The sequence below is a fragment of the Phasianus colchicus genome, chromosome 1 (assembly GCF_987193195.1).
Source record: "Phasianus colchicus chromosome 1, bPhaCol1.hap1.1, whole genome shotgun sequence".
In the NCBI taxonomy this organism is placed as follows: Eukaryota; Metazoa; Chordata; class Aves; order Galliformes; family Phasianidae; genus Phasianus; species Phasianus colchicus.
Window position 1 is genome coordinate 16,851,265 of NC_143436.1, and position 288,358 is coordinate 17,139,622.

The 288,358-nt window shown below is 37.1% G+C and overlaps 1 protein-coding gene and 1 long non-coding RNA gene across 3 annotated transcripts; both read left to right on the forward strand.

The window, feature by feature from the left end:
* The first annotated feature begins 8,675 nt into the window (after positions 1–8,675).
* On the forward strand, positions 8,676–162,521 carry TBC1D22A (TBC1 domain family member 22A). Of its 2 annotated transcripts, XM_031603071.2 has the most exons (13): positions 8,678–8,898; positions 11,617–11,673; positions 13,119–13,459; positions 14,243–14,422; positions 34,714–34,784; positions 38,956–39,084; positions 39,981–40,043; positions 43,581–43,695; positions 64,687–64,796; positions 75,512–75,587; positions 88,995–89,122; positions 124,623–124,718; positions 159,206–162,521. In XM_031603071.2, exons 1-13 carry the CDS (start codon positions 8,837–8,839, stop codon positions 159,332–159,334), a joined length of 1,557 nt encoding a protein of 518 aa, XP_031458931.2. In that variant the 5' UTR covers positions 8,678–8,836; the 3' UTR covers positions 159,335–162,521. The 2 variants fall into 2 exon arrangements, with proteins under 2 accessions (XP_031459004.2, XP_031458931.2); XM_031603144.2 differs by lacking the exons at positions 124,623–124,718; positions 159,206–162,521 and adding an exon at positions 89,755–90,606 and having other exon boundaries at positions 8,676–8,898.
* A 2,173-nt stretch (positions 162,522–164,694) lies between these two features.
* On the forward strand, positions 164,695–168,007 carry LOC149919411 (uncharacterized). Its single transcript, XR_016463565.1, has 3 exons — positions 164,695–165,358; positions 167,424–167,496; positions 167,720–168,007. It is a non-coding gene; the product is annotated as an uncharacterized LOC149919411 (long non-coding RNA).
* Positions 168,008–288,358: the final 120,351 nt, after the last annotated feature.

Here is a 288,358-nt window from a genome sequence, read left to right on the forward strand (position 1 = left end):
AGTAAGTTTGTTCCTCCAAGTTTCCTCTTGCCACAGATAAAAAATAGCAGTGTTCTTGGAAATACTCCAATAAAACTACATTTTATTTCTACATAGCACTAAACATCTATATCAAAGTACATTTATATACACATGCCATATCTAAAACAATGTAATATAACTGTTTCTCTTAGTAGAGTGTTTAAGTAATACAACCCACAAGAGAGATGTAATAAGAAGCAACTCAGAAGGGAATAGCTCTGAGAACAATTCATAGATTTTAAGGCTAGAGACTGTTTTGATCATCTTCTCTGATTTTCTGCTGGGAGAACATAGATTTTCAAACAGTAAAACCTCAATTAAGCTCAAAGAATTGTAGCTGCACTACAGCATATCTTTCAGCAAGACATCCTGTCATGACTTAAGGAACTTAACTTGTGGAGAAGATCCTGCATCCTCTACTGAATGATGTAATGCCTCATCTTTCCATCCATAACAGTGGGGCTGGAATCAGATGGTTATTAAGGTCCCTTCCAACTCAGACCAATCTGTAATTCTCAGTGTTTTGATGGCATTTCCCCCTTAACTTCAATTTCCAGATGTTAAATCATGCTGTGACTGCTATGTTCTAGAGCACTGATTGCCATTATCATTATTTGCAGCTCTTAATTTTTGCCATATACAAATATGCAGCACCAGTGATTTTAATTTTTAGGGCATTAATAAGAATGCTGGCTAGCATTATCTGAAAGCTGGTCCAAACAGATGGGTAACACAGACAAATTTATTTACTAAAGTCCACTTATCATAAACAATAAAGTTGGCATGGGATCAGTTTGATATTATAAGATTAACAATTCTATTATTATTATTAAAGAGGGAACACAAGTATGGTACGACATCAGCTATTTATATTTATAAAAATATATTTATATAAATATAATATAAATATATAAATATTTATAAAACTGGATTCACTGTCAAATATCCATATATAGATTTATGTCTGTGCTAAAAAACAGACATAGATTTGCTTGGTAGAAACTTGCTTATTTTACCCTTGGCTAAATCAGTTAGATCCTACCTCTCTGTACAAATCTATCACAAAACAAAACTGAAAAGGAGAAAACACAGAAGTTTTCAGGATTCATTATCATTTCAATATTGCTCATTTTCATGGCTCAACTCCATGGCTGACTTTCAGAGTTGGAGAGATTTTTGAAAAATGATGCATAACATATTTATTTCTTCAGGCTACTTGTGAAATCTTATTCTAATGACCGTGCATACCAGAATTATTACCACTGTACTTGAGGATTTCAGTATAAGAGATTAATCCTTTGAGCTCTTTCTGTTTAAAATGGCTTTAAGTTCTAAGGAGCTGCCTGTGATTGCCTTATCATTTTCCCTTCAAAACTCAGGGCTTCTTTGGTGGTTTTACGTCAGTATTCTTAGTTCATTTCTTGCGCTAAGATTGCCAGTCCTGAAACAACTGTCAAGATCATTCAAGTGAAATTGCAATTTTTCATTTCAAGGTTTAGAAGCTAAGCTGTTCTTTCTTTTATTACTTTACAACATGATGATACATGCTGTGTTATACTAGAAAGTGATATGAATAGCAAAATATTTCACTCTCCCTCTTTGAGTTTTCCTTTTTCCCCTTAGCTGAAAAGCTTCAACTATTCCTACTTGTTTCAGAAAAGTAACAGCCTCTAACTTACATCCAGGTAAAAAGAACAAGACTATGCAGGTTTTGATTTTTTTTTTCCCAATTCCAGCAAAAAATTTAAATGTGGGACAATATTTATCATCTTCAGTCAGGGGGTGTTTTGTAAATCCTAACGCTAACAGAGTAACCTCTTGGATAAGTGGCAAAACTTCAAAACAAATGGATAATAAAATATTTTACTACCTTTATCATATTTTATTTCACCCCAAAACTCTGGAATTACTGTTACTTTCTTTGCAGTATAATTTTGCTTATGCCTCTTTCACCAGTGAACAGCATTTCTGCAGCAGCACTCAGTAATTATTTTCTACTGCAAATCATGCTAGAAGGATCCTACTACTAAAGCTCCAGCTCCAATATATTTGTTATACTCATCACTCTTATAAATATTTGCTCTTCCTCAAATGAACGTACACAAATTACAGAAACAGCATCAAAAAGTTCAAGCAATAAAGAACAGCTAATGAGACCTAATATAAACATACCTCTGAAGTAGCAAATTCATTCCTCTTTAAGGAAAGAAAACATGATTTTGATGTAACTCACTTGAATAATAACTATAATGTATTATACTGAAGATATTTTTGGAAATTATATCACACACAACTGCATATTTATATTCTGTTCTGTATTTTTCAGCTACCTTACACTGTCTGGAGTCACTGGAATACTGAAAACATATAGAACACTAAAAAGAAAGGAAGAAGGCTTTTTTCAGTTTAAGGGTACATTTCAACTGCTACAGAGAAACTCAGAAATAGATTGAAAAGCAAACAATGAAACTTAATTACCTTCTAGTACACATTTGGATTAAAGAGAAATTAATTGAGAGCAAAAAGTGGTTGAAAAGCATGGTCGAGGCTCTGCTACCCTCGAGGGATATCACCAAAAACTAATCCCTGACATAGACACAGAAAACACGGAAAAGGCACTAAGGGTGGCTTTGAGGGATAAAAGGTGAGGTCTGTTGAATAAAGGTCTGAGGAGAAGACCCAGGAGGAATTTCAAATGGTGCTGGTGATAGAGCTGGATGGCCAAAGTCAAAACTAGAGGGAAAAAAAACCAAAAAGCTGCAGCAATCAGTCATGAAGATTACCAGAGAACAAATGTTTGCTGTAGCTCTCAGGATAAACTGTAGATACAGATTAACACACAGTTTGATGCATTCTAACACCTGAAGATATCTGCTGGAGATAATCCATCAAACTTCTGTGTTTTCTGTTCTTACATTAAAGCAATAGTAAACAGTATTGCTATTCATTGGGACTCTGAGAAAAAAAAAGTGGATGTGTGCATTCGAATGTATGGCTTACTCTGACTTTTGGGAGATGTTACTGCCTATCTCCACAGCAATCTGCAGTTCTATACAGGTCAACCAGCACCTCTTAAGTTCTCCCGACAATTTAGGAAGATATTTTAGCCTCAGGAAAAATCATCTAATGCCACAATGATTTTTCTCTGCGTCTTGTTTTGATAGCAAGCTAAATTTGCAAAAACTGATTTGAAATCATAGAATCACAGAATAGCCTGGATTGAAAAGGACAACAACAATCATCTAGTTTCAACCCCCCTGCTATGTGCAGGGTTGCTTGCCACCAGACCAGGCTGCCCAGAGCCACATCCAGCCTGGAAAATGTATAATATAAATAAAAGAAATGTCTATCAATAATGAACAGAACCATTGTGGCTCAGAGCCAAATATGCAATCATTTAATTCTCTGTTTGAAGTTCTGTCATGGTGCAATGCTGTGTTTAAACCTTCACCATATGTTCTGAAGGCATAATAAGGTGGAATTTCAAGGAACAAGAAGTATCTTGGAAAGAGAACTTGTCACTTTTGCCAACTTCTCTGTCTCCTACCCAAGATTTAGGAAGAACCATCCCTCCTGAGTCACACAGGCCTCAGCACTGCATTGCACCAGCACTGCGGGGACGAGTTCTGTGCTCCAGGCCATGGGTGAGCTCACAGCTCAGCTGGGGTACGCCTGGCAGCCAGCACTAGGTGATCTGTGTGACAGATAAGCCAAAGCAAAATTGAACACCTTCACCTAAAACTGCATCAGATGTAAACAGGAGTGCTGTCATTCATTTTTTAATGAGGAAAATATTTTTAAAGCTACCCACATCAACTGCTTATCCAGAAGACACAGGAAGACAGACGTTTACCCAGAGACAGACAATATTTATTTATGCACTCTGCAGTTTCATTATCTATTTCTCAGTAAGAGAGTGTGAGCGTCAGTGCCAGTGTAGTTTGGAAAGTCTGTTCCTCACTCCCCTTCCCCCGAAATCTTGCTCAATTCATGTAACAGAGAAGGCCATTTACAGAGAAGAAGATTACAAAACCCTATGATGACTGTCTGCCTGTGACAATGACTCCCCCTGGCCATCAGTTCTCTCATGGTGATTCCTTTCTCTTTTCTTCCTCTCTGATTTACTTCAACTTTCAGTACTGCTTTCCTGGCTGACCTTTTCTGCTGCATCTCTCAGATCACATTAGCTGTGTTTTTGTCCACCTGAAATGCTCGTGCTTCCAAGTTTTGAAGGATTCATGCTGACTGTCTTCACAGGACTTCCTTGTGTCTTAGCTTTCACATTTGTTCTCTTTATTTGCCCCTTTTACTCAGAATACTCTCAATCATACACACGAATATTTCAGCACCTTCTTTTATAGAAGGGAAAAAGATATTTCTTTAATTAATGTTTCTTATTCACGTGTACTTTTTCACCATGAGGTTGACTGAACATCCAATTCTGCTACTAAAAAATATGTTACAGAAGTCTTTAATGGCTGTTCCTTGCTACATCAGAGGACTCTACTAGAAATTTAGTTTCTTTATAGGCACAAAAAGCAGCACCATTCAGACTACTGTATCTCTACCTCTGGCTTTCCTTCACCTTTGGCTACAAATTCAGTACTCCTTTTGCCAAATTTTCCTATTTTATCTTTTTTACTTTTCTTGGATGTGGTTTGCTGCAGTAAGCAGGTGCTCACCATGATTAGGCCACAAACTTTGGCTCCTTCTCTCACATCAGTGCTCCTGAGAACAGCTCTACCTTAGGAAATGATTCCATTATGCTTCTCAATTCCTCCACCATATTCTTTCCTTCCTGTTTTCATGCCAGCTCTTTTTGCCTCCAGTAGCTGGACCCCATTTCTGATGTACCCTCCTGTCACTTCATGTGTTGCTGTGGAGCTGATGTGGAACATAAAAATCACACTAAAGGAGTTTCTTCCAATGCACTGCCACCTTTCAGCAATATATTATCATAGCATTCTATTCCTTCAAAAATTTTTTTTTTTTTGGACAAATGTACATTTCAAGGTTTCCTCTGAATTTCTCACTGTCTATACACATTGAGTCAATTAGGAACAAAGATGAAATCACTCTTGCTTCCAGATCATCTTCATTGACCAGCATTCATTGTTCAAAATGACAACATTTACTTGTCATTTTTGGACTTTCTTATTCACACTTTCTTATTCACAAATACACCACGTTTGCTCAGATCTTGCTGCAGCAAGTCAGATAACTGCCTTTTTCTCTCTGTCAGATATGCCCCTCTATGACCAACATGCCCCTCCTGACCCTCATGTCATGCACTCTTTTTCTCTGCACTGCGCTGAAAGAACTGTTGTGAATACATGATTTACTGGACATTTAGATCCATATTTAGATGTGGATCTAACCTCTTTCAATCCAATTATTGGCTGTCCTTCTTTAGCATCCCTTTATTCTTTCTTTCATGGTTCTCTGTGACTGCTTCTCCCGTTTGTCTTGTCTTGCCCTATATTGTTTTGACACAAAATACCGAACCCTCCAAGATTGTTGCCTTGTTTAGTATAACTGTCTTTGTTTCCTTTTTTTTTTTTTGTTGGGTAGAATGCTGTTCTTGGGTTAGTTTGCTCAGCAGCAAACTCTGCTTCCTCCATGACTTTTACAATGGAGTAGGTGGATGAAATGGTTAGACAGAAGGGCGTTCTCATCAGCCAAACAGGAATTGTGATCAGCCACTACAGAAGGCACTGTGTGTTATATTAGCTGGTTAAAGTTAGTTAAAGCAGTAAAGACATGCAGAAACCAATGCTTCGATATGGAAGTGACTAATTTTAACTGTTTTTACTTTTTCCTTACTGACTCAAGTAAACAAAACATGGATAGAGAGAGACATAGTATTGTTAGCTCTTAGAATAAGTCACTTCAAACCCCACCCCAGTGTTGCGTTTACATTATAGCATGTTGCTGACACAGCGATGTAAAGATAAGTATGAAAAAGCACACTCCAGCTTAAACAACTTAATCAGCAAATCCTCCTAGTGTGTACATAGCTAAGCTATCAGGGGAGTGCTGTTGTCAGCTTAGATAATTTTCTTTAACATCAATCCACACTTTTCTGTGTGTCATGAGGAAAGCTGTACAGTATATATGCCATACCTTCGCAGAAAAGTCTACCAGTGTAAGCACACCAGCACAGCTAGATTTCCTGAAGCTCTCCACAACAGATGAGCTGAAAAACAAATTGGTGCAACTGAATGCCCACTGAAACATCTGTTTATATATCTCACCAGCTATCACAGCAAAGAATAAACATCTTAGTCCTTTCTTTTCTCAAAATATTGCTACTGCAAGCTATAACTCTTGTAATTTTTGACCAGCCAAGAACACAGGTACATTTCTATATTTTAGTACATAAACTTCCTGAGCACCTTCATTTACCAACTGTATTTAGTGACTGAACTTTGAAAAATGGTCCCCAAAAGTAAAAGTAAATTATTTTGATAATTCAAGACATTTCATTCCTGCTGAAAATAAATTAGGTGTGGAATCATTAAGAGCTCAGTTTTCAGATGGCCCACAGGACCTCAGAAGAAGCAGATCCTCGGAGAACCAGTATCCTGAATCAGTATTTTAACAATAGATACTTCTAATACAATGTTCTATAAAGTAGTTCAGAATACGTACATTTATATATAAATAGAAGTTCTGTATTAAAATATAAAGGTACAAGAATGAAATCAAGCTGAATACACTAATTTAAGCTTAACTAACTTATGCTTAGCCTGAACTACAGTCCTGCATTCTCATTCTGCTCTACCATTAATAACATTTTTGTCGATGGACTCCCTGTTCTTCACAATACAAATGTAGCACCATCTGCACATCAGAATTATCTGAAGTATTCAGTTGAATAAATCAATGTAAGAATCATTTGTTTCTAGTATAGAACTTTTCACTGCATTTAAAACTTAAGAATAACGTAACACAGACATATAATTAAAAATGAAATAACGCAGTGAACTCCGTGCTGACTTGATTCAATAAAATCTCCACTTCTAAAATGAACCAGAAGTTCCACATGGCTGCACCAGACTGACATAAAAGTTAAATGGCTTTGCATCAGCATTCAGGCCAAGTTTCACAAAGATTACAGATGGTCTAGGCTACCTATCCTCAAAATAATTAAGTTCCCTTTAGAGAAATATCAATAATGAGTAAACACGGTTTCAGTGAGAAACATAGTTTCAAAATCCATATTGCTGCTTATGATAGAATACATATTCTATGGATTTATCATGTTTTTGACTGCCACAATCAAATGTATCTCCTTTTTATATTCTAACAGCAATGGATCTAATACAAACTTAATCTTAGACTAAGCAAAGCTCCACTCCTGACCTTACAGGTTTCATTTTCACTTTAGCTAAAAGGCATGGCTCATATTACATCATGCTTCTTGTGCACTGCATTAAAACTGCTGATACTCAAGGTCACAATGCATTACAAAATGCGTACAGATTCATAATCTTTAAGGTGGATCTTATTTAAAGGACCCTAGTAGAGAAGAGGACACAATCCATAGCATATTCACCTATAAGTAGCACTGAAATTACTGCAATGTGCAGCTTCCACTTGTGACCAAGATCTTACGTGATTTCCTTAAGAAAAATTTTTGTTAGCTCTTAGGAGGCAGATCCCAAAGGAGGCAGAAAACTTCATTATTTTTTACTTTTAATAACTTATTTGCATTTTACACACATGCTAAACAACAAATGCTGGGTTACAAGTCACACATCACGCTACCTGCCAACTTTGTTACGCCAGAACATCCCCTGCAGTCACTGACACATTATATTAGTCTTGTGTAAAAGCAGCAAAGAAACATCTGTAATCAGCATTGTTTTCTCAGGAGTCATGGTCCAGGGTAACGTGGAAACACGCCAATTTTATTTGCAGAGGTGAGGCATCTTAAGATCAAGAGAAAATCAAAAAGCAAGCAAACAAATGCTGTTACAGTATTAACTGTAATCTTTAAGGGAACTTTAAAGCCATGACACATTTAAAGCTTTCCCTCCAAAACCCCCTAGAAGATGAACGGGGAAATAATTGTATTTATCAACTATGCACCTGAAACAAAAGGAAATCATGATGTATTTTAGTATAAAACAACATTAGATCTAATTTGACTGAAATGTCCTTGCATCTTCACTTGATGTCACCTTCTGTCAACAACTTTTGCAATTCTTCACTCCAAGAGAACAGTGAGTTAGCCCTCACACATATCCCAACCCAAGGGACCTGAAGCCTGGAAGCATCGCACCCTGAGCGCCGTGCGGCAAAAGCGGTCTTTTGCCAACACTTCAGTGCGTAGAGCCGGGTCCCGTTACGAGTCAGTGCTCTGCACACTAAAACACGGTGCGAGGGGTTCACAGGAAGGGAACGGAAGAAAAAGGCACCGTGACGCCGGCAGCCTCTGCCTAGGTCTCCTCAGCGGCCACAGGACACAGCTAAGCTCCCAGACCAACCATGGAGGCGGCCGCCGTCATGGGCGGGGCGAAGGGCGCCGCCACCGGCCGGGCGCTGCCCCGAGGGCCCTCCCCGCCCCCGACACTCCCTCGCTGCCATTGAACCGGTCCGACCCACCCGGCAGTACTCTCACTTCTGGTTGGTTGGACTCTCCGGGCCTCCTCGGGGGACGAATGAGGAGCGCCGTTATTGCCCTGTCCCAAGATGGCAGCGCTCAGTCTAGTTTCTGGAGAAGGGAACTGGGGGGAGTGAACCCTGAGGGCGTGGGTCAGGGCTGCCAGCCGGGACGGGACGCGGGGCCGGGGATGAGGTGACAGCCGCCATGGCGAACGATGGGAGCAGGAAGCAGTTCTGGAAGCGGAGCGGCACGAAAGTGCCGGGCAGGTGAGAGGGGCGGCAGGAAGGCCGGGGCTCTCGGGCCGGTCCCGCCGTCGCAGCCCCGGAGCGCAGGGCCCGTAGCGGGGCGGCAGTGCCTGGGCCCCTCAGCTGCTCCCAGCTCCGCCGGTGCTGTGAGCTCGTCCCGGGTCGTCGGCCCCCCTGCGCCGCCTCAGGGCGTCCCGCGCCGCACGTCCGTTTGGTGCAGGGAGGTGACCGTGCCGTCACTGCCCTGTCCTGTCCGGGAAGTTGTTGTAAGGCGTTTCGGTCCCTCCGTCGTTCTTCTGTTGTCAGCTCAGTGCCTGATGTGTGTCAGGGTGTGCGGTTCTGTTTCTGTGATCGGAGATGGCTGCTGGTCTCGTATGTTTTGGTTACAGCTTGTGTTGAAAAACAAGCTGTGAGTAAATGAGTAAGCTGTGTTAACTGAGTTTGCCTGTCCAGACACCCCACAAAAGGTTGTATGTGAGAAACCAAGGAGCTGTGGCTAAAAAAAAACACACAAAAAAAAAAACCCCAAAAAACAAAACACCCACAGCACAACCTAAAAAAGTGCTGACTTGACGAGTGTGGTTAAAAAGGAGAAGTAAAAAGCCACTTCTGTTAATGGTGGGTCTGTAAGAGCAGCTCTTCTGCAGTCCTGTCTCATATCTTCAGTCTGCTCGCATTTGTAAACATGAGAATAGCGGATGAGAAACTATGCTTCTTTGTTATTAGCCAAAGATTGAGATATTCCAAAGTGTTAGAAAGAAACCTTAATGATTGCTTACATCTCTGAATGGATTTGCAACTTTTTATTATTGCAAATTAACAACAACAACAAAAAAAATAGTCCTGAGCAAAAACCTTTTCTTTGTAGCAAATGGTATGCAAACTTGAAAAAGCATTATTGGTTAGTGATGGTAAGAAGTGTTTTTGCAAAAAGGAAGTGTTCTCTAATGCAGGCTCAGTTTGTAGTTCTTAGATCTTGTAAAAATTAGTAACTTCTGTACTTCTGTTTGGTGATTGAAGCACAGGATGGTTAACAAGTTCCTGTTTTCTTTATGAATTTGAGTAATTGTACCTTGAAACTGAAATATGACAAAAAAAAAAAAAAAAGAAAAAAAGCTGTAAACTGTGGTTTCCTGTGTAGTATTTCAAAATATTATGAGGCTCTTTTCTTTTCTCCTGAAGTGTGATGAGCAGAACCAGTTGTCATACCCTAGGTGAAAGCTACCAATACTTTCTCCCATTCAGCAGTTTCTAGGGAATATATTCCCCAAACTCTGTTAACTCCTTTAACCTTTATAAGAGGCTGAGATTGCCCATTCAGATGTTTATTTAATAATGGTGCTCCCAACCTGGAACTGTTCTACCAGTGGAGTAATTCATTTTTCTGTCATCCTTTTTAAAGGATGAGATGTATTCTCATTCTCAGATAAAGATAATTTATTATTTATACTGTTTTTTGAATGGTATAGAGAAATAATCTTGCTCATTTTTAACTTCTGTTGTCTCTTATCCATAAGCACAAACTGGTAGTAGTTCTGTTTAACTAGTTACAAACTGCCTCTTCTGGTCTGACTGTTCTTCTGTCTCTGAACTTCTTTGTAATTTTACTAAGTCCTTGTACCCCCTGTAGGGATAAAACACATTTAACTTTCTTTGATTACACAAGCTCTGTGAATAGTCGCAGTTAATTAATTTGCAGCCTACTGCAGATGTGGAAAAAAAAATGAGAATATAGAGAATGCATTCTTGTTTTTTGTTGCTTTATATAGAGGTGAGTTCTCTTCATGTCCACTCATACAGCATCTGAAAGAAAGGACAGATTGTCTGTACCATGAGGACAGTGGCTGGTGACACCCAGCCCTCAACTGACCTGGAGTAGGGAAGAGGGCGCAGACAGTTGATTGAGGGTGGAGTTCATAAACTCTGCAGCCATCTGTAGGATTAATTTCACAAATTAATGCTGACGATTTGTTAAGACTGCAGTCTTTTTGGCTTGGTACTGAATGAAGTTTACTAAGGTTGGACTTGTATATGTGGTCTTGAGATTAATTTTTGATTTGTCGGGAGGACGTTTGCTGCTTTTCATGTAGTTTTCAGTGCAGATTTAGGTAATGTCAGCATTGCATGTAATTTGCTTTTCTTACAATCAGAATTGTGGAGTAATAGCTTTCAATGTGAAGCCGCTTTTACTTGAAATAATATTGTGTCTGAAATCTGGAAGGAAATGGACTTAAATGGAAGTTAATTTATGTTAAAGCATATATTTTCTTGTACTCCCATGGCTTACGTTCTCTAACATGACATCTTCTGTGTACTGTCATTTTTTTTTCTTTAAATTGGCCAGCTTTGTGCATTGGTAGCTGTTAAGAATTGGCTGGTTAGACTTTGGGCCACAAGCATACAGAAAGATTTAAATCTTTGCAGATAACTCTGAGAGGTTTTGTTCTATTTTATTCAAAGAAATGATAAATAAGAAGCAAGAAAATCTACTTCTTTTGAACTTTCTTACTGTGGAGTTACCTTTTTTCCTTGTTTTAATTCCTGGACAGAAAAAAAAAAAAAAAAGAATCATCTGAAGTTGGCCTCAGGCTTTTTACTGAGTTACTTTTGAGTATACACTTTTATTTCAGATTCATGGCTTTTAGTTCTGTTGGGGATTCTATGAAATGGAAGATGACTAGAACATCTCAGTTCTGTTTATTAGAGTCTAATTAATATACGCTCTCTCTTTTCCTATAGTATCCAACATGTATATGGAGCTCAGCATCCGCCTTTTGATCCACTGCTGCATGGAACGTAAGTTAACGTAATATTCAGATAACCCAGATGATTTGAATCTTATCTGTCTTCTTTCCTCCTTTTCTTCTTTGCTATTAGAATATTGTTAGCCTTCTTTTCATAATTTTTGTTATAAATTTGACTTTTCTGACCTCTTTTGTGACTTCCTGATGCTTACCATACTGTGAATTGCAAAAGAGCTTTTTAGTGTCTTGTCTAACACAGATTGCAATCTTTCATCTCTGTAGTGCCTTAAAAACTTATGGTAAATACTTATCTTAATTCAGCAGATGAAGCTTATAGTTCAGATGTAACCAATCTGTATGCATCTTTCTGTTGATGATCTGCCTATTTTGTTCATCTGTAAAATAAAAGAATCAAATTATGGTGTGGATTGCTTTGAGATGAAAGTGGGAATTTTGCTTGTGGCAGTAGGTGGAAGAGATGTGACAGTAATTTAAAAATTGCCTTAGGTCATGATTATTGGATATCAGAACACAATGTGTATGAAAAGGGTAAAATTATCATCATTAGTAACCAAATGAATTTCTTGCTAATAACCCATAACTAATGCAAGTGCATTATTCTTCATTTCCTTATGGCTGAGGTGTTTAGGAAAATGCGTTATTGGATTCTGACTGCTGCTGCTTTTTTAATTTTCAAAAGTTTTTAATTTTGTTTTTTGAGAGTAAGGAAGCTGACTCGGTGTGTAATTTAGCTGAAATCTGAAAGCTGATTTGATTGCTCTGCATTACAGTAAATGAGAGCAAGGGCCAAACTAGGGAGGAATGCCTGTATTATCTATCTTCTACTGTGTTTTGACAGAAGGATAGAGTTAGCAGCTGATCAGGGCATGCTCAGAGTAGGAACTTGAGGAAATATCCTGGCTATCAGAAGAGCAAAGTTCTGAAGCAAGTTCATGCTAGAGTGTATGACTGGGGAGGAATGATGGATCTAATGAGTTTTTAAGGTGGGATTTGATTTGTTTGACAGTGATTGCATTGCTTGATTGCATATGGTGATTTAGGATTAGACCTGAGGACTTGATTGCTGCTGCTGCTTGATTATACAACAACTGCATGGAAGGACCTGAAATCTCTGTAAAAGCTCATAAAGCAAGTGAATTGTAACGTGTCCTCTCTGTCTTATAAAGTATTCCAGCAGTATTTATTTTATTTGACCTTGAGCTTTTATCTGTCTGTCTATTTTGGAGACAAGGAAAGGGAAAGATTTGTTCAAACTGCATTCAAAATGAGAAACGGTGAGGTTGTTACCTGCTTTTCTCCTCAGAAGTGTTCCACAATGTTATATCATGGTTGGAAGCAGCAGTAACTTGAGTGGAGGGAGAGAAACATCTGCTGCCTGTGTAATGTCAAACGCTGACTGTTTTTTTACTTCCCTACCAATAGCATATTGAGAATCATTACTGATTCTCTAAACGTTGTTTACTTGTTATTTAACAGCTTGATAAAACCAGGTTCAAAGCCACCTACAACGCCAGTGAAACTAAAGAAAGTCAGCACCTTCCAAGAGTTTGAAAGTAACACAAGCGATGCTTGGGATCTTGGGGATGATGATGATGAACTCTTAGCAATAGCTGCTGAAAACTTAAATACAGAAGTGGTCATGGAAACGGCTCACAAAGTAATTCAGAATCACAGCAAGTTACAAGAACAGCATAAATTTCTGGAAGAGCACCTACAGGAAGAAAAACAAGTAGAATTGGCAGAGCTGACTTCAGTCTCATGTGGTGATAATAGGCTTGTTAAATCAGTCAGTGAAGGTCATACATCAAGTTCATCAGGTATGTTAAGAAATGGAAAAAGATGTGGAAAATCAAGTGAGGAGACCTATGATTTTGTTTTTTAGGACATTAACCCCTTCCCAACCTTTACCACAGGTAAATATTATTAATCAGTATTAGATGATTTGAGAGAGGTACTGTACTCCATTCTGACCTGTAAAGCATGTCTATGAGAAATACGTAGGTAATTAAATTTCTTTGTTTTCAGACTAGATATGTATTCAGTTTTTGGAGGGAGTTTCACTATTTGTTGTATTTTAATGACTGACTGCATCAAGATGTATGCAATTAATAATAATTCTACTGCTATAAGAAAAGTTTGTACTAAAATGCTACTGTATAAAATATTTAAAAATGGAGAAAAATGATTTGTATGGACTGGGAAGTTTGTCCTATTGAGTGATCTGGGCTGTATTCCTGTGCAAATTTTTAAAGTCACCAATTGCAATGATTTCCCTATTATTATTTTTGTTATTATTTTAAGAACGGTGAGAGGGAGTAAAAGCAACTTTCAGTTTCACAGTGATTATGGAAATGAATTAACCTTGCTGTTAGCATGATCTCTAATTGATGTGATTTAATTGTGCAATACTGCTAGGAAGAGGAATAGCTCTGCTGTTAAATTCAAGTAGCTTGCAGTTAAAATTGGTGTTATGCCTTTAGGTTATATTTCTCTATTTCTCCAAAAGAGAATTGAGTTTTGAGTTTAAAAGTTAAATTCAAATTACTTGTAGTCTTCTTCCTAGCTGAGGCTAAGTATTATGCTTCTTTTTTTCCCTTCAGATAATGCTAGTGAAAATTCTTCCATGCAGAGATCACAGTCCCTTCCACAAACTTCCACACCTCCTTTGGTGAGTGGAATGGCAGACTTCAATACCTCAGTGGCTCCTGCATTAACTGAAAGAGAAGCATCCCGATTAGACAAATTTAAGCAGCTACTTGCTGGCCCCAACACAGATCTTGGTGAGTATATCTTGAAAAAGCTATGAATTCCATCTAAATAACATTTAAACTATAAAACTTTCCTGGTTGATGTATTGGTTTTTCTGGATGGTTTTATTTTGATCTAATTCTTTCAGTGTTTAGAATAGATCTTGTAAAAGAAGAATAAAATACAGTTGAATGCCTGTTCTAATATGTAATTTGAATGCATTATACTAATAAGTGGAATGTTAGATGCCTTCTTGTTCTATTGTCTTGCACCATTTTGTCTTAGTGGACAAACTTCTGAAAAAAAAAAAAAACAAAACACCAACAACAAACCAAACAGAAACAAATCACAAAGTATGGTTAGCTGTGTTAGTGCTAAAGAAGCAACATGTGGTGTAAGAATGATTCTTCTGCTTAGAAATAGGAAAAAATGGTAAGGCATGGAATTGTTATTGTTTGTCTACTTAATGAGTGTTCTTCATGTTCAGACAAATACAGTAGTTCTGTGTCTCATCTGTGAATGCTGACAATGTGTTAATGTGAAAACAAATGTATTGTCAGATAACTTGACTGTTGCCTTTGTCCACTAGATTTTAGCTGCTGATGAGTAAGTGCTGAGAGGGTATTGCAGAATCAAATGGCTGTGTATCCCATGAAAATGTGGAGCAAGTAGAAAATTTGGAAGGCGTGGCTAGTCACTTTGTTGTAGGACTTTGTCAAAATAACACACGAAGTGATTTTGACTTAAGATAGTTCTGGAAGGTATGTTCAGGAAACTTATGGAAGGAAATAGAAACTGCATGTTTACTGTTCTTTAATTAACACTTCCTTTTCCTAAAAATATGAGACTACTTCAGTGTAACAATACGATGTAGCACAAATTGTGGCTTTTTTTCTTCATTCTGTAATGCATCCTATGGTGAGATTGATGCTGTTGAAATAGAGCTATGGAAACAATACTAGACTAGACATAACACTTCAGTGAGTTATGACATTCTGATAAAATACAGCTGTGAATAAACTCTGAGGTGCTATGCAAAATATGAAATTTGGTTTAAGCTTGCAAAGAATCATCAAATAGTGCTTTCTCATCGTTTGATCAACATGTTACGTTTTTATGTGATTGTGACTGATGTGAAAGCTCAACTTTTTTGAACACAGTATAATAGTAGAAACCTTCTTTACAAAAAATTATTTAGTTGCTTGTGGTAGCAATGGGAGGACGGTTGGACTAGATGATCTTGTAGGTCCTTTTCAACTTTGTGATTCTATGATTTTATGAAATCAGAGTGAAGGCAAGATTTAATTTAAACCTACTCAAGGGGAAATGGCCATAAACTGGAGCATAGGAAGTTCCACATCAATATGTGAAAGAACTTCTTCACAGTGAGGCTGATGGGAGCACTGGAATGGGCTGCCCAAGGAGGCTGTGGATTCTCCATCTCTGGAGAATCTAGGCTGCCTGGATGCCTACCTGTGGAGCCTGCTTTTCAGGAGGAGTTGGACTTGATGATCTCTAGAGGTCCCTTCCAACCACTAAAATTCTGTGATTTCACTTCTGCTTCCTAATTACACGAGGATACTTCCTTAGCAACTGGAATTTACGGATTAAAGTAAAAACAGATTTGTTGTCTCCACGCTTTCTAAATTTCACATGAATATATACAGGAATACAAAATTTAAATATATTGTCATTATTACAATGTCACACACATCGCATAAGGTGTCAGTATTCTTTTTTGTAGATTCCAGTAAATTATGCCTGTTCTAAGTGTACATGTAGGGAGCCCCTTGTTTCTCTTGATGCATAAGCATAAATTCATATATTTTTTAATGTGTTCTTCATGAGAGGAATGTAAAGAAAATTCTTAATGTTGTGAAACTGTAAGTAGTAGATCATATGTAGTGCTGGGACTACATTACATATGTTTATTAGGGAAAATGTGGGTTTGTATGCTTATACACTTATTTGTATATATTTGTGTATACGTATGAACATATACACAGTTCATTGGAATCTGGTGTGTGTGTGTTATTGGAAAATGCTTGTTTTATCTCCATGTTCCAACAGAGAATATATTTAAGAAGGATCGTTAATGACAGTGTTAGTCTAGAAAACCAGATTGTTATTATTCAGTATAATAGTGAGAATGAACTATGGTAGAACTACATAACAGGCTCCAGTCTAAAATTTGAAGCAAGTAATGAAGGGATAGGTAGCTGTTCTATTGGACATAGCTAGTTTCATTTGTGTGTGTGTTGGAGGGGGGATTGTTGATCATGATGAAGTGAATTAGTGGGCTGTCATGATGGAGATATTCCAGCAAAAATTTCTGCTTGTTTCTACACCTTATGTAATAGTGTTGCCTTTACTTGGAAGCAGTAGTTGTATTAGCAGCATCAGAACATCTCTGACTTTGTTTACTTGATACAGATTTGCACATTGTTGAGAGAGGTTGTGACAGGTCTCTTCAGAGTATCTAAAAAATAAGGTAATCTGTGGACTGAAACACTGTTGTGCATTTTCAGCTCAAGCCTTTTCTCTAATTGTAATGTGAGAAATCAACACAGACTAAGAATGTGAAGTAACACAAATGATGCTGAAAGCCTTTCATTCACATTTGAACAATAATTATCCTATAGAGACAGTAAAAAGCAGTGTTGGTCACATATGTCAACTTGTGGCTGCAAAAGATTGTGCTCTTTTTCACACTTAAAAACTCAGAAGTTTTCAAAAAGATGTATTACACATATACCTTTGGAAGTGAAGATTATTTTAGCCATTGAAATGTGCTAATAGATTTTGGAGTCAGGATTTGGTCTGTAGGTTGGATGTTGTGAAGTTGTAGAAAGAGGTATGTCCCTCAGCTCCATCAAATTACACACAGAGAAAAATAATGTGCTGGGAATGTACAGTTGTCAGAGATGGAATCCTCTGGTAGTTACTGCACAAATATATGATGACAGAGCCATTCTCGAAGTTTTGTCTTTGGGTCCCTGTGCATGGCATCCTTCTCTTCTACTGAGTCAGCTGCACTGTTCAGCTTGGTGTCATCAGCAAATACACTGAAGGTACACTCAATTCCACCATCTGTGTCACTAATAAAGATGTTGAAGAACGCTGGTCCAGGTAGATGACATCAGTTACCATTCCTTTGTCCACTGATGCTGTCACATGCTTCTAGGTATATCATTTGTGCTATGGGAGACAAACATTCAAGAGCCTTTGCACCTCTAAGTATTAATGTAATGCAAAGAATAGGGAGCTAATGGCAAAGTTATGAAGTAAAAGCTGCCTAAGAAGCTGAATCACATCACTGCAAGAAGTGTGGGCTGGTAGAAGGAACCTGCTGTGAGAAGCAATTTGGAGAAAGACTTGAGGACTGATTGCTATTTATTAGAATCATGTTGATGTATCCTGAGTGCAAATTCAGGAAGCAGGATAGGACTGGAGATAGCAATACAACTGTGCTCAGTGGACAACTGCAAAATAGATTGTAGGGCCAATGCTTTTGTGTAGTCTTCCATTCATGGTACTGCAGGGCAGGTTGCCGAGAGACAGCAACTTACCCTAGTTGTTCTTTACCACGTATCTATGCTCATTCTTGCTTTGTAGTCAACCTGATTTAGATTTACTTTATGTAAAGCCCTGCCTTTCCTTGTAGAGGATTTTGCCTCACTAAATTAATGTGGGCTTCTTGTTTTCAGAGTCTCTTGCAAATGATTGCTATAACAGGAGTGGAGGGGACTCCAAAGCAGCTTAGAGAGGTTGAGAAGGAATTTGAAAAGTAGGGGTTTTTTTGTGCTTAGAATTGTTTATACAATCTAGAATGTATATTAAACCTTATTGAACACATCAATTATAATTTTTATTTGTTTATGGTTGATGAAGGTAGCAGTCTGCAACAGCATTCTGCTGTCCTTTAAAACTGTTTGTCAAACTGATGTTATTGAAAAAAATAAATAACTGTACAAGATATTCATTGAAGTGAACCCGGTTAATTTTCTTCCTAGCCTCATTAATTTTTCTGCATTGAACTGCTTAGCCATTTGTCTTTATATTCTTGGCCCATCTATGTCACTTAAAGTTTTTATTGCCTCCTGTAGTTTTCAGTCACGTACAGTTGATCATTTCAGTGTATATTCTTCTTCCAGTTTGTTGCTGTGTTGGACAAAAGTAACAAATTCTGTCCTGCCTCTTCTGTGATGTGCTGTTAGTCATATCTGTTTTTCAAACTGCTATCACTGAAAAGTATTCTCTCTGTGCCAGTCAGCTTTTCTGCAGAACATGCAGAGCATGCATTTCAGCTAAGAAATAATAATAATAATAATAAAACAAACCCAAAGAAACAACAAACCAACTCCTCCCCCACCCCCCCAAAAAAAACCAAAACAAAACTAAATCCACACAAAACAAAGTCAAATGTCAGTTATCTTTCAGTAGCCTTCAGAATGATATTTTTTTTTAATTAAACAAATCGGTGCTAAATATCCTTACATATTTTTTTTGTATTATTTTCTGCATTTAATTTGTTTCTATTTTCCATGCTTTGATGTAATAGCGTGTAGTTTAATGACTGTGTAAAGTTTAACTTCCCCAGCATTACTGCATTGGTAGGATATTTCAATTTCAAGGTAATAATTAATCACTTTTTTTGTAACTAGGTGACATAAGTTTTTTTTTTTTTTAAATAGTTTCTGAAAGAACTTTGCATAGTTCGTCCCTGGAACAGTTGTTTCTCCTTTTTTCAGGATATGTGATTGATGTTGCATTACATAATAGCTGTTGACATACAAAGCATCATATTCCTAAACTGAAAAGTTCTCAGTAACAAAAAAATATGAAGTTGTTTTTTTTTTGCTATTAATGATCCCTCCTATGGCATTAACTTCTCTCTCTCCTATTGTGCTCTGCTCCAGTTACACTGGAAAACTTCCTGCAGTTTTCTCTTTCTTCCCTTTACTCTTTTTGCTACTTTACACCTGGAAAAAAAAGTTGTCATCTTTTTCTTCTGCTGTTTCTCTTTATATGTTGAAAACCTCAGTTCATATACCCCTTTCTACACTTAAATACAGTTTTGCTATCCTTAACTACTCTCAATTTCTTTCTGCATTATTTTTAACATTTCTTTATTTTTTTTTTTGAAAAGGTTGATGGAATCGAAGCTATTTTTTAGCCACACTGATTTAACTGAAAAAGACCTTTTTGGCTATTTATAATTCATGATATTTTTTGTTAATAGTTTCATTTCATATTTTCCATCTATCATATGTTCTCAAAGTTTACTTGGCTGGTATTTAGACTACATTTAAATAAATCAAGAATTTATGACTGAATAAAGTGTGTAAAGAAATTCAGTATGTCTTGATTTGTAATCTCTGCTTAAGAGCTAAACGATATGTAAAAGCCATTAAAAATGAAACACTATTTCAGCATCCTGGGGTTCGATTATTTTCCTTCTAGGTCTTATAAATTAAAATCTCCCCTTTCTTACGTTTTACTGCAGGTAGAGACAACTCAGTATATTGCTGTATTTAAGTGGTTTTTAATATTTCTTCGGAGTAGATGAAAGTGTGTTCAAAAAGTCTTTCAACAGTGAATATGGTGGTTTTTCTAATGTTTTATTATTTTTTACTTCCCTGTGTTTCCTCTTTCTGTAATATCTCTGATTTCAGATCTAAGGTTTATATTTAATATATATATATGTAAAATACATATTTTTAAATATATATTTGAATTCTATATATAGAATATAGAATTCTATATATAATTTATATAAAATTATATGAATAATTGAATATAATTATAACATATATAAATATGTAACTTATATAAATATAGAAGTAATGTCTCAGTGAACTGGGATTGGACTAGATGACCTTTAAAGGTTCCTTCAACTCAAATGATTTTATGTTTGCAAGAAGTTGATCTCCCTCCTGTTTATTAGCTCTCTTTGAGTATTGGAAGGCCACAGTGAGGTCTCTCTCCAGTGCTTTCTATTCTTCAGACTTATCAACCAGAGCTCTCTAACCTTCTTTGTAAGAGGGGTGCTCCAGCCCTATGATGAGCTTTGTGGCCTTGCTCTGAACCCACTCCAACAACTCCATGTCCTTTTGCTGAGGGCCAAAGTCCTGGACAGAGTCCTCATGTGAGGCCTCACAAGGGCAGGTATAGGGGGACAATCACCTACCTTGCTCTGCTGGTCATAGTACTGGAAGTGAGGCTGCACCAGTGCTAAATGGAATTGTTTCTTTTGTAGTGGTCCAGTCTAGCTAGGAAAGAGTGAAGAACATCATCATTTTTACTTTAGAATACATGGGGGCAGTTAGAGAAGCGATGCGTATCTGCCTTGTAACCTCTGAAAACATCAATATTTACCTGCATTGGCCTCGTTTTTCTTACATATGGTTGTAAAATTTTTGGTGCGCTGACATTTAAATAGCTCTTTATTTTATGGAAGTCTTTACAGGTATCATTTCCTTTTCTCTCACAGTAACACCAAGGTTTGTGTAAATTTATTTTTGTTCGATCAGGGATCAGAATGCATGGTAATATAAAAGCAAAAATACATTTTTCAGTACCCAGTCTGACTGCAGTCTAGTGGAAACTCTACAGTATTAGTTTTCATATTTAGCATTGCTTGAACATATGGCATCAGATATCAGTTGTCTGGCATCGTGTAGATTGAAGCAGTTTGAATTGTAAGCTTTGTTCAGTCTCAAGGGAGGTTGCTTCTGAATTGCATGCTGGTATGTAGTTCTGGCATTCTTTTTGGGTTGTGTTAAACATTTATGTTTTGATTATATTTAACCTGATGAAAATTGGTCGGCCAAGAAATAATTCCTGGAAGTGGATGGACCAAAATTGTAGTTGGAATCAACACCTTGTTGGGGCAGAAAAATTTAGACTTGCATAGTTGTTGTGTTTTCTGTTTTTAAACAGATTGCTTATTTTGATTTGATCAAAATTTCCTGTTTGAGACACCATTTATTGTAAATTAAGTTTTTTATTGGAGAAAAAACCATCAGCAAAACAATGAAATAAAACCACACAAAAGCCACTAAGATTGAACAACTGCTGATCCCATTAACAAACAAGAATCTTCTCCTCCTTTTTTGTTGTTTTGGAAAATGAATCACTATCCTAAATCTTTGCTTTTCTGTGCCCTTTTTCCTCAGCTTTCACATTTGGTGTGACTTAGTATGAATGTGATACGTCGTTGACTTGATAGAAGAACACTAGTACCTAGTTTCTGAACTTCTTTCAGGAAATAACTACAAATTGAGGAGCTGTTATCAGAATTTTATTAATTGCAGCAGCACAGTGTAAGGAGTAAAACTGGTTCTCTATTGTGCTGAAGCCTGTGGAGAACATTCTAGATTAAAACCGCTGATCTGAACACCTCTCAAAAGTAAATACATTTTTAACATAATCTTTTGAACTGCCATCTTATACTCATTGTTTCAGCAAGATTTTATTAACTCTCCTTTCAAATAGATTTGAATATTGAGCATTACAGTTAAGATTTAATTTTCAACTGATGCTGTGAGATTGCTGTCATTAAATACCATCCAAAATCACCATCCAACTTCCTGTTGTGTACCTTTATTTGTTTTTTTTAAAATGTCATAGTAACAAGATATTCTACTACAAATTGCAAAAGTGATTTAATTAAGAGTGTCTCACATGTCAGATAAGGTTTTTTCACCAATAAGGCAACCTTAGTGGTAATGATTGTTGGTTAGAAATGACCTCATGCTTCTTTTTACACTAATGGAAAACTACTCTTGTGATGCACAGAACGTTCACAGTCAGTTGAGGAAAACTTGTGTTGATTGGTGATTAAAACAAACAAAAAAAACCCAACAAACCTTAAAGGAATTTGTTGTTGTTGTAATAGAGATGGGAAATAAGGGAAAAGCTTTTAAGCCCTTTCCTGAATGTTTAAACAGTTTGTAGCTCTTACTGATGTAATTTTGATTCTTTACTTCAGTGATTCTACTGCGAGTCTTATGTTCAGGGTAGGCATAGACAAGGTTCTTTGACAGCTGGATGCTTGTGCTTGGTTAGTGCTTGCATTTCAGATGACAGTAAAAGGATTTCTCTCTGTACATATGCGATTTTCCACTTTATGTGAACTATGAGCTAAGTTTAATTTCTTCAGCTCCTTCAGCGTTTGGTCACAAGCTGAAATTCAGCCTTATTTCCTGTCTCCATTAATCCACGAAACATTTAGGAGGAATGCATTGCAATCCCAGTGGTCTCCCTTTGAGCTGATAATCGCACATTAGTTCTTCTCACAAGTTGGAAATGCTAACATACCAAACTCCTGAAAGCTGTGTTGAGTTCATTACTTAAAATGTGAACTGTTTTGGGTGACTAAATCAATTCTTTCTTTCATCTCATTCAAGATTGTAGCTCTAGCCCATTAGACATACTCCAAGTGAGATTCTTTGCATGGGCAGGATCCTCTTTATTCTGTAGCATTTATCAGCAGCTTTCTTCTTTAGCCAAGGTATTGAGGGAAATAGAAAGGAGATACGTAACTCTTAGGTTTTTGTTTTAATTTTTTTTTTTTAAGTGGGAGGAACTTTTGTGGGTAAGTGTACTATTTCTGAGACTCAGTATTTATGTTGTGTCTTCAACTATTGAGTTTATTTCTTAGTGGGTTTAATACTCTTTAGTTTGTCTTTGTTTTCCTAATCTTCTGTTCACTTGCTTTCTCTTACATTCTAACACGAACCTCATCTTCTGCTCCTCCAACTCTTTACAAAAAATACCTAACAAATTGTACTTTCCTGTTTCCTTCTAGCAAAGGTCCTAAGAAGGGTCTTAGCATGTATTTAGAACATTTGCTTGGACTTTATTTTCTAGTTTTTTGCATGCATTCAGAATAACTCTTTGTTCCATTGAGAAGATGAAGGGCAGTGTTTGCCTGAAAAAAAAATTTAATGAAGCTCCTAACAGAGCTATTATTCATTTTAGAAACCAGTTGCTGTGGTTGCCATAGTAATAACAAGCCCTTTATTAGAGCTTTTTTTCTATATGTTCTGCCTGCATTATAACGTGCGGTTGGGGGAGCTACAGTTCCATGAATCTGTGATCTTGAAAGAATTTTCCAGCTTTGTATAGTTAAATTATCCAAGGAATTTGTGTTATAGGGACATAAAACATGTAAATCTAGTTTATCATATCTATTGTGAAATTGTTCATGCAGGCCATTGCTTCATGTAGCCGATTACAGTAACCTCAGCGAAATAACAGCTGTATCAAAAATGAATAATGCACATAGGGAAGTTTAGAACTCCTTTAATATCTCATGATTTATTTTATTTATCTATTTGTAACTGGTAGAATGATGAACATGTAGTTCCAAGAGAAATACTTGCAGACTTTGTTGTTTCCCTATGTGTTTGTTAGTTAGTGATGTGTAGTAGCTGCAGTAATAGCTCCTGGGGTTAGAAAGGCTGTAGAAGGTGTGTTTTCTTTGTATAATGCCCTGTGAAATATTTATGGAATATGAAGAACCTTTACATAAGCTACTCTAAAAGCATAGTGTCATAAGATTTCTTTTAGAATAATTGCTCTAAACGTTTTCAACTTCAGAGAGAACAAGTATGTGCTTGAATGTATTGTACTACCAGATAAAAACATTTTTTCTAAAATGAAATTAATTGTGCCAATTTGAGACATTTATATAAAGTGTTGTTATCCCTTCATAAGAAGACCTCCAATCTCAACAGTGTTTCTGCAAATTAAATGCTGTCTCATAGGCAGAAGTGCCAATTGGATAGTGGTAGCAAAAGGAGAGATTTCTTTTGGTGCAAAGTTTGTGGGATTTTATAAATGTATTGATTAGTCACAGAATTACTTAAAATGATGGGTCAGCTCAAAGAGAGAGCACTAATGGGGCTTCAGCATTGCTTCAGAAAGTGAAGAGAGTGAGAAGTTTTCATGAAGAGTTTTACAAATATTGCTCTAATTTTAACTTTGAACCAGTAGGTTAAACTTATTTCTGTACTTGCACCTTTAGCACGTTGTCAAGTCTGTGGTGAGAGTTTTTTGCAGCTGCTCACTTTGGAGATAATAAAATAAGTTACTTCAATATTCTGGAATTTTGAGAAAGTGTTAATTTTATTGAAGCAAGGATATTTTGCAGTACTATTTTAATTGAAAATATATGCCTGATTTGTAGGTGGCATTAAAGCTCTGTGAAGAAATCCTTTGCTGGGGAGCCTGTTTTCAGCTCTTAACTGTGACAACTAATTCCCTGGCAAGTCTGTATGGGAATGAGTTAGTTTAATGACAATAAATTGAAATTATGCTTTGAATAGGGATAATCTGACCTTTCAACCAATGACAAATAATTTAATGCTTAATTAGATATTAAATAGAGAACAAGTTTCTAATATAAGTACATTTCCTTGGTGCTCTCCAAGTGTTGGTTGAGGATGGATTTCTTCTAATACCTTGATTTGAAGGGTTGCTAACTGTGAGGTGTATGTGCACGGTCATATAGGCTTTTTACAAGACTTGAATTACCAAGTTTGAGAGCTACACCTTCATATCTGTGCTGCTATACTTGTGTGCTCAAGACAACAAAAAGTAATGATTAAAATCTGAAGTTATACTGTTGCTTTTTGGATTTTGTTTGATCAGGGAAAGCTTACGTGTTAACATCAAGCCAGTATTTATTTTATTCTTGGTACTGTATGCAGTTTCCCTTCCTTTGGGTATTGGTTTAACCCTTTGTTACGTTTTATTCCTTTAAAATGCTATTGAAATACTCTCTGGTAATGGTCTAAATGTAATTACATTCCAATTATAGTTTCGGAGCTTGCTGTACTGTAAAATCTTAATTTTAAAAAAGCATTTTACTAATGTGCTATTACTGAGAAAACCAAGACCTGATGACACTTGTTTCTGAGAGAATTGTTTCTCTAAATTATGGAGAGATTAATTTCTTGATGAAGTCAGGCTGGCCATGTAAAAGGGTGAAAATGTTGAGATGTGAAGCCATAAATGAATATTGAAAGCTAAGTTGAGATAGATGGCTTGCTAAAGTTAAGTTTGATATTAATATGGGTTGATGTTCTAGTATTACTGAAATGAGGAGAGGGGAAGAAAAAAAAAGCTAAAATGTTGAGGACTAACTGTAAGAATGAAATAGCTGGAGTATTTTAGTAGGCCTGCTGTTCCAGCTGTGCCATATGACTTTGTCTTTCAGTTTGCCTGCTTCTTCTTAACACGTTATTTTTGGTGTCTTTACATTACTTGGAATTCATTCTTGTTATTTTTGCACCATTCATTGACATTCATCCTTCTGTTTTGTGAATCAGTTGGAATAATATTTGGGGGAGAGGGTGATATTTTTCAGTAAAGGAAGGAAATGAAAATTTTGGTGGATGGTTTGGAGGGGGAACAGCTTCACCATGGAGACAGCTGACACAGGTTAGAAAAGTAGTGCTTCACTTTTCCAGCCTTTTTGTTTGTTTGCTTCCAGATGTTTTATCTGTAGTATAAGCAGCTATGAGCTCTCAAGTATTTTCGAAATTGAGATGTGTCCTGGGGTACTGAGCTTCTGAGGCCATCAGGAGCCACGTGGCTCTGGTGACACTGCTGAAGGCTGGACACTGGAACATGCACAGAATATTTGTTTTATGTCAGAAGGGGTTCAGCTTGGGATGTCATGGGAGCTAATATCTTGACTTTAGTTGTGTCGAGGCTGTGTATAGGAGCAACATCTTAACTGTTTTCTAACAGTGCTTTTCTAGTTTCTTGTTTGGAACATGGAAACATGTTCTTTTCAGATGTCTAAACAAATGGCTTTTTTCTTTGCATAAAACCTTCTCAGAGTTATTTTCCTTGAGTTGTGCTTCTGACTTCATTTATTTTTGTTTCTTTTGTGTTCTTGACCAATTAATTTCTAACAACATGCTCCCTTGAATGCTCTGTGTGTTACATATTGGCCAGTATGAAACTTGTGTATTTTAAAAAGAAGTAATTTTATCATTTTTTATACTTAGAATACAACTTCAGTTGTATTATTAGCTTCACTACTTATATATAACTTCAGATGGATTTTCTGTTTCAAGGTACTGTAGAATATGAAAGTACTTAGAGCTGCTTGATGGGAAAGACTTCAATAGGAGACAAGAGAGGAAAGGGGAAGAACCAAGTGTTTAAAAGAAAAGCTAACACAATCTGGATCAAAATATTGTGGCGAAGTGCCATCTTGCAGACTGGAACGTAGTATTTTAGTTCTGAGATAAAACCATAATGATCATAATGATTTCGTACTTTTTAGCTTGTTTTTTAATGGAGATTCATAGATCTTAAGTTGAGTATGAATGCAGGTACTTCAATTACATGTTATCATTTGAAATTACAAAATGATCTGATGGGAAATTTTTAAGGATAAAGTACAACTTATGCATGTGTTTCAAATAAAGCATGTATGTAATTCATGTATTTTAACAGTGTTGTTAGAACCTAGCTTCACTGCCAATTTGTCATCTAAAATGGTATTTTGTATATATGCTCTGATTTGTTCTTACCTCGCTTGTTACCAGAGGCATGTTTATTGTATGCTGCAGTAATCGTGTTAAGACTGAGTGGCTTTAGAGCATCTTTTTTTTTTTTCCCCTCCCTTTTGTTGGGAAGGACAGGACTTCTCTTTTATTCTTTCTTTTTTTTTTTTTTTTTCCCTCTCCTCCTGTTTGGATGGTGTTGAACCTTCAAGGGAAAGCATAATGTGAATTGATGCTTTAACAATTGCAATGCACAGGAGTCAGACTGTATGCTTTTTGGGTAATAAGCATGAAAGCTTGCTGCTACACCTGATAAGAATTCATGCATAACCTCTTTCAGTTGTAATGTGTGCTATTTGTCAGTTGGTGAATGCTTGTTGAGCTTGCTGTAATAAAAAATTACAACCAGAATTTTATACATTGTTGGAATAACCTGAGATTCTGGAATTTTGGAAGACTGTAAAATAGAGCAGCCATTGTTTGCACAAAAATGGGGTTATTATATACCAAGGGCTAATGGTGTATGATGAAACTAACTTAAATCTCTATTGTGCAATCATCTGTCTAACATCCTGTACTGAAAGCAATTACCATACCACTTACAGAAGAAAAAAACAGAATAAAAGTCTTGAGAGAAATTCAGAAGGATTTTGTATGACATGACAACAAAATAGAGATTATTAATTTTAAGATAATAAAGATTATTAAATGCAAGAAGACAGCCTCCAAAAAAGTGAATTTCTGCCTCAAGTAAGGGGAGTAGAACAGAGAGAACAGCAGGGAAACACTGCTAGAAAAGTTTAAGAGAAACACCTTGCAGAATATTTAAAGCTAGCAGGTGATTGTTTTCCCAAATATGTTTGGAGGAGGAACATAGCCAAACGTTTTGTAGGTCCAGCAAACAATCCAGGTGTAAATGAGCACCTAGAGAGGAGAATGCTGTGGCAGAGGACCATAAACAGTTATGTTCCACATGGAAGGATGTGGGGAGCTTTTTGCTTCTATGCTGTGGAGGACTATTTCAAGGATCTGTTTCAAATTAAGTGCTGTGTTGTGAACTGGAAGCGTGTAGCCCTTCTTGTATTTTTTTTCCCATTTGGAGAAAGAGCAAGACCTTTTAAAATAAGTATCATGGGGTATGCATGTTATTGTTTGGAACTGTAAGACAAAGCTCTCCTTACTTGAAGGAAATCTGTGTTCATTGCAGAATAGTGTCAGGAACAAAACTGATTTCTCTTAAAACTTGCTGAGATATAACACTGTTTTTCCTTTCTCTTTAAGGAATGTTATTTCAGTGAGGACTACAAGCATTTATTTATTTATATTTTTGAAGCAGATGTTCCATTTGAAGATGTGTAATATTTTTAACTCTTAAAACTACTCTTGCATGGTTCGGAACATACAAGGAAAGCTCAGCTGTATTGGAATTTCTATTTATAGTCTTACTCTAATAAGCAGTATTTCAATTCGTGGTTTGCATGGTTCCAGTCTTTGGTATTAAATGAGTTACCTAACAGTATGTGGTATATTTGTCCTGGGTTATTTGTCACTGATTTCATATGCTCTGCGTTATCTCATTCTGACACTAGACTTACCTTTTTTTTTCTTCTTGCTTTTGCTTATATTTTTTTAATTTTTATGTATTTTTTACTTCTTTGCATTGTTTGCAAAAATTGTTTACATTCTTTGCAATTGTGGGATTGTTTTTATGGATTGTTACTCATTTTTGTGCTGGGTTTTTAGATTCCTACTGGAACTGGAATAGAGTTGAGGGAGGAGAAAAAAATAGTAATGTGAAGTATTAGAGAGCTTAACACAATAGAGTGAGAATGAGAAATTGCATAAAAACAATAAATACAGTTTCACAGTTGCAGCCTACTTGCTATTTACTGTATGTGCTATGCTTATTACTTATCTGTAAATAGTGTGTTGTTTTATCAGTAGATAAACTTCAAGCTTTAGCAAAATGATTTTGTGAAAAAGCTGTAAATTAATGCACAGAATCTGTTTCCTCTCAGTCAGCCTACCGGTAACACAAATAAGTTATAACAGGTGAAACAAATGTATTCATGAATACTGCACAAGGACTGGTGGAGTGGTATGATGCACAGTTGGAGACCACCTGCTTTTGAAGACTTAAGGCCCTTATTATTAAACTAACACTGGAGCTTATTATCATGTTCAAAAGGTAGAGAGGAAATGCACGTGTGATTTTTAGATGTTGTATTTAGTTAAGGCAGATTTTGTGCATTTTATGAATAAAAAGAGAAAATACCGTACTTCTCATATCGTTTATATTTGCCTACCTTGCCTCTGCTTGCTCTGACAGATTTTTTGCCCTTTTGGCTTTCAGATGAAAATGGCTGGCAACGCTGTTACTTAAGGTTTTCTGCTTAGTAGCTCAGGGATTTGCTTGATATGAAAGCCTGGTCAGAATAGAAACTTGTTGCAGATGTGTTGAATACTTGTCTGCAGCCCCAAGCTGCTGACTGTGCCTGGGTCTGAGACTGAGTTGATTCACTAGGACATGGAGAGCTGCTGGATGTGATGTGAGAAATTGCTGAACAGGACAACCACTGTGTGAGAGTATGACAGAAATTGTAACTAGCCCCACATGGGGATGGTCCTTCATGAATAATTTAGGGAGAATTGTGTGAGAAATACCCGAACAATGCCATTACTTGGAGGGGAACAGTGAGATACTTTGGTGGTTTTGTAACATTGTCCTTTCCTATGCCCGGGTGACCGTGGCAGAAATACCAGACTTAGGTATGGTGTAGTGAAACTGGGATTGCTGGGTGATGAAGTAACTGGTGTATGTTAACTGGTGTATGGTATGTTAATTTAAGACAAGTCTGAGTTACAGAAAGGTGAAGTAGAAGGATGATTTTATCAAGTAATAGCAAAAGGGTAAGGTAAGCAATCATTTGACCAGGTATTCTTGGGGAGTACCTCTTGGCCATCTTGTACTTGATCACTGATGATAAAACCAAACCTGTTAAGACTGTACTATGTGAATCAAACTTGCTTTGGCTGTCAGGAGGACTTTAGTGTGTGTTTCTTGGCTGATAAGGGAACACTGGGACGGATGTGTTGAGAATCCTGGAATCACTCTGTTAGTGCCTGTTCCAGGCCTGTTGTGGCAGTCTGGACTTCTGTGAGGGTAGAGAGGCCTTGCTGGGAGGTCTTGACAAATTAAAGGGCTGGGTAGTTGCCAACTGAAGTTTAATGAGAGCAAGTGCCAAGTTCTGTACCTGAAACAGGGCAACCTGAGATATATGTACAAGCTTGGGAATGAGAGACTGGAGAGCTGTCCTGCAGAAATGGGTTTGGGGGTTTTGATTGATGACAAATTAAGAGCCAGCAGTGTGCCCTGGCAGCCCAAAGGGCCAGCTGTACCCTGGGGTGCAGCAAGCCCAGCACTGCCAGCAGGCAAAGAGAGGGCTTGTCCTGCTCTGCTCTGCACTGTGTGGCCTCACCTCCTGCACTGGGTGCAGTGTGGGTGCCAAAGCATCTGAGGGACATAAAGCTACTAGACAGCATCCAAAGAACGGATATGAAGATGGGGAAGGCTCTGGAGGACAGGGTGCGTGAGGAGCGGCTGAGGTCCCTGGTTTGCTCAGCACAGAGCAGAGGAGCTGAGGGGAGGCCTGATGGCGGCTGCAGCTCCTCACAGGGAGCGGAGGGCAGCGCTGAGCTCTGCTCTGTGTGACAGCGACAGGGCCCGAGGGAACGGCATGGAGCTGCGTCAGGGGAGGGGCGGGAGAAGGGCTTAGGGAGAGTCTGCACCAGAGGGTGGTGGGCACGGAACGGGCTGCCCAGGGCAGTGGGCACAGCACTGAGCTGCTGGAGTTTGAGGAGTGTTTGGATGCTGCTCTCAGACAAAGGGTCTGATTTCTTGGGTGGTCCTTTGTGGAGCCAGGAGTGGGTGGTACTCATGGGTCCCTTCCAACGTGTGATGTTCTATGATTCTGTGATTTGCACTGATATGAGTATTGAACTTTTAAATTTGTCACCTCTGGTCATTTGCTGTCAATATTATTTAGACTGAGTGGTAATTTCTGCTTTTGGCAGTCATTGAGAACTTGCAGTATTAGAAGTGTATCTTATCAACTGCTGTAGGCCAGAAAATTGGAATTGCATGTAAATCAGATTAATAATTCCGTCTTCAGCTTGCTTAAGCAAAATTAACAAAACTGATAAGATCTTAAACTGTAGAATATGAATTTACAGTTTGCCTTCTAACCTTGATCTTCACGCCAGACACCTGTTAGGAAGCTGAGTGTTTTTGCTCTTTGGAATGCAAAGGCTTACTGGATAGATTATGGCCAAAGATCAGAATCTTCTGAAGATGATCTCTTAATACCACCATAATGTAATAATTTCTCTGTTGAATTATTTCTGTGCTTTTCTGCTTCCTACCTACTCTTCCCTGTGTCTGCCCCTTCAAAAAAAATTAGTTCCTCAGTGCTTATCCTGGAGAAACAAAAAGCCTGCTCCAAATGGTAAGGTACTCAGACTTTTGTTTTAAAATGGCTGCTTGCTTTTCATCTTCTCTTGATATTTTTTTTTTTAAATTCCTTCAGTAGTCCATCTGCTTTTTTTTTTTTGCAACTATACTTAATGAAGCTTGTTCCTGTCCAGCTGTGTTCTGTATCAGAGTCTTGCTGAGTGTCATGACAGAGCTGTTGGTGTGCTTTTTTTGTGTGTTTTTCTTCCCTATCTTGTGCATTCTTGGGTTTTCTTCAGAATCCATCTGTGGCTGTTTTCCCTTGTTCATGACATCCAGTAGTCTTTTCCTTTAGAACTATTTAACATCAGCCCTTCTCTTAAATTTTATCTTTAAATGTATGATCCTGAGTACTGCTACAGGAAACTTAGTATCAGCATTCATGAATCACTTCTTATTGGAGAAATTAATTTGCTTATTGTATGTATGTGTGTGTGAGTGTTGCCCTTTGAATCCTTTGTTTTCAGTGACAGTGTGCTTCCAGTATAGTTGCTGTGTAACCTGTGATGTGATGTGTTCAACTTAATCTTCACCCTCTTAATCAGTGTTGATAGTCTGTTCAAGTTCTGCTTTCATTGTCACTTCAGCAGTCTCACGCCATAACTCTAGTAGTATCACTTATTTTTGGTGTTTCTGCTCTTTTGCTCATCCCATAGTTTTTCAGCGCTGATAAAATCCTATATATGATGAACAAGGGAAGAGTTTGCTGGGATTCCTTGGGGTTTTGTAAAAAGCATGCTTTTGGGTTTTTTCTACACATTCATATTTGCTGTTCAGAAGTACTGTGTGCTTTTGAAGGCATATGATGATTCTGCTTGTGTTTAGCTTCAACTCTCACTGCTTTTCCTGATTTTGATACAGTGTATACACTTTGTATGTATTTATTTCAGTAAGCCATGGAAGAATAATGCATTTCTACTGTAAGTTGCCAAGTGGACAAAATCCCCTAGATTCTTGTTTTTTTTGTTCTTTTTTTTTTTTGTATAGTTCAGAGGGAGAAGTAATAGAAACGATAGTTTTATTCAATAACTCTCAAGCTGATGGTTAAAAATGAATGAATTTTATATTGTAGTATAAGGAAACTACTAAGATGAAATTCTTTTCTAGGTTGAGACAAATCTATTTAAAACAAAATATTTTCAAAGAATAATCATGTTTACAATCGGATTCACATTTGATTATTTTCTTTCAAAAATTATTGGTAAACAAAGAGAGATGTGGCAGCAAAATTGCCCATGATGCAAAGTTACCTTACAATTAAATTTATTATTAGGAGATAGAAAGGAACCCTTTCAAAAACAACAACAACAAAACAAACCAAAAAACATAAAACACAAAACCCTCAAGATAAAACTTTTTGTTGAGACGTTATTGCAGTATGTTCAGAGTTAAATAAAGATAATGGAGCTTAGTGGGGGGAGAACATCACCAAACAAACAAAACAGCCTGCAAAATCTGTTGTCTAGACTTCAGTTTTAGAAGCCCTGCCAGTAATGTGGTATTTGAGTTCTTTACAGAGAGAGTGGTGAGGGGCTGGAACAGGCTGCCCAGGCAGGTTGTGGATGCCCTGTCCCTGGAGGTGTTCAAGGCCAGGTTGCATGGGGCCTTTGTCAGCCTGGTCTAGTATTAAATGTGGAGGTTGGTGGCCCTGCCTGTGGCAGGGGGTTGGAGCTTGATGATCCTTGAGGTCTCTTCCAACCTGGATCATTCTGTGATATTTCAATGTGACTGACAGAAAACGGCCAAGCTGGAGAAAGGTGGTGTGACATCAGGAATAACTGCATTGAGCTGAATCTTTTGTGTCTTTAATAGCTCTGGTGTATTTAAATGTTGTTGACATACTGACTGTTTATGTTATTTTGTCATCGTGAAACCAAATAGGATTTTATTTTTCCGACTGTAGTTTTTGTTACGGCCTTTAGATTATAGAAAGGCAGGGAACGTTTGGACTTCTTGTATTTGTTTTTTCCTTCCAATACATATTCTTGTTCATGTTGATGCATAAGTATAAAGGGGTACAAAAATCATTAGGCGAGCTCAGGAATTTGGGCCTCAGCATTTAATGGATGCTGAAGATACTTTTCTGTGGCTGAAGAATCGTTAGCTTGTTGGAAGTCAAATGAGTCACTTCACATTTGGTGTATTGTTATACTTCTGATATTTGATATTCAAGCCTTTGGTTTGCACAAGGTTCAAATTTATCTTTAGTGATGCTTGATATGCTATTTCTAAATTGTTACCTATTTTGCTGGTTGTATGTAATATACCTCTAAATAAAGTTTGTATTGATAGCAAAAAAGCAACAACAACAAAAAAACAAAACACCTTGATTTATGTGTTCTTGCTTTAACAAAGTATCACCTTGTTCTCCTTGAATTTTTTCTATTATTATAAATATACAAATTTGTTACTTTAAAAACAAAACTACAGAATGCACTCACTGGACAAGTTCTTATTGTAATTACTTTGTTCTGTGCTTTTTTTATTTAAAAACTTAGTTGAAGTACAGAATCTGGAAAACATATTCACTAAAATATAAATAGTGAATTTAAAAATACAGAACTAATTGGAATGAGTATATTAAAAGAAATGCATAATTTTGTTATTCTGTGTTCTTCGGCGTGATAATAATTTGAACTTGTTTTTACCCTAATTTTGTATTCCAAGTAAGAAGAGCTATTGTCTGAAGTAGATACCTAAAGAATATTGTTTCATAGGGATGCTTTAAGGCCTCTTTTGTCTTTACATTATCAATGATTTTTCTGTAACTTTTTTCCTCTGCAATAAACAAATTTCACAAATGTGTGAAATCTCACAGATTGCTTTAGCTGGCTGTGCTGATGAAGAGCTTTCAAGAGAGGAATACAGCATGCAGAATGAAAACATAACGTTGAACTGAATTCTAACATGCAAACACAAAGCATATTCTGCTTATGTAACTGCAAATCTCATTTTTAATTAGGATCTGTGTAAGTTATTATGCAATAAAACTGAATCTGTCTTGCATATTAATATATGGCAAGTATATTTAAAAGAAAAAAACAACAACTGGACAGTAATTCAAAGAGCTACCTCATCACACAGTGCCTGTTATCACTGTTATCCCTACGGGAAGTAATTATCCACTGTCTTATTAACTCCTTAGAATTGCCATATAATTTGGTTTCATTGAACTTCATAAGAAGATGTAACATAAACAGCTTTTTACTAATTTGAATATATCTGTGTATATTGATAATCATTTTTTTTTTTTAGTTATCATAAAATACTTTTCTTTTAATAGAAGAATTACGGAAATTGAGTTGGTCTGGAATTCCCAAACGAGTTCGTCCCATTGCATGGAAGCTTCTTTCAGTAAGTTTTACTTTTGTCTTTTTGTTTAGCAGTAATGGGTTTCTTCAAGAATTGCAAATATTTTTGCCTGTGTTGTAATCCATCAGTAATACTTGAAAGCATTGTCTTGTTGCTGAACTGTAATAAAAATTCTGTTCTTTGCCTCAATTATAAGATAAATTTGTCAAAGTGAAAGGAGGAGAATGAGAAGTAGTAATAAATCATGCCAGCTGTGTACTTTTATTTTCAGCCTGGCTTTCTGTGAAAGCAGGACTTATGTGATAAGTAGCCTCTTTCAAACAGATTTGTGCCAACATTGGAGACTTGAAAGACAAGTGAATTCCTACAGTTTTCTTGAAAATAGGTGTGCAGTGAGGAAGCAAAGGATATCTGTGTCCCACAAAAGGCTTTCATCAGGCTTGACATTACAGTAAGTACTAGACTCTTCGCAGGAAGGATTAGCTTTCTATTGAGGAAAAGCAGTGAAAGTAGCTTGGGTTTGGCTTTTTTTTTTTTTACATTAGTTTAGGATGAACAAATCCAAACAGCTGCAGTCAGTTACCTTGTGGCATTGGATCTCCTTCTCTTGGGCTTGTGTCAACTCAGGGAACCAAGCTGCTTGAAAAGCTGATCACTTGTTTGCTTTTGGCTCGCTGAGTGCTCACTCAGAACCTCAATTGGGGTTCCTCATTGGAGGTGGAAGGAGTTTGGAAGTGCAGTAGCTTGGGTGGAGATTGAAATACCATGGAGCAGCACACTTGAGTGCTTCAGACAAGGCAGCTTAGGGGAGCTTATGGAAACCTGCAGTTTGTTGGGTTTGGTGTTGCAGAAGTGAACCTTTTTATTTCACTGTTTGTGCTATATTTATAAAGGGCTCTGTTGCGAAAATACTGTGTATTCCTGGCAGGAATATTTCTGGTATCAGTCTTTTCAGCTATAGAACTTGTCGTGGTAAGTGGTTGTTCATGTTAGCTGTTTCTTTGTACAAGGCTGAGAGAACTTGCAAAAATGTTTGTATTAAAGAGAAGCAAAAATCTCGTGCTGTCTGCTCTCTGGAGACTGTGAAAGACACTTTATCAGCAAATCTTCATGCATTTAAGAACTCTTTAAAATTCTGAGTTATATACACAACAGTTTAACACTATTGAATTTTTCAGAGAGTAGACTTAAATAGCTTTGCTTTTTATAGAATAAATTCAGCAGGGAACGTGAAGTATTTACTTCACATTGAGTTTGATTTCCAGTGACTGAAAGAGTCTGTCTTGCTAATGAGTTCCACTAAATTTGCAGCTTAGTTCCACTGATTCTAAATGTAAATGCAGCTTCTTAATGGCAAATATTCAGTGCTAACTGAGATTAAGTGGGCAATGTACAATATATTTTAGTTCTGCTTCTAAAGTTGTCCAACATGAGACAATTTTATTTTTTAAAATTTAGGATGTCTATTGTGAAACATTCAGTCAAAAATTTACGGCTAACTCAAAATTGGCTTTGAAGCATGATAAGCTGAGGATGAAGGATAGGTTAAGTTTCAAATAATAGTGTTAAAATATTTGGTTAAAACATTTTTTCAAGGAGAAAGATGAAAATCAATATAGTGCTGAAAAGCCACTGCTATTACATTTACTGTTAACAGTTTGTAAATTTACATGATTTATTTCTAAAGCATAAGGGAAAGGAAAAAGCAGGCATAGCGTCCCTAAAGAACAAGCAGAACTGTTCAGGCCGAGTGTTCTTTTGAATACAGCTATGGCTGCCTTTGGAGGGAATTTTTAATAGAGAAACCCTCTACCAGTTTATGCCCTGATGATATTTTGCCATCCTTACCAACTTTTAAAAATAAAACTTAATTTTGTAAAGTGAATGGGAAACAGGACATGTCTTACTGAAAGATGACTTCAGTCTTTAAAACAGAGTAATGGCAAAAAGTCTGTTGAGAAAATATTGGTATTGTTGGAACAATCACATTTGATCTCACAAATGAATTCTTTTCTAATGGAGCTAAGATATCCTACAGGAAAAAAAAAAATCAAACTGTTGAGAATAAATGTGAGGCAGAATTCAATATTTAACTAAGTTCAGAGCACTGGGACAGGATATTAAATGTCAGTCTGAATCTTGAGGCAAAAGTTAAGCGGATGCAATTTAAAAATAGCTAGAATCAGATGCAAGTCAGTACATCTTAAAAGAAATGGTTTTGTTAAAGCAAGTATGTGTTAAGCTATCCATAATGTAATATTTGTACTTAATTTCTTGCCATCTTATAAGAAGAAATTATAATACACAGCATATTTTTAGTTATTTTAGTACAGAGATATTTACATAAGCAATTGAGATTCTAGTGTGTGGGTTTTAATTTTACTTTTTTTGGCAGAACAATGTAGAAATGAGATTTGATGTTGGATTGTTGGAGGAGAGTAATGGAATCAAAGTATTTATCCTCAGTGTGTTCGATTCTATTGTATAATCAAAAATTCTAGCATATTACATTTACCCTAAATCCATTTTTACTTGTCATGTTAAGAATTGAGTAAGAAAGTTGTTTTGATAGCTAAATGCATAGCATTATATTAGTTACTTGTACTGACTATGGCACATTGTTTAATTGCAAGCATGTGCTGTAGTTCTAACATCATAGAACGGCTTGGAATGGAAGGGACCTTAAAGATCATCGACTTTAAACCCTGCTGCATGGGCTGGCTGCCACCCACCAGCTCAGGATGCTGAGGGCCCACTAAAACATGGCCCTGGGTGCCTTGAGGGATGGGGCAGCCACAGCTTCTCTGCGATTTCTCTGAATGTTCTATGATGTTATGAGGATTTAATTTATTATTCTTTTTAATAAGAAAACTCTTGGTTGAAAAAATACCCCCAAAACTGCTTCCTTTGTTTTACTGATTACTATTACTATGATGATGCCTGAAAATGTGAAAGGAGAATTTTTGTAATACTGGCAAGAAATAATTTAACTTGATACGATTAGCAGATATTAATCTTTTTTTCTTGGGTGGCTAGATCACTATTAAAGCCATTTATGTTTAAAGTGATTCTTTTCCAAAGTGTATTTTTCAAGTCTGCCATGTATGTAAGGTATGAATTGACTTTCATTTTTTTTGCCATACTATGTTTGAAATCAAGCTACGCACGGGAAAACATTAGCTATTCTTGAATGCTGAAGAAACCTTTTGGCAGGTAGTAACATGAATAATGATGCTTCTAGTATATAATGATATTCTAGTATATAAGAACATTTAATAGCAATAGTAGTTCCTTTCTTAAAGTGATGACATGGTGATTTGAGACGGTTTTGATGTGGCAGTAGGTTGAGAACCTAGAAATAGAGATCAAACTGGACAGAAGAAAATGAGAATGGATTTTTGTGGGAGGATGGGATCTTCAGCTAGATTGGAAATAAGTTCATTGAAGGACGATTCAGATGTACAGTTGCATTAAGTACTACATATTAACTGCGTATCTGACATACAACTTCCTTAGCATGACTGTACCTTGTGAAAAATATTTATAAACTACTTTTAGGAAACGACTCAGGCAGTACGTACTAATGAGCTTTATATCCAAGAGTCCAGTTTGTGCTGAAACTTTTCATAACCCTCTTTAGATGAAATGAAAACTTTTAATTATTATTTCAGTAACTGAAACAGAGAATTAAAGTAGCTAAAATATTTGAGGCTTTTAAGTAAATATATCATTATATTATGATTTTAACTATAATTTAAACAAGTATATTTGTAAATGTGTATAATTCATACTTCAACTCAGGTATGCATTTTATTGAAAAATTGAATAAAATTCATGAAATAAGGGCCACGTGGGGATGCAGAACTTAATGAACTCATGTAGCTTCACATTTCTCTGAAATTGTTTTGAACTTTTTTTATTTGGAAGACAAACGTTTTAGAATTCTTGATGAGAAATTGTTTGGAAGGATGAAAGACTTGAAATGTATTATTAAAAAATGTTTTTTTTCTGTAAGGTCTTGGTTTCTGAACTTTTGTATTCAGTTACAATGATTAGAAAACTGATTTCCTGAGGTATTATTCAGACCAAAATGGGATTGCATTGAACTACACTTGTTCATTAGCTTTCCTGTTGCATACAATCAAATGCTAACTGTCCTTTTTGTGAAGCACAGAGTAAGATCTTTTTCATTTCTTCTTTTTTTATTTTTCAGGGTTATCTTCCTGCAAATGTGGACCGAAGAGAAAGCACTTTACAAAGAAAACGAAAAGAGTATTTTGCATTTGTTGAACAATACTATGACTCCAGAAATGATGAGAGTCATCAAGATACCTATAGACAGGTAAAACATCTCCTGAATTACCTCTTACCTACATTAAATCTGTTAAGGAGCTCGAAGAGATTGTTTTTGAAATTTACTATTGTTTTTGTTTATTACCTTAAGCTTACTCGATAATCAACTGATCTAATCAATTGCTTTCCTAAATTTTGGAAGCTAAATTAAGTCTTTCTCAAAATATGAAATATTTTGGTTTGATTCTTAAATTAGTAGATTTCTTACAATTTTTAGCTTTTGTCATGCCATGCTGTGTGGCTATACCACTTATTTTGTTCCATTTAAGAGGAATAGAGATTTCCTCTGGCCCTTCAAATGGCTGAGAAGATAGTACAACACTAACTGTTCCTTACTGGCTCCATATTCCTGCTTAAGAAGTTGAAACTGTATGATAAGTAATTAGCGTAAGAGTGCCAAATTTCTTGCCTCCCCAGATAAGTAAGATGACTTCTCTTTAAGTTTTGTATTAAAATAAATGATTTGCATTACAAAGTACTGTGCAGTCAACCTTACTTTAGACTTCTGTAGGACAGATTAAATGTGTGTACAGTAGTCAGTTGCACATGGCTTTGCACATATGTAGTAGTTTGTTGTTAGGCATTGTTACACTGAGGCAAGGAGTACTGATGATATAACTGTAGTTTGCAAACAATCAGCTTTGGTGTAGGATCTTAAAATATGAAAGGAAATAATGTTTTCCTTTTTTTCCAATTAACAGTTTAAATTAATAATGACTTAAATATTTGGTTCTATAGCTTTGAACTAAATCCATGTTCTAAAATAATAATACAGTGGGATTATAACTAATAGTGTAAAACTGTATGATTGTCTATTTTTTTTTTTGTTATTTAAAAAGTGTGCTGTTGGCTCTTTTTACAGTATTCTTGCTTCTGTCTAATTAGATTCATATAGATATCCCCCGCATGAGTCCAGAAGTTCTAAGACTTCAGCCCAAAGTAACAGAGGTAAGAATTATATCTAAATAATGTGAGTTGCGGGTAACTCTCTTAATGAATTTGTTATCACATGTATGTGTTTGGAACTAATTCATAGCGTGATTCCTGTTTTTCTGTGTATCTGTCCAAATCCTTTAAAGTTTGGAAGCTCTTATCATAGATTATTCTACTTAAGAAATTATCTTATCTTTGAGTTTAGGAAAAAATATTATGAATTTGACGTTTTATAGAAATAACTCATTATTAGATAGATCTTCCTTTTAAAATCTGTTTTATTATTTTTATGGCAGTTGTAGGAGGGGGGTATTGGAGGGTGCCAAGCAGAATAGTAATGCTTGAGTGAGGAGCAGGAGTTTTTCACAAAGAAATTTTCTCTCAGAGGGTGGTGACACACTGGAACAGGTTGCCCAAGGAGGCTGTGGATGCCCCATCCCTGAAGGCATTCAAGGCCAGGCTGGATGTGGCTCTGAGCAGCCTGGTCTGGTGGTTGGCAACCCTGCACATAGCAGGGAGGTTGAAACAAGATGGTCGTTGTGGTCCTTTTCAACCCAGGCTATTCTGTGATTCTGAATAGCATCCCTTAAAAGAGGGGGGAGAGGGTTGTTGAAGGTCTTCTCACATATAGTTTGATCAAATCTGCTGAACTTCTATGTTATAAATATTTTAAAGATTAGTGACTCTAGGTGTAGGTTTAATTAATGTGAATAGTCAAAATTCAGTAGTCTATAATTTTATATATTGTCAGTTCTGGTATTGTCTCTAATTGAATTAGGTTGAAATGGATGGTATATGCCTATTTCCCTTCTATGCTCGCATTATTTGGGAGAAGTAATTTTGAGGAAACAAGATTGAAAATTACTTCATAAAATTTTCTTCACCTCTTTTATTGGTTATTTAAAGGGAAATAAAAAGGAAATTCATAGACCTTTCATGATTAAAGCTTTGGGGGTTTTGGAGTTCCTTTGGGGTGGCAAAACCCACAAGAAATTCAGAAATCTGCATTTAAGCTAATGGATTCTTCTTCTTATGTATATGAATACAGTTCTTAATGTTATCATGAATGAGAGTTAAATTGAAAAGAGAATAATTGATTGGTAATGACATCTCCTGAGATGTGGTAGTTCATACTAGAAAAGTAATTCCAGTTTCTGTTGCTGGTTTGGAAATCAAGAAGGAAACCTTTTGGGAAAGTGACTTTTTTTAATGAGTGCTATTTGAACACAGTGATGAACACTGTATAGAAACTTAAATCAGCCTGCCTTTAAGGTATTCAGTGCTCATTTTTTGTGATTCAAAGCAGTAAATGAAACTTCATGAAAATGAGTAAGAAATTGAAAACACTATTTTAGTGCATATTTGTTGAATTTCTGATTAGATGCATTTGGGGATATTAAATCTGGTGTGCCAATTACTAAGTGATCCTTGCTGCTCAATAATTTACTGTTCCAAAAAAATTAATAACCGTCCCTTTACCTTAGTTTTCATATCTGGATTTTAAAATGCTGTGAAATCCAGGGGTATCTCAGTTTGAAGTACAATCTGTATAAGTTATCTGTTTTTGAGGAAAGGGAAGGGAATGTTGGTACTGTAAATTAGAAATTGTTTGACTTAATTTGTCTTCTTGAAGAGCACTGTTTTTATCATTTCTGCCATGAGTGTTTTGAAAGTTATCTACTGTTTTTTCCTCATTATTTGCGTATTTTTTTAATCCCACTACATTTCAGTAAGAATTTATAGCTAAGTAATAAGATTCTTGGCTAATGAGAACAAGGGAATATTTTTGAGAATGCACAATTGAATAGCTCTTTTTCTGCCCGATCTTTTCCTCAAAACTGAAAGTAGGCCAAGCAAAAAAAAAAACAACCCAAAACCTAATGTCACTTCCCACTTGTGTTTTAAGTTGGATGGTTCCCAACACAACTCTTAACTATTCTCTGAGAGTCTCAATGATTTTATTTTAGATGTAGCTGTAATGGATCAGCTGTAAGCTGCATTTGGGCTTTTGTTTCAGTACCCACAAAAGCTTTTCACTTCTGTTGCTGTTGCCTGTCTTCATTGTTCTGTGGATTTACAACACTTTGCTCTCGTGTGTGCCAGGGAAACTAGGAGCTGGCAGGTTAAGGAAAGTTGATTCTGAATGTATGTGGCAGGATGTTGATGCCTGGAACTGCCTTTCAAAGGGAAAAGTACAAATGTTTTCCAGCTTCAGGTAGCACATATGGAAGCCTGTAATGGATCTTTCAAACACCTGGATGTGAGTCAGATATGCCTAATCATTTCCTTGCCTAAAAATGATTGCAAAAGAGATTTGAAGATAAAGCATAAGTTTATTTAAATCCAAACAAGAGTAATTCAATTCTTAAGCTAACAAGTGCTTCAAATGAGATTGAACAGAAATGTAGGCTTCATAAACTAAACTTCCTCTCTTTACTGTGTCCATTCTGGGCAGATCTCTCAAAGCGTGAGCAATCTTTGATTTCTGGATTTGCAGCAAACTCTACTCAGTCTCCTCAGGGTCCTTAAAATTCTCTTCATTTTTATTAGTACTGCGACCTGCTATTAAAACTGATGTAGTCCTTTTGTTTGGTGACCTCTCATGCCTCTGCTCTGCTTCCCTGCCTGTCTGCACCCTTTTTTTTTAATCAGATTTTTTCTATAAAGAGCAAACTTTCTCTTTGTTACACAAGATTGTCCTTGATTGAGTACTGATAATTAGTGCAGAGCGTGTTGCGACTTTCACAGTGCTACTCATTTGCAGCCTTCTGAAGCAATGTACTGTTCTCAGAAGTGAACAGTTAGGAGGAGATACTGTCTGTCACAGACTTAAGTTACGGTGGACGTAAGTTCTATGATTGTCCTGCTTCATGTTCTTCTCATGCTAGTCAGATTGTGTATGCTGTGGCCATTGGAGCTCTTGCAGTTCCTAAGAAATGTGGTTCAAGGAATTTAGGGCTGAGGTTATGTGATAAAGGGTTGTTTTATTTCTACATTTCCTGATTTTTTTTTTTTCTGATATTTTATTAACTGGTGTATGTGGTTCTGAAGTCTAAAACTCAGTGCTGCAGTACTAAGCAAGCATAGCTATTAAGGACTTTATTTTTTGGCATATTATTAAAAAATTCTAAATATATTAAATACTTCTTTCTGTTACTTAACAAGTAGGTTATTACATTGAGAAAATACTTGTTTCAAAGGGATATATGATCAAGAAAGGATGATTTAATATTTCTATGTAATGAAGAGGAATTTTGTATCACTGGAAAAGCTCCAGTGAGTAAGGGCTGCTCTATTGCAACTGAATTACATGCAAGTCTGGTTTTAACTAATACTAATACCCTGAAAATACTTTTTTTAAAAAGTAACTTAGAAACATAATTAATGTTGGCAGTTAATTATGAATGTAATTGTTGATGCGTGTTTTTATATATGTGTTACTATACTTGTAACTTTGTGACATCAGGTCTGTCATGAACTCTTGAAGTCTGTTGCTTAAAATGTGCTCACCACTTGGTCAATTATCTGAGAGTTTCTTTAACTCTTTTTCAGATCTTTGAAAGAATTTTGTTTATCTGGGCTATCCGTCACCCAGCCAGTGGATATGTTCAGGGCATAAATGATCTTGTTACTCCTTTTTTCATAGTCTTCGTTTGTGAATATATAGGTAAGATTTATCATAATACTGAATTACGAATTGGAACTGGTTTTTGGAACAGCACATTTGTTTTAGTATGAATAACATTTTGGAATAGTTAATCAAGGCATAATTAGAGACGTGCATTTTACTGTAAGTATTTTTGTTATAAATCTGTATGGTTCTTTTAAATACATACTGAGAAGTGATCAGATTTTGTGTGAGTACTTAGTGGAGTTCAGGATTCTTTCAGATATTTGTCAAAAAAAAACAAACCCAAACCAACAAACCACACCCCCTAAAAGGCTAACCAACTAATCAAAAAGCATCTATAGAAGCAGGCAGAGGAGTTGTCTTTTGTCAGATCTGGAAATTGGCAAAAGAACAGTCCAGCACTTGCTGTCATCTTTATTTCTCAACTACAGAGCTGGTTAAGAAGTGCCCCATTCCTCTTTCTCTTGATCCTTTCTTTTTCTGTGATGGTTTAATTCTGTTTCTCTCTGATTCATACATGTCCAACCCACTAGGTTTATGTTTTTTTGTTGCTCTCTATTTTTGTTTTAATGAAAGGTATTTAAAATATGTTTGCTTTACTTATACATTAGCTATATTTTTTAATATGCTGCTCAAGACAATTTCTCTTCGCTCAATGTAGTCCAGGCAAGCCAAAAAGTTGAATGTCTCTCTTCTGATTCATATGTTTTTGTAACAGTTTTAAATTTGACATATTGAATAATCTGATGTGGAAGAAAGAAAACCCCCCAAAACATTTCCCTTGCTTCCTCCACCTGGTCCTACACACAAAAAAAACCAAAACCAAAAAAAACCAACCCAACCAGCAACAACAAAAAAACTTGTTTTCCTTGTTAAACTTTATTGAGTGGCAGGGAAATGAAACTAGAGAACCTAATAAAATGGATCTGTGGCTGCAGGAGTGGCAAAGTGGACCTGGAGATTGAAAATTAAGGCAACAGTAATGAAATTTTGTTATTTAAGAACTCCACTTTCGTAGGGTTAAAAGTTCTGATACCAGTGGTAGCATAAACAGTTTTATTTCTGTTGAATGTATGGCTGTATATGTAATTACACTTTTTTCAGATTTGTTATCTAGGAAACCAATTAAATGCTCATCTCTTACAACCATGTTATTCATTTCTTACATCTATGGATTAGTACTTAAGTCTTTATGAACGTTAAATTTGTTGATCATTAGCAGTAATTCAGTTGGCATTTCAGAATAGTTTGTTAACAATTTGAATATTACAACACATGTAAAAGGTAAGGCTGAATAGTTAAAAAAAAAAAGGCATTGTTAAGCCTGCTTGAATTAAAACTGCTTTCCTTCTGTTTCTATTTGCCATACACACATACCATATCAGTGCTTATATATAAATGAGCAACATGTTGTCTTGCTACTTCAGTGAGACTGTGTACAGTGGATTCTTCATCTTCTGCCGTCTGTCCGCAAGGTACCTATTGATGTTTTAATCCAGATTGATTAGATTTAATGAAGGACAGTTTATCCTTGAGTGGATGAAAGACTACCCATTTACTCATTTGCATGGCAACACCTCTTGCATTGTTCATTTCTTATTTCATAGGGGGACATTTCGTTGCTAAGCAACTAATGAGAACTACTGCTGCTTATTCCCTAATCATCTCTTAAGCAGGGTAGGGGCCTACTCCTGAGAGTAGTTGCAGTTTCTGCCTTTTCCTCCCTCATTTGACAGAAAATGGAAACGTTCTTAATGATCCTAGAACAGTAGGATCTCTAGTAGACTTTAGGGTTGTTAATTGAAATAAGAAGCTCAAATGAGATGTGATTAGAGAATTGATATTCCATGTTAAATAGACCATTTAATTAATATAGTAAATAAATTTGTCTTTACTACCAACTTACGTTTGGAGACCCTGGTGATTGTAAATGTATTTGCCAGCTTGTCAGTATATTCATATAACAGTATAGCTGTATCAGGAAGTTTGCAATGAAGGAAGACAGAATTTAAAAGCTAACAACTGTTAAAGATGAATGCCTCTGAAAAGGTGTGAATCTCAGGAAGCTATATTCTGAAAGCTCAATTGAAAGTTCATATCTGTGTAGAGAGAACAATACTGAATTGAACATACTTTATTGAATGTATAAGTGGTCGTGCCTAAATGTTAACAGCACTTATTTCCCTCAGTGACATACAAAGAGATTCTAAGATTTGTCTTTAAAAAACCTTTTCATTTGAGTCTTTCAAATATAACCAAGTTGTACTGAGTAATCCATTCAAGTTAAAATGAGTAGGAATGTGCATTTTTCTTAAACTTGAAATACGGACATAACATTTATGAAGTACCTCAAAAACCTTGTGGTTTGTAGTAAAATTTTAGAAGTATTCAAAACTCAGAGCATGAATTGCATTTAATTTAGATAGGAAACATGCAGAACTGTATTTATGTCTAGTAAAATGATTAGCTGTTAGTGTACTTAATATTTACTTTTGATTTTTCTTTTGTTCTAATTTTGGGCTCTGATTTTTCTTTAAGTGAGCATTGGTATGTACCTTAAATTGCTTTATTTATTGCTTTGCTTTGTTGTTTTTGTCTCAATTTTACTCTTCTGAGTCATGATTCATCCTGTTGAAATTAATAATAAAGCCTTTTATTTTGGGTTCTTTCTGTAACGGGGGGAAAAAAAAGACAAAAGAGATTCCAAAGAGATAATAAAGATTAACTGCAGGTTATTATTGTTAATAATGCCATTAAAATAAGTCTATGCTGATTAGGTTATTTCACAATATATCCTGTTTAGTCAACTATTTTGTTGAGATAAAAACCCTGGTTATTTTATCTTTATGACAAATATGAGAGAGACATGAATCCTTCATCTCACATCACAGCTGTGCTCTACTGCAGATGTGCAAGCCTCTATTGGAAGTGTTGCTGAAGAACTTTTGAAGATTGAAATAGCACGTTTAGAAGCGATAACTAATTTGCATAGTAGCATATTTCTCATTTGAATCTGAATGCCAAAAAATAGATTCATTGATCTTTTTTTATAAGGATCGAAGTCAGATATTTTTATGGATAAACTTCAGCACATGGTTTCTCACTTTTAGCGTAGATTGAGTGACTGAATGTAGGAATTGAATATTTTAAATGCTGAGAGTATTCTTACACTGCTGGAAAGGTTGCAAGTATGATGAAAGAGCAACTTGGTAATGTCTCATTAGTTCTCCACTCTGTAATAAAAGCAGAATATTGTATCATTTTCAGCAAGATAAAATTGTTGTCAAACCAAGCCAAAAGAGGCACAACTGCAGATACAGAACAATTTAAGGAAGAATGGCAGTCTTACTGGTTCCTGCTGGAATATGATAGGCTTAAGATTTCTGGCTTAAATTAGGAGAAGAATGAATTTTTAACATTAGGATTTTTTTTTTAATAACATGATTTTGTGTTGATCTAATGTTTGTTTGATTTTTGCCATTGAGAAGTGCTAATAACTTGTCTGCTTATTCTGCTATGATATAGCAGTTTCTTTGGGATTTCCAGCGTTGGTGGTATGGGAAAGCTTATTTCATGTCAGTCCTAACCTCTTATATGATGTAGCACTAATATTCTTTAGAATTCATGCTAATTAATTTCAAGGCAAGTTTTTTATGTCAAACTGAATCCTGACCATTTGGATACAGATCTAGAGGCATTTTTTTGTTATTGTGTTAAGATTCATTATCTGACTGCTCCCTGTTCACTGACACAATGTGAACAAAGAAATTTTACACTGGATTGGATTTTCTTTTTCAAGCTGCCAGACACTGTTCTCTTTATACAATTCTGTGTTACTTGGAGTTCCTGTTGATCTATGTTCTAAATTTTGCCGTTCTGCACGATAGCTTTTGATTTCTTACTCATGGAGTCAGCTATGTTTCTGTTGCATTTAATATTTCAGTAGTTCACTGGGCCTCGTGCGTACACCTAGAACTGCACGGAGAACCTGAATTTACTCCCCACCCACAGAGAAAAAAGATCAGGGGAATCGCCATCATAAGGATGCATTTCAGGCCATTGCTAAATGGGGTGGCTGTATAAGATCACTTTGCAAAAGCTGACAGTGTTGGATCAAGGAAATCAGGAGTTAACAGCAAGTCAAGGGAGAAAATGAACACTATTGTGGCACTTCATCATTTTATATCAGATAAAGAGCATCAAGAAAAATGAGGCTGCTGAAGCCTGGAATGATGCTCAAGATGTTGCCTGCAATTTTCTTGCAATAAAGGAGCGTAGGACAATTCGAAGATGCTCACAAGAACTCGTGAACTAAAAACTTTGGAAACAGCAGTCTTACCCCTGTAAGTATTTTTCTTGTAATCTTAAATCTTATGCATAGTTTAGTACCTGGTGTTTTTATAAATTGATACTGTCATATGACTTCATGCAGTAATTTTTTCGGGCCAGACTGTAATGGGATTGGAAAGGGATTTAGTTACAGAGTATCATTAATGTGTGAACATACAGGTTGGTTGATCCTGTAAAAGCCATCATCCGCCTGTATGCCCTTCACTTTTATTCCCATTCCCTCTCGTATATGATGGGAAATCTTCCTGTTTTTACCACATGAATTCATACTGATTATCACCTTTTTTCTCTCCTTTTTAGCATATCTGCAGAAAAGAAATGTTAAGCATTCTGTTTTTTTCAATAGTTCAATTGAGCTCTGTATCTAAAATTATAATTTTCATAATATGAAGTAATGCTTCAGAGCATTGAATCATGGCTGAATCTGAGATAATTCCTCAGTATTTATATATAGAATAAGAAAAAAAGTAAATTTGCTACATACATTCTTTCCAGAAGGAAGAGGTGTAATTTTTATGTAGTAAATAAATCTGTTTAGAATGTATGTAAAATTGAATTTCTGACTGATGAGACAGTAAACCATAAAGCAAAGGGTATTACTGCATGACTCCAGATAGCTGTTAGAAGACTGTGCCAATTTTGTTTAATATGCATTCATTGTTTTCCTTGCAAGACCAAGCTGAAACATTGCCTGCTGTTGCATGTAATGTGAGACCATTAAACTTCCTTTATAGAAAACTAGGCCTTTCTTATTTGATTCTACCAATTTACTAGTTATTGGAGAGTTGTGTGTTGGGATTTGAGATGATAAAATGGGAAAGATGTAATGTATATGTAGTTAATCTGTGAACTGTAGACCTATAACTGGATTAATGGAATACTTCCTCCTTACAGGCCCTTCGTGAGATTGGAGACTGGAGGAATCATTCTTACTCTCTTCGCCTTTACTAGAAGGAAATACTTCCCAGAACAGAGCTCCCAGGAACATGATGAGTTTCTTCTGTGTGAGAAATTAAAATAATGCATTTGCAATTTCTGAATTCACCAGAACTTTTCTGAAAGTCTTGGAATTATGCTGTTTAACAAGCCTGCAATGTTACAGTGCTTTTTTTGGTTGTTTGAATAAATGTATTTTCAAACAACACTGCACTAAAGTGTTTTTATTTATACATTTAATTGAAACTTTTATGAAACTTATGAAGCTATGATTTATGAAACTTTTACAAACTAAATTTGCATAAAGGCACTGGTGTGAAGCATAACTGACATCTTGACATTTTATTGCTAGTTGAAAGTATTAAGTAAATATTTCCTTTTTCTCATTGTAAAACTTTTGTGGAAAACTATAAAACTATTCCAAATATTTAAATAGCTCTTTAATAATGTAAAAATTCAATGCACAAGTTCCATTTAATCACATTAAATTTTCTATCCTTAATGCAAATCACCAGTAGTGTACATACAAAAGTACATTTTAGTGTTGCTTCCTAATAATTTCTATGACATTTCATAGTTATATTCATGACATTAAATGAAATTGACTGAAACTGTCATAAACATGACCAGTCATCTTTGAAATACTCCTTAATATCTGAATGAAATGTTATATATGATTAAGGGGATGGGAGGATGGCGGCAGCAAAGAGTGAAGAAAGCTCGCACAAAACTATTTTAAATTCAAGTCTTGGAAATACTGACAGCCCAATTTCTATGGAGTCTCCTCCTTGGGGATTTCTAGAAGCCACCTGGCTGATGTGGTCCTTGGCATCCTGCTCTGGGTATCCCTGCTTGAGCAGGGGTTGTGCCAGATGGCATCCGGAGGGTTTCTTCCAATCTTGGCCATTCTGTGATTCTGTAATTCTATCTTCTGTATAAGCTCAGAAAGCATCGTATGCTTGCCTCTGTAAAGATCAGCAGCATGCTCAGGTCAGTGAGGTGAAACTTTGGAATTACCTTTTAACTTCTGCTGCCTTCATGTAATATAAAACTTACTATATGCATGCTTGCTATGTAATACATATATTTATAAAATTGTAATGTGACATATTTTATAAAATTGTAATCTAAGCTTACTTGCAGGAAAATGTTGTTCACTTTGTCAATTACTAGGAATGTTTTTCCTGACTGTCACCCTGTTTATGTGCTGATATACTGTCCAGAGAATGTATTTTTCAATGTGGTGCAAGTAGGTGAAGAAAGAGAGGCTTGTGAATAAAATAAACTAGATTTGAATGTTTTTGTTTGATGTCGTCACCACCTTGCTTTGTACTATGGCAAAGTTTGACGAATAAGCAGAGACCTGTGTTTGTGCCAGTTTATGGGGCTGAGGACTTGATACATACCACTCTACTGCCTGTGCTGTGTGACAGCGTTGAGTTGATTACAGTGGGAAAGCAGCTGGAAATGTTTGGGTGCTACAATCCTAATGGTGTTTGATACCTCGCTAAGAAGCCTTTCTGGAGTTAAATAATATCTGATCCTGCTTCTTGTAGTTTGGCTTGTTCTGCTTAATTTAGGAGCTTCCATGAGACCCTTTTCTTCCTTATATAATTTATTTCATGCTATTTATCAGAGTCCTCAGTTGAAATTCAGCCATTCTTTTTGTTTGGAGCATACTAATGGCCCCATTAGTCACTGCTGTTCTTAGACTGATGTTTATGGTCCTGTTAGAATTCATCCTTGTGAAGAAGCAGTCTATTCTGAGAAGTTGTAGTCACTTTTAAATACATGCATATCCTACTGTGATTCAGAATTTATTTTTCTCGCTTATCTATTTAAATTTCTCTGAGATGTTGTAATGAAAAAAAATAAAGAAACCATGAAATTTTCTTCAGGAAAAACTACATTGCGTCAAAGGAGATTAAAAATATATAGAGAGAGAGAGAGAGAGAGAGTGCGAGTTAAATTTTTGCAATTTATAAAGACCTTAGCTCTCTTTTTGGCAATTGGCTAGGTTATATTTTTAAATTGTTCATCTGTTTTTATGCATGTCTCACTCAAAAATAAACCATATGTGGCATTTGAGCAATTTTCTTATTAGAATATAATACAATTTTTCAGGCCTAATTTGGCAAAGAAATCTTACTAATTTATGTTCTTCTGTTTAATGTTACCAAGTAGGAGAATCTGTGTGAAAACTAATAGAGTTATTTGAATTATTTGTCAGCTAGCAATGTGTGCAAATTGAGTGGCCCTGCACAGTGAGCATTTCATTCTGGTTTAGAGTTTCAGTTAAGGACTTTTTTTCATACAGGTGTACTCAGAAGTACGGTTGGGATTTTTACCCAGCTATGCATTTCGTGTGTGGCTTGAAAGAAATAAAGTTCATCCTCTAGCATCTTTCCTTAGGTGTTTTTTTTAACCTATTGCAAGTCAGTGATGGCATTTGGTACCATATATGAGTGAATCTGTCTGCATAACCTCTCTGAATCTATTTCAATCAAAATGAGATGACTTACCTACTTAATTAATAGAATATTAGCTAGTTGTACCAAATCAATTAGAGCTGCTGTTATTTCTTAGGAGTGTAGTAACCTTCAGAGGGCTTGGAACTGTGTGAACTCAACTGAACGATATATGCTGTAAAATTCATCTTCTTCCAGACCCCATTTGCTATTTCAAGAGGTTAATGTACCCTGCCTTCATTTCATTGCTCTTTAAAGTTAACAGAGGAGCTGCATATTTGGGTAATTCCAAATCAAGTTTAGTTGGACTGAAATGTGTTTCTTTCCATATGCTTTGATCACTGAGCTCATCCAGGCTAGCTGTTGTCAAAATAGGTAGTTTTACTTGCTCTTTTCCAGTCCCAAGCATGCATTCCTGTTGCCCTTCTTCAGTCAGTATTGTTTTTTCTCTAACACAATTCAGCTAAAATTCAGCCCCATAATAAAGTGAATAATTTAAACTCAGAGATCAGAGATGAATATCAGTGCTGGTGTATGAATATTAAGGAGGAAGAGAATAGCAATATCTCTGATTAACACCACCTAACTTTAGATTGTTTTAACTTTTTCATAAGCTGTGCCCCTATAATAAATATTTGTGAATTCTGCTTATGTTTCACTTAACAAGTTGGGAAGAATTCTTAAAAACATTTCAACATGCAGGCTATGGTAGGGTAACCTGCATTTCTAATATACTTCCTTTCTATCACTGTCTTTAATGGCCTCTGTTGTTATTACAATAGACTGTTCTCTTTTTACAAAATGAATCCTCATACACTGTTTCAATTTTGTTTTCACTTTCTTAAGTATACCATTTCCAAGCTAATTAATAGCTCATAAGAAACAGTGGATGCATGGTCTGTCTACACAACAGACATTTTTGGAGAAAAATTTGAATGAACAAGTTTTTGCTATTAGGAGAACAGAGTGCTGTAAATATAATTTGTTTGAGTTATCAGTTTCAACCTCAAGGTAATTTAAAACAATAAAGAAATGCATACATATTCTTTATCCTGGTTCCTCTGTAAGTCTGTATCTTTCACTGTTCTGAACATACAGAGGTTTCTCTTTTGGAACTGCTTGAATTGAGTAAGATTTACACATGACCTTGCTGTTTAAGATCCCAAAGTCACATTTGTACCCTGAGATCATCTTGCTTGAGGCTTCAGCTCTTTTATAGATCTGCATTTCTATGAGGTCTATGTTTTTGAAAGCAATCTAAGCTTTGCCTTCCTTCTTTGCTTCTCTCACCACATGTAAAATTATTTTTTACCATTACTTTTGATATTTTTCATGTGAACTAAAATTTTTGATAGTAGTTTTGTATTATTTCTATTTATCTTTGTAAGCAAAATGTTTGAAGTCTCATTGCAGTGAATTAATGGAGAAAACTCCAGTCAATTTCATAATCTTCATTAAAACAAAAATCAAATTCTTGAAAATCTGTTTGCTTAACCAGTCAGTTCTTATGAACTGCACATGCTGTTTGTCAATGAAGTTGATAAAATATCCTCTTTAGTATTGTTAAGGAAGTATACTAGTAATAGTGCTGAGCATTCAGCTTATGAGAGTCTTATAGCTGAGAAGTGATGTATTCTTTTAACTTCACTCTCTGCTGGGGTAAAATAAACTCATTTAAAATAAAAATTTTCTTCAGCTGCCTTTTAAAAGATGCTTAACCATCTGAAGTTGAATAAGCTAATTTAAGTTAGATTTCTCTGACTGTGGTTAACAGCCACTGTCAAAAATGAAAAAAAGAAGGCATTAAAATTATCCTAATAAGTATATCTAATTATTGAATTGCGCGTTATTTTTAGTTCCGTACTTGTGAGAAAATTAATGTTTTGGTAATGGTATTCATTGCTCATAGCATTATGTGAATTTTGGTTAAAGAAGAAAAAATCTGAATTTTTAAAGTATCTTAATCTTTTAGATGTTTCTTAAGCTTTTAAACTGTCTTCAAAGAAAAGAAAAGAAATCACATGCAGCTAATAACGATTATATTAGGAATAGGATAGAAAAGTTTGGCAAAATGGAAAGTGGTAGACTTGTACTGTACTAACAGTGTATTAGAAGGTGCTCAGGTATTTAAATGAAGAAACATAAATGACTTGTTTTGAGTATTGCTTCACAAGAGAACTGTGTTATATTAAAAAGAAAATTTTCCTGCCTTTGGGAGGAGAGGAGAAAGTGCTTCTAAATGAAAAAGGATTTAAAATGTCCCTGTAATTAAGAAGTAAATGATCACTGAAGTCCCTTCCAACCTGGGCCATTTTGTGATTCTGTGATCATTTATGTCTGTAGGCATAAGATTACTTTTATCTTCTTAGCCTTCCAAACGTATTTTCATGTTCTGATGCAGAAATCTCACACAGCTGCTAGGTCAAAAATACCTGGATTAGATTTTCTTATACCTTCACTTCCTAGTATCTAGCTGTGTGGACTCTTTGCTTAAACATTTTTTTTTTGGAAAAACTTTATATATCCAGTCCTACAGAAGGAATGAGAGAAACTTTTTACTGTACTACTGCTTTTACTATGAGATGTGTTGAACAACTCCTGAAATTAATGACTTATCCGTAATCACTAAGTTGGTCTGGGGCCATACATGTTCATCCTGCAAAATCTCACCTTGTGCTAATTCTTTGTGTTTTTTGTTGTTGTTGTTGTTTTGTTTTTTTGTTTTTTGCTGGCTGTATGTTTTCAGTTCACTGTGGGTTTTGTCCACAACTTGCTGTGCTACCTTCTGTATTTCGCCAGAGCATGTATTTCATTAATTTAATTTTGTACTGTGTTCAAATGCATCATAAATATTCTGAGGTACCATAATACTGTTTTGTTAACTCATAAACAGAATCACTTTTTGATCAAAAGCTGTGTCTGCTGTCTGTGCTTTTCTCACATCATTTCACTACTGTCAGGGATTTTCATTCTCTTGAGTACAACTTATGAGATCATAACAATTGCTCTGTTGTTTATATTATTTCCTTACTTAGTATTTAAAGTGATTTTTAATTTTCTTCACATGCAGATCAACAACTTTTGCTTGTGTTCTACTTTAAGCTTTTGTACCTGAGTCACTTGTCTGCATTTTCTTCTGGTCTGCAGTTAAAGTATCTCTGTACTTTCTTATTTTATCTACTGTTATACATTTTCACATGAAAATGAAAACAACCACGAAATTTTGTCATTAGCAATCAGAATGAGTTGTAACTGACCGACTGTATTGATTTTAAATTTTTGAGATTTTCAGCTAGTTCTGAGATTTGTCTGTTAAAACAGCCTGGTTTTGTATTATTAAATTGTCTGTTCTAGCTCTTCTGTGGTTTTAAGGCACTCTAAAGAGTTGTGGAAAAAGGAATTTTTTTCCCCATGTGTATATTATATTTGTGTGTATGTATGTGTTTGTATGTCTATATGTATACACACACATACATGTAGGTCCCTCCAAACGTATTGCTTCCTATTTATTTCCATGAAAACAACAACAAAAGCATGATAACACTATTTGATAGAGCAAATTTTTGGCTACAAAACCATCTTTTTCATCATAGTCATCACAATTAGCTGTGCGTTTTCGCCAGTGGTGAATGAGAGTCTGTATGCTGTGCTCATAAAAATCTATATGGTCACATGGAATGCTGTCACCACGCTGAAATGCAGCACCCGCTGCCTCGTTGTCCTCTCATCCTCATTTTTATCTCCATAAACGTTCACCAAGCTTCAATGAATGTCACTGAGTGCAACTTTGTTTTAGATGTGCTTCCATGTCAGATGCCATTCTGTCAGACTGCCCCTCTGCTGCTATCTGTTGCACAGCAGTAAATTATAACAAAATACTGGTGGGAAGATTCAGCCTCTATTACCGTGCTGCCAATATCTTCCTCTGACACTGTGGGCCAACGTAACAAAATCAAAGGCATTACTTTCAGAGCAGCCCTTTCATTTATACACTTCTGTGTATAAACACAATTACTGATATGAATTCTGATTATACTGAAAATTTGGCATCTCTCTGTGTATTTTGAAGTTCTTTATTGTACTTTTTTTTAAAAGAAAGCTTCCTTTTGTGATGCTCAGTGCACACCCCTAGAACTGTAGAAGTTTAATGAAATGGGCAGAATTATGAGGACAGGCTGAGGGAGTTGGGGCTCTTCGGCCTAGAGAAGAGAAGGCTCCAAGGAGACCTTACAGTGGCCTTCCTGTGCCTGAAGGGGATGTACAGGAAAGATGGGGAGGGACTTTTTGTAAGGGCATGTAGCAACAGGACAACAGGAGGTGGCATTAAAGTGGAAGAGGAAAAAAATGAAGAAAAAAGTTATTTACTGTGAGGGTGGTGAGACACTGGAACAGGTTGCCCAGTGAGGTGTGGATGCCCCCTCCCTGGAAGTGTTCAAGGCCAGGCTGGATGGGGCTGTGAGCAACCTGGTCTAGAGCAGGATTGGAACTACATGATCTTAAAGGTCCCTTCCAACCCAAACCATTCTGTGATAATATTACCTTAAAGTAATAAATTTCTGGTAAGATAGAAATATTTTTTTGTGGATTCTATTGTCTCTTTTTGGCAAGTAATTACGGAACGAATTGACTTGTACTGTGAGGAAGTCAAGAGAGTTCTGGAAATTATTTTATGGTATTGTATTTGGAACTACAAACTGGAAATATTGCATTATGGGAATAAATGAAAAACAAAAACTTTAATAATTATAGAAGCAGTAAAATGAGATTGAAGAGAAGCCAAAAGATTTCTGCAGGTGTAAAAGTGGAAAAAAAAGTGAAGAAGGAGAAAGTTAATTACAATTAATGTAACTATGGGAGAGGCATGTATTCTAAAGAGATTTGTGTATTTTCGCTCTGGCTTGTACATTCATTTTACTCTCCCTCTGGTCTCCATATAGTTATAATTAATGATCATCTTTCTATAGTGCAGAAGCACTGAGTTGTTTATACTTGCAGATCTAAATCTTCTCAATTGTGCTTTCAAACAGACTGGGGAATGACTTTAATGACTTCTGGCATCCAGTTTCACAACTTTGTGTGTTTATTATGGAGAAACTCACAGGAAGAAAAGCTAAAAGAGAATGAATTGCTTAAGCAATGATAACATGCTGTACAAATTGTCAGAAGCATAACATTCAAATACTGTTGATACAGATCAGTAACATCTTACGACCTACAAGAAAGTTTTCAAATTAAGATGATTCAATACTTTTAACATAGCTGTAAGCAGCGTTTTTCCTCTCATTTTCAACAGCATATATGGTAAATTAATTCAATGTTCAATTCAGGCATTTTTTTCAGAACTCTGTGCTGAAGCTGTTTAACTTAAATAGGCTTTGTTTGGAGTTTAAATACAACAACTTTTTTAATCATAGAGAAGTAGACAAAGCTTCTTAAACAAACTGTGTTTTCTTCAGCAGCATGGGAATTTTTGGCTTGTTTTTAATTCAGAAAATATCAAATTCTGAATTTCTGCTGTAAGCTATGGAGGTGTTAAAGAGAAGTGAAAAGTACTTAAGAAGACCAATGACCAAAGAAGAAAAAAGAAATCAGTTCATCAACTTCATACTTACAGAAAATGTTTAATGCCTTTAGTAGCGCATTTTGTTTATTTTTGACTCAAACTTCTCTTAATTTACTGACTTATAAATAGTATTATCATTAAAAAGACATTTCTGAGCAGATTTCTATGTTTTATCTGGTTAATTATGAGAAAAAAAAATCCTTAAATTACAGTCATACTGAAGTATTTTGCCTTTCTTACATTTATGTAGGAAGTAAGTAAACTATATTCTTTGCTTCCGTGTAGTTTCTGTTCTTCACGTGGAGAGTATATACTCTGTTATTTCATTATTTCTTTATTTTAATGATAAATACCTATATAAATCGTTTGAATATCATGATAAAAGCATGCATGGTTTATTCTTACTTTCTATTCTTGTTTTTTGCCATCAGTTTTATTGGGAAATTATAAATTGCAGTAAATTAAGATAGTTAAGGAATGCACTCAAGAATTAAGCGAGATAAGACGTAGTGTTGCCTTTGCAATCAGAGTTCATCTTGCTCAACTATGCTTCTTTTAATTTAGTGTATGGCAATTTGTGCTTAAAAAATGTGCAAGTAATGGATGTTACTCACGTTTTGTGCTTTTAATAAGGCAGTAAGTTTGTAAGACATATTTCTTCCCAATTTGCTGTAATGATGTAGGACATAAAGATTATGTGCTTCATTGTTTTGTGTAAACATATTGCCCGCTACTGTAGAGCTTGGTTTTGCAGCAAACTGCAGCAGCCATAAGCTTGTGTGTATAATGTCACTGAAAAGCAGTTATTTTCTGTGCCATTCATTTTTCTTTTAATTTGAGAATTTATTTTGATGTTCAATTGAATGCTCGTAATGGGTTAAAACAATTTTTTTTCCAGCAGTGTGCATTTATGCTTATTGTTGTACGTAAATGGTTGGTGAGCTTTACTTGAGAGTAGCAACTTTTTCAGTCTTTCATCAGTGAAAAAATTAAACCTGTGAAACTTGAAATTGTTCATATTAACATAAAATTTCTTGAATGATGTTTACCATTTTAATGTTTATCTAAGTTTGTCTAGTTAAAGTTAGCCACATAATTTATTAAATACATAAGTGTTTATGGGAGTATTCAAACTCATTCCTTTTCTCACCTTTTACTGTGAAGTACTTAAGTGCAAGACGGTGTGTTCTTTGCTTCTGTCACGTAAGAAATCTTAATTGTATGTACTTGTCAGTCATCCTCCTATATTTGGTTACACAGACAATTTTTAGATTGTGAAGTACATTTTGACCTAAGACAGTTGTTTTTTTCTATCTGATAAATGCTGTTTAATTCTGTACATTCATTTATGAACTTTTTTTTGAAGGCTCTTCCATTATAAAAGTGCAGTGCTAAAATTCTGACTTTAAAATGCATTATAATTTCATACCTTAAAAATTTTCTAATGTTCGGCTGCCTCTGACAGAGGTTCTCTGTGTAATACAACTCGTGTGTTACCGTTTTTAGAAGTGCTTTTGAGTGCGTGAAATATACATTTTTGTAAACAGCTGTATGTGGAATTCCTTGAAATATAATGCTTTTTACTTACTGTTGTCACAGATTTTTAAAAAGCATCTCTTCTGTTTAAAGAAGTGCGCATTGCCTCTGAACATAACCAATCATACTGAATGTAAAAAAACTTCCATGTGCTGAGTTAAATTTAGAGTTTTCAGATCTTTTTACAGTATCCTCAAGGTGTTGTGGAATTGGTTTTAAAAGAAAAATGGTCTATTGTTTATCCATCTGCACCGATACTCCTATGTCTTGATATGTCAGTCATTGATCCTAAATTTTTTTAAGGGATTTTTGTCATATTTTTTGTTAAGATCTGTTGCTGTGCAAAATTTTGAGGTCTTTTCATAATTGCTGCCCCCTGTTCTTTCCGCAAATAATACATTCCCAGTTAAAATGTCACAGGACAATAGAAATTGAAAGGAAGTGGAAGAGGTTACACTGGGCAGTGTCATATCCCAAGTTAGGACCAGCTGTATATAGGACCAAAGCTGTCTATCATTTTAAGACCTTCCCCCACAAACCCAGGCAACACACTGAGTCCCACATAATGCCTTTTTCTGTCTTGTACCAGAACCCGCTGTCTGTTCATTGCTGTGATCTCCTCTCCTCCATCACCTGTGTCTCCTGCTGATATCTACTGATCTAAATAGCCTCTTGCAACTGAAACCAGTTACTTTGCTCCGTCACTGAATAGATAGGAAAATTTAATTATTTTTTCAGTAGTTAAATTATGCACATATAAAGACTATTTTATTCCTCTCTTTAGTTGTCTTTATTATTTAAAAACAAATAAAAAAATTCCGCACTCAACACTTTTTCTGGTGTATCCTCCAAATCCTCTGTCCCTGGGTCTTGCTTTAGACTTCTTTGGGCAGGCGGTGGTTATGTCTTCCTGTTCTTGTTCTCTGCTCTGTGTATTTGTGTGTATGTATATACCTAGGCTCGTTGCTTAAAAAAAATTAAATGATAAGCTCAAACTAGGTAATTAAAAAATGTGGTTTGGGAGGCAAATTCAACCTTTAATCTTTCATTTCCTATTCTCCAAGTGCCTTTTGAATTTCTCAGGAAACTCCCTTATCAGGCATTCTGTGTAAATGCTCATCAGCATCCTGTGCTCGTCATGCATATTGGATGCTAATTACTTACTAGTCTTCTAATTTGGTATCACACGCACCACTTCCCTCTGGCAGTCTGTTTTGGTTGACAGCAACAAACCTATTGAAGTGATTACTTTGTGAAGAATATGCACTGAATGTTGTGTTCTTCTTTGTCGCTATTTTTTTTTTTTTTTTCAAGAGCTGTCATCTTAAAAGCTTTGAACACTGCTGTTCTTCAGTGATGTCATTCTCAGCTCAGTGGCTTAAGTTTGTTTTTTTTTTTTTTTTCCTAAATGTAACTTGGCCAGATTTCTTGCCTGCGTAAAAGTTTGGTAGCCAGATCTGTGTTTTGTTCTATGCAAGTTCTGCAGGTCAAAAACGTGTTGCTTCCACCTGGTCTATGTAGTTCTCTTTGGTACTCCATTTTTGTGGTGGACTTGCTGAATCAATAAATACTTCTTATGTATTGAGTTATACCTCAGTTGTGTGCCTACAAAGAGCCTATGTCTTTTGTTTCATTTACAACACGAGCTGAGAATTTCTCTATGTTTCAAATAAATTATCACACTCAAAAACCAAATGTATTTCTGTGTAGATGTGTGCAATGAGTTATGAATAGAAATTAAGGGCAAACTGTGGGCTACGTATTGAGGAAAAAATATTTTGCCATTAAAATTTGGTCTACAAAAAGCTTGAGTAGAAAATCTTACTGGCAAGCATGCAGACCCGCTAAAGGAAGTATTCCGATGATTTGCTGGTCACTGTTATGCAGTCTGGAGTTAGAGAGTAAGTATAAGAGATATTTACTCTTTTGCAATAGAACTAATTGTAGAGTCATGCATTAACTTTGACCATAAAAATTAGGTCAAAGTAATCAAGCTTGCAGTGTTTTTGGAGAAGGTGATTTACCTTGTTATCCAGGTCAGTGGAGATTGTAATGGTTCTGTCATATATGGCAAAATAATATGGAGACTTAATAAAGTAAAATGATTAATGATAAAACCATTACTCTTATATTGATGTATGTAATTGTATATATCCTGCTTTGTATTACATCTTTAGGAAGTTGTGGCAGATGATCTGAAAACAAGTGTAAGATTATTAGCAGTCTTTAGACAGATGAATTAACAGTACAGGTTGTATGAGAACATGACTTGTAATAGGGGAATATGTGAAATGCAATAAGGTCACGTTTACCTGAGCCTGGACTGGTGAAATGATTGGGTTCTTTTTATTTTTTAATTTTACCTTTGTGACTTCACTATCACAAAGACAGGGAAGTTTTTGCTTTGGTAATTAATCCTTACCAGCTCAAAAGCTATTTCTATCAGATAAATATGTAATTAGGAACTTTTCAATGGGAGATATTGATGTGGTTATGTAAATATTTAATTAGGTAATTGCTACTGAAAGAATTTACATTTAAATGCTCTATTATGTTCCGATCCCTTAGAAAAGTGCTGCTTCCGTGCAACAATGACTAAATAGCTGTTTTGTAAGACTTTGAAAACTGAGATTGTGATGGAATACGTAACATCTTCTAGAAATATTACTGTGTACCTCCGAATGCAATCATATGTGTCTAATTCTGTAGTTTGTGTCCTTTGCTGGTAACTCTGAAGCTATGACATGTATAGTATTTACAATAAATTATTGTAAATGTTACACAGACGAGCACCTGTGCATGTGTGGTCATAGTGATTTCCTTGCAGATAGCTGCAGTATCTGTATACTTTGTGCTTGAAATGTATGACAGTTCTTATACACTAGATGAGAGATACGTTTACACAAAGTAATGCTTCATAAAGAAACGATTTTAAGATGTTTAGAGAGGCTGTGCTTTGTGCATTTGCATATTTGTTATTTTGTGTATTGAATATGTGTAGAGAACAATCCTTCATCAAACAGGTTTGTTCTGGGTTGTACAACTTTCTTATCTTTCTTATGCCACCATCCATTTTAGTCTCTACTTTTCACTCTAGTGAACCCTTCTGAGTTTTCAGTATTTATTTCAGCACAGAATGTCTTCATAAATAGAATTCCCACTGAAGTTTAAGTTTTCCATTTCTTTAATTAATGTAGAAAAGTGTATTGTATGATTCTATCAGTCTGTAACAGGAGATATATTTACCCCCTATAAAATTAAATAGTTTTACAAAAATCAGGTACATTTAAAAGACAATGAGAGATCAGATAGGAACTTTGTGTTATCATTTTGAACAGCTTCTACCGAATTTACTGACTAGGCTTAACCTCATCTCTAAACCTGTTTTGAATGGCCACAAGCCATTGTTTGTTTATTGTGTTTACTCTCAGCTGTCACTGGAGTAGTAAATGTGTGACTACTTGTAATTAATTATTATTATTATTAATCTATCTATCCACTGCCTTAGGGAGTGGATCTAGTTAAAGCCATTTAGAAAAACTTATTCTTAATACACTGTGGGATGTTTCAGAAGCACTCAGTGGCAATCAGTAAAGAATGGCTAATACCATGCTTACAGCAATGCACACATACAGATCAGCATGCATCGACTCTATGCTACAGCAGTTTTCCTGCAGGCAACTATTTCACTGTCTTCTACAATTACATAGATAACAAGATAAAAATCTCCACAGGAAACTGAAGAAAATTAGAAATGTTACTGTGAGACTTTGTAGTTGGGAGTTCTTTATGCAGTGTTTTTTTCCCCCCAAGATATTTATGCACATACACATTTCTCTGCTTCTTTTCCCCATATTCTTGTTACTTAATCTTTATACTACTGTCCATTCAGATTTCAGTCATTGGAAACAAATCTGAAGTTATCTAAAACTCAATTTTTTAGTTCTGTTTTCAAACAAAATTCTTAAATTGGAATAATGTTTTGTCTTATCCGCTTTTAAGATGGTTACACAAACTGGGAGAAGAACTCTATGAGAGCAGTCCTGCGGAGAAGGACTTGGGCCGGGGCTGTCCCAGGTGTTTATACAGACTGGGGGATGAACCCCTTGAGAGCAGCCCTGCGGAGAAGGACTTGGGGGTCCTGTGGACGAGAAGCTGGACATGAGCCAGCAGTGTGTGCCTGCAGCCTGGAAGGCCAACTGTGTTCTGGGCTGCATTAAAAAAGGTGGCCAGCAGGGAGAGGGAGGCGAGGCCGCCTCTGGAGTACTGCGTCCAGGCCTGGGGCCCCCAGCACAGGAAGGACATGGAGCTCTTGGAGGGCACTAAGATGATCAGAGGCTGGAGCACCTCTCCTATGAAGAAAGGTTGAGGGAGATGGGATTGTTTAGCTTGGGGAAGAGAAGGCTCCAGGGAGATTTCATTGTGGCCTTCCAGTACTTGAACGGAGCATAAAAACAGGAGGGGCTCTTAAGCAGGCTGCTTAAGAGGGTGGATAGTGATAGGACAAGGGGGAATGGTTTTAAACTGAGACATGAGAGGTTTAGGTTAGATATTAGGAGGAAGTTTTTCACTCAGAGGGTGGTGACACACTGGAACAGGTTGCCCAGGGAGGCTGTGGATGCCCCATCCCTGGAGGCATTCAAGGCCAGGCTGGATGTGGCTCTGGGCAGCCTGGTCTGGTGGTTGGCGACCCTGCGCATAGCAGGGGGTTGAAACGAGATGATCATTGTGGTCCTTTTGAGCCCAGGCCATTCTATGACTCTGAGATTCCATGATTTTTACTTCTTCTCTTGTTTGTTTGTTTTAACACCTTCTGCTTTTTTTTTTTTTTTTTTTTTTTTTAAATATCTTTGTCTTCATCCAAGTAAGCCCTCTCTCTGTGCTACTACATTTGCATGCAGTTTTTTTCCCCTTAAAACCACATGGGAAAAGAAATATTTTGCACTGCCGCCTATATAAATCAGCACTAAATATGTAAAATGGTACTTTGCATATATTGTCTATCAAATATTCCTTAATGGATCTTGTCATGAAAATGGATGGCCTATTTTTATTTCAGCAGAAGTGTGGGTCACTTAAATATTTAGAGTCAGTTTTTGAGCTTCCATAATAAAATGCGGAGCAACCATTGCAGATCACTGAGCATTTGCTTGCTTCTTGCTTTTGTGATGCTTTGCCTTCTTTATTTGATTTAGTGTCTGGATGACTTCCACAGTGTGGGCATACACCACATTTTAGTAAAAAAAAAAAAAAAAAAAAAAAAAAAGATGATTAATATAATGGTTATAATAAATATACTTCTTAGCCAGTGTAATACAAATTGGCATCCCTCAGGAGTCAGTACTGGGACTGGTGCTCTTTCATATTTTTATCTCTGACATTGACAGTGGGATTGAGTGCACCCTCAGCAAATTTGCAGATGACACCAAGCTGTGGGGTGCAGTCCATACGCCTGAGGGAGATGGGATGCCATCCAGAAAGACCTGGACAGGCTCCAGCAGTGGGCCCAGGTCAACCATATGAAATCCAACAAAGTCAAGTGTGAGGTCTTGCACTTGGGTCGTGGCAGCCCCCACTATGAGTACAAACTGGGGGATGTAAGGATAGCCCTGCTAAAAAAAATTTTTTGGGAGAAAAAATTGTCTTTTCCATTTTGTATGATTTCCTTTGGATTACATGTGGTTACTTGAAAACAAACAAATTCTCCTTGAAAAGCTATAGTCAGCTTTTAAACCATTTTACTGGTTCTCTAAAAGGGGTATTTTGGGGCTTTCTTCTCTCAGACCTTGAAACGTTTTATTGTGTGTGGTACAGACATAAACGTTCTGCAGAGGTTGTTCACGCATAACATGAAGGCTTCTGATAATCCTCTTTCAGGTGTGAAATATCTAGAATGAAGTAATTTATTATATATTAATTCTGGTTAACCAGGCATGATTTGAGATTTTCACAGTCTGCAGGAAATTAAGTATTCATTAATATTTAAAGCCATTAGATGACACAGTTGAGCAATAAATGATTCATTTGGTCCCTGCTTAAGTAAATGTTCGTTGAAGTTTCTGACTAGAAGATAAGTGGTGCTTATCTTTGTTTTCAGTTATTTTCCTCATCTTTGCTTTATTTATTCTATGCACCTCATTGACTTGTCTTCTTCCCTCTCTTTTCCTGAAACAGAAGAAGAAGAAGTGGAAAATTTTGATGTTTCCAGTCTGCCTGAAGAAGTGCTGCAGAACATAGAAGCTGACAGTTATTGGTGCATGAGCAAGTTGCTTGATGGCATTCAGGTAAATTGATTTTTCCTGTCTGTAAGTAGTGGAGATAACTGATTAATGTCATGGCTTTGAACTGCTTTAAGGTTGTTGGGAAAGAATGCATCTGTGAAAAACAGGGGAGGAGTAGATTTTCCCATTGGAGAAATCTGCTGCAAATTTGGCATATTAGGAAAAAAAGTTCAACTTTTTTGTTCTTTTCATGACTTTTTATGATGTGCTAGAGCAGAGTAAAAATGTCCAGTTCTAGAGTCATATTATGCATCTCAGTCACCAATTGTACAGAATGTTTACTTAAGTCTCTAAGTAGAAGAGTCCCAGTGAGATTCTGAAAAGCTGGCTTCTGTATTTATTCATTTTGAAGTGATTGATACGTCATCCTTTAAACTTACTGAACTTCCTCTTACTAGTTCCTGAAATTATTTTCATATTTTTAAAGTGTCTGGTTTAGGCTTGATATTTCTACAACCTCACTGAATGTTGTCTGAATTGGTTCAACATAGGAAAGCTATTAATATGGACTCAATTTTGTCGTAAGTGCTGCAAGTAACAGCAGAGTGGAGGATTTGTGAGTACTTGTTAGTTGAATCTACAAACTAAAAGTGTGGCTCAGCGTCTTGTATTTAGGTGAGGGAGGAGTCAGTGCAGTCTGGCAAAGATTAAATGGTTGTCGAAACATCTGTATTGGATATTTAGCATTTTACAACACTTTATGCTGCATCGGCATTGCAGCAGTAAAGCAGATACTTCTGACTTTACAAAGAAGTTATCTGAATTAAATTTTATAGACTTTATGTTGTGATAGACATAAATAGTATGTCGCTAATTCTGTTTTTCAGATCTGTCATTTCAGATAAACATTCTGAATCTTGTAGAAAGTAAAAATAATCTGACTTTTGAAAGTCAGAACATATGCAAGAAAATAATAATCAGTGTGTCTTTCTGGGCTGTGATGAGATCAAAGCTGACCTTTGCGAAAAACATGAAAGTTTCCGAAAGGTGTTGATTTCTCCTTTACACTGGCAACAAAGAATGTTAGCGATGTTCACTAGGCAGATGGTTGCAGTCAGGGTTCATTTGCTGTTTTCAGTGAGCTGATTAGAAAATAAATTATGGTTACAACTATTTAGCACTTCACTGCCGCTGCTTTTCTTTTTTTAAGTGATGTTCATACCATCTCTTTCTCATTATTCCCTGATTTTAAATGAGCTGTACACATAGTGCGGAGAATCTTTGCTTTGAGATTGTTTCAGTATTATTTTGATGACAATAGAAGAATTAGTTACAGGGATAGCAAAACTTTGGTTGATTAATTCCTAGCATTTTTGTGAAAGATGAGATGATGGAAAAGTGCTTTTGGAACATATGATGGATTCAATCCTTCTGATAGGTCTCATGTATCTTATTTAGTTTTCAATACCTTTTGGACAAATGCTTGAAAACTAAAGTGTTTATTTCTCCAATTACTTTTAATGCAGTGAAGAACATGGAGCTTGAATTTATGTATCTGGAAAATGCCTATCCTCCAATCATTAATAAGTCATCGTTAAATATCAGTAACAATAAAAATTCACGTGAAATGAAGCTGTTATTTTCAATGAAATTAATGTTCTTGAGATTCCCGATTTTGATAGCATTTTTAGGATGTTTTTCACGTTTTAGTACTTAATGTTTTGAAAAGTGCTTTGACATACTCTTGCTTATGTGTATGTTTTAATATGAATGCTTAATTGACAAAAGCACGTTGCAAAATTACACTCATAACAGAATTTATTTTTTTATGATATTGAGTCAAGAAACAGAACACTTTAATTTCCGTGAGGGTATTTTGAGTATATTTCTCCTTGTTCAATGTCAAATGAGTAGTAGCTCAATTTTTGTGTAGCATCATTGAAAAACGTAGTCCTTTTATCATATTGATCCCTGTAAAAGATGCTGCATTTCTTATTTCATCCTGGCTAAATGACTACATTTCAAAATATCTGACCACGTATCAAGAATAAAAGTCAGAACTTGAAATCTACTTGAAGAAATGTGTGTAAAAAATATTTTACAATTTTGTCTGATTTTGGAAAATCTCTCCCAGGGCCACTGCTGTACTTTTCTTCTAGAAAAGGAAATTTAAAGATGACATCATTTCTCCTTAAAATTCTGTTTTCGTACAAAAACATCAAGTGCTGATAAACAAATTATTGAAACTAATTGTAATGGAATTAAACTGCATTGATTAAAAAATTTAAGCTCGTACATAAATGGAATGGTTATCAATTGGATGTATTCAGGGATGCACTCATCTATCAAAAGCAGGCTTGAAATATTATGCTAGCAGTGTGACTAATGATGTTACAGTTAACTCATTGCAACTGCAGAGTGCTGCTGAAATAAAAGATTTTGCTTCTTTTTTTTCCCCTCCCATTCTGCTTTCTTGTCTCCCTATGTGTTTATACCCACTTTGCTGCTCAGATAGAGGGGTCATGTTGCAAGATGAGTTTGTTGGGATAATTAATCCAACTGGAAATTATCTTGTTGAGAAGTGGATGAAAGACTGTTTTACTGAGCTGACTTACATTCTGGACATGTGATTATAGGATCCTTTGAAAGGAGACAAGGACTAAATGGGGACTGGGGTGTTAGGATAATGTGGAATCATTAAATTTAACGTCAAGCCCAAAGTGCATAAGAGGATTTATATCAAACTAATAAACCCGTGCTCCTCCCTGCTCCTGAACGCTGATTCCTTTGTAATCTCTCGCTGAGAGCAAGAGCTGTGAGCTGATTTAGAGATCTGAATCACACAACAAAAAAGCCCACATCAAATACCTTAAACTGGCACTGCAGCAAAAAGATGAGTAGAAGTAACCAGCAGGGCCAAGGCATAATCACAGCAGCAAAGATGAGGATTTACTTTGCTGTAGATTCTAAATTTGTCAAGCTTGTTGCTGATACTCAGTAAACTAGATTGTCCACTTTAGGTTTCTCTACTTCTCAGTGAAGTTGCTACTGATTGTTTCTTGGAAATAGCTCTCCCTATTCCCTCAGTATTTTCCAGGTAATCTACTATACATACATTGTGGAATGTCTTTACAGCCAACGAGCAAAAACTCACAAAGCTAAAAAAAAAAACATGAAAAAATATACAGTTAGAAAAAAAAGCCCAAATCCTAAACAAGCTCAGTGTTTAATGTTTCCTTCTTTTTAATGAAAATACATTGCAGGAGACTTATGTATGACAGCTGATATTTTGTCTAAAATACCTGAATAACTGATGCAAGGAATGTGTGATGCTGTGGCAATAACTGCAATCTGGAAATATGTGCTGAATAGCCATAATATATTAATGAGTGTAGCCTTTCCATTTGGTGTTGGCATGTCAGGAGTGGATAAGCTTAAAGAGTATACTGTGATAACAGTTAGGTACTGGGATATTTTGGATAGGAAGGGGCCTCTAGAGCTCATCTAGTTCAGCTTATTTCTCAGAGGAGGTTCAAATCTGTGATAAGGTTTCCCAGGGTTTTGTCCAATTGTATCTTGAAAATGTCTGGGAATGGAGGCTGCAGTATCTCCTGTGAGGGTAACCAGTTCAAATACTTGACTGTCCTTGTGGAAGTTTCCCCCCACCACCATATGAAACATTTCATGTTTCAATTTATACTGCTTGTCTCTCATCTTCTCAATATACACCATTTAAAAGTCAAATTCTGTCATCTTGCTGACAAAGATTTTAGCAGGCTGCTGTTACATACCTCTAAAACCTTCTTCAGTCTGAAAAGCTCCAGTTTTCTCAGCCTTTCAAAGGGGATGCACTCCGTTCTCCTCAGCATCTTGATAGATCTCTACCCTTGTTCCAGTTCTTTGAGGATAAACAGACTCCTTTTCACAGAAACCCGTGCCAGGAAGTCTTCAGCTTGTATTCTTGCAGGAGGTTCCAGTTTATAAATTTCTGAGAATGTGTACCACTGTGTTCAAAACATGTCTAAAAACACCACTATTTTTTGTAATTTTCAGTAAATTACTTGATTCACACTTACAATCCGTGATTAACATTTAGCAGTATTTTGGTAGGTACATTCATATGGCAAGCAAGGATCGTGTTTTTTTTCTGCCTGATTAGTTTTATAAATTACTTTGTCTTACGTTGCTATTTGAAGAATCCATAGTGTTTCAGATGTCAATCCATTTTGCTTGTGATCAAAGCCAGTCTTCTTTAGAACACTTCTAAATTGTAGGTGATGCACGAGTACTTCTGCATTTTCATCTTTAGGAATAATGACTGTGGACATGAGAAAATGAGACAGAACTTACCCCACGAGTACTTTTTTCCTTTCAAGTTGACATTCGCACACACCTTTTTTAATTAACTTTCTTTTTTATTACTGAATCATCCTTTATAACACTTTCCTCAACAGTCTCATTAGTATTCAAGAAAAAGTTCACATAGATCTGTGCCTTCTGAAAACGTAACATTCACATATAAAATTAAGTATAACTCTTCATTTTAAGTTCAAGTGTAATGGTAATAAAATAACCAAAGGAGAAATATATGCATTGCATAATGATCTAACCAGATGTATTAAAAACAGCAGTAAAATTTTAATATCGTTATTTATCCAGGCCTGGGAATTATTAGAATAAAAGCGAAATAATTCATTTGCAGGAACTGTAGTGAGATGAGGTGTATGTTAGATATTTCTGTGGCTGACTAAGTAGCAAGATTTACAGTCTGCAAAGGGAAAGTTGTTGCTAACCTGTGCCTCAAATCTTAGTTGTAAGTGGATGGATAGAGTGCTTCTTGGAAAATCTTTCAAAGGGTCTGAGGGAACAGATACTTAGCATGAATATTTAGATCAGACTTTGAGAAGTCTGTACAGAAATAACACTAAAACTTTTGAAAATTCCTCACAGGACCTTTCAAAGATCTATTCTTAAGAAAAAAGTAGGTCAAAGATAGCTTTCATAACATCCCTGCAAGATAAAGGTCTTTCGCTAGCACATCTGTATTTCACTGGGTAGCCAGGTACTCATAACTGAACTAGTTTCAGCTAGCCAGGTTAGTTATGGAATCATAGCATCAAGGTTGGAAAAGACCTCTAAGATCATCCATTCCAACCACCCACCTATTACCTGTATTTTCCCACTAAACCCTGTCCCTCAGTACAACACCTAAACAATGATAAATTGCAGACCTGTTAGCTGTGAGTATGGAGTTTGTTAGCCAAGATAGACGTATATAAAAGAATGTATTTTGCAGCTGTCTGTCTCTACCTCTTATCTGTCTCTTTGTATATGGACCATGTGTATATTGCATGCGTGTGCTTTCATGCACTAATCAAGTTTCTGTATCATGGGTTGTTGCAAGGTCTGTCTACTTGTGCAGTTACAGTGGTAGCTTATCTAGGATTTCTGGGTATACTTCAGTTCAGTGCTCCATTTAGCTTAGGTGTTCTTTCTTACCACTTTCCTCAGCTGGGCATAGCACTACTAGTATGGTGTGTTCAGAGGAAATGTGGACTAACAGTCACTAACATTGCATAGCTCATATTGAAAGACAGTATTGCAGTCGTGCAGTTGTTCCTGTGTTAACAGTTCGTGATGCCAGCAGAAATGCATGCTTTAGAAATGTGGAATTCCTGTAAGGAATTTTAAGAAATGTTAGAGAGTATTTTGTTCTTTATTTAGCTCTTCTAGCATTTGAGCTGCATATCTGTGCTGTGTCTCTTCCTGCAGTCAGTAGCTCTGTAACCCAATCTGTGTGACAGAACTTCTATATGGTAATAACTATTTAGTAATTTCCAAAAGTCCAGGACGTTCATTTTATGATAGTGCCTTGTCCAAGTTATATCCTGAAAATGACACAATGTCTTTTCTTTAAGCTGTGACCAGTCTAAGGAATAAAGGAAAAAAACAATGTTTTGGAATGGATTGCTTTATCAGGGCTTAAGAGTACTAAAGTTACTAAAAAGTAACAGCTTTTTATTTTAGAATAAAATTACAAGTTGAGTTTTAACATTTTATGAGTGATAATATATGTAAGGATTGGAATGACTGCTGATGTCTGCAAACATACTGTTCTGTTTTGCTGAAAGTGAGTTTTTGGTTGAATGGGGCCTGCTGTTCTGATGGTTATACTGTGCCTTGGGATTACTCTTAAATTTTTGCAGTATCAGCGACTTCCATAAAGCTTTTTCTTACTAGGAACAATTTAAAATTCAAATATTTGTCTTCTTTAGTTACAAACATGAGATACTTTGGGAGAAGTACATTGAACAATTAAGGCAGGTGTTTGTGCCTGGTCAGGACTCTTCTTCTAAAGTGAAATGGACAACTTCAACCTCTGTAATAATTACTAGTCAAATAATATCTCTGAATATCACTTCTCTCTTTCTTTACCTATGTGTCGTACGTGAGACTGAAATTTTTGAAGTATGTGGCCCAAACAGGTGCTGCCATCCAGGATTTCTTTTGTATTCATTTTCAGATATCTGCTTCTGTTTTTCTGATGTACTCCATTAGAATACATGCTGTTTTAAACTTCACATTTAAGGAGATGATTTAAAATACAACAAGGGTTTAGAATTTTTTTCTATAAGCAGCTTTTAACTTTCTCATTTCAAGATAGCTTTATTACACTTTTAAAAATAAATAGCCTTAAGGGCAGACTTTTTCTGAAGGCAAAAAATATACACTGTTGTGCCATTCTGTGTCTTTTCTGAAGGACCTTCAGATCTTCAAAGTCCTGTGTGAAACTCATCTTCAGAGAAGTCTTTGAAGAAGACTTTATTAGTACCTGAAGAAAAAAATAGATATATTTTATTCAATAACGTGACTGTGCCAACTTGATCAATAGAGTTGTTGTAACTACTTCTTGTTGGAATGTAATTAACATTATTGTTACGTTAGCTCTACCCTTTTGAACTAACACTAATTAATACGTGTGCTATTGCCTGTTCAAAACTTGGAATAGTTAAAACGCAAAACTGCTATGGTCTTCTGTATAGAGTCATGACTCTGAGCAGTCCAGGACTGTTTTGATTCCTGATGGTCTGGCCTCAGACAGATTATTTCAAAGTAGATCCTGAAACTCGTCATGAACCGCAAATTGAGAGTTGACTGCAATTCTCTGGGTGTGACCATCCAGTCGATTCTTTATCCACCCAGTGGTCCATCCATCACATCACATCTCTCACCTAATTTGGAGACCAATATGTTGCATGGACTTTTTAAAAAGTTTTCAGAAGTCAGGTTTAAAGGAGTTGTGGAACACGCAAATTGATTTCATCTTCTCACCTGGGAATGGAATAGAATTGTTCAGTTGGAAGGAGCCTCCAAAGATCACCTATTCAGACTACATGACACTTTGGGGCTAATCAGAAGTCAAAGCAAATTAATGAGTATGTTCCTCTCAAGCCGTTTTTAATACTCAAAAATTCCTTACGTGCATTTTTAATAATGTAAATCAGCGAGGAAGGTCAGAGGATTTAAAAGATTAAGATTTACGATGTGTAGATAAGAAATGTTGTTCCTTAAAATTAGAAAGTACTTAAAAAGGTCCAAGTAAAAAAAAATAATACAGTATGTTTTCGTGTCTCTTTGTAAGTGCATATTGTGTTATATATCTGTTTATATATACACATTATAAATTTTCTATATGTGATTAATAATGTAATGTAGCTGTGTTAATGTATTTATATGTAATAGTTTGTATTTCTTTCCTTCTATACATCCTTACAGCTGCTTTTGCAATACACCAGATGGCCTTCACCAGTACTGTTTCCTTTCCCACATATAATTAAAATAATTGAAGTCAGAAAGAAAGATTTTCAGAATTCTTATGGACTTATAGCTGTGAAGTACATTTAGCATTTTTTAAGACATTTAAAATTAGAATACCAGAACAGTGTAGAACTTGGTTAACAGTTGCTTTGGATGCACCTTTAAGAAATGATTAAAAGGCAACTGTGTTTTTCTTAGCATTCAATAAGCTAGTAATAATTTGAATAGATAGTTGTCAGTACTGTGGCTGTGCACGGTGATAAGAAATGGAGCATTTTTGTTACAGTATACATCACAGTGACTTGCCTCTCATAAGTGGTTGAAAATACTGGAACACACATTTGCACTAATCTACTTTATATTCTAGGCAATTAAAAGTGCTAGAGGTGTACTGCAACATCTGGAGATTATTAAAAATGAAAGTAGGACCCATCCTTATTTTTACTCAATACCACTTTTTCAGTGTATCCACAGAAACTGTCCACAGTAGGACTTACTGGCCAAATTATACCTTGTTGTCAGCTGTCAGAACAGAGATAGCAAAATGGATGGGATTTGATTCCCATGGTGATTTTTGGAAACTGTTTTTCTCTCTGCCTTCCTTCTGTGAGTACAGGATGAGAATTTGAGTTAAATCTATTCAGTGTCTTTTTTTTCTTTAATTATATCCATTTCTTCAGTGTGCTTGTTTTCTTTATTTTTACATTCTAATCAAGTTTATTCAATTTAAAATTCTAACCTCTAAAATCTAACCTTTAAAAAAAAAGTAAAAATTTTCTACTGTGTTCATGTCTTCTCATATAGTAAAGGCTGCAATTGAAGTATTTTGTTTTAAGATTTAATTATTATTTTTGAGGAAAAAGTCCTGCCAGGCCTATTTGTAGTTGCAGGGCAGTTAGCTATTAGTCTCTGCAGAATAAGTGCCAGCAATTAACACAAAGATTTGAGAGTGAAGCAAGTTTGGAGCCCCTGTGACATTATAAAGTCTTAACCTTTGGTATTGTAAGGTGAAACTAATTATATGTTGGAGTCTGAACTAGATATTATAGCCATTCAGCCATGAAGTAGGTTAGCACGGTTCACTGAAAGTATGTTGGAAGCTATCTGAGCAGAATGTCAAGGAATTTACTGCACAGTAATGCATGTTTTTTTAATATTTATTGTACCTTCTGTTCTATCTCATATTTCTTTGTATGTGAATACTTTCTAGACAGAGTCAAGAAGAGAGGTTAGAATTATGGTGTTTATGTTAGCTGCTTGCTGAAGATATGTGGAGGTAAAAAAAAAAAAAAAAAAAAAAAAAAGCTGTTCCTTAGGACTTTTTCAGAGTTAGTCTCTTGCTTCATATAGATGATGAGTTACACAAGGAATAAATGAAAAATAACAAAAACTTGAAAGATGAGTAATGTAGCATGCCTGTGAGAACCCACACGTGTGAGGGGGAAGAGGGAGGAGAGCTGAAATACTGGACTGTCTTTTTCTGCAGAAGTTAGGAGGGGACTGTATTGAAAATGTGCTCTATAAAGAGCTGTCAATGCTACAAATAAAAACTTTGGTCTTTTGAAGAGCCGTTATGCTGAATTTGGAAGCTGATAAAGCCAATTAAACGATATGTTAGAAAAACTCAAATCTAAACCGCTGAACTTCTGTATCGCCCTGAGAAACAACGAGTTGGACGTGTTTTCCTTTAAATCTGTTACTTGCTTTTCTTTTACCTGTAAGCATAAAAGGATTAAGAATTCTAGATGTCAGAATACTTTTTATGTTTGTAAAATCATTTTTTCACAGTTTCACAAGCTTCAGAGTCAATTATAAATATCATAGGAGAGAATGTTGATAGAATAGTTTAATTAGAAAATAGTTCTTGTGAGCCAACAAGGATGTTCCCATATAGATGAGTCAGCACAAGTAGAAGAGTAATTCTGAACTGGGTTCACTTGGAGCTGAAATAATAAATAGGAAAAGGAATGAGTAGGGAAAGATGAAATACAGTGAAGAACAAAATTAATAGCTTTAAAATCTAAGTTTGTGATTTTGGATTGCATTTCCAGATGTGTGTGGAGTAACGATGCTTTGAGAAGGAGCAGTTTCAGATTCATAGATGGGAGCTAGGGTGCTGTTGCAGCACATGGGAAGCAGCAGTGTTCTAGTGCTGCATTTGCTTTCTTTGTTAAATATGTAAGAATACTTTTACAGAAAACTTGCTATAGATTGTATAATTGAGTACCATATCGCTGTACTTTGAATACAGTACTACTTCTGGAACTTAGAGTTAACTTTCTTAAGAAGTAAGTAAATGAGTATATAAACAAACAGAAAGTCTAGTTAGAGTTAATGCATTTAGACAAATGCATGTAAGTGCCCTGTCATTTTAACTTTACAGCTCATACGTTAGATTTTGGTACATGATATTAACTATTACCTTATGTTCACAGCAGTTGTGACTACGTTGAAATAGAGTTTTGATTTCTCACACTGTTGGAAGGCATTATTCTGAACTTACAAGGATCAAATTTATATTAGGGTCTAATTTTCATATTTCCTTCCTTATCTGTGATTAAAATTATAAATTTGTGGTGGGGGGAAAAAAGAAGACCTTAAGAAAAAACACTGTAGCACGACAGCTTTTGACATTTGAGAAGAATGCCTTCTGAAGCTGTTTAGACTTCCATGATGTAGTTGGAACTTTGGGGCCACTAGATTAGCAGGTAGCAAGCAGATGATACAGCAGTAGCTGTAAGGTATGCTGTTAGGCACGCACTCTTGTGTAAGATGATGGAGCATGATTATTTGCTACTGAACTGTAAAGACAAACTTAGGACATGCAAAACCAAAACTTGAACACCTTAAGGAAACAAAAATAAAATAAATCAAAGGAAAAAATTAAAAAAAAAAGTAATTGGGGGAAAGGAAATTCTAATTTTCCATAAACTTATGTTTGTGTATGGTCTCTTCTTTAGGATAATTACACATTTGCACAGCCAGGAATTCAAAAGAAAGTGAAAATGTTGGAAGAGCTTGTTAGTCGGATCGATGGTAAGTTTAAAAGCTAACCTAATTTCTAAGTAGTGTTTCATTGAAAGCGTTTAGCCAAAATGTTTGCATGAAATCAAGCCAGCATCACTGCTGGTACCTACAGTGGTGGAGTAATGTAGCCTTCCTCAGATGAGGTGTCACACTCGGGCAATTTGTGGCACGCTGGCCTTTGAAAGATCACTGTCCTGTATCGTTTAAAGGAAAGCTACTAGAGCATGAGCCACTTTCATTACTTTTTATTAAGGCAATATAATCAAAATTCAATGGCAATTTCTTTGCAGCAGAGTAATGACCACATACAAAAGGCAGCCGGTATTCATTTCATATTAAGCTCAATGATTGTTGTAATTCGGGCAAGTCACAGTGGTTGTTTATGGCTGTCCTTTGGCACTATGTTTTGTGCCTTTGTGCATCGTTTTGCTATCTGGGATGCCTGAATAATTTCTCAGTGGAATCCAATTAATTATGAACTCTGGAAATAGCATCTTTAATATTATAGATAAATTACAGTATGTGCTGGGGCAATTTGAGATTATGCTTTCATGTTTTAACAGGGCACTTTGAAATATTTTCTACCTTCATCCTTAAAATAATTCCCTTCATGAAATGCTGACTGTCATATTGCTAGAGCAGAGTTTAATTAAATGAAAGCCAAGAGATAATGCTTGCCCATTCTAAACATACTCTCTTGGTAGTTTGTTAAATTAATGAACAGAGTATTAACAAAATGTTGCCAAGCAGAACCAGCCATATATTTGTGACTTTAGCCTGGCAATGATGAAACAGAAAAAAAGTATTTCCTGAGTAGTTTAATATTTGATAATCTGTGTGAAAAGATTAATTCTGTCATTTCACTGTATGTATTTGTGAGTTTTTCTTGTGCCAGTAATTTCAACAGCAAATTTGGGTTGGCCTGCACATACTTGCAACCTAAATTTTGATGGAGCTTTTCATGGCCTTTACGTATTCTTAATTATTGAAAGATAAGAACAGGAGAGCAGTGTTTATGTAATATTTTGCTATAAATGTAGATGTATATAAAATTGTAGTAATTGTATGTATGTTTAAGAACATATAAATTAATATTAAAAATAAAGGGATGTTTCTATGTAAAGTGTAGGAAAATGTTTATTTAGAAATGTTTCTAAATTAGTGTATTTTATAACTTCAGAAATCATCTAACTGCTTTTAGTATGGATTTTCATGTTATTTTATGCTAATTTCAGTATAGGTGGTTAAATTTCAATTATTCATAGAAATAAATGCATTTTTAAATAAAGTGCATAATTACAATACCTGCAAGTAACATCATATACATGGTCAGTAAAGTATGGAAACACATTTTTAAAATGAAAAATACTGTTCTGATAATAAAACTCATTCTTAACATTTTAAGAAAAAATAAATAAACAATATATTATTGTTTGTTTTATAAGAAAGGAAGAATAGCTGAAGGCTTATTTGTACCTTCAGTGCTTTGGGTCAGTGGATTATGTTTGTAAAGGATTATTTTGAAGTCTTTGCACTTAAATAAAAGAAAAAAAGGGCAGTTGTAGCAAATACATTTTTCTTCCTAAACTGTCCTTTGTGGGGCAATTTAATTGCTGTTTACTGACTTAGTAAACTAACTGCAATTAAAATGTCTTCCAGATTTTTATTTGATTGGAAATAATTTTTTGAGGTCTTTAATAGGACTGTATTTAATAGAAAATTGTTGAAGTACACCAAAATTGCGGTTCCTCAAAAATTGCAGTTGTTTATGTATCTTTCTAAGCGTAGGCACAACATATTCGCTGATGTAAATTGTGTAGTATTTAAGAAAGGATGTAACCAACACTGTGGGTAATTTTACTTCGAGTTACAGAGTATAGAAGATCCTATATCAAGGTCTGTGGCTGGAGACAACTGCCAAAGTGTTAAAAATGATGATGGACACTAAATAATAACGTTTCTACTTTAGAAATGCTAATTTTCTGGCAGTTTTTAGTAGAGTACGTGAGTGCTTGCTAGTTTGCGTTGACTCTTCAGACTGTATGAAGCAGTAACAAGGCAACATCTTAGATTACTCTTAATTACAGATTCTTGGTATAGTTGAATAGTTGAAGGAGTGGTATAGTTGGAGAATGCGAAACAAAGTCCTAAATAAGAAAGTGATTGCCTTACAGCAGGTATATTTTGTGATGTATGTTATCCATGTGACGTATGTGTGGCATATGTAGGAAAGGAAACCATGTGTTAGGAAACTATTAAACTAAACTAAACAACTAATGGGGATTGTGACATGTCAGAGCGAGGAAATGGAATTAATCATTTTTTCCATGAATAAAAGATGAGACTATGAAATATTTTATAAAGCTGTTACTTTTCAAATAGTAGCAAGCCTGAAGAATTTCAGTGTAATTGATGCTATTGAATCTTAAAACTATTTTGGTTGAATTACTCCACAAGTCAGTGGTCTAGACCCCAGCTCTCATCTCCAAGGATGGACATTCTGCAGCTTCCTTGCATAAGACTCTTCAAGGCTTTGACTACCATCAAGCGACTACCAAAAATCATTGTGACTTAATTTTAGTCCAAGTAAATAGAATCTTCCTTTATGGAATTAAGGTACAGTGTGTTTTATTAACCATTCCTCCCGACTTGGTATCGTGTATAAAACTACTGGGAGTGCACTAGGTGCCATTCTCCCCGTCACACATGAAGTTGCTGCACAGTATTGGCACCAGTATTTCTCTCTGAGATTTGTAACTATTTGTTTGTGCCGTTTGTAACTGACAGCCACTTGGACACTTATTCTGCTGATCACAACCCTTGTAGTGCAGAGGCGCACTTACGCTTTGAAAAAGATTTTTCAGTATTCTTTCTTTTTCTGTAGTGGAGTGTCCAGCTAGTTCCTCTCTTCTGCCAGAAAATATAGACCAAAGTACATGAAAGATTAAAACAAGGTTTTAGACATTGTTGGCAGTGGTGGGCGTGTGTTGCTATTTAACTTTTGGAAGATGTCTCAGATAAGGGATCCTGACCTCGTTGGATTTTTTGATGGAATGATGACACAGTTAAGTTGTTATCTTTCTTACTCTTCTCTGTGTGCTTTTTTCCTTTTATCTTCATATTGAGTCTGCTGTACTGCAGCTAAAGAGAAAAGTATGCTTGATATGAATTTAATAGTTGTGCTTTAAAAAAAGAAATGGTATGGTGTATACTAACTGTAAATACTCTAATTGCTAATTATGATTACTGTGGAAATAAATAATGTTCCTGTTGTTACTGTGTCACATTATTTTCTTGATGCTGGATAATCGGAATGGTGAAGAGAACCTTAACATAATAAGTAGCTGCTTGAATGGATGAAGCTCGTGCAGCTTGTTTGCTTATTATAATGGGTTACCAGTGTATGAAAAGTGATACCTAACCCTTTGGAGAATGTTAATACATTATGTTAGTGATTCAAGCAACCTTCATTAACCCAGCCTCATGGATCACAACTCCTCTCAATATGACTGTCCTTGTGTGTACGGTGCAAAACACTGAATTAGATTTCAAACAGCCAAGACACTCTGTTAATTTAATTGTAATCTCAGCCCATTTAAACTCCAGAAAGTATTTTTAATGACCCGTGTACTCAGTGGAATTTTTTATAGGTAAGACTGAATAATGTTTTGTCTTCAAACTCTGTCCCATTTTTCGCCTTGTCATCATCATTCACGTCTAAGAATTTTACAAAAGTTTTGCAAGAGGGGATCAATAAATTGCTCAATAGTATAAGCTGTCTGTTACAAGAAGCTACATTTTCTGTTCTCTATAATGTCAGTGGGGCTTTTCTCCTGTAAATAGTGAACAATCTCATGATTTGTAAACAGGTCACACTCGTATGATGCTCTCTTCCACAATTGCTTCACTTAGCCTTGAAATCGAGGAGGCATGTTGTAGGAATGGCAAAATTAACTCAGGATTTATGTGTTCAGAATTTACAGATGTTTACCTGGTTTCAGACTTAGGAGAGTCTTGGTTTCTTCAGCTTACTGGAAAGCATCTGATAATTAATAACACAATTAAGTGTCAGGCAGCCTGGAAGAAGGCTGAGCATTTGCACATAGAAGTAGTCTTGTTTTTTCCCGTAAACTGACCAAAAATACAGGCTGTTAAAATTGCATGTCATTCTCTCTAAATTAGCAAAAATGCAACTTGAGGGAAAAAAAAAATAAAACAGTCTATTACTTTTTTTTTTTAAAGTTGTATTCTGATTAATGTTCGAAAAAACTTGTAAGGTGGTATTCACAACTCAGAGCCTAGTATGGATATTCTTCATCTTCTGTGAGGATAATTATGAAACATTTTATTCTAAATGTCTGACAAAATAACTCATAAAGTTTGCAGTTATGTGCTGAGCAACCTGATCTATGTTTTCACAAATCAAAGTTTGGAAGGGACTTCTGGAGATCATCTAGTTCAACTCCTCTGTAAAGCAGTTTCCACAGAGTAAGTTGCACAGGAAAGTGTCCAGACTGGTTCTGAGTATCTCTGTTCTTCACAAATTAAACTTAGCTTCACTAATCATTATTTATTTATTTATTTCTCTCATGGATTGCAAATGTCTTGGTCAGATATCTGCATTTCTTTCAGTAATGCCACAATAAAGACTTTTTAATCAAGAAAATCCTCTTAACGTGCTGTTGTTATATGGCCTTAAGTTTATACTGTACATATATTTTAACTGTTTTTACCCAGAGAAAAAGAGCTGTATAAATATTTTGTTTGTATTTCTTTGTTGTGTATGTATGTGCAAGTTAAGTTCTTCACAAGTCCCCGTTAATTTATAATTTTTCACTTTTATATGTTTGTTTGCTTATACACAGTGAAAGAACTTATTTCATTGTATCATTTTTTGTACTTCTATTTTGAAATACTTGCTTTAGGTGTGTCTGATAGGTTATTTAATATTCAGTATTTATGTTATGGTTTCTTAACTAATTGGGCCTGCTTATAGTATGTCCTTCATTCATATAGAGCCAATGGAGAATTATTCTATCTAATGTCCATTTAGTTGACAAACAGCGTTAAGAGCTGTGTACTAAACAGCAGAACTTTCATTGGGCTTCCTGCAGTTTTCTTTCTGTGTTGAGTTGGCACCTAGCATTTTGCACATTCTTGTTCTGAGTAAGAGAGAGAGACGCCCATTCCTGAAGAACCATCCAGTCGTTCAAATACAAATGTTTTATGGTTTTGCTAAGATCTTAATTAGTTAAGGCCCAAAAGTACTTGCAGCAATGTATTTGGTAGTTTCTATAACTTGGTAGTCTGTAAAGATTATTTAGTTTCCGTGCTGATTTGGCTTTTTAAGCAGTGGAGAAAACTGGTTTTGATTTTTTGCTTTTGAAAATCTGATTCTCAAAAAGACAAAATATCAACCAAGGCTAATATATTTTCTTCTGTAACACCACTCTAGGTGTCTGTTCAATATACCATGATAGATACAAATTAACTAATTTGTTCAGTTTTTAATTTGGATCTTGGTTGTTCATACAATGAACTGAAGATGATACTGTGGTGATATTTGATCAATCTTTGCTGTATATTCATGCTAATGATTTCTTTGAAGTATGGTTAAAGAATACTTAACCGTGTGTGCAGAATTATGTCCATGTTTAATTATATTGTAAAGCATTTTACTGACACCTGTAATTTTCAACTAAAATTGTATCTGTGGGGAAAAAAAGCGCCAGTTGTCATAGTTGTAAAGACTTCACATTCTTTAAATCCATTGAAGCTGCTTGAATTGGAAATGGGAATAGAATTTATTTAGATCTTACTGCTGCTGTTGAAAATTAGTGATTAATAAGGTCATTCTTTATGTGTCAGCTTGATGCTGAAGTGATTAAAAAACTTGTAGGCATTTCGTAATTGTTTTAAATTAATTTGTGCCATAGAGCTCTTTTTCATTTTAACAATGCCATCTTATTTTTTATCTGATTTTACGGTTGTAATTACTGTATTATACTTTAATCTACTCTTAGATGCTGCTCACTGGGCATTATAATTATTTAATTTATCTTTTAAATCATATTTCTATATTTTACTGAGGAGATTATGTTTGTATGCTCGTACAGGGTTCAGAGATCTTAACAAGAGTTAATTAAGACTGATGTTAAAATCGTTTATAAATTCCTGACTTTTCTAAACACTTTTATTAGCCTAAACTTACATTTTTGCAGCAAATTAAAAAATAAAGAAAAAAAAAAAACATGATCTGAATTGTAAGAAGTGTTGGGCGTAAACCCAGTCTATGAATGCACACAGTTGTGATTTGTAAGATTTGGCTACAGTATTCTGATGAATGCTTGGAAGTAGAACTATCTGATCAAACAAATAACATTGTTATTTGTTACAGCTTGAATATTAAAGTCAAGTTCCACCTGGGACACCAAGTGTATTTTTAGCATTTAGCTTGAATGTTGTACTGCTTAGATTACTGTTAGTATTTTTCCTAATAGTTTCCTCCATTTTCCTCTGGGTACTTCAGAATTATTACGTGCTTGATTCCTTGAGGCAGTTAGGTCTCTCATCCCTCGTGTCAGTTCCCCTGTCTGTCCCTCTGTCCATTTTCTGCTTCTGCTCTGGAATCAGTCTCTTGGACTTTTCCATATCAGCTGGATATTTTGAGTATGAAGAAGATACTTCTCAAAGTCCTAACAAGTAGCACTATATTTAGGTGGCTGATTTCAAATAGACAATTATCTAAGTTGTAGGCTATGAAGAGAATATTATTAGGTAATATGTCTGGTCTTTTGCCAGTCTTGTTTTCATTTTATACTGCACTTTTCAGGGATTTGTTTATTTATTTATTGCTTTTAATGATATGATTATAATTCTTACAAAGGATGAGGTAGAAGGCAAACTAATTCTGGAACAAAAAAACGTAAATGCTAATTGTATCTATTTGGATCTCTACTAGTACTTGAAGCAGAAATATGTATCATAGCGAGAGCTTGTCTTCAAGTGCAGGTTTATGATCGCTTCTGAGTGTCTTTTTCCAGTCATCAAGAATTTCTGTTGTTTTTAATGTATATTAATAAAAATAATGGCGATTACTAATAACTCATTGCTAAGCTGTATTCTTGACAAAATCAATTTTTTCCAACTTTCATTAATTCAAGTTGAGGGTTTCTTGTTGGTTGTAAGCCTTAATCTGCATCTAGGGATACCTGGTGTTGAGGTTTTGCTCCAAATTCTTATCTTTGTCTCCCATAAGCACACTAGTTTTGAACAACGTGGAGACGGTTTGCAAAATAAAGAACGAAATGCAGAACTTGCCTTCGGTAAAGGGAAGCATTGCTTACCAAAACCAGTTTTGTCAAGTGTTTATTTTAAGTCAGAGGCAGGCAGTTCATCATGAGATTCTGCTCTCACAATTACAAGTTTACCCTTGTGGTTGGTAGCATTCATAGTGAGCAGCAATATTCTCAAGTATGTTACTTGTTGTTTATGCCACAGTACCGTCTTTTTTTAGTAACTCTCCATGCTGTTAGGAAGTTCAATCAGGTAGAATTGCTTACTGTAACGCTTCATTGCTTAGAATAAAATCTGGTTGGTTGGCTGGTTGCTTGCTTTGCTCAGCTAAGAGGACAGTACTAAAGTTTTGTAAATGATGGCAAAGACTGTCAGTCAGGAACCAAGTCACAGCATTACGAACAAACTGGGAAAGAAATCTGTTCCTTTACACTATTTACAGATATTGTACATAACATTTTATCCCTGCAATGGGCTGTGAAAACTTTTCTGTAGTTGAGAAGTTGCAATACTACACAGGAAGGAAAATCACTATGGGCAGCTCAGATTTATAAAAACTGTGGCAGTGCTACATGGGAGGCATTTCCTATTCGTAATCTAACAGTTAGATGAAGTTCAAACTTGCAAGCATGTTCCATATAAGTTAATATGAGATTAAACCACGTGATTTTCTTTTCTATAATTTCATCTTTTAATAAACAGTAGCCAAATTTAATTGATAATCTGGCAAGTAAAAGCTAAATGTTTGCACTGTGGTGTGTGAGAGATATCTTATCAACCGTGAGACAATGAAATGCCAAACATTGTAGTATTTGACTGTCATGGGGCTTTTAAAACATTTAAATATGAAATTGCTGTAACCTGTGTTACGAAGCTTCACTGTCAACATTAGCTGACAAATTGAGTGAGTTAATTAAGTCATAAGTAATAATTTCTTACTACATTTGACGTGGGAAGAAAGGTGTCTGGATTTTACATTCAGTAGACAAAATACAAAACATCAAAAACAGCTAGCTAGAAAATTCTGCAGCTGTATTATCTGTTTTACAAAAGAGAAGACAAGAGGAAACATTTGGATCTTACTGGTCTATTTATCACTTTTGTTAAAGTCTCTACAAAAATATTAAATAATATTAAATAGTGAAAGTTAAGTAGTGGAAAAAATAGATGGTGAATGAAGATCCTGAGTGTTTTTGAGGCTCCGAATTACTTTTCAGTCTCTACTGCGTTCCTCCATGAGACTATTGTCATTAGAAAATTCATAGAAAATTAGGATTCTAAGTTAAATCTGCAGTAAACTTTGTGTATTTCAAAATGAAAGGATTTTAAGTTTTAAAGCGGTGCTTTTTTTGGAGTGACATGCTTTGCATCATTATCTCTAAGATCATTGATTATCATTTTTTCTTTTTTTGGGGGGGGGGGTGGGGGAATGTCAGTCATTTTTAAAGTAACAAAGTGACAAATGCAAAACCAAGGAGAATTTTGACGGTAGGAATTCTCATATGTAGTAGATGTAGAAACTGTTTTCTGAAATGTCAGTCCTCTGTATTGTTCAACTTCTTTGGCTTGTCTTCCATTACGTTACTCTCTAAAGTTTTAGATTATAGCACTTGATTTTATTGACTTGGCCTGGAAAGAAGAAAATCCAGCTAAAGTACCATTTGAAATTGAGAGTGCTAGTATACTTGTGTGGCACATTTTCATATATCAAGTATAAAGACCACAGGCATTATTCTGTGTTAAGAAGAGTGTCAAGAAAGCCTCTGCCATTATTTTTCTATTTGTTTTGGATTGGTACCAAAGGAAATACTCTTGTAGCAACTGAAATCACTTCAAGAAGAATCTTAATGAAGACAAATACATGCTTTTTCTTCCTTCCCTTGTATTAAAACACCTGTTTATTTATCAGATATGCTTTAATTGCATTTCAGATGATGTTTCAACAATTAGTCTGTTTTATATTTACTTTAGAAATGTGTATGAAGTGATGATAAAGTGGAGTTAAAAATGAAATGCTGAACTATGAAAAACCCCAAATTTTCAAAAATGTCAACACTAGGCTTAGAGTCAAGCATCAGAAAAGATTGCTAGGGTTGACCTCTTTAAATAAAGGTCATCAATAAAATGGCTAGCATTGCAAAGTAATAAATTACGCTCCATGCTGTGCCACTGTAATTTGGCAATTCAAGCATCATTTTACTATTATTTTGTTATTCCTCTTTGCTAATGTGGAAACTTTCCCAGTTCTTGTTGTGTCAGTGTCCCCCAGTCAGGTCAGCCTTAAGTTGTCCTGCTTTAGTGCAGGTTATTTTGTCCTTAACTGTGCTTTGCTTTAGTTTCTGAATCTGTAGTCACATACAACTTTAATTCTGAAAACAGTAAAACAGTGTGAGAAGCTGGCATTAAACAGTAATAAATATTTTATGCATATAGATTCTGCTTCCATGAGAAACTGAAAATTTTAGCTGTACATTACAACATTAGGTACTCATAATTAGTTTCAGAAATTTTTTATGAATTCATAGAAACATAAGTATTTTGGCTTTTAAAAAGTTTAAAGCACATGTTGATGTAATCTTATAATGAATGGGTGCTACAAAGATTTTTAACAGAGATGTGATGGATAGAATTGTTCCAGATTAAGAGGATTTGTGAGACATACTTGGCTATCATTAGTGTTTAGGATGCCTATATGTGAACAAATTAATATATCCTGTAAGTGTGTTTATTAAAATTGTCAGTAATTAGAAATACTAGAACATGAAATATACATTTTTGGTGATATGCTACATTTGCATATTGTACTTATTTTTTAAGATTTGCTTCACTAAAACCATTGCTGTGTACATATTTATTTTAAAAATTGGGAACCTTAGTAAATATAATTCTTGGGCTTTTTTCATTTTGGTACAAGTTGTATTTTTTCATAACTATAACACAATTTTGCTGTCTGAAAATGCAGTAAATGTATTCTTGTGAAATACTTGAGATCTGAAAGTTGACAGTAATTATATAACTTGCTTGTTTGTTGCTGACTCGTGCTAATTTCCAGTGAAATGGAAAATTTAAATTTAGATTACAACTGTCATAATTACCTTTATCAGCAAAATAGCCCCTTACTGACAATTACTTACAAAGTAGGAAGAATGAGCCTTTTCAGTCATTGTGTTCTACTCCCGTCTTACATCAATTGCGTATAACTCAGGGAGTTCAGTCATCTGTTTTTCAAATTCTTTAGACTAGAAAACAACTTCCAAGAAATTCATTATGAATATTAAACACTAGTTGAAATATAAAGACTGGCACAATTTATTGTTCTTCATTACTTTCGATGTCTGCAAGCAACCAAGTGAAATATGTTTGTACTGTGTGAAGAACAAAAATGTTAGGTGGTGTTTGTGAGTTAGTACATCAGCTAGAAATACAACTGACTGTTTCTGCATTCTACTTGATTATCTAAAAGTTGTAGTCTGCAATATAGGTATCTGAAATAAATTTAACATTGTATTTCACTTCAGCATATGTGACTTGCAGCTGTATTTCCCTAGAGCGAAGGCGGACACATGATAGTGGTTCAGTGGTTCTGTACCTGTTAGTACTGCAAGGCATGCGAGGCCTCTAACTGTTGAAAATGAATATCAAAAGGTGTTATATTTTCTTCAGTATGTAAACTTGCATGTTTTTACTGCCTTGTTTCATTCTTAAGTTCATTTCTCGAAGGTGTTAGGACACGTGATTACAATGGTTGCCTTCTCCTTTCAATAGCTTTTCAAGCTGAGGACTTCTCATCGTTTTACTGAAGGATAAACAATTCTACCATGCATGTCATGTCATACAGACCTTAGAACCAGCCTTAATATTGGATGTTGCCTCTATCACAGATTGTGTACTTGATGAGTTTTGCAGAAAGTCTTGGAAAGAAAGGTTTTAATGTGATAGGAGGATATTAAGTTTGTAAAGGTAGAAGATTATCCACGTGATTTTGAGATTAGAAGGCAAAGGTGATTGTGGGTAGTGGGATATCCATCACAAAGGTCTCCTTTATGAATAATTTTAAAAATATTTACAGTGCATAGGCAGAATATACACTAATAATGTAGTGTTTCTCGTGTACACAGCGGAGGGGAGGGATTATCCAGAACTTGATGGCATCACTTAAAAGCCTGGAACATCGTAACCTCTCCACCCTCATTCTCTTAACTGATCGTGTCCTGTAGTAGCAGTTCAGTCTTTGTGTTAGTAGTATCTATTTACCTGATTAGTGTTATATTTAGAAATGAAATAGAACATTTGAAGATTTGCACACTTTTATGTATAGCTACAAGTTTAAAAAATATAAATAAATCCCAGAAGTAGCAGATATTTTTAAGATGTTCACAAACAATATATTTTGCCTTTATTTATATAATGGAAGTTTATGACTTTAAAAATATAGATTATTTAGCCTTGGGTAGATAGAGACAAAGAGAGTGCTTTGGAAATGTAATGATGTTTTATACATATTTATAGGTGTTTGTTTTTAGACACTTTTGGAGCCAGTGAACATTTGGTGTAATGTGTTGTGACTGTTCTGATTTGCAAAAAGGCTCGCTGTTGGTTGTTTTTAAAATAGGAAACATTTTTGCTTCTTCCATATTGAAACAACTTTCAGTTCTCTGAAAGTTAGTTGCCATATTGACTAAAACTTTCATATAGCCATACAACGTGTATTGAGAAAGAGAATGATATAACTTCAGTCTAAGCCTTTGAGCTATCAGAATTTTGAATAACTAAAAATAATAATTTGTTAAACTGTTATTATGGGGCTCACCTACAATCCTGTACAATGCATTCAAATTTAAATGGAGCTGGCGTGGGTGAAACGTATTCTGTAAGTTTTTACTGTGTGTTCATTTCCATTATTCTCTGGCCTGCTTGCTTCAACACAGAGGCCCCAGGAAGCACAGTGGGTAATACAGATGGACAGCTGATCTTTTTGATCAGAAAAATTCAGATATTTCAGATGTTATTTAACATCTGCTACCTTAATCTTTATAAAGTCTTGTAACAGTGCCACTGTGCTGTTGGGATGTTAGTTGTTCATGTAGTTTTTTAGTGCCTTTTTAGCTCTGATAAATGTGGAATTTCGAAGATTAGAGTGGTCTCATTGTCTTAGCTTCTAGAATGCCTGTGTGAATGTAGATGAAGGAGAATATGGGTAGCAAAAAAATCTTTCACAAAGAAATAGAATAGAGATGTCCTATTGAGGCCTTAACAAAGACTTCTTGTCATACATTTAGATGAAGTAAGACATAAGCATTTCTGCAGTAGTTGTAATTTATGGCATGTTAGCTAAAACCACTTAAGAGAATGTGATTCTTTTGGAGGTAAATTTTTCTAAATATAAAGAAGTCCAACTAGCAGATTAGTTCTACTAAAGATGGAAATAACCCATGCAAGTGATTATCTCTGCTCTCAAATAGCAAACACACCAGAATAGATATTGTGTGCTTGAGTAGTTCTTTAGAAACCTTTGATACGTTGATACTTATTAAAAATTTGTATTTATTTGATACTAAGAAATTATTTAAGCTTCAATTTGTTTAAATTTGCTCTGTTTTGCATGCATTAATCTCAACTTTTTGTTTCAAGTGAATACAGAGCTTATATTTATGCTCTCTTTTATCCTTCTTTGCTGGTTTATTACTGTCTTCTTTTTATTACCAGTGTTTTATTTTTGGAAACGGTTACATTATTTGCGAATCCTGTTGCTTGTAGTCCTGTCCTAAATAATTTTTAGTCTAAGAAATAAGTGAATATATATCTACATATTCATTTCATTTTATAAGTTCGTAGATTGTTTTTTGTATATTGAGAAGCTGTGACTTTAATCTTTTTTCTTTTTTCTTATATCATTGTGAACCATTGTTTAAGTCATCCAAAGGAAGAAAAATAAGTCCAGCATACTGTATAAGTAGTTGCATCTCATGTTTCTGTTTGTAATGTTATGTATTTATTTGTATGCATCACCACTTTTTAAACTATTTGGGATCAGAGGATTATTTAATTTTCAGATATTACTTTTGATAGTTAAGGACTTCTGAAAATGTTCAGTAAAATGTTGGTTTATTCTGTCTTCAGAGCAAGTTCATAGACACTTGGATCAGCATGAGGTGAAATATTTGCAATTTGCTTTCCGATGGATGAATAACTTACTGATGAGAGAAGTCCCTTTACGGTGTACCATCAGATTATGGGACACATACCAAGTAAGTACTTTATTATACTTCCATATCTCTGACTGTGTGTTTCCAACGTGCAGGTGTGTTTTTGTGTTATTCTTCTTGAACCTTTTGATTTAGAGTCACAATAATATGAGAGAGTCTTCCGTGATCATTACCATTTAGAAACATTAAAAGTTTTCAGTCATTTTGCTCTTAAAAAAACCCAAACACTTGATATCATATCAATTTGTAGTACTAAAATGTACCCCTTGTCAAAGGATGGGTTAATGGCAATACCCTTTCTGCCTCTTCAAAAAAACAAAGCATTGCATTTTGTTTAATGAATGTTCTCCATAGATTCTGAGTTCCAGACTTCACACTCCCCCCTTAACTATTCATTCCAAAACTAGCATCCATCTCTCCAGCACTGAGAAATGCTCATCCTTCTGTAATTAGTCTTGTTCTATTGTTTATCCAGACAGAATTCCTTATGTTGCTGACCTCCACTTGAGGCAATTAATTTCCTCAATAATTTCTTGCTCAACTGTCAAGCAAAAGAATTGGTATTAGTGAAAAACTGTTAGTCTGTTCTTAGTTCTATTTCTTAGTGTTCCAGCAGCTTCTGGTTTTACTTTTTAAATATTTTTAATTTTTTAAATTATTTATTTAAATGATAGACTTTTGCCAGAGGTGAGGAGCACTGCCAGGGGAGAGGTGTCTGGGTAGGACAGACTGCCTGGTTCCATTGACTCTGTACTGGGTGTCTATTCTGGCTCCCCCGCTTCATGAGGACATCCAGGACAACAGTGAGCAGCTTCCCTTCTGTCGCAAGGATACGAGAACAGCGGCCTTTCTTTAAAGAGAATCCCACTGTTGTTTTCACAGAAGGAAACCTTTTGTCTCCTTGCTCTTCCTCTCTTACTATCACAGCTAGAGTAATGCCTCACTCAGCTGTCCATTTTTTTCAGTTCAGAGAAAATACAGACTAAATATTGATGTTTCCAGATCAAATTACAACTTAGTTATTCTCAGAGTAGGCCCAGTTTTCCCATGAACTACATTGGGAAGTTTCAGGGGAACAACAGCACACTTAATAGTCTTCTGTTGCATATTTCCTGGTGTGATAGATAACTATTGTTATCTAGAATGGTTAGAACCATGCTATGTCTCTTGAAATTCTTTGTAGTTCTTCCATTATTGTTATGAGAATAGGATCAGGCACTTAGATGCTATCCAGATCTGTCTTGGTTTGAATTGCAATAAAGGTTCTCTATCTGGTATCATGTTTTTGTCTAGTTTAATTTAGGATTCATCAGTCATTTGTTATGCTCTGTGAAGTAAGTCATTGAACATATAATCCAAAATACCTGTGGTTGATCTAGTTAAAGTGTAGGGGCAGAGGGAACTGGAAAGGTTCCCAAATCCTCTGTTAAGTAAATGCTCTGGTATTCTGTAGCTGTATCTCTGAAATCCACTAAAATTTATCACTGTCTTCTGAAGCAGAATTTTGTAAAATAGGAAAATTAAGGACATTATGCATGCTGCTTACAAAGAATGTGTTGCAAGAGCTTCTTAGCTGTAAATATTTTCTTTTACTTATTCTTTAACTCAAATTGCATTTTAATGAGAGTGAATTATTCCTTTCTTTATTTGATTTGGACTTTGTTTTCTGTTTAGTTTTGTTTTTAAGATAAATGCTTGAAATATTTTATATATACTTTTGAAATTGATATTGCTTGTGAAGTAATGCCTAAGATACTCCCATTTTAAATCTATAGAACTGTATTATATGGATGGACATAGACTTCGTCAGATGCGAAAGACTTCACAGACCAATAATGTAATATAATAGCTCAGATTTATCATTTTATTATTTCTTGCCTTGTTATTCTACGTTTTGCCATCTTTTTTTGGCATAAAGAATTGGTAAACTAAGCTAGCATGGTGGCAGAAAAATTAAGGGATTATGCATGTTAGTTTTATGTTTGCTCTTTCTTGGGGTTGGGGGTGGTTACTGACACTGATTTAAAGATTTGTTTGCATATTTGAAACGAGTTAACTCTGACCTAAATGATGCAGCATTCTCCATTGGAATCTGGGGGGGATATGTATATGCTCTACATCTATGCTGTTCAACACTAAACAGATATTTTAAAAGGTTAGGTTTTCTGTCAAAGTCTCTGAGGCTAACTTTGATTCACTTTAAGATATTTTATAGAAATTTGCATCAAGTTTTTATTTAGGTTGATTTTCTTTCTTAAAAATCTGTGTTGTCCTTGTGGCCCTCTTAAGATCCACTGTACTTATGTAGCTGTGTACATTTCTCTTAAGTGCAAAAAATCATTACAGTGGTAGCATCCATTCAAAATCCTTCATTCTTTCCTAGAAGCAATACAAGTGTTAGGTTGTGAAGTAGTACAGAGTTAAATATTAACTATCGGGTAAAAGTCTTGTGTTTTTTTTTTTTTTAATTCTATGCTTAAATATTGAGTTCAGAACAACAATCCGATTTTTGGGCAGTTCGGAGCTTGAAGGAAAACTCTTAATGATGCCATTAAATTCTCTTGATATTTGATAATGTACTGTACTGTCTGCACTTTGAGATGAGGTTGTTCTATTTTTCATTATACTGTTGGTCTTCTGGCCTGATGTTCTTACACAAATTACCTTTCTGTGCTGTCATTCCTGCAGTGATTTCTCTGTGTAAACAACTCTGTAGGAGTACATAATTTGCTTGAGAAACACTGTTAGAAACTTACTCAGACTCTTGTGTTGGCTGGGTATTAAAATTTATGTGGATCTGAAATTGTTTGAGAGAAACAGCAACAAAACAAAACAAAAAAATGCAACAAAATGTGAATGCAAAAAAAGGAAAGCAGCAGCAGTATATTAGTTTTCAGTTTTAAATATATTGTGGCAAATGCCTTTTGAAAGTGTAGATTTCAAGTGTACAGCCTAATATTTAATCCTGCCAGGAAGCCTTTTTGTTTAGTACCACTTTGCTGACTGCTGTATAGCCAGCTCTCTAGAAGGCTGATGAAGCTGAAATTTAATTCTTATAGTCTTTGGATACTTTGCAAAACAGGTGGGTGAAGTAGGTACTATTTACAACTCACCAGTCTATTTTTTTCCTTCTTGGAACTAATTATTTCTTTCTTGTCCAAGAGTCTGATGCTTCCCTTCTTCAAAATAAATATTATTTAAGTTTTCTGAAAAATGTATGTCTTCTTTAGACGAAGTATTATTGCAAGTACTTGGGTAGCAATTTACACACTTTTCTTATACAAGGAGAGACTGAAGTTTGTTTTCTCTCCCTCTTACTTAATGCTCATTTTTATTGTTGTGTCTCAGGTTGGACTTCTGTTGACCAGCATGGTAACATACATGCTTTTTTTTACCTTTGCTTGTTTGTATAACTTATGCAACTAATACATAGCTTTTGTTGTGGCAGGGTGGGGGGGGGAGGATTTTCTTTAAATATGGACATCTAATGTTACAGTTTAAAAAACAACATAGTTCATCCATTTTATTCAGTCAGTGGCATGATAGCTCTCTGCAACATTTTGCATCCAGGTGTATTTGTTAGGCTATCCTCAATAAGTTTGTATCTCTACTAAACTGTTCATTTTCTAGATCATTCAGTAATTTACTGAGTAATACTAATCTTACTGTTATTTTTGCCCTTTCTTTTCTTGTATTTTATTTTTTCTTTAATTCATGTCCTGTTTCTGTCCTATTCCACAACAATTAGTTTCAGGGTCTAGCTAAGTGAAATTGATGAAAATATTTGGATGTGTGAATATTTAATATCCAATTACTTACACACGAGTAGGATCATGTCTTTGAGATTTATACACATTTGTCAATTTGAAACTGGCCAGTGGGTTAAATGTTTCTGAAGTGGGAGAGATAGACCTGGTGGAACATAACCTTTCCTTCCTGGACATAAAATGCAAATGTGAAAGTTTAATCTTCTGAGGAAATAAAGGTAAAATACTGTTTAACTTGGTAATGGCTTCTTGTTCGCATGAAATATACTGTAAGATAATCTCTTGAATTCAGAAGATCAGAGGCCTCTGGAGCCTGTAGTCAAGTTATACCTTCCTCTTTGATTCTGCCATCCCTCGTTTTTGTGTAAGGAATGTTTTTTTTTCCCTCCAGCTTCCTGCCTGAGAGCTGGAATTCACTGTTCTGCTCTCTTCTGAACTGAGCTGCAATTGTCCCTACTTTCACTATAATTCAAGAACACCTTTTCACATTATCTTCTTTAAAAGTAATTCCAAAGATGTGATTAAAATCAAAAGTTCTTGGATACTAAATGTAAAAGGACTTTTGCTTTTAAGGTTTGCAATCTAAATATTTCCTTTTCAAACAGAACATCCTTACTTTAACTCTCCTTTTGTGTTCAAGTTAGTATTTTCCCTTATGATATTAGTTCCTGATGCTTACAGCTTCCCTTCAACTTTAGCAACTGTGAAGTTTTTTTTTTTTTTACTTCTTCAGTCTTTGTCAGCCAACTGACTCTCATCGCCTTACACCACATGGATAGTTATTTGCCTGGACAACTGTGTTGCCAAGGCAACTTCCCATTGCCAAGAGTTGTGCTCATTAAGACTTTATTTTGGCAGGCAATTATATTCCAGTGGCATAACACTGAAGTCAGTGACCTCTTATTGTTTATCTTCTGCTAACTGCAATCTGAAATAACTAAAACTGACAGACAAGAAGGTAAGAATGTTAGTCAGAAAAAGTTTATCTGCAACTATAACTTTTTGTACAGACTTGAACACGTATAAGGGTTGTATGCTTCTGAGTACCAATTTTTCTGACCTTAAAAAGCACTCATTCATATTTATATAAGTTCTCAGGTTTTCTCCTAAGAAGGACGTAGTCTAAATGCTATTTGTAGAATTACAATAATGTGTATATACAATTGGTATTCTTGCTGATTATCAAGGTTTAGTTTATTAATTCCTATTTAATTTTAATTTTTAGTGTGAGACAAGGCTCCCAGTCTCCTCATGCAAGCAAATTAAGCAGATCCACAATCTTTCTGTACGTTCTCATCCCAAACTGTGAGCTGCAGTTATATATCCTCATCTTCCCCCTGTACTGCTCTGCATTCTTTGCCTCAGCAAACATGGTTATAATACAAACAAGCAACAAGAACAAAAACAACCAAACTAAAACAAGCAGGAACGAACCAACACCCCCCACAAAAAACCCAAGTGAAAAAAGTTAACTTCTGCCCTCTATCAAATTGAAAAATCATGTTTATACTTTAGACAGCCCATCAGCTTTCCTAATAGTGATCTTAGCTATATCATTTAATACATCTCATCTTAGTCCTCTGCTTATTTTCACATTCTTTCTTTTCATTATAGGAAGAATCAGTCTTGGCACTGCTTGTGTGCCTACTCAGTTTCTGTAGTACCTACAGAGAAGGTTAGGGACCATTAGGTTGCCTGTATACTGACATTTGTCTGAACCCTAAGGAATAAGCAGTAGTACTAGCAATTATAAAACTTAATGCCTGTAGTAGGTACTTAAATATGACTGCGGGAAAATTGATCATCTGCCATGCCTTTGGATGGGTTTGCATATTATTCCTGAATGCATGGACATTAGAAGTCTGTTGGACCTGAATTTCCAAGATTCCTACTTTCTGGTCTTCTAACCTGTGTACTCACTGTTAATAGAATCATGGAATGGCCTGGGTTGAAAAGGACCTTAAAGATCACCCAGTTCCAACCCCCTGCTATGTGCAGGGTCGCCAACCACCAGACCAGGCTGCCCAGAGCCACATCCAGCCTGGCCTTGAATGCCTCCAGGGATGGGGCACCCACAGCCTCCTTGGGCAACCTGTTCCAGTGTGTCGCCACCTTCTGAGTGAAAAATTTCCTCCTAATATCTAACCTAAACCTCCCTTGTCTCAGTTTAAAACCATTCCCCCTTGTCCACACTCATAAACAGCTGTTCCCTTTCCTGTTTGTATGCTCTCTTCAAGTACTGGAAGGCCACAGTTAGGTCTCCCCAGAGTCCAGTTTGCTCAGCCTTTCTTCATAAGGGAGGTGTTCCAGACCTCTGATCATCTTAGTGGCCCTCCTCTGGACCTGCTCCAAGAGCTGTGTTTCTTTCTTGTACTGGGGGCCCTCGGCCTGGATGCAGTACTCCTGATGGGGCCTCACAAGAGCCGAGTAGAGGAGGACAATCACCTCCCTCTCCCTGCTGGCCCCTCCTTTTTTAATGCAGCCGGGAACACAGTTGGCCTTCCGGGCTGCAAGCAGACACTGCTGGCTCGTGTCCAGCTTCTCGTCCACCAGGATCCCCAAATCCTTCTCCACAGGGGTGCTCTCAAAGAGATCTTCCCCCAGTCTGTATAAATACCTGGGTTTGCCCCAGCCCAAGTGCAATACCTTGCACTTGGTCTTGTTGAACCTCATTAGGTTCACATGAGCCCACTTCCCCACCCTGTGCAGTAATAGTAAAGGTGGGGTTTAGTTTCACACATGAATGTAAAAATGTAGGTATCTTACTGTAAGTTTGTGTTTAGTGCTGTATCTGGTATCAAAGATTCCATGTTAGGGGCAGCTTTCCTATGGCTTAGAATAGCCAGTCAATCAAATCTCTTTTTAGGGCCCATTGAGTGTATTGACCAGATCTTCATTACCTGTGTAGCTTAAACATATACTGTGTTTGCAGATACTTAATCTAAAAAAGGGAAGCTCTCTAAGTTTCTGAAAGAAAAAAAAAAAAAGTTAAAATTCCCTTCATACCGCTTGGGGACTGGCTGGACATTGATTGGTGGGTGGTGAGCAATTGCTTGTGCATCACATGTTTGGTGTCTGTGTGTATATCTATAAATCTGTATGTATTTCTGTGTGTGTATATATATTACTATTTTTTTCCATCTTACTTTTCTGTCTTAGCAAATATTTTTTACCTCAACCCATGAGTTCTACTTTGTTGGTTGTTTTTCTTTTTTTTTTTAATTCTCTCCCCCATCTTATTGGCAGAGTGGAGTGAATAAACAGCTGTGTGCTGCTTAGTTAAACCTCGAGATATACATAGAGAAGCATTCACTTTTTTCTTCATTCAACTTCCTAAGACAGCCTCTGGTGCTATTGAAATAGATGGCAATTTTTCTGTGGCTAAACAGAAGTTAATTGCACATGCAGAATGGATAAGATGGAGTATTTTCTCTTCTGTGTAACTTAAAGGATGTGAGTAATTTCATTGACTTCACTTGAGCAAGTAATGAATTTAGTTAATTAAGCATGTACTTTAAAGTGATCTATTGATCAGGATCTTGATGCATTTTATACGATGATAATCAAATGTTAGATGTAGTCTAGAAAATAGTTTGTTTTCCTTCCTTCCTACTTTGAAGTAGTTTTTCTGTTTCTGTAGGAAAGTTTTAGTAATATTTTTTATTTAAAAAGTCTAAAAAAAAACATGTTTTTATACAAGAAAAGAGAAAATTGTCTCTCTCACATATGCTGTGTATACTTTTTAATTTTGATCATATTTTACATTCTATAAACACTGGACTTTCATAATACTGTTCTGTGTTTTATAAGCTAGATTAAAAATTAGTATCTCTAGTGACTGTGTAGTCCTTTACTTACTGAATTATGTGTCTTTCTGTAAAATTTTGTAATGAGACATTTTGAAAATAACTATAAAATTTTTTTAAATAATGTTGTATGTGTCAGTGGAGTATGCTGTGTGAAGATGATATAGCCTATCTTATTTAAATACACTGATTTATGTAGAAGACGTCAGAGGTTGAGTCATCTAACTTTATTCTGCTTTTTTTTTTCCCCCCAAAGCTTAAAAAATTAAGGTATGTTTGGGAGAGAGCATAAAATATCTTTTGTAAACAAAATGGCAGCTAAGACTGAAATATTTCTATTTGTATAAATAAGAAAAGTCAAGATTTCAGAGTGTGACTGTGAGTGATAATAAAAACTCCTGGCTCACCTACTTTCACAGGATTTATAGTTCTTTAAATAACCCCTTTTCATGGTTATGGTTAACTCATCTGGTAGTGGTCTACAGTGAGCTTGTTGGACAAGATGAAAGCAGTTGTTGGTGTGGTAGTTGTTGAACTTGCTTGCCAATATTCAGTTAGATTTTGTTGCTGTGAAACACATGGCAGCAGATGGGCAGTCTGACAAAATGGTGCCTGGCATGGAAAGTACATATGCAGCAAAGGTGTGGAATTGAATCCAACCATGTGGAAGAAATCTGCCGGGTTACAGTTTTATGTGTGCAGCATGAAGGTTCTTGTTCATAGCTGGCAAAAATGCATAACTAATTTTGATGACTGTTGAAAAGCAGTGCTTTGTAGCTGAGAATTTGCTCTATCAAATAGTGTAATTGCACTATTATCTATTGTAGTTTCCATGGAAATGAATAGGAGGCATTACTTTTGGAACAACCTAAATAGACAAGCTGATGAATATGGGTTATGGAAGTGGCTAGTGAGGTGGATTTAAAGATTGACTGAACAGTTGGGCCCAAAGGTTTGTGATAAGTTGCACAACATCCACTCACAGACAAGGCACTAATGACTCTAGTGAGCAGGACTCAGTACTGGGACTAGCACTGTTCAATATCTACTTTGTTGACCTGTGCACTTGGCTGGAGCACACCCTCAGTAAGTTCATAGGTGATACAAAATGAGGAGGCATGGCTGGTATGCCACAGCTTGGGCCACCATGGAAAGGGAAGTTGGCAAGCCTGAGAACGGTGCATAGAGGAATCTCATGAAGTTCAGCAAGCAGAAATTCAAAGTCCTGCATCTGGAGAGCAATAGCTCAGACACCTGTAAGCACTGGGGGCTCGTGAGCTGAAAAGCTACTTTGCTGAGAAAGACTTTGCAGTGCTGGTGAACACCAAGCTGAGCATGAGTTAGTAAGGCACCTTCATAGCAAAAAAAACCCCAAACCTACAGAATCCTGGGCTGCATTAAGAGGAGTGTTGTAACCTGTTCTAGTTCAGTTACACGTGGCTTACCTCAATGAAATTCTTCCAGTGTCTGTTTAATGTGCTATAGTTTTTCTAACCGCCAGCTCAGCAGTGTGAAACTGGTATGTGACATTCAGAGGCTTCATCATTTTTTGCTATGCAAAATGGCCATTCTGTAAGCCAAATAATGGCTTTAGTAATAGGTAACTGCAAGTTTGTCTGCAGGGGCTTTGTTTGTATTAAATTCACTCTCTGTTGATGAAAAATACCTTTGATGATGCATGAAAAAGCAGAGACCCAATCTGGTAAATGCTGTCAGCTGTGTGGTTTTTGCAGCCACATGTCCTTACAGCTTCCTTTTACTGCTTGCTTTAAAAAGGAATGTACTGCTAGACCTTAAATGCATTTGAAAAAAAACAAAAACAAAGCAGAGTAAGCTTTGCTTTATGCAAAACATGAAAAAAATAGAAGAAAAAAATGCCAGTTTAATTGCAGGGTTTTCAGTTAGAGTTGATTCAGTTTAAGTTATGATTTTCTGTTTTTCCCTTTCTGCCATTAGGTACTATTTAACGAAAAGAAAAAAAAAAGAGCCAAACTCTCTATTCTTTAAGCTCAGTAGTTCTGGGCTTTCTCTTGTACTCTTAATGCTCTTTAAACATGAAAGTTAATGGACACAATTCTGTTACATTCTTCTGGCCTTTCTTGAAGGGAGCACATAAACAGGAAGGGGAACGGCTGTTTACGAGGGTGGGTGGTAATAGGACAAGGGGGAATGGTTTTAAACTGAGACAGGGGAAATGTAGGTGAGATATTAGGAGGAAGTTTTTCACTCAGAAGGTGGTGACACACTGGAACAGGTTGCCCAAGGAGGCTGTGGATGCCCCATCCCTGCAGGCATTCAAGGCCAGGCTGGATGTGGCTCTGGGCAGCCTGGTCTGGTGGTTGGCGACCCTGCACATAGCAGGGGGGTTGAAACTAGATGATCACTGTGGTCTTTTTCATTCTATGATTCTATTTGTATTTACTTACATTTCTGTATTGGATGCAGAAACTTTCTTCAATAGGTTCTGTGTAAGTAATTCAGAACTCCAGGGGAAGAAGCCAGAGTGCAAAAGCAGCTTTGCACAGGTCCTGCAGCACAGAATGGAACTTGTTGTTCTTCCCCCAGAACCATTTCCTTGCTCAGCTTTATTTCCATGCCTTGACACTTGTTACAAGTTGTTCAGCATTTAAAAACAGTAACCTAATTAGCGTTCTCAAGTTCCTGATGTTAGTACCTAGCATTTGGTACCTAGCTGCAGTACCGAAATACTGGCATTTCTAGAAGTCAACATTAGGAGCTAAACAGTGATCATTTCTTTTTTTCCCCCTTTTATTCTAATGGGTTGTTGTTAAAACCTAAACAACAGTAGAATAATATAAACAAATTACATGGTTTTCTAGTTCCTTCTTTTAAGTTTATTAAAGCATCCATAACTGATGTATAGTTTTGGTGTAGGCTGCCTTAATATAGGAATGTCTGATGTTTCTAAAGTGCATAAAGCTTAGGAATTTTAAATCAAATTAGGAGTGTTTATGAGGAGCTGAAGTGCAGGCATTTTGTTTCATTTGAAAATGATCAACAGAATTTGAAATAATACAGGATGTGATTTATATTGTTGTGCATGATAAATTTCTGAATAGCAGAACTCTATACAGGTAAGGAACAAAATAAATTATAAAATATGGTTGTGAAATTCAGAAATAAATCTGTGGTTGATGATTGATGCCATTTTACAAAACAGGCAGCCTCACTACCATATGTAAAACAATTAGTACATATTAATGTAGTAATCAGCTGCAGATGACAGAACATTAGACTACACTGAAGATAGTAGGTTGAAGTATATATATTAACCTGCTCTGCCTTGAAGCAGAATATTTTAGTTACAAAGCTTTTCAGCAGCCAGCACAGAAAATCTGTTAAGCTTTTAAAATACTTTTTAACTCCTTTTCTCTATGTAAAACATATTACCTACACTCAAATGCAACTTTTTGTAAGAAATGATAAACCAGTACTTAACAAATACAGTAACATCCAATAAAAATGGTTTATTTATAGTAGAACAGGTACTTGTGGTGGGATTATGAAATATATAATTACTGTTTATTTCTGGAATGCACAACATTATTAGGACTACATTAAATATTAAGTCCTTATCTTCTTTCTTCTTTGTCTCTGCTAGTCTTTTGCTCCTTGTAATGACTGCTTCTTCTTTAATATTCTGGCCTTTCTTGTTTTCCTGATAAATGACAGTCTTGTGCTTTGCTCTGCTGCATGGATTGCCCTTGACTGTCTATGCTGGGAGCTTTTCTGCCCTTTCTTCCAGTCTCACAGGGTTTGTTGGCCCCCTCATTTTTTATTTTTTTTTATGCTTCTCCATCCTATTCATGAGTGATCTGAGGCTTTCCTTATAGCTTCACTGTCAGCTTTATGCTGATGATATGCGCATCCACTTTTTTTTTATTTTTGACCTGACTCCCTTAGTTAAGATATGTATGTCAGAATGCCTGTGTGACAGTTCTCCCAAGATAGCTGATGGCAATTACTGATACCAAGAATTTTTTCTTTTTCCTTTTCTTCATCACAGCACTTAGATTTCTTATTTTGTAACTTTCCATAGTGGATCTTGTGCTGGATTTTTTTTGTTCATCATATTTTTCTCTTGCATGCTCCGAGCTACTTTCTACTTCTACTTCCCCGCTCAGTTAAAAACAAAAACACAAACAATCACAGAATCACAGAATCACAGAATTGCCAGGGTTGGAAGGGACCTCAAGGATCATGAATCTCTAACCCTCCTGCCACACGCAGGGCCACCAACCATTCCACCTAATGCTAGACCAGACTGCCCAGGGCCCCATCCAATCTGGCCTTGAACACCTCCAGGGACGGAGCATCCACAACCTCCCTGGGCAGCCTGTTCCAGTACCTCACCACTCTCTCCGTAAAGAATTTCCCCCTGACGTCCAACCTAAATCTCCCTTCCCTCAGCTTAAAACCATTTCCCCTTGTCCTGCTGTCACTCACCCTTTCAAAGAGTTGATTCCCCTCCTCTTTGTAGGCTCCCTTTAGGTACTGAAAGGCTGCAATGAGGTCACCCCGCAGCCTTCTTTTCTCCAGGCTGAACAGGCCCAGCTCTTTCAGCCTATCCTCGTAGGGGAGGTGCTCCAGTCCCCTGATCATCTTCGTGGCCCTCCTCTGGACCCTCTCCAACAGCTCCCTGTCTTTCTTGTACTGGGGGCTCCAGACCTGGACGCAGACAAACAGTGTTCTTATCTAATATGAACAGTATGAATTTCTTTAAATTGGATAGAATGGTTATTCCAGTTCCTCACTTGAGCCAGATGGGTACACCCGAGATTCTAAGGGAGCTGGCAGAGGTGACTGCCAGGCTGCTTTCTGCCATTTATCAGTGCTCTCCCATCTATAAGAAGGATTGTAAGAAGGATCCAGTGAACTACAGGCCTGACTTAGGTACTGGGGAAGCTTATGGATTGGATTATCTTGAGTGTGATCACACAGCATGGACAGCCTTACAGAGGGATCTAGACAGGCTGCATAGCTGGGCTGAGGCCAATGGGATGAAGTTCAAGACCAAATGCTGGGTCCTGCATCTTGACTACTACAACTCCTTGCAGTGTTACAGATTTGCAGTGGCTAAAAGCTGCGTGGAGGAAAAGGATCTGAGGATGTTAGTGTCCAGAGAAGGGCAACAAAGCTGTGAAGGGTCTAGAGCACAGGTCTCATGGGGAGTGGCTGAGACAACTGGGGTGGTTCAGTCTGGAAAAGAGGAGGCTCAGTGGAGACCTTATTGCTCTCTACAAGTGCCTGAAAAGAGGTGGTCGTGAGGTGGGGAGTTGGCCTCTTTTTCCAGGTAACAGAGATAGTATGAGAGGTAATGGCCTCAGGTTGTGCCAGGGGAGGTTCAGGTTGGATATTAGGAAGGATTTTTTTCTCAGCAAGAATGGTGAGGCACTGGAAAAGGCTATGTCCAGTGAGGTGGTGGAATTACTGTCCCTGGAAGTATTTCAGGAAGGGGTAGATGTAGCGCTGAGGGACATGGCTTAGTGGGCAATATTGGTGGTAGGTGGAGGGTTGTACTAGATGATCTTAGAGGTCTTTTCCAACCTTAATTATTCTATTATTCTAGTATGTGTTTCAAGAATTAATGATTAAAAAAAGAATAAAACAAAAAAGTCCACCCCACTATTTCAAAGTGAGTGTAAATCTGTGCTGAATTTTGTATGTTTTTTGCTTAATTGGGAGTAGTATTTTTATATGTGAAAATGAAATAATGCTAAATATGCTAGTGTGGCACTGACTATGAAGAAGTTCTAAAATAATGTACCATCAGTTATGAGTGGTAGTTTTCAAATTAAATCTGACTTTATCTGTCATCTGAACTTTCTTGAGTATGTATTATTCCACTGAATACCACCTTTACTAGTTAGGATACACTTCAAAACACCACAAAAAAATTATACATAAGAATTTTCAGTTTCACACTGGTTCAAAAAGTAAGTTGTCCTTCTGTGGATTCAGATCTATGAATAGAATATAGAATGTGCACTCGAAAGTACAGGTTGTGAAATATTTCATCATCTTAGTGACTATTCTGATTAAATGCTCAACTCAGTAATTACGAGTAGTATCAGCTCATTTTAAAGGAATTAATTTGTTTCTAATATCTCTAAGCTTTTTTTCATTCTGTTCAGCTACTTGGAAAGATATGTCTATGTCAGAACATTTGTTTCCTTCCTATACGTAACACTGTTGGCTGCATGTTTTCACCATGCACGTTTTAAAGCAGTTAAGAAACTTGTGCATGGGAGGCAGTGAGTAGGATTCATTTCAGATAAGTCATCAACAATGTTCTGTAGTGTAGTAATATCTTCCAGTGAGGCTAAAAATCAAAATAAAGCTGTGTAAAGCACTCAAGATTAAAAAAAATGTCTAAATCAAATCACAACTGCAGCGTAATTGCTGTTCTGTGATAGTTGTTTTCATGACTTTGTAAACAATCACATAGTTTATGAATAAATTAAAAATTGCTGTTGTGGAAACCATATATTTTAAAGACAGTGACTCAACATCTGCTGCTGCTGCTTTTGAAAGCCACAATGGTGGTGATGATTGAAGGAAGACGGATTTCAATACAAATTGGAAGGAGGTGGATTAAATGCCATATTTTTTTTTCCACAAGATAGTAAAAAAGTGTAGAAAGAGACTTTGCATTAAAAAAAATACTTTGTATTAAATAAATTCTACTGTAAAACAGAATAAGGTTTTTATTCCATATTAACTGTGATGCTTGAGAAATGCGAAGTTTACAGATCATGCAGTGGTGTAGAAGTTGGACTGTGCATTGCCAGTAGCACAAGTTGTTATTCATGTGCATTGACAGAGGCTGCTAAAAATGCTGTTGGGATCTTAATTTGAAGGTGACTTGTGACCCTATGACTTTTTTTTTTTTTTAAAGTACGTAGCCTCTAAAAGTAATGCCTCCTGTTTATGTGCATGAAAGCTACAACAGATAGGAAGAGTACAGTAACACTGCTTGATGGAGCAAATTTTCAGCTGCAAAACATTGTTTTTTAGCGTAGCTACCACTGTCAGGTACACATTTGTGCCAGCAATGAACAAGATCCTGCATGTCACACTCGAAAATATCTGCAGCAGTGGAGGTGACCCATTGTTGCAGTTTTCACTGCTGTAATGCACCACCCACTGTCTCACCGTGCTCACATCAAGTGTCCAGTCTCCGTAAACATTCAGCAAGTGTCAATGAATGTCAGTGGGTGCAATTTTTTCTGCATGGAGGAATTCAGTGCTGCATCTTTGCTTCATATGCATTTCCATGCTGGATACCATTTTGTGAGATGCCCCCTCTGCTGCCATCTGTTGCACAGCAACAAAATGTAATGGAATACTGGTAGGAAGGTTCAGCATCTTCCTGCCACAACACCAACATCTGCCTCTGACATTTTTGGCCAAAATAATAAAGCAGGAGGCATTACTTTTGGAGTACACTGTCTCCATATGGAGACATCAGTTCAGAGGCAGTGCCTTGGGTAGTTTGAAACCACCCGAATGTTGGGAAAATTGCATTGAGGGATTAAAATTAAATCTAGTCTGAAGCAAAATCCAAGGCTAAATCAAGTGTGAAGTAAGACACAAACCAAACTATTCTTCATCTTTATTCTCATAAATTGGCATCCTAAATTGAATTTTCTTGAAACACTTGCTATTAACAAGGACAAAAATCTTGTCTTCTGATGTATATAGTGATGTTCTTTATCTGATTTTTGTTATACGATCAGGTATTCAAAATCCTTTAAGGATTTGTGTGGAGGAAAATTGTGAAGTTATTTTCCATATATAAACTAGTTACAAATTCCATGTACTTTTTAAAAAATATAAATGCATCTTAAATAAAAAAACATGCAGGTGGTTATGCTTCACTTTTGCTAATTTATTCTTTTGGTGAGATGAGTGTGTTTGTAAATGCCATCACCCTTATTCAGTATACTTCAGTTCATTTTCTATCCAAATTTGCATGGGAAAGATTTTATATTAATGCTTTTCAATTCAAATGCTGGAGCATCCACTAAGGAAGCTGTAGTGCCAGTATTTCTAAGGACAACGTATGTGTTGTTGAAACTGATTGATTGTGTTAATCTAATCAAGCTGTCAAAGCAATCCTTCTTACAACATTCTTCTTCATAAACCCATTAAGTATTTGAACTAGTAAGCCTTTTTATGCCCTTTCCTCAGCAGAAAGTAAGCACGGATGAGTCAAAGTGAAAAGGATTTAGAAATGAGAATGGCAAGCTGATATGAGAAAGGAAAACCCATATCCTACGAGTTGCTCATCAACAATACTTAAAATACACTTTGTTAATGTATAGCTGATACTTTAAAAGACCTAATTTACAAATTTTTGTAGAATTTTTTTTTAATGCTGAATTTCTGTCAAGGAAATTTTCTCACATTTTTCTTTTTTGAGAATAGATGAATATTAGTGATTAATACAAAATCCACTTTATCTACCTTTTTGATTATCTTTCAGCCTGCAGACTAAGTCATGTTTTAAAACAGAGGTCCATTATAAATTTCTGATTTTTGTGTGAGGCATTTTTGTACTGACTACATCTGAGTTTTTCTTAATGAGCATTTAGTAAGAATTGCAGTAAATTTTCATATTTTGAAATATCTAAAAAATAATAACAGAACAGGAAATACTGAGGTAATTCTGTTTGAAGACTGTAACAGAACTATCTATGGGTTATCCAAAATTGTTTTTTTTTTTTTCCACTGTGAAGGAACTTAGCCTTTATTTAGGTAAACAATTATTCATCAGGAGGGAGCATTGGGGTAGGATTATAACAGGTTGTCCTTTTCATGAGAGTAAACTCTTATTCAGAAGAGATGGTTTATCTTACGTGTTAGGATTGCTCACAGAAGCAAGGGCTTCTGTTCCTCTGTATGTGTTTCACTGGTTACTTTTCCTGGTCTCAAGCAAACATTAGATTTGACCTTCAGCTTCCAATAATCTAGTTTTCATTATTTATGTCTTACGTAGTTCCGCATTCTCACAAGGTAGATCTTGGAAGCATTTTATTCTTCACAAAGCATTAATGCCAATCCTAAATAGATCTTTATAGCACATATATTTGGAAATATGTATTGTTTTAATTTCTAACATGGCAGAATTCTTCAAACTTCCTCAAAACACTGTGGAAAGGACTTTCATAGCGTTCAACCTTATAGTCTAATATTGCTCTTTTGGCAAAGAGTGGGAGAAGAAAATGCAGAGACTAGGAGAAATTTGTTCTCTTGTTTTTAAATAAAATGGTGTCATGGTTCAGCCTGGTTTCTGTGACGGGGGGGCAAAGGGACCCATCCATAGGTCCACACCCTGGGGCTGAGGGAAGGGAAAGGCAGGATGATAGATTTAGACAAGAAAAACAGCAAAAAGCTAAAGGAAAAATACTTAGTTTACTAAATGTAGTAGTGAAATGTGGGATAATACAGTACAATACAGGCTACAGGCTGCCCAGAGAGGTTGTGGATGCCCTGTCCCCGGAGGTGTTCAAGGCCAGATTGGATGGGGCCCTGGGCAGCCTGGTCTAGCATTAGGTGGGAAGGTTGGTGGCCCTTCGTGTGGCAGGGGGGTTGGAGATTCATGATCCTTGAGGTCCCTTCCAACCCTGGCAATTCTGTGATTCTGTAATACGATATGATTGGAACTGAAGCAAATAAATAAAATAAAATATGAAAGAGAGAGAGTTTCCAAAACCAAAGTCCTTACTCTAATGTTATAGGTAAATTGGCCAGGGAGCAAACAGGGCCACCTTGTGACTCCAAATCCATTTTATCTTTCCCTCCAAATGAGAAATGGAAAAATGAAGTCTTCTGGGATATTGAATTTGTTTCTCTTCTAGTCTGTTATTTTGTGAATAATTAAATATACATTATTAGGTTCTTTATCATATTGCCAAATGTAGGTCATTAACCGAAAATTATGGAGAGGTTGAATTATGCTACAGGTGCTTTTATTTAGTAAAATTTAGTAATTTAGCCTCCATAAAGGTAACTTATAAATTCCCCATTTTGATATTAAAATGTAATGGGAATTTTTTTTTTTTAAGAGTTATTTCAGTTTATATTTGTATGATTCAAGCTTTCCCTCCCTGTATTTTATCATTTTAGCCTTTTCCAGAATCATCAAATTGTTGCTCTAATTTTTTTGTCCTGGTTTTATTTCTAAAAACTCTGCTGGTATGAGTAGAAAAGTAGACCTCCTGGAGTTGAATCTTCATTACATATTTTACTTACTACTGCAGTATTATGTTTTTCACTTTTATCCTTTTTGTGCTTCACTGGTTACAGGAATGCAAATAAATAATGGTATATTCAGAAAACTCTTTGTATTTAGTTACTGTTTTGGAAGTATGAAGTTATTGAGTACAGTCTGGTATTGTGCATCCTGAAGAATTCTTGACTGAACCGCATGGTTAACTACAACTTTAGTCTCACACTGAGTGCTGAAATTGATGCCCAGAAGTTCATTAATGTTGTGTAAAAACAGCATGTCAACAGTGCTGAAAGGACTTTAGTTCAGCAAGCATGTGTCTTCCTGGAGTGTGCTTTTGGCAGAACCTAGTTGTTTGGGGTAATGTTATTTACTGAAACACTGTGAGCTGTGGGTGTTGTATTGTCTCAGACACTGAGAGGTCTCTGAGCCTCACTGGAAGTAGTCATTTCTGTTGTGGTTCATTTTCACCTGTGATGTGGTTCACGTTAACTGCCCTCATGTTCTAATAATTGTTTGTTAGTCTGCAATTCATATATTAGTTAATGTTCTAGTTACTCACTAAAAAAAATGAAAATAAAAATAAAAAGACCCCTTTTGTAACTTTTTTTGATGTCTTCCTTCTCTTCCTTGTCTGAGAGTTCTCTACATAAATTACTTAGAAAGGATATCAACAGATTCTATGTACTACTGTCTAGCACTAGGGAAGACACAATAATTTCGCTACGTACTTAGACTGGGGAAGGCCTTCAGGAGCCTCTGCTCCTGAGTTTTGATCTTTTCACAAGAATGATTGCAAAATACAGAAGAAAAAGACATTTAAAACATTCCTACTGGAAAATTTGCTGTTTATGTCACTGGATCACTGCATCTCCTGAAGGTAGTGTCATCAGCTGAGTGACTCCACAATGCTGAGATGTCAGTTCATGTTCTATAAACAGTGTTCAGAAGCCCGCTTCACTTGCCACATTAATCCTTTATCCCTAATAAGAGACACGTAGATTGCTTCTTTGGATAGGAGTTTGATGCTGGCAGATATTTTACAGCAGAGAGATTTCACTGTATTCCTGTTTGTTCTAAAACAGACTGCAGAATGTAGTGCTTATTGGTATCACCTTCTTCTGGTTAAATAGTAAGTGTTTAGCAGTATATAACACCATCTTTTCTCTTGGTACTTACTGGAAAAGCACAGAAATTTAAATACACTCACGTGCAAGGAAGATGTTTTTTATGAAAAATATTAATTGATGGGAAAAAATAGGATTATCTTAGTGAATATAAGCAAGCAAATAAACAGTTCATAGAATGAGTGGACTTGCAAGCTAGTATGAATTTAAAAGAGAATCGTAGAATGGTTTGGGTTGGAAGGGACCTTTAAGATCATGTAGTTGCAACCTCCTGCTATAGGCAGGGGCACCTCCCTCTGGACCAGGTTACTCAAAGCCCCGTCCCGCTGGCCTTGAGCATCTCCAGAATATCCAAAAAGAGAATGTTTTTAGGAGATGTTCAGATATTGTTTGCTGAACTTCATGATGTCTTTGTGGCATTCAGCCGCTTCTATATCTGATAGAGTTATGCAAGATTGTGGTGATTTCTCAGTGTCATTATGAAAGTAAATGATGGAAATTTAAAAGAAAGGAGTTATAGAAATAACTCCTTTAGAGGAAAAATACTGTTTTATAGCTGGTTAGAAAATGTTTTTGTCCTAACTAGCTATTGAAATGCAAATTTTCCTGAAATGTATTATGGTGCATTTATTACTGAAAATCACCAATATACTTGAGCTAGAAAGATGCACTTCTGTTCTTCCTGTTAAAGCACAGATTATTGTCATGGTTTATTGCTGATGATGAATCTTAAATTAAAAAATTAAAAGCAACCAAACCTTTGTCATAGTCATCACTTAAAAGCAATGTTAAATTATGAATGACAATTCAGTTTCCTGCCTGCACTGTCTGATAGCTTTGTAGATGCAGTAGTCTAGATTCTGGATGCATAAAAGAAGAGATTTCACACCAGGCTAAACCCTGTGATTCTGTTAAAGCAATGTGCACAGCACTAACAGTACGGAGAAGACAGACTGAGCTACAGATTCTGCTTAGAACACTGACATTCATTTTTTGACTGTATCTCTTGTTTTCTTCCCTTTATTGTAATGAGCAAGAGCAATTCTCTGCTTAGATTCTTGCATCAATAACATTAAAAGAGTTTAATGAGAAATATACATTAATAGATGAGAACTGGGTATTAATAGATGAGACATACTGTATTAAAATTCGGAATCTTTCTCACTAGCAGAATAATTATTCCGCCCATTCCTTTCTTCTGACGAATGGAATGCATCTGCTGTCGCTTACCTCTATTATTAATTGTATTGTTTATATTAACTTTAAATACTTTATTAACTTGCTACATGCTCTATTTAGTATATTATTGTGTAGGTATGTTTTTTAGCGTTTGCACAAGCATTTATTTATTTTTGTCGTGCTTGCATTCCTCTGCAAGAGTGAGAGCGTGTGAAAGAATGCGCTAGGCAGTGTCAGATGAAGCTCATTGCTATGCTAACTGCACGGCTGTACTCCTTTAGGAGGGCATTCAATCCTTTGCATTCGTTCCCTCACACTGATGTGATAACAGAATAAAGGAGCTTTACAGCTGATTGAAGTCAAGTAGTAGGGCCATTGTAAAGGCTCACAAGAAGATTACTGATGAATACTATTACTGCTGGAGGCTGGACTAGCAATTGTGTATGTCCAGGCTTTCTAACAGAGAATGAATAACAAAAGTATGTGCTAATAATTATGAATTAGCTATGCCCTGTTCTTTTAGAAGGAAAGTGGTGATGTGTGTCTGGCTCCAGCGTGCTAAGAACTGTATGATAAATGTTTACCAAGCTCTGTGAATGATTCAATTTATATTGAGTGGTAGAAGGAATTGTGTTTGTAGTATTTACTTAGGTTTGGATACCAGAATAAATAAAAATTGGGCATAATGTTCTGTCTCAGTCTGGAGTCAAGAGATGTTTTAATACTTCAGGAAGTAATGGAAATCACATTTTCCCCATTTTTAAACTGCAGAATCTTGCTTTTCTTAGACAGGAGACAGATTGAAGACTTTGAATTTATTCCAGTGTATCAAACATTCTTTGCTTATAAAATGAGCAGATGGCTGAGATAAAATCACAGGCTCTTCCATGGTTTAGTTTGGCTGAACTTTTTTGAAAGTAAAATACTTCAGTTTTCTGATCGTCTTTTCTTGCAGAGAGTATAAATGTCAAGTACCCAGCCTTACTGCCATTTTTTTTCTACTATCCTCCTAAGTGGTGATAGAAATAGAAGATACAAGAACTTTGTACTGATTCTGTTGTGAGCAAGAGGGTAGGTCTTACCTGCCTATACTATCCTAAAAAGGTTACTGGATACTCAGAAAGGGGACAAATTAAGAGAGAAGTAAAAGGAATTTGTGGGCAACTTTACCTCTATTCAATGTGTATTTCTGGGATAGGTCTCCTTTCAGGTTTGACTTTGCATTGACAAATAGTGTAATGCAGCTGGAGTGCATCTATGGAAAGAAACTCTTCAAGGCAAGCCACGATCATTTTGCATGTGTGTTGCACCGTAAAGAAAATATTAACATACAAGAATAATTGTGAGATGTATTTCAAAATAACGTTTGTGATCCAACCCGAGACCATGCAGTAACTGCGTCATTAATGTCTTTCTGAGTACTAGCTGGCTCATCAGAGGCTTCTTTTGCCTCCACAAGATTTATTTCATCAAACTCTTTGTTTCCTGAGCATCTTATTGGTCTTTCTGGCTCTGTCTGGCACCGTCCCAAAGTTCTTTCTCATAATTTTTCTTCTACTCTTCTCAGTCATCACTGGAACATTTCCTTCCTAGGTGTCATCAACTGTCTTAAGGGAAGCTCTAAAGAGATTTCCGTTTTTCTCCAGATGGATCCCCTTGACCTCCTGGTGTCTGTTTATTAGAGAAATATAACTCACGCAATCTGAAAATGTATCTTACCAAAACTCCAAGCTTTCATACCCATAAATTGGATCATCTTAAATATCCGTGTGATTACTGTACACTGCATTGTATAACTTCAGTATGTCTTCTGTTGTTGTTGATAGATGACAATAATTAGACTCTGTATGCTGTGATTTTTTTTATCCTTTATCTGTCTTTGAGAACAATGACAGTAATTTTGGAGATTGTTTTGATACCTTGGAAAGAAAAAGGTATTATGAAAAGTAATAAATGAAAATGATGCCTCCAACTTACATTTGCTCTGAATTTGTTTGTAATGGAACTTTTATGAAACACAATAAATAGTATTGAAAATGCAAGTTTCATGTAGTGAAATTATAATACCTAGAATAAGCTAAATAGATATAAAAAGCTATAAAGCAGGTTTTCTTGCATTCTGGGAAGAAAGACATAGTTAATTTCAGAGTGGAAACATATAATAGTAGATAGAAGCAGGAAATCACATGCATTCCCTGTATTTAAATACTGTCAGTGCAGTTGCTTTTTCTCTTTTGCAAAAAGAAAAATGGCCAGATGACCTTAACAGTCTACCATTTTCTTTTCTTTGCATAAATGGGGAGCAGATTACTTGAAACTCATTTATAAAATAATAAATAGGGTCAGCTCAATATAAACTGCATCTTCCAAATATCCTTTAATAGTTAGGTGAATTGTAGGTGAAAATATAGGTGAAAAAAATATTGTGTATGTTGTTATTGAATATCTTTTAACAAAATTAACAGTAGCACTTTCATGACAGAGGCCTTTAGTTCTAATAGTCTTCCTATTTGTTAATAAAGTTTTTTTCTTCCAACTAGATCTTTTCTTTGTAGTAACTTATCAAACCTGCAGAAAAGCAGCGTGTTAGAAGGAAAATAAATCAGTCTGTCCTTTCTGAAAGGTATAAACAACGTTGCTTAATGATACTACTTTAAAGTGTAGATTGCAGATAGAGAAAAGTTGTCTCTCAAGTATGTTTTAGCTTCAGTTTAATATTTCAGGACAAATTATCTTTAAATAGTTGATTATAGCTGTTTTGTTTTTAAAAGATCGAAAAGCATCTGCTTTATTAAAAAAACAAACATTTTCATAATTAAATACTTTTTGAAATTTCTATAAATATACACTTTGAAATTCATTTTTGTTACCACTTCTTGAAATTAATTATTTAAGCATAGACTAAGTGCCTGTATGATTGCAGTATATATATATTTTGAAATACCATTTTTCTTCATTTCTCTTTTACTATTTCATATATTTTTAATTATTACTTAAATTAATTCTTTTTGTCATGCTGTAGCCCTGTAGCGTTTTATGGAAACTGGAATCTGGTGCTTGAATCACTGTAGGCTCTCAGTGAGCAGTACGTGGTGACCTCTTAACTTATTTCCATAATAGCAGCACCTGTCATTTTTCATAAATGAGTATTAATTTGGTTTACAGTTTAAGACTCCGGGTTATAGTGGCTTTTTACAGCCTTCTAGGACTAGCCATGCTTTATTGAGATAACAGGAAAAAAAAAAAAAACGTTTGTAGAAATGTTCTTGATAGAATACTGCCTCAAAATTATGTGACCAAATACGGATTCTTGAAAGGTGTCCACGATCCATCTTGAGTAGCATGAAGCTTGCTTTGAAAATTGTGGAACTTCAGAATCATTTAGTTATTTAACATCAGTATTTCTGTCCCAGAACCTGTCCTTGCATTTGGACAAGTGGTTTCCTCATGGCTCTGGGAGTCTCTTCACTGTGTAAATCTTAACTAGAACTGCAGATGCACTGATTTCTTTCTTTCACAGCTCCTTTTGGAATGATTGGTTAGAACACATTTTTGATAATAGCAGTGGAATGAGCTACAAACTCTGTTAGTAAATGGTGAGTTTCATCTTTCCACAGGGCCGTTCCATGATAGCAGGAATTTTATAGTGGTAAGTTTTCAATACTAGCCTGGGTAATAACTTTTATGAAAAAAAAATTCTGAAATGATGTAAGGCGATGAGTACTGGCAATCATAGTAACTTTGGGGAGTTGGAAGTCAAGGAACAGTAAAATGTATAAAGTAACTGAGGATGACTGGGCTTTAAGCAACCTGGTCAAGTAGAAAGTGTCTCTGCCTGTAGTAGGAGGATTGGAAGTAGAGAATCTCTTCCACTGTTCTGTGAACTGCATAAAATACATTTTAGCTAGGAACTGAATGAAGCTGTATTTGCAGCTTAAATTATATGTGAGTTATTAAAGCACTTGTATACCTTAAACTGATGTTTGAACATACAGCTTGACATCCTGCTTTCCAACAGAAGTACATTCTAGTCACATTTTACAGTCTAAAAGTTCAAAGTAGTTTGTTGTTTTTTTTTTTTTTTTGCAACATAATAAACTGAAGTTCAGACTAGTCTTCACTGGTATAAACAAAATAATATAGGGAAAATCAGTTTAATTTGAAAAATATTAGGAAGCTGAAGAACAGGCACAGTTAGATTATATTTTGATATACATCTATTATTATTTTTGTTCATAGATCAGGTAGACAATATTCTGTTTGATTTCTCTTGTAATTTGCTAGAGACTGAATTGTTATTTTGCTAAATATTTGTTTCTGTCATTTTGTTGATAACATTCATCCTGAAGCCAGGCAATGTGGCTTTTTTTTTTCCTTGGTTGTCTCCTTACTGCTTGTTATAATTTATGAAAGAGATTCTAAGGAAATTAAATGGAAGTGCATTTTTTTTGTTCTTTTACTATATTTTTAAGCTGCTATTCTTTATAACTTCTGTAGACACTTTCATGATGGCATTAATAAAATCAGTTGTAAAATGTTTCTGAAAGTTCTGAGGCGTGTTTAGGAATCTAATGCAGTATATAGAGTTTGGGTTATTTCAGTAGGACTGGGATTTTAGGTTAGTTCAAATTTCTGCTAAAGGTTCTGTGTCCTGTACTCACAGAAATGTTGTGACTAGGAACTGTGTGAAGCTGTAATTGTGGCTTGAATGATGTCTGAGCTATTAAAACACATAATGACTTAAATGTCCTGCTTTCCAACAGAAGTACGTTCTAGGCAAGTTTCAGTCCACCTCACTAGGTTAGCCAGCCTGCTGCTGAAGATTGCCCTGCCTGTTCTAGGCAGGTGGATGCCATCCCTCTCTAACAGTTTATAATCTTCATGGAAAATCCCATTGTAATAAGACCCCAAACCCTCACACTGGCACTAGTCATGTAGTCAGGAGTTGATATGTGCTATATGTCTGTTTTTGGCTTTCCTCTTTACTTCCACTGGCAAACCTGAGGAGAAGACAATTTGGGCACCAGTGTTCTTCACTTGCACACTGGGGCTTTACAGTGTTCTTTGAATCTGACAGTGTTCCAGGTTCCAGTCTCAGTCATGCGCACATGAAGGAGCAATAGTGGACTGGAACTCTTTTGGCAGCATTCTGGATCTTGGCTCTTGAGAGGCAGCAAAACTAGAGTCTCCCTGTCAGACTGGCATCAATGATTAGTGTATGGTACAGCTGAACTGGAGAGAAGTATGTGTGTTCCCGTTCACTAATTGAACAAGACTCTTGTCGTTCCAGTCAGAACTTTTGATTTTCAGAGATGGGAGTTATAGCATCAGTGTTATCCTCTAGGGAACCTTGGTAAAACAAATTGCAACAGCTCTGCAGGCGTGCTGCCATTCTCACACAAGTCTTTTGTTTCACATTACAGTCTTCAATCAGTGGTACAAATGTGAAAACTGGTCATTAGTGCAGACTTGAACTTGACTCTTCTGCTGTTCAGAGTGTTTTAATTTTCAGCATTTTGAGAAGATTTGAATCTAAGAGCTTCCCTTAGTTCAATATCCTTAGAAAAATTTAAGTATTAAGGAAGCTATGGCATCCATTGAGCCATTTTAGCATCTTCAGAACAATAATGTTATTAAGAGAAAATATTTTTGTTGGAGCTAATAACTAATAATAACTAACTTGTTCTCAAGTCAGTTGCGGTTCCACATTCTGATCAGGATTCAGTGAAGCTACACCCTGTCATCACTGTTATTCTGTTTCTGTAAAAATCAGTTGATGGATGGAAGTAGAAATGGTCTGAAGAGGATTTTTTTTATTGTATCAGTTTGATGAGCCTTTTGTATGAAGTGTTTTGGTAAGAAGCAGCTAATCTTTTTCATTCAGATAAGATCAAGCTCCTGGCGATAGCTATTAAGTGTCTAATGAATTTAATTAAAATACATGCATTATTAACATTTCCATTCGTGATACTGAGCAGATACTTGGGATGAGTAATAGTGTTGGCTTCTCAGTTGCTTTTGACGTCTACTCTTTTTTTAAAGCTGCAGTTTTGCACAATCATACTATAGAGCTTTTATGCTAGAAGTAGCTGAAAAGCAGCTGACTGATGTTTTCAGGTGTTATACTTCTGTCTAATCTGTGACAGTTAAGATACTGCTGCATTCAGCAGCTGCCTACTTCAGGTTCTGTGGCATTATTGGTATGATAGTTTTAGTAGCAGCTAAATGAAACACAAAGCTCAGAGGCCACAGAATATTGTTAAGCAGTCATGTGGTCACGAAAAGCTGCAATTAGATCATTGTCATGAGATGGGATTGAACATTCAGGAAAATTGGCATGCATTCAGGTAGAGACTGATTCACATAGCATTGCTCTGCAAGAAAGCAGTATTTTCATGAGTAAGTGTTCACATTTTTGCAGGCCAGTAAAGAGAGGAAAATATTGATTCCAACTATTTCCTAGTTTCTAGAGAATTACTGGTGACTGGAAATAAAAGATTTTGTTGCTAGATTTGTGATGTGGTTTAATGGTAAGAGAAGGTTATTAAAAACAAAAGTGTGGTATCTTGACCATCCTCATAATGATTGAACTGAAAACTTTTGTTTTATTCCTGACTGTATGTCATAGGTAAGCTTGGAAAGCTCTATCAGAATAGAAAACTATTCTTTGTAGACAGCAATTGTGCCAATATCAATGCTGTTTTCTATTTGGAATCTAATTAGAAATCTTCCCAAAACATTTACGTGTTACTTTGACGTAATGTTACCTGGATTTTACAACTGGGTGTTTGAGGATTGCAGGGTTTCTGTTCAGTCAGAATAGGGTGCCCATGCCCGTGTCCACGTGGCTTCTGAATATCTCCAGGAGGAGATCTGCATCCTCTGTGTGCAGCCTTCTCAAGTGAGTTGTAATCATTCATTTTAGTGTTTGTTGCAGTCATTATACCAACTTCTGTCCAGAAGTTGAACATTAAAGCCTCCATATCTGGAACTGATGTGAGGCCTAACAACACTGAGAGGATATATTTGAAATACATTTTGATAGTGTGCCAGTAAGAATATTTTATTTTCTGAGAAGTTGAAATAAGCAACTGTTAGTTTTTAATACTGTTGTTTAGATGTTGTTTGTTTCAGTTTAGTCTTTTGGCCTAAATGAAGTATGCATTTGTTTGGTTACTCAAAAATTATTCAGTTGTAATGTAATGATCTTACACTTCTTACTTTGCTTTGAATAACTGAATAACTTTTATTAAAGCTAATAATATGATAACGCTATAGCCAATTAATCAAGCAATTAAACAATTATGCAGCTTTCAGTATCTTTGAAATTCTGGGGCTAAAAGCTCTAGTGGTTGTCTTGATCATGGATTACATATTTGAGCAAAATGTGATAACCAATGAATATCTGCAGAAAAGGATACCATTGTGCTCTTCTTAATGAACTAACAATTGAATACAAAAAAATCAGCAGCCCTATTGTTTAGAATAAAAGGCTACATGTAAATGAAGCCAATGCTGAAACTGTATTTAAGCAATGCTGACAGTTTCTCTATTGTATCCATTAATTAATTTCCCAGCATCAAGGTTCACTGGGAATGAATGGCAAAAATAATCAGAACTATACATGAGGTAAATAGTTTAGAAAGTGAAAAGGTGACATCAGGAATTAGTTCAGTAAATATTAGTCACACTGTTCATTTGTGCTCATTTACCTTTTAAAAGCAGAGTATGGATGTAGTGTGATCTGGTGTTGATTAACGTGATCTTCTGAAGTTCTTGTCACAGTGAAAAAGTTGTAAATGGTGCCTGTATCTCTGTGCTTTCAATTCAGTAGTCTGTCTAAAGCAGGTTAATATTTGTATGAAAATATTTTGCTTTAAAACAAAGTTCTTCAGCGTTAAATCAGTTGCATCATGTTTTTACTAATGACCTGAATTTAGTGTGTGCTTTGTTAAGGTAAAGCATATCTTTAAGGAGAATTCTGTGAATAAATCTGTTTTCATTTCAGTGCAATGCAGCTTTTATTTTTTTCTACCACATTTTCCAACTAATTGGCATTTAGTCACAACTTGAGAAAAAAATTAAATATTTCAAATTGAAGTAACGATTTCAGATGTAATGTATGTAGTCTTAATTAACAGAAAACTTCAAAACAAATTTATTTCCAGATGGAGTACTATGCCTGAATAATTGAAGCCCAACCTTAAGCTGAGCTTAAAATAAAAGAAGACTTAAGGTTCCAATATCCCAAACGTGCGTGTCATTGAAAACATTTTGTCTGGGAATTTTGATTCAAATCTGTCTTATAACCCACTACAAAAACCCAAAAAACTTGTTTTAGAAAAGTTTTTCTTAAACTCAGTGTGCTGGGGGGCTGCTAGTCTGTCAGTTTTGCTTTTACCCTTGTCTTACTGTACCTCATCCTTTTAGTGGCTCAGTCCCTACTTCCATAACTTCTCTCATCCAAGAAAGATTTTAAGTTACAGTGTGGGGCATCTGAGTCAATTAAGAATGCAAAATGAATTTCCTTGGAATAGCCAGAGGGTTACATTTTTCAGGCACGTGTACATTTTTGAAAAGACTGTGGCTAGTGTCATGTCCTCGCATCCTCTTCTAGTTTTTATGCTCTGACTACTCAGGACTTTTGCAGTGGAAAAAACCGAAGACCAAGAGTGCATAGGGAAGTGTATTCTTCAGCTTCAATTTCATGCAAGAAATAAGATACACCATTTGCTTATGTTTCTTTCTGCTAGAGGAAATGAAGGGTGTATTGATGCTCACTGTTAATTGCTGAGGGACTCTCTTCTTTAAGAGATTATGCTGTGCCGTGACTTGGTAAAATACTTAGATACCATATTAATGGCTCTAACCAAAGTACTCTGTTCTTTAATACATTAAATCTAGTAAATGAAAGAAAATATAGCTGTAAATAATCATCCACTGTCTAAAACCTAAACTGGGTAAATTATCTGCTTTTGTTGATGAGGCTTGTAATGTTATGCGGTTGTCATTTGTTAATGAACTGGCACCTGCCTAGAATAATCTGTTAGTTATTGCTGCTGAAGTTTCTGATCTTAAATAGTTGCACAGAAGAAAAACTTGCAGAAAACAATTTATTTTATCTTACCAGAGGAAACAAAATTATGTATACTGGCTAGGATTTTTATGTATCATCCCTCAGCATTATATTGTTAGTTGCTACTTAAAATTGTAAGGACTGATTATCCTGGTAGAATTTCCTGCTCATGTTGCTGTGTCTCTCTTCTTGCTATGTTCTGCCTATGCAACAGCTAGTATGGTTGCCTTCTGCTTTGTAGAAATTCAAAGCAGCAGATATAATAATATTTTTTCCAGTAAGTACAAAGCTTAAAGTACAACTAATGGTCATTCTTCACTGCGTCTGAGAAAGGGCTCACTGACATGACAAATTACATAAAAAAAAATCAACATGCTTTCTGGTAGTTTTATTGTGTATATTTCTTATGTGTATGTGTATGAAGGTTCTTTTCAAAGTAGCACTGGAAATACGTGTTTCAGATTATAATTGTTCTCCTTGTGTGGAGTTCAGCATTATCTTTGTAACAAAGGCATTCTTCAAGGAAAATGCCTTGTTTTCCCATCTTTTATTGAATACCCATGAGAAGAAAAGTAACTGTAGAAGAAAGACATGTTTTGGTACTGGTTGTGGAGGTTCCTCATTGACTAAGAATCCATTTGACATCCTACCATTCATGAGGAAATCTTTAAATCGATCACATTGAGCCACATGAGAAAAAGTGTTTTGGTGTATTTTTCTTCCCACACTTTATTTTTTGGAAAAGCTAGGACAAAAAGTCAAATACACACCTGAGGTTGGTTATTTTAAATTCTCTTTGAACTGAACATGTTAGCCAGTGAAGACAATTTAAACTTTGTTCTCAAAATACAAGCTACCATGGAAAGCTATATAAAAGATGCTTCTTAAAATAATAGTTCAATCAAATCAAGTAAATAGCGTTCAATAACATCCTTTTCATTTTATGTTGATTTTCTTACCATGAATTTTGCATGTGGTATACAACATTCTTTTGAGGCAAAATATCGATCCAAAAATAGTTCAGTGTACAGTGATCTGTATTCCTTGTGGCTGGGATTTAACAGCAGAAATTTATTGCATAAATTTTCTTCTGGGAGCTGTTGCCAAGTTGTTGTTAACCAGATTGGAGAGGCCAGCTACTAATTTTTATGAAAACTGGCTTATCATTCAGTTTTCAGCATAAATCTGCCAAAGGTAATATCCCATTGTAAGATACATTTTTGAACATTCCTAGCAGATACAGGAAATGGGAGCACAGTTCTTGCAAAGGACTTTTTAAAAGCAGTCGTTCTATAAGGGCCTTAGTAGAAGGAGTAAAGGTTAAGGTAACAATTTTTGCACCATATTTTTGCTGTACAGGATACTTCTGATTTGCTGTTAGGACCTGAAAATGCTGGTTTCCATTACATTTTGAAGTGTTGTTTAGATCAGATTGGTTTTAATGAAAATACAAAACAAATGCATACATTTTCAGATAAATTGATGGCTGTTTGAATTAGAAGCAGCTGCTTTTAGGTCGTACCATTAAGTAAAGTTGTGTTTTGTTTTGCATTTAAAACTTAAATGATTCAACTTTTTCTGCGTTTATTGTTGGATTAGATTCAGTTTAGACAAGCACTGTTGGTTGCTTGTTGCTTTTGGGACAATCTTGTTGGGGGTAGTCAGGTGAAACAAAAGCAATAATAGAAGACAATCCATAATGTGCTAACTGAATGCTAATAGATCTTTTTAATAGTTATTTTTATAACCCTCCTGTGCAATAAAAAGGATTGCCCCTGTATGGATATCATCTGAAAGCTAGGAAACAGATGGTATGAGTCAACAGGCAGGTTTCAAATTTAAGGAAAATTGCACGTTATCTACAGTTTTCGATGAGACTTTAGTAGTTTCTATTTAAGTGATGGAGAAAGGGATGGAGGAATGAAACCACAAAGTTTGCTGACAACACTGAGTTAATCAGAGTAATAAGAGTTGACAGCAAGGAGTTGCGGGACTTCATGTTCTTAAAGCCAGGCAGTAAATAGTAGGTGAAATTCCATGTGGACAAATATAAAGTGATTTTGTGCGTGTGTTTGGAAAAATCCTACCTTTATCTGTACAACTGCAGGCTCCCAGACAGTTTTCTACGCTCCAACACAAGAGGTAGATAACAGCTTGGAAGCAGATAAGAAGGAATAAAAATAAAAGCTAAAAATTATTAGGAAAGGAGAACAATATATCATCATTCAGCTGTATGTTTATGTTCTGTCTGCTTCTTGCTTCCTGTATACAGTTTGGTCCCTATTTCAGAAACAGAAAATTGCAAGGAACGGTGCTTAAGAGTCCTGACTAAAGGTAGTAAAACCCGTACATGAGAACTGTGGGGTGGAGGAAAAAAAACACTCTAATGTGCAGAAAAGGCAGGGAAGATGCTGGAGTTACAAAGTGAGAGCTTAATGAAATGAAGGTAGTGAATAGGAAGGAGTTGTTCATATTCTGATTGTGATAACTGAACAGCTTTGAATAGAATTAGCAGGTGTCTGTTTAAATACAGACACACTGTATAGCATATATTTGGAATTCTTTGCTGCAAAACAAAGCTCAAAGTTGCAAAAATCTTTGGACAAATAAGTTATGATAAATGTAGGTGGACCTCTTAACAGCGTTCTGGTGCTGTGATGCTTCTTGGACTGGAGTTCTGAGTCTCAGGTTTGGGGTAGATTGATTCTGTACCTAGGGAGCTGGAGCTCCCAAGTGATGGATCCCACCTTCTGTGATGATCCAACTTTTTCTCTTTTTCTCACTTAAATTTAAGGGAAATACTGGGTATTTGGGGGTAAAATGACTTCAGCCTCTTACATCTAAACTGTCTGCTCTTGCTTAAGTGGGAAGACCTGTGAGTTGCATAAAGTTACTTTATTCATCTGTAATCATAAAATGCTTTGAAGTCCTTAATTCTGAACCATTATGTGAGTGTTAAGTGTGGTATTTTATTACCTAACACAGACACAGTTTATAGCTTTAATCATTCCAAGTACTTCAAAAATAATCATGTATTATATTTACTCTCAGCAAATGTACCTGCCCTCCCTAAACACTGAAGCATCCAGCGTATGGGAGGCAGGTTAGACTAATCATTGACTAGACAATAATCAGTCCTGTCATGCAGCAAAATTTGCATTGTGACAGTGATTGTCTAAATGAGGAAGTTAGGGGAGTGCAGTATAAAGAACGCCTTTCATTTCAGCTGTAGCGGAGATCCAGCATTTGCAGAGCAATGAGATATTTGTGATGTTAACAACCAAAATGATTTTTATTGATAATGACAGATGGTGCTTAGATAATGTGCCCTGAATCGTCTGCAATATGTTCAAAATAAGTCTTCTGGAAGGTTGTACATCTGTCTTGAGATCTTTTGCTAAAATATTTAAATCAAGGTCATTGTTTACATTTGATTTTAAATAGCTTTTAGCTTGTACTCTGTATTTCTGTACATTTAGAGATCAAACTGTTCATAACTTCAAAAGCTACAAATAGAGAAGTATAATAGGTAGCAGGTGTTAGAAAAGGCAATTATGCATTAGCTGTTTTACTCAATTTCCAAAACTGTCTAAAACTATCCATTGGAAATACTTTGTAGCCTAGGCTTATCTCTGAAGCATGATGAGTTTTTAAACCTATAGGGACATATGCATTTTTTTCTCTAATAAATTGCATGTTTAAACCTATTTGGTTTCATTTAAAAGAGCTGAAGAAAATTGTATTGGGGGAAAAAAAGGCTGAAGAGAAAAATTTCTTGTATACTTTCAGATATTTTTCTGCAGTTTTTATAAAACGTTATTACATTTTTGAGTGTATCTGCTGTTAATTTTTAAGCCACTTATCTTGACTTTGTGGTTATGGAGGAATTCTTGTTGTGTGATAACAGACTAAATTCTTGGATCTAAAATCAGAATCTTAGGTTATTATCAGAAAAAAATAATTCTATGAGGATTTAATTTGACTACCTCTAGCAGTGGTTATGTGAGTTAGTGTAACAGCAAAATGAACAATTTTCACAACAGCTCCTGTAAACTAACTTTGAAAGTAGCATTTTAATTTCCATGTAGGTTTCTTTAATCCTTCTTCCTTCTTCCCTACACATTTCAAGAATTCATATAAGAAGAGTGGGGAGAAGAGTGGTTAAGTAACATATATGTTAATACCAGTGCAAATTCCTATTTCCTCTTTCTTGCTCATATCGTATCATTAAAGAAATGCGAATCTTTATTTCCTTCTGCTATGATAGCAAATAACCTAAAGCATAAACTATACTCATTAATAATTATTAGGTTAAATGAAATTTTCCTGTCTACAAACTGCTCAGTCTCCTGCTTCATCTTCAAGAATATTCTTCCTATTTTCTGTACTTCCCTGTATCTGTTCAGGGGTCTCAATCCACCTTTATTGGCCTCTATTCTTAAGCTGTCATTTTCCTCCTTTCCCTTTGGTTGCAAATGATGGCCGGTGCCATTCTCTTGGGAACAGTCGTTCATAGAAGGAGTCTGAAAGCAGGACAAACTTCATCAAGCAATGCCACCTTTTTCTCTCTTCTTTGTTACTGCTCTTGTTCCTAATATGCCTGAAAGCCTTTACCAATGATAGAATACCCTTCAGAGTAGAAAGTGCTGTTCATGTGTGGATGTGATGATGTTTTCTTGCACAGACTGTTAACTTGGTGTTAAGAGCTCTCTCTTTTCACTGGACTTCAGTACCCTGCTTGCTTTCCAAATTAGGGAAAGATTGTCATGTCTGAGACAATTCTGTGTATTCCAGAGAAACCCAGGAGCTTCTCACGTATGGATAAATGATATTACTTTAAAGGACTTTTTTAAAATTCATGTTACAAGTGAGAAATTGCTTGTTATACAGTGCTGAGAAAATGTAGAACATAGTTATTGTTTCTAGACTTGATTTTAAATGTTTTAAAATACTTTTTCATCCTTTCAAAGGAGGTTTTATAAAACATTGTTGTTTATGCTTTGGTTATAAAAGATTGTTGTCAAAGACTGAATTTAAAAATATACAGCATGTTCTCTGAATTTACAGAATAAAGTAGGAAGAGGGTTGTTTTCTTTGAATTGGCTTTCTGCATTTTTAGAGTTATTTTTAATAATTTAAATATTGCCACAGTAATATCTGATATGGTAAGTGGTAGCACCTCTTCTCTTGCAACTATGTTTTTTTGAGATACGTTACACTTTAACATATAGTAGACCTCCATCCCAGTGGAAATGTTGGCACTAAAATAAAAGATGTGGATTTTTCAGGAGGATCATTGTAAGTACATGATTCTGTAAAATGATAGCTTTAATATTGTAAATTGGACATCTCTTTGATAAAGACAAACTCTGGAGAGTTCTAGTCAAAATTACCATATGCTTTGTCTGTTCTGGGATTTTACATTGTGCTAACTTACTGTGTTATTCAAGTATAATTTTCCTAGAATAGGAGAAGTTATCAAAGGATATTATAATCAAAATCTTCCTTTTCTGGTTCCAACAATAACTAACTGCAGTTTAAAATTTAAAACTTCCCTGAAAATAATTGACATTATCTCTTTTCATGAGTCTTAACAATTTGGTCAGCATGATCCATAGTTTCAGTAGCTGCTCACATGGTGTTTGTACCAACCCTGCAGTGCATTAGAGTAACAGCACTTCTGTCAGCCAAGAGTGACAGGAGAAGAAGGAGGATGTTTTTCCTTCTCCTCTGGTGCTGCAGTAAGATTACTTTATCACTCTGTTACAAATGCTATGTAGAATATTTTAAATATTTCTCAGTTTAATAGAAATTAAATATATATATTGTTTTATCAAATTTTATATAATAAGTTGTTTCTTCTAATTCAAGTTGTTGACTTCTAATTCAATCAAACATAGACCAAGATTTAGTTTTAATAACTATAAACCATAGTTTTAAAGTGCTCTTGTAGTTTACTATAGTAGAATTTATAATAAAAAGCTATTAATTTCAAATGGAGCTACAGTAATCTTAATAATGGAGATGAAGAATACGTTCATGACACAGTGTAGGTAATAAAGTACTGGATAACATCAGAAATGGGAGAATGGCATCTGTAAAGAATGAGTTTAAGTATGGGAGGTAAATTCATACTTCACCTTAGTTCTGGTTACAGTTATGAATAAGTTTGTCATAGGTAAAATGCAAATGTTTTTGTGATAGCAGTAGAAAGCAGTGTAAGTGATGTGTGTGGCTAGTACTGAATGTCATATTAAAGCAGTTGGAGGGTATCTTAATGAGAAGTATGCATTGTAATGATGTTTTTTCTTTCTTACTTTTATTTTTTCTAGTCTGAACCAGAGGGTTTTTCTCACTTCCACTTGTATGTCTGTGCTGCCTTCCTTGTCAGATGGAGGAAGGAGATTCTGGAGGAGAAGGACTTTCAGGTAAGTAAAGAATTGAATAATACAAAAATCTGTGAATATTCATCAATCACAGGGAGGAATTTATTTAAATTTAGGTTCCAGGCATTATGTGGGGATGAATTTATAACAAAACAGAAACACTTGCAACAGGAATGAAGATGTATAACTATTTGTTAGGGTTCCTCCAAAACTGTTAGACCTGAAGTAACAGACTACAAACAGACTACAAACAATGTGTGGTCAGAAAAAAAAAAAACAGAAAAAAGAAAAAAAATGCTGTTTGTACTGAGACAGATGTTAAGAAAATGATTTCTGGAGATGCTGTGATAAGTAAATCCTAGGAATCTCATAAAATTTTTTTCTGAAAAGGTAATGGGATTTTTTTAAAAAGCTTAAATACATCACTGGAGTTCCTTATTTATGAATTCCCATCTCTATAATGTAGCAGCAAACTCCTACAAGATTATGTTTCTTCTTTCAAAAAAGCAAGGCAAGCAACCTTCAAAAGTAATAAGCCTATATTTCAAATATAAGGGCCAAATAAAAGCGTTGTAAAAGTGATTGTTTTGGGTCTTACATTTCAAAACCTTCCATTTGCTTAGCAAGGAGCATATCTGTTAGTTGTTTGGAATGGGATTTGAATAGTGTAAATAGGCAAATAATTTCCATACCCACGTAAAAGTTCGGTTGCATTTGCAAACTGGCGACAGTTCCATTTCAAAGCAATATTTTATATTTAATTTTTCTCTCTGATGCACATGCAGTTCCTAAAAGGCATTAAAGGCCTGTTTTCAGGCTGGCTGTAAACAAACCACACTGCAAAGCCGACACCATTTCCTGCCCCAGGGAAATGGCCTGTTACCAGCTTGTTTTCCCTTCAGCTGACTGAACTCTGTTGCCCTGTACAAGTGAGCCACTGTATGAGTCTGTGTATCATTGCAATCTATTTTATCGTCCTTTATAAAACAGTCTATTCAGTGCACTTTAACTGTCGTTGTCTATCTTTGCAATAAATAAACCCATATAGGCATGATGTAACTACTTTTGTACTACCTGATAATACTGGTATTTTGTCAAAAATAGTTTTAGTGTTGGTAGTCATACCTCTCAAATATAATTGTTCACTGCTAATCCTATTAATTTAATTTCCACTGATATCCTGCACCAAAGTTTTTAACATTTTCACCTCTCTATCAAATACATTGCAACCATGTTTATAGCACTAATGATCTCAAGGTGAAGTGCTGTGATGATTTCTTTTCTCCTTACATGTGCTCAGATTAGTTCATTAATGTAATACATAAGATATGCCTTTATGATTTAATTTCTTATAGGCTATGTAAGGTACATAAATCAGTAACACAATGGAACACATTTATCATACTGCTTTAGGTCACTTACCACATAGATAAGCAATTAGTAACTTTGAGGTTCTATATGCTATTGCTAGTGTCATCACTGTAAGGCTTCACCGTTATTGTACAACATCAGCTTTTAAAATGATTAAACTAAATTGTTTATAAATTCAGCAAGCGATGCTTCTCCCCCATGGGGGAAAAAAACCGCGCTATTCTTCCACTTTTTTATCAACAGCTGTATTGTAGACCATTACTTATTCTATGACTGCTGTTCCGAAAGTAATGTCTCCTGTTTTATCATGGTGACCCATGACCTCAGAGGTGGATGTTGTTGGTAAGGCAGTAGGGGTTGAGCCTTTCCCCCATGGTTACATTTTGTATGGGAGAAATAGCAGCAGAGGGGGCCGTCTGACAAAATGGCATCTGACATGGAAGTGTATGAGGCAAAGGTCTGTCATTGAATTCCTCCATGCAGAAAAAGTGACACCCACTGATATTCATTAATAGTTACTGAAGATTTTTTGGAGACCAAACAGTGGATGTGAGCACAGTGAGATGGTGGATAGTGCTTTTAAAGAGTAGTGACAGTGGATCATAGAATCACCAAGGTTGGAAAAGACCTCCAAGACCATCCAGTCCAACAGTCCACCTACTACCAATATTTCCCTATTAAACCACAACATCTAAATGTTTCCTGAACACCTCCAGGGATGATGACTCAACCACCTCTCTGGGCAGCCTGTGCCAGCACCTGACCACTTTTTCAGAGAAGAAATTTTTCCTAACATCCAGTGTGAATTTCCTCAGTGGGGCCGACTCACTGGAGAGTCACCTCTAGGTGCAGACTTTTATGAGCACAGCATGCAGGCTGTTGTTCATCGCTGGTGAAAATGCATAGGTAATGGTGTTGACTGTGTTGAGAGAAAGTGTTTTGTAGCTGAGAGTTCGCTTTATCAAAAAGTATTACTGTGCTCTTTGTATCTGTTGCAGTTTCCATGGAAATAAATCAGATCTCAAGTAATAGAGTTTTAAACCACATTGAAAAGTTAGAAGTTCAGTGTATGTTGTTGGATGAATATGATTGCGTTGAATTCACATTATTGAGAAGTCCTAGGTATAGTACATTTTGCAGTGAAATTTTGAGATTTATAAAATATTTTGGGAATCATTAGTACATATGTCCAGTAATTTCTCTTGCACACGGTGTATGCTATATGCATTTTTCTGCATATAAAATAACTGAGACAGGTCTGCTGATCAGTAAGGATGCCTGGTTCCTTAGTGCTTACTGTGAAAATTCACATTTCTCTTTTACACGTCTGTTTGACCTCTTTCATTAGAGTGAAGAAACTCATGAGATTTTTAAGGCAGAATGACTTCCCCAGAACACTGGGTGTGGTCATGTACCAGATGAGACACTGAGTGGATTTTGGATCAAAGGCCAATTTTAAAGATTTTGATTATGCTAGGTTAGGCAATATTTATTTATTCTTATCATTTGTTGAAGTATGTTATCAGTAGCATTATAGACAGAACAAAGGATATAACCTTTGCTCTTAAGGTACTTGCTTCTATTATTCTAGATTTCCACAACCTAATCAATTAATAAAAATGTGTGATGTTTATTCTTCCTCGTATAAAGCAATCAATTTTTACATATCAAATGTTCACCTATACATGATAACAGACCCTTATCACATCTTTTATGTGGATGGCTTTCATTTTTATTTTTATATTTATTTTAGTTGTTACTGTCATGTGGTTGTGTCATGGCTAGGGGAAGTGTTAAAATGTGAAAACTACTACTTGGTACTTGATTTGCATCTGTGCAAGGAATCACTGTACTGTTGTCTTCGAATTTGACTTATTGTTACTCATTTTCTTAAGTACAGCTGTAATTCCAGAATTTTCCCTAATTTGTGGGAGAAATATGAGTAGCTGATAACGTTAAGTGATAAAACATTCAAGCATGATTTTGAGCATATTTAGAATTAAAATATTAATAGAAAATATAGCTGTTGAATTTAATAGTGTCAGGGACAGGATATTTGACAGATTTGTAAGGAAACAGAACACTAGGGACCAGATTTATCTGTCATGCTGAAAATAAGTTAATAGTAATGTTGGACTGATACTGATTTAAATGTTAGATATTAGAGATTTAGTTCAAATTTTCAGTTTAAGTAAGTTATAATTTTGTTGACATAGTAGAGCTACAAAAATATATTCAGTATGTTGCAGTAAGAAATCTGTTTTGCAGATATTTTTTTTCATCATTCTAAGATACAGGCGTTTCTATGCAGCAGACATTTACACCCATGCTGTCATTAACCCACATCTTTATTACTACAATGTCCTTTTCTTTGGCTTTGACAAATGCATTTTTGCTTCATTTATATTCATGCAGTCTGCGAAGAAGCTGTAAAGATCATTTTTCAGTCCATCATTTTTTCTCACTGTTCACCTTCTGTAACTTCCTTTCCTATGTGGCACCAAGGAAAAATAGGTGGTTTCTATTTCAAGGCCCTTAATGGACTAATACCAACACCTTACCTGTCATCTCATATTCTGTACTGAGATTTTGAATGCCAGTTTATCAGCCGGCGATGACAGCCTCATCACGTGTTCCTGAGTTATTGAGAAAAGTATCTGTGCTATGTTCTTTGTTGACCATCTTATTTAAATGGAGCACGTAATGCAGATCTTGCTACTTCTCTCTCAGTCCTTGTATTTTTCTGCGATGCATGGAATAGATTTGGCATATAGGCTATGATGCTGTTAGTCACATTCACATCGATGGTTTTGTGTTGGTTCTTTTTACCTTTCTGTGAACTTGCTGTCTATTGAAACTTACTTGAGCAATGAAATCTTTGGATTAGTGACTGTCCTTTCTTCTGATTTATATAATCTTTAAAATAATTCTGAGTAAATGCTATGGAGTAGCTTCACTGACCTCATGAACAAAATGAATGTATACGCAGCAGTCTTTTCCAGTAAAATGCTGAAAAGTGCTCTTGACTTTTAAAAAATGTTTCATGAAAGTGAAATATTACAAGTTAATGTTAGTTCAAATGATGAAAGATGAACCATCATCTTTCTACCTCATATGATGAATAACATTTTAAGGAAATGTAGGTTATTACTATTACTTAGGCAAAAGCAAGTGTCTTCCGAAGTTGTGATCAGGTTTATTCTTAAACTGAGTCTTCATTTTTTGCATATGTTTGTTTTAAGGTGGTTGCCTATTTCAGAGGCTGCTGGAAGCATTTCACAGTGCCCGTGTTTGCATGAACGTCATTTAGGGTGTATTTAGGTTACTGATGCACTAAGCACCCTCAGCCCCTTTAGTTTGTTTTGGCTTTCCTTCTCTGTTTAGCAAGCACTGAACTAGAATCAGCACAGCTCACTGCTACTTACCACTCTTCTGAAATCTCAACTCATCTTTCAGTGCTTTGATCCCTTCTTTCATAGGTTGCCCAGATAAACTGTGGATGCCTCATCCCATGACTTGCTTAGTACCAGATTGGATGAGGCTTTTGGCAACCTGGTCATGGGGAAGATATCCCTCCTTATGACAGTGAGTTGGGATTAGGTGATCATTCAAGTCCCTTCTGTTCCTATTTCTGCTTAAGTAGGTGCTTGCATGTTAGCTAAAATTGCTTGAAAAAGTTAAAAACAAACAAACAAACAAACAAAACCCACTACCACAATGCTACTTCTATATACTTGTCAGCAACGTGTATTTGCGTTAGGTACACAAGTTAAATAGTGTAACTTTGCACCTTAAAATGGGATTATAAGTTAGTTACAGAGGTGACAGAATAAAAAGATGCCTGGAAGACAAATTGCAGTCTTTGAACAATATCTGCCTCGTGTTAAAATGGTTTTCTTCACATGTTCTCTTATGTTAAATGACTGGGTAGTATTACTTTATAATCCTTTATGAAAGATAATTTGTGCAATTTTATACTGGTGCTTGCATGAGTTACTGCCTTTAGTTTAAAAAATTTAATATGAAAATCCTTCCTGGTGATTATGTGCTATAGAAATATGTAAGATACCAGAAATACGATTTTATAGCATCTATTTATTCTCAACTCCTGTGATATGGTTTTCACATTTTTTTTTTAATATTGTTACTATTTTTGATAAGGTTTTTTAAACAGTTACTTTCCCTGCATTATCCTTTATATAAGTGCAGGACTTCTCACACTATATGACATGAGCTATAACTGATAAAAAATACTTCCAATGTAGCTGCTTGTGTGTATGGTGCTAGAAATTCAGTTCCCATTTCTACTGCAGTAGAATGCATCTCAATTAAAAAAAAAAAAAGAAAAAAGATAATATTTCTTTTGAGCATCATAAAAAATGACCAATATATAATGGATATTGAAGAAAAGATAAGAAGGTAAGTGGAAAAGTGAAATTTGGTTGATAGCAAAGGTAGTTAATTGCAAATTGTCAGTGCTGCTGAAAACTTAATGTCTCCACAGTGACTATTCTGATTTTTATTTTTCAATTAATCATGAGTTTATCAGCAGCTGGAGTGCACTTTGGACAATAGCAAATAAAGAACATTCTAGTAATGAAGCCCACAAATCCAACCTTTTGTTTGTGAGGAGTAGTAACTCTTTAGATTGATATGTTCATCTGTATCTTGAGGGACCTTTCATCAGCTTTTCCTGTCTACTGTAAGTTCTTATACAAGTTAGGGCTTTTCCCTGTTTCTGATTCCCTGTATCCAAAAGCTTCTTACCTATCTACCGATCTCCTGCTCTGAATACAGACTTTCTTTCAGAGGCTTTACAGTTTTGTCTTTACATCCTGGTTGCAACTTTTACTTTGCAGCCACTTGTCAGAGGAAATCATTTGTATCATTTTTCGGCGTGATTAATATGTGTATTTTTATATTTATTCCATAAAAGTCCTTTTAGCATTTGTTCAGAAAAGTTCATAAATGTTAAGGGATACTTCTGTTTGGAGGCTCCAAGCAGTGTCAGCTCTGAGTTTAGTCCAGGTAGGACGGTGCTGTATTCAGCTGAGTCCTGAAAACCTTCAGGGACAGAATGATTATAGGTTTTAAATTATGTGTATTGCAAATATCTTAATGTTTCAATGCTGAATTGGAGTCAAACTGAGATGGGCTGAAATACTAAGCTGAAATTCATATGGCAAACTAAGATCTGATAGGAATTGACTTAGTCCTATTGCTTTTACAGTAGTTTTTGGAACAGAAGAGTGTATACCCCTCTTCTCTATAAGCTATATAATTAGATGGTTTTGTTGTCCTGGATCCTGTGTCCTTGCTTAGCCCCCCCTTCGTGTATGGGAGATAACAGGGCCTTTTCTGTGGATGTATCAAAAGCTGATCAGAGATAAAGCGTGCGAGCATGGAAATATTTCTGACCTGCAGAGCCTGACTTCTAACATTGCTGTGATTTTATTCCCTGCTGTGAGCACTTTTGGAAGGCATTCACGTGTTGTAAGAAAAGGGAAGCTCTGTTTTAGACTTTGAACATTATAGCTATCAACATGAAGTAGAGTATTGGAAATAGGCAGCTGGGAGTTGGCACTGTTACATCATTTATATTCACAACAGCCAGCTTGCAGTAAGAAATTACTGACATTATTTATTATTTTTGCATACAAAGAGCTTTAACTACAGAGAGTGAGGAGCGTGGTAAAAATTGTATCACCATCTCATCTTGTATATAGACAAAACATCAGTTGGCTTTTGGTCCCACTCCAGCTATTACAGCTTCATTTCAACTGCTCTGTTCACAATCCTGCTCAACTTCATTAAAAGCGTCTGCATCTTTTGGTTATCATGAGTTTCTTGACTTAATTTTCACCCTTGAGTATACTGCAAATCAAATGCAGGAGACGTTTTATTGTACAGTCTTAGAAATACAAGTTTGGTTCCATAGAAATTATTACTGTAAAATTTTAGTGTTGATTTAAAATGGAAGGGATGGGCTACGCCATGCTTCTCTTAGCTTCCAGAAATTAGAGGCGCTTGACTGGTACCAGGAGGAGGACTTGTCCTCTGTCTAGAAAGTAGCTGGAAGTTTCTGACCAGTTTATATGGTAGACCAAAAATGGTTTAAGAACCATGAAAAAAAATAAAAGTCTTAGTGCTACCCTTTCTGTGTATTTTTGTGACTCTTTTTCTTCTGATGAGGCTGTAGGCTTATTTTTCCTATTTTACATATTCTTTCTATCTTCTTGAAATCGTGACTTTAAATGTGAAAAGCTGAGAATAAAAATCTACAAAAAGAAAGAAAAAACCACTTACGGTAGATATTTCTTTCAGCTAGCAATATGAGTATCTTTACACTTTAGCCCACATCTTTTTCCTTCTTTTACTTGAGCTTTTAAACCAAGAGTTCCTGGTCATCTGACTTTTTAGAAATAATCAGTAATTTATTTCCAGTGATAAAGGTATGTTTTATGTTCTGTACCTGAATCTGACATCTGTACATCTATTTCTGTTGCTTTCTTTCCATTCAGTTCCCTTCCTAAAAGTCATAGTTACTGTTTAAATTTTTTGCAATACTTGCAAATGGTAAAATTGCAAGTTATAGTTCAATTTTATTGAATTGCATGTAGCTTAAGTGTATATATATATATATATTTGTTAATGAAACTGAGAACTTTGTGCTATGTATGAATCATGTCTAATGATGAGAGTCAGTGGAAACACAGCCTTACTTCTTCCAAAGCAACTTATCAAAAATAGAAGTCATGGGGAATTAGGTTTAGCTGCCCACTACATCCACAATTTACCTTAGGAGATCTGTCTAGTTTTTAACAGGCCCAACTCTCATTCCAGAATGTTTTTTAAAAATTCATTTGTTGTAATGAGGTTGGATTACCAAAACAGAAGGTTTTGAAAATCGCTGTTGAAGGAGTTGAATTCTACAAATCTGCATACTGCATCAGTGTTCACCAATTGTTTTTGTCATCTTTCATAAATACACTTTGAGTGCTGTAATTTAGTAACTTTATTCTCATTTTTATCCTATACTGTTTTAAGGGTAATTTCAAGGCATATAGCTTTTACCAAGTCATTTATTTCACAGGAGTTTGACATATCTGAAAACCAAGGTATAGGGCTGTAATAATAAATGCCTTCTTGCCTGGTGCATTAGTTGGGAACATCTAAATGGGGGTATGGTGCATCACTGTTAAAGTTGTTTTGGCTGTTTCTGCATGTAAAAGTATAAAAGGTAAGAATACAGACAATTGTTTCCCACTGGTAGCCAGTTTGCAAATATGTTGGAAGTACACATGAAAAGCAAGGGTCTTAGGAAACCTTATGCCACTTGTCAGCAACTCAGATACTGATTTTGATCCCACTATTTGTGACAGTGTTCCCCAAATGATTAACATTGATTGCGATAATGTGTGAAAGTTTGCTAAACATAAAGGAAAATAAATCAAGTGTGAGTGTATAATGCTTCTAACATTTTTATTACTAAGAATGATCTGAAGAAGAGAGAATCATTTATAATCTTCAGTATTTGGTCTGTTTTTTCATCTTGTAAGTGTGTGCACCAATTGAAAAATTACATTTGAGCAGTGTTTTTCTTCAGTTCAAAGTAAGTTACTGTTTGAATGGTTTGCTTCTGTGGTAGTCAGGGAACATGTTGGATGATGGATCAAATTAAAAAGCTTCAGCACTGGAGTGCATTTTCATGCTTGGATTTCATGTGCAACATACAGCAATTCATTAAATTCTGCCCTTACTTTCATGCAGAAAAAAAATATTTGTCAACACATTTAGTGTGGTTCACAGCTGAGGTTGTAATGCTGTGTATTGGTAGGTCTGAGCTGTACCTCTTCTGTTTTTCAGTGTTCTTCGAAAAAGAATAAAGCACCTACGTGAGAAAGTTAGCATCCTGTTGTATTTGCTAATTCAGAGGTGCTGCATTCACTAATATTTGTCTTCCATGTTTTCCAAATATTAGAATTCTAAGTAACAAAAGAAAAATGTTAACCAGGTTCATGATTTAGCACGTGTTATGTGTAGATATAGTAATGTTACAGAAACCTGTTAAACTGAAGATTGGTTAATGATGTAGTTAGTCTTAAGGTTTAATGAAATAAAACCAGTCCTATGAGCCAGGTATAAATTATAGCTAATGCAAGTTTAAATTACATTTCTAGTCAGTGAAAGAGCATGGGTGAATCAGCTACTCGTGATGGCACCCTATACTCTGTAAATACTTATTTCATTCTATTAATTTTAAAAGGTTATGGCACTGACTGACAGTGGAGTTTTAATTCCTACTACAAGAGACATGGTCAGTTGAGGAGGGATGGAAGCAAATCCAGTGGAGAGTTCTGAATAAAGGGGAGAAAATAACTCCACGTGTCAAACTTGCTGTTGTGTGAAGAAAAACCGTGGAGCTCAGTGTTTATGCAATTTGTATTGCTTGAAGGATGATGTCTTTAATTCTCAAAGTTTCAAAAAGAATGCTTTAGCACTCAGTCTTCAGGGGCAGAAGTTACTCAGCTGTGACAGTCCCAAATCCTTTGTGTGCAACCAAGTGAAAACTGATACATCATATTGGGAAAATTATTTGGGTGAACATTATTTCTCCAAACAACAGAGAAAGGAGCTTGGGAAAAACTTTATTGTCTTAAGGCTTTTTGGAAATCTTCAGTCTGCAATATCCCATTCTGCTCTGGCTGAGTGGAACGTAGACTTCCTTCTCCAGCACTCATTTATTATTTTGGGATTTAAGGATTTTAGTATCATAGCTTTGAATAGAATATATTTTTGCTGGAAAACAGACCCATATGGTAGAAATAAAAAGATTTTCAAATGCACAAACAGTAAGATGCTTAATTTCTATTTCTGGACATGTTAATTTCAATTCCTGTTTACTATTGTCTAAATAAGCCTTAGAGGTTTTATTTTGAGCGCATTTTTATTTTACTTGCATTTATTTTGTTAAGTCATATTATTCATTCTGTACAGTGTTGCCAATAAGTGACTTAATATATTTATATTCAGTCTGAACTTTTTTATTACAATTTATTTTCTGTAGTGACAAAAAAGGAGAGCAACCTAGAAGAAAAAAAACATAAAATGTTTCCAGCATATTTCTCGGTCCCTGACTATTCTCTTCAGGATCAAAAGAGACTTCAGTGTTGAGAGTTATCTGAATATGGAACTTTAGAGTTCATTCTGGTAGTGGTTTACCAATAAAATTTCTTTCTCAAATTGTATGCCATAAAAATTGTAGGATCTGACTCTTCAGTCTTGCGAAGTTGACTACCTAGAGTTACATATGTACAAAGTTCAGCAGCTTACCAAAATCTTTATCTCATTATACTCCCCAAAACTTGTATATTTTGAATGTGATTAACTTGATCCCATTAACCTTGTAGTGTTACTGGTCAGGTTTTCCTATTTGCCCTAGGAATTCATTCTCAATTTTTAATGGAAATTGCTTAATGAATTTGTGCTAGATTAAATGCTTTTTTTCTCTCTTGTCTTCATTAATGTTGTCACTTTAATTGCAGAAAAAATGTTTGATATGGCTTATATCCCTCACTTGATTGTTTTTGTGTAAGGCTGTCCTTGCAGAATGAAATGACACAATAGTCCCAGCAACAAAAATGAATACAAATGCAACTTTTGGAATGAGTGAGACTGATCTGGACTGAGTGTAGTCTAATCAGTGTTGCTTCAAAGGAGGCTAATTTAGGACAGAGACTGTAGATTTGGGGTCCATGTATTCTCATGAGTTGTTAAAGTATTCAGAAGTAGGCTATTTAATGGTCCATAACAACAGTTGCCTGAAGTGAAGAGCTGTACTTAAACTGTTCTGTTATTGCTGGAGTAAACTACAAAGCAGAAATTATGCAAGTATTACTTACCAGACCTATGGCAAGCAAATGATGTTACTTGATCAATATTTAATAGTGAGAAACTTTCAATGTTTATATTATTATTTTACAAGAGTAATAAACATTGCAAGTAACTTGCTGTCCTGTAACTGTTTCAGATCAGAAAATAATTTTAGAATACTTTTTCTAAAGTGAGTAATGTGTTTTATTGCTGGTGTTTTTTTATTTAAAGAAAACAACAAAACAGAACTGTAAGCATGCTGCCACAACTGATGGTTCCCATATATATTCATTTTTTTCTCCAAATTGTCAGGATATCACACAGGGTGATGCCAGCCAGAGAGACCTAGACAGGTTCTTTTTTTTTTCCAGTAAGGGTGGTGAGTCACTGGAAAGGTTACCCAGAGATGTAGTGGAAGCCCCATTGCTGGATGCACTCAAGGTCAGGCTGGATGGGACTTTGAGCACCTGACTGAGTTATAGGTGACCCTGTGCATTGCAGGGGGGTTGGAGTAGATGACCCTTGAAGGGCCCTTCCAACTTAAATGATTCTATGATTCTGTAAAGGATGAACCACTTTAGCAAATCTGCATTGCTCAAAAAAACACATTTTTTTATGCTGGCAGTGTGCAAACAACACAGTGAATCCAAAATTAAGAAAAGGTAATACTGTACTAGAACTCATAAATCAAAGTCTTAATCAAAATCAAGTTGGTAGGAAACTATTATTTATTTCCAATTCTTTAAAGTCGTTTCACATAAAGAGGAGAAAGACTGTGCAGGGAGAGAAAATTCTAACAAATGTAGTCATTTAGTCAATAAGTTTATTTGAATAACTTCTGATGAGATTTTAAAATTGTTTCCAGCACAGTTTTATAATTGCAATTAACTGAGATAGTTCTGATTGCATCTAAAAATCACACTGTGTATAAATTGAAATAGAATTCTATTTCACTTATTCTGGGAAAAAAGAATGAGTTGAAAAGTATATGCATAAAATACAATGGATATGAAGAATATGATTTGTCTAATAATGCTTTGGGAAAAGTGCAAGAGTAAGGCTTCATTTTTTGTTCCATGAAGTAGTTCCTTAATAGTCCCCCGAGTATTTGGATAGCTTTAAGTGAAAGAGCATAATAATTCAGTTTTGACTTCAGTTGAGTTATTTGACAAATTCCACTCAACGTTTTTAGTAAATGCTGCTGTCTGAGAGTTAAATTGTACACAAAGTGAAAAATGCACAGTCTTCTGAATATTCTGAGTGGGACCTCGGGGATCCAAAGGTATTCTGCTGTTACAGAAATACAATCATACTTCTTTTCAAAGCATATTCACTTGGGTATATTAAAAATCCATACAAATAAGTGAAATAAATAGGCTTCAAAACAAAAAATGTTTTGCAAATATGCAAAATAATTCAAGTATAATTTGCACAGCATTTTACAAAGATGACAAGGTTTTACTCTTTGTGTTTTATAGTTGAGACTAATGCATGTCATTGTAAATACTGCATAATAAGATACTGGCAGCAAATGAGATGAAAAAGCTGAGCTGAAGTTTTAACATCCATATTTTGGTATCACCCTTGTTTTTAAAAGCTGCTACTTATTGCATCTTGGATGTGTTACCCTTAACTGATCAGAAGTGGGTGCCAAAACCAGATTAACTAACTCAAAGACTTAATGAGGGCTCAGGATAATTGAAAAGCTCACGATGTTGAAGTAGTCAAAAAGAAACGCAATAGCTTAATTTTTTAGAAACACAGAATGAGGTTGCAATGATAAATATTGTTATTGGCAGAACTACAAACATATCAATCTTTGCTTCATTGTTAGGAGGAAAAATAGGAAAAAAAAAATTATCCAAACTAGAAAAGGCTGTATATGTTATCTATTTGATAAAGACTTGTAATTTTAAATATATTCTATGTATCTTCCAACTATAATTAGAGCATTGAAACAGCACCTAATGTGTAATTTTCCATGATGTTTAAGTTATTGCCCACTTAACAGAACAGTACACTCCTTGGAACGGGAAGGTTTTCTTCATTCTTGCAATTTTCTCTGAATGTTCTTATCAGTCCGGACTTATTTTTTGCCATGGTACAATTGTGTTGTATCTTGTTTTCTTCATAATTGGTTCTTTCTCAGAGTAAACATTGAGTGTGCCTTAATTGCAGAATTATCGTACTTCGCTTTCAGTAAAGTTACGTGTCATTAACAAACTGAGCCTTAGGATAAAAGTATCTGCATGATAGTGGACATTTAATATGGAAAACTAATACCAAAGTATCAGTGTCAACAAATTACACTGAAACTAATTCAGCTAAAATTGATGTGATGAATGCCAACTGAATTGAGAAAGCTGACCAAGGGAAAATGAGTAATGCTAGCAACATGAAATTGGAAGGTGTTTTTATTTTATAATGCCATTTCTTAAGACTTAAAGGGAATGAAATAGAGAATAAATATAAATTTAAGATAAGGAAAAATGAATTGGTCTAAAAATATGTTAATGGATATCACAAATGTGCACAGACTGGAAAAGTTCCCAGTTTATTTCACAGTATAGATTTTCACCAAAAGAAAGCCAATAATTAAAATTATACTATGTAATAAAACAACTAACTAAATCTATTTGATGATTTGATCAAAATTAGAAATTTAAATGTAAACTTTTTGTTAGAAGCTTTCTTAAGGTGATCATTACAGAGTATTCTTCAGTGGTTGGAATAAAGAGAACTAGAAAGTGAGATCTTAGCTCTTATTTCTTATTCGTGATTTTTTTTCTGGACAAATTTCAGAGTTTTCGTTTTGTATTGAAAGGTGACCGCATAATAACACAGCTTTTTACTTAAATACAGTCAATCACTATTTTCACAGAAGAAAGGGGAAAGGGTTTGTCTCTGTAATTGATGAACTCAGTTGAATTGTGTCCTCTTGTTACTGACATCACTCATTCCTGTATAAACCTACTTAAGATAACATGGATTTCCAAAGAAATTCGTTGGACCTTACACTAAACACAATGTCTTTTCCATCTCTTAATTAACTTATATCTGTGAAATCTAAGATGCAAGTAAAACTTTAAAAAGCTGTCTGTTGATATTTATATTAGTGGATATGTTTTAATCTACAGTCAGTTTCTAATTCACTTATTTTATGAATTTAAAATAATTTCTTGCTAGCGAGTCCATTGCACAGTCCTTTAACTAAAATGATGAAGTTTATTACAAACATAGGATTTATGTTAATGTCATGATTTTCACATGTATGTCTACCTAAAGGAAGCATGTCTCAGTCTGTTTTGCTTAAAAGCCGTAACCCTCTGGAATAGCATTCTGTTTATACTAAATTTCACACTAATTTTTTTTATAGCTGGATATATATATATATTTTTTTACCCTGGATTCGAAGAGGGGTCAGGGTAGAAGGTGTGCTGTAACCGTCAAAAACATGGCAAGAGCAGCTGCAGTTAGATGGCTAACTGCTAAAAAAGCAGCCATAGCTGTGTCTCAACTGCAGATGGTGATGACTGTGGGTGAGGCTCTGGAGGACTTTAATGTATCTTCTATCTCAGACCATTCATTCTGAATTAAAAGCATAATCATACGAAGTTAAAGATTTTGATGCTTTGCTAGGAATCAGATGTGCCAATTTTAAAATATTTTATGCTTTTAACCTTTTTTTTTTTTTAATTAAGATTTTCAAGTTCCGTGTATCATCTATATCCTAAGTGTTTTGGCTGGGTCTTTGAAGATGCAGGGATGGCATGATTTGATTAATAGAAATGTTTTATTTGGAAATGTTCTGATCCACCCATTTGACATAAGATCAGGTATTAAAATCTGCAGCCTTCAAAGTTCTGGCTTTGTAGATAAAATCTACATTTACCCTTTTCTATGATTTTTGGTTTCCCTTAGTAAATGAGAAGGGTTCTCGTCAGTGGTCCAGAGGGTGAAATTATAAAAGGGAGTGATTAATTTCTTTTCCTGCTGTCTGGGCTCCTAACAATCTTTTTCAAATCATTTGATTAGAATTGCTGAACAGAGTTGAGTAGAGTGAAAGAAGAAGCACTAAAAAAAATCCAAACCACAGACTTTCTGAAGATACAGAGAATGCAGCTAAAGAGAGAAATGATTTCTATGTAAAGAAAAACAAGAACTCTGTTACAGTCTCAAATTCAGTGCTATTCTCACGTGATTAACAGCTAAATCTTTCAATTGGCAAAATATGCCTGTGTGTGTATAATCGTTGAAATAGGGGTGTTTGTGACTTTATCTTAATCTTGTATTGCTTCTTTAGTACTAAAATTAGTTTAACCAGAAGAATAGATTTTACGTATCTTAATGTAGGCAAGCAAGTGTTGCTTCTTCTTGACATGTAGTTCATCATCTGCTCTGGCTCTCTGACCATAATGAAGTCTCCTATCATAAAGTAGTGTGAGAACAGCATAAATATAAAGTAGTAACAGAATGATTTAACAGCATGAATCAGCAGTGGACCGTTGTGGCTTTCCAAATCTGTACGGCAACTTTGCTATCTCAACAGAATGTTAGAAAGTAAATGAGGTAGCATTAGGGTTGGAGTGATTCCAGTCATCATAAGTAGGCTGAATTCATGCCTCGCTGGTGCTGCAAGGATGCTGTCTCCTCCTGTTTCAGTCTTGCTGAGCGTGTTATCGTCTCCCTTGTGGGAGTATGATCACTTACCAGTAAGTGATACACTGGAGGTCGTGGGTATGAAACTGTAATGAAAGAATCTGACATTTTATTAGCTTTATTTATTTTCTTTTACTTGTCAAAAATAAATTTGCTCCAGTTAAAATATTTTACATATATTTTGTTTTAGTTGTTTGGATATTCTTACATATTTACTCTTGCTTTTGTCACAATTATGAATACTCAATTACTTTCTGTTGATGTCTCTATTGTAGTTTATCAGAACACATCTTAGTGTTGAATTTGTTCTCTTAATGGACGAGCATTGTTTTATCCTGGAGAATGCTATCTGAAGGCTTTTCCTAATTTTCAGAAATACTGTAAATAGGGAAGCTCCAAAGTATCAGAGGACAATACCGTAAAGAGGCTGTGCTTTCCTCATGACCCCAGTGTGTCCAGCTAACAATAGTGAAAAAGATATTTGTATTATCTGCAAAAGCAGCTTTATTTCCTTTTATGGATTTTAATGGCAAGTGTGTAATACGAGAGTTCTTCCTGTCTTTGACCTGTTTTATTCTTCTGTCTTAGAAGAATGTCAGACAAAAATAATACCACTGTGCTCATGGAGATGATAGAGACATAGTCTTAGTTACACCTATTAAATATTTTCTGTGAGTATTTTCTAATTATTATTATTTATCTAGTTACTCATCCAATTTTCTTACTCTCAGTTAAGAAGAGCATATGAAACTCTTTTCCACCGTCATTCCTATCCTAGAGCTTTATTTCTATTTTTCATCTTGAAAAGTATATCTACATTAGGTAACAGTCAAGGCTATGAAACTTAATTTTATTCTTTCATGAATATTTTGATGAAAATATGGAAGATGATCATTTCTTACTGGAGTCTATACTTTTTTGACTTTTAAATAGCATTTAACAGCAAAGATGACTTACTAACTGGAGGACTAAAAAATATTTTTTAGTTAATTGTATTCAAGGGCAGGTTTACCTAGTGAGCTTCCATGGGAGTCAGTAATTGGCAGAATGCTATTCATCATTCCCACTGATGTTCGAAAGTATCTATAAAAAAGCTGATAATAAAAATCTGTGGATGGCATTCTGACCAAGTGAGAAGGACAGTGCAATGACAGAAACCAATCCCAAATCACATGTCCAGTTTACCTCTGAACGCAAGCTGCCTTTTGATACAGTCAAATGAAAAATTTTTTGCAAATATAGAATAAGTAGAATATGTCATGTCTCTGGAGTGAGAGACAACATCATGGCTTCTGAAAAGATACATTGCTGACGAGTATCATTAGGTGAGCTCCCAGAATGATGCTGTGGCAAATGGGAATAACATTATTCTTAAATTAATGAACATAAAAGTTTGTTTTGTATTTGTGTGTATGATAATATTGAATCCAGTACTTATATCTGAACTAAAAGGCTTAGAGCTCAGGATGACTGAAAGGCTTGAAATATTTAATTAGTCAAAAAGCATATCAATAGATTAATTGATAAATATATGAGAGATTTTTATAGAAAAGCAATCCTAACACACAAAGAAAGTAAGTCATGAATTTCTGTATCTCTTAGAGACTTTTAATCAGTGTTTTTTTCCTGAAAGAAAACAGGTTTAGATTTAGTTCCTTTTACCTACACAAGAGGTCAGACCAAGATAAGTTATGATCTTTTCAGGCTTTAATATCTATGATTCTACTAATCAGCCCAAAATTTCTGTTTTATCTGACAAACAGTAATCCCACTGATATATAAGATTGCTGTCTGATATAGAGACAGACAGCATCTGAAATACTTTCCACTTTTGGAACAACTAGACAGTGAATTGGCCTTAGAATACAATTTTGAAATGACATTCATCATTTCTTATGCATTTTTCACTTCACATAGTTTCCTCTTGAACATTTTGGTATCTATGAAGACTAATTGGCAGAGGAAAAGCACTGTTTTGATTAAAAAGACATAACAGTTGCTGAGTAATCTCTGTGTTTAGTGTAACTGAACTCTAGAAGCAAGTGCATTTTGGTTTGCCAGTATCTTCCTTCTCTTGAAAGCCTATGTGAAATAACAGAAAATATATATACGTTTTCTGTTTAGGGCTTTTTGGCTCTGTGTGTCCTGAGACCAAACCCTTTACAGATCTGACAGTCCATTTGCACGCTGGTAGGGTCACCTGGCAATACTGGGGGTCCCCTCTGATCTGCACACGTTTTCAAGAGCCCTGTTTGTTCTGATTGCTGCCTTTTAAGAAAGGCAGAATGTGATGCTGGGTGTGTATAATCTGGAGAGATTTCATGTAAGCCTTGCTTTATGGTTTTTATTTTACAGAGATTCTGCTGCTATCAAAGTTTTAAATCAAATCTTTCACACAATGACAATCTGATTTTATTGGCCTGTAAGTTTCCAGAAGAAGCACTTTCTGATTAATGTAGGATATTTTTCTCACATCAACCAACATTTTTATGTATTTTCAGTAAACACCACAAAGGGATCTCTGCATTTTCTCCATTTCAATATCAAAAGCATTTTTATGAACAAAGAAAAAGTGTTGTTCTTCCTGAGCAATTTAGGTGACCTGCTAAACTAAATGCACTGGCAGGGCTTCCATTTGGTTGGTAATTCACAGCTGTCACTGGAGACTTCTCTCTACAAAGAAAACTGTTTTCTTTCCATGTTTATTTCTTCAGCAAAAACTGCGGCATAACAGTGTCAATTATTGGCCTTATCCGTGTGTAACCCTGGAGAAGACTAAAATCACAGGAGCCTGCACACTTGACTACCAAAGTCAATCAAAACTACTGATAAGAGAACAAAGAGAAACTAAAAGCTTTTAGAGTAGGAGCTGAATAACAGAATGAAGTGACATATGACTTTCTTTGAGACAAGCAGATGGAGGAGGATTAACTGTATTTCTTTCACTCTTCTGTTTTCTCCTATGGTTTCCTAAATGCTCTTGATGTAGATTTTGCCCTCTTACAACAAAATTGTCTCATTTAAACAGCAAGACAGTAAAAATAACAAGTATTTAAATGCCTATTGTTTTGTCATCTACTTGTAAACAAATAGGATTTAAAATTCTTCCAGAAATGTCATTATAGCACATCTGCTACTTTTTTTCTTAACCTCATAGTTTGCTGCCATGAAGAGGAAGATCTCAACTCATTTGCTCTGTGCAGTAAATGATTTTTGCACTAGACATCCTTTTGCAAAGAAGGATATAATGTCACTAATCTAGCTAATGCTAAGCAAAATGCACTTGGTCTGACGTTAAACATACTTAACTGAACAATACTTCTTTCACAAAACTAGCTAATGCTACGTAAAATACACTGGGTCTGATGAAAAGCAGAACATCCTTTATCTACTCAAGAAGCCCAGTATATTGTTATCTAAGTCAGTGTGGGGGCCCTCTCCAGTATATCACTGTGAAACTGCCAACCTGGAAAAAACAAGAAGAGGGCAATTGGCGGTCATGAAGAGGAAGACTGCTTCTTTCATCTCTGAGGGTCTGAGACCCCCACTCAAAATCACTGAGCATGTGCAAGGAGGTGGGACCCTTCGTTGATGATTTTGGGGGGAATACTGAATATGCATGTACTGACTGGGAAACCTTTTGCAGATGTTACACAAGTGATGCATATAAGCTGAAGGTCTTTTGTTCAAGATATGCGTTGTTAGTGCAGAGATATCCCCCCCTGCAACCGACTGTAAGTAAAGAATGCCTGCTCACTAACATCACACTGGAGTTAATGAGTTACTTCCTGAATTTCGGATGGCAGATGGAGCAAACTCAAGCTCTATATATTTTGTTGAGTAGTATTTGCTAGCTGTTAACTGAGTTACAGTGGTCGCCCTCTGTCCTTAGGCAGCTATCACCAAAGCTTTGTACTAATCTTTTTCATCACGATTCCTTATACACATTAAATCGCACATGCTGATCTGCATAAGACAACATCTTAAACAGGAACATAAAAAATCTTTAATAGCTGTTGTACTCTCCCACATCCTTTATGATTGTCACTGCTGGCAAAAAAAATGACAGAACATAGCACGTAGCTGCCTCTGAATTGCCAGCTTACAGGAAAAATTATTAAGGTAAACTGAAATTGGTGCCGGTAATATACTTCTGAAAATTACACTTCATGTAGCTGATACCTTTATTCTGTTGTCTGAAAAAGGACACTTCTTCCAAACTGCATTCTAGTTTCCTTTCTTGGAGATTGTTGTGGTAAATACAGCTATTCCTGCTCTCATCTGTATCTTGACGAACTGATGGAGATGTAGTAAAGCCCATTAAACCCTTGGATTATATCACTTAATGCACCACCAAAGTATTTTTCTATTAGAAATATTTTTACTGCTTTGGTCAAACACTTAATGACCTTTTGGTCATATTGTCATATTCATTTATTTAAACAAAATTACATTGTATGCACAAGGTATGCTTTTGTAAAATATGTAATACTGTGAAAAGCCCAGCTCTCCAAAGGAAATCAATTTGAATATAGTAATATAGTATTTTCCTTAATGTATGTATATTTATGTAGTTTTGAGTCTGTCGGTAATCAGAGAGATTTTTCAAGGTTTTTCTCTGAATCTGTAAGCCCATACAACTCTTCTTAATGTCATTTAGATTTTTAACAATATGGGCTTGAGAACCTGAAGAAATCATACAGACTTCTTAAAATTCAGTTTAAGTTATACTAGTACCTGTTACATAATAAAATTATTGTTATGAAAACTATCTCTTTTCCATACTGATTTTCCATGTTTTTATAAGAGCTGTTCCAAAAATAATGCCTCTTATTTTCCAATGTTTGCCCACAGTGTCAGAGGTGGTATGTTCGTGGTATGGCAGTAGAGATTAAGCCTTCCTTCCAGTATCCCATTACATTTTGTTGCCATGCAACAGACGACAGAGAGGCAGTCTGACAAAATGGTGCCTGGCATGGAAGTATGTATGAAGCAAAGATGTGGCACTGAATTCCTCCTTGCAGAAAAAAATTGGCATTCATCTCCACTTGCTTTACATTTATGGAGACCAAACAGTAGGTGTGAGCACAGTGAGGCTGTGTGTGGTGCGTTTCAGCAGTGGCAACAGCGATATGGAAAACACAAACTGTGTTCCAGATGGCCACACACAGGTGTCATGTCACAAAATGAAGAGCATCTTGATCGCCTCATCTGTGTGAATCAGCAGATTATGGCACGAAGACTGTCTACAGAACTGAATATGGGTTTCAATGCATTGGAATCAGTGGTAGCGATGTTGGTATACCACGAAGTTTCTTCTGGGTGGGTCCCACAAATGCTCACACAGGAACAGAAAGAGCACTGCATGCAGTTTTATCAGGACCTATTGAACCAATACAAGGCTGGGGATGACAGTTTCCTGGATGGTTATGGGTGACAAGACATGGTATCACCACTGTGAGCTGGAGTGAAAACAGCCGTCTATGGGGTGGTGGCATGTGAATTCCACATCAGTGAAAAAGTTCAAGATATGGCCCTCACTGGGTAAAGTGATGTACACTATCTTTTGGGAAAGCAAAGAGGTGATCCATCTGGATTTCCTAGAACCTGGACAAGCTGTCAACTCCTCTGACATTTACATCTTGACATTGACTAAACTGACAGCCCAAACTTCTAGAGTCAGGACAGAGAAGAAGACAGCCTCTCTCTTGAAACATGATAACACCAGGCTCCATAACATTTTTAAGACCATGGAGTTCACTGCCAATTTTGACTGGACTGTCTGACCACACCCACCTAATGTCCAGATTTGGCACTTTCTAACTTCTATCTGTTCGGGCCAATGAAAGATGGGACTGGGACTGTGTGGTCAACATTTTCCTAGCAGTGACTGTCATAGTGAAACAGTGTGCCACCTCCTCTGGTGCAGATTTTAATGAGTGGGACAGGCAGATTCTTGTTCATCACTGGTGAAAATGAACAGCTAGTGATGGTGACTATGTTGACAAATAATATTTTGTAGCTTGGAATTTCCTTGGACTCTGTTAAATAGCGCTATGGTACTTTTTGTAACCTTTGTAGGTTCCATAAAAATGAATAAGAGGCATTACTTTTGGAGCGATCTACATATTAAGATTGGTGTTCACATTATGGAAAATTCAGAATCTTGACTTGCTAGATCTTCAATTAAACATCTGAAGCTGCTTCACAATTGCCAGTCTGCCAAACCTTTCTATTGGGTATTAATAACTGGATGAGGAGCCACTGCTCGAAAAGTGCAGATTTTTGAAGAGTTTTAGAGCATAAACTTCATTATTTCCTTGCATTTATGAACTAGAATTATGAAAAAAGGGACTTATGGCTAAGCACTTTTTGGACTTTAATCTTGGAAATCTTAAAAGTCAGCAAAGTCAGAAAAGATTAATTCAGCCTGTTGTCACTGTACTGAAGAAACATTCAGTTCTTTTCTCATGTTTGTGTCTGGAGGCTGTTCCTTTGTAGATAAGCAAAGAATGAATTCTGCATTCAGCTGTTGATTTGCAACTTCTATTTTCCATTAAAGCTGAGGCATTCATTATCTCATATTGAAATTTGATCTCAATTTCTGGTTGGTTAAAGCTGAAATTGTAGACTTCTATTTTTTTGTGAGCATTGTGATGTTAAGGAAAGGCTTGTAAATATTACATAAATAAAATATATTAGTATTTTAATTGTCTTAAAATAATTTAGGATATTTGTGGGTAACTTATGGCTTTGCAGAACTGCATTTAGAATCCTGAGAAGGTGGGATGATAACTCATTTAGAGTGCATTTGGGATGCTTTATAATGGAGGGTAAAGATTTAAGCTGTAATGTAATTTTGGTGAAAGATCAAGAGGACATGAGTTGTTTCACGTTGATTTATAAACCATTAGATAAACTGAGGTTTGGGAGCACCTTCTGCATAAAATAACAGGAGATAAAGAGCTTGATAAATGTATGTGAGGTATTGTATGATGTAGTAAGATTAATCTTGGTTTGCTTTTGTTGATGTCTCTACTGAGAGGCTGGGAGATGTCTTGAGCATAATTCTTAATGATATTTTTTGCATAGTATTTATACTGTTTTGGAAGATTTTTATGATTTATCTTATAGTATACAGTTGAGATGTATTTTTTTTTTTTTATGGCTAAAACTTCTTTCCTCCTCATGCATAATTTCTACTAACAGTTATAAAGGAAATACATTTTGATACGCATTTTTATCTTAAAGCATCAAGAAATGGACAGGAGTGTTATGTTTTTGTATGCTGAAGAGATCTGTGGAGCTTGGATGATCCTGTATCCTGTGCTTTTGAGCCTACCTGTTTTGCTCACCAAGGAAGCCTAAACTATTTCTTGATATGAACAGTGTTCTTCTCAGAGCTAGAGACCTTTGGGTTAGTTCTTACTGATTTTGTAACGTTTCCCAAGCTCATTCAGAAATTCTTGGTTATGAGACTCTCTGGCCAGCCTAAGGCATAGGACTTTGGGCAAGCTTTTTCTTTTCCTTTCCTTTAACTATACTCATATAGGTGGATTATTCTTCCTCTTCTACTGCCATGGTTATGCATGTTGGTTCTCTTTATTAACATCCTATAGTCTGTTGCAGGTGCACAAATACTTCATTGTTTTGCCACGGCAAGAGTGGAGTGGTTATTTATTATTCAGATCAAACACCTGTATATGGCTTTCTGTGATGTGGATGACAAACACATGGAATTGGCCTCTTACAGATCTATAGTCTTAGGAAACTGGCAGGGTTCCACTTGAATTACGTTTGGAGATTTTTGTAGCACAAAAAATATACTAGTGTAAGTTGCCACTATCAATTGTGACATGTTTGTTGTGTGAAAATTTGTATATCTAAGACAGCACTGCTTAGTGCTAAACTAAAGAGAAAGGAATTTTCACATCAGCAACTCTTAAAATTTTTAAAATAATTTAAAATTCTGCTCAGGACAATTACATGGTGATCAGAGGGCTGAAACACCTCTCCTATGAGGAAAGGTGGTTGAAAGATCTGGGTTTAGCTTGGAGAAGAAAAGGCTCAGGGCAGACCTCATTGTGGCCTTCCAGTACTTGAAGAGAGCATATAAATAGGAAGGGGAACGGCTGTTTACGAGGGTGGACAGTGACAGGACAAGGGGAAATGGTTTCAAACTAAGACAGGAGAGGTTTAGGTTAGATGTTAGGAGGAAGTTTTTCACACAGAGGGTGGTGACACATGGAACAGGTTGCCCAAGGAGGCTGTGGATGCCCCATCCCTGCAGGCATTCAAGGCCAGGCTGGATGTGGCTCTGGGCAGCCTGGTATGGTGGTTGGCGACCCTGCACATAGCAGGGGGGTTGAAACTAGGTGATCATTGTGGTCCTTTTCAACCCAGGCCATTCTATACAATATTAAATACCTTTTGTCAAAGCATTTTTTTTTTAAGTCTGAAATATTTAATATTTTGATACACTCTTGTCCCTGTGGTTCATTATATTCAATTCATATTTAATCATTTTCTTTCTTTGCTTTCCTGTGCTTATAACTATTCATACAGTAGTGTTAAGATTTAGAAGTCATTGTAAAGAGGGGAATATCAATAGGAGTTGTGAGCAATGACAACTGTACCACTTAAAATGAATAGCTAAATTGTGGTCAAGAAAACCAAATAAAGTGGATATGGCAGCATATGGGCTTCGTGGAGAGACAGAATTGTAAACTTTCACTTGGAATCTGTTGTACAAATTTTTTTATCTTGCTTGACTACTGAAAGAAAATGATCAGAGTCATGGCTAATCACTTCAGAAATGAAATTCCACTATAATTGCTGCAGTCTTGATAAGTACAGGAGATTCTATGTTTGGGTGGGTTTTGTTTGTTTTTAATAGGACGACTTCTGATCTTCATCTTTTTTTCTTGGTTTACTTCTTTGTGGATGTAGCTACTGTCTTGCCGTCAAGCTCAGGTGTTTATTTTGGATACTACTTATATTTCAGGATGTAAGAAGTATAGCAGTATATATGTCTCTAAATACCCAAGCATTATTTCATAAAGTAATGGCAAAAGGTATAATCAGAGGAGTTCTGGGCTGTTCTGCTTTGTGCAGAACGGATACTGAGAAATCTTCCTGGACATTTCACAGGATACTACGTTTTCGTATGGAATTTCTGAATGTTTTGTCATCTCTATTTTAAAAGTAAGGAAGAAATTGTAGCTCTTGTAGTTTGACTGACTGAAGTCTGAATTTACATCTTTGTTTGAGTCAGATGACTTCCTCTTCTTCCTTCATTATTGAACCTTCTTTATCAGTATCTTAATTTCTCCTATTTAACCTGAATATGATTTTGAAGCACACCTGTAGATGCTAAGTTTCTTGAAGAAAATTATCTAGCATGCAGATTTGTTTCCTGACACAGGATTTAGGGAGTGGACTTATTTCTTGTTTTGTTTTCTGTTTTCATTTGAGAACAGCATTAGCTAATAGGCAGTCCTTCCATACGCTCTTTTTTGGCATAATAATTTATGTATTTTTATATCTATCCTGTTAACTGTTAACCCTTGTAAATGAAAATGGAGATGTAAATCTTTTCTTCAGTTAAAGGAGCTCAGCTTCTGTGACATAATTCTTTAAAACCACATATTTTATGATTACCAATTAAGAATGCTAATGACTTGCAGAACAGAACCTTAACCGGATGAAACAGGACTTTAATTGCTGTTCTAATGTTTTTAATATGCTGAATCCAAGACTCCTTTTCAGCAATGGCGAAAAGCAAAACATGAAAGGGAAATGATAAGACCATTAACTTTTCACAGGCTTTCATTTTTAGATTGTTAAGGTGGGTTTCTATTAAGTTCTTCTTAGGAATCTGAAATTAATTATAACAGCGTGTTTCTGTATGTTTTCAGAAGATTAACAGGAGGTTGTTCAATTGAAGCGTCACCTCATATTTTTCACTCGCGTGAGAGCTGTCAGCCCTACCTATTGACCAGCTTTGGAATATGACAGCTGAGCCTTATCTGACTATTGTTATTTCTTCACACTTGGAAAGGAGTTCTTAGAGAACTTGGGAAGATTTTCAAACTAATTAATGTCAAAGAAGTCAATTGCATGAGACTGACTTTACTAATGCTTTTCAGCAGTGCAGTGGATTTGTCTGTAGCTGTGTATCTCAGATCACAAGTAATTTCAAAGATGCAGAACAAGTTAAATGTATGGCTCCTAGTTTAGACTAAGAAAGTGCAGCAGGACCGATGTCATTTAAGTACTAAATCATGTGTTCAACAAAAAAAATATATTTATTATTTATTTATAAATGTGTATTTAATAGGACGTTCTTTACTCAGAGAGCAGTGAGGCCCTGGCACAGCTGCCCATAGAGCTGTGGGTGCCCCATCCCTGCAGGCGCTCAGGGCCGGGTTGAATGGGGCCCTGGGCAGCCTCAGCTGGTGGGGGGCAGCCAGCCCATGGCAGGGGTTGGGAATGGGTGGGCTCTGAGGTCCCTTCCAACCCAAACCAGTCTGTGATTCTATATATCTTCTCAGAATTACTACTCACTTGTGTTACTGGAAGTAAACTGATGGCAGGAGAAAAAAGGGCTTTTCCCCATTCATATTTTTTTTTTTTAAGTATCCACATTGAAGCTTTTTGTCTGTAGTTGGATTCATTCTGTTCTGTTTTCTTTAAGCTCTAGTCTGTTGGCTAAGATGGTGTAGAAAAGCAAGGTCAAAATTAACATAAATAAGAACTATTGCATAATAAAGAAGGATAATTTAGTTACTGAGCAGTAAATGTACAAGAAAAAACATTTTAGTATTTAATATACTAAGTTCAATTTTCACTGTTTCAGGAAATACTAAATTCAGGTTTTTTTTCCCCCGAAATAGTTATTTGACAGAATGCGAACTTTTATATCTCACTGATTTATGACATGCCAAGAATGTGCATCTCCTAAGTCCTTCAGACTGGATCTAGTGTAGGCTTAAACTTAAATGCTTCTACCAGCTGCCAGATAAACCAGTGTTTCCCCATCGTCTTCTGAAAAATTTAAGTTCACCCATATTGCTTGAAATTGTGAGACTCCAGTGACCAAACCCAAATGTTTTGTGATATCTCGGCTATCACATTCCACATCAGGAAGCAATCAACTGTACTGCAGAAGAATCTGGATCCATGGAAACCTCTTGACATGTATCTGCAGGAAGCGTTTTCTTAAACTGCAGTTTAAATTACTTCTTACTACTATCTGTTTAATACTGGATTTTGAAATCTCAGCTTTCTCAATTCTAGCTGTGCCCAATATAAATGAAATGGTTTCTCTGACTCTGAGATATAGGTAATTAATAAGAATTGCAGCACTCCAGAAATATAGTTCGTTATTTGCAACCCCAAATAGCAGAGACAGCTGGAGAAATGAGAAGTGGCAGCAGGCATAAGGAAAATGCTGAGCATATTGAAAGAGGAACTACAGTATTGAAGAAAGAAAAAAGAACTCACCTTAGAGCTCGAGTCCTACTTATTTGCTGCATTACATATGAACAGCAAGTGGCAGAGAGAAAGGAAAAGCAGCTGGTAAGGCAGAAGATCAGTGAGACTCAGCAGTATGCACTGCACTTATGTTTTCATGGCACCAGTCTGTGCATTTGTTCCCACTCTAATAACAGGCTGGAGGAAGAGGGCATTGACAGAGCTGGGCAGGATGCGCTTCATCTTGAGTCTCTGGGAAGAGGATCAGAAGCTAGGACAGCCCATTACCCACCTAGCAACTGCAGCTTTGCAGGGGCTTAGCCAGGCACATCTGTCCTTCTGCTTCATAGTGCAGCACAAGAGAGAGTTGGAGTCAATGGATGGGATGCCCACTTGGTGCTGGCCACCCATGCCACCTCTGTCTTTCACACTTGGCAATCCCAAATATGAGCATTTTGAGAGGAAAAAAAGAATTAGATCATTCTTATATTAAGAATTCATTTTGTCTGTATGGTGATTACATCTGTTTGGTTAAAAAAAAATGTTGAATTGTTGTCCCGTTCTGGCTGTCTCTAACATTACATTATAGAATTCCCCATAACATGTAACAAGATATAGAATTTTGGTGAATGTGTGCATGTGTGTATATGCTTATTTCTGTTCTGTATTATCTAAACAAGTAAATGAGCATATTTTATGACACCAATTAGTTTGTTCCTTAGCTTGACTCAATATTTCCTCTAAATGAATTTTAAGTACTATTGCACTTCAGTTGTTCTTTAAAAGTAAATGCTGTGTTCTAAAATTACAGGAACAACTTTTTAGGATGCATGTAACTCTCATAAAGAAGCAGTTTAATCAAATGGCCAGCATCAATTTTGCAGTGTTCCATATGTGCGTGTACTGTGTAACAGGTACAGCACTTGTTCAAAATACAGCCATTAGCAATTCCTTATTAAATAGTGAAAACTTATATATAAGTTAATTTACTTTCCATTTCGTTCTATGCTATCATAAACTCTAATATTGTTAAATTTCTGATCATAAAATATAGTAAGATTGCAGGTTCTGCCTATCAGTGCAAAATAGAGCTGTTGTAGACCAGAAGTATTCATACCATAATTACATTGCAGTTAGCTGCAGGAAGGATAACAACTCCAGAAGAAAAGTACTATACTTTAGGATTGCCTTGATTTGTTAAATTAACAGACTGGTTCTCAATTTTGACTTTAAAAACTAACTATTAATTTCCTCAGTGTGTCTGAGTTAGAGTTTAGTTACAGCTGCTTTGTATTAGCTAGAAATAAAAACCCTGTTATGTTACTGGTTTTTGTGTTAAGTTAGACATGGGTCACAGCAATAAGCAAAAGGAATTGGAGAGAAAGCTCCTGTTGTTAGACCCAGAATGGCAGATGTCACCTTCCCTTTCATCTTTGCAAGGTGGATCTGATGCCCATCTCTTTGTGCAGGGAGCCCAGTCCCTGGTAGCTTCCCTCGTCCCTTTGGGCTGACTGATATAAATGTGCAGTGCTTGTTTGGAAGTTTGCTCGATGGTGCTGGCTCAGGAACACTGGAACACTCCCCTTGTAAAGCAGGAGATGGGATGTTACAAAGGAGCTGCAACAAGATCTCAATGGCTGAGAGAGGCAAGGTGATCTTTGGACTTCAAGGAAAAATGGTGTGTGTGGCAGTAATATGGAGGTCAGGTCCTAGTAGGGACCAGTCAATGAGTTCAGCTCTTCATCAAAATGGATGAAGTACAAGTGGGTTAGTGGCTGCCATTGTTTGTTTATGGCACATATTAGCTGCTGTTGTAATCAGCTAGCTGGGCTCTCTGCTGCAGGCCATGAACAACAGAGCTGCTGTTTCCTTCATAATGCAAGTTTTGAGGGTGAGCATTAGATACAAAGAGGAGACATAGAAACTGAAAAAACAATAAAACACAAAACCTTCAGCTTGGAAGTGAAGAAGCACATTATAATTGTTAGGGGCGACAGACTAAAACAGAGATGGGCACTGTGTACACCCGTGTAAACAAATTGCATCCTCCCAACCCAGGGAATATTAGCCTTAAAGGAGAACAAGACAAAACATATTTTGTTATGAAATAATTTGAAATATTTATACATTGTTTTAAAGGAGTCATTTTTTCCTTTTCTTGGAGAGAAAACAGCAGACAAATCATACCTGTAATAGTGAAGAAGGTTAATACATGGGAGACTATCACACAGTTCCTGCGTGTGGAACAAAAATTTTGCTACAAACAATCAATGTTCTAAGGAGTGGAAAAACACTAGGATGCATTCACAAACAGAAGAAAAAGAATAAAATATGTAGCGACTGCACTGTGTGCTACAAAATCCATATACAGGAAAAAAGTTATCAATTTCCTTGTTTCATGGTAGTTTTGTTGATTACACTGAGCATATTTTCTCTGCCCATGTTTCTTTCCTAATTGTGTACAGCATTATATTCTGGGACTGAATATTCTTCTGTTTGTGAGGTAAGTATACTTAGCATTCCTCTATCGTGCTTTTGGATTTCTTGTCTAATTAAGCCCGTGTCCTTTAGAAAATAAAATACTAGAAAATTTCAGTGTGGAAGGGACCCCAGGAGGTCTGTAATGCAATCTGCTGCTGAAAGCAAGGCTGGATACAGATCTAGAGCAATGTTTTTTTCTTGTAATGGTGGGGGGGGAAAAGAGCAAAACTATGTAGCACCTCAGACTTCCTCTACATCTTTCCTCTAAATGTTGCTCTTGTGCAGAGGCTTCTGAATTCCCAAAGCTGGCTTGGTCATTCAAAATAGACAATAAGGGAATCACCATCATTTCATATTCTCTGCAGTGTTAAGATTTTTAACACTCTTATTTTTGCCTATGTCTTTAAAGAGAGATAAAAATAAACAGAAAGTAATTTGTAAGAGTTTTTTTTATTATTATTTGTAAGGGTTTTTGATTGTATGTTTAAATTGAACAGTTACACCATAGATCAGAAAGTAGCTGCTGGTTGAATTCATCTCAAATACCTGTGATCCTTTCCCAGTAGGGAAGAAAGCTGCCACTATCAGAATGGCACGGAGGGAGAGAGGGAGGCTGGAAGTGCCTCTCCCCAGTGTGCCATGAGGAGGGAAATGGATGGAACTGGGGTTGTGCTGGTAGGCGAGCTCATGGTGTAGGCCTTAGCTCAGGAGATGAGTGTGGCTGTTTGGTGCAGGTGAAACTTGAGTGCACTATTTCCCAAATGTAAGGGGTGAAATTTAGGCCGTATCTGTTGGAGATGCAGCTAAAATATAAACAAACTTTGGAGTGGGATTTTGCAAACCCCAGCTCTGCTGATGATCTGCTGGCTGCCCTTGGGCAAGGTAGTTTCTGCTGTCCTTAGTTTTGTCTGAGGGATCTAAAAATACGGATGTGAAAATGCTTTACATTTCAAAAGCCCTGTATGAAGACTAGGTGGCATTGTTGTCACAGTTATTTTTGTGACATTGCTAAGGGGTATTAAAGCTGATATTCTCAAAAAACTGTTGTGGTTCTTTTACATGAATGGAACACATCTGATAAAGGCATGGAGAATATGGGTATTACCCACTGTTAACTGCTGCTGCAGTTCTCCACCTGAGCTCTTTTCACAGCTGACCCAAGCTAGCAGAGCCTTCAGCTGATAGTTGAGTATAGCAGCTTATGGCTCTGGCTCTTGGGATTGCCAGTTTACCTATGTCAGTCACAAGAGACGATCGTTACAACAGCTCAATTTAGACTTCAGTCAATGTTAAAGAAAGGTAAATTGGGTTAAGAACAGCTCCTAAACACTGCTGGAGAGCAAATACATGCAAGTCATGCAGAGTAAAGTTTTATGCAGTATCAGTTGTCTTGTGTGTGGCACGCGTCACTGGGATGTGAATACTCACTGACTTCTAACAGTATGACCCACCGAATTATGAAAACTTGAAGTGCTGAGAGAGAGTATTCAGACTAAAATCTTCTAGCATGCAGCAATATGAAAGATGTTAAAATGATAGCTAGGGAAAGATGGAGGTTATAATTGCTTGGAGGCCGACTTCATCTTACATCCAAATCTAACAACTGAATCTAACAACTCAAATTATCTTAAGTGCTTTGAAAAGGATGGCAACTGTTTTTATTTAAAGATATTAAAAGCCACAGTTAAGTGATGTTATTTTTAAGTACTTAATTTTATGCTGTGGTTTTGGTCACCAGTTCTTCTTAAAACATTGCTGTCTTTACAGCTAATTTTTGATGAACTGCTACATAGTTAACTCTGCAGGTTAGGATCAATAGAAGTGGGTGTGTGGGGAAAAAAGTGCATTTTTGCTTGTAAAAGAAAGTAAAATTTGGCATTAATGATTGTTTGTACTTATGAACATATTAGATAATTTTCATGAAAAAATGGAGCTGACCAAGTCTACTCAGATAAGTGGTTGTAATTTGAAGCAACTGAATTAAGTATGTAAAGAACATCAAGATATTTTTCATACCTTTAGCATTGGCAGTTGGTGAGTCATTTCAGTGGAACCAGAAAGTATCTGACAGATTCCCCAACGAGGTGACAGTACAATATTAGGCAGGAAAAAAAAATTCTTGCAGAGATATTTTACAAATACTGCTTTTTCTTTCTTTTTTTTCTTAAACTTCATTTTCTTGCTCTGAAATATACCAGGCAGTTTTTTTTTATGTTAAGCATTAACCCAAGTTCACAATACAGCATATTTCAAAGTGTGTCTCATATATGTTAATTCTGAAAGTAAATAGGAAAGCAAATTTAACCAGTTAGCATGGATGCCTTATTTGCACGAAGATTCAAATGGATCTTCTTATTTATAAGAACAATAATTAAAATTGGATGAATACTCTTGAGTCGCTCATATGGTCATCTTTGCTCTTTTGCAAGTGTACAGTGTTAAATTGAACAGCTTTAGATCATGTTGTCATGGACTCTTGCAGGTATTGATTAGCATATGTTTGTTCTTTTCTTCAGAACCTAAGACTACGGAGAGTTTTCTCTTGGTGTTACTTATTTATTTATTCATTTTTAAGCATGCTGTATATTCCATATTTGTTTGTTTCAAAATTCTGCTTTGCACTTTCAAATACTTCGTGTTTTCAACAAGCTGAATGTATTTCTACCTCAGACACTTTTGAAGCTCATTAAAGTAGTACATCACAGATACATAAGCCTTATTATTAGTAAACCACTAAGCAGTGTTTCATTTTGTTGGCTAGTTAGCCCACTTGGATTTGTAACACATGTTCACTGCTCAGACTTTGCATTTGAACAGTTAAGGAATGATCTTTTCCCCCTGATAACACTGACAAAATGCTTGTTTAAAGGTAAGTGGGTTTTGACAGTCAATAGATTACTCTGCCATTTCTTTCTGTACTGGATTATGATGAAAATAATTATGAATATTTGCAATTTATAATAGAAATATTAAACTAGTTCTTCATCAAATAGTGCTACTTCTCCAAAGAATAGCAGGGAAGATGAAAATATTTGAAGTGATTGGCAAGTTTTTGTCAAGAGTTTCAGACTTTGTGATCAATCATAATTTTGAGAATGCGTGCTGTTGTGCAACTCTAGAGGCCAACAATATTTTGGATAAGCAGCAAAACAGATAGATTGAATGTCCTTTTGTCATTCAGAAATGGGATAGAAAGAAAATATTTTCAGATAATCTTTTCAAGGGATCCTTTGAAGTGCAGTCATTGATCCCTGTGCACCGTAGCTCAGTATAGAACTGCAGTCCTGCAGATTGGGTCTGTAGGATGCTGCATATATTTATTGGTGCTGCAGTAAAACATATGCCCTGTGACAGCAAGAATCCTCACTGTAGGACCTTTTAAAATAAATACAGATTTTCATTTGAACTTGCTTTTCTTTATGAAATTTCAACTGTATAATAACAGCATCTACATTGAAATAAATTAGTTTAGACTAATAACTCTTTCTTACTGTATGTACAATATACATAGCATACCTAGTGGCCCTAGAAAAAGCCAGATATTTTTCATGTTTGGATGTGAAAAGATTAATTAGGGAAGAGAATTTTAACACTTTTGTTCATGCACTGGACTAACCTGACTTACAAAGTAAATATTAGATCTGACATTGACATGTGGTGTAGTCAGCAACCACGTTTCATCTGTGGCTGTCTGCCTCACCCACCTGGTAGAGAGGTTATAGAAATGCTAAGGGATTAAACATTAAATGAATACGTTATGTTTTCTGAAAGAGGAAATGTAAATGTGCATGTTGTTCAGACCTAGCATAGGGATATAGAAACAATCTGGGCCACAGTTGTTAACAAACTGAAAGTTAATCTGTCTTCCAGTTAAATGCAGGAGACAGGTGTGCAGTTTTTAAGGACCTGTACACAAAATATGTGAAAACTTCAAGAGCTTGGTTGGACCTGACAGGTGTGTAAGAAGTGTCATGGTGCTAAAACCATGTAGGAAATATGATAAATCTGAGAAGAGACTGGTCTTGAGTTTTGGACTTAGCTCAGAACTGAATTTCTGGTAGTTTTGTGTGTGCTCCAACCTATAAGAATTGTATTTCAATCAGAAGCTGTAAAATGGAAGTGATAACACTGTTTTCATTTTAGAAGCATAACATGATGGTTCTAAATCAGTTCATGTGAGTTCTTGTTTGTTTGAACACAACAAGGGATTCCCAACATTGGTCAGGGGCACTGCTATTGTACACTCATACAAGGGCAAATGCAGTAAATACAGCCTACCTAGCTCTCACTTGGAGTTCATAAATTCTTTCACTCTTATGATGCACAAAGTGAATTTACTCCTCCTGTATTTTATTTTATTTTATTTTATTTTATTTATTTTATTTTATTTCTAAAGACTTGAAAATAGCCGTAGATCAGATACAACCAACAGCTTGTTTCTGAACTGAAAGACTGAATAGCAAATATTTCTTGCTATAAAAGTTACAGAAAAATCACGTAAGTGAATCTCAGGTTTGTTTGGGATACTGAGGTGCTGCATGCATGTAAGTAATCATTCTATAATAAATAGCTATTATATATGCATGTATGTATACATATTTATATATTGCTATAGCACTTGTATTTGCAAATATATATTAATTTCCTTTTTTTTCTCTCTCTCCAACTAGGAATTGCTGATATTTTTACAGAATCTGCCCACAGCACACTGGGGAAATGAAGAAATCAGTGTACTCCTAGCAGAGGCCTACAGACTGAAGTTTGCATTTGCAGATGCCCCCAATCATTACAAGAAATGAATATGAAGATCCAGAAATTATTAAGACCAATGTGTTCTGCAGTATTATGGCATCTGTTGTTATGATTGTGATTTCAGCTCATTGTTCTTTCATTTGAATTGAGATGACCATTAAAATTCTGTTGGAATTTGGAAAATGAGAACAGAATACCAAAGAAATGGAGAAAAAATGATATTGAGTAATGAATGAATTTAACTTCAAAGAGAACTTTTTTGTTCAGCATGAAAAATTAATTCAAAGTCTATCACATATTTGTCTTCTTTTTTCCCCTCCTATAATTTGGTGAAATGGAGTTGAATATATGTTGAACAATTCTTATACATACCTGAGTCTTAGAATTTCTCAGAATGATTTTGTGACTGTTTTGTTGCTATGTCATGACTTTATCAGGCAGTTGGAATTACTCATTTTGGATGAGAAAAACAAAGCTCTTCACAGTCACGAAGACCATTTGAGGCAGCAAGACCTATGTTTTGAGGTCCATTTATAACCAGGAGGATGCTGATATTCTCATACCATCTTTCATTGTTCAATAGAATGAGGTTAGAATGCAATGATATAAGAAAATAAAAGGATGCAGTGGAAATTGATGGCATTTTCTAAATATTATTCACTATTGTTGGGTGTTGTAGAAGGTTTTTAGCCATACAAAGAAACGACTTTACGCCTAAGACTCATCAGTAACACTAAGATAAGTTCCTCTTTATATATTCTGGAGTGTTTTTAAAGTATTGAATGGAAGATGTGGTATTGTTACAATAATTAAAGCCTTTCTTTCAGGGCCTTTCAGTTTTTCATTATTAGATTTCACTTTTAAGAATCTTACTAAGAAGCTTGGTTTACAAAGCAAGATATCTTTTTATCTCAGTTGTTGCCTTATTCTCCATTTCTAGTGTATTAGAAAAGGAAAATTAATACATCTGTTCAAAGCTCATTTGTTAAATAATTTAGTACCTTTTTTCTTATTATTCAGAAGAAGTGAAAAGATAGTTCCCAATAACTGTACACACAGCTCACTGTTACAACATGAGCAGAATAAAAATTCTCAGTGACTGTGCAGAATGAAAGCAGTGTCTCTTGAAATAATCGTGGGATTCGGAATAATTTCTTTGAACTTACACAATTTATGTCCACTATTTGTTCTCAAGAAATCTTTTCAGATAAGAATTCTCTATTAGACGTAACTAAACTCATGTTAATTTGTGCCTTCCATAAACACATGGTTATTAAGGGTGAGACTTGCTGTAAGCAAGATACTAGAAGCTCTGCATATTCATCAGTGCAGTTCTAGAGTTGCACAGTCACACTGTATAGAGCACTTTTAAGTTTGGGAAATAAAGTTCTTTCAAGAGGTATTCTCCTATGACTTGTTATTGGAAGATTATTTTAAAAATACATAGATATGTATTTTGATGAAAGCTTTGTAGACATATTAGTTACATTACTTATTTTAGGGGCTTTAGTTCTTGACATTAACTGTATAATAAATAATAAGTTGTTTCAGGGTAAAAAGAATGAAATACATGTCATAATGAGATCTGTGTTTTAAATTATATGAACTCTTTGGTAGAAGAGAAAGCAAAGAATTAATTCCAAAGCAGGAGGGTTTGCTGATGAGGATGCACTTCTGTCCCACTGACAGCAGCTGAGGTTTTCAGTTGTGATGGCCACAAATTGATGCCTCCTGGATTGCTGCACCCTTCCTGGGGTAGTGGGGCTCTGTTTCTGAAACGTGTGTAAATTGTTTCTGTAAGTTCACATTGGCACGCTCTAATGTGTGGAGATTTGTCTTTATGTTTACAAAGAACGTCATATTGTGCCTAACAGAATATCTACTAATAACAGAGTAAAAGAAATTTATGACCTTTTGCTTTAGTCTTTGTATTCACATTAATTTGTTAATAGAAAAGCATATTATTGTAACTAGGGAAAAGACACACAGCATTAAATGTACAATGTTGTAAGAATGTTTCTATAATAATTATTATTTCTTAATTGAGATGTTATTTAGGTAGTTACACGTAACATGGGAAGTTGACCCAAAGTTGTCTGCGGTGTCAGATGCTTCTGCGTAGCACACACGAGGCTGGATGCATAAAATTCCTTGATGGGTCCATGCAAGTTGTCTGCCACGTCTTCCAAATACAGCAGCTGTCTCTGACTTCCCTTGGAAGAAAGCATTACCATCAGAGGTCACCTTTACTACTGTGTCTGTGTCAGAAGTTGAATATTGTACTTGAGCACATTGCTTTTAAGGGTAGTGAGACGTTTCCTAATATCAATGCTTATTTATATAGATACAGATTTTTCTGGAAAATAAGAGATAGATATATAAATAAAGTTTATATATCTATACAGATAGGAATCATTTGCAGTAAATAGATGGCCAACATTTATGTAGCATTTCAAATGCTTCCATTGGAAACATTTTCCAGTGTTTCAAATTTCCATAAAATATTTCACTAAGAACAGAACAAACCAACCACCTTACACTGAGCAATTGTACATCTCAGGAAAAATGTCATTCCAAGCATAATGCTACACAGAAAAGGAAATAACATTATCGTTGTTACATCACATGTTCAACAATTTTTTTTTTTCTTTCAAAATTCGAGGTTCTCAATATTGTAAAATTCCTTTGTAATATCTATTTTCTTATGAAGGAGGCACCCAGACACATCACTGGTGAAACCAGGCAGTAATTTCCTAGAACTGATGTGAAATACTGAAATTGCAGCGTCTAAAATGTGTGAAAGAATTTCTGTAATAAAAATTTAAACAGGAATGTACAATATGAACAGATTTATGACTACAGTATTTGAAATATGTAAATAGTAAACAAATTACTCAAGTATGTAAATACATTACACGGGATAGGATAGAATTGTAAGTTGGAAATCTTATGTAACGCTGTAATATGTTATAAGAAATTAATTGCTTTTTTTTTTTTTTTTTTTTGCTCTGTTCCTTATGGAAAGGACCATTAATTTGTTTTTTTACTTCAGAACTGTATAATAAAAGTATCTGAAGTTCCATTGTATGCTTCTGACAAATATTAACACTGAGGCACTGGTTACATCTGTAAAACTGATGAAAGATGAGGAAATAAATGCATATTTATGAAGTGCTGTACAGAGTGGAAAGCTTTTTTATTGTTTTCATCAAGCACATTGCGTAATACATCAAAGTGTGGTTTTGGTGTGTTTACTTATTTTTTATGGTCTCAAAACTCTTTATCACAACAGCAAGTGCGATTGGAAAAGCTCTGTTCCTGGATCTGTTTCTACAACTCTCTGCCCTTGTGTCTTACAGATTGTGCAAGTTAATGAGGCAGACAACTTCCAGAGGTTTGTCTCTGCATGCGCCATATACAATGCAGGGCACTGAGCGCTTCCTGCAGAAAGGGAATGAAGATGAATTTGATCGAGCAGTGGAATTAAATGGGGGGCAGCAAGCAAGGATAAAGCGAACAGAGGTGGCAGAGAAATCTGTGCAGTTGGTGAGGAAGGAGAGGAAGCTTCGGCTCAGTGTTGGGAAGTGGTATGAGGTGGCAAAATGAGCAATAGATTTGGAAATTTAATGATGATTTGATTAGATTAGCAAGCAAGGAAAGATGCCCTGTTCATCTGGGGAGCTCAAGTCCCTTTCACTGTGGAGGGCAGTCTGAGACTTCCAAAATAAGATGGATTGGGTGAGAAAATATACAACTTATTGATACAGAAGGCAAAGTCACTGGCTTCTCTCTTTAAAAATGCACACAGTACACAGCATCTGAGGAATAAAAAAGGAGGCAATGGGATGCAGTGGGTAACCTCTCTGTTACGTGCTTGAGTACTGATGAGTTGTAATTGTGCTGTTCTCTCACACTGGATGAAATTTGGTTCTCTCCATTTGCTGTAATCTTCTGAAGATCCTGCAGAAAATCAACAAGGGAAGATTCTTCAAAGACTTCCAAAAACAGAAGAGATGCAGATGGGTGGAGTAAAATCTCACAAGGAGTGTGCTGGGACACAGCAGAATGCTATTTGTTGATGTTTTTGTACAAAAGCAGCTCTTAATATCTATCTTACACTTATGCAACAGCCAGGGCTTTCCAGAAATCTGATCTCTGTTTCAACTCCCTTCCTCCTTGCAAACAGGATAGGGGGGAGGGGAGGGGAGGGAAGTGCTCTGTAGTGCTTTAAATCTCTAGAGATGGGAAAAGCAGAGAGGAGGTAGAAAAGCTCCCAGTCCAGCATTTGTGCATGGTTAATGCCATGCCATGGGGAGAAACTCCAGCTCCAGTGCTTCTGTTCTCTGCACGATGGAGAGTGAATTTCCTGAGCAATACAATTACAGATGGTTGCTGGTTTTGTAAGTTAAAACTAAAACCTTGCATCCCATCTGATTTTTCAAGCTTAGCTGAGGCAGCACTGGAGTAACTAATTAAATTGCTATGGCACTATGTCAAAGAACCTTTTAACCTTCAAAGTCTTTTGCACATACCCCACAAATGAGTCAAGGCAAGGGGCCAGAATTAATAAGAGGCCAAGAGAGATGTGATGCTATGGGGAGTGCCTCAGATTGCTCCAAAACTTTGACTCCTTCAGCCAAAGGAGTTTCCTGCAGAACACAGTGGCTTAAACTGGACTTCCAGGTTTATGCTTGTGGACAAACATCCTCAACAGAGAAAATTAAAGTCTCTAATTGTTACCATTATGTATGGACATCTTTGGAAGCTTACAGTCCAGGCACAAGCTTAGAAGTCAGAGCTAATATATAAAAAGTCTTTTGTTCCTAGAGCAGAATTGCCCAGAAGCATATGCCAGGAAGTGCCAAAATGTCTACTGGAATTCTGCCTTTGTTATCAGCCAGGAAATAATAATTCCATATTCCTTTTAATTTCTGATTTTTAGAAAGTATGGAGACAATATGTACTTCTTGAAGTATTTGAACAACTTCATCATCAGATTGAGGATCCTGACTGACAGAGCATTTTGACATTCAGGTTATTCATTTTCATCTTCCTGCAGAAGGAACTGAGATTTCCAGTGAACAGTGCCTGCTACAGTCCATTTGATTAGTTCTCCTCGCTCTTTTAACAGCATCAAAAGTACAGAATACGTAGCTGTCATGACAGCTCACACGAAGTAACAAGATGCCCAGGCTTATCAATAGTTAGCTGGATATCTCACTCATAAAATGTCATTTTAGCAACTAAGGCAGCTTGACAATTTTTTCATCATTTTTGGTCTAAAAAATAAAGTCAATAACACCATCTCAAAGCAATGCTCATAGAAGCCTTTTAGAGTTCAGCTAATAATAGGATATGTAGCTGGCGAAAAACATGTAATCCTGTACCTGCATGATCGTGTGAAAAAGTATCCTAAGACAACCGTGAGGATTTGTTGCAGTCTTACAAAACATGTGACCACATGGAAATAAGTAATTCAGCTTTTCTATGCAGGACTAAGATAAGTTGGCTTATCAGTAAAGGTTTTTTTGTTCTGTGTTTTCCCAGATATTTTGTCATTGTTGCATCTGTGGAAATTTTTTTCTTAAGTTTGAAAATGAGTGCATTTGTCTCTCTTCAAGACATGGGGCAGCAGACATCTCGGTGTTCAGGCAAAGCAGTCATTATGTTCTGAGCATGGAGACTACTCAAGAAACCTTACATGAATGTTGCAAGGGAGAGGGCCTGCCAATAGGTGAAGGTGTGCAGTCATCCTTTGTGATGTAAAAGCAGGAACAATTCACATCATGCTGGCTATACTTCTTTCATCGTCCAGGAAAGAGTAAGAAGAACCAAGCCGGTCTTTCCCCATCAAGGACATGTGTGTTTGTGGAAACTCCTATTCTTATGGAAAAATTCTGAAAGTAAGACTTTGCTGGCAGATTAATTCAGCATTAAAACAACAGCCAGCAAAGGTTACACAAATCCAGTAAGCACTGCACAAGAAAAGTACTGAGTACGAAAGATTGGCTCATCCTTCGGATGTCCAAGGATAAGAGCACTGGTTAAGTAACCAATTTGTCATGTCACATGTAAGCAAGATGTTATTTTTCCAGTTTCCGTGTCAGAAATGCAGACCTCTACATTTGAGTCTATCACACTCTCTTTTTACAGTCAATGGGGAGAAACAGGTCCTTCTCAGTGCCTTTCCTGTGCCTCCCAGCAGAGCTCTGAACTGTGCCAAGTGAATGGTACCTTCAAGGTTTCTCTGCCTCCCCATTGACACTATAGGAGTCTGGGGGCAAGCACATATTTAGATGTCACTGTTGCCATTTTGATATTTTGAAGTCAGTTGACTCAATTTCAATTAATTTGAAACATTTCTGTACAAACCTTGGAAAGAAAAAGACATAATTTCTGTCAAATGCATTTTAAAAATGCACACTTGAAGTTCAAATTTTATAACATGCATGAACCAAATAAGCTATAATCTGAAGGACACATATTGGCTTGTTTGGTGCAGGCACTGTACTGTAACGCCAACCTTACTTAGCTATGCTTTAGCTGCAGCTAGATAGCGGCTCAGCCCATTAGCTTGCTGTTTATATTTGCTATCTTTCCTGCTGTGAATAAACTATAGCCCTGTAGCACAGCCAGAGAAAAAGCTTAGTATCCTTGCATGCAAATTGAAATGAGTGAAAAAATAAATGTTGACAAATTACTTCATTTTAAAATGGGATCTTCGCGCTGGGATTTTCTTCCTACCACTTGTTATGTAAATAAATATTATAGGCTGCCAAGAAAAATTTATAGGACACAATTTCCCATTGTCTGACCAAAAATAATAGTAAAGGTAGGGTTTGCTAAAGTAACATCCAAAGTATGTAGAATCTGTTTGAGGCAGCAAGGAAGGGAAAGATCCTACTTCACAGGTGGCAACATGCATTTCTGGGAGTCCTGGAAAAAACTGCCAAAAGTTGTGGGGAACTTTCAGCTGGGAGTCAGGACCTGAGAAAGCTCAAGGGACATCCTGCTTAGCCGGCCAGATCCTTGAACCACAAGTTAGCATGAAACTGCATTCATATTATTCCCCCATAACCAATTCCCCTGTCCTGTCACTATCAAACCATGTAGGAAGTTGCTCTCCTTCTGTTTATAAGCTACCCTCAAGTACTGGAAGGCTGCAGTGAGGTCTTCCTGGACCCTTCTCTTCTCCAGACTGAACAAACCCAGCTCCCTCAGCCTTTCTTCATAGGAGAGGTGCTCAGCCCCTCTGATCATCTCAGTGGCCCTCCTCTGGACCCCTCCAACAGCTCCACAGCCTTCCAGTGCTGAGGGCCCCAGGCCTGGACACAGAACTCCAGATGGGGCCTCATCATGGCAGAGTAGAGGGGCACAATCACCTCCCTCTCCCTGCTGACCACCCCTCTTGTGATACAGCCCAGAATAGTGCTGGCCTTCCAGGCTGCATCCTGTCATTAGGTAGACACAATGCAGAAAGTTTCTCTAAGACAGCAGTTTGAAATTATCAAGAAGATCTAAAGGCAGCTGCATCAATTTTTATTGACTGAGAATATTCTGACAATGCAGTCTAAATAATTGTTTTCGGTTCACTAAACTTCTCTAAGCTTTTCACATAGATCCTTTCTGACAGACAAGCCAACACCAGTTTTCACCCAAACTCTTGAGATTCCAGAAATTGTTGGAGAAAAAGGAGCAGGCCCTGTAATTGCTGATGTTTTGTGGAACTCATCAAAGGCATCTAGGTGGATTGCATTAATACGGAATGCATTGATACAGATTCAATAAATATGTTTGATTTTAAACATCTTTGTTTTGGGATCGAGAGGCCCATTTAGTATAAGAATACACGTAATGGGCAATCTGTTGATAAATACTGCCAGCTATGTTTTAAACTCACTGAAAAAAGTCCCCTTGGAAGCATTTATATATACTTTTGGAATTTTTATGAAATCCCACTTTGGACCTTAAGGGTTAGAGCTATAAAAGTGTCTTCCTAGACTTTCGTATTATGTAGTAGCTTTTTATTGTACTCAGTAAATATATCTGAGTGTTTAGTAATAGCTCAAACTTCAATCTCCAGTTTTATAGAGTTTTCTTTATAAGCTTTTTGCTTCTTTTTCCCCACACTAACAGGAGCTGCTGAATGAGGAAGTGATACTGCATCAGCGCATTGAAAAGCAAGTGATTTTAACTTCAAAAGTAATTGGTAGGTTTCTTTCTCGCTTGGCCTGAGTGAAAGGACATGTAATTCCAGGATCTGAAATCAGGTTCCAGTACCGAGATTCTTTTTTATTAAAGGAAGAAAACAAATTGAGATAAAATAAAAAATACTGATAGATCTGAGGCAGCCCACAGCATAAGTTCTGCCAGCTTCTGAATGGAGACTAAGTATTGCTTGTGTTTAAAGTGCAAATTAATTTCCTCTCTAGAGAAATGAAGTAGCTTAAAGCTATGAAAATCTCTTCCGTGAGCAAGGACTGCTAAAGAAACTGCCAGTTAAGACTACTGATGGAATAAATGCAGCAGAGGAAGTAGATTGCAATTTATGGTGACTAGGCAAAATAGATCAATGGTAACAAAATACATCTGGAATTTCCCAACCTACAGTAGAAGATGAAGAGAAATAACCTGAAAGAAAGAGAGAGAGAAAAGACATCACTGAATTCAACTGGATAATATTTTTTTAAAAAAAGCAATCCAATACATCTCCAAACCAAATAAAGGTACTGGTATAATTTTTATCACTTTAGATAGAAATATAAAAAAAAAAAAAACAAAAAAAAAACCCAAAAAACAGATAAGTTGTCACCCAAAAGTTTGCTACTAGCTGCATTCAGCTGATCTCTTCAGGTTGCTTCCAGAGATCACAAAGACACAAAAAGACAAGAAGAGAACTGACAGCCTCTAACCTACATCCTGCTCAGGTCACTCTGGGAAAGCAATGTGCCGGGAGCTGAGACAGACTGGCTTGCTGCATGGAAATGGACAAAAGGAACAGCTCCCCACCCCATGCCATCCCATTTCCATGGGAAAATATGACTGGCACGGCTATTCTGTCATTTGAACTAGAATTATGGCCAGGGGCTTTTCTTGTCTATGAGAGACTCTGTCTTGGTCAATTAGAGACTCCTCTGCTACAGCTCTGTAACGCCTGCACCTGAAGGTTTCACTGACATGCTCTGATGCTTCAGGAAGAAACACAGACTCCTGAAAAATGCAGTAATTTATACGGTTAGACACAGATAGTGATGGCCACTATTTTGATTCAGTGTTCTGCACTGAATTCATGCAGGGATTATGGTATTGAAGTCGAAGCGTATAAAAAATAAAAGATTTCTCAGTGGTGCCAGCTAAACTGTAGTGGTTTGCTGAAATTGTATATGTGCATCTTGTTCTGCACATCTTCAAAGAGCCTTATGCAAAGTGACTGTTATTTGAAATATTTCTTTCTTTACCCTGCTCTGTTTGGCAGGAATTTACTTCTTTTTACAAAGGTAGCTGTACAAAATCTTATCAGACCATCTATGGAAACAGCAAAAACTCCTGGGGAATGTACTCATTTGTTTCTTTTGACTCAGGCTCACTGCATAAGCAGAAAAGACAGGTGGGGGAAGCCAGCACCACTATTTTTATTGCTGTACATTTTGCAAACCTAAGCGTCTACCTTTCTTCCAAATTAAAATATATATATCAATAACTTCTGTGTGATTGAAAGAGAGCTTTGGCAGAGCTGCTGTGTGGAAAAAGAAAAGCTGGTTTAAAAATAGATCTCCAAATTTGTAGAGAGGTGTTTCTGATCTCGGAATGCTGTGGCTGCAAAAACACTTCGGAGCCGGTACACGGGAGGGCGCATCTATCCTACAATTGCATGGAGCCAGAAGCCGTGTTCCCAGCAATCAGCTCCTGAGCAGTAAGCCTTTATTCATGAGCACGCCAAAGAAGACTTCAGCAGTGAAGACTCTAGCTATAACATAAGGATGGTAAAAATAAACATAGTCCAAAACCTTATGCCACACAGGAAGATTCATATTATAAGCCAGCCTTCAGAAATGACTTGCTTTCCTTCAGCATCAGGGTCAGTCAGAAGAAATTTGCTTAACCTGCAATGACGCTGTTTTCAGAAGCAGGGAAGCCTTGCATGTCTTTTCTCAACCTTTTTGGGGACTGGACAGACTTTGCAAGACACAGCTGCAGGGGAGCAAAGCTGGGAAAATGTGGCCTTTAGTGTACTGCATCTTATGCTTTGGCATATGGGCTGAAACTCTGTGCGGGAAAACACAGTACTGAAAACATCCACCATATGGTAAAATCAGTGAAATAACAGCAGCACTAAGACATAATTCTGCATAGTAGTACTGTGTCTCATTTAAGATGTACATTATTGAATGTCCCAGCCAGAATTATGGTCTTCTGTGTGAGGTATTTGACAATCACTTTGCCTTCAGCAAACAAAGCTGGGAAAACAACAAAGACTGGGATTTGAAAATCCCAGCCTTCAGCAACAAACAGCACAAAGCAGAGTCTCATAGCACTTTGTAAATGCCTCTGATCATGGGGTTTATCACTTTCCCACCTGTATGTTCCTAATCTAGCTACTTAGCTTCTGCAAGCTCATTCAGAGAGTGACTATCTGAATCCTTCAGCTGTTCTCCTTGAATAACACCACAGGGCCAGATTTCGTGTCTGAAACTTGGATCAATACTGAAAGGGAAGGAGATAAAAAGAGTACGTGTGTTGGGATGAATCCCGTCTAAAGTTTCTGCTTTCTTGGTTGCTGTGACATACTGGCCAATGGTGTGACAGAGGAGAAAAGCAGGGTCACGCCTCTGCCCTGTTTTTGTGCAACGCCTCCATGCTGCAGTGGGGAGAGGCCTTGCAAAGACATGAGTGGCCCCTAGAAGCTCCAATGCAGCAAATACAGCACCTTGTCCAGTTTGAACGCGTTTGTTCAGCAGCCAATCAACCCTCAAAGCAAACACTTCAGAGAGGTGTTCTCTTGGCCTCTGAAATCAGGGGTGCCGTTGGGCTGCATTACCCCACATCAGCACACCGAGGCCTGGTCCTTGGGCACTGCCCTCAGCAGCCATGGCAGTGCTTCTCCTACACCAGAGCAATCAGTCAAACCAGCAGAGAAGACAAGCAAAACCAACTGAAACATGCTGACAGATGAAGAAGGACAAACAGATACCAGTAAAGCTCCAGATATATTAAAATCTGCAAACTAATTGTTTCCGTTGTTGGATAATGCTTCTGAAGGCAGCTGTATGGAAATGCAATGGCCTGGAAAATGGAGGTCAATAGAACAACAAAAGGACGACCAGGCTAGCTGAAAGAGGAGAGCATTTGATGGAAGTTATTTAATCACCAAACTAATTCCTTATCTGTTAAGTAGGGAATGCTGGTTGGGAATGCACTGGAGCGTGGTAAGTGTTGAAGTCCTAACAACATGTAAGTCAGTGCTTTGGTGTAGCAACACAGAGCTTCTGCAGCAACACTCCTCTAATACTGTTTTTCTCTAAAAAATAATAAATTTTCCAGGACCAGTAGCAATATCTAATAATAATAATCTTTTTGTTTAGGCCAGGATCACTCTCCATGTGTGGTACACTACCTTTGTATTTTACTGTGTACTTGATACCAGCTCTACCCTACTGACTATGGTCTGGAAGTTGATTGCAGGCTCTCTGGCCTGTTACTGCTTTGCCTGTCAGAAGAATGCCAGGCTGTACTGATGTGGGATCCCTAACCCTGGCAAGGGCGATGCTGGGCTCCTGAGTTCCTTGTCTGAATGAGCCTGTGAATGCCTGCACATTGCTGAGCTCTTCTGCTGCCCTACAAAATGACCCTGTTAAGGTGAAGTTTGAAACACTCAGATGAAAGACTGTCCTTTAGAAAAATTCCTCCTGTCAAAACTTGTCACTACATTCTATGGCTCTGCTGCACTTTAACCTGGCCTAGAAACTGTTTAAGTAGTAGCAGAGTTTCCAATGTCTCACCATCATTATATGGCATCGTGTCATGTAATTCAGACCAGTTCTTACAGAAAATCAGGAGACATCACTATATAACATGGCCAGATATGACCTGCCTCATGAAAAGTCTCAGGGAAATAATATAGCATCCAATGCATAGAAAAGGCAGTAGGACAATAAAAAAGCAGAAAGCTATGTTGCTCATTGACAGGCACAGTCACAGTAGGCAGACAAGCTAATGTTACCTGGGATTCTGAGCCTCAGCCCTTCATAGTATTAGCTCTTCTGTGCTTTTGAATGTTTTCCACTGATATTTTTTCAAAAGATTCACTTTGAATTTTGTATATAGCACTTAATCTTTCAGAAATATACAGTTAAAATTGAACTAGGAAGAACGGCTGCAGCTGTCCCTCCCAGATAAGGAATGGGAGTATTCAGCTTTTTGTTTGTGGCAGAGAAAGCCTGGAGACTGGCCAGTGTTAAGCTATAGCAACACTGAAAGGTAGGCACCGAGGGTACCAACAAGTATCACAAATTTGGAGAAGGTGGGTTAAGTAAAATGACCTGCACAGATTAAGCAAAGGAATGTTGAGAGAGAAGAAAACATAACTATCAGATAGTAGCTAATCAGCCTCATGAGATATGAAGAGTCCAACAAGTCAAGAGCAGAGTCAATAAATAATAAGAAGCCATGCTTCAGGGTTAAGAATGTTGCTGATTTAATATGAAGTGATTTAACTGCTTGTCTTTTCTGTTAATAGACATTTTAATAGTGCAGTCTTGAAAATCTGATCGTATTATTTTCATGTTCTCTGCCAAATGATGCAAAGACTATATGCATGGAGAAATGTACTGGAATATGTAATACAAGCATAAGATCTATAGCAAAAGGTATACTGAATATCAAACTTCAAGATATAATCAAACTGTAACATTTTTTTTTCTGTCATTAATATATTTTCTCAGCTTTGATGTAGTGGATCTCCTCAAATGCAGGATGAATCTTAAAAGTAATGACTGTCAGAGCTGATGCCATTCACTAATGATTTGCTAGTATCATCTATCGGATAGAGCCTCATTAAGCCTGTGAGTCCTCTTTTGACCAGGATGACAGCCCGAGGGAGAGGAAACACAGAACATCTTAGTTTATAAAAAATCTGTGTTACCTGAAAGCGGAAGACGTGTATCTACAAGGTTGCAAAACAGCTTGTGTTGCCTGCTGGGAGACGTCAAGATGTGCTTCCGTGGCAGCCCAAGGCAATCTAAGACTAGGTTACAGCAACCTGTGCTTTCCCTGGGGCCCAAGGCTGCGTACCTCCATCCCCTCTCTTGCATTAGCCCTGGTATCTCTGGGCTTCACACAGATTCTGTTCAGGGAACTGACCTGCCTGATAGCTAATTATTTTATTTAATGGTAAACTTTCAGTTTTTTCAGCTCCCTGAATCATTTCACTGTGCAATCAAACAAGTGCCTGCACTAAAGTCACAGAGGAGAAGGGCATAAAAAGCTGGAAATGGGCAGGACAGTGAGATCATAGCAACCCTGTTGTAAATTAGCTTACACCACATGCTGAGGCTCAGGCTCTGTGTAGGAGAGGCCACTGAATCCTGATCTCCTGTGAGCTGTTAGCTAACCTACCCTCTCTTTTTGAGTGCTTTCAGGCCTTTTCCTTGCTTTTTCCTCTGCTGCTTTGTTCACACAGCTTGAAGAAAAGTGTTATTTGCTGTAAGCAGGCTGCCTTTTACCTGCTTGGTGTTTGCCACTGATCAGAAGGGAAGAAATGCTGGTGTGCCCACTCTGTTGTACCCATGGAAAAGAGAGAGATGCTATGAGGGCAATGCAGATTATGGCCCAACAGACGGGCTCAGAGGGAACAAAGACAATAGCTGTTCCTGGCATTTAGTCTTCAAACTCTGGTATATGGAAAGTAACGCAGTCATCTTTACTTGGTAGGAATGGAAATCATCACCTTTGCAGAGATTCTTTACGAGCCCTGGGAAGGCACCTGAAAGACTCCCAACTCTTCTCTTCCAGAAGCTTCTTCACAGCCTTGGCCTTTCTCTCTCTGTTCTTGGCATCTCATTTGCTTTGCTTCCCTCTATTTACCATTTATTGGCACCTTGCTTTTTGAACTAGGACAATGTTTGCATACTTTCTCTTTTTGCTTATATCAAAATGTTTTTGTCTCTTGACTTTCAAATCCTGCTTTAATCAAATCTTTCTCAAGTCCTGTCTTGTCTGTTTATTTAAGCATCCAGAAATCAGCCTCCTCATTTTGTTTTGCATATCCCATATTATAAATCTTGTTTAAAAATTCACATGGTAATTCTTACTCCTTGCTGCCAAAGCCACTGGATAAATCCACGGACTCTATTATATGACAGCACATTCATTATGTATAATTACAAAGCATAAGAGATGTTATTCAATGTTGTTAGCTTGGCTACACTGGAATTCCAGCACACATCTGTACACAATTTATAGTTGCTTATAACATATGCTAGCACACAGCGTGTGAACAGCCTGAATTTAAGCTCAGATCCTGTGTGAGACACTTCATGAATCTACTCACAGCTGCTGCCTGTAGTGCTTGCTCTTGAGAAACAGGAGCAGTAGGGTTCTGCTCAAGGAAAAGTAAAGACTGGAGTCATGAATGCAGAGACTCTTAGAAAAGGACAGAAAATCAGATAACTTTAAAATAGTTTTATTTTTCTTCAAATACAAATATGTAGAACTGAAGAGTGGGTAGTTGCAGAGTTATTTCCAAATATTCCATTTTTTAATATATTTTTTAAAGAGATTAATGATTGTCTGATAAAAAAGCAAATAAACTCTCAAAGCATAGCAGAAGGTGGTAATTATATGGTGAGTTAGAACTGCAGTGCCTATGTTGGACTGATATGGAGCCTCTCAGAATATGTTCAGGGGTCTCAAATTAACATTAAGCAGCTGTTGAGATCTTGTCTTTAATAATGCACAGTGTTATTACTGATAATACTGAAGAGTACTATCACTGACATCTCCAAACTCATACTGGAAGAAGAACAGACTACTTTCATTGTATTATTCACTATTTTATATGTCATCACTGCCACTTTAGCTTTCAGGCTCTGGAAACAGACTGCATTTACTCCTGTGTCTTATGCTCTGCAGTAAAGACTTTCAGACAACAGAGAATGCTATTTAAAAAGTAGCCCTTCAGCTCTTCTAAGTTTCATGAATTAGAGCACATTACTTCTCCTAAATAGACTGTAAATAATTTTTATTCAGTAGCTAATAATGCAGGTATTTCTGTAATTTGTAAACCAAACGCTGTAATTTCCCAGTGAGGCTGATTGATTGAAAGTCTTTCCACTCTTATTATTTCAGACAGCTTAGCTACAGATTTGCTGTCCTCCATGACTTGAATTAGCTGCATAATTTATACCTGTGCATAGTTTGAGAGGTGCTTCCTAGAAAGCGAGACCTTTCAGTATCTACCTTCACAGTTCATGAAATGTAACTGCCACCCTGCTATCATTCTGTGGTATTTTAAAAAACTTTGTTCAGAACTAAACAAAGAACTCCAGCAAAAAAAAAAAGTTTAAAATGTGCCACTAAAATATTGCTCTATTTAATTCAAGCAATGCAAAAGCATGTGGCTTTCCAAGCAAAATATTCCCAGTTATGTCCAGATGTTCCACATAATTGTCTTCAAAGTCAAATTTGTAGAAGAGAAAGTGATCTAAGGATCCCCAAATTAATTGTAATCTCAGAGACTGTGGTTGACTGGAGATGTGCTGGAAGCCCCATCCTTGGAGACATTTAAGATCAGGCTGAGTGGGGCTCTGAGCACCCTGATCTAGCTGCAGGCATCCCTGTTCATTGCAGGGGAGTTGGACTAGATGGCCTTCAATGATCCCTTCCAATTCAAATGATTCTATGATTTTGGGTTGATAACCCTGCCCGTGGCAGAGGGATTGAAACTAGATGATCATTATGGTCCTTTTCAACCCAAGTCATTCTATGATTCTATGAATCTCTGGTTGATTCTATGATTCGATGATCTAAACTAATGGTCAGTAATAAACTGCATGTATCAGTGTTGGCTGTGACATCCTATTGAACGTGATTAACAAGTTGGATGCATATGTAGAGCTTGATGTTTACATGTGAAAATGTTTATTCCTGCCTTTATGTAACAACCTTGAGGAAGCCCTTATGATGAGTCAACACTTTATTAAGACTAAGCCTAGCATGGCATTTTCTGGTAACAATGGCCAGCTGAGAGCCTTACCATGCTTTACCTTTAATTGTAACAGGTAATGATTTTGTGTAGAGTAGGTAGAAATATTTCTGGTTGATTTAAGGAACAGTAAGTCAAGGAGAGTTCTAAATTGTAGTAATGCATAAAGGTAGGTTGCCAAAGAAAACATGACTCCCTAAATCTCCATCTCTTTCCAAGATTCCAAATGGAGGACGTGATGTTGGATGAAAGTGTCCTCAACAGAAGGGCTGCTAGTGGCTGGCATCTTTTCAGTTGGACCATGCTGACAGAGCAGCCACGTGTAAGGCATGCTTCGTTTCCCTTCATTTCTGTCCAACTGTTCCTACAGACAGTAGAGTTGCTTTGCTTGAATTTGGTACACAGATTTGCTGTTGGCTTTTCCCATCCAAATTTCAGAGTAACTTGCAAAGCTGTAGGGTTCCATCATTTCTGGGCAGTGATCTTCAGGAAAGATTCCTCTTCTGCCAAACTGAACTTCCACAATTATTCCCATGAGTGAAGTGCAGAGATCCAAGAGAAAGAAGGGTCCTTCAGAGGACCAGTAGAAGTGCATACAGGCAGTGAGAAAGTGGAATGGTGAAGGAATGAAAGAGGCCAGTGCCACTCTGATCCAGGATTGTACTGTGCAGAGCTGATCTAAGTAGGTCCTGGCACACAGGCAGCTTGGCTGGGGGACCCCTGGCTCCTCAGGTATAGAGCACAGCCCTAGTGAAAAGGACTTCGGGTACTGGTGGATGGGGCTGGCCATGAGCCAGCAATGTGCCCTTGCAGCCCAGAAAGCCAACAGTATCCTGGGCTGCATCAAAAGCAGCACAGCCAGCAGGGTGAGGGAGGTGATCCTGCCCCTCTGCTCTGCACTGTGAGACCTCACCTGGAGTACTGCATCCAGACGGGAAGTCCTCAGTACAGGAGAGACATGGACCTGCTGAAGTGCATCCAGAGGAGGGCCACAAAAATGATCCAAGGGATGGAACATCTCTCCTAAGAAGACAGGCTGAGAGCTGGGGCTGTTCAGCCTGGAGAGGAGCAGGCTCAGGGGAGATCTGAGAGCGGCTTGTCAGTATCTAAAGGGGGGATATAGGAAAGACAGGACAAAGGGAAATGGCTTGAAAATAAATGAGAGGAAATTTAGATTGGATATAAGGAATACATTTTTCACAATAAAGATGGTGAGGCACTGGAACAGGTTGCCTCTCTGGGGTGGTGGCTGCCCCATCCCTGGAGACATATAACGTCAGGCTGGATGGGGCTCTGAGCACCCTGATCTAGCTGTAGGTATCCCTGTACATTGCAGGGGAATTGGACTAGATGACATTTAATGGTCCCTTCCAATTCAAACGATTCTATGATTCTATGATATAAATGTTTTTATGATCCTGTTTGTCATGCACCAGGGGGAACTTAGCCCATTGATCTCAGGGCTGTGAAATGAATTCAGTTTTATAACTGATGTGTCTGAGAAGCAGCTATTTGTGACTTTATGTTGGTAGCCATAGAAATCACTGTAATAGTGAGCTCTTTTGTTAATGTACCAACCAGAATTATCTATTTTTATTCCCTCCACTTCAGGAAGTATTTCCACTGGTCAGCAATGGCAGCCATCAGTGAGCACCGCACAATTCATATGTTAAACAAAGTGCTACTCATGGAAGGACAAAACAGTAACCTCCAGCTTCACAAAATCTATGCCTGCTTTTTCCAGCTGCGCTGAAAACCTTTTTCCCATTTAAGCTGGCACTTAAACTGATGTTCATCACCAGTTGAGAAGGATTCATTTGGAGGTAACACATCTTTCTAAAAGATTTGCTAGGTTAATTTTCAGAAGTACTGTGCTTTTCTGGTTTCTGCTGATGATAATGTAGGCTGCATTTGTTCTTACACCTAGAGAATCTAAATGTCCTGAATAAAAGCACCTGTGCTGAATGACAGAATTACAGAAATTATCCAAATTCTGTCAAAATCAATGGCAACCTTTCCACAGACCTCCAAGAGAGTTTGACTGCATGTGTCTGTGACCATATTTTATCTTCACTCCACGGTTTCTCAAAGTACACATGTTTATTCATAGCCAAAAGTGATTACAGGTCACAATGTCTTTACATAAAACTTGACCCCGTATTTGAAAGGAATTAGTTTCTCCTTGGGTAGTACTTATGGTGAATTACTGACTTTCTTCCTTCAGAGTGGAGTTGCTTATCTTAAAAAAAAGAAAAGGGGGTTCTTTTTTTATCTAATCTCAGGACTCATTCGTATCTCTTTCTTGAACAGTTGCAGTAAATCTTAGCAGGATTATCAGAGTTTTACAGGCTTTTGGAAGCTTTGGATTTGCCTTCATGCTGTTAGGCAGTGCAAGCATGAGAGGATGAATCTGCATCACAGCTAAACACCTGCCACTTCAAATCCTGCAGAGGCAAGAGGCTGTCCCAATAGGATCATCCAATTTCTGCAGCTTACAAAACACAGTTTTTCCTGCAATCACAAAAAAACTAATTTGTGTTTTGTCATAGACTCTACATTGTGCTAGGATGCAGATAATATGAGATTGTTAGAGGGTACAATAACAACAACAACAAAGAGTTTGCTTTGAAATTAATACTATGATAGGAGAGATAAAGATAACTTAAAACTAACCCATTGTCCAAGGAAGGGGATTATGTATTATTCCATTTGAGCAAAAAATGCTTTTGGCAGACAATACTTAGGGATCTGGAAAAGGTAAGTATATATTAATACAATACTTCTATTGGTGAGGAGCAGGCAAAACAATAGTTTAGCAGAAGAGTGCTGTCAGAGATATGTAAACTGCATTAGTACTCCAAAAAATTTGCTGCTTCTGCTTTTCTGGATGAGAGTTCTGTGCAGAGGGCTGATGGAAATCTGTAGTGACAACAGTGAAGAAGAGTGAAATGTCATCCTCACATCTGCATTACTTCCCAGATCCCTAGGCAGGTGACAAAGAAACACAGATGCAACAATTCAGTGACAATTTGGGTTGTTACTTGTTTTGATGAATTTGTGCTCTTTAAATAAAAAGCTGTTATACATTTTAATTAAGAGGAATGAAGAAGTCATTTGTGAAAAGGTTCAATTACCTAAAAAAAAAAAAACACAGCAAGGCTCCAATTTCACGCAAAACTTCACAGGATAAAAAAGGCCAAGTATGTCTTTTAATTATAAAGCTATTTGATTTATAATCACACATGGATATGTTTTATTAAAAACATTCTTAAAAAGATAACTTGTGCCAAGCCTTACTAGTATGCTAATATTTAATACCAGCAGCCAGGCAAAAGAGGACTGTTTTCAGAAGCATCTCTAATTATTGCAAGGTCGTAGATAAGCCGAGATTCTTGAAATTAAAAGCCAAAGAATTTGAGCACAATCAGTACGAAGTTGAATAACTACTGACGGCAGCATCATATCCTATTGAAAACAATTTGAAAATGTCCATTGAAAAGAACTTGAGTTTACATAATTCATGAAGCAAACAGTGCAAAAATAACTGTGATGGTAATCTTGCCCTCCTCACTACCATTCTGCAGTTCCTGGCTATGCACTGTGTGCTTGATATAACACTCTTCAGGCCCCCATGTATTCCAATTAAACTTACCCAAAAGATGGATCCCAACCCCCCAGAAGTGATAAGTTGCTTGATTTATGAATTAAAACCTCATAACAAAGCTGACAGAAGGCAGAGAACCCACAGAAGTGACTGGCATCAGGGAGAGAGGAAAGCAGGAAAACAATATGAATGAGTAAAAAAAGAGAGAGCTTGTCTCTCTCTTGGCACGCAGTGTGCAATACTGCACCTTCAGATATTGATTGGAATAAGGATATGGAACCCAAGTGCTTTTTCCTTTCACCCACCTGCTTTACTGTCAGTTTCTTGAGATAAAAAGCCTGAAGTAACTATTGCAAGCTGTGTCTACCGTTTTCTACAATTTCCTAAATTGTTTCTATTTCTAATTTCTGCATGCAAATGCCACACCATGTCAGAACTGAGTAGCAACAATTTCTCATGACTAAAGATCCTGATTTTCCTGCATATGAACAAAAGTTCCATCAGTATATTGCTGATATCTCAATTTGTATAGAAGTGGCATCTTCCAGCAGTTCCCTAAAGGTGACCAGAGTGGAAGAGAGGACAGAAGCGAGGGCTCTGCAGGCTGAGTGACTGTTGATCACGTGTTCTTTCAGGACGTATTTCCATGCATATTTTTCTCTTACGATGCAAGGCTTTCCACACCCAGCCTGCAATTTAGGGCATACTCAGTCACACTAATGCAGCTGTTAACCATGTTCTAAATAACCTGTGCAATTAATTATTTTTGAGTACTAATCTTTGGTTGATTTAAAACAATAACAAAATAAAACACCAACAAACAACCTACCAAAAAACCATGGACTATCTCACTGGTCCAGTTTTGAGTCTGTTCCCAACAGATTTCTGCACAGCTGAGGTCTGCAGTCAAGCACACTGTAAAGAAGTAAATGAACATCCCAGGAACTTCTAGTAAGCTGGCTGAGACTGGATAATGGAGGTAGGTGATCCCAGCAATGTCATTCCAGTTTCCTCATCCCCTTTCTAATTTTGGGACATAACAGTACCAGTTGCTGGTCACGCATTTCCATGCAGAGAAGGAATTTCCCATCAGTGTTGATGCCATGGCTTCTGATCTGTATCCTGGACATTAAGAGGGGGCAGTTTACTCGCCTACGTTAAGTTTTGAGGAATTTCCCCTATAGTTCACTCTACAGGAGTTTAAATAATTGGCAGCAGATGAAGAGGCTGCTCTGAGCAATTCTTTCTGCAGCTCCAGTGTGTCTCAGACCAGTATTACAGAAGAAAAATGACTTTGAGGATTGGTGGCGAAATGCCTTTCTGTGGTAGTGCTAGGCAGGACTGCCTTAGCTTGTTGGTTCTAGCAGAACAGCATTCTTAAGGCACTTCATTCTGGGTTTTGCTGCTGTGTCAGGGCATAGTGAGGACCAGCACAAAGAAGACCACTACTTATTACTTATCAACTCTAATACTTACTTACTTTCCTCAAAATTGCACAGAAATTGAAAATACTTCTGCAAAAAATATTTCAAAAGTATGGTACATAATACAGACTCACTCTCTTGGTCTCACTGGAGTTACACTAGAACTCTTTTAAATATTCCATTGATTTTAGAATTGCTTTAATGAGCTATCAGTGTTGCACGGTTCTGAGTGTGTGTATCGATCTCAGCTGCTGGTTTTGCACCAACTTTAGATGTTACACAGCAGGGTTTTTTTCAAAGTCATTTTATAGGATATTTGAAAATACATGTTCAGGAGCATGCCCTTTTACTTGGTATGCATAACATTTTAGGCATACGTTGGCAACAGGAGACGGAGACACTGAGGCATTGTGTTAAGATGTCCTCTTCCCATTCTTTAATCAGATATTTTCCTCTGACGCTCCTTTAGGATATGTTAGTTTACTGTTAATTCTTGGAGATGTATTCACTTGAAAAATTAATTTATTATATTTTATTCTCTTTGTTTGGGAGAATAGAGTCATCAGAAATAGTAAAACAGGATCTTTTTGTCGCTTCCCTTTCTTTGACAAGACCTTTGTTTTTACCCCAAAGAAATGCAGTGGCACTCAGCATTCGTTTTAATGGCCAGTGCTCTTATTGTTTGCGTATGTAGCTACCAGTCAGTTAAATGCAGGGAGGACAAAAGCCAAACTGATTCCTTAATGCGTGCACTCTGGGAAGTCACAATAAATGATCTCAACTTTGTACCACCAATGCTTGTGCGTGCCCCGATTGGCGACATGCACATTTCAAAATGACCTTGACTGTCCAGCAGCCACATCCACAGCACTAATTCCCCGAATAACAAGTTGACTGCTTTCAAATGCAGAGGACTGGAAAAAAGCTGCTGCAACAGGTAAACTTCCGCGTATTTTTCAATCTTTTTCTCTACCAACTGCTATTTCTGATCACCAAGAAAGAATTTGCTTTGTGTCTGTGCATGAGGCTCAGATCTTTTGATGTCTGACACAACTTACAGGTTTTCAGTCCTTGAGAAAATGATCTGTCTTTCCTGAGTAACCAGAGCTAAGCAGAAAGAATTAGTTTATGATTTCTGAAAGAGGGAATAAATATGACTACTGGGTATACTTTTGGAGGTAAGAATGTGTTCCTATTTATCTGTAACTGACAAATGAAACAGAGTTCTTGAAGTCCCTGCAGATCTCTGCTCTGTCCCACTGCTTCTCGAGCACATCCGTCTGCAGTGCCAGCAGGGCACACTGGCACAGGCAGCTGCTTGAAGTGCTGGTTATCACTAGATAACAGGTAGCAGATACGGACAACAAGGGAATGGCTGAAAAAAGGCATTGCTTGAATATTTCAAAACTTATTTACTGCCAAAGACAGGGGGAATACCTGAAAGGGGATATCTTATTTTTTTCATTCATATACGTATAATAAATAGATGTATATTATATATATATATATATATATGTATATTATATATTATTGTATGTATATATAATCCAGAGGCACAATAACAGCTCATGAAAAAGAAAAAAAATCTAAAGATTTATGAGAGAATCAGAAGAAAAATCATTGTAATGAGTGAAAAATGATGATTAAAATGAGTGAGCACTTTTCTCACTCCTGTTAAAGAAAGGAGATTTCAGTGTTGATTAGGAGCAGGAAAAGTGCAGCAGGATGGAGGAATAAGAAATGCGCCTTAGAAGATGGGAGCTCTGCTTCTTTAAGCTAGCAAAATCGAAGATAAGGAGGTGTGGGTTTTTTGTTTGTGTGTTTGTTTTTCTCTGTAAATTCATCAGATACATACAAATAGTCCTAGAGAAAACTCTGAATAAACAGCAAAGTGAGAAATTTAAACAGCTGCTTGAAAAAGCTTCAGATGTGATTAGCAGCTGGAGATCATGCCTAACAATATCGAGTTTTAAGACATCATTATGATTAGCTTCATCTAAAAGGACAGAGAGATGGCAGTGTCTAAGTACCTCTCAGGAAAAATATATTTTGTACCCAAGAGCTCCTTAAGCACAGGAAGGTCTGTGAACAACCAGTGCCCTGAAGTAATGCTAGGCAAGTTCAGACAGAAAACAGAGCTCATAACTTCAATGTTGGCAGTGATTATCTCTCACAACACATTATCAAAGGAAGTGCTGAGTGGTTCAGCTCATAATATTTATCTGGAAGGGAGCGTTTCAGCCACAAACAGTTATAGCTCCACACAAATGGACACTAGGTGAAATTTCACAGACTGAAAGAGGTAAGGTCTGCTGTGAGTTTGAGATCTACAGACATAACTTACAACAAAACACAGAACTTACAGCTCTGCAGGAAGAAAAATGCAGGTAAAAATAAAAGGCTTACAGACAAGCACAGTCTTTTTTTTCTCCTCTTCTGAATAAATTTGGTTCAACCAATTTTGGCTGTTTCACTTACAGAGACTGTTCTCCTTTCTATCTCCAAAGTTATTCAATGATGTAAAAACCTTGATAAACTCTTTTAATTGGAACGGAATTGAATATGCACAAATGCATACAAAATATTTTATAGTAGAAAGAAAAAAAGAGTCCAAATCTTTACTGCATAGTTTGGACGATAATTAGTTTGTTGTTATTTGCAGACTGATAGGTTTATAAACTGAAAAATTCACTGTGTGACACAGCAGCAGGTGTATCTGCCAGAATGGCTTTCAGGTGAAAAAGCCCCACCGTAATTCAGATACAGTTTTGCTCAGAGTTCTTTTCCAGCTACTCTCTTGTACTACATGAAAAAGAGAAATGGATGCTGGCAGCCCAGGGCCAAGTTTGGAGCTGGAGCCATCTTCGTGCGGTCACATCTGGTTTGCACAGAGCTCTGCTGCTTAGACCTGCAGGTAGAGGACGCATCCATCTATCATGACTTTAAGCTATGACAGGCAGCTGAGGAGCTGGCGCACTTCTCTTGTGTTGGATCCATGAGCACACACCTACAAAGGCACTAAAGTACTCATGGCAGAAATGAGAACCATCACTGGTTTCTATACATTGAATTTCTTCCCACCTTTCCCAGTTTTCCTGTGCCATGTAAACACTCATCCGACAACTTCACTGAAGATCTCTAGTGAGAGCCTAGTAAATTCTCTCTACAGCTCCTGAGAGCTGCAGAATCGAGTGCTTAGAGTCCTTCGTTATGAACCTACCTCCATGAGATCACCACAGGCTCTGATTCACAATTTAATCTATTTTCTGCTAATAATGAGATGAACTGAAGTAACTGCAGAGAAATTCAATTAGTATTGTAGCTAATAAAAATGATCGTTGTGATAGAAAAATGATTCATAACTGCAGAATGTGCTTCTGCATGTTTTTCATTCCTTAGCCTGCACTAACTCTTGTAATTTAATATATCCCCACACTGCTGAACCACATATGCCTTCCTGCTCGGTAGCATCCACAGTTTGTCTCCACACCAGAGTGTTTTTTTAGCACTGCTTCCCATGGTCAGCTCCTTCTTCCACCAAAGGCAGTGGTGTAAGACAAGACTCCAACACACAGTTTTTAAAATACTGTCATCTCCTTCTGCACACAGCAAAGCCCATGGAAGAGGATATGTAACAGCCAATTACAACTTATCTACAGTCATAATTCCTATGCTGCTAACCAGGCAACAGCCATGGTGGGTGTTTTAGCCATCAGACTTTCACAGAACCACAGATGTCAACTGTCATATGTTGTAATATTGTTAGCATTGTTCTACTTCTTCACTTCGCCAAACAGATTATAACCTGCTAATGAGAGATACTGAAATACCTTAAAGAGGGGATTTTCACACAGGCACTGATAGTACTCCGTGAACATGGAAGAGTACTGCATAATTGGCACTTGTGGATCTGAAAAGCTCTTTCTCTCTTCGTGTCTTTTAGAACTTATACTGTGCTCAGGTTGTAATTATCTTCCATCTCTGCTGGCAGAAAGAATCACTTTGTATTTCAAATTGTTTTTTATATTTCTATTTCTGTAATTAAAAAGCCCACTTTATTACATATGCTTAATACAAGAGAACTAGAAACAAACTCAGAATTTTCAACTATGCAGAGAGAAGGAAAAGGAAGTGTGTAATATCAAAGGGACAGATCCTTCTCCCTCCCCCGATCCCCAATCCTTCTGAATTTCCAGAATTGTTGCTGCAAGCTTTACAGGAGTCATGGTAATTTCCATTGACTTCAGGAATTGAGAGCTGCAATAGGAAATGTTGTATTTCAGAGTGGAATTTTGCTCCAAAAATGTTTCCCCAGTAATCCTGGTAATGCTTTTACTGATACAATTTGAAGATACAGTTAGTTAAGCACAATGACATATACCAGCATGAACACACAGATAGCAGTTGATGACACAAAACTTCTGCAGCCAATACATGAACATTACTATTTTTCTGTCATGTAAATTTCAGACTGGAAAGAACGAGAGCCTGCAAGTAGATTCTGGCCTTGAAGCAGAGAGCTTGAACAACCACCAAACACTAAGCAGCAACTTCTGAATTAATTTGATTAACAATTTGCACATGTGTTTTGATTAGTACAAAGTAGACTGTAAAAAAAAAGCTGCTTGTAGTACAGTTAATCTCTGGCATAAGCAACAGGAGCCTGGTAGGAAAGATAAAAACAAAAATGACTTACTGTTGCCCATTAATAATTTATACCCTTTTATCCGTATATAACTGCTAAATGGAAATAAAACAATTGGCTGAAAATGTCTCAAATATAAAACTCGGTGCAGAGTACTCTTATGTATCTCATCCCCCAAATTTTCAGTTGCTCTACAAGATGAGCTCTTTCTACTTGGAAGGTATAGAAGAAAACACAGACATAAGGTAACAGCTGCAGTAACAGCACGATTTTTTCCTCAATCTTTTCTGATAAATCTCAACCTATCTGAGTCAAGTTATGGTTGTTCTACAGGGCAGAAATATGAAGACATTCTTAAAGGTACATATCTTTAATGATTACATGAATACTAGTAAAATTTAAGCATCCACCAATATTGTGGAAATTTCACTTCAAAGTGCAGATAATGACTCAGGTTTTTAAATTACAGAAATAAAAGCCCATCTCAATACATACATAAAAAAAAAAACATAGAGGCCCAAGGGAGAAGGTGAGCCCTAATAACTCAGTCTGAGAAACAGCCCCTGGTCTAGTCTTGGTGATGGACAGTCGAGCATCTGACAGCTGGCTACTGAAGGGACCAGGAGGCCATGCTGGCTGAGGGACAACCATGAACTCAGGGCCATCTATGGGGTGGACTGTGTTTCTAAGCCCTCTCACTGGAGGCATCACAGAGTCAGGCCAGGAATGAGCATTGCTTTCTCCACTCTTGGACTTCCAGAGGGGATGGCAGGGAGTAAACACAATGATTAAATATGTGGCAAAACCCTAAGCCTTGCACCTACCAGAGGATACCCAGCTATGTTTTATTTTCAAAGCTATGTGGCAAAATATTCCCTAAGCTGCTTTCAGATGTGAACAGTTCTGTCCCCATTTTTGTTGCTGAAATTGGGTGTGCTGAAATTGCTTGCAAGGTACATGTGGCCACAGAGGAATGTCAAGAGCAGCCCATCATGGAGTCTGTGAGGGTGGCTGCCCCGTGAAGATGCCAGCAGGACTGCTGCAAGATCTGGCAACCAACTGAAGGTGAGGACAAGGGAGAGTGCCCAGGACTGGCACTCTCTTTTCACCCAAACTAGTCCTTATCTCTTCACCAGTGAGGCTAGGCTGTTGACTGGAGCTGCAGGGAAAAGCTTTCATGATGGCATTAGGGAAATAGAGCAAGGAAGTGATTTCCACTGAAGCTTTGTTGTTGTTCTGCAGTGTGTGTTTCCAGAGGTTTTAATACGCTTTACGTATTAAAACATGCACTGCCCTTTTCTGTGCCTGCTATTATGCAAACAGGTATTATCACTGAGATTGAAGGCAGCACTAAATAAAGCAGAATAATCACTTTAGGTGCATTTGAAGTGTCCCCTTTTCCTCTTTAGAATGATTTTCTCTGTTTAGTTTTCCTTGAAGCATTTCCTAACAAGCTTCTTCAGCTCGCCCTGCAGTCTGTGCTGTCGTGTGGGCAGGCAGGGCCACTGCTGCATGCACAGCTCTTTCCAAAAGCTTGCTGCAGACCCTGAGCACGCCAATATCTCAGCATATGGTTAGCTCTAAACCTGCAAGCTGTACTGCAGCCATATTTAGAGACTTTTAGGCCCCTATCATCCCTAACTCATTGTGAGCTCTGTGCCAAAGCTCTCCATACAATTTTAAGAAACCTTTGAAAAAGCCCACAGTCATAGGATGATGCACAGGGGCCTTAACCACCTCCACTTTTTCTTCTGCTTGGGATCTGACTTTGAAGAGAATCATCACAGACTCTCACAGTACTGAATCTGTGGGTCTTTCCATGCTCTTAATTTTCCTGGGGTCAGATGTTCAAGCCAGACTTTATATGTGCAAACCCTCAGGTGCTTGAGACATTTTACTGATGGAAATGTAAGGTAGCTTCAGTAACTCCAGGGTCAGTGGCAACAGTGTGTTGCTGTCAGGGCCATTTTAACTTGGGTGTTTCAATCTAGTCCCTTTTTTTTATCTGCACCTTAATTCTTTAAAACTGCAATCCTTATTTCCAAACTTCCTTTTCCATTTCTTTTAGAAATCTATAAAGGATTAAAAATGACACTAGCTAAAAACTGCACTTAAACTGTCGTTTTAAAGAATACATTATTTTCTTTAAATGTATTATTCAAACTCAATCTTCAGCTGCTTTGCTGTTTTGGAAGTGCTGCAAAACGGAGAGCATATTTCTGAAGATTAGATTTAGCTTTTGGTAATTCTTTGTACAAGAGTGGATTATTTAAATGCAGAGAAAATAAGTGGTTTTAAAATTCATATGGTACTTTTTTCTATTTTGCATTTTTAGTAAGGAGACAGACTTTAGAAAGCTTAAACTAATATCTTGACCCAGAGTAAAAATGCAAAAATCTCACTAAATTTGCAGAAATATTCTAGATAGCAAATACAAGTAGATAAGATAAATGTGCAAGAAAGCCTGGCTTAGAGAGAACTTCCTGAAACTCAGTCACTCCTTGTCAAATTTGTACATCAAAAAGTTGATGTTCAAGAGATATTAATCATCTGCTATTCTAAGAGGAAATGAGGCCGCTTTATAGGAGGTAATACGTAATTACTTTTATTTCCTGATAAAATTATCTCAACCACCTTCTGTACATGGCAAGATCACTTTTGCAATTGCTCAGATATTCATATTAGTAAATTGAATCCTTGCACTGGGCCTTTCTACATCCTTCTAATATCCTTCTACTTCCCCATTTATTCCAGTTTCTCTGGTATGTTTTTCATAAGTATTATATATTCTGGTATGAATCTTTATAAATGCTTGGATTCTATTCATTTGCAAAGTGATATTTTAGCCTTTATTTTTTCGTATGTTACAAGAAACATACTATTCTATTGAAAAGCAAGCTAGAATATATGAAAATCAGTTTGGGAAGTCTGGCTTAATCTGGGGGTTGGCAGTTGAATATCGTGGGGGAATTATTCAGTAGAAGGCAGGTAGGGTGGCTTTATACATCCATAGACAGCTACTTTTTGAACTGTCAATTGGCAGGTGAATATTTCAGTCAGTGTTATTTTCTCTTTCGCTGAAATTAAATGTCATCATTTCAGGACACAGAGGTTCCATACAAAAATGTATGTAAGGCTCTGCTCTGTGAAAGACTGAACCCATGAACCTTGGTCCACCTGGCAGTTTAATTTCACACTTAAATTTAAATTTGTGTTATGGTTGGACTGGAATACATGCATGCTGAACAGTAAGTTGAAGTTTAAGTGCTCTTGTGCGGCATTATGCGTAGCATCCTGCAAAGCTGAACTCTAAATGCCTCCTGACAGTGGTACCAAAAATAAGTTATGGGTCTAAAAGATGCTGAATCTTCAGTCTGGAGAATAAATATCATGCATATATTAGTAATGATCACAGCACGGGCATTTTTTAAAAGGGGAAAACCATAAACTGTGTCCAAAGATTAGTGGAGGGTGACTGTAGCTACTTGCAGGATTGCTTGTTTCTGCAGAGCTAAAAATCATGACATTTATGAGTTGGAACAACAGGCATGAAGCAAATTTCAATATAAATACTGTTAAGAAGGCAAAATGTGTAGTTTGTCCAAAAATAGGAACGATGGCAACAACTGTACTGTTTGTAACATTGGAACCTGATGGAAATGAAGAGAAGAGAGTTAAGAGAAGAGAGTTAAGAAAAATAAAACATTTGGGGATCACACTGAGGGAGAGGGAGATCGGAAATGCAGTGGGAGTTGACAAAAGAAACCAGCACTGATAGAAGAGCTCTCAAGAAAAGGCAAAGAAGTAGCGATTTTTGAATAAAATGTCATGCACCTTGGAAAAAAGGGGCTTAACAATGACTTTTATAGAAGGAAAAAATAAGGGGTGGTACAATGAGCGATGCAAGTGGATCAAATGAAAAAGTGATATTTTTTTTTTGCTAAACATAACACTCGTGATCATTGAGATCATAAACCAAACAGCATAAAGACAGGAAATGCAGCAAGGTGGGGAGGAGTGGCAAGAGCTGAGCAGGAGGGAGGGATGCAGTACTGTGAGTGGAGTCCGGAGCTCAGTGTGTCACCATAACGGCATCAAAAGAGAGAAGGAAAAAAGCAAAAAAAGGAAATGAAGGAAAATTGCAAATTTTTCTTAGCAACCATTGTGGAAAGAACAAAGTTTTGTTGAGAAATAGGTTGCGAAAGATGTGAAGAGGCAAGGAGAGATGGCAGGACCTTTGTTTGCAAGTGCAGCATGAAAGTGGGGATGTTCAGACAGAAGCACTGTGATCAGAGAAGAGATTTCTGAGGCTAGAATGGACAGTCTGCTGCTTTTCAAAGTCCCATTGTGCTTAAGATCAAAGGATGGCCAGATCATTTTAGCACCATTGCTTACAGATAAAAGTCAGGTAGGTTTTGAGACAGGCATCTTCATTATTAAATGGAGGATGATCAGCTGTGTTAACACAGCAATTAACATGCTTAGGAGTGGATGAAGATGATGTATAATTGTTTGTTTGCTTGCTTTATGTTGTTTTGCCTTCCTGGGGAATCCAATTCCTTTGATGTAAAACTGACAGTTGAAAACTGAAATCTGATAGCCAGCAAGTGAGTACAAGGAAAAAATTTATTCAGTGTCTTCCTGATGGCTCCTGCAGGCTTCTAACTTTGAGCACCACGTCTGCTGCAGAGCTCTTCACTACAGCACTGCTTTCCAAAACTGGGCCTCCCGTACAACAGTTAAAAAAACAGGGCTCCTCCTGATTAATGCTATTTTCCCATCTCCCCATTTTCTCAGTCCTAGATTCTGCTTCCCAAGCTCCTGAAACACAAGGTGACAATGCAGAGGGCATTCATCCACAACCATGGATCAGGCTCTATAAGCCCCGAGCATATCCTGCAGTCAGATACTCCTCAGAAACCACAATGCCTATTCTCAGACACTACTATAAGAAGCAAGAGTTGTCCTAACTGTAATAAAATAGAACCTTGAAAACATCTTTTCTAGAAAAAGTTTTTCACTTGTGCACATCTCTTCAATTCTATGGAGAATACCCTCCCTGAACCTGAGGAGCTGTGCACAAAAGCAATTTGTACTGTGTAGTTTGGTCAGCAAGCTTGTTTATGAGTAGTGTTACACTGATAAAAAATATGAGAAAATTTAATTAGGAAGACTTACGAGTCTATGAAGTCAACATTTCCTACCTCTTAATCTAATAGTTAACTAATGATCATCATCTGACTATAAACACTTACCCACATTCACAGCAGTATAAACGTACAAAGTACTCTCTCAGCTGAATTTCAGACATTTCAGATTTATGTATGTGGCATTAATTTATAATTCTGTCCTGTGCAATATTTCATCTAAACATTAGTAATTTTATCCAGTAAGTTTTTCTTTCTGACCCAAAAAGATTATTACCAAATCATCTTCTCTAGGGAGAAAACAACCATTAATCTGTTGAAAATTAATCCAGGAGAGTAAACAAAATCATTAAGAAGTTAGGTGGAATCAGAATATGTTTATCATCTGAGTGGTGCCACACTTAGGCCAGCAATAAAAATTTTGGCAATCCATTGTACAGGCAAACAGAATACTTTCATAAAAGTAACTTGGTAAAGGCTTTGATTTTTCTCTGATAATGATCTGATTTCATTACCTTTACCAGGATACACTGAGCTTAATTTTCATGTGAGAAAATCACAGTCAGTGGCAGGAACATTTCTGTTTGGCTGCAACTTCAAAGAGCAAATGAAAAATTTAGAAGGTAAGATCAATAGTTAGAAAACGAATTTCATCTTAACAAGGCAACTTACGGCTTGGAGCCATGCAAAACAACCAGAGAAGCTGTGACTTTCAAAATCATATGAGAGGAGGAAGGATGAAACTCAGCGCAGTGTAACAGCTGTTCAAGCTAAAACAAAGAAATGCAACAGGAGAAAAAATACCCTTTTTCCTCCTCTCCTAAATGAGAGGGAGACAGAAATCAGTCACAGAAGCTCAATTAATCTTCCCTTCCGGACTGCTTGGGCCACCTGTGCCTCCCAAGTTCACATGTTCCCGTGCTACTGATGGCTGCCTATAAGCTCTTTGCACGAGTGCTGAGATGTGGCTTTGGAGCTGGTTCTAAATGTGGAAGAGAGCACTAAAGGGGTTTTCCATTTTCCTGGGCTTTTGCAAAGTACTGTAGGGAAGAGGGAAAGCAGCTTTGGGTCCCCAGTCCAAGGCAGAAACTAAAACCTGGGAGTGAGTTCAGCTGAAGGCTACCATGGGAGTAGGGGCCCGGAGCACCCAACCTGTGAAGAGGACTCCTGAGGAGATGGAGCCAGGCCCTGCTCAGGATGCCTAGGAGTAGGCTGAGAGACAACATTAGGTGTAGAGAGACAACAGATGTAGGCTGAAGGAAGAGAGGTTCAAATGGGATACAAGGAAAACCTTTTTCTCCATAAGGACAGGTAAGCGCTGGAATAGGTTGCCCTGAGTGTTTATGCGGTCTTCATCCGTTTAGTGTTTCAAGATCCAGCTGATAAAGATCAGTGATAAGCTGATCTCTGTGATAAGCAGGAGGTTGGTTCAGAGACCTCCATATGCACAGGACTTCATAGCTGTCTTTCACTGCAGCATCTCATTTTGCTCGCTAGCTGACCTGTCCCCTTTACTGCACTGTTTGGGTCTGAGGTACCCGTTTCTTCCTGTGGGCAGAGAGGGAATCCCATACCTGGGGTGTAGGAATTGACAGTACTGAGTGAGGGAATATTCATATCCATGCAGGAGTCCAACCTGGAGAGAGTAATAAACTAGATAATGAGTGAACAGCTACTAATTAATTTGCCTATATCACAGCTAGTTTACAGGCTTTTCTGTTGCTTGGAAAGCTGCACTACACCCACCCGCTCCCCACAAACTGCCATCCTGTGTGACTGATTTCTAATCCTGGAAATTAAATGAGCTTAATTCTTTTATGGTTGCAAATTCCACACATTAAAAGCGGGAGTTCCCAGAGGGAGTCCTAATGGCAGGCTCCAGATGGGGCAGGGACAAAGTAACAAACTATAATTCCACTCATGGGTTTGAGGATCAAATCCTATATCCCTCCAAAGGATGCAAGTTGAATTTGATGCCCAAATCCCAAAGCATTTTGCTCAGCTGCTGCATTACCCTGTACACTATAGGAACATGGAACTTTGCCTCTGTGCATGCTCCCAGATGCTTTATATTTGACAATATTGTGCATTTTGGCATCTGTGTTACACCTGAGTCCTTTCAGGTTTCACCAAGTGGGGGCTGTGCCATCTGTTTCAGTGTGGATGTTTGATGCATTCAAAGTGCTCTCAGCCTAGTGCCCAGCTCAGAAACTGAGATACTCACTTGCAAAGGAAAAGGAAAATCTCGGGTTTTAGCCTTTTTCTGAGGACTGTTGATATATTATGCAGGATCAGAGCGAAACGTTTACCAGGTTGTAAAATGCGTACTGTGGGATCTGAAATGTAGGACATCACCCCCCAGCAAATTCCCTATCTGCAAAAGTAGCAATCCAAGCTCGCTGCTGTGAGCTCTCCTGGTGCCTCTGCTAGTTTAGCAGCTGTGGCTGCATCATGATTCACTTTCAGCAAAAGGGTCAGAGACTTCCCTCGGCCTGGCAGGTGGCTTAGTCACCTCTGGGGAGGTAGGTCTAAAACTACAGTGTTTCAAGATATGCGGAGATGAAGGGAATGAAACAGCTCACATCCTAGGTAAGAGTTAAACACCGAGCAACTGCTTGAAAGGACAGGAGGAAACCTGCTGCTTTCAGAGAAGATTTACCCCTGGGCAATGAGTATCTCAGGCAGGATTCTCCAGATGGAAGGAGATGGAAAAAAAAAAGAGAGGACAGGGACAGCAAAGGAAAAACCTGTTCTGTCTCCTCGTGGCTAGATAAGCAGCTTCTCTTTTGACAGGTTTAGTTTGTGATATTTCCTCAGGCGTCTCTTCAGAAAAGAACCCAAATTCTTAAAAATGGGGCTGTGAGACTGAGCACCTCATCTCTTCGCGAATGGGGCTGAGGTGTTTGTAATTCAGAAGCAGCCTATAACTCATTTCTCAGGAGTCCTTCCCTTCATTTCAGTGTAGGGATAGATTACACAGAGTGTTTGATCAGGTTTTATTTTAAGTTGAGCCTTGGAGTCTCTGACATTCTATAAAGGGCCAAACAGGCTGAGGATGCTGTCTGAAGGACAGCTGTTACACAAACACAAATGTGCTGTCCACAGCCAGATCCTTTAATAGCTTTCACCACTGTATTATTTTTCTCACTTCTACCTCTCAGGTAACTTTAAGGCCATCTTACTCTTATCCCACATCTTTCTGCTACTCAGTCAATCAAGGCTGAATGGACAAAAGGACCCTTGCACCTTCACACCTTTGCTGAGTTAGCTGTGAGGTTTCAGGTACCCATTCCTGCTGTTTTTATTTCACTAAGGGAATCATTACAGGATTTCATCAGTCTTGTATCTGTTATGGATAATTTACAAAATATAGTTGCGTTAAAGAAGACAAAAGATGAAAACAAGAGAATGTTTAGAATTTGAAACAAAGACAGCTTTTTAATTGACTCTTTATAGTGCTATAAACTACCTGGATCTGTTTCCAGGCAACAAGTTGTCTAACTATATGTGACCAGCAAGGATGTCTGCTCTCTTTAACTGTGCTTAAAAGGATCCACGATGCCTGCAGTTATTTTCAAAAGACCTGGAAGGGTGAATAACCTCCTCCTTTATGTGTTTAGTCAGAAGATTTGCTGGAACTAACTGTTCTAGTCTATCTAACTGCATCACTGACCTGACATAATGAAATCATCATGCAGGTTTTCTATTTCACTGAACATTTTTTCCCCTTGTCTCCTAGAGAAACAAAGGTCTTTCTCCTTAGGTAATGCCCACTCTAAAACAGGCATGTCATCACCTATCAGCTTTTGATGATTATTTCCTCTCCTTCCTATTTCATCACGTAGAAGAATGAGATGCTTTTCTGAGCTCATCTTCATTAAAAAAATCTTTGTAAAATAGAGCATTTGAAATCTGTAATCAGAAATCCTGCTTTGCCTCCTTAGTCTAACAAGTCCTAACCAGAGCTGCTTCTCTGCCATGCTGAGATGGGAGAAAAAGTGATGAATATTGTCCACAGCGCATTCACACAGTACCTTTCCTGAACAGATTGTAATTCAGGATGGGGCACTGCTTTCTCCATAGAAGCACAGTATGCAACTAGACTGAGGTTATATTACAGTTTCATGATTACTCTTGCAGAAGAGAGAAGTTTCCAGACAGAGCTAATATGAATCTAATGCCAAAAGGGTGGTACATTGCTTGGACAGTTGTAAAGCAAACAGGGTTGTTTTCAGCACTGAAAAGAAAGCTCAGAGGAACGTATATTATAGTTTCTCTGTAGTTTTGGGAATATCCATAAATGATTTAAAAAATGCTTGAGGCATGCATTTACATGGTTAGGGCTATGTCCAGCCTGCTGCTCTCATCATCTGAAGATTTCTCAGGGGTGGAGGAATGGAGGATGGGTGTTGAGTGCCTCCTAGTGAGAACATTATATCTGGATGTTACAGTGCCAGGAGCTGGCACCGGTGCTCAAAGCAGCAGCCTTGCAGCACACCTCTCCCATGCAGCTTCACACTGCCTTTACCCTTATGCTGTAAAATTGCTCGTGTAGTGCAGTAAGCCTTCTATCCCCTCTCCTACCCCTATTTCAGATTATACCACTTCTCTGTCCCAATCTACCACTCAGTTGTATTGAGTTACGTGCCAGGGCAGAGAGGCATAACAGTAAGCAGGAGAAAGGGAGGAAGCCAGTAGGATGCTTGGAGGCAATGCTGGCTAATGCCGGCTTAAAGCATTCATGAACTTGTAGCCTGAAACAGGTCATTATGAATAATGAGGTGGAATTCCAGTGATACTACACATTTTTTATGGCGGAAGGACAAGTTTTTCTTTATGTTTAAAGATGATGTCTTACATAATTAAAAAGTAAGGCATTTGCTGCAGATTCTTAATAGATTCTTAGCACTTAATGGAGTAAAACAATTTATTATAGCCACTTTTTTTCTGTTCTACAGCTACACATGTTTTAAGTTCAAAGTATGATGTTTCACTGGAAATTCAGACTGCATTAAAGGATTTAGACTAGCTTTTGGTCAGGAAACTGACTGAATCAAAACAAACTATTTGAAGATACACATTTCCTTAACTTTACCTTGAAATCATGGCATAGGTTGGATACAGATTTCAAGAAAGAAGGATTATAATTATAAATAGATAACAACAGCTCCAGGCTGCACCATTTGTTACCTCAATCTCAGTTAGGTCTGGTATCTGTGTTCAGAAAATCCTCAAGAGCATGAGAGTGCATTTGTATGGCCTGTTACACACAGCACTGCTTGTTGCAGTACAGGTGCACTTTTTAAAAATTTGACTCTCCATGTTTATGACTGCTCAACTGAAAATATTGCAAAGCTGAAATAGCACTGTCTGGTATTTGAAGAAAGACAGCTGCTAAAACTATATACCTGTTATTTAATACATTGTTTTTCCTTAACATAGAAATCCACTACATTTCTTCAGTTTACATATTGTGGTTCTTTTCCAAACATCATTCACGCCAAAACAGGGCTGGAGATTTCGAAGCAATGGCGTTACATGAGGATCTCATCCAATAAGTAACAGTTTGTCTTCCATGAACTGTTTTCTCACAGGCTGAACTCTGCTGTAAGGATATAAGTTAAGAAGTGCTCAAAGCAAGTTTCAACACACAAAATAGTTTTTTCATATCTACAATTTGTCAGTAACCTGTGCCTTTGCTCACTTCAGCACCAGTCATCAGCTGAACAGTAGGTATCATAGAATCACAGAACTGTATGGGCTGTAAGGGATCTCTAGAGCTCACCTAGTCCCATGCCCCTGCCAAAGCAGGCTCCCTACGTCAGGTTGCACAGGTAGGCCTCCAGGCGTGTCTTGAACATCTCGAGAGAAGGTGACTCAACAGCCTCCATGGGCAGCCTGTTCCAGTGCTCTGTCACCCTTACTGTGAAGAAGTTTTTACACATTTGTGTGGAACTTCCTGTGCTTCAGTTTGTGACCATTTCTGCTTTTCCTATTGCCACGAACCACTGAAAAGAGTATGGCCTCATCCCTTTGCCTCCTGCACCTTAGATACTTACACACAGTGATCAAATCCCCTCTCAGTCTTCTTTTCTCAAGGCTGAACAGACCCAGTTTGCTCAGCCTTTCCTCATAAGGGAGATGCTTCAGGCCCTTTATCATCTTTGTGGCCCTCCATGTACCAGGGAGCTCAGAACTGCACACAATATTCCAGGTGAGGCCTGACCAGGGCAGAGTAGAGGGGAAAGATCACCACCCTTGATCAGCTGGCCATGCTCTTTTTAACGCACCCAGGACGCCATTGGCCTTCTTGGCCACCAGGGCACACTGCTGGCTCATGGCCAACCTGTCCACCAGGACCCCCAGGTCCCTCTTCATAGAGCTCCTCTCCAGCAGGTCATGCCTCAATCTGTACTGGTACATGTAGTTATTCTTCCCTAGGTGCAAGACTCTATGCTAGCTCTTGTTAAATATCTGGTTCCTCTCTGCTCAACTCCCCAGCCTGTGCAGGTCTCTCTGAATGGCAGCACAGCCTTCTGGTGTGTCAGCCATTCCTCCTAGCTTTGTATCATCAAACTTCCTGACACTATCCCCCTCATCAAGGTCATTGATAAAGATGTTGAACAAGACTGGACCCAGCACTGACCGCGCTGAGGAACACTGCCAAATACAGGCCTCCAATCTGGACTCTATGCTGCTAATAACAATCCTCTGAGCTCTGCCAGTCAGCCAGTTCTCAACCCACCTCACCGTCCACACATCTACTCCACACTTCCTTGGCTTCTTTATAAGGATGCTGTGAGAGACAGTATCAAATGCCTTGCTGAACCATTGCTCTCCCTCCATCCACCCAGCCAGTGATGGCATCATAGAAGGCTATTAGGTTGGTCGAGCATGACCTCCCCCTGGTGAACTCATGCTGACTACTCCTGATAACCTTCTTCTCTTCCAAGAAGATCCTGCTATGGTCGACAGCTCAAGAGTGTATGTATTGGCCTTTGAGAAAGTGCATTACTTTTCACTGGTCCTGAACATGAGGTTTGCATTCCATGGTTCAGCCTATAATAATTCAAACCCATGGTTCAGTAATGTATTGTTTGCATTTGACCAAGAGGTAAACTCACAGATGAATCTCATGCCTTGAGGTTAGTTGCCTTCCAGTACAATGTGTCTGTAATCCAGTAAATCTCATTTAAAGGAATTATTAAACTTCCCCCACCCCCTTTCTGCTAAAAGGAATGGGTTTCCCAGATGATCTACAGCTCAGAGCAAAACTCACTGATCTTCTCATGAAGGAGCTTAAAGAAAGCTGTAGTCTTTTGATTTTCAGAATGGGAAGGACATAAAACCCCAGTAAGCTCACAACAGGTATTGCTTCCCCTTTGCTTTCATTGCTGCTGGGGTCATGTGCAGGAATCACCATGTCGAGTTCACCTGAACAAACTGCAAAATGAAACTGTCATTCTTTAAAGAAAACATGGATAAGGGCAACGCTGCAAAGCAGCTCTACTGTGCTTTTAACTGAGTGACTTAGTGTAGCCTAAGTATCTAGTGAAGGATTCTGCATCTAGTTCTGTCCAACAATGGAAACTTCTGAAAAAAACCTCCCCTGAGTTTTCCAGATTTCTGGTATTTGTTGCAGTGTTACAAAAAGTTATTGCTCTATTTTGGAGTGAATTCAGAATTGTGACTCTGATTCTTCAATCAGAGTCACAATTCTGAATTCACTCCAAAATAGGGTCATAGTCACTTGACATTTCTCACATCATTATCATAGGGTACATACAAAATAAGTATAGCTGCCTAAGCTATTAATTAAATCTCTGTGGAAAACTGAAGTTTTGGTGAAAAAAAAAACCAAAAACTTTCATTGAAAGTTGAGTATTTGTGATGTGAGATATGATATCATTTCTACATTTTTAGGGGACAGAAAACTGGGAAGTACATAACTCAGACCTTTCAGAACCAGAAAATGCAGAGTTAATATCCAAGCACACACATTTTTCTGTTTTTAATGCTGGATGTTCTACTTCATCCATAATACATATTTACATTTCACCTTTGAACTACCTATAACTAGAAGGAAAAAATGTTATTAGAGAAATATAACCATATCAGCTAAATTTTGTATCTCCATCTTTCTCTGTCTTTTTGTTGTTTGTTTAACCTCCTATGTTTTACATGTTTATGCAAGCACTAATATTGTACTATGCAACTGATATATACCTGGAAAACTTTGTGCTTTGTTAATGGAAAGCTGCCTATAGCAGTGTAAAATGACCCCAAATGGAGGTTGTAAAATGACTCCAAATTCTGGAGGTTTCTTACTGTTTGTCCAGACATAAACAACTTTCAAAATTAAGCAAGCTTATTTTGTCATATGCTGACTATTATCTAAATATCAGAAACTGAGTATTGAAGCAGAAACAAAGACAATTCTACACAATCACCTCAGAAATCTGTAAGACTAGAAAATGAACTGAAAACATCCTCACTCTGTGACAGTGCTGGCCACAGTCTACCAGGAAGAAAACAACCCACTGTCTGTCTCTTAAAGCAACTACTGCAAAAAACAAAAGAACAACAACAACAAAATCCACCCAAGTTACATTCAGATGCTAACACTTTTTTTTTTTTTGAGGATCTCAGAAAGAACTAAAGATAAAGGAGACTGTAACCCTTCTACATCCTGTACCAGGCTGGGCAGGTTTTTCTTTCCAGCCCTGTCCTTGCTGTAGCAAATTTCAGTAGCCTTTTGGTTTGAATCATCTTCCCCCATCCAACTGGGTGCCTCAGATAATTCTCTCTTCTTTGGCTCCAGGCTGACTACATGTTTGTTTCTGTTCTCTCACTGTTTCTGTGCCTTAGCAGATCCATGCTTGCCAAGTCTGTCCCTTCCCAACAGCCCAGCTCTTCTCTCCTGCAACTTGTTCCCACTGGGCACATTCAGCTTCTATCAGAAATGGAGAAACCACCTTTGCCTGTGAAATAGTTCTCTTTTGCCAAAGCCCACTGATCATGGCAAAGGAAACAAGCATTCATGCTACCGATAGCTCAACCACGATTTTTTTAAATTTTTTTTTTTTTAAGGAACTTAAAAAGCACTAATTGCAAACCAGAAAGTTAAACAGATGCCATTAATCACAGTCCCACCCAAGCACCTGGACTGCAATACTCTCTCTTTCTACCTCAGCTCTTTTCTCTCGTTTATATATTTTTTACTGTACTTCCTCTGTATCAGCTTCCACATTTTACTGTACTTCCACATTGCCTGCCTGCATTTTTTTTTTTTAATTTTCTGCAGTCTATGTTAAAACCAATTCATTTTTTTCTTCTAGTCCAAAGAATTGATGTTTCTCAGATAATCTCATCTCCTTTCTTCTGCTCACTTGTAGATTGCTTTCCATAGAGTCACAGAATCCTTTGGGTTGGAAAAGACCTCAATGATCACCTAATCCAAGATCAGCCCGGCCTACAGAGTCCCATCAGTTAATGATAAATGTCCCTTCATGCCAGGTCCACACATCTTTTAAGTCTCTCTAGGAATGAGGACTCCACCACTTCCCTGGATGGACTGTTCCAGTTCTTCCTAATGTTAAATCTAAGCCTCCCCTGGTACAAATTGAGACCATTGCTTTGTGTCCTATCACTTGTCACCTGAGAAAAGAGACCAACACTCCCATTTTTGCAGGCTCAGAGGTAAGTGTAGAGAGCAATGAGGTTTTTCCTCACTCTCTTTTCTACTTTTCTTCCTTTTCATTCTGGAATACGTGTTTTCTTTGCTTACCTGAAAGCTGGTATGTTTTTTTTCTTGATTATTTTATGCATTCTGAATCTATTTATTCCAGTCATTCCTTCCCAGATGAACTTTGCACTGTGGTTTTGTTCCAAACACCATCTTAAACATAGTTTTAAACACTAGCTGACATATACCCAGACCAGATCCTCATCAAGAATACACTCTGTATGTGGGCTTATACTGATGTTGATTTATTTTCATTTAATCCAGGTCTGAATTTGGTTATTCTTTTTATTTTTTTCTAAATTCAGTGATTTTTGTTTGTTAAAACTCTAATCACGCCTTAGAGTTCACAGCTTAGATTGGTATTGGGTAATACTGACTGCTTCTCCCCTCTTTTTTTCCCCACTGTTGACCAGTTACTGACAGCTGTGTATTTCCAGGACTGGAGCTTTCTATTTTTGCTTGCCTCCCTACTACCCACATTAATCTCCATTCTTGAACTCCTTATTTATTTTTCCCTTTATACCACAGAAGTTTTATCTGATCTGTCAAGCTTCTTTTATAATTGTGTTCATATTCTTGACCTTGTCATATATTATTTTCTTTATAAGAACATGGGAATTGCCAAATCAAAAAAACAAACAATGATTCATCAAACCTATGAGCTTGTCAAAAAGGGCAGAAAAAGCTCATATAGTACCTAGACAGAGATACAGTGTTATATAAGGGTGCGTAAATCCTCCTTGGCTTCCAGCATTGATCAGTTTGAGCCCTCAGACTTTAGATAATATAGTTATTTCAGCTAGTATAAATTACCTATTGTCTTTTTGTGAAAACATACTTAATCCTGGTTAGATTTTACTAACATTTTGGTTAAAAAATATTGTGTAAGTTATTTGCATATTACATAAGAAGACTTTTTCAATGCTGAGAAAATATCTCCTTACCAAAACAAAACAAAAACAAACAGCCTGTGGTTTACTTTAATATAAACAAAACACATGAAAAAAGGTATTTCATTTTATGTGCCACTGGCTAACAGTGCTTTCTCTGAGACAAGCTCCTTCCTTTTTCTGTTTTTACGTATCACTCTCATCATTTTTACTTTTCTTAAGAATACTAATCTGTGGTACTCACCCTGTATTTGTGGCATACTTTGAGCCCATAAAGCAACAAACAGCCCACCCATCCAGTCCCTTCTGCCCTGGTTTGCACTGATTCTACTTATGCTTTTGTAACACTGTTTGTTGAATGTCCTAATGGTCTGCTCACAAAATGAGGAAAATCTCTTATATTTCTAAAGTAAAAAGAACAGGTCCCCAGATGGATGGAAAGGTTATTTCTATAAATCTGCAGCAGGAAAGCACACAGGACACTGTTGCAGGGTCAGTACTGGCAAGCTGAACCATAAAACAGGAATGCAGAGAGTCCCTTTAGAAAGAGAGCTTTAAAAAGACAGATTTAGGTAGAAGGTTTTAGATAGCTTAGATAGCTATCTAAAGATAGGGAATAGCTGTCTCCTTAAAATTTCAGCTTTGGGAATGGTAGAATCACCAACATGCCACTTGCCAAGAAATTTTTCTTAAGATTTTCTTAAATAAACACCAGAACTAGTACTGCTCTCTTAAATATCCCTCTCACAATTTTTAGGCATTTAGGTTTGAAATTATCCTATTGTTTTTTTTACTGGGGAAAAGTAAAACATGCAAAAACAGGTGCTTGAGAACAAGATATGTAGGTGTCTTCTCGTGTAAAATGAACAGAATCATAGAACTGAAATGTATAGCATACCAGGCTGGAAAGATCATCAAGTCCAATTTTTTCTATGGAATAAAGAAGTCCAGATGAGACTTCCTAGCACCCTGTAAACTGCGTCTTGAAAACCTACTGTGATGGAAATTCTACCACTTTCCTTGGGAGGTTATACCAGTGATTAATTGTTCTCCTGGCAAAAAAAAAGATCTGTCTAATATCAAGACAAAACCAGCAGCCATCAGAGATACAGACATGCTGTTCCAGTTACAAAGTGTATTTCCTGTTCAGAGCGAATACTCTGATATCATCATTGTTTGAAACTTCACCTGTAAGTCCAAGCAAAATGATTCCAGTGTCAACATCAAAAAATACTTCTCCCGTGCTATAGAGCAGAGCCTCTGGCTTTCACTGTCAGAAGACTTCTTGTGTGGCACAGTATGATCCCAGTGAACCACCATCACAGCATCCCATGTTCAAGCCAGGAAACTTCGTGGAATTAATCTCTGAGCCCCTCAGAATCTCCACCCCAAACTTACCCAAAGTCCATGCTCAGCTTATAATTTACAATGATGTATTCTGAACCGTGAATATCCCATTACCTGTTAAATCAACTGAATCATTAAACTCTCATCAGCTGTAAGATCAGAATACAAAAACTCCAAATAATGCACTGCATGTTGTATTACACTTTAATTAAATAAAAATAGCTGGGCTGGAAACTCTGGGTCAGAAAATAAATTTCCCCCTTTTGCTGGTAGTTAGTATTTATTTCATCTCCACCCACTGGCACTAAGAGTCATAGGATGAAACTCGCTTGTCGTATAAAAGAACTTTGTCAGAGATAGTCAAATTTTTTTGTTATCTCAGTTCCTTCTGGTGTTTTCAGACCAAACAGGTGTTACATATAGCATTTGCCCTTTGCACAGGATGCTTCATGGTTTTCTTTAAACCTCCAGAACTATTTTCTATCTTTTCTTCTGAAAAGAGTACCCAGAGCTGCTTCTTTCTACAGTTTATTTGTATGAACTTTGACAGCTTTTATGTACAAATGATGGTACTTAAACATTACCCATGTTTTCCCCTTGTTTCCTACCAATCACAGCCCCAGAGGAGATTTGAGTAATTCACTTTCACTGATTGTATATAAGCAGGAATTTCTGATGCCACGTGTTGTTTCCTAACACAACCTTGTTAGTCAGAGAGGCACCCAGAGAGACCAGCTGCAGACAAGTGAACCTTAGCCATGCAGTTAGTGTGTATTAGCTTGCCTTGGTAGCTTCTTGGGCCCAGCTGCCTCCCAGCAGAAATTCAGTGCAGGCAATTCTTGCTCCCCAGCGTTTGAGAGGAGGAAAGTGCCAACATGCACACAAATGATCTAGCTTACCAAACCAGAAAGGCAAACCTTTCTCTGTATTTGAAGCATGTTTTCCACATCTGTCTGAAAAAGCATTTGGTCATCATTCAGTATCATTACACTGTTGATACACAGGTATTTAAAAATGAAAGTAGTGTTGGCTCTTTAAGGGAACAATAACACATTTGGTCTGAATGATAGCTCCTATGGACTTTTAATGGTTACAAGACTGAAGAAACCATTTGCTCTTGAAAGCTTAGCAGCTGATTCAACACAGGCTGATTAGATAAAGAAAAGAGAATGGAAGGATAATAAATAAAAGAGCCCTGTGGTGAGAATTCTAAGGAAATGAAAAACACTTTATTGATAATCAATCTATGGTAGAATTTGATAATGAACTCCTGTATAATAAGCAGCCCATGTGCTCATCCTGCCACTGGAATTCTAATGAGGAAAATAATACATTAAAATTAGAAGTTTGCCAGTGAGCCTGTTATTAAAGCAATTAAACATTTTTATGCAAGTAAACAGAAGTTGTTGCAGTCTGTATTTCAGAATCATACAATACAGGGTGGAAAGGACCCATAAGGCTCATGGCATCCAACCCCTAGCTCCAAACAGAACTAGCCAAAAATAAAACCCTATGTCTGAAAGCATTGTCCAAATGCTTCTTGAACTCCTCGGGGCATCGCCCCCTGGTGCAGACCCTTTCCCTAAGCCCTTCTCCCGCCCCTCCCCTGACACAGCTCCATGCCGTTCCCTCCGGCCCTGTCGCTGTCACACAGAGCAGAGCTCAGCGCTGCCCTCCGCTCCCTGTGAGAAGCTGCAGCCGCCATCAGGCCTCCCCTCAGCTCCTCTGCTCTGTGCTGAGCATACCAGGGACCTCAGCCGCTCCTCACACACCCTGTCCTCCAAAGCCTTCCCCATCTTCATATCCGTTCTTTGGATGCTGTCTAGTAGCTTTATATCCCTCTGAAGCTGTGGCACCCACACTGCACCCAGTGCAGGAGGTGAGGCCGCACAGTGCAGAGCAGAGCAGGACAAGCCCTCCCCTCGCCAGCTGGCAGTGCTGGGCTTGCTGCACCCCAGGGTACAGCTGGCCCTTTGGGCTGCCAGGGCTCATGTTCAACTTGCCATCAGCCAGCTACCCCAGGCCCCTTTCTGCAGTCTCTCATCCTCCTGTCTGTACGTACCTTGAGGGTTGTGCCATTCCAGGTGCAGAATGCAGTACTTGCTTTTGTTAAATTTCATGTGGTTGGTGATTTCTCAGCCCTCTTAATTTATCAAGATGTCTCTGCAAGGTCTCCCTGTCCTCTACTCTTTTGCCATTTGGATATATGATTTTTGTATTATTTTCCCTGACAGTGCAAGGGCTAAGATATCCTTTGGATATGTGCTTCCATGAGTTCTATGATTATTGTTTCTTGAACCAGGTAAGACTAATCTTGATGAAATAACTGAGTAAAACATCAGTATAAGAACATGCAATTATGATATATTTGGCAGTTAAAAGTAAGTTTTTCATATAAAGCCAGAGGAATTTGAGTAAGTGATGGTGGGTTGGAGTCCCTCCGTATTTCCTGGACTGTGTGAAAGTCCTCTGTCCTTGAAGTCTTTAAATTCTATTGGCCTCTGTTCTCCTGTAAGTCAGTGTGTGCTTACCTGACACAGTAGGTAAAAAATCAGATTTCTTCTAGCATCTGGAAAGCTATGATCAACCCCTTGCTGTGCTCTACTGGAATGCGCACTAACCAGAGCCATTCCCAAACATGTGCACTGGTGCTGTCCCATCTCAAGACCATCTTCCAGTGATGCTCTTCTGTTCAACTCTTGCTGAAATTCCACTCAGTGGCTATAGTAAAACCCATCAGCTGCTTCTTACCTGTCAAAACTCTGCATCATTATCTTATTTAGCTACTGTTTAGCTCATCCCTTGTTGCTCTCATTTTCTTTTCCAATGAGTTTTACTGAATGATTGTTTTCTGCTGATTCTGCCAGCCGGTCACTAACTGTTTTCGAACAGGCTTTCCACATCACTTCAGAAATTCATGCTGTGCTCTTCCTCTCTTCTCATTCCCACTGCATCTATCACTGAAGCTAGGTCCCAGGTGGTTGCCTGGAAGCTTAAATAAGTCACTGTACTCTGTGCACCATTTTCTAAGGCTTTGTTTCCTCTCACAGTACTGTATCTTTTTCAATTCTGCAAATGCAGGTTAAGCAGTTGAGTGGTAGACCTCGAGGTGTAAGTGATTTTAGTCTTTCCTATTTCTTTGAATAGTTCAAAGTGAATTTAGTAGTTTAGCTTTTACAAGCTTGTCAGAATACCCCATATCTGGGAGGTGTGTGTAGTCAGGAAAACAAGAGAAAGGAAATGAAAAAGGAGAAGAGAAGGTCCAAAACAGAATACTTTAGATAGATAGCTTAAGGAATTTTAGATTTCTGAGGCAGACACCAGGAAACAGTGTCCTCTAGAATGAAAGATGTTTTAAGTGCACATACCAAGTTTCATATACATTCTTGTGGCAATTCTTGTGGCAGGTAGGTTTGTTATTTCTGATGGGAGAAAAACCATTGAAGCTGTGAGTGTCAGGGCCCCCAGCACCTCAAAGTTCACTTGAAATCTCCATTTGTGAATGGAATTATGAGAAATATCTGTACAGCTGGTAAGTTAAATATTCACAAATTGGGATCAAGGGAAAAGATTTAACAGCATCCAGTACAGAAGAGAATATAAGCGTTAAGCTAAAACATGAGAGAGAGTAGATGTTTCAGCCTTGTTCATATGCATCAGTCTTCTGTTTTACTGCTACTCTTTTTAACATGGGCATGCAGATTCATCTTGAAAATTCTGCATGCTTTGATGAGCCATCATGTCTCATTTTCAAAAGACATGAAATGTCCAAAGATCTGTGGATGAATTAGTAGTGTCTCAGTGTCAGTGCTGCGTGGAGATCAAATCAATAAAACAACTACTTATGTAGGAAAACAGAACACAAACCCTGAACTACAGATTTAATAGCACAAAGTATTAGAGATACTGAAAAAATACTGTACTTACACAACAGTTCTACAGCTTGGAGAACATCCAAGATTTTTTCCACTCAGTAGGATTTTGAGGCTGAGGGTTAGCAGAGGTTGTTAGAATTCTTACTAAATGTGATGATTTGCATCACATGTAGCAGCTCTACATACCAGACATATGTGAATAACAATCTGTGCCAATTTCACCCAGAACACTGTATGTACTGAAGCCAGTGTTACCCAGTGGAATTTTGCTATATGATACGTGTGGTGGAATTCAAATCTATCTGAACTGTCTGCTAGTGTGAACAGGTTCCACTGCACTGTCTTAGGAAACATTTACATTTCTTTACTTGCCTATAAAACCTGGAAACTGGAAGAGTAATTGCATGCTTGTTCTATTTAACGAAAAATGTTAGCTTATAATTTTAGGAAAACCGATGCTTACAACCCAGTCGTCACACATCACAGGTTCTGTTATTAAAGGGGCTTTATAGCTTCTCCTTCGTATTTATGTGTGCCCCTCATTGTCGAGAACAGCAGAAATTTCCACTACTTACCTAAGCACTTTTGTAGATCATAACGCACTTTACTCCATATCATCAAGCCTGTGTAGAAGAGATTCCCCAAGTAGGTCATTTACCCATTGCTTTTCCTCACATCTCTTTCCTACAAAAACAACAATTTTTTTAACATCCGTAGCCTGAGACAAGAACTGAGGGATTTGCTCCAACCTTCTTACTCCACTATTTCTCACTGCTTTTCTTCAGTTGTAGAATAATCCATGATGGCTTCTGTCCTTCATCTTCTCCAGTATTTAATGCAGTAAGTTCTTAATGGGGCAAGACAGTGTGAAGGGGAAGGGAAAATTCTAGATATTACAGTAATATGATTGGCAATATAAATAAAGAGCTGTTTTCTGTATAGTCTGCTGCTCTGTACAAAGAGGGCTGAGACATACTTTGTACTCAGTCTTTTTCTCTGTGACTTACCTTTTAGTATTGCTAAGGTAAATATCAAAGATAAGAGCCATCTGGGGTGACTGCATTAAGATAGATACTGTTTCCAGGGAGGATTCTGTTCATGGCATTTGTGTAGGATGGTTTTCCATTCAATTAAATTATTGTGATCAGTCTGCCTTTTTTATCCAAGTCATACAATTGGCCTTCATCAAAACAAATGGCTTTCTACAAGAAGATGAGATCAACAAGTGACATGAAAAAATAGTGGTAAGTCATACACGATAAATGAAGTTCCAGGAAAACTGAGGGTGCTTTTCACCATTGTTACCAGGTAAGTTCAAATAATTTTTCCCCCAGAGACAGATACTGCTGCTCCTGCAGCAAGGTATTGCTTTTGTCAATTACTGATGATAATGATGCATATTTCTGAGCTGTTGAATCATACTTGAATTATATTTCTTGGTTATTAAACAAAAAATGATTGATATTGTTTTTTTTTTTTGTTTTTTTTGCACATGCTTTTTAAGCTGGTTGAATTCAAGAACAAGCTTGTTTTCTGTAATAGTCTAAAAATAGAATCATGATTACTCTGTAAAATTCCATTTATTATTGGTAGAGTAAAAGTTCTATTCATAAATATGTTTTCGAGTACTTCTTTCAGAATTTCATAGTAACAAATTCATGCTTAATAATTGCCTAAGTTGATAGTTTGCCTATCGGGAACTGAACTGGTTATTTTTCTCAAGTTGAAATGTCAAGTTAGAAGGAGTCTTTTACTCCTTAATTGAAGATACTTCTTAAAGGAACATTAGAGAGGGAAGAGCTGCAACTGGACAGTCAGTGGAGAAAGATTGCATTAAGAAGCAATTATTTATCTCTATATGATAGAACTAATTTATGTCTGTTCACAGCCAGCGGGTGACTGATATTCAGAGAGCCTCAGAACTAGACCTTTAAAGTGAACCTAAGCCATCTGTAGCAGTGTAGCACCACTTTAAGGCATTTTGCCTATTATATACTGAAAGAAGCAGTCATGGCTTACTGGTCTTTAGGTGGCCTGAGGATCATATGGTGAACTTATACCCAGTTTATTGTTCAGCTTTATGTACTTGTGCCAAGTCATGAATACAGTTTGGATTGCTTTTTCTCTCCATATCATCTTTGGCAGAAACTGGAGTGAAGTGGTGACTTACAAGCTTGTGACTATGGAGGACAGGAAATGCCTTAAATTTGTAAGGGTAGGTGCGTTAATAATGAAAAAATAGAAGCTTAGTTTGGGAAACAGTTAGTAGAAATATAATTCAAAGTGTTTCTGTCCTCATATCAAGGACCAGACCAGTAAAACAGTTTATGACCTAATTTTTAAATGATCTGTGGTGCTGATTACATTTGGAGCTGGTCTTTGAGAAAATATTGAACTCCTTGTAAACAACTCATGGACTGACTTCCTATTAAAACCTGGCCACTTTCCTTGGTAGCTTAGTGAGTTCTGAATTTTTTTTTAATGCTTTGTCTCAGCTATAGAAGCTTAGCTTTCTGAAAAGCATAGCATAAATAACTGTCTTGATACACTCCTTGAATAGCAAATAGGTATATTTTGTCACATGAATGTTTTTATACTAGCATATAACTTACAATGTTCTGTCATTGCAGAGTTTGCCTTCTAAACTTCTAGAGGAAGTTACACTTGCTTATACCAAATCTGTACATGAATTTCTGACGCATGGAGAAAAGCAGTAAAAGAGATTTATACTCCAAATTTATTACAGATGAATAGAGTCATGCTGGAATCAGGCTAGAAAAGATATGTTTACTTGTAATAAGTCCTCTGTTTAAAGTGGCAAGTTCCAAGGTAGACAGGATATGTGATATGCAAGCAGAACAAAAAAATTTACTGAGGCAATGAAGTAAATATAGTTTCCAGAAGGATTTTCAAGGGAGTGCTGAAGAGTTAGTCATTCACCTCCAGATGAAGTTCAGCAAGAGTTGGTTGCCAAAGTCCCTTAAGCTTTCTTTCTTTTTATGCAGTAACTCTACTGAAACTTATTTACCATTACAGAACAAGGCTCACCCCTTTTTCTTCCACTTTCCTTTATATTTGATGGCATAATTTCTCGGCTTTATTAGTTAATGAAGGTGAATGTCTTTCATGTTTACGAGATGCAGTTGTGTTCTTTGTTTTGATCACATTATGGAAATGAAAGTGTCCCTATTAAATTGTCTGTGGGCTCCTTAACAAAAGTGTGCATTACCAGAGTCAGGCTTCTTTTCAGTGTGGGAGAAGATTATTTGCTTGTAGATCATCTCTGTGCCATCAACAAAATTTATAGATAGTTTGGGATCTACAATTCTTTTTGTTCAATTCCAGATGCTTTTTAAAAAAGGTAACTTAAATTAAGACTTGCAGATCACATTGATTTCTTTCTCTCTTCAAGGTCAAATTTCATGCAGACTTTGCTCTATAGCCTTCTTATTACTTGCAACCACTACTGGGCTCTCTCAGGCTGCAAACCAGGATGTTCAGCTGTACAAGGGGAAGAGCTATGTGCAGCAGGGTTCTGTATATTTTATATGCTGCTATTGGGAATATGTCTGGCCTCAGCATAGCTGTCAGTTGGCTGACCACTAAGCTTCTCCAGTAAGAATAACAATATGTTTATGCTGGAATATCTTAAGGATGTGCAGAAATTGATCTCCTAGAACTTTTGAGGGAGTGCTGTGTAGGTATGACAAAGCCCAGGTGGACTCCATGGCTAATTTACCTGCAGGATATCTCCTTTGGCTGACAACCCCATGCATTCCTGCAATGAGATAACGTATGTGCATAACCTATGGCTTTTCATTTCAAAATGCAAGAAGGGCTCTGGTGCTATTTCCACTGGGGTGATGAGTGGTTATAGGGAGCCTGAGTTCAGGCTGAATGATGGTTACCTGAAACAAAAAATCTGAATATTATACATTGGATTCTGAGGGCCTTTGAAGTTCCATGGTATGGAGTGACTATCTCTCACTGCAGCTTCTTTGGCTAGGATGTATGTGCATATTATGTGTGTGTACATCTGCATGTGATGTCCATTTAGGTTGGACGTCAGGGGGAAATTCTTTACAGAGAGAGTGGTGAGGTACTGGAACAGGCTGCCCAGAGAGGTTGTGGATGCCCCATCCCTGGAGGTGTTCAAGGCTAGATTGGATGGGGCCCTGAGCAGCCTGGTCTAGCATTAGGTGGGATGATTGGTGGCCCTGCGTGTGGCAGGGGGGTTGGAGATTCATGATCCTTGAGGTCCCTTCCAACCGTGGCCATTCTGTGATTCTGTGATTCTGTGAAGGAAAATTCCTAGGGCAAAGCTCTGTAAAATCTCTTGAAAGGTTTGCTGAACACAGGTTTAAAATGATTTCAGTGTATGGTAAACTAGAACCTTAAGCAGGCTAGGAAATCAGTCTGTTATGTGAGTTTTTAGTTGATTTGGCAATTTAATGTTTCAGATGACCATGCAGCAGTAGATATAATTAAGTATCAGAGAGAGAGGGCTAAATGCATGAAAAAAATCTTATTGTATAATTATACTTTTATAATAAGGTTTACTTGTCAACTTAAAATGTAATAAGATAACTAACAAGACAATTTATTTTTCAATATAATGGAGATGTACAGAAGGCAGAGGGAGAACCTTATAAGATGCCAGCTTCAATCTGTGGCTGACTCTGCCTGGTAGCATGCACACTTAATGAAGGAAAAACCCTACTGAACTTAAGGAGGGGGATAGCCATGTAGGATTGGTAGCAGATGAAGTAAGAGTGTGAGTAGGATTAAAGTTTGGATATGATGGAGGAGAGAAAGATGAGAGAAAAACTGTGATGACAGAAGGAGGAAGAGTCTGCTGGGTAAGATGCTACCAAATGCGTTCCTCCAATTGATAGAGCAAGACATTTCCATAATGTAAACTTTCAGAGAAAGAAGGTTAAAATAACTAATTGCTTTGGTGTGGGCTGAGAGATATGTATGGAAAGCTATCCCAGACTGGCTGACACATGCTAAGTTGTCTGGTTATGTGAGTTTTAATGAAGCTTTGCTTAGGGAAACGGAGGTCTACTGAAAGTCAACCAGGAAAAGACAAAAATTCTGAAGAATTTATACCCAGATTAACTATTTGTAATAGAGAATACAGTTTATGAGAAGAGAACTGCTTAAAGAGATTGTTAGAAATAGTTTGCTATCAACTAAGACTATGACTGGACCAAGTCTTGGAAAGGTCGTGTTCATAATTTCTGGGTCACGAGTAATGCCCTTTACTTGTGATCCCTCAGGTTGTGTCACGGGACTTGTGTAAGATCAAGTTCATATTTGCAAAGAAGCAGAGGCTAATTTCACTATTCTGGATGGCTCCAAAAACAGCAGCCCACGGAGTTGCAAATGAAATCCATCATGAACTACTGCAGTCTGTAACACTATGGCTGCTACTTTGCTTCCATGTGTCTATCAGCTTCCAGTGACTGCTGTAACCACATCAAGCAATTAGAGAAGCACACCTTCCTCAGAATATATGGAACATAATATATATGTACTGGGGCTAGATTCAGCATCAGTGTAGCAGGTGAATGGATGCAGTATTGTCTCAGAGAGCAAACAGTCCACCTAAATAATCTGCTGATTCTTATTAGACCTAAGTTTTGGCTAAGTGCTGAGGAAGTTGGCTCTTGCTGATGTCTGTGCACTACTGTAGGGATCCAGTGGAGGCATCTGCAGGATAGGCTGCAGTGAGAGTGTTGGAGAACACAGTGAATTGGCAACAGTTTTGGTGTACCAGCATGGAGGAAGAAGGTGTTTCTGTGATTATCATCCACAGTACAAGTCATGTAAGGCTGCATTCCGTGAAGTATGTAAGTTCTGTATAATCATCTACTCTTTCTCTCATATATCACAATGTAAATGCATTCCTGAACAGTGCAGTGTAAATATGAATGAAAAAACACACTACACTTTAAATTCTGTGTGTATTGTTCTCTCTGTTACAATAATTAGTACATGGTGGTACATTATTCAGAAAGTGAGAAGTACAGTACCTGAGAATGATGTTTTTTTTTCTCTTCATAGCTGCCAGATGATGTGAAACCATTTACACAACTTCTGAGTGTTAGTGCATTTTAAACAGGCAAAGAAGGATCCTGTTAGCATTTTGTCTTTTATTTTATCCTTAGTCACCTAACCTGAACATTTGAAGAGTTTTCAGTGCAGAACAAAAAAAAAAATTGCCTACTTGATGTTTTCCTTATTTTGTGGTTGCAAGTCTCTTCAGAAATTTCAGTTTAAGCAAAGAAAATAACAGTTTCTCGCTGTTCTTGTTGTTGTTTCTAATTTAAGGGACCGCTTAGACATGAATGAACATATATATAACATGAACATGAAGCAACATTATATTGTCATGTCTTTCAGAGCGGGGGAATTGGGAACACTCAGATATATATATATCATATATACATGTATATATGATATGTATATCATATATACATGTATATATGATATGTATATACATACATACATATATATATGTATACCAAACTCAGGAACAGTTTGGTAAGCATTTAAGGTACAAGTCTACAATCTTTATCATAATTCAGTGTATATAAATAAAGGCTGCAAAGTTTTCTAATACATTTTTTTCATTCTCAGAAAATACTATGAAAATCAAAAGAGAAGCAGAATACTTCTCTATAAATGTAATATATATTCCTGGCTACTCTACACAGAAGTGTTATTTGCCTAGATAGGCCATTGGTCTTTATTTGTTTGGTTATTCATGGATAGCCAAGATGGTACCTCAAGCTGGCTGCAGCTCTGAGGTCAACATACTCCATTCAGCATTCCAGAGATGAGAATATGTTTCATATAATTACTGTTCATGTTTTGTTTGAACACAGCATTTAAAAGCAAAACTTGAAGTAAATAGGAAGCACAAACTAGATGTTAAAAAAATAAAAATAGTTTCCAATGCAGCTCTGACCCTGCCCACTGTGTTATTGCCAATGAATTCTTGCTTCTAAGCTTGACTGCAGTCAACACTGTGACTATCTTACAAAAAAAAAACAAAACAAAAAACAAAAAACAAACAAACAAAAAAACAAACAAACAAAAAAAACCCCCAAAACTGGCTGAATTTCCTTTGGTCTTGAGAAATTTCCTTCCATTGCCTCTGAGGTTTCTCTGTGTGATGATTCTTTCATGCATCATAGCCCACTGTGTCTGGAGCCTTTACTTCCTGAATATGCACAAAAATTCTTCAAGGAAATGTGCAATCTTTTATCTTCTTCCTGAAGTTTTGGCTGCCACCATCCACAACCACTTTCCTTCTTCAAGAAACTTGGAAACAAGCCAGTCAAATACAACATCAAACACATCAAGTATATTATGATGATGAAGACTTGAATTCTGCCAGCTATAATGAAGGATATAACCATACAGCAGCACAATTAGTCAAACCTCAGCTACATTAAAATTGCCTTTCTGGATCCTTCTGGTAGTGCTGCCATAATAGCATGTTCTCAGAATGGGAAAAACTTCAATACAAAAGTCAGTTCAGCTAGTAGCTGTTTCACTTGTGTTGATCAGTGTAAACTTAGATAAAGCGTGCATGCAGGAGTTATATCTCTTGCTGCATAAGCTTATCCCTAGCGCACAGTAAATGTTTTGTGCTGTTGAAGATGTATTTTGGGTTCACCGGCTGACAGTTTTTTAGGCATATTTTTTGATGTTTCATTAATCTATGATTTCTGCTATCATGTTCACATATTTATATGGGGTTTACATTTATACCCTGATGTTCAGATACCACCATTATGTTGAGCCTCCTTTTCATGTCAAATGAAAAGAACCAATATATCAATATACCTTGATGGTCAACTAGGAGAAATTATCATTTTCTTAGTTTTTTGTGGGAAGAAGTTTTGGCAGATTTCTTGAGCTGGCACACTGTCTTGTTCCTTTGAAAATATGAAAGTGGATTAGTAATGACCTTTGCTACATGTACAAGGGAGAAGGGAAGGAGAACTGTTGCTTACCTTCAGTTTCCAGCATTCTCCCACCTGCTCACGCTGTAGGAAGTCGCTAACATACAAAGTCAAGTTCCTGAAGAAATGGAGCTTTTGAAGCCCACAAATATTGGCCATTGTTAGTAACTTCTATGTAGTCTTAGATAAAGGGAGAATAAGAGGAAGGGAGGAGGTATTGTATTATGTTGCTAGTTGATTAGGGTCATTTAACCTTATAGAATACATGTAATTTGATATAATCTGATACAGTACATCTGCAAGAGATACAATTTTCACAGTGGGTAGGAGCTTGTGGGCAGGTAATAAAATCCCTGCACTGACCAGAAACTGTTGTGAACATCTGTTTCCTGACTACTTAAATTATACTTGGACAGTTTGATGCATCTCTGGCATCCATTCCATGTTCTAGTGGAATGAAAGTAGAAGAAAAGAACGATGTAAAATCAGAGAATCCTGTTGGGTTGTAATCTTTCTTTCTGGTCTCTCTATTTTCTTTTTCCTCCAGTAAATCTGTCACATCTTTGTTTAGTAACTCATGGCATCCTTTCTTTCCCTCACTTATGTTTGTAGCTGTCTGCTTACTTATTTTGTGTACATTGATTACAGCCATGCAAGGCTTTAGACTTAATTAAAGGGTATGATGAGAGAAAGAAAAGGATTTCTGTAGGAATATCTTCTTGTGAGAAGCATTGTTGAATTAAATGCATCAACCAAACCATAATTTCTCAAAGGAATTAGTCTCCTCTGAATCTGAACTCTCAGTACCATCTACACATGAATTCTGCTGGGCTGGTGTCACATTCTGGGGTTTTATATAACCTTGAAAAAAGTTAAGAGCTGGACAATCTGTCAAAACTATTATGGTGACACACAAAAAAATTGAATTGCTTTCAGCCACTCAAGATATTATAGCAGTGGATTATTTACTTCCCATCTCCATACTAAAGCTACATTTTCCAAATTTTTAAGCTGTGCTCATCCACTTGAAGTGTTAAGGCTACGTCGTAGAGTTTTCATTCTTATTAAAGTAGTGCTTTATTTAACAAAAAGAAAAGTCAAAGCCACTGCACAGTTTTTTAACTTCATTTAAAAAGAGCAATAATCATTATTATAAGTTGGAATTATTAGTGTTTTAAGAATCTTTTTATCCCATTTTGTCTCAAGGATATAATCTCATTTTGACACGCTTGCATAAAAATGGGTTGATGCCTGGGGCTTGGCTTCCCCAACTGTAATTTGGAATCTGAGTTATCTATTATTAGTGTATGCACATGCAAAAATGTAGGCCATGTATTTTATGGCAGTGGAGGAAGACTATAGCATGGAATAACAGGGGTACTTCAACAGAGCATCCCTAGGAGATGCTCCGGCTGATATTCGTCTCTGCCAATAGCAGAGAAATCCTTTACTATACATGCTTGCATAAATCTACTGCACACATAAAAAGGAACACATTGCAATTCCAGTAATCACACCAGACACAAAAAGCAACTACTAGCTCTTATTCAAATAAAATTCTGTAATCCTTTCCACAAGCTCAGAGCTGCATTCAGCTGGGAACTCTGAGAATAGCTTATGTGTCTTATGAGAAAAACAGTATCATGAAAGACAGAATTATGTGCCTCATTCAAAAAATATGTTAATACTGAAGATTTTTCTTTCCCTGTGGCTAAAGGAGAGACAACTAGCAAGAACCCTGGCCACAAAAGACAACTGAATTTCCTTAGCTGAGATACGAATGTTAATTTTTGTCAGATGGGTGTGCTATCAGTCTTCCCAAGCATCTAGGACTTGCCAAAATCTTTTGTGGCATTCCCCTCCCTTATTCCTCAGAATAATTTGTATGCAGATCTTCAGTCAATTTGCCATCATTGCATATGTTGGTACAGGTAACAGAATGCTCTCTTAAATGCAAGATTCTTCCACAGTTATTTTCTCTTTGTGAAATTATGCAGAGACGTGTTAATTTGCAAAGCCCAAACTTTCTTCCCTGAAGGGAATAAAACTGAAATATATTTAAAAGCTTTAAATATTGTATTAACAACTCAGAATCCTCTTTCTTCCTCCTCCAGACTCAGTCTTTGTCCTTCTTCTCTCACACATCCAAGTGCCACATCTCCATAACACTTAAGCACAACGTAAATACTGAAAAATCTCATTTTTCCTTCTTCTGTAAAACCAATAACGGGATTAATGCAGTAGGATCTATGTGAAAGTAATTTTCCCAGAAAAACTGAAATCAAGAAGGTGTATTTTGCACTGTATCTCTCCTGCTTGTAAGAAGACAGCTCCCTGTCTCTTTTGACATGAGTTTTGTATCTGAGAATTGAAAATCATATCCGTCTTACAGATCGATACGTTCCAGTAGAACCTTATGATCATGGAATATAAAGAAAAATAATACCAAAGATAATAATATAAATTTTTATGTATATATATACACATAGGAAAAATCAAAGTGAGAGAATGAAACGAGAAGTGAAACAAAACTTACGTGCTTTTATATTTGCTGTGATTATTTATGTGCTCATCTTTTCTCTGTATGTACAAAATGTACATTGAAAAAACGTAGACTGAAAAAGTCTCAGGAAGACCTGAGAGGGGAAAATAATTTGATACATGTCCAAAAATCTCCCCTAAACCTGATAAAAATATAACTCGAGGTAGATGATGACTTCTGTGTTAGAAGTAAATTAGCAAATATTATCTCTGAAAAGAAACACCTGATAAGGGTTATGGTAAATGATATTATATTTAGGTTATTAGGGAGGAAGTGGTCACCAGGATGCCATGTAAAGTTAGCCACATTTCTGTCCACCTTTAATCACTTGGATTCACTTTGGGATTGGAGCAGAAGCCAAGTGCTTGTTTATCTGTATATGAGTTCCTGTTAAATAACAGGCTCTCATTTCCCTTATAAGGCACTTCAGAGCATGCATAACTAATACAAAGTAAAGATGCACCTAGTGCATACAGAGATCAACGTGAGGTTGGGAAGGCTGATAGGTAGGTTTGCTGTCTGACACTTAATGAGATTTAAGATGCCCAGTAGGACTGAGGAAGACTGAAGAGCACTCCAGGTTTATGTACAAAGCAGTGATGGGCAATCTTCTACCTGGAGGATTGAAAGACATTTTTACGGCTGTGCTGCTTGTCATAAAGTCCAAGGTTGTGTGTGTAATGAATGCACATTCTGGGAGTGGATGCCCTTCACATTTGGTATTGCAATGAAGAAGGCAAGTTCTTTAGTATGTTTTCTCTGTTCTTTTGATTTCTGCATCTTCACACAGGCATTGCTTACAGGCTGCTGCTGGCAGAGCTGATAGAAAGAACTGCTCATGATGCTCCTTGTCACCTGCATAGTACTACCAGTTCTGTGTCCTGTTGTCTTTCGCTAAAACTTCTGTGGGTACTGAGTAAAATGGAGAAGAAGGCAGAGCTGATGTGGGGAAGAAAAATCTGAGCCACTGCAGGGTGTTTCCATTCCATATTTATTTTTAAGTTGCTTCTGAGCATTTACACATGAAATATATTTTTAAATGTGCTATAAAAGTGTTGTTCAATTTTTAACAACTTAATTAAGTATTAAAATCCTATTCACTTTAAATCTGCAAATTCTAAGGAGTTTTTGCTCTCTACTATTTATTAGGAAGAGTGTTTCTCATAATTATTTGTTATGCATATTAAATGTTGTATGAGTATGCAACATTTAAAATGTAAATACTTTTTCCCAGAATGACAATCAGAGATAAGCTTGGTGCATATGTGAGAGAGATTAGCTCTTCCTGAAGAAACCATGGGTTTCTGAGCACAGATGTCAGGTGCTCATGAAATAAAAATAAAGCTGCATTGGATCTTCACAACTGCACTTGGGGTACCTGTACACAGTGCATAGTCCTAGCTTGAATCAACTCAGGATGCTCTTGCTGCTTTAAAATAGCCACTGTGGTACAGGTATTTAGTACAGGTTTCGTGCCACACTACCAGCTACTGCAGCAGAGAATGCAAAATGTATTTTTTAAATACTAAGGTGATTATTTTGTCATGAGCTCTGTGTTACTGAAGCTACACAGCTAATGTTGCACATGGTAGCTTGCTTAGAAATAGCTAAAGGAATTCCACATAAGCTGAAATCACCTTTGGCAGCATTTTATAGGTAAATAGAAATAAGAATATGTTATTGCCCTTATTTTATGGAAGGGGAGAAAAAGGAACACTGGGCTTAACTAACTTGTCAGAGATTGGGAGGCTGATGGACTGTATGTAGGATGGCTACTCAATAAATCTAAGGTCTAATGTGGGTTCTAGTGCATTCTTGCATGATGATTGTGTCACTTAACTCCTCTGAATCTCAAGTTTTCCTGCTCTAAGATGGAAGTAATTATATGCAGCTACCGTATAATATCCACAGAGAGCTGTGTAGTTAGAAAGTATCGCTGAACCTATCAACAGGAAAAATGGGAGGAAGTTAATAAATTTTAAGGCCAGAAGGGAACATCGTGATCATTTAACCTGTCCTACTGCATTACTGGGGCCATAAAATTTCCCTTGTGCGATTTCTGAATTAGTCCCCAAACTTGTAGTTTCAGAAAGGTATTCATATGCTTTCTACTCTTGATGCAAATAATTTTAGAATCTGTCACTTTATCAGGAAGCTTTTTTCTATAGGCAGTAAGTACAGGTAGATCTTTTGTATAATAAATACTGTGCCTGTTCTCATTTTCCTTTCTGCTTCAAAACATGAAAAAACCCCAACAATTTAAAATAATGTGATTTACTCAGATGAAATATTGTTTTAATAAAATTGAGAATATTCTATTTCCTTTACTTTCTTTTCATTATTCCTGGAAATGTATATGAGTTTTGAAAGAGAAACTCAAAACATGGATGTTAGAGGTTGCAAGTTCCAGTAGACCAATGGAGGCAAGGCTGCCTCAGCTGTGTTCCTCCTGATTCAGCCAGCAGTGAGGCTGAGCGCATATTCCTGAGGCACATGCAGAAACATGTCTGTGCCACATATAACACATGAAAAGACTACAAAGATCAACAGAGACATGAGGAGTTCTCTCATGGATGTTGACAGCACCAGTGGCCTCATCCTGCTCTCTTATTTGGCTGAGATAGGTGAAGCTCTGTTGGCAGAAATAGATGTTCAGTATGGATCTCTCAAACAGCCTGGCTCATACAGTTTGCCCAGTAGCTGTCTCTGTATCTCAGTCTCCCCGTTTTTTTTTTCCATCTCTTACCTTGCACCCCACAGTGCATCCCACAGCACACTGGGATGCTTTAAAAAGAAGATGGCCAGCAGCTTGAGGGAGGTGTTTTTCTCCCTCAATTCTGCCCTGGTGAGGCCATATTTAGAATAGTTTTTCCAGTTCTGGGCTCTCCATTTCAAAAAAGACAAGGATTCCAGTGGGGGACCACAAAGAAGATAAAAGGCCTGGAGCATCTTCTATATGAGGAAAGGCTGAACAACCTGGGTCTGTCCAGCCTGGAGAAAAGAAGACTGAGTGTGGACCTGATTAATGTTTATAAATATCTTTAGAGTGCTGGAAGCCAGGCTGTTCTGGCTGGTGCACAGCCATAGGATGAGGAGCAACAGCCTAGAACTTGAACACAGGAAGTTTCATACAAACGTGCAAAGGAACTTTATGGTAAGGGTGATAGAGCAAAGGAACAGGCTGTCCATAGGGCTTCTGGAGTCTCCTTCTATGAAGATATTCAAGACCCATCTGGATGCCTATCTGTGCAACTTATTCTAGGGTAGCTGCTTTAGCAGGGGGGTTGGACTCAATGATCCCTTAAGGTCCTTTCCAACCTCTGAGTTTCTGTGACATCTCTCAATACAAAATGTGACCTGGAGGGCATCTCCCACTGTCTCATGGCGATGGGTGTTCCTCAGTCCCTCATGCTGAGGTTCTTCTGGGAGAGTTCTGGGAGTAGCTTGGCAAGGGCTGTTTCTCTAACTGGGTTATTGGAATTCTCCTACCTGCCTTGAACCCCTGTTCTTCTTAGTGGGTGTGGAGCTGTATTTGTTAACTGGGCTCTCCTGCCTACCTGTGAGCCTCTGTGCATCTCTTTGTGTCTGCAGTGAAGCTTTTTGTCCTAGTACTTAACAATTGTAATATTGAAATGCATCTCAAAATCCCATTTTATCCTCCTAATGTTTCTTCCCAAGCAATAATTTTTCCAAATTCTCAAGTGGTGGTGAAACATTTCCTCTTGGGAAATTCATACAAATATTAAGTGGGAATGTTTCCAGCTAGCCTAATTTAATAGTTCTTGTGGTTAAGATTTGTACCTTATGAAAACAATAAAACAGAATATAAATCCTCGTACCTTCTGTCTCTGCTCCTAATAGAGAATATCCCCTCACTCTGCTCTCTTCACCTTTTCCAACTATTTTAGGATTGGAAAATATTTGACCGGACATTCTTTTGTCTTCTTATTGTTTGTAGCATGAATTTATACTTTAATTAAAGTAAACTAAATCTGAATGGCTAAAGATAAGTGAGATGAAACCTGACCTGCATACTGGTTTGGGGGAAAAACTTCAACATTTTCTCCTACAATCACTGGTGTGTGACCATATGAAATACTTTCACATGTTATTTATAGAAATGCAGCTGACCAGAAAGCTGCATTTAAGGAAATTCAGTAGTCCAGAATAAAAAAAAATCCTTCACCTATTTTTGTATGTTTTATGATTTATGATAAATTCTTTTCCTGCAAGGTATTCTTAGGAAGTAGGCCTTGAGACCAGTATGAATTACACTGCATAGAATCATAGAATCATAAAATCACCAAGATTGGAAAAGACCTCTAATATTAATCATCCAGTCCAACTGTCCACCTTTCACCAATATTTCCCACTAAACCATGTCCCTCAGTACAACATCTAAACATTTATTGAACGCTGCAAATAAGTCACTGGCCACCAAACAAATCTCAGCAAACCTTACACCACAAGCTTCAACTTCTGCTCGACCCTTTTGTCAATCTAGCTGCTTAACCATAGCTGACAAGGAAAAATGTGCTTCTTCTCCAGGTATGAGGGCTGCTCCAAAAGTAATGCCTCCTGTTTTATTACATTGGCCCACGACATCAGAGGTGGATTTTGATGGTATGACAGTAGAGGTTGAACATTCCCATCAGTACTCTGTTACATTTCATTGCCATGTGACAAATGGCAGCAGAGGGGCAGTCTGACAAAATGGTGTCTGACATGAAAGTACGTATAAAGCAAAGGTGTGTCATTGAATTCCTCCATGCAGAAAAAAATGGCACCCGTGGCGCTCATGACACTCACTGATGCTTGCTGAACATTTGTGGAGACCAAACAGTAAATGTGAGCACAGGGAGGTGGTGGGTGGTGCATTTCAACACAGTGACAACAGTGATAGGAAAGGCAAACCATATTCCAGATGGCCATGCACAGCTGTCACACCAGGAAATGAAGAGCATCTCAATCAGCTCATCTGTGCAAATTGGCGGATTATGACCAAGGAACTGTGTAGAGATCTGAATATCAGCTTCAGTGAGTTGGAAACAGTGGTAGCAATGTTGGAATACTGCTAAGATAAGCCAAGTGGGTCCCATGAATGCTCTCACAGGAAAAGAAAGAACACTGTATACAAGTTTGTTGGGACATGTTGAACAAATACCTGATCTTAGATCAGTGCCGGACCATGGACACATATTTTCTTCTGTGGACTGGTGGGTGGAAAAGAGCCTTTCGTGCAGTGAGGATAACAAACCATTGAAGATCAGTAGCCTGCCATGGGGAGATTTAAGAGGTAATTCCTCTTTCATCAGTCATAACTGTAATGATTTCTTTCTTAGGTGCCCCGTCTAGTTCTTCAGACTTGTCATCACTACAGATGTTGAGGTTCAGAATGATAAATGAACACCAACTTTTAAAATTCTTTGTGCCTTTTCCAGTTCAAAACTGATAGATATGATAATATGAATGATGAAATAACAGAGGGTGTGAAATAAGCACTACTGTAAATTTAACTGTGGTTAAAGCCAGCCAACTACGTAACAAGTAGAAGTATTTTGCCAATTCATTCACTCCGTAGTCTATCAAAAGATTTGGTAGAAGTATCATTTTTGCAATAAATAGAACATTACTTTTATTACATGGAGTGAGAAATTTCAGGAACTTAGCAACTCCAATTTAATGCTGGAAAATGTTATTTCTTGGAGCACTAGGTACTTTTCTACAGTTATATAACTGAGCACTGTGATCATCTGACTATGAAGTTCTCTTTTTAAAAACTATTATAGATACAAGCCTAATGCATGCCTTTTAGAAGCTGCATCAAAATGGGGTGACAATATCAGGCAATCAGCTTCTGCCAGAGCAAATATCTGCTGTATAGTGAGAGAGAGAGGAAGCAGGGTCTGTGCCTTGTAGAAAATCATAACTGCCTCTTGTTGCAGTACTTTTACTGTCACTTTCTGGCTTGTGCAAAGGAGCAAGGGCCAAGGGCTGGCGCACACTGCCTGATCCCTTTCCAGAATTCAGAGTGGTCAGAGTCCATTGCAGCTGCCAGATGAGTGCATTGCACTGGGAGAGGGATGGTGTTGCCTTCACCATTTCTGTTTTGTGCCAGCAGAATGCAGGGGAAGGTGTGAGTCACCCTCCACAGACTTCCCCTATAGCTTTGATTAATGAAGATTTTTTAAATTGAATTAATTTTTAGAAGGCATGTAATGGGCATTTTCCAGAGACACTAGGTAATTCTGCTTATTCTCAGCTTCTGTACTGATGTTGGTAAAATTGATCTCTTGTGAAAAGATACTTTTAAGCTTGAAGTCAGACAGAGGACTTGGTTTAAAAAATGCTGGTGGTTATGTCTTTTGAAGGGCATGGGCAATAGATACTTTTGGGCAGTATGCATAGAGCCTTTTGTAGTCCTAGTTTTATTGGGTACTCTAATTCAAAAAGTATTCCTTACTCAGAATATTTCCCAAATTCATTTAGTTTAGATATGAATTGTCATTGCTACAAAATATCTGCTCTGAAGACAAGATATATCCTAAACAGTACCTGTTGTTTTTGTTTTTGTTTTTTTCTGAAAATGAACCTGGTTTTAAGATCCACCTGCTGGTTAAAAATCCTCTTGCCCTGTGAAAATGGAATGATCTTCTTAGGGGAATTGGTGCAAGGCAGCTTGCAGCAACCATCCTGTAATGAGGACTGTTGGCAATGATTTTTGGCCATGAATGTGTCCTTTTCTTTCAGTGCAGTGTGCACAAATAGTGTATCTATTTTTTTATTAATTATTTTTATTTTTTAGCACATTTTTATGCTCTCTGGATGCGATTACTGTATAGCTCTGAAAACTGGCTATTGCACAGGTCACATAGCTGTTTTGATATGGATTTTTATTGCAAATTCTGCCTGTTTTAGAAATTCTTGGAATACATACAGTACCACGTAATTAAACTGTGATGGTTCCAGTGGAAGTGTTACATGCTATCAAGCTCATATTATCAGTTTGAAAAGATATATATATTTTTTAAGAAGATGTGCACAATGCAGCGTGTAGAATAATGTCTTTTCACAATTTATTGAACTACATTTGAATTATTTAATTCTTTGAAGTCCATAAATATTTATTTGCAAATGTATGGCCTTATGAGGTGATTGTATCAACTCACATACACCTTAATAAGAACTAATGAAATTAAAAATCAGGGCACTAGCACAGGAAAAACAAAAATTATCTTATATGAAAGACCAGAAAAATGAAAGAAGAATCAGAATTGAAAATCAGTCACATTTAAAATGAAAGCTGGCACACTGTTTTCAATTCACCCCACTGTGTATAGGTACTGTTAAACAGTAGGTGCTTTGTGACTGTTGTTATCGAAGTGAATCTCAGTCTCAGGAAAGTTTCTTGATATCATGAGTATGAAAATAATGTGTTTTGTTTTGTTTGTTTGTTTGTTTTTGTTTTTGTTTTTGTTTTTTACCAAACTGTTTCACATATGAAGTATAGGAAAGCCTCTAGACACGAGCTGAGCATACCAACTTCCCAGGGAATTGAGTGGAGAAAAGCATTTTGCATTCTACAGACCGGGCATTTTATTTGCTTGCTTTTTGTTTGCTTATTATTATTTTTTATCACCAGAACAAGTTCTGTGTAAGAAAATCATTAGGTTTCTTTGTCTACCTTGCACATAGCTGTCAAGTGAAAAATTTTGGGCTTCACACCTCTGACATTGGAGTTATGACTTCACCAACTTTGTGGGATCCAGATTTTTGTCTAGGAATTGTCTTGATATTTCAGTGTAAGGAGAATCTTATAATCTAAGTGTGCTGCTCTTCTCCATTTAAAACTGCTAGTAACTCAATGTCCTCAAAATGCATTTATAGACCTAGTTCAAAAAGAGCCAGTTCAGTGTAAAGGAGCAGAAGGTACAGCAAATCCTACTCTGAGATTCCCATTTTCTATGCTATTGCCCCTAGACACATATTTTTGGTAATCTTGGTGTTTACGGGTAATCTTGGCAGGACTGGAGTCTACTACCGAGTGCATTCTGATAAAAAATAGTATTCAACTCTTTAGATACTTGTGTTTGTGAAGGAGTCTAAGAAGAAAAACCACGCTTGTCCAGTAAAATAAAAATTAAAGAAATGAAAACAACCTAAAATAAAAATGCAGATTTTCTCATTTTAAACTTAACAGAAAAACAAATCAGATTACTGTGACTGGTTCTGGTTTTGCTTTAAATATGAAGGCAGTATTGTATTCCAGCTGAATCTGGGGGATCTTTCTAAAAAACCTTTCTTGTCAGCAGAAGGTATGAACACAACAGTATAGGCAGAAGTGTCCCACTGAATTCTACAGATGAAACAGCCAACAAAATGCCTCACTGTAACTACGGTACATACATTCATGCAGTGTGGAGAGATCCTGCTGGCAGTGTCTCTGTGGTACTGAAACAATTCTTCTATCCTCATTTTCTTTCTACAGAAAGGAACAGCTATTTTCTTGTTTGCTCATCTCCATCTTATTGTTGCAAGCCTTGGCAATCAAACTGTACATGAAATGAATGCATCACTCTGAATTGCAGGCATCATTTATAATACTCTGTTAGCTTCATATTTTACATAATGCTTTATTATAATTATACAGCTGTATCATGCTTCTTGTCCAGAAATTCCTGAAAACCTGGAATTACTCTTTCTTTGATGTGTCCACAGGCTGTTGAAATTCAGATGAATGTTTCACTTAGCTGGGATTGCATTAAGCCTGTAGGACAGCCAGCAATGCCTGTATTGGAGACAGGAGACACCTCTTGTTAGTAAATGTATGTTTGAATGCATTGGTATTACTGAATGCTAATCATCTGAAAGTCAAAGGAAGCCTCTTTAAGGGAGAAATGCCTTGCCAGGAGAATAGGAACAAGTCTGGCTACATCTTTGTATGTAATGAATTCTCATCTCTTTTCAATCTAGCAAATGTCCTCTTTAAAGGTTAATTCTTAAATAGTCACTTGGGAACAGATGTCTCCTTCACTCTGATCTCTGTGAGTCAAGCCAACTGCTAAGAAACTCCAATTTGCCTCTCTTATTATCCACTGCCCACTTCTTTCAGATCAAAACCAAGGACAAAGATGATTTCAACTGTTTGATCTGCGTATTTTTTAATTGCCAAACAAAGAACAGAACTGAAGCATCTGAACAAACACAAACCTATATCCAGACAGCGTACAACTATATTTCCCAAATTTCTTATTGCTATTTGAGGCAATGAGGCAACAAGGCATACAGTTCTTTTGTATATTATTCACATTGCTGAAAGACTTCAAGGACACTACTGCCTTGGCTGAGCAAAGGACCACATAGGCATGATGTAGTAAACTGCCATTCTCTCCTATTTAGAGTGATACGGATGAAGGCTGATGTAACATCTAAGGTACATCTGTGACAATCAGAAAGGATGCTGTCCTTGTTATACGGCCCTCACAGACCTGGATAATTGCTCCCACCCTCTGCCCCCAGCTCTGAAATTTCCACAAAGATAAACCAGTTTGAAATTGTCTTGACAGAGTTCATTCATCTGTATGAGCAGGGAATGAGAAAGTTCGACAGGCATATACTTCAGGGACATATGATACCCAGATGAATGCAAGTGCTGCCTGGGATATAGGCGACGGTAGGTAAATTGCTTCAAATGAGCCTTATTGATTCCACTCTGTGTTGATGGGGCATATCTGAAGGAGGAAGTTTCATTTAAACACTTGGGCACTGCAGTAATTAAATGAACTCTGGGACAGTTTACGTAACAGACCAGCTCCAGTTCCTCAGGACTAGTGACTATCTCCCTTAAACATGAAGCATGTTAATAGCCAAGCAGCTAATTTATTATAATGAAATGAAAAAATACCGTAGCACCCTTGCGGCCCTGATAATGTAGCAGCAGATTACTGTTCTGATGAATGGGGACGTTGCTCAGCAGATGTAGTGCTTTCTAGTCGTAGAGGAGGATAGATCAATTCCTTGTTTCTTATGAAGAAGGATGATTTCTTTGTACTGCTGCTGAGAGATGTGAATATTTACATCTTTGAGTTTATCATCTCCAGAATAAACCAACTGCTTCAGGTATGTTTACCTGTTATTTTTCTTGCTATATAAAAAAGGAATATTTTATAAAATAGAAAGTAGTGAGGGATTTGATTTCTGTTCGTGTACTTCAGTTGAATTTCTATAGACTTACTCCTTGCACTGTATTTATGGCAAGCAGGAAAGGCCACCTCCCATGCTGGGCACTGCTGTCTGCAGCTGTATGCAGGAGCAAGTGGCTCTGCCAAACTGAGTGCTGTGCTAGGGAGGGCAGTGAGAAGCCGAGCTTCAATAGATGGCACTCTTCCCTCAGAGTCTGCCCAGTCCCTGCCCAGGCTGAGCTGGGGTGTAGCTGGGAAAGAGGCATTGCTCTTCTTGAAAGCCCATGGATCTCCCTCATTGCAAACCCAGATTGTGAGCCCTTTATGCATTGTTCCATCAAGCAGCTGTGGGAGCTAGTGAAGATGGACCCTGTGCTTCCTCAGCCTTGTTTAGAGATGCCAGTTATAAAAAAATATCACCAATATTCTGGCCCCAAAGCTCCCCATTTGCCTTTACTTGATTGCTAGAAGTGAACTGAGTCTGACCACACAGAGGAGCAGAGGAATGGAGTACACACAACTAAATGAGCTCTGGTAGCAATTGCTTCCCAGTTTTTCTCTCAACTAATATCCAAGATCTCTCACAGTCAAGTTTCATACTAAACAAAAAATGACATAGTGACAGAGATGATGGATGCCCTGGACAACTTCTTCCTGGCCATTACCAAGGAACAGCATTAGAACAGTATTACTGAATGAGTGACATTTAGGATGATACATTATGCTTTGCATAAAGATGAGTCCTAACATAAAAACCAATGTCTGGAATTTATGATGTCATTTAACTTAACACTTGATTTTCATTAATATAGGAAATGTAATGCTCCCAGAGGATATTCAAAAATGAAAAGGCAGCCATGTCCTATATTGCAAGCATGTAAATAGCAAATGTTCCCATGTCAAGACTGAAGTCTATTTGTAGCATTTTCTATTGTTCCTACTGCCCCTGCTTTTAGTAAGGTCTTCATGACTTAAAGAATATTTCAGCAGTTTTCTGTAACATTCTTTTCTTCTGGTCCCTCCTGATCTCATTTCCCTGCTCAGTCTGTGCTGTGTTTGAGTGTGCACCCAAGGCTATTTTAAGCTCAGAAACATAGTTGAAGAACTACTGTACAGCCTTTGGTCACACTTGCAGACATGCACTTAGGTGCAGTAGCTCTGTATGTTAAATTATAAATAGACAACACAGAGTGGAAGTGAGGATGGCTATTCTGCAGGAAATTCTGATTATCTATTAGTGTCAAGCTGAAAGGAACATCTCATTGTGATCTTGCTTGTGAAAAACAATCTGAAAAAAATGTTTAGGGAATATCAAAATGACAATATTAGTTTTTATAACATATGGAAGCATTGTTTCAGTAAGGACAAAACACTTTAATTTGATGCAATTTGTCAACTATCTGCATGTAATAGACCTATACATATTCAGGTGAAGGGCAGGGGCCTATGACATTTTCTGTATTTTCAAAACAACGAGATAAATTTATGTCAGGTATTGAGAATAAAATTTTACTGGTAATCAGGATGAAACTCTTGAAAAATAAAAGTCTTTTGATGGATTACACAAAACTCTGACAGGAATGCTGTATTTGATTCTACCTAATTACTAGAGGAATCATAAAATCATAGAATGGTCTGGTTTGCAGAGGACCCTTGAAGATCACCTAGTTCCACACTTCTGCCATGGTCAGAGACATCTTTCACCATTCATCACTGAAAAGACAATTAGTCATGGCTTCGAGTGACTCCCAGTATGCCAGTCCTGAGAGGCTGTGCAATAAAATACTTTACAACTAGCAGTGAAAGAGGATGTCCTGGATTTCTCAAAATGAAATGTTTCAGCTCTATCAAAAAGAAAAGAATAGACTATTTTTGCAAAATCTACAGATGGAAAAGTCTTAGAAAAGTGTTTTGATTTAAGTAAGACAAATTTTTCCATCTGGAATTTCTTAAATCAGTTTTACGCTCCCTTTCTTTAGTGAGTGCTTTGTTGCACGACTATATCTCTCAACAAATGTTCTTCCAACAGCCTGTTCTGTAGGAGTTTGCTAGAAAAGTGGTTTCCCACTTCGGCATGTTTGGATTGTAGCTCTACAGAATCTCTTGGTAGTCAGGATGGCCTGACTCAAACGGAGAGGAGAGGTCTTCACAGCATTGCTACAGAGATGGAGATCATTCAGTTGAGGTTGGGGTTAACCACCCCTAGTATAGACTTTCTATCAACATAATCAGATCCTGCAGACACTCTTCTGTACTCAGCCAGCATTGTCCGTATCCTGAAGACTTCAGCCTGTCTGCATGGATCTATTTGCAGGTCAGATTGACACAGAATATTACATGCGTGAGAACTATTGGTGATGGGTGGATGGTTGTACTGGATGATCTTGTAGGTCTTTACCAGCATTGGTGATTCTAAGATTCTGTGCTTGACTCTTACCATTAATCTAATTCTATATTGTCTGTATCCACAAGCTGTCCCTTTATTAGAGATTTCTACAGGCTGTGTCTATAAAGTAAATAAAGAAGGCAGGGGCAGGTCTTCACTATAGAGGCCAACTGGGGCAGGTCTCTACTCTTGAAGCCAATTGGCACTGTGTGATGTGTGCACAACCAGAAGTAATTCTGCTCCTGTTCAAACTGGATTGCTACATCAGGTCACTAGCAGAGAAAGATCTCTGCCCTATTATCCTCATAGGCATAGACTGAGGGAGTGCAGCCAAAACCAGTGCTGGGGACTGCACTACAAGCTTAAATGAATGGGGAGCTGAGGGTCAACACTTGGCTTGCATCTTGGACTTGTTGACTACTCTAGATGTCACTATGCAAAGATGTGACCATTTCCTGTATTTTCTTCTTTTAGTATCTCCCGTAGGTAAGGACCATATAATTATTAATATTATTATTTTTTCCTCTGATTAAAACAATGAGGTTAGGTGACTTGCCAAGGTTCATGTAAAACTCTTGTACAAAAAAGGAAAACGTATGCTAGGCTCCGTGTTACACTGACCACTACTGTTTAAAACTGTGTACTGAAGACAAAGCCTTGTTCTGGGTAAGGGCCTCTTTTTAGTCCTTTCTGGTATGGATAGAAACTTCAAAGTATGTCTAGATTTAATATTTGTATCCTTTAAATCTTACTTATAGCACATAAAGAGTGTAGAGAAACTTCAGAATAGTTGAGAAATAGACAATGAATTTTTAAACACTTATCTCCTTAAAAATTTTATAAGATACAGGGCTATTTTTACCTCCTGTTTGTTTGGAGTGAAGAATTTATTTCAATTAGAGTGTCAGCTTCTCACTCCCCAAACGTTCCACAATTATCAGTGAAAAGTGCAGAATCAACAGAAATCTGTTTCATGAATTGCTCATAAACATAAATCGTTCAGACAATACAGCTCTACTTCCTGCTTGGGCACTTATCCAGGCAGTGCTCCAGCTGAGATATATTTTCGATTATTTAGTTTTAATTGAATGTGCCGCTGCAGATACAGTACACAAACATCAAGCGCAGTAACTGAGTTAATTATGTAATTTTTACCGGGAAAGCCTGACTTTACATCTTCCCTTAATGCAACCGCAGCTCCTTTGCAATCCATCTCAGTTTCTCACTTTGGGTCCTGCTGGCAGATGGGCTCTGTCAGGCACAGCAGCCATGATCCAAGGTGTGACCACCCTCAGCTGCCCCTTGCTGCCCTGGAGCAGGATGGCAGAAGCCGCCATGCCTTGCTCTGTAACTGTGGCGGTCGGGTGGCTTCACAGCTTGCAGCACTGATGAGCTGCAGCTGCCATCTCAGTGAGCAGCAGGTAGGTTTGCCTGCGATGGCCCTTCTATGGAGGCACAGACTTTGGAGGGAAGAGGGGACAGATGGGGTGATAATGCCTTCAGCCACACTTACCAGTCTGTCAGAGCCTCTGGCTTCTTCTAACAGTGCCCTCGCACTGCCTCCACACAAATGGTTTTTCTGTTTAAGTGGTGTCAGTACAAATTTCCCTGTGGCAAACGCCATTGGTATGTCGTCTGTCACGTGCACACCCAAATGTTCAAAAACCCAAGTCAGGTTCTCTGCAGCCATGCCACATTAAAGCATTTGAAAATTGAGTTCTACAACTTGCCTTCTGATATTTGAATGGTACCAGTATAAAAAAGACAAAGTGTGTGTTTATATATATATAGAGAGAGAGAGTTTAATTTTGTTATGTTGGAGATGAATTTTCACATAATGGCAAAAACCCTTAGGGGGTACAGTGAACCCCTTTTTCCAGGGCTTCCTGGAGAGTTTGGGGTGGCACACGGTGTTGCCAGAGCAGCATACGTCTGAGCTGTCGTCCCAAATCAGGGTTGCTGCTCTGAGATCTGCGTATGGGACAAGGTGAGGGATCACCTCCTGACTGCTTCTCACAAGGGACAATGCCTGGGGTTCTGTAACAATGGCAGTGTCATGTCTGCTCTCCTGCTGCAAGGAGAATGGTACAGGGTCATGGAGCAGCACACTTCTTCTGGGGAACTGTGTGGTGCCCAAGGGTGAGAAATTAGTCATCCTGCTTCATATCATCCCAGTCTTGTGGGAGCAAAGTCATGGCCATTGTTACACAAATAGATGGCCTGCCTGGAAATTATGTTCTTTGGCCCAGTCGGCATCTCCTTTTCATAGATAAGACCCTACATGACTTGCTGCCTCTTGCAGTGCAGCTCAGTGTGTTGATTTTGTTCATTAAAGCTTCTCACTGTCTTTGTGCATTACCCCGTTCAGCTGGGAGTTGTTTTCAGCAAGTGCCTTCTGCTCTGGTCCTGACCCTGATCTCAGCCATCGATAACATCAGTCTCACCACAGTATCTTGACGGAGAAATAACGATTTATAGATCACTTTGAAAGACGACAATAGGTCAAGATGTGTGAGAATATTTTAATGCTGCTTGAACAGGCAGATTTGCTGAATGTTAATGGCAAATCATTTTTATAAGGATTTTTTTTTAAACATACTCTGCAATTACCTTTGCAATAAGCACTAACAAGCCAGCTGATATACTTATCTCACTCCATAGCATGTATCAAAATGCTATTCATTCACAATACAGCGATCACAAATTTGGTTTCCTTAGTGATTTCTCCTGTGTGCATGAACTCTGGTTTATGTTCAAATTCTTTTCCCTGTTAGATCAAATTATTTGTCTTCAGGGAAGATAGGTTGGCTTGGATGACACAATAATATTTGTGAAGAAATTTTTTTAAAGTTGAGTGCTTTTATGGTTACTTACAATACAGATATTGAAGAACTGTGTTTTCATTAAGCTATGCTAAGAATATAGGTTAAATAATCTGTTTGGCTCTTATTCAGAGAGATGAAAAGGATCACGTTAATTGCAACACCTACAACTGCGTTTAAGGAAGATGGGAAAAGATTTTCAAAATAAGCAACAACAAAACACAAAACATAAATTTCATCTTCAGTTTTCCTTTCTTCATAAGGCTTTTCTGCTCCATAGCTTTGTGTCTTGGGAATTGTGCTCACATCCTCTCATTATTGTGTCTTACGATGAGCTGGGTAGAGTTCATATGAGCAAACTTGAGAGGGTTCATCCTCTCAGGGCTCCAGTACCCAGTGTCAGAATGTGTGAGTGGAAGAATCATCTGATCTTATGCATTTTGTGCCTTCCCATTCCTCTCCTAAAGGATTTCTGAAGGTGTAGCAAATGTTTGGGATTTTCAGAGAAAGAAACATGGAGCCAGGAGAGAATCATTTTACTTCTTTGTATCCTTTTAAGTGTTTAAATACCTTCCTGCTTTTTAAGAGCAGGGAGACCGTGGAGTCTTAACTCACACAGATGCAGGTTTATATGAGCTTGCAGCTTTCAGCGAGCCTGTACAGCCAGGATCTGCAAGATTTCTTTCAACATGTCGGCAAATCCATGCACCCATTAATGTGCAGTGCTGCTTGCTCTGCAGTGTGCTGGGAACCTTGCTGTACTCTGACTCCCCCTGAACTGTGATGGCTCAGAACAGCATGTTTTCTGCTCATCTTTAACTCTCCTGTGGTTTTGTAACAGTGGAGAACAAATCTGAGGTAAATTACAGTGTTGTCTATTCTGTCTGTGCTTCCCGGGTTGACGCTCTTAGTTCATGGCTGTATTAAGCCTGCTGTCATGGTGGTGCTGGGGGCTGTGATCAGGAGTTTGCTCAGCTATGCTAGGTGCTGTCACACCTGCAGAGACTGTGACAGTTACAGCAACAAGTCTTCAGGAAGCACTTGCAGGCTTTAAGCTAAGCTTTGTTCCATGTCAAGCAATGAAGAAAGGGTGAAAGCTTCTGGAGGAAAGGTGGATGAGTGAGCAGGGCATGGGCAAGGGTCCTGGACAGACAATAGAAGCCGAAGATCCTCTTCTTCCTTTTAATGCTTTTAGCAAAATAACAGTTTTCAGTTATCTAGTATGTGACTGTGTAAGAAATGCAGCAGCTAAAAAAGCAAAGAAACATTTTCTATTTTTCTATCTTACTTTGTGCTTTTCTCTGCATTTGTCATTCAGCTGCCCATACAATGAATGGCTGCAAACCAGCAACAACCTGACAAACAGATTTCCACAAATCTAGTAATTTTTCTTGCTGGCTTACTGCTTACCCAGACTAGAGAAATGAAAGACATACAACAGAGAAACATGACAGCTTAGGAGAAAAACAGAAAAAGTTTCCATGTAAAACAGCACACTTTTGGATTGACACAGGAATTGATTGCTTTAATGGCTGGGAAAATAAAGGATGATTAAGGGCAAATTGTGTATTTTTTGATCCATGCAAGTTCTTAAACTTATCTTGCAGGAGAAGTGTTAAGATCTGAGTCTACTGGAAAGTTCAGTTCTTCATCTCAAGTTTACAGAGATATATTGATTGTTTCTCTTGCTCTAGCTCATTGTGACAACATAGTGGCAATAATTTTGGTGGCTACATAGCCCTCAGACTTTCTAAAATGGCTTGAGTGGTCGAGAGTTTATTAATGTTCCCACCATGGTGACATTATGCTGCCTGTTTCTGTAGTGACTTTCGAAGTAGGCCACAGCAGCTTCTGTTGAGATAGTTCCTGTGGCAGAGGCTGAGTGAGGTATGTCAGACGATGTGAGTTAATTTGGCCTAACAGCAGTTCGTTCCCCAGACAAATAAGAAAAGGCACTAGTGCATGTGAAAGAGTCTTGAGCTATGTTCCCTTAATGCCTTTGTGTTATGGCAGTGTGGCAGTGATTTAAAATGAGGGGAGGAGGAAATTAAAATTCATAATCTGAAGACTTGCGTGGCAAACCTAGCATGAGAATTACAGCCTCTGGCTATTGCACTCACTGTGAGAATGTTAGGGAAACTTGTAGGATACCAGCAATCAGCAAGTAATGTATTCCAAAGAAGGGATCTCAAGATGGATGGACGTGATAGCTTTTGCCTGACCCGCTTCCTATGTCCAGCAAAATCTTTATTTTCTGTTTTTAAAGTTTCTCTGAATAGTTCACCTTAATATCAAGTAATTGTTGTGGAATAACTCAATATATAGTTACTGTAGCAAAGTGATGTCTCTTAAGGTAGTGGTCTGTAAAAGAATAGTGAACCAATATCAGTGGAGCTCTGTCGAATGAAATTTATTTTTCTAAGTATATTTTTAGAGCAATTTAGTTCAGATGTTTGTTCTTCTCTAATGGGCACTGTATGTTCTCTACCACTAAATAAACAGATTTTCACAGTTCTGGCTGTTGTATTCCTGAGCAGTGTTTGTCTTGAAAAGGTCTCCAACTAGCTGTGGACTTAGAATTTATTATTTGATGCTAAGGGTCTAATGCCTTCATTAACAGGCTGTTAATTATGTTAATGGTACTTAGGAAAAGATTATTATGAAATGTAGTTAACAGTCCTTCACAGTGCAAAAATGTTATCTTAATATAGAGATGTAAAGAAATCATAATAGTGTCTCTTACTACAAGAGAAGATAGAGAAAAGGATATGCTACTTGTTGTTGAAACCTTACACACACACACACACACACACACAAATCAAAGTTTCAAGATACTGCATTTAATTGGGGACATGATACAAGTCCATCCAGCCTCTGGTGCTGTTATGTTCCATTGCTGTTGACAGGCTTTCAGACCACAGTGGCATCCACAATGTAAAAACTGGTGAAGTGTAGAAGTAATGAGAATGAAAAGCCCCGAGGTAAAGCTATGTCATGATATGTTCCACTACTAGGCATAACATAAGCAGATATGAATAACATGTTGTTAAAATGATGCATTTGTAAAACTAGATTTAGTGGGCAAAATGGGGAGATGATTATGGAGGAGAAAATCACTAGCCATTTTAGATTATGAAAGCAAAAGAACAGATATTTACTCAGTGTAATGTCTATTTTTTAGACTTCTTCCTTTAATTAGGCACAAAACTTCTCACAGAAATCAAGTTAATATGTACTAATGCACTGTATTTACATTTATCGAGGGAATACGTAGAACAACTGTTTTTCATAGGAAGCCAACATGGTTTTCTCTTATGTCTTAACTGTCCATGTAGCTTTGTTGCTCCCTAGTGCTCTTTCACACCAAAAATATCTAAGAATTCCCCTACTCAGCTGCACAGATTATGCAACTGAAGCAGAGGAGACTAGAAGATGCAGCTGAAGGAATACGAAAAGGAATAAGATTAAGAAAAGCATCGTGGCAAAATTCTACTCTTGTTTTCTATCCTTTTTTCCTACCTAGACTCTCTTTTTCTTTCTTTCTTTTTTTTTTTTTCTGTCTTTTTTTTTTTTTTTTTTTTTTTTCTGTCTAGGCATTTGAATAACGCATTGTGTTTATAGTTACATCAGTATATCCAGACTAGAATTTGTTCCTGGCTGCTAAACTAGACCTTTTATTTTACAGTAGAGTTATGTACTATTTTCAATTGTATCCTGCACTTATCCTTGCACTTATTTGCAAGTTTTTGTTAAAATTATATTTGGGCATTTGGTACATAGTGGCAATTCTGGAGCCACTTTAAGGTAGAGAAGAACCTAGGTGAATATGTTTCAGAGTAAACAGAAGGCAGTTTGCTCTTCAATGGGAAATTACACAATGCACATCTTCATATGGGGTTGTAAGCCAGAGGATTTTAATTCAGACTTAGTACTTTTTTTCATTTATTCAAACATAGCACTATATCCTGTCTCATGCTTAGAAAAATGTGTTGTTGGAAAAAAGAACATTGTTGGAAAAAAATATTATTATTTTAATAAGAATAATTGTTTCAAGAGTCCCAAGAAGATGGCACACTACTTTCTGTTTTGCTACATACCCTATACCACAACCTTGTATTGAATGTGGGCTTCATTAGGTATCGGTGAATTCACAGGTTTATACTTGGAATACTATAAAGCACCAGATCACAGAATGCCTGAGGTTTGCTGTGACCTTTTAATCCCAGCCAGGTGAAACCCTTGCTCAAATCAGGATCAGCCTGAGGGAGTGGCTCACAACCACCTCTAGTTGGCTTTTGAGCATCTCCAAGGAAAGAGATTCTACTGCATATTGTGGCAACCAGTGCCAGTGTTCAACAACGTTTGCCATAAAAAAAGCTTTTTCTTATGATTTGATGGATTTTTCTACATTTTGTGTCTGTTGCCTCTTGCCACTGAACAGCACTGCAAAGAGCTTAACTCTACCATTCTTACACTCCTAGTCTGCCTCTCCTCACAGGAGAGGTGCTCTGATTCCATAGTCATCTTTATGGCTTTCCATTATGTTCATGTATATTTTGTACTGGGGTCCCCTGTACTGGACACAGTACCAGGCATGCTTCGCCAGAGCTGAGTAGCAGGGAAGGACCGCCTCCCTCAGCCTGCTGCTGCGCTCTGCCTGGTGCATGCAGCCCAAGATGAGGCAAAGGTGCATTGCTGGCCTGTGGTCAACACAGACTCCATAAAGATCTAATGTAGGTTCTAAAGAGCTGCTTCCCAGTCAGTCAGTCCCACACTGGTGCCTGGAGTTAATCTTAGAATTTAACATAAGGTACATTTTAAAATTAAGCTAAAAGAATATGTTCTAATCTTTCTATTGAAAAAAAAGCCCCAAACCAAACCAAAACACCAAAACAACAAATGTTTATGTCTTTTTTTTTTTTTTTTTTTTTTTTTTTTTGCATAAAAGGGATAGAATAATAATTGAGCTTCAGCAATCTGTTTAAGTGCCACTCAGAAAGTCAAAGCAGCATTTTTGTTACCTTGCATATGTCATAAAGAAGCCTGGAATTAAAATATGTAAAAAGATAAAATGTGATCAATGTGATAAACTGCCGAAGCTTCTAAAGAGGAAAGAAAACAAAAGATGATAACCTTTATGAACAGTTTTACTGTTATCCTTTTTTTTTTTTCTTTCATCCTTGGTCTAACAGCATAGCCAATGTTGCTCAATTTTTGGTGTTAGACAACAGTTCTTAGGTACTGCTGAATAAATGCAAAGGAATCAGCGATACATTCTTGAGGCCAATTCTGGTATGATTAGAAACAGACACTTGGGGTTATGACTGCTAGTCATTCAAGAGCCAGAACTGCAGTTGACTGTAGTTGGAAGGCATTAACTTCAGCCATTATAACAGAGACTATGGGCACAGAAGAGGAGGAGACATAATTTTCTTGTTTGGATTTCCCACCAACTTTGTTATGAGAAAATCTGGACAGCCAAAGGCACTGTGACAGTGCCCCAGACACTTCCCATTCTGTTGACACCCTGGCAATGGCTAATGATAGTGTCCAACATCTCAAACAACATAAGATTAGTTATGAAAAAAAAATCATATGACAAACTGGAATATCCCAGCACAAGCATTACAATACAATGCAAAGGACTGTAAGAGAATTAGTGTGTACTCCCTGCCAACAAGCTGCCAGTGAGGTGCCTGTGAGAATGTCCAGAAGGAAACTGAAGTTATGAATTGTTCTTGTTAGAGATTTGTTTGGTGAAAATCCGCCAACTGAAGAACAAACTATAAATCTTCAACACGAACACTATTTCAGTTTTTCTACACAGGTGATAAAGCTGAAGATTGACTGGAAAATGGTCCGTATGCTTCCACAAGTAAATACTTGTGAGAACATGGGTATCGAAAGGAATTAATTTACAAAAAGGATGTGTAATGATGCTGGAACCTGCTATGGTAGATGTACATTTGGGTACCTGGAAAAATATGTTAGAGGGTGTAAATGAATAGAATAGTTATGTTGAACAAATACATTGGGGACCTAGCAAAAGAAAAAGCTAGCAAGAAGCAGAATAACAAGGTAAGGAATGGCCGGGGGGCTCTTTTACTTTGTTGGTTTTTGCTTCTACAGGATTTGATGGCAAAGAAAGGATCTACAGTTGAAATCTTTTTATTCCTGAGTGCCTTGCTGTTCTCTGAAAACATTTGCAGAGCACAGTTTGTTTTATGAGGTCTCTTCTTTCTGCCTTAAAAATAGTAAGAATAGTTCTGTTGTGCATTTTCAGAACTTGATGAGGTTTTAAGTCTCCTTCCCATTTGAGAGCATCATCTGAAGAAGGGAACTGTCAAACTACTACTACAAAAAAGGTTTAGTTTGCTAAATAAAACAAAAGGCAATATCAGCTCCTTCAACAATATACTTGTGTTTAAATGTTATGTATTATATTTGATCTGTATCATAACAGAACAGAGAATAAATACTGTGGAAATTTCAAAGAAAATGATAATATTATTACTTCACTCAAATAAGAAGGAATGGAAATCTGTTGTTTTTTTTTTTCATGTCACAGACATGACAGCTTGATAATATTCTGAATGACTATAGCTGACATTTTGTTTGAAAAATTACAAACAATATACTTTCCTGAAGCAATTACACAAATGCTTATTGGGAATGTGCCCTGAGATATTCATAAAGGGTAGCTCTCAGTATGGGGGTGAGGGTTCCTCCAAGGCTGGTGTCATGGGCTGACAAATACCCACCACCTTCCAACTAGCAACTAAGTTAGATCCTCACCCTGAGAAGTCAGAAGTAAAGGGAGAAGGAATTGCAGAGGCAATATCATGATTATTTAAAAAGTTAGGAATTACTGTGCTTGAGGTAAAATAAGGAAGGCGGGTAGCAGACTGTAATGAACTATGTTTTGTGTTAATTTTAATTCACTTAGGCTGCAGTATACCTCCAGAGATTCAGTACTTAAGCATTTATCTGTGAAGCAAGTGTTATTTGTTCTTTGTTTTAGGAACTTGAATGTATTTATCGATATGTTTTTAAAATAGCATTTAATGCCATGTATCAAGGATTTTGATGTCATTTTTATGCCTTTGAATGAAATTAATCAGATTTTGAGTGTGTACAATGTTGGTTGCTTGCAAATGTAAAATTAAACTGCATGATGTTTTTGCAAAAGAAGGTAGTTGTAAAGCATCAGGCAGATACTACTGTTAGGAGACTGATTTCTAAAAAGTAATTTTGAAGGAAAACCTGGGAAGCCACAATGCCATTTTATAATTAAGAGTTATTCATTATGTTACACAGAACTCACAGAAATGCATTCAACACTACAGGATTTGCTAGGATAGAGAGCTAAATGCCTCACCCGTTAGATATATATGCTTCAGGGCAACTAAAGAAGTATTTGTATGTACAGAAATGATAAAGCTGTAAATGCAGAAAAATGAGAGCAATCCCCTCTCTAGGATGGTAGAGCTGCAAGTACAATGTTATTTCACAAGAAATCTTGAAAATCTTTAATGCCTCATGGCTTGAGTAATGAGGGGAAGTCAATATAGATCATTTCTAACACACTGCACAGTGCTTTGAATGTTACCAAATGTGGATGGATGAATGTCTACACATAGCAATAGTAATACATTTCACAGATCTCATGGCTGAGAGCTGATACTCTGTTCGTTTGTAGCTGGGGACAAAAGCCAAGAGTAATTAAGCCACTATGCAGCATTCCTAAATTTCAGAATGACTTACTGTTATGGGAGCTAAGCATGTATCTGCATTTATTCACAAGGTGGGTTTTTTTTTTTTTTTTTTGGTGGTGGAAATTAATCGAATGATTTTTATTGAGTCACATCATATTTTTCCATCTAAATAAATAAATGGAAATTTATTTTTAAATAAACAGTCTCTTTATAAATAAATGGCCTCAGGAAACAAACAACAAACACTTTTTCACTGTAAGGGTGACTGAGCACTGGAACAGGTTGCCCAGGGAGGAGTTGTCATTCTTGGAGGTATTCAAAAGCCATTTGGACATGGTCCTGGACAGCCTTGGCTCTGCTTGATGGACCAGATGACCTCCAGAGGTCCTTTCCAATCTCCATCATTCTGTGATTCAATGATGATGTCCTAGAAAGTCATTGATGAATTAGCTTTGTTGTATTAATATACACACAATTCTACTCACAGTACAAGGAACAACATTACAGCCAAAGGCTGTTGCAAGGCCAGAATTTCTCAGCAGTGCATGTATCTGTTCTGATACCAAGGCCAAAAATATAGCTGTAAGGACATCATAATTTTAAGAAAATCTTAATCTTTCTCATGAGCTCATTATCTCAGAAAACCCGTGTTTTCTGATCTTAGGATTTAGATGAACATGCATTTTCACTAAACTGATTTGCTGTTATTGTTCCCATACCATGTAATTGGCAAAATTGATAGCACTGGTATTTCAAAAAGCACTAGTCAGACAAGTGATTGTTTAGCTCACCACATAGAAGATGGAAAGTTTTTCAGTGTAGACTTACTAACAACAGGAAAGGAAAAAAGTAGGAAAAAAAGGAAAGTTGGTAGTATGCTCTTAAGTATGTTGTCTACTAAACATTAATAATGTTGAGAGGTTTACTAATTTAATAGTCCAGACTTTCATTTCTGTTCTGAATAGGTTTCAAATTTACCTTTAAGTAACTGTTTTGTAAAGGCAACTGTGGTAATTACTTACATGAAAGAGGGTCTATGGAAGTAACTATCAGTTGCATAAGTCACTGACCTTTCTGAACACATCTTTCCTTATGTTTTCTTTGCACATAGGTATGTAAATAATTCTCTGAAATCCTGGGTTTCCTCTTAAAACTTCTTCATTTGTAAAACTAAACTATATAGAAAAGGATGGAGGAAAAAAGAGAAAAAGAATTTATATAAGTCCAGGTAGCCTTGCATAACGTGGGAATGTCACTACACTTTAATATCTGTTATAACATTTCTGATACTTAATAAAATCAGGTCAGTGCTAGACTCTGGTAAAGGTCATCACGGTGCGTTTTCATTTTATAGCTACAATATTTTCACATTTATTAAGATTATTTTAAACTGAATGAATTAAATGAATGAATGACATACTGTAGAGGTAAATATCAAGGAAGAAGAATTATTATTTAAGTTAAAGGATGGTATTGGCACAAGATCAAATGATTATAAATTGGCCATGAATAAATTTAGAGAGGAAATTGGAAGATGGCTCCTTATCTGTCCAAGAAGTACTCTTCTGGAACTCCTGGACAAAAGGGGAGGAATCAAGTAATTTAAACAGTTTTAAAAGTAACACGATATGCTTGGGAAAAGGGTTGTATAGTTAAGTAGGAGATTTTATGAACTGAGATTTTTCATAGGATCCTGGGAAGTCATTTTGTCCCAGGACACAAATTTGCAGTAACAGTTTTCTGATATATGATGTGTCAGTATTCCCAAAGCAATCTCTCTGATTATATATTGCCAGAGAATTATATCATCCTAACCCATGTTGCTGCATTTCAGTTCAGCAGGATATAGATGGGCTGCTACTGTGCCTTTAATGGCAGGACATCCTCAGATACAGGGTTGATATACACTAATCATAGTCAGAGTAAAACTAGTTGCTGGGCATATGCTAAGAAGGAAATTATTTCCCAGATTTCAATTAGCAGCAGTCCTGTGATATAAGGACCTGACTCAGTTACGACTTCGTGGTTTTATTTAATATCACACAGAATCACACAATTGTAAGAATTGGAAGGGACCTCTGGAGATCATCTAGTCCAAGCCCCAGGTAGCTGGCACAGAATCGCAGAATGACAGTGTCAAAGATCAGAAGGGACCTTGAAGTATAATCTAGTCCAATACCCCTGCCAGAGCAGGAACTCCTAGATTAGGGCTCACAGGAACGTGTCCAGGTTCAATTTATGTATTGTTTTGTTGCTTCATAATGATGATACTTAATCCAATAATTAATAATCTTTTTCTTCACTATTCTAGTTTAAAACTTTTTCTTCAGATTGGGGTAAAACAACTTTTCTTATTCCCTGTTGCAAGAATGAACTTTACAACGCAAAGGCTGTCTAAACCCACATTCCAGCTGTCACTAGAAATTCTAGCATATTACAGCAAATAAACCAGTCTGCTGCTGAAAAATAAATGAAAATTAGAACTCTTCAGATATGCTTTGCCCCACCCTGCTTGTCCACGATAGATACGATAAAATGCAATTCAGTAGAAATGTTTTTGATCACGAATCCCTTGATAAAATTCACCTTTCAACAAAAGCATCTGAGTACTTTGTCAGACCTCTATAATTTCTTCATTCTATATAATTTCTAGTTTGGATATGTAGTGCTTTCAGTGTGTTCTCAAAGCCATTAAACTATATTGTAAAGACATAAGGGAAAAAGGCCTAAGGACTTCAATACTGTAAAGAGTTTCAACTGGCAGAAATGAGACATAAAGAATGCAGGAGAAAAAGTGTACATTAAGTGGGATGGAAAGAGCAGTAAATCTAAAAGAGACCTTGGGGAAGAGAAAGGACAGCAAATTAGACATGAATTTGTAATCTGATATTGTAGCAAAACAAGGCAATGAAAGTTGAACCATTTATGCAAAAGAAGTGCATCATAAAAACATAAAACAGCTAACTGAAGTAAATGCTTTGGCACCTAACACTCCTTATAGTGTGTTTATAGCCTCATTGTATGATCTGAATTACAAATATCAAATACAAATAGGGCGAAGGGGTATATATAGTCAAATATAGGCTTTGTGAGTGATATCCATCTTTCCAAACTTTACACACCCAGAAGTTAATTGCCCACATTAATTGACCTGTTTTGAGAGCCAGTATGTCAGCCTTTGGATCTGCCTTTCTCTTCAAACATGGGGTGCCTCACAGGTGACCAGTTGAGACAGCTGAACTTTTGGATCTCTAATGTTTAGAGAGATGAATCATGTATTTTTGTTACTGAAAGACCTGAGAGAAATGACAAGATGAGAATGACATGAAAGGTGTAGATGGTCTAGAAAGGAAGAATTACTTTTGAAGCAGTATTCAAAAAAGACTGAAAATTTCATGGCCATCAGTGAATATGGGAAAGAATTAAGCTTTGAGGAATATGAGACAATATTTGTGATGGTATAAATGAATATAATGAGGGAAATTAAAGCATTATGAAGTGGATTTAGTATTTGATGCTTTGCAGCTTGTACAAGGAACTCACAGTCCTGTGCAGGAGGAGGAAATTAATAAGCTGAAGGGAGAAATTTTGAACCTCCAGTAAGATAATTATTTTTCTCCAACTTTTCACAGTTTGTGACTTAGCACTGCAACGCTACCAAAGCATTTACATCAGTGTATCTGTAAAATGGAAGGATACCTGATTTGTTCCAATTTTGTGTTAATGTACACCTTCCTTAAACAGATTGATTACCTGAGCAAATTGCAGCTCCATGGTAAATTTAGTAACTCCTCCCACTCAGCAATAAATTTCTCAGAAAAGCATTCACTTCTGCATAAGCATTTTCTATGGCAGAATGTTAGTTTTCCGTGCCTTTATCATCCATATGGAGTAAGTGCAAAGAAGATATGCTAACCCCCAGCATTCCTGGTAATATTTTACGGAGAAAATATTTTGACCTTTACTAACTGACATTTTATAGGAAAATCTTTTTTTTGTTGTTCTTAAAGAGACTTTTACTTTATTTATGATAAAATTGGAATTCTTTTTTTTTTCTTTTCACAGTAAGTTTTGACAAGGTGAAGTTTCCTTTTCTTTTTTTCAAATTTACATTTCCTGGTGTAAATGGGTGCATTACCATGAGTTTCAGCTAACTGGTATCTTATGAAATGATTCTTTTCTTTTGCTTATTGAAGGACCAGTTCTGTCAAGTTTAAACATGTTGACCCACACTTATATATGATGAGGGAGCTCAAATTAGGGGTGATAAAATTATACCCTGAATATTTGCTTTTCTGTACCCTACGAAGCTGGGACATCCTGCCATACTGTCGTAATATGCAGTTTGTTTTACTGGATGAACGAAGTTGACTTTGACATTAAATATTTCCTAGAATTAACAGCAAAGCTGTTAAGATTACTCACCCAGACTTGAAATCTAATTATCTTTCAGCTTTCTTTTAACATTAGAATGATCAGTAGAGAGGAAAGTGGGGGAAAGAGCCAAGTCAGAAATGCCATTTTAGATGTTAATGGTGGAAGATGGAAAGAGAGTATTTTCTAAAACTGAATTTAATCTCTGTTTCCAAATACCAGGTAAGCTAAAGCAGCATCAAGTTTAAATGCATCATGATATAGTTTATGGTATACTGTTTAGTATGCACTGAGTGCATAGAGAGCAGAGCAAGAGAGAAAATAAATTGAGTAAGTACAAAACAAATGGGAAACATAAGGCTTTTCAGACTAAGACAACATTTCATTGCATTCTGTTTTTTTTTTTTTTTTTTTCTTTCTTCCTTTAGATTGAAATACTTTATCCTTTATATTTAAAAGATGTTGTATTTATCTCTGTAACAGCTGGGGCTATTTGTTCCAGGTGATTTCATTTATTTATTATTATGTATTCTAAGACAAGTAACTTGATCTTCTAATGATTTTATGGCATTTTCCTTAAATTGAAACTTTTTTTTAAAATTTACTATATTGTCTCTTGGTTTTCTTAAAAGGCAGAATTAGACTTTATTGCATTTTTCTTAAACAAGGAATTGAAACAAAGTGAAAGACAGACTTGAGTAATGCTGTATATAGATCCATTAAACATGAACATCAGTATCAGGATGTTGGATTTTAGATTTTGTTTTTTGGTTAAGAAGTTTGCAAGGGTTGCAAATATACTTTTAAAGTGATGTGTGAGCTCCTAGAAGGATCACAAATATAGACACATTTAAATGTAATGTATTTTTCTTAATCCCTCTAAGGCTTAGTTTTAGAGATAACAATTTCCATCCATGTTTTACTGTGAGATGGAAGCAAGAATGTAGGAGTCTTGTAAAAATACAGCTGTTCCTAAACAAAATGTTCCTGTCATTACATTAACAATTTTTATTGGCTATTTGTTATTTATTCATTAAGTTTTAATGAGTCACCAGGAGGGTGACTACCTACATTCAGTACAGGGCAGACAAAGGAAACTGTTAGCTAGAAAGGAAGTCATGTTAAGGTCTTAGGAAGTAAAGGTGGATGAGCATTCAGTTCTGGACTCATGCAGTGTTAATTCATGGAGAAGGAGGAAAGGTGAGTAATGTTTTGTATCTGAGCATAGGAACTTTCCCAAGCTCTAAATTTTAGTCCATGATGATTAGAAGCTAAATTGTGCATTAGAAGCTTCACTGGTATAACAGCTTCCCTGTGCTGTTAAAATAGAGGAGTGGATCTGAGGGAAATTCTGAAAGTATGTACCATCTACTAGGAAATGCAGATTTCTTTTTTTAATGGAAAATCAATTTGCAGTTGACCTTCAGCTTCTTCTCACAATCTTCATCCCTCTTACCATGTTCCAAAAAAAAGGTGAGAACCTAAAATCAGTTCATCATCTGCACCTGGGCTGGACTTTCAAAGCAGCTCAGTTTTCTAAAAGAGTAATCTGAAAATTTGATTGTAAGAGTGACACTAAGGAGCAGGCGTGCTCTTTGATCCCTTCTAAGAAATCTGACATTCGAGTGAATCCCAGAGAGTCTGATGCATCTGAACCCAAAGCTTGAGTGTAAATGTTGACTTGCATCACTATTATCTGAAATCAGAAGCTATTTTTCACATTTTCTGCTATTTATTTAAAGTAACTATCTGGCTTGTGCAAGTTGATATATTGGCAGATTATCACTCTAGCTGTGTTACAGACACTCTATAGTATTTTATTTTTTGATGTAAGTATATGTATCACCTTCTCCAGGCCTTTATAATGATGCTGTAGTAAGGGACATGATTGAGTGGGGAAATACTGGTGGTAGATGGGCAGTTGGACTGGATAATCTTGGAGGTCTCTTCCAACCTTGATGACTCTATGATTCTACGATTCTACTGAACGGAGGCTGACAGTGAGAAACAATTACCTGCTGAATGAACATAGGACAACTTGAAGAAGCATGAGCTAGCATGCTTTAAACTGTCCTATTTCTAGGCTGGACAACACAGTAAATGGTTCTTTCTGCTATGCCAGAGCACCAATCCCTTTGAGACATCAAGCACAGCTAGAGAAGTGCTCAATACTTGTTAGAGTGAAAGGGACTGGGATTCTATCTTGGCTTTGGAGTTGATGTTTTAAAAAGACAGACTCAGAGAAAGTGAAAATAACTAACCACGCAAAAAAGTTTTACTTCTCTTCCTCCAAGCTGTGGTGTGAAGTTTTGTTTGTTGGTGTCTGCTAATCTTTTTGCAGTACTTAGAAGAAGCACCCTGCAGATATTCAAAGTGCAAGCTTCTATGGTAAAAAGAGTAAATGATTTGCACATGTCTTCAAATACCTGTAAAAAACAAATGGCAGTATTCTTCAATGGCTCTGCAAAACAATACCTTGAGATCCATAGAATCATAAAATGGTAGAATATCCCAAGTTGGAAGGGGGCCATAAGGATCATCAAGGCTGACTTCTGGCTCCACAAAGGACCACTCAAAAATCAGACCGTATGTCTGAGAGCATTGTCCAAATGCTTCCAGAATTCTGGCAGCTCGGTGCTATGACCAGTGCCACAGGCAGCTTTCCAACACCCAACAACCCTCTTGGTGAATCCACACTTGGATGACATTCTCACTCATGCATACAGCTTTTTAAAGAGCAGCAGAGCCACACATATCTGGTCACCCCTTCCCTCCAATTATGGGTAGATTGTCAGGCGAGGCTTTTGCTGTCTGGCTCCCCCCTGGTGAAAGCAGCCTGGTTCTTGGTCAGAGTTGCCCTTACCAGCTGCAGCATTGTATCAGTGTGTTCTCAGGATTGAAATATGCTGCCCTATGAGTTAATGATTCACTTTTTATTGTGGCACTGACTTTGTGTGAGTCTCTCAAGAAGACGGAATGTAGGAATCCACCAGAGTGTTTGTGTCCAATAGACTTTTGATAGCTTGCATCCTTTTGATTCCTTCAATTGAAATAGAGTGTTTTCCATTGCTCTAAGCCTGTCTGGATTCTGGCTGAATCCTTATTAATGTACATTTATGCATAAGATACATTTCTGCTTGTGACCAGATCTCAAGTGACAGCCCACTGATGTAAATGCAACTCAGCTCCAAGCTCTGGCCATGTAAACTTGCTCACAGCCTGTGTCTAAAGGTACCGAGGCCTTAGCAGGGAGGATCTTGTTCATAATCCATTACTATTTAATTGTATCCTCTCTGTTGATACTGCTATTGAGGGCACCAATTACTTTCAATTGTGCAGGTGGTTTTAGTAAAGCAGACAGTTAGGCTAATGGGAAACGGACTGTGATCATCCACCTCATTTCACAGAGCTGAGAAGCAACAATCTAATTTGAACTGAGTTCAATTATTCTTGACTGCAACTGGCTTTAAACTAGCAACCTTGGTGCAAAAGGGCTTTAGGAGTCACTCAGCCTCTTGATTTCTATTTTACACGTGTAGGACTCTTCATCAGATATATTTGACAACTGGCTCTGATGCAGCCAATGAAATAAGGGAGAGTTCCTTCACCGCACAGCCATTTTAACATTAAATTCTTGGGAACTATAGGAGAAACTCCTATTGGCTAAACACAAAGATAAATCATTGTCCACCTAGAGAGAGTTAACCTTACTAGAAGAATAATCAAATGGACTCTTACAGGGTTTTAAGCAGCTTATAGGTCTGAGTTTTGTTGTGTGGTCCTAACACTGTGAACTAAGAGTGACAGTGTTTAGTGCTGTTTCCTGCCTGATATTCTGATTCTGAAAACTTAAGGATGATAAAAGGCAGAAGGAATGAAAACAGGATAAGTGGTGGCAAACTTTAAGGTCTAGATGGAGCTATGCAAATACGCTAACTGCTGGGTAGCTGTTTTCCTAGGAGGAACCAGAGAGTTTGTGAGGGCACCAGGGAAGACAGTTCCTTTTTGGTCTTGGGAAACAGACCTTTGTGTCACATACTAATTCTTGCCTTAAAGGTCACCTAGCTGCGAGGCTATCTGATCTTCCCTGTGTAGCATTTTGAAACAGGGTTGGTTCAGACTCACTGTCATGTTGTTTTTCTTTCTGTTTCTCTGCTGGGCTCTAGTCCTGGCTGACCACAGAGTAGGTTTGATCTCAGTTTCTCACTTAAACAATGCAAGTAGATCAGCTGGCAAGAAAAAAAGGGATATGAAAGAGAGATTAACTCCTTCCAGAGGGTGCATCTTACAGACACTGGACAATGTCTTACTATTTCTATGTGACACAGTCCTCCAGCAATACCTCAGAAGGCCACAAAAAGGGCCCAGAACACTCCCCTAAGGGACAGAAATCATGTTAGAGGGGGAACACTCTTTAATGGACAGTGGAGGAGCATTCCAAAAGCACAGAACCAAGAGGTTGAGAAAAACTTTGGAATCACCCTGTCACACATCATAAGACATCATAGCCTACATGCATGGGTTGTACAGGGAGGACTTGCACTATCTGCTAAGTGACAGCACCATATCTACCTGGTGACATCACGTACCTGGTGACTGACAGCAGTCTTCATGATTATCACAGCTGCTGTCCCTTGAGAGATGATGTGCCATGGCTGAAGGACCAGATGTGCTGGATCCTGAGTGACACTGTGATATTATCCTGAGCTTCTGAAAATTCTGCATATGGTGTTGGACCTTCTGCTTGCGTGCCATGGTGCCCTTCCTGTGGGAACTACTCCACGAAGCCTGAAGAAAAAGGAAATGGGAACTGCTTGGGCCTGTGGCCATGGCAATGAGATGTTGGGAGATTTCCCCTGAAAAAAATATCCTTCATTTCCTACTAGTTAAGTAGAATGGATTCCTCCAGCAGTGAACGCTTATCTGTGAGAACAGACTAAGTAGACCTGGACTCTTCAATATAGAAAAAAGACAAGAACAACTAACTAGGGGCATGTAAGGTTCAGAGTGACACTGAGAGCCTAGATGGTGACGAAACAAAGCCTGTTCCAACACAAGTACATGGGAGAATGAATTACAGTTGGAAGGTGAATGGTCCAAGGTATATAAAAAACAGGTATTCTTCAAACAAAAGGTAATTAGCTGTGAAATGCCTTGCTGCAGCTAGTTGTGAATGTTAATAGCTTTCAAAAGCAACTGAACACATTAACAAACGAACAAAAAAATATAATAACCTTTACCTAATGATATCTCTGACAAACTGTTGGAGGCGAGGAAAGCATTTTGAAGGAGCACTACTATCTTGTTAATTTCTCATGTTCTCTGTAGCTGCTTGTGGTCACTGTCAGTCAGCACACCGGAATTTTGTTGAGTGTTACAGAATCACAGAATCACAGAATGGCCAGGGTTGGAAGGAACCTCAAGGATCATGAATCTCCAACCGCCCTGCCACATGCAGGGCCACCAACCTCCACATTTAATACTAGACCAGGCTGCCTAGGGCCCCATCCAATCCAGCTTTGAACACCTCCAGGGACGGAGCATCCAGAACCTCTCTCGCAGCCCGTTCCAGCACCTCACCACTCTCTCTGTAAAGAATTTCTCCCTGACATCCAACCTAAATCTTCCCTCCCTCAACTTAAAACCATTTCCCCTTGTCTTGCAGTTATCAACCCTTTCAAAGAGTTGATTGCCCTCCTGTTTGTAGGCTCCTTTTAGGTATTAAAAGGCTGCAATGAGGTCACCCCACAGCCTTCTTTTCTCCAGGCTGAACAAGCCCAGCTCCCTCAGCCTGTCTTCGTAAGGGAGGTGCTCCAGTCCCCTGATCATCTTTGTGGCTCTCCTCTGGACCCTCTCCAACACCTCTCTGTCTTTCTTGTACTGGGGGCTCCAGACCTGGACACAGTGCTCCAGATGGGGCCTCACAAGAGCAGAGTAGAGGGGAACAATCACCTCCCTGTCCCTGCTGGCCACCCCTCTTTTGATGGAGCCCAGGATACCATTTGCCTTCTGAGCCGCAAGGGCACACTGCTGGCTCATATTAAGTTTTTCATCTATCAAGACCCCCAGGTCCTTCTCCACAGGGCTGCTCTCAAGGACTGCTTCTTCCAGTCTGTAGGGATGCCTGGGATTCCTCCGGCCCAAGTGCAAAACTCTGCACTTTGCCATGTTGAACCTCTTCAAGTTCACTTGGGCCCACCTTTCTAGCCTCTCGAGGTCCCTCTGAATGGCATCCCTTCCTTTCACCATGTCAACTGCACTACTCAGCTTGTTGTTGTCAGCAAACCTGCTGAAGGTGCACTCAATTCCATCGTTGATGTCATTGATAAAGATGTTAGAAAGCATCAATCCCAAGACAGACCCCTGGGGGATGCTGCTCGTTACCGGCCTCCACCAGGACACAGAACCATTAATCACCACCCTCTGTCTGTGGTCTTTCAACCAATTTCTTATCCATCAGTGGTCCACCCATCAAATCCACATCCCTCCAATTTGTAGATAAGGATGTGGTGGGGGACCATGTCAAAGGCCTTGCTCAAGTCCAAGTAAATGACATCGGTCGCCTTTTCCTTATCCACCAATGCCGTCACTCCATCATAGAAGGCCACCAGATTGGTTAAGCATGACTTCTCCTGGTGAAGCTGTGCTGGCTGTCTCAGATCACACGCTCATTCTTCATGTGATCAAGCATGTTGTCCAGGAGGATCTCTTCCATGATCTACCCAGGCACAGAGGTGAGACTCACCGGCTGTAGTTCCCGGGTCCTCCTTGCTCCTTTCTTGTAAATGGGAGTGACGTGACCCTTCCTCCAGTCATCCGGGACCTCACCTGACAGCCATGACTTTTCAAATATGATGGAGAGCGGCTCGGCAACCACCTCAGCCAGCTCCTTCAGAATCCTGGGATGCATGCCATCCAGCCCCATAGACTTGTACACATTCAGTCTCACGAGGCAGTCTCTGTCCTGCTCTGTCCTCACAGTGGGGGGGGATTTACTGCCCCGGTCTCCATCTAGAGGTTTAGGGATGCAGGGCTCAGGGACTGGAGAAGTACTGGAATCCTGGCCACCAGTGAAGACTGAGGCAAAGAACTCATTCAGTACCTCAGCCTTCTCTTTGTCTGTTGAAGCCAGTTCTCCTTTTACATTTACCAAAGGAGGTACACTCGCTTTGACCTGTCTCTTCTGGACAATGTACCTGTAGAAAGTCTTTCTATTGTTTTTCACGTCCCTCACCAAGTTCAGTTCCGCCTGCGCCTTGGCTTTCCTGATCCCACATCTGCAAGTCCGGACGACATCCCTTTATTCTTCCAGGTGACACGCCCTTGTTTCCAGAGCTTGTACGCACTTTTCTTCGCCCTCAGCATGCCCAGCAGGTCCTTACTGAGCCACACCGGCTTCCTACCTCCTCTGCCCGCTTTCTTGTTCAGAGGGACGGAGAGCTCTTGTGCTCTCCGGAAGGCATCCTTGAAGAATAGCCAGCTCTCTTCAACATCTTTGTTTTTAAAGACAGCATCCCAGGGGATCTCCATTGAACAGCTTAAAGTTTGCTCTTCCAAAGTTCAGGATTCTGACACCACTTTTGTCAGGCCCACATCCCTCAAGATCACAAACTCAACCAGGGCATGGTCACTGCAGCCCAGGCTGCCTCCAACCTTAATACCTTTAATGATTTCCTCTGCATTGGTGAGCAGCAGGTCCAGCAATGCTTCACCTCTGGTCGGTCTGTCCAATATCTGCACCAGAAAGTTATCATCAACACATTCCAGGAGCCTCCTGGACCCCTTGCAGCTCGCAGTGTGGTCTTTCCAAGAGATATCCGGATGGTTGAAGTCCCCCATCAGGACAAGAGCCCATGAGCATGAAGCCTCCTGCATCTGAAACAAAAAAGCCTCATCAACACTCTCCCCTTGATCAGGTGGCCTAGTATACTACAGGCCTATCACCAGCTGGCCTTTGTTAGACCCGTCCCTAATTCTAACCCACAGGCTCTCTCTCTCATAAATTGTTAAGGCCTTTCCCATTTAGTTAAACCCTTTTCTGAAAGATGAGCCACATCATGCCAAGGGTTTCTGAACATCAAGTACAGAAAAAAAATGGCAGCAGTAAATATACTCTGGTACTCTATGGTAGATATTCTTCAAAGAACCACACAGCAGGGTGGTCTGCTCACACAAGAAATAAGAGCATGGTGAGTTCTACCTGTCTTTACACATCCAAAAATACCTAGCTTTACACATCCAAAAGTTAATTGGACATATTAAAACAATCTCCCTGCTTTAAGAGCAGATATGTAATCCTTTAGATCTGCCTTTTTCTTCAAGCATGGAATGACTCAAGGGTGACCAGCTGGAACAGCTGAAATTTTGAATATCTAAAATTTAGAGAGGTGAATCATATTTTTGTTACTAGAAGATCTGAGAGAACTGAGAAGATGAGAATGACACGAAAGGTCTAGAGGATCTAGAAAAGATAAAATTTTCTGAATAAATACTAACATTGATTGAGGACCTCATAGCATCCTGTGAGTGTAGGAAAATCTCAGCTTTGAAGAATGAGAGGAAAATATTTGTAGTGTGTTAAGTAGAATAGGGAGGTATCATGCTCTGTGTCAGTGAGCCTTTTAGTTGTGGAGGTGCTAAATGTTATGTAACAACTTCTTTGCCATTTCTTGTGCTATCTGAGACACAACATGGTTATATATGATCCATGCCAAGAAGATGACTGTACAGTGGTCTGGACAATGTGGGCATAAGGCTGTCCCTACCAATTGGCTGTGGGTAAAGGTTTCCTCCCTTAAACCAACTTTGAAATCTTTATGAACAAAACCAAATGAGCTATTAGCTAGAAATAATTGTTTTATGTACTGAATACCAAAATGGTATTTTCAGTGGTTTATTTCCTCCTGTACTAATAGAAATGCTATTCCATGAAGGCGAAAAATAACTGTTATTTTAAATTCATTTTGCTTCTATATTCTGTTCAAAAGTAAATAAGACATTGAGGGACTGTGCTGAAATTATTATTATTAAAAACAAATATTTTGGACTGGTTGCTAGGTTGGAGAGAATATTAAACATTTCAAAAAATCAAGGACTGATTTACAAAGACTGAGCAACTGTGGCGAGAATTTCAAATGAGCTCATGTCCTATTCAAACTATGATTAATGTGTCTTTTGTTCTTAAAATTAAATGCTATCAATTTTACCTTTAGGAAATGTTTCTAGAGAACTAAGAGTATGGCTTCTCCCTGTAAAGTATCTCTTGCTGTTGTAGCCATAAAGTCAGGTTTGGCACGGGGAATAGATGATTATGTTTTATTTATCTAACATAGATTCTTAGCGAGGAGCAGACACAGATCTTTTAAATATTCAGTAGTTTCCATTCTGAACAGAAAAATGTAAATATTCTACCTGATTTATTAAAGATGTCAACAAAACAAGCATGATCTAAAAACTGAAGGGATTTACTCATGACTAGCATTCATTTGAGTCTCATTCCTGAGTCACAACTCATAATTGAATCAAATGAACTTTTATTAGATGTCATGAGGACTGGAGTTTATTCTAAGAATGTTTATTTTTTCATTGAGACGAATGGATATCCTGAGCACTGAGGACCAGTGTGAAAATAGCCTCAAACCATGGTATTTAAGAAATAATATTTGTATCACCTCCTCCCTGCAAAAGGAAATGGATAGATAGCTTGAGTGGAGATTGCTAGTGTAAAATTGCTGAGACCTTTTTCTTTAAATGTGATTATTATCTCAAGCAATCTATTTTTGAGCCAAGAATATAGAGACAACATGGAGTAGAATTATCCATCAATGAAAAGAATTTGTTTGTGCATGACATATCCCTTAATTGCATACAACAATCAGGGGAGTATTAATTGCCTTCTTGATGAAGAGACCAGTTACTTCTAGAAAATAGAAAAATGCCTTCCTGATTCAGCACAGAATTCATTCAAGCCTATGAAAATTTGTATTAATTCAATATATCATTGTTATAAAAACTGCATTGTACATAGCTAATGCAATAAAGTGTAATTTAGCACTTTTATTTTTGGAGAATGTTTGCATGTGAATCCATTCCAACATTATAGTGCCTTGCATTTGTTTTATGGTTACAATTAATATTAAGCAATGCTTTTCTCTTCAAGGAAAACATGATTTAATATTAAGGCCAAGTCTCACATTTAGTAATTAAGAAAAATAGTTCTGCTGTGGTCTGGTGAACTCTTGAGTAGTATAGACTCTAAATTGAGTGTTTCTGTGAATCTGTTCTTTCCCTGGAGAGATCATTGGATAAAGGAGTTAGTATAGTTCAGAGGAAGTGTTGGGGGCTAACACAAAGCAGAAGCATTTCTTACAGGAAACAGGAGAGGCTGAGGACTCGTGCCAGTGAAGCAAAATAGATATGGGGCAAGTGCCCAGCACAGCAGAGCAGCCTGTGCCTATGCCTGTGCAGGTGTTGAGCTGCAAACCTGTGTGCTGTGTAGTACTTTGATGCATGGGAAACTGAAGCCTTAAATTCTAACTCTTCTTTAACAGTTGGTTGTGTGGGGAGCTCCTCCTTCAAGTCCTCTCACATGCTAATAAAATGTACAGACCAATGAGGGAAGAGATTTTCAGAAGAGACCTTGAACTAGCCAGAACATTGAATGTGATCCACTTAAATGTTTCTCTCTACTAATCTTCCCTAAGAAGGCCTCTAAATCTCCAGAATATACATATAGAACATACAGGCTTAGATTGCTTTTTAAGTTTTTTAAATAATTTTCTTCTGCCTGCTGCAAGTCATTGCATTCTGGCTTGTGTTCAGCTAACTCAGAAACTCACTGTGTTGCAGCAAACTCTGTACTATTCCTTCTGGTCTCAATAAGAGCTCTCCCTGCTGCTGCTGAGGGCTGACTGCTCCATCTGCTCTCCATCTGAACACATGCACTGTTCCTCAGGAGAAAAAAAGCAATATCCCCTTCATCTAGAACCTCCAAATTAATTTCTCTTTTTTTGAGGAACATATCACAGAGCTGAGAACAAGCAGGTTAAACATAAGTAAACATTTAAGTGGTAGGAGGTTGAAATTATGCAAGGGCCAATGAGCATTTAGGGTGATCTACTCCCTGGAGCTGTAACACAGAGAGTGTATGCATAGCAAAAAATGATATTTTAAATCTTGGTGGAGGACTTGGTGGAAGAGAAAGATGCTTTCGTGTATTGGAAACTGATCAAGGCTGTGAGCAGTTTTCCTCCCTGTGAAGCCTAGGTCAAAGAACTGTACTTATGTATGTTCTCACTAGCCCCAAATCCACCCACACTTTTAAAATGCCAAATGATAGAGCCCTTATGCTTGTTTTTTTTTTAATATGTGTTTGTTATTTACATTTTGTCTGTATTTCCAGATATCTCAAATAAGTTTTGCTTTAATTTTTAGCAGAATGATGCTTCTGTTGTTTCAAAGGCCTAACTTGCAAGATGTCTCTTATTGTGTTCCCCAAGTGAGACACAACAGATGTACGTATGTGGATATGACAGTGGAAAGAGCATACTTCGTGTGCTAGAAAATATTTTATCTTAGATTGTTGACTGATAGTCAAATTCATCCCTGAAATATGCCAATAGACTTCCACTGAAGACCCTTGGGGATATGGATGTATATCTGTGGTCAGAAAACATCCCTAAAATATTAACAGCCTGTTTGAAAAAGAAGGGAATGATAAAAGTCTTGGACAATTTAAAATAGTAAGTCTAAAGTCAGTGTGAATTCTCTGTGGCTGGAAGCACTGAGAGGAAAATAGAAATAAGTTCCGCAATAATTTATAGGTTTGGAAGATTAATGGAGAAAAGGTACAGACATACAACAGAGATAAAAAGAAATCCTATCCCGAACAACCCACACACAGAGATCAAAGTTAATTTGAAAACCTAAGTGTTTAAAAAGAAAGCAAAGAACAGCTAAAGAAAAGAGAGGGTTGCACAGAAGAAAAGAAACAAGTTAAAAAGAGTTACTAGTGACTACAGAAAAGAATAGTAATAGAAAAGTAAAAATGGGAGAATATTTCGCTCAGGAAATTGCTGGATATCATCAAAAAAGATCTTGATCTGACAGATAGTTCAGAAAAAAATTGATTGTTTCTTTGTATGAAATTACATATCAATGGAAAACAAAGAAAATGAAATGTACAATAGGATGTAGTTGCATGTAAGTGTGGAACAGAGGAAATGTTCAGAATAATCCAGAAGCAGAAATTATGTGAGTATCAGGGAGGAAAACTAGCTTGTCTTCATCATGGCACTGAGTTATGAGATTATGTTAGAAAAGATGTAGCTGTTTTCCAAATTGCATGCTATTTGGACATTTTCCCAAATGTTTCAGAGAGACTACAGGGCTTGAAAAGGGGTGCTAAGAAATGGGGAAAAGGAAGAGATTAGCATACTGTATCAGAAATAGAAAGACTTTACCAGTTCTTCCAACTTGTGCCCTTGCATCTTCCTGAACTCTATTCTGTAAAAGTGACATTTCTTCTTCTCATAATGAATTCTCAGCATGCTGCAGTAGTTAAAAATCATAGAATCATAGAACGACATGGGTTGGAAAGGACCTCAAAGGTCATCTAGTTTCAACTTTCCTTCCATGGGCAGGGTTCCATTTAGCCACTAACTCAGGCACTTGATCAGGCTGCCCAGGGCCCCATCCAACGTGGCCTTGAATGTCTCCAAGCATGGGGCACCCACAGCTTCTCTGGGCAGCCTGTTCCAGCATCTCATCACTCTCTCAGTGAAAATTTTCCCCAACATTTAATGTATTTTTGTTTTTTTTTAGTTCAAAACCTTTTTTCTTGTCCTATCACTAGCTATTTGTGTAAAAAGTTTGATTTCCCTCCTGTTTAAGTATTGGAAGGCTGCAATGAGGTCTCTCCAGAGCCTTTCCTTCTCCAGGCTGAACAAGCCCAGCTCCTTCAGCCTGTTTTCACAGGAGATGTGCTCCAGCCCTTTGATATCTTCCTGGCCCTCTTCCTCTACCTACAGGTTCAGGGAAGTGAGGGTCATTGATGTGAGAGAAGCGAGAAGCCTGGCTGCCGGCAAAGACTGAGGTGAAGAACTTATTGAGTACATCAGCCTTTTTCACATCTGTTGAAATTAGTTCTCCCCCTTAGTACCCCTAGAGGGGGTACACTCTCTTTGGCCTGTTTCTTCTGACCTGAAGAACCCCTTCTTGTTTTTTACATCCCTCAGCATGTGTAGTTCCATCTCCACCTTGGTTTTCCTGATCTCATCTCTGCATGTTCAGATTCTTCCTTGTATTCTTCCCAGGCTACTCCCTTCTGCTTCCACTTTCTGTACATGTCCTTCTTACCCCTCAGTCTGACCAGCAGGTCTTTGCTGAGCCGTGCCAGTTTTCTGCCTCCTCTGCTTATTTTTCCTGTACTGGGGAACAGAGAGCTCCTATGCTCTCGGAAAGGTATTCTTAAAGACTTGCCATCTTTGCTCCACTCTTTTGTCTCTAAGGACAACTTCCCAAGGGATCTTGCCCAGTAATCCCTTAAACAGTCTGAATTTCTTCTGAATTTCAGGATCCCGACTTCACTTTTTGCCAGGCCCGTTCTCCTCAAGATCACAAACTCTACCAGGGAATGGTCACTACAGCTAGAGTGCCTCCAATCTTCAACTCTTTAATGAGCTCCTATGCGATAGTGAGCACCAGGTCCAGTAGCACTTCTCCTCTGGTTGATTTGTCTAATACTTTGACCAGGAAGTTACTTTCAGAACACTCAGGAGTCTCTGGGGTTGCTTGCCACCCACACTTTTGCTTTCCCAACAGATATCTGGGTGGTTGAAATCCCCCATATGCTCATGGTCTTTTGATTAGGAAGCAGAGGAATGTCAAGCATAAACAAAAGAAGGTTTTATTCCTTCACCAGTATTAGGAAAATCTGCAGAACACTGAAACATCAACGGGAAGTTGTGATCTTGGATAGAGAGAGAGCTGAAGCTGAAAGAACAAAATCAGACCTGGAAAGCCTGCCCTCAGGAAGAGGGAAGATAAATTTGATTTTATCTTTGCCGAGGTCAAGAAGTACTTAAACAAGGAAGAGAGTTCAGAAGCAAAAGTTCCTTTGATCTAGTGGAAAAAAAAAAAAAAGCATGGTTGGATGCAATTACCCATCAGAGACAGAAAAAAACAAAGCAAAACAAAACCACCATCACCAACTACAAAACATCACCCCCGCCCCCCTCCAGCCCTTACCCTCCAGCTAATTATTAGAGATTCTGTTCCTGATCTTTTTAAATCCAGCCCCAAGTCTCTCATAAGGCACACTTCTATTTACCAAGAAGCTGATATTTGGTATATAAGAAGTCAAATTGGACGATTATAACAATCCATCTAGTTTGATAGTGTAGAAACAATTTTTTTTTTAGACAAAACAGAACACCCGTATTATTACTGAACACTTGTTCTCTAACACATTGCATTAGGTCTGGCATCTTTTTTTTCTTTGATATAGTAAATTATTAACTCTTGACTATCTGTGGATTCTGAGTTATTTAATGGACATTCTTTGGCATCTATTTCTGCACCCTTAAGTGCTTGGAGAAGCATTGACTATTCTTAATTAACACAAGTTAGCCAAGCTGTGTTTTTAGAACTTTGTTGTTTGGTCATGATGACATAGTAAAAGCCTTTTAACTATCTACACAGGAAGTTTTGCATCACTTAGAAGCGAATCTGCAACCAGTCACGCTCTTCTTTTCAATATACTGAGAGGAAAAAAGCTCTCTTCTTCCAGCTTCTGTTCCTGTATACAGATACACACCCATACATTTTATAAACTCTTAATGTCAACATATTTACCTACATGAAATAGCTCTGAAAAATATTTATGTCTGTGGATGATGAATTCAGTCATATGCAAGAGATTCTTTTTCAATAAGGTGAGTAGAAAGAAATTCCTGTGCCTTAATGTGCTTCACATGAAGTCATTAGGTGCTCGGCGAGAGTCCATGGGGCTTTCTTGCACTTTGAAGATATTTTTCTGATTTTTATTTTAATGCTTCTTTTGTGGCTGTGAATCTTTGAAAGGTTTTCAATGTGGTGAAGTCTACAACTTCTGTAACAAATATTCACCAATGCAATGTTTTCATTAGACAGCAAGTAACTGTCCTTAAAGCTTTTTTTTTTTTTTTTGAATTTAGAATATTCGCGGGCTTGTCCTTTCATCACAGTTACTACATATGTATACACTGTCATTTTCAGATGTGATCCACTGAATGTTATAGCAGTTTGGACACATAATGTTTGCTGATGAGTTGTACACTTAATATGTCAGTGAATTCCTGTGTTTGCCATGGATTAGGGGAGAGGGAAGGTGTGTATATCTAGTCCTTAAATTAAATGAGATGTTGAGACATGCAATGGACTTTAGGAGTTTCTGCAAGCAGTTTGCAATCTTTACATGTATTTTAAGCCAGCCTGACTGACAACCTTGACTAAAAATGTAGGTCACACAGCCACACATAGCTTATCTTTTAGACTTCTATTCATTTGATTGCAGAAATGCTTTTCCCCAGCTTGCGCTTGAAATTTCAGCCCATCCAGATGTCTTTGGTTGTGTTTACCCATAAGAGTTTCAGAGCCTCATTTTGTTAGCAGTACTGCTTATTCATCGGTGTAAGGCCTTCTTGATTGTAGTGTAAAATCCTCCCCTTTTTTGTATGCTCTCATTCCCCTTTTGAATTTCTCCGAACCAATGGCAGAAATAACTAACCTATATCAATATTTTTCCCTTGAGAAGTTCTTTGTTCTTTTCCCAGGAGATGCTGATTTGTTGCCATTAAATTCATTTTGGAAAGTGCTGTCCACTGAAGGCCCTAGCCTCTGGGGTACATTCTGTCAGTCTGGGACAGTCTGTATTTACAAGTTGCTAGCATATCATTTATATGAATACCCTTCCATGACATTTTAAGATGTCTGGGGACTCAGTAGTCATTGGAAGTGCTAGCTTTCCCCTTGTGGGAATTTTTGCCCATCTGATCTGAAGCCTTAAGCCTCCCTCTGATGTTTTTTCCTTCATTTGCACTGTCTCATGAGGATCTGAGAAGAGGAGATGGGAGCCCTCACCTAGCCTTTGCTCTTCAGGGCACACAGCCTGCTGTGCTCCAAGGCCAGCTGGATTAGGACACTGATTGCTGGCTTTGGGCTTTGGGTTGGTAATCAAGCTATGTGGGAAGCAATTTTCTTGAAGCTGAATTGCAGAGTTGGAATTGCTTGGAAATTAGGCGGCTTTAGGATCATGCCTGTGCTTTCCTTGATTTGCTATGACAGCTTGCTACCTCTTGGATCTTAATAAGCTATCAATTCTCTGCATCTCTTGTATTTGCTGATGTTTTATGTTCTCTCCACAAAAGCAGTTCAGTTTTTCATGAATAGTACTTGCTATGGCAGAGTCATTAGAACTAGGAATAAGGACTTATCTATGAAGCTGAGTTTTAGACTTGATTCAGCATTTCAGAGCACCAGAATATTTGAAACTATGCCTCAAAACAACAGCTTCCTTACCAGGCTCTGTGATATTCTCTTCCTTTTCTACTGCAGGGGAATCTAAAAGAAAACAACAAAAGATTTATCTTAATGGCTATGGCACTAAGCTGGGACTTGTGCTGGGGAACCCACCTTCGGGTTGCTATTCTTCAGTGAATTACCAATAATCATCAGTATTGGTATGAAGTGTCCAGGTGGGTGCTGTGTTATGACAGTTTATCTGCATTGTCAGTATAGAGAATAAGGTGGAATATGTAACACAAAGCAGTCTCCCCAGTTCATAGAGGTATACCTTCTTTCACTGTATGCACCTTTGAAGAGGTTTGCCCTAGGATATGCACCTGGGTGGTCAGTTCTTATTGTTATTTTTATAATAGTACTGAGTACGTCCACAGTTCTGGATGGATCCTGTATTGTCTACATGTGTAACAATCCCAACTGAAGTGCAACAAATTCATGCAACCCATAGTCCAATCTGCAGAGAGGAACAATGAGAGGGGCTGCAGTGTATTCTCTCTTGTGGTTTTCTGAGTCTTGATCTCTCTCCTCTGCTGTCTGAGCCCTCAGACTTGAACAAACAATTGATTGGTGCACTCGCTGTGCTGTGGCTCTGAGGGGGAAAAGGGGAAAGATTGAATGCAGCTCTGAAGTTAGAATCTGCAGGGCAGCCATAAAAGCATGCTTAGAATTCTGTTATAGATGCGGGCTATGTCCTTTTTTCCTCTGTGTTTCCACCATGTGCTCTATGTATATATGATGCAAGACTTTCTATACAGAGAACTTGATAAATTATTTATTTACAGTAGTAGATCTAAAACTATGATGCACTCTATACCACAAGAGTTAATATCTATTACTAAGAAGACAGTACAGTATAAATTAGACTCCAGGAATTTTTAAGTGTTCAGGCTTAGTGGAGTCTAATTCAGGCTCATATTGAGTAACAAATCTTAGTGGCTATATTCTAGAAGACCAAGCAATAAAGAGTGGGAAGAAAAGAAAGAAAAGCAGTGAATAAGAGAGGTTGGCAGTTTGGAAGGCAATTTGTAGGTATCAGGGGGAGTCAGAGAGATGCATATCTGGTCAACAAAGCAGGTGAAAAATGGACTTTCTTCCTCTGTCAGGCATCATCATTTTCCTTTTCCTCCTTCACCTCTTCTTCCTTTACTATTTTGATGCTGTGCTGTACCCACTATAACCCTTTTTCTGGGCTCGATTCTTGTGTTCCTACCGCTATTGCAGAATTTCTTACAAACCATTCAGGGAAGGAACACAGTTGAAACTAAAATATGAGACACTTTCTGAACCTTTTGTTGCCGCCATTCAAGCTTTTAAATTTTGTTTTATTTTTACGCTCCAGACAAAATACAGAGCATATATAAGATGAAATAAATTGCTTGTGATGTCCTGAGCTAATATGTCCTCAAGCATTGTAAAAAGAAGTAAGATGCTATTTGCAGGCTTTGAAGCATGGATTTAATATATCCTTTTAGTTATTTTCCTGATGGCAAGTTGTAGTATTTTAAAAACTGTCACTGTCCACCCCAAATGAAAGTGTCATAATGCATTAGCACTATTCCAGTTGTTTCCACAAGTCTTCAGTCCTGCCCAATATGTGTAATCCACTGTATAGCATATGTATGCTTGTCATCAATAGATCATATGAGAACATTTTTACAGATGCTATGAGATCAATGTGATCTGCAACTGGAAACCAGCAGAAGTTGGGTACCTAACTCTCATTTTTCTTCCGCAACATTTATGACTTTCTTTGTAGGAGTACAGAGAAATCCCAAGCATGGATGAAGATGTCAACTGGTAAGGCAGTTTCTGTTCCAAAAAAAAAAAAAAAAAGAGAGAGACTTCTGCAGTATGAAACATTTGAGGCAGAAGTAAATAGCACTACTCCTGCTTGCATCACAATTAAGTCTGGAAAAACATAATCAGAAAGAGAATGAAATGCAAAAGGAATGGTGAGAGCACAAATCAGCACTGAAATCTTTTGAGTACAACTTCTGGTATCATGCTGAGATTTTGTCTCTTTTCTGGGCCAGAGACCTACATTCTCCACAGAACCTATATTTCCTGGCTCTGCAAGGGTTTGCACTGGTGGAGACCACAGAGGCATTTACTACATCCTGATTTGTAGCAGCTTAAGTGAGAAGGGAATTGAGCACCAGGCAGTGAAGCAAGCACTTGGTAACCGACTGGGAATGCAGTCTCTTTGAACAAATGTGCCTACACTTTAGGCAATTTCTGTTACATAAATTGGCATTTCTAATCTACTAGCAGAGAACATTTTAATCATATTTGTGTTATCAGTTCTGCTTACAGCAGAAAATCTGCTGAGTTCTTCAAGATGCTCCTTTGTTTCAAGTGCAGAGACATTTTATTGCAGTCTTCCTAGCTTTATTAATAATGTTATTAATATTCTTTTTGCACAGAGTAGCAATGGAAAAGTGCCTGGTACTCGTGGCTGTTTCATTATTTAAAGTGTAAATAAGAAAGGCTGCAAGAAGTTAACCATCTCAGTAGGAAAACAAGAACAAACCTTTACTCTTTGATAAATTTAGGCTTATCGTGGGTTTCCTCATTAGTGCATACAAAATACATCATAGTTCTGTATCTGTAACACAACAAGAAAATATTTTTTTTTTTTTTGTACTCAGAATAATCCACTTATATATTTGGGAAAGGAACCTAGATGTACAGTTTCTGAATAGAATGTAAATTGATTCTTTTTTTTCCCATGGAACTTTCAAAAGCATCTCCTACTGTTGTGACCCAGTCCTCTGTGGTGGTTTTCTGATGGACCATGACTTGCTCTTGGATTCTGCTGACTGGGTGAGGTAAAGAAAGGCAAAGATAAGCATCATTCAGCTGTCACCCTTCTGCCCTTGGGGAATTCCTTTGCTGAAGCTGTCTGGAGCATATGTAAAGGTAGAACATGAGCTTTGTTTTGGGCCAGTACACCTCAAAGGTTTTGTGCTGTCTGTGGATAGATCCATGTCAAACCAAGCTGAGAAAGCTGGGAATTGACAATTTTCACATAGCTACTGCAAATCTACACTCAATACAAATATCATGTTGGTAATTGCCTTCAACATTGCAGAAAACATTTCTCTACAGATTTTTAATTGTGAAACATTTCCTTTCTGTTAGTACATGCTTTTTTCAAGTACTGAGAAATCATAGTGTAAGGTGTTACAAAAGCACATTTAAGTGACTACTAAATCACAGAACCACAGTTTGCCATGAACCTCTTGGTCCTTCTGCCCAACCCCTGTCCCAGCAGGGACACCCAGAGCTATGGCCAAGTGGTTTCTCCCAAGAGGAGATCTGCAGCCTCCAGACAGCTGTGCCAGTGCTCAGCCCCCCAAACAACACAGAAGTGCTGCCTGGTGTTCAGGTGGCACCTCTGTATTCCAGGTTTTGTCCACAGCCTCTTGTCCTGGCACAGGGCTCTAATGGAAAAAAAAAAAAAAAGAAAAAAGAAAAGAAAAAAGCCTGGCTCCATCCTCTTTGCACCCTCACTTTAGGTATTTATGGACATGGATGAGATCCCCCTGAGCATCCTCTTCTCCTGACTGACCAGTCCCAGCTTTCCCAGCCTCTCCTCACAGGAGAGATGCCCCACTACCTCGATTGTCTTTGTGGCCCTCTGCTGGACTCTTTCCTGTACGTCCATGTTTGTCTGGTGCTGAGGAGAACAGGATGGGACACAGCATTCCATGTGTGGCCCCACTAATTCCGAGTAGACCACCTCTCTTGACCTGCTGGTGATACTTTGCCTGATGCGAACAAGAATACAATTAGCCTTCTGCAGTTCAGTCAACCCTGATGAAAGGTTTAGGGCATTAGATAGCGATACATCACAAACAGCAAACACAGCTGCTTTCCTGAGGTTCTAGGGTTTTGCAACTGCCTGGGGCTTGAAAATCACACCATACCATTGCTTGACCTTATAAATTATAAAAGGATGATTAGCATAGTTTTTCCAGATTTCAGCTATGAGCTACTAGTTATTTCTTATTCCATTTACAGAGTCTGCAGACTCCATGACGTGAATAGTGCTAGGCAGTATTTGGATCCATAAAGACTTCACTGAGGCTCTCTGCCTACTTATCAAGTGTACAACAGCCATAAGGGAGTAATCTTATGAGTGTCATAAAAATCAGCACAACCAGGAAAGTCAGTGGGACTTTTTTAAATTCAAAAGTGTGGCACCAGAGGAGTAATCTTTTATATTTACTTCTGAATTTCGGGTTGAATGCCTGCAATCTTGAATAATACCTGTGTAAGGAACAACGGTGAGTCTGACTGAAAATGGGGAATAAGAGGTTCAAAGCAAAATAATGGAATTGTGCCTGTGGTAGTTTTCAATATGGAAAACATTTACATTTGACAAAGGGCTGATCTGCAGTAGGCAAGAATATGCAAGAATATTTCTGCTCTACTTTACATTTGCCTTTCAGCAGTTCAGTGTCTTCATCTGTAAAGCTAGAACAACTGTTGTTTTCTACTTACATCACCTGCATTCATTCATTCATTTACTACTTTTCCCCACATTATGGAGCCCTCTTGAAAGTCTTACATACTGTTACAGCTTTGGACACTGCAAACGTTTTCTACTAAATGTAAGTCATTTCCATTCTTTTATACTATTCTTTTCTTCCCTTTTAATAATTAACTGCAAAGACACTTTCCACTTGTCCAGTTGTCTCTTAATCTTCTTGCTGACAAAGGAGATTTTGGTTCACATTTTGGGTGTTTCTGGAGCTAGTGTTATAAGCTTTGAGATGATGACTACTTTCCAATTTCAAGCATTTTTCTTTCTGGAGACTTTTTTATTCCCTGAATTGCATGTGGCCATATAATTCTGTGAGGTGTTGTGGCATTTGGCCAAGCAAGAAAAGGAAACTCTCTTAAACTGGAATTATGATGTAACCATGTACTGAGCACCTTTCTATAACAACAAAGTAGTAGGGATACCACTTTTAAAGGTTAAAAAATCCAAAGATAATCTTACATCTTCAGAAACTTGCCCAAAATATTTGATAGCCTCACATAATGAACTAGATACTGCTGACATATCATTTGTCATCTTAAAGTATTTCTGCCATATCATCTATAAGGTATGCTATCACACTATCCGATTTATTGTCCAACACATGTAGTTAAGTATTAATGAAAGGACAATAGTGTATGGATTATTAAACAAGTGATGTATGGAACCATCTATCTAAGTGGATGACAGTTGAAAGGTAGGTATATGTGATATATGTCAATAAATGCTAATAATTTGAATTATGGCACCACAGCAAAAAGATCTAAGTGATTCAACTTGAGTGCCTAAGGCCAGGGGCCTAAATCTCTGTTTAGGCGACAGCTTTCAGGGCTGTAAGGTATGAAGTATGCAGCTCACACTGTTCACTGAACTCTGCAAAGCCTGTGATTGCTACGCCCTCCTGAAAATAAGGTCCAAAGTTTGTGCTTCTCTACATAACTTTTGACTTCAGTTTTAAAAATATGGACAAAGGTTTTTGAGGGAGTGAGAGTTAAACATCTCTTTGGTCAATCTGACGGAGATTCATTGTAGAATGCATTTCTCAAGGAAGATGTTTAATGCTATTGATTGCAAGGGTGCCTACTTAGAGTGGTGTAATGTGACAAATGATAGATACCAAGTGGAACAAAATTGTAGGGTAATTCAAGATATAAGCATATATAGTGTGTATATAAGAGCAGCAGCTTCATTTTTCATGAAGGCAAGTTAGAAGGTCATTCATTTCACTTAAAGGCATTACAGATTTTTGTTAGTTTGACAGCCATTATGGGCTTGATCCTGTTATTTAAGGGAATCATTAAACTCCCACTGACCTAAGTGGGTAGCAGTGGGGCCAAGGTTTTGAATATGCAAAGCGGACACTAAGAGATTAAAAAGGACTGGCAGATAATATTGCAGAGTGAAATAAACATTATGGTCACTGTTATATATAAACATGAACTATCTCAAAACTTATCTGATGACTGCAAAAGTTCTGTACTGCAATGTTAACATTTAACATTTCCCTGCTAAATTTAGGACATTCTGGAATCTTCAAGAAATGAATCCATCTTTGTAGCACTATAGAGCAGATAAACTGCTCTACTTTTTATAGCGCTGCATCCATTTGTACCTATGGGCTGTATGATGTATTATGTAAGTCCTCAGGAAAGTCATTAAAGTGTGAAGTGTGAAGTCACAGAAGTGTGAATGCTAAGAGGGAGAAAAAATAGGTCTCCCCTCTATAGCTCTGTGCAAAAACCAGTATCTCACCTGCATACTCTTCTGGCCCATGACTTCTGCATCCTTATTTTCCTTTGTGAACTGCATCTTCAGCGGAGATTCTGAGGGTTGTGTTCAGAGAGAAGAGAAAATATCTTCCTGTTTTTTCTGACTCAGTATCTATAAATGACCTTAAACTGTTTCCTTCAGGTTGAAAATGATACCGATTCCAGGATTTTTAGTTAATGGGCAAGTACAGTAACCACCTCTGCAGGGGTAGATTTAAAAAAACATTAGTTCATTTAAAGTTTTCTGTGTGGCTGAGAATTCTGGGCTCTGGATCACATGGGAGGGGAAGCATTTGCTATAAGAAGAAGCAGGAGTTCAGAGGCATTCCTCTTCCCTGTGTGCTTTACCACCTAGTTCTGGACAATGATTCAGCCTTTTATCAACAATACTAGAAAAAAAAAAAAGGCCATACACAACTTTTTGCCACATTTGTCTCAATTTTCACCAAAATTGTCTCCGTTGGCGTTTCTAACATTGTCCATTCTGTATTTGGCACTATAAGGAAAAATGTTTTCAGAAATAACAGAGCTCATTGCATCATTGCTACCATATCTATGAAGTCATGAGACTGAAGTTGGACAACAAAAACTGACTTTTATTTCATAAGCCAGAGAAGATTATGGTCAGAGTAAAACTGAGGAAAATGCCAATTTGTGAGAAAATGCAAAAAAGATAACCAATGCTTACGTTGTCTTGCTTTCATATTATTATCATGTTCTTCATATTATTATATACTTCATAATATAAATGAAAAGGAATTACAGAGAGAATTTTGTGCATAATGATATGGAATGTTGAAGGTCAAATATCTGTAAACTAATTCCTCTCTAGGTCTTGATGGAATAGGAGGCATTATTCTTAACACTATAATTACATAATTAGATGAAACAGTGCATTCTAGGCATTTAAAATGTCCTAATTGCAAGTTATATTAACTCATTTATCCTTATTCACTCAGAAAGAACCATCAAAGATTTCCAAATAAGGAATTAATTAGAGGCTATTTTTAAAATACATTATTTATATTTGGTGAAATGAAGTAATCTGATAGCATAGGGAGGTAGGTGTGTGGATTCTCATGAATGTTATGCTTAGCCACATAAAAATAAGCATATTTAATGACATTTAAACTGCTTCTTAAAATTGAAGGAAGGAGCCAGATAGGAAAGAGGCTAAGTAAGTTGTCTTTCTAGAAATAAATGGGTTTCTAAATGAGTAAGTCAGCGAAAGAGGCAAATTTAGGGGAAAATAATATTTCTATCATTGCAGTACACTTATGTTTCAACACAAAAAATAAAAGGCATCTTTTCTATTTTTTTTCTTTGCATCGTCATGTGTCATTATTGTTCCTCAAATCCATTACAAATCTGCATTTTCAGGATTCTGAAATAAGATTATTGAACTTACTCAGAAATAACATAGTGTTGTGTATCTTAATGTTCCCTAAGAAAAAAACACAGTCATTTCTTGATTTGAAGTAGAGCATCAAAACTGTAGGCCAATGTTAAATCAATTCTTTTGTCTTTTGAAATAACTGTGAACTTAAATTCAGAAATCTTCATAAAGAAGTTCACTAAGGTGTCGATTCAGTTGCAATTTTAGTCCAAAGTCAGGTTGAATGAGTAAAAGTATCTATACTTTTAGAGGATGGTATATGAAATGCAGAAGTTAAGGGAATGTTTACTTTGCTTTTGTGCTCATTCAAACTCAAAAAGAAAAAGACTGAAAGCAAACCTGCTATAAATCATAGATATATTCCCAAAATAACTTGATAAGTAACCTTTTTAGTTTTATAAATTGGTATATGTTGATTTTACAGCATTAATTTGAAACATTATTAATAATGTCGCCTGATTTAAAAACTGATTTTAAATGAATGAAGATTTTGAAGGTAGAAAAGGAATAAAATCTGAAAAATATTCTTGTGGAGATCGGTATTTTCAAACTCTCAAATTTAACTTTCTTATCTCTTCCAGAAAATTTAGCTGGGAGTATGGTGTCTTGTGTAATTTTTAAGGAAGGCTTTGCACTACTGTAGTTTCTTGTTAAGAATAGATAAATTTGTTAATTAATTAATTAACTCTCACATTGTCAAGAAGCTGCTCTGACATTTACAAACAGAGAGCGAGGTGAGATGATCAGAGTTGTTGCCTTAAACACTAAAAACAAGTGAGAGGATTATTCCTTCACTTGTTCATCGACCAGAAAACAGTTCATATTTAGAAAGCTTGTTCTTCACATTTCTCTCAGCACTGTAACTCAGTACTGTTTTCTGTCCTTTCTTCTTTCTTGTGGACATTTTACTTATATCTTACACCACTGCAGTTGGTAATTAAATGTATTTAATTCTTATCTATTTAGATCAGCTAAGCATAAAGATGCCCCCCTTTTTTTTTTTTTTTTTAAATTGTGCACTCCAGTAGATGTAACACAACTGAATAGATTTTGTCTACTAGAGATCAATTTTAGCATGTATTGTGTCTCCTTTTGTTCTTCTGTGGTGAAAGTCTATCATACAAATTCTTTGTCAATCAGTAATTCTGAAACTGCTATAATGATGCTTTCACTCTATTTTAAAATGAGTGTCTAGACTGCTTCATTATATAGAACAGAAAAACTATTTGAGAGTTGTCAGTACCATAGGCTTTGACTTTGGGATCAGAATCTGTCTGGCACTTGTAACTGGAATACAGGAAAGGGTTTTTCACATGTCTTAGTTCATTTGTTCTTTTTTGAATAGATCTAAACACCTTTGAGTATTTAAGAGCAACTTTCACTGAAGGTTCAGTTTTTTATTTACTTGGGTGTTAAAACCAGCTGGCAGCTAAGCACCATACAGCTGTTTGCTTACTTCCCACTCCCATGATATGGGGGAGAAAATGGAAAAAGGGTAAAACTCACAAGTGAAATAAAGTTTAATAAGGGAGAAAAAGAAGGTCAAACAATAATGATGACAGAAGAATACACAAAAGAAGTGATGCACGATGCAATTGCTCTCCACACGTCCAATGGCCAACCAGTCCCTGAACAGTGCCCCCCACTCCCACCTTGCGAACTCTTGGACAATCAGGAGCATGGTGCCTTATAGTGTGGGATGTCCCTTTGGCCAGTTTGGGTCAACAGTCCTGGTTCTGTTTCCTCCCAGCTCCCTGTGCACCTCTAGCTCCTCACTGGCAGGGCAGCATGAGAAGCTAAAATGTCCTTTGTTCTGCATAAGCACTGCTTAGCAGCAACTAAAACATCAGTGTGTTATCAACATTATTCTCCTAAATCCAAAACACAGCAGGATACCAGCTACTAGGAGGAAAATTAACTCTATCTGAGCTCAAGTCTTGATACTAGGTGTCTTCTTTTTGTCTTTTGTCATCTTTATTCTCCCATCTTTACTGTTTTCTTCCACTGAAAACAAAAAATCTTGCTAGCTACTTGTCTTCTAGTCCTAATGGTCTGTGAGCCACTGCCTGCAAACTGACACAGGGAAAAATGCTCGAAGAGCTTATGACACCCCATAAATGGTGACAGATGACTTTCCAGGCTGCTGCTGTCCTTCTCTTTTGTTTCCTTTCTTATCTGTCTGAGCTATGACATATTTCTTTCCATTAATTCTTTTTGACTTGTGAAGAAAAAAATGTTGGGCATGTTGTAAAAGGAATGCTACAGATTGTAATGATGTGATTAATGAGTTTACTGAGACACATTTATTAGGATTGAGTTTAAAAAAGACCATATGAGGGTTTCTTCCCACCCCAAACAGAAAAATAAATGTAGTCTGGGTTTTGATCACTTGTTTATATTATCAAAACTAACTACATACTATGCTTCGGCATACTTGATGCCTAGTTGTGAAGCATTCCCTTTAGAAGAAAAGCTAATAGAAAGTCAGTCAGTTGAAATGGTCTGAGCTTTGAAAAATTGGTAGTTTCAAGACTTGTACAACATCAAGGTAGATTTGCACACTCTATAGCCTGTGTCTGCAGAAGAAAGACTTGGAAGGAGTGAAGGAAGTGGAGCTTCCTTTACAGCCAGTGGCCAGAAAGTGAGATTGCCTCTCTGCGTCAGATTTGATCCTGAGGAATTGCTGATGATCAGATGTTGAAATGATGGAATGCTGTCTGATATTCATTCATTCTGCACTGCCACTACATGTAAGCTGACATTTAAAATGCATTAACACAGCACTACTTGATGTACTGTATTATGCAGCCTATCAGTTTTGAAATGAAGTTTAGCCTGTCAGCAAAATCCTCCCTGCTGTACTCAAATATACTTAGTCAACCTTGGATCAAGGTGGCTTAGTGAACGTACATAGTTTTAACGTCCCTGTCGTGTTTTCTTGTATTTATTGAGTCTTTCATACTTGGATTCTATGGGATCTTCATATGTGAGCATATGGAGAAACTCCTTTGCGTCCACAGGACTGAAGTATTTATACAAAGAAAAATGGCTTTAATTCTTACATTTGCTCAGTTCCCTTACTTGTTCTTCTTTTACGTGTTTTATTCTTCCTGTGTGCTTAACGACTTATTTTCACCATTTTGTAGTACAGATTGTTATTACTGTTTCCTCATTCAATTAGTAATTCTATTACATGAAATTCCAATGAAAATTACAATTTTGCACCCTAATAAGTATTAGAAAGGGGCAGCTTTTCTTCTTAGTTGTGTATAGCTAGACTTTTTCAGTTCTGGCTAACTTCTGGTAACAAAATATTTGGTCTTGGGGGAGACTTGATGATCAACAATTTAAGCCATTACAACTGCAAGTTCAAGTAATATTAGATACAAAGAGCTTCCTAAGAAGCATTTGTATCTTGATTTTCTAAAGTCCAGCACACATTTTTACAAAACATCTTGCTTCTTGTTGCCCGAAATCAAAATTCAGCATGACTTAAAGGAATAAAAGATCCCAAGTCCGCCTCTGAGATGTCCACACAAGACCTCTCTTTAAATTTCTCCCTTGTTCTTTAGTTGCCTTTTCTTGCTTCAGAAATATGTTTTATTTGTAGTAACTGAGAGTTTGGTAAGCTAGTGATTTTACATGACTTTCTATATATATATTTGTATTTATAAGATGGCCGTAGCAACCTTTCTTCTGTGATTTCTTCTGTATTTTTCCTACTGCTTTAGGGGCATACATCACTAGTCTTTCATCCAGCAAAATGACAGCTTCAAACCCTTCTGAGGCTTCATTGAATGAAAGGTTGTTATTCTTGTTAGTCTGTGGGGGGCTTCCATTCTCTTCTCAATGTGCAAGCAGCATTTGCCACTGTCATATTTCCTACTACTGCAATCAACTTTATTCTTCCATTAGTCTGAAGGATAATTTTCTTAAGGGAACAGAGGCATAATGTGCAATATTCATGCTTTGAGATTTCAGATCATTAAGTCAATTCTGTTCTTTCTCCATTACAGTCACTTTTCTAGCTCTGATAACCTTTATTTTTTCAGATATCTCTTGCAGTGCTTTCATGTTGGTTTTATAGTCCAGCTATGTTGATGTTACTTACTTCCTTAGAGGCTGCCTAATTAATATCAAGCAAATTTCATTGTTACACTCTGCAAACTACTGTGATTTTTCCTAGCTAACACACTTACCTGCTAAGAAAACAGAGATGCTGAGGGGCGTGAGATAAATGTATCTGTTTATATAGCAGATAGCAGAAGTCTATGAAGCCTCTCACTCTTTTCTGCTGCATAGCCTTTTCTTATTTTCTCAAAGAAGAAATTTTCAATACAGAAGAAATCCTTCTTGAGGTTAGCTGAGTAGCTGTTTACGTAGAGAAATGAGAGAAAGTAAAAAGTCCTTCTACAAAAGCCTTTAATTTGGCTTGGATATATTTTCAAATGACATTTAAAGTACATGTTCTTGTGAATAAATATGTATTGCTTGCAGTCTCTCAGAAGGTGAACAGCAATTTCTATATTGCTGTGTTGTTTAGAAGTGCTTTTGAAAACTAAGGTGAGAATTCATTCACTAGATGAATTTATCTTCTGAAGCCCTATTTTTACAATACCAGGCTTGAAATGGGACCACACTGTTCCTGAAACAATCACCCTCTCCTTCCACTGTTCTTTCAAAGGTATAAAGCAAAGTTAACCCCACACTGATCTGATGAAGAAAACTTAAGGTTTCTGAAGTCTTTCAAATTGCAGTGGTGAGGAACTTGATCCCATTTGTGTGATGCTTATTGTGAATGAACAAAATATTTTCTCATCTACATTAGAGATCTGAGAACGCTAAAGTGAATTCATTACAAAAATGTTTACCTCAATGAAATTATAATTGCTCTGTACAGTGGAAAGAAGCATTACTGTCTTTGCAGAGCTAACCATGGGACTGAATAATACTAATGCTTATTCCTATAGTTTTGTGAAAGCCCTGTTGCATATTGTATTTCATTTCTCATACACTTGGTGTAAGTGTGGACTTTTAGACTCAGTTAAATAACTTGATTTTTGCTATTTTGGTTATTTGTACTTTGCAGAAGAAATAGGTGAAAATGACCATGGCCACATGTATACCTTATGTAATGTAAAATATCCATTGGCTTTAGTAAGAACACTATGAACATAATAATAATTTTATTTTCCTTTTTTAAAAACTAGCTGTAGTTATTTAAACAGTGATTTTACAGTTTTGAGAAGATCTCTTCCACTCTCACGAAACACTGTTTCAAGCCGTTTCATTTGCATTCAGACCTAAATACTTTCAACTTCACAGTCACTTGGACTTCCATGATGCACATATGTCAAGCTAAAATCCTGTCCTTTTTCATCTAGTGGATTTTTTGTCTTCTCTATCTACCCCTCTCCCACCCTTTTATCCCTGCAGCTGAATTCACGTACCTGATTGTAGAGCGATAACTTGTTTCACTGATAGCTCTGGAAAAGGACATAATGAATGCCCTTACTAAGTGAGAACATTTAAGAAATAAATAGCTGTAGATTACAAATTTTTATAAATGTCAGACTTTGTTTGGGTTATATGCTCACAGTAAATGCAGTCACTTTGTATGTGTACTCTATTCCATGACCTGTAAATTGAATAAGGCAAAGTATTCAGCTTTACTTTACTTACAAATATTATTGCATCTGTGCATGGTTGAGGAATCACAGAAATTCTATTAAGACTCATATAATTATGATGGAGAATTTTAAGACATGCTGTCCTTTCTAAGAGTTTGGTTTTGATACCAATTTTATTTTATTTCTCACTTATGCCTAACAAAGATCTTTGGCCTTAGATAATAATACAAATTCTTACATTTAATATTAGAAAATATTAACTATAAAATTGGAATCTTGTGCTTGCTGCACTGATTTATGCAGTTCTAGCTTTGATCCACATTCTTGTTTGGTTTCTAATTTAGGATATTCTGTTTTCACAAAAATCATGTTATTAATGATAAGTAACTAGTAAAAGATGACAGTTTCAATTGAAATGAAAAAATCATTTGAATAAAAAAATTAGTATGTGCCATTGTGTAGGCAAGAAGTTTTGTTTTCCTCTGAAAGATATCACCAGTCTGATACTTTTTGCTGAGGTAACTTACGGATCATAACCATATGCAGTCTTCCAAAAATGTAGGTACTGCATAAATAATATTATTAAAGACCACAAGTATGAGAAGGGAAGGATTAATAAAGGATTAATATCACCCAATTGTAGGCACTGGAAGTCAGCTATTAAATGTGATCTAGTCACAAGATTTGCTTTGTCAGACAGTTCATTGTATTTATCCTTGAGGGTTATGGTGAGATGACCTGAAGAACTGCTTCCTTCTTTCCTACTCTTTTTTTCTAGAAGTACAGAATGAGACTAGTTGGACTGAACATCATTTAGTTAGGGCAGATTAATTTATTCAAGGTCTTTTAGCACTCAAAGACACCATTGACTTCCAGACTTCAAAGCTATTCTTTATATAAGCACCAATATATGATCTGGAAAAGAATAATACTTTAAATGATGAAAAAATCAGTTCTTCTAAACGAGATAAAAAGAATGCTGGAAGAGAGCCCTGTCTCTTATCCTTTTGTTCTCACAGGAAGGGTTTTTTCCTCCACTATTGACAATCCAGAGCTGGACGCTCTGGTACTTGCAGGAATCTCCCCGTGTGCTTTGGGTACCCTACTCCATTTCTGCAGTCCTTGTTCTCCTCCACAAGCAGGTCTCCAGGCTTACCCAGATGCTTGCAGGGAATGAACAATCTCCTCTCCTGTCATTTTTTTTCCAAGTGCTTTAACCTGACCCGAGGAACCAATCTTGCCCCTGCTGTCTGGCTGTAGGCAATCTACAGGTTTAAATACCATAAACTATGAAACATTGAATTCCTTAAAATTTTATAGCAAAATGGTCTCTAAGAGGTTTGCTTTATTATATACATATATTTTTATTTTTATTTTTATATATAAAGGGCCTATCACCTGATTGATAAACATTCTTCGGAAACATTTTGATGACAGGGGTAAGAACAGGAGTCAGCCATGTGTTTCTTGGGAAATTTTCCACCACCACCTTTCCATTTCCATTTCTTCTGCTAAAATAAACTAACTCCATCAGAAATGCTAGGCTGGCCTTGGCAGATCCAAAAATGAACTTGAACTGAACTGGAACAGACCCTGGAGCTTCACCACTCCTGCTTTTCTACTCTATGCCAAAAGGATTCCTCTTGCACTTACTATGTTGAGGTCAATAACCTGCATTACTGCCACCTGGTGACTCAGTGTCATGTTTGCAGAGGGGTCTCAGTCCGAACCGGGCAGAGACTGCTGTCAAGGAGAGTGGGCTGGGGGCCAGGGAATTAGGCACCCTCCGAACCTGGCACTGTCCTTTTCTACATCTGAGTCTGTGCTGAGTTCAGCTGACAATAGTTCGAGAAGTCAGTTATTTCCTTCATTGGTTATTGATCTTGTGATCTATGCTGCAGATGGAACGGATGTCAGAAAGTGGATTTAGGTAGATTATTTGATTTTAATTCATAAAGTACATACACATCTCAGTTACCACACGTGACTATAAGTCTGTAGATCTACCTCAATGATGTTCCTTTATGGAGACAGAAAGGTATAATAAAATCCTGAGTCCTGTCCTCCTAAGAAAAACAACTACATTTTTCCTTCTGCATATGCCTAGAATTGCTCTTGTGAAAGTGTCAGCTGTCTAAGGATTCAGACTGCATCCTTTCACCAGGAGGTGAATTACCTTCTGAAGGACTGCTCAGATCATTTTCTTGTGTAGCAAGCATAATGGTGAGAAAAAAATGAGCCTTTTTTCCCCCACTTCTTGGGTTGGTACCCTGCTTATTAAGGAATTATATTAAAGTTGGCCGTAGTCTATCTTCTCTTTTCCCTGTTAGATAAGGAAAACAGTGAATGGTCTTAGCTCTTTGGCAAAATAACTGCAGGTGCCTGTCATAAAAATCACCTTTCTCAGTAGATCAATTTTCTCTCCCTGTTCTCTCCCACTATACAGCCCTCCTAAGCACTTGACAGGATGTTGAATGTTCATTTGTAGGCCCAGATTCTTAAAAGTCTGTGGTCTAGATTCTTGTCAAGCTCTGTGTCTTTCAGTAGAGCTATTTGTCTTTGTTGCATTGTGCATTACCTGCATCCACCTCTGCCTCTTTTGACTTATTCTCTGTGTGCTTGAAATGGAATAGATGCAGTAGATAATACAACTTTTCTCTTGACTGTATTTTCAAATGTATTTTGTTTTGCTTTAAATGAATGCAGAGAATTTTAGCAGCTTCTTCGGGGATGTTATTTAAAAATCAGATGGATTTTATAGTTGGGAAGACAGATTTGGTATAGTTTTCCTTTCCGCGTTGTAAAGGAACTAACAGTATGCTACTTATTCATAGCATGAATTTAAGTAAGAGTATGAACATTACCTGACCATTTTGCTTCAGCATGTATATTCACTGAAACCACAGGGATCGTGAAACTGTGAATCAATAGTTCTCAATGTGCTCATTCATACAGTTACAAAAGGCACTGGCTTCTCATTGTTTCCAACAAACAAACAGGTGTGCCATAATCATTCCATAGTCCTTTTAGTTGTTCATCACATAAAATATAATCCCGTTTAATACTTGAATCACCCTTACGTCGAATCCTGTATTTCATCTTTATGCAAGTATTCATCAACCTAACAAGGGAAATTGTAATTAGGGAACAGCTTTTGGAGCTGCTTTTATCTTCCTTAATATTCTGTTTTCTTTGTGAAAGGTTGGCTTTTTCCTCTTCATTTTGTGCTCAGAAAGACTGAAGTATTTCAGCATAAGACGATGGACTGCCAGTGCAGACAGACATCCAAATTCATCTTGAAAGAGTCAAGTTCTTAGCTGTAGCAAAAATAGCAATTATTTATGGAGCAGCATTATATAGGCATAATAAATTTGCAGAAGTCTTCACTGACACAAAATATCATTTTACATATAATAGATATTTTATTTTTTAAAACTTTCTAGGTGGCTTGGTGTCTTCTTCAAATAGAAACTGATTTTCATAAGAGGTATTTTGCTGTGAAATGTGCTCAGATTTTAATGTAGCAGTGGTACATTTAACCTGGAGGTAATATGTGAAAATCTCATCCAGGACCAAATTCAACAGTTACTTTCCAAGAAGAACAAAATGCACTTTTTGCATGTGAACTTTCTGAAGCCATAAATGATGATTCCTTAGAGTCTTACAACAAGAGCTAAATAAACACCTATGTGCAGTGACAAGAAGTTTCAAAGCACTGTAGAAATATCATATCCGAAGTGGAATATACTTTTAACACTTACCATTTGCTAATAACTTGCCAATAAAAAATGTAGGGATTTATTAAATACATCAGGAATCATTTATGCCAATCAAGAAAAAGCATGAGCAGACTGATTTTCTGCTTGCACAGCTCCCTGTTGTCACTTGCTCGCAAATGTGCCTGGAGATCTGATGAGTAGCACTGTATGTGTAATGTCCATGAATTCTGAATATGCATTTCTCCACCATTTTTTTTTTCCATTGAATATTCTCCTTGGAATCTGCACAAGATGATACTGAATATTCAGTAAATAATGATATTACAAAGTTATCTCTATCAATATCTTGCGTAGGTTTGTTCATCTTCTGGAACTGTGTCTGTCTCTTCCTTTGCCTCAGGGAAAGATGATGGTGGCTTTGAGGCCTCATGTTGTGGCTTAACCCCGGCAGGCAGCTCAGCACCACCCAGCCACAGGCTTATTCCCCTGTAGTGGGATGAGGAAGGAATCAGAAGTGTAAAACGGGAATCTCATGGGTTGGAACAAAGACAGCTTTCTAGCTACAGCAAAAGCTGCAGTGCACAAGCAAAATGAAACAATTCACTACTTCCCATCTGCAGGTAGACATTCTAAGAAAGCAGGGCCCATCCTGCCTAACAGTTTCTTCAAAGAGCAAATGCTATCGCTCCAAAAGTCCCCATTCCTCCTAATTCTTTAACCCACCTTTTATTGCTGAGGATGATGTCATATGCTATGGGATATTCCTTTGGATCAGCTGTCCTGGCTATGTCCCCTCCCAGTTTCTTGTGTTCTCCCAACCTCCTCGCAGGCAGGCAGTACAATAAAGAAGAAAAGAGCTTGAGATCTCAGCCACTTTTAGTCTGTGTAGGCTATTTCTTTTAGTGGTAACCAGGAATGGTTTTATTTGATTTTCATATTGTACTCTTGAAGTGATATCCTTTGGCATGCCAGAAAATCTTTTCCAAAATCTATGGTCTCTAACACACTAAATGAGTCAGAAAGCAACTATGCTGGCCAAAAGAGATGTTGGAGAGAATACCTACTGAGCATTTGAGATCAACCATATAGATTGGAAGTAATCTTGGGATTTTCCAGAACCTGCTCTTTTGCTGACATGTAGAAAAAGCCAGTATATATACTTTATAGAACTCACACCATCAAATTTAGGTTTATTTCTTACTTACACTATATTTAAATTCAATATCTTTTGATGCATTTTTTCTTTTCAGCTTCATGAATTTCATCTCTGTAACAATGTGCATTTACAGTAATGGAATGGAAAGACCTAAATTCAGTTTTTCAATGGAGCATCAAGTAATTTTGTCATGGCATTCCCACTTAGTTTAGCTATCAGCTTTAGGAGAAGGAAACTAGTTTACATAAGATGCTAATATTTCTAAATTTTCACATTTATGGTTCTATATGCAGTTCTCCAGGTCTGAAGAATAAAGGTCCAGTTGATCATCAAGGAGTAATTTACTGTTTCTATATGCTCACATTTGCTGTATGATAATTCTGTATGGATTACAATGGCCTTGATATTTTTAAAGCATACTGCCATATTTTTCTTTCTCATTTCTTATTTTTCTCACAGCTGAAGCACTTAATTTATCTGGCATATCTTTTACATATATAATGTTCAGCTGTGCAAATTGTTAATCTTTTCCGTTATTTGGCTAGTTTGACTGAAGGCAGTAACCACCGTTAAGTATTCAATAATCATACAAAATAAAAAATTATTCAGATTTATTCCATCTATTTAAAACCGCTTATATATTTGTAGTATCTCAAGTTCTGCTGCCTCTATTTCCTGAAAGAGCAGATTTTCTCTTAATCCCTGGAGACTGCATAGTATTAGGAAGTCATTAGTGGTGAGCAACCATGTTATTAAGCCTTATGAACAACTTATGAATGGTGTTGCATGTATCCTTAATGGAGCTCTTTATATTAGTTATCTACCCCCACAGAAATTTCTGCAGTTCTGTACTTCTGAAGAATCCAAACAGCATTGTTAAGATTATGACCATACAGCAAATCTTGGAAAGTCACATGCAAGTCTTGACGATGTGTGCATGGGTATTTTGGGAGGAAGACAACTCTTTGCATTGGCCCCTACTCCACTCAGTGCAGTTCATCTCCATCCTGTCCTCCTCTCCCAGCCATGCTTACCAAGGCCCACTCTAGGGTGTTTGTGTAATGGCCCCAGGTACATGCCTGCTCTGGGGGGTTTGCCTGCCAGAGCAGCCTGACTCCCTGGGGATCTTGGGAGAGGTGCCTCACATTCCTACTCTGCTCCCTGGCTGGAGGTGGTGGGATGGATCCTGGATGGCAGTGCCATATACCACCAACTTATCCAAAGGTGTTACAAGGCAGAGGTACAGAGAGAATTTTCAGAGCAAGACATATTGAAATGAGTTTTCAAATTGTGAATGCTGACTTTCTAGATGATTTGATATTCTCTGTGCTTTATAAGTAAGCTCTTATTATTTCTGTACTTCCAAAGCGAATCCTTTTTCATTCATAAAATTATCTGATTTTATATTCCAGGGTAGTAGCTGGGTCACATCAGGTGCTGAAGCAAATGTACTGACATCTGAATTAGCTGTCTGATCTTGCTAAGAATGTAACTCAGATGAACATGACAGCAATTGATTTTTATATACCCCCTTTTTTAATACAATCTATGACACCTTACATCTGCAGTTTCCCATTATAAATTTTGAAGAAGTTTAATCTCAGAGAAAGCTTTATTCAAACACTGTGCTTATAGATGAACAGCATGCACTCTTTTCCTTTGTTTAAAGCAATGCAATTTTCTTTTCATATACTTCTGTTTCACCAATGTAATCCATTAATACATTTTCAGAAATGTAAATCAGAATATCTCTTCCTATGCTGTGCGCATTTTCCTTAATAGATCTGGGCATGACTTTGAGAGGATTTTTTATTAATGTTTTTACTTTTTTTTTTTTTTTTCTTTTTTTTTTTTTCAAGCAAGCCTGTTGCAAATCAGACTTTGAAGGCTGGTAACAATAACAGTGACTTCTTAGCAGTTGTCTCACACAGCCATACATCTAGTGACTGCTGTGCTTGTTCAAAAATGTCTGCCCTATAAAAGATGTAATGAAGTTGAGTGATCCCTGAGGAATATGATACTCTGCACTTTCCAGCATCACTGGCTGTAATATTGTTACTTGGAACTCTGCATTCATAACTTTGTTATCACTGTCAGAACATCAAATGCAACTTTGATGGAAAGGTGGGGTCTAATTTTTCCAATTACTAGTTGCTTTGTTGAAACTCATCCTTATTGTTGCTCTTGAAGATGAAGAAGAATATGAAAAATTTCTTTGGAGTACAAACAAAAATGAAGCATGGTAATTAAAATCCTCTTCCAACTACAGCTCTTTCATATATTCTTCTCTAAAGTGATGTTTTATATTCATAATACGTTAAACATTAAGTGCTGAAAACATATTAAAAAACATTTTCAAAATGATTTCACTTTTCACCTGTAATTGAGTCATCAATATTAGCAACCAGCTATGAAACTAATTTAGCTTATTGTGTTACTCGTCCTCACATCTTAATTACTGATTAATAATCTTACTGACATTAAAAGGTTCCTTTTGAAATGTAACTACTGCATTGTAATACTATGCTATGACTGTCTCCAAAATTATCTGTGCCATAATATTTCTTCATAATTAAAATAATAGGTTTAAATTTGCAGCTGGACAAGCAGGCAAGTCTGTGAAGCCTAATATGTTCATACGTATTAAAAGATCATCTGTGATAGAGAAGAGAATTAACCATCACGATATGGTCTGTTCCTCCAGAAAATGAACTCTGTACTTGAATGTTTTATGAATTTTGCTACCTGCTTACCTTTCTTCATCTTCTGTATATCCCTTGCAAAGATAATGTTTCTTTGTTTAAATCCCACTGCCTCTTGGGAAATCACAAAATTAGTGTTTTTCCTTTATGCTAGCAATATTCTGGACATTACATCAAGTCAATCATAGGATAATGAAAATATATTAATGTGTACATGAAGTTCATTTTATATGATATATTATTCATTTAATTTATCATGAGTGAGGCTGAAGCCTGAGCTTTTCCCAGCACTCCCAAGGATGGCTGTTGTCTGGATTTATGTCTCCATCTTTACATGGAATTTCTCCTTCAGGGGAGGATTGGTTTGTTATAAGGAGAAGGTTCTTCAGTGAAAGGGTGGTTGGCCACTGCAACAGGCTTCACATGGAAGTGGTTATAGCTTGTCACAGTTCAACAAGCATATGGACAACACTCTTAGTTGTATGGTCTTATTTTTGGATGGTACTATGTGAAGCCAGGAGCTGGACTTGATGATCCTCATGGATCCCCCCCAGTTCAGAATTTTCTATGATCCTATCATTTCATTATCATAGAATGTGGCAATTAGACTAGGGATGCGCTTTGGATCCTGAAGATTATCCCCTTTCAATGGATTTTGAGGAGATATGAGTAAAACATTCATGTTTTTAAGGAGCTTACTAGTTATAGTATAGTAGTCCAAATTCTCTGTTCACTTCTGAAAACTATTTTTATATGACTGCTGTTTAATTTTTCTCTCCCTGCAACAGAAATACAGTGTTTTGGTCACAGTAGGCATCAGTTTTTTTCTCTAAAGGTTGGGTTACTACACATAAAATCAAATGATTTTTGTTGCATTTGGTTGTCTTTACAGGTGAAATGAGTCTGTTTACTTTCTATACACCAGTTCATCTTAGCCATCAACTCATAATTTACTCCTTGCTGTACTATTTGTATCATACTGATTTTCAGCAAGGTGCAATGAATGTAGAAGATGAGTCAAGACCACTCCATAGCCCAAAAGGCAATTCAAGCAATGCCTTATACAGACAAATTTCCGCTGCTCCTCATGACTCTTCTTTCTTTAATGAAGAAATCAATAATCAGTGATAGATATGATCTGGGGAAGAATTTACCTTAAGAAATGGTGAACCATCCTTTGAGCAGTTATTCCCTTTCATTCTATGTATCTTCATTTGTGTCTTTTTTAACATGTGGAAATACCTTAATGAATGAACTTTATTTTTTCTGTAGTCCCACTATTACTATGCCATTATCATTTTCACTTTTGACAATTAATCACTTGCAATTTAATACAGTAATATTTCAGTTTTTGAAGAAGAGAAGTAGTTGTTGTTTCTAGATGCAATTCCTATAGAGAAGACGAAGAAACTGACCAAAGGTATTATAATGTAACTTACTGCTTCTTCTTTGTATTTGGAGATAGTTGCATGGAATCCAGTAGGAGGACCTACTGAAAACAGTAGTCAGTTGCTCTGGATGATTGTTGTTAAAAAAAGAGAGCTCTCTTTCTTTAAGCAGGTTTTCTACTTGCAGTGTTACAAACCCAAACTTCCACTCATTGAGCTTCACCACTTTGGAGAACAGGTAACGAAAAAATGTTTGAATTTTTCCAGATGCTCAAGATATGCTAGCTTCTATGACGAGAACAAAATACTGAAGAGTCCTTACATGCAATTTACCTATGTGAAATAAAAGCTACGAAATGTTTACAGTGTAGCATATGCAGCCCACATATTAATGATCTGCCCAGGGCACCATCTGACCAATTGTGTTTGTGGTGCTCTAGTAGGCAGAGATTTTTTGGTCCAATTATGACAGCAAAGAAAATGTCTGAGTCAAATTTTATGGGTCACCTTCCACGCCACCTTAGCCTGTCTGTTCTGGTAGCAAGGAAAAATCTTTTAAATGTCCATCCAGTGCTGATGGAGTAAATTCTAAAACCAAGGAGTACTTTGCCTGTTTTTTGGTTTTTTTTTTGATACTCCCTACAGTTCTGAAGAATAAAATCATCCTTAATACTTCAAATAGTTATTTATCAGAACTGCACTGTTTTCATGGGTGTGTGCCCATATTGAAGTGAACTAAAAAATAATAATCAAGTAAACATAAACCTTATTCAAAACTCACTTTCAGGTTCCAGAAATGAAAAATGCCTTTTAAAATGAAAATGTATTTTTCTTTCTTTAAAGAGTGGTCTATTTTGAGATTGGTTTCTATAAAATTAATCATTTAAATCCTTTTATTAAAAATAGTTGTGAATATTCAGCAATCAACAGTTCGTCACTTATTTAATTCAAAATATGAGGTGTTTTCTAGCAGTACAATTATTTATGCTGCAAATTATAATATTCAAAGTACGTATGTAATTGATCATGTACCTGTTGAAGAGCTCATTCTCAGCTATTTTCTATTGCTGTTACTGATAGGAATCTTCAGGATGATTAATGTGTTCTAGGATACCATTGTAAATCCACAAGACTTGCAGCTGCACTCTTGCCAAAAGAGAGAAAAGACTTCTGCTCTGTAGTGCATGTAATCAAGCATCCAGCTGTTGAAAATGGTATAAAATAATGAAGCATAATTGGAGAACTTTTAAGCAGGATTTCTGCTCTGTCTCATAGCAGCTGGTGCAAGTGGAAACACCTAGTAAACAAAAAGTGGCATTACGTCTTCTTACTTCTCCTAGCCATGAGTTAACTACAAATTGATATATGCATAACCCTAAGAAAAAAAGAAAAGTCAACACAGTGGCTGGAGTAAATGAAAACAGGGAAATGATTATCAGAACTACTGACTGTGAATAAACCACCAGAAGCTTAGACAGACAATGGAAGAAATAATTTCCCATGACATTACCTGCCAACGAACAGGTAACCATAGCAGTCCCACCAGAAGATAATAGAGCATTTATCTGAGTGTACACTGAGTAATAGCAAATGACTGCAGCGGTTGAAGAACGGCTCCAAATTGTTTTGTTTTAAAGAACTTATTCTACTTTCACAGCGGGCAACAAAGGGATAGATTTACACTTCTGTTGTATAAAGAATTTTGTCACCAAAAAAGTCACGAACCCAGTGTTCGTGTTCATAGTTATGTGGTGAGAATCTGACCTAAAGGAAAGAAACTGAAATACAAACAGAAAATGCTCAATTGTACATATATTGGCATAAACATAATGTACTGCAAGGACATAGATACTCTATTAACCTATGGGTCTCTGTCAACAAAGACAATGCCAGCATATGAAAAATGGGCATCTGTAAACTTTTCAGTTGAGCAGCATACAAAATGGCACATGCTCTTAGGAAGCCAAAGCATGGAATGGATTGGCTGCATCAATGAATCTATTTTAAGTAATTTTATCTTATAAAGTGTTATACAGTGGCTTGTTCCTAACGTCAGCACATTTCATTTTCATGCTATTTATTTTGTATCCACAGTATTTTAGTCAGAAAGCTATCCCAGCACAATAGCTGGATGTAAATCTTTCATTTAACTGTGCATTTATTCATGGCTACTATAATTACATGTTTTGCATTGGTGGGAAATTTCCACGTAATCTCAAAGGATATAAAAATGCTACTTAGATCTATGCAGTTAGGATTGGTAGCTATATTACATACGTCGTCACATACAGAAAACACAAGAGTACTGGAGAACATCTGTAGGTAAAAGAATAGAATGGCCTCTATGACAGTTTTTACCGTATCCTGATTTAACATGATTATATCACAGTGTCTTTGCTTTTATCCATATCTTCTGTTCACCAAGCTATATTTCAGCAGGATGACACCACCTTTCTTCATAAAACAAGATTTTAAGAATGAAACAGTACTGCTGCTTTTGTTAATGACAAGATTCAAGGCTGATAGCTAATCTCCCAGAATACTTGAGAGAGCTGTTCTAGGCTTGCAGTCTGACAGATTAGTGCCAGAGAACTAGCCAGTTTTGACAAGTCTTTAACAGTTTCTGTCTAATTCCTGACAACCATGTAAGTAAGAATGGGATTTATACAATTATTAATGTTTCTGCCAACTAGTCCTCTTCAGATTTTTCCAAATCTCTCAAAAGCAGTTTAGCAGTTTTAGAAACCGTGCACTGCAAGGCAAATCTTTAGAATAGATTGTGTTTTGTCTCCATAGGTTCTCCTGAGTTAATCTACGCCTTTTGTGAAAAACAGAATAAGTATATTAACTCATAATAGACGTTTTGATTTAAATTTCTGCTTAATATTCTTGTGCTGTTCCAAAGGAATTCATATTTTTGATACCACATTTCTGCTTTCTGTCACAACAAGAATGAATGCATGTGGAACATGTCTGAACCTCAAATACCAATTGTAGTAAGACTCAGATGATCATACTCAGAGTTAAACATCTCCAAATTAACTGTTTTAAAGCAGTATGCTATATATTCGGAGTGGCAGAGGCCAAAAGGATAAAAGGTGGCATTTCTGTTGTATTTAAAAAGATATTATAGCAGTAATCTTGGTTAACTTTGAAGCATATGCCTTTGTTGTTGTGGGCTTTATAAAGAACATGTCAGCGTGGGTTTGTAGGTGTAATTATTCACTTGGTGGTTAACATAACAAAAGACCACCGAATAAACCTCTAGATAGCCTGAAACTTGGTAGCTAAAATTCTACCAGGCAACCTGGTGATTCATATAGAGTCATTGTCTCTTTAGTAGCTTTACTCAGTCCCCTGTTTAAAGGTTTCAGCATAGTCGTAAGATTCAGGGTCAGCAGGATGTGCCACATCAGTTTTGAAGATGATCTTTCATGAAGTGAATAGATTATACATTCTCTCCAGTCAGTTCTGCAAGAAGATCAAGTAGCCCTTCTTCTACAAGAATATATCTTATATTAAAAAAATTACAGCTCTTTACCTTTCAAACAAAACAAGTACTTTATGACATTCTGAATAATCACAGAATATACTAACATAATTTAATTTCTATACATCTCAAAAAATAAATGCTAGTGATAAAGTGCTGCATGAAAAAAATAAAGCATAGATCCTAGTTTCAAAGTACTTGGTCACATCCTAGTTAGTTGAACTACTATGCATCTGGTAGTTAAGGGGAAATCCTATGAGTGGATATTTGTGGTGTTCAGAAGACACTTAACAATTTGCTTTGGTGGTGCCAAAGATTGCTTTATTGCAGTTATTGCTGATTAGCTTGTCACAATCTGAACTGATACCCCTAACCAAAAGTAGAAATCTACTCTGAAGATAGCTATATAATAGCTATATACAATCATCAATAGAAACAGTGTTCATACTGTTTAAAAATCTTAGAGTGATAGTACAGATGAATGTGTACTACAAATGTCTAACACTATATCAGACAAATTTCACCGTAAGGCAGTAAATATGGTCCAATTCAGATAACTGCAAAACAAATACCACTTCTTTATGTTGTATTTTATGAACAGTATAAGGATAATTTTAGTTATTACTCATGTGCAAGAAGTAATGCTTTGCCATTAAAACATTTCTAACTACATACTGCAACAGTCACATTATGTTATAGTTTTGATCAGTTCTTTTCCTTTATCTTCCTAAGTCACAACAGGTAGCAGTCAAGGTCAAGTTTCCTATTAGTATTCTAAAACCCACTGCTCTTGCTCAGGAGTTAGTCTGATAACTTATGTGTGTAAGGGTCATAAATCTCTGGTACACCTGAAGTTTGGCTTCCTGGTGTTAAGGAAGGCAGTACAAGAACCTCAATTTTGCTTTGCTGTGCTTGTGTGATTACAAGGAAACATTTTTATTTCAATTCTAGGTCAGAGAACTGGTGTTGTTATATCTAAAATTCATATTTCTTGAGCAGAGAGACTTTCTGATTTCATAATCTTTTGAGCAACTTTCCGAATCCTTCCTGCTGCTGAAAGTGTAGCCTTACTGCCGCATTTGTGCTGGATGTCTGAGATACAGGAATTAAAAGTTTTCATACAAAAAGACAAGGATGAGGAGCTGGTGTTCAACATTTTCTTTTTAATTATTTATTTTTTTTTAATTTATATAGCATATCAAAAGCAGAGGAGGTCATGAAATTTTATCAATACATCCCCGAGGGCAGCTCATCTCATCTGTCCAGTTCTCAGCTCCACCTCATGCATCTAGTGTGATCAGAAACTTGTGAGGAATTAATCCTCCCAGTTCTTTCCACTATTTTCTCTACAGTTTTCACCCAGAATAATCTGCAAAGTCCTGAATGAATAATAACGCTTCCAAACAGGATTACATACAAAGAAACCTAACACTTGTGAAGACATTCTTGTTAACTGTAAAACTAAAACTTCCTGATGATCCAAGAAACACTTTGAGTTTCTTCGCATCAGTTCCTTCCAGTTTAAACAATGGTTTCTTTTTTCTGTTCCATGATTTAAACTTCCATTACAATCAAGCATCTCCAGCTCTTAAATTCACTATAAAGTCATTGAAAAGTCGAGTTCAGTAAAACTGCTTTACATATACCTGTGGAAACAATGTTTAGCAGGAAGAAAAGTGTGACTAAGTGATATGTTATGAAACGATGAGCACGATACCTTAATTCTCAGCATTGTTAGCTGCTCTTCTGTCTTGTAAAGAATGTTAAAAAATAATTATCATGCCTAATGTTAAGATAAAATTATTAGCACAAATTATTTTATGTAGCATTTCATATTT

What these genes read in the sequence shown, in the direction of transcription:
- TBC1D22A (XM_031603071.2), top strand. Translation starts at nt 8,837, where the DNA reads ATGGCGAACGATGGGAGCAGGAAGCAGTTCTGGAAGCGGAGCGGCACG. An exon ending in GGCACGAAAGTGCCGGGCAG is followed by an intron (nt 8,899 to 11,616) that starts GTGAGAGGGGCG and finishes CTTTTCCTATAG; the next exon opens with TATCCAACATGTATATGGAG. An exon ending in TTGCATGGAAGCTTCTTTCA is followed by an intron (nt 34,785 to 38,955) that starts GTAAGTTTTACT and finishes TTTATTTTTCAG; the next exon opens with GGTTATCTTCCTGCAAATGT.